The 205506-nt window shown below is 46.8% G+C and overlaps 7 protein-coding genes across 14 annotated transcripts; 4 read left to right on the top strand and 3 right to left on the bottom strand.

Annotated features, from left to right (window-relative positions):
• The first annotated feature begins 858 nt into the window (after window positions 1-858).
• Window positions 859-4119, top strand: LOC120902185 (transmembrane 9 superfamily member 4). Its single transcript, XM_040310732.1, has 8 exons — window positions 859-1014; window positions 1151-1557; window positions 1627-1782; window positions 1847-2124; window positions 2200-2409; window positions 2478-3079; window positions 3152-3290; window positions 3380-4119. The coding sequence occupies exons 1-8, from the start codon at window positions 991-993 to the stop codon at window positions 3478-3480; spliced, it is 1917 nt and encodes a 638-aa protein (XP_040166666.1). The 5' UTR covers window positions 859-990; the 3' UTR covers window positions 3481-4119.
• Window positions 4120-4309: 190 nt separating this feature from the next.
• Window positions 4310-7868, top strand: LOC120902184 (DNA topoisomerase 3-alpha). The gene is made up of 4 exons (XM_040310731.1): window positions 4310-4782; window positions 4851-5484; window positions 5548-5805; window positions 5868-7868. The coding sequence occupies exons 1-4, from the start codon at window positions 4618-4620 to the stop codon at window positions 7835-7837; spliced, it is 3027 nt and encodes a 1008-aa protein (XP_040166665.1). The 5' UTR covers window positions 4310-4617; the 3' UTR covers window positions 7838-7868.
• A 3193-nt stretch (window positions 7869-11061) lies between these two features.
• LOC120900830 (phospholipid-transporting ATPase VD) lies at window positions 11062-46658 on the bottom strand. 8 transcript variants are annotated; one of them, XR_005739244.1, is made up of 13 exons: window positions 46465-46658; window positions 33578-35016; window positions 18114-18294; window positions 17839-18018; window positions 17626-17750; window positions 15318-17532; window positions 15075-15245; window positions 14799-14984; window positions 14510-14710; window positions 14237-14424; window positions 14075-14160; window positions 12800-12939; window positions 11062-12594 (listed from the first exon to the last, which is right to left on the bottom strand). XR_005739244.1 is itself a non-coding variant. In XM_040308323.1 (12 exons), the coding sequence occupies exons 2-12, from the start codon at window positions 34669-34671 to the stop codon at window positions 12549-12551; spliced, it is 4728 nt and encodes a 1575-aa protein (XP_040164257.1). In that variant the 5' UTR covers window positions 34672-35016; window positions 46465-46658; the 3' UTR covers window positions 11062-12548. The 8 variants fall into 8 exon arrangements, 2 of the variants coding, with proteins under 2 accessions (XP_040164257.1, XP_040164258.1); XM_040308323.1 differs by lacking the exon at window positions 12800-12939 and having other exon boundaries at window positions 14020-14160; XM_040308324.1 differs by lacking the exon at window positions 12800-12939.
• LOC120900832 lies at window positions 25282-27162 on the bottom strand. Its single transcript, XM_040308327.1, has 3 exons — window positions 26980-27162; window positions 25631-26905; window positions 25282-25538 (listed from the first exon to the last, which is right to left on the bottom strand). Exons 1-3 carry the CDS (start codon window positions 27019-27021, stop codon window positions 25353-25355), a joined length of 1503 nt encoding a protein of 500 aa, XP_040164261.1. The 5' UTR covers window positions 27022-27162; the 3' UTR covers window positions 25282-25352.
• Window positions 27166-29366, top strand: LOC120900831. Its single transcript, XM_040308325.1, has 3 exons — window positions 27166-27558; window positions 27685-28974; window positions 29062-29366. The coding sequence occupies exons 1-3, from the start codon at window positions 27496-27498 to the stop codon at window positions 29251-29253; spliced, it is 1545 nt and encodes a 514-aa protein (XP_040164259.1). The 5' UTR covers window positions 27166-27495; the 3' UTR covers window positions 29254-29366.
• Window positions 46659-49486: 2828 nt separating the features above from the next.
• LOC120901526 (rab GDP dissociation inhibitor alpha) lies at window positions 49487-54208 on the top strand. The gene is made up of 3 exons (XM_040309546.1): window positions 49487-50238; window positions 51572-52047; window positions 52140-54208. Exons 1-3 carry the CDS (start codon window positions 49845-49847, stop codon window positions 52599-52601), a joined length of 1332 nt encoding a protein of 443 aa, XP_040165480.1. The 5' UTR covers window positions 49487-49844; the 3' UTR covers window positions 52602-54208.
• An 8183-nt stretch (window positions 54209-62391) lies between these two features.
• LOC120904491 lies at window positions 62392-199223 on the bottom strand. The gene is given in 89 exon segments (XM_040314501.1): window positions 62392-62682; window positions 62765-63247; window positions 63350-63862; window positions 63961-64398; window positions 64476-66743; window positions 66849-67817; window positions 67910-68305; window positions 68594-68806; window positions 68902-70044; window positions 70137-70469; window positions 70709-71032; window positions 71104-71715; window positions 71782-72114; window positions 72199-72510; window positions 72757-72808; window positions 72810-73408; window positions 73497-74108; window positions 74175-74507; window positions 74592-74903; window positions 75150-75204; window positions 75206-75801; window positions 75890-76501; window positions 76568-76900; window positions 76985-77296; window positions 77543-78193; window positions 78282-78893; window positions 78960-79292; window positions 79377-79688; window positions 79935-79986; window positions 79988-80586; window positions 80675-81286; window positions 81353-81685; window positions 81770-82081; window positions 82328-82379; window positions 82381-82979; window positions 83068-83679; window positions 83746-84078; window positions 84163-84474; window positions 84721-84772; window positions 84774-85372; window positions 85461-86072; window positions 86138-86470; window positions 86555-86866; window positions 87113-87164; window positions 87166-87764; window positions 87853-88464; window positions 88531-88863; window positions 88948-89259; window positions 89506-89557; window positions 89559-90157; window positions 90246-90857; window positions 90923-91255; window positions 91340-91651; window positions 91898-92218; window positions 93005-93970; window positions 94071-95027; window positions 95199-95522; window positions 95746-96057; window positions 96167-96496; window positions 96950-97270; window positions 97377-97691; window positions 97780-98103; window positions 98213-98536; window positions 98630-98944; window positions 99062-99382; window positions 100014-100337; window positions 100517-100834; window positions 101004-101330; window positions 101521-104853; window positions 104942-105433; window positions 105520-105702; window positions 117800-117949; window positions 118029-118172; window positions 125945-126037; window positions 126113-127927; window positions 127998-128129; window positions 128210-128392; window positions 129034-133656; window positions 133761-134054; window positions 134126-136510; window positions 137170-137412; window positions 137831-138202; window positions 138276-138407; window positions 138475-138591; window positions 138668-138769; window positions 138846-139059; window positions 151312-151367; window positions 172617-172650; window positions 198437-199223. Coding segments are annotated over 89 exon segments (45042 nt in total). The 5' UTR covers window positions 198440-199223; the 3' UTR covers window positions 62392-62440.
• Between the last annotated feature and the right edge of the window lie 6283 nt (window positions 199224-205506).

Below are 205506 nucleotides of genomic sequence, written 5' to 3'. Positions count from 1 at the left end.
GAGCGATGTGATTTAACAGGGTTTGAGGTTGATTGATGAGCTAGTCTCGTGGTACAATCGTCAACTCGTACGACTTAACAACATGCCCGTCATATGTTCAAGCCCCGGAGTCAGTCCCGTGTGCCTCCATAAGTAGGGGACTGACTATCCTGCTATGGGTAAAATCAATACGTCACTGAATGCCAAACCTACTAATGGTACAGGTAGAGGCAGGCCTTGACCGACAACGGTTGCTGTGATAAGACGAAGAAGAGGATGATTGAGTACTCAGTGGGAAAGGAATTCTCTCTTTCAGTAGGACCCCGAGATCCAGAATACCAGCGATCTCCTCCTACCTCCCCTTTGCATCCATCGTTACCTAGCCACCCCAAATGGTCAAAAATTCGACTTGATCGAAGCACGTGTGCCTTTCATCAGTTGGCCTAGGCTTTTAGTTTAATCTGAACTAATGTATAATTGCATGTTCAACTAATTCGTATAGATTTGATCGTTATTGTTGTGATTTTCTTTGTTTAATTAATAAGCTTGATCAAGTTGAGTTGAAACAACTATTCACAGACCACAAAACCACAAAAATCACTATAAGCTTCAAATAGAATACCCCCTAACACACATTTTTACTGCTCACAAGATGACAATGTGTACACCCGAGGTCATTTTTATTTCACCAATATTAAAATGTGCCCCCTAGTGATGATGATAAAACTCAACCAGCTCATATATCTTGATGTTTGTGATCAACATCCTTCATAAAATTAAGAAATTAAAAAAAAATTAAATTATTAAAAGACAAATTCCCACAACAAAAGTCAGATATTCCTACTGTCATTCTTTATGACAAAAGTAATGACCACAGGGCGCGAACGTAGTGCTGCGTACGTAAATTGTTTTTCTTTTCACACATCGAAAAAGGACCGTGCAGTGGTGGAAATCCTTGTTTTCGGTCGTTGGATTCGGTTTTCCGATGTATTTCTTGATTTTTCTGGCTAGATGAAGCTAACTATGGAAAACCAGGTACGTATTACAGTGTGACCAAGCGCACTTGGCGCCTTTCGGTACGAAACGGCACGTGCGATTTTTGGCGACAGAAAGTAAACATTTGCAGGCAGTGAAATAGAATAATGTTCTCGTTTTGCTCCCGTGCCTACAGAATCGACGATGGACCGTGCAATGGTTGCTGGGGTTAGTGACCCTCATGCTGGTGGTTGGGCACTGTTCGGCGTTCTACGTTCCCGGCGTAGCCCCGGTAGAGTTTAAAAAGGGGCAAAAAATTGATGTGAAAGCCGTCAAAATGACCAGCACCCACACGCAGCTGCCGTACGAGTATTACTCATTGCAGCTATGCTTGCCAAAGAACGGCACGTTTGTGTACAAGAGTGAAAATCTCGGCGAAGTGCTTCGCGGTGATCGGATCGTCAACACACCGTACGAAGTGCGGATGGCGGAAAACGTCCAATGCAAGCTGCTATGCAATGCCAAGGATCGGCCTATGAACTGGGACCACGAGCAATCGGCCAAGGTGGCTGAACGCATTCGCCATGAATACTTTGTCCATTTGTATGTATCGAATTGCATTTAGCCGTGCTGCAAGTCTGTGTTTAAATTAATATACTTTTTTTCTCCTAGGATCATTGATAATCTTCCAGTGGCCACAAAGTTTGTGAATCCAGATACGATGGAACTACAGTTCGATCATGGATACCGTCTAGGGCAAACCAATGGGCCAAACGTGTTTATCAACAATCATTTAAGATTCCGATTGTTTTACCATCTTCACAGCGAGTAAGTTGAAACATCCAATTTAAGAATCAATCGTGCCTAAAAAACTCAGCTGTCTTTTCTACAGAAATCAATATCGCGTGGTAGGCTTCGAGGTGGAAACGCTTTCGATCAGTAAAAATTCGCTCTCTTTCGATGGTGATACTTGCATTTTCCCGGACAATCCCAAACCACAAGCGGTAACACCGAACGGTAGGACGGAGCTATACTTCACCTACTCAGTAGTTTGGCAAGAATCTTCCGTAAAGTGGGCCTCCCGGTGGGATATATATCTTGGCATGAACGACGTGCAAATTCACTGGTTCAGCATCATCAACTCGCTCGTTGTGGTCTTTTTCCTGTCAGGTAATTAACATTGATTGCTTTGATCGATTAGTTTTGTGGTGGACTAAACTGTTACTGTTTTTGTTGCGGTTTCAGGAATACTCACGATGATTATGGTACGTACACTGCGCAGAGATATTGCCAAATACAACACCGATGATAGCATTAGCATCGAGGATACATTAGAAGAAACCGGATGGAAGCTGGTCCATGGAGACGTGTTCCGCCCGCCCCGATATCCAAGGCTTTTTGCGGCTGTTATTGGCAGCGGAATACAGATATTTTTCATGGCACTCATCACCATCTGTAAGTAACATGGTCGCTCATATGAGGTGGAACTTCTTATACTACTGCTAACCTTTCCTTATTGCCAGTTATTGCAATGCTTGGAATGCTGTCACCCTCTTCCCGGGGAGCGCTAATGACGGCTGGCATCATGCTGTACGTGTTTATGGGTCTAATTGCTGGCTACTTTTCGGCTCGGCTGTACAAAACGATGAAAGGACGCAACTGGGAACGAGCGGCCTTCCTCACGGCCACCTTTTACCCGGGATTGGTCTTTGGTACCTGTTTCTTTTTGAACTTTTTCATCTGGGATAAAGACTCGAGCGGTGCCGTTCCGTTCGGTACGATGGTTGCGCTGTTGCTGCTGTGGTTCGGCATATCGTTACCGTTGGTGTATTTGGGCTACTATTTCGGCTACCGCAAACAAGCCTATCAGCACCCGGTGCGTACGAACATGATTCCTCGTCAGATACCCCATCAGCATTGGTACATGAACGTCGGTTTGTGTATTTTGATGGCCGGCATACTACCGTTCGGAGCCGTGTTTATCGAGCTGTTCTTCATATTCTCGGCAATCTGGCAGAATCAGTTCTACTATCTGTTCGGGTTCTTGTTTCTGGTGTTTTGCATACTGGTCGTGAGTTGTTCACAAATATCAATAGTAATGACGTACTTCCAGTTATGTGCCGAGGTAAGTGTAATACACACATGAACGCAGCGTGTAGTTTATTGATTTTTTGATCGCATTTACCATCTCACACAGGATTACCGATGGTGGTGGAGAAGTTTTATCGTTTCCGGAGGATCTGCCGTGTACATACTGTTCTATAGTATATTTTATTTCTTCACAAAACTCGAAATAACGGAATTCATACCAACGCTACTATATTTGGGATACACAGGTAAGTAGAGCTATCAAAGTGTATTGATCCATTCATTCTTAAGTGCATAAGAGCGCAACCGTTAACTATTTTTAATCCTTGTTCATCAGGTCTCATGGTTGTAACGTTTTACATCCTCACTGGTACGATAGGATTTTTCGCTGCGTACAGCTTTATCAGAAAAATATATGGAGCTGTAAAAATTGATTAAACAAACATTAAGGGCACAGTTTTCGTTTCAACAATTTTTAATTTAAATCAGTTGCTACTCATAACTTTCACTTTTAACGTAATGAAATTCAGAAAATGCGATGCCACTACTAACTTTTTAGCCCTCAACGCCGGAAATCTTTTTTGTGATAGTACATCGAACATACCGGATGCAGTTCAATTTTTAGCGCGTAAGATCAACTCGAACGAAGAAGCACTTAACGCATTGGAAACGAATGGATTAAACGACAAGACTCTTCTCGAGTAAAGGATAAACGTTTCATGTACGTTGAGTAGGTGCAGCTGTCATAGACCAAAATCCAAACGAAATGAATGGTGAGTGTCGTGTTTCGATACAAGTAATGTTATACATATTTGCTATGCGTCATCCATGTACGGCCATTGTTGCTGGACAAACTTAGTTCAGTTGACAAACGCTCTGGGCAGACAGACAGACAGACAGACAGACAGATACGCCCAGACAATCGGTTATCAGTTTGCTGAAATAATGATAAACTATCATTTACATCTACATGAAATTACGTCAAGACTCTGCAATTTTAGTTAGTTGTATGATATGCTAAGACTAAATGTAACTAAACGATGAAATAGATAAATAAATCACAGTCTTGAATGAGTAGTACGAGCTTTTACACATCTTAAGCAAAGTAGCAAAAAGCAAAAAAGAAGCATCGAAAAATAAGCAACATGATCACTTCAACTAGTTTTTCTCAGTTTGAAGAATTGTTGATAACGATGCATTCCGATCCTCTTGGAGCTATTGATTCTTGCAACGATTTCTCTACTTCATCCTCATATTTCAACGCATGGCTTTTCGGCTACGATATGTCCCCAAAATAACATCATCTTTCATGTCTTCCACTAACCGATTATCCTGAATGCTTGCCTATACATTGCATCTCCAATGTACTTTCAACGGCCACGAGCTGCACCGATTCAAATGTTTTCCATTTTTGACGTTTGAACTGTCAACGTCGGTGTCTCGAAAGGCGCACATGGTGAAAAAGCGGCAACGTCGGTGCTGTCCTGAATATTTGTGTTATGCTGTGTGTACAAACAAGAAAGACTTCCCCGCCGATAGTGCCCGTGAATATATCGATGGTCAACTGGAAGTTGAATGTTGCGTCTCGCAAAAGCCTCGATTACCTTCATCCGACGCTGCCCACAAACACGTGTTTTAGCCAGTGCATGTAGTGCCAATATGAAATACTTGAACGTAGCAGAGAAAAATGATGCAGCGAAAACGATTGCCGGTTTGTTGTCGCGAGGATCGTCTCAAAGGGTGAGTTGTCGCATAGTTGACCTTGTGCTGTGAGCATGTTAATGTGTGGATTTTATTCATTTCCCCAGAGAGAAGGATACTCGCCGTACAACAAAATATACGAATTCAGCTACAATCTGCACGGTCAAAGCATCCAAATGATAATGACATCCGTATCGGGCCATCTGTTGACACACGAGTTTTTACCCAGCTTCCGCGGCTGGCACAGCTGCAGCCCGGAGGATCTGTTCGACGCACCGGTACGAAAAAATTGCCCGGAACAGTATGAAAAAATCAAGAAAACCCTCGAACGAGAGGTACGCGGTTGCTCAGCCCTCATCATCTGGACCGATTGCGATCGAGAGGGTGAAAACATTGGCTACGAAATCATTGAGGTGTGTCGTGCGGTGAAACCACAGCTGCGAGTTTTTCGGGCAAAATTTTCCGAAATCACTGCACCATCGATAAAGCGCGCGATTGAAAACCTGGTCCAGCCGGATGCTCGACAAAATGATGCAGTTAATGTGCGCAGTGAGCTTGATCTGCGCATTGGGGCCGCATTTACCCGGTTTCAAACGTTGCGGTTGCAGAAATCATTCCCCCAAGACATATCGAATAATCTGGTCTCTTATGGGAGCTGCCAGATACCGACGCTTGGCTTTGTAGCCCAACGGTACAAGGAAATTGAAAATTTTATACCCCAGACGTTTTGGAAAATCAAGCGTAAGTAATGATTCATACAACGGCAAGTGTCCATAATATTAATTCAAAATCCACTCATTTCAGTCACACACACGATCGATGAATTAACGGTTGAATTTCATTGGTCGCGAAATCGGCTCTTCGACAAGCAGTGCTGTGAAGCATATCTGATGCTTTGCCAAACCAATCCGACCGCGAAAGTGGTGAACGTTACGCAGAAGCCGAAAAACAAATGGCGCCCCACGCCGATGGATACGGTAGAGTTGGAGAAATTGGGCTCCAGGAAACTAAAAATGAATGCCAAGCAAGTGATGACTATTGCGGAAAAACTGTACACCCAAGGTGAGTGGTTGCGATAATCAGTAACGAACTCAATTTTCAAACGAAATGGTCCATTTTTTCAGGTATCATCAGCTATCCGCGCACTGAAACCAACATGTTTACTGGCGATATGAAGCTAGCGCCACTAGTGCAAGCTCAAGTTGCCAGTGATCAGTGGGGCTCGTTTGCGGAAAAGGTGCTCCAGTGGGGTGTCAATCCGAGGAACGGGAAAAAGTCCGATCAAGCCCATCCTCCCATACATCCCACCAAACTACCGACCAATCTCTCCGGCGATGAATGGCGCGTGTACGAGCTAATAGCGCGACACTTCCTTGCTTGCGTCAGCCGCGATGCAACCGGTTCCGAGACGATCGTAAACGTAGTCGTTGCCGAGGAGGAAGAATTTACCGCTTCAGGGCTTTGCATTCACGAGCGAAATTATCTCGAGGTTTACCCGTACGATCGGTGGAATGCGAAGGAAATACACTCCTACCAGGTCGGACATACGTTCGAGCCGACCGAGTTGGGATTGCACGAAGGCTCGACGACGGCACCGAACATGCTGACCGAGGCGGATCTGATTGCGCTGATGGAGAAGCACGGCATCGGTACAGACGCAACGCACGCTGAGCACATCAACACGATCAAGGAGCGTGGCTACATCGGTGAACGGGATCGTGGATTTCTGGTGCCCGGTACGCTTGGCATGGGGTTGGTAGAAGGGTACGAAATGATGGAACTACGCTTGGCCCATCCCGAGCTCCGAGCGGGTCTCGAAGCCGACCTAAAGCTGGTATGCGAAGGCCGTAAAAATCCCAACGACGTGCTAGCGGAGCAAATTGCCAAGTACAAGGAAGTGTACCGAATCATGTCCCAGAAGGCAAGAGCGCTCGATAGAGCGATGGGACAGCGGTTGAACCAAACGCCGCAAGAACCACCGCCAGATTCGGGTGCATCGGCTGCAACCGCCACCGGCTCCGCACTAATGCGAGAGGTCTGCAAATGTCCAAAATGTGGCCACAAGATGTGCCTTCGAACGAAGCGCGATTCCTCCGGGTACTATCTCGGTTGTGTCGCCTTTCCTGAGTGCAGGAACAACATCTGGTTCGACGATTCGATGCGTGAAATCAACGTGCTCGACGACACTTGTGCCCGATGTGGCAGCAAAAAGATGACGGTCAAGTTTCGCAGTGTACGCTTTTATGCCCTGCTTCAAAGCACGGACATGGACGAGTATCAGTTTTGTATCGTGTGCGATGACAAGTTTCGAAACTTATTTAACATTAACGAGTCCAGCGTTCGCGTCGCGGCCGGTGCACGCTCATCATCGAATACGACTGCTGTACCTGTGGCCCAACCTGCTCGTAGCTCGACCAGTACCTGGGGTACCGGGAATCAAAGCGAACGACGTCCAGCTAACACTGCACACAACACAACCAGCAGTGGAATTGGACGGTCGAACAGCTCGGCAGGCTCATCATCGTCTTGGGGAACGGGACAATCCACGAGCAACAATTGGGGCGGAAGTCAATCGTCTAACCGTGGCGGTGGATCATCCACCACTACCTGGGGAAAACCAGCGAACAATCGAGCGGATGGTCCAGCTAAAAAGGGTGGTGGATTTGGCGATGCGGGAGGCGCGAAGCAAAATTCCTGGCACAATCCTTCAAATAGCTCACGCGTTGGCATAGGCGATGAGGACGGAGAAGTTATGTGCCGTTGTGGTACGCCGGCATCACGTTTCACGGTGAAGAAGGACGGACCGAACAAGGGAAGGCCTTTCTTTAGCTGTCCCAATCAGGCAAGCTCCTGTGGGTTCTTCAAATGGGGCGATGAAAACATGCCTCCAGCTTCGTCGAATAATGGCGGGACGGGCGGAGGATCGGTCAGTTGGGGCTCTGGTGGCGTCAGTAACAGTGGATCGAGCTGGGGACGCAGCAGCAATGACACTACCAGTAAAACATCCAGAACGACTCGAAAGTGTGGCCTTTGTCGGCAGGAAGGACACACGAAAAACAAGTGTCCACAGCGTGGGGAATCAACAGATTTTTGAGCCAATAAAGCAGAAATGTGTATCATTTTAATCAGCGTTTTCTCAACAGATCTCCTAGTTGCATGGCTGCGATCATACCTACTGGGCCGTACTTATTCCGTTAGGGTGGGGCCCTATCTCTCTAGATCCCTTCGTGCCTCAACCGGTGTCCATCAAGGCAGCAATCTGGGACTCTTACTATTTGTCCTTTACATAAATTATGTTCCCACGATCCTTCCTGGGGATAATAATCTGCTCTACGCGGACGACACCAAAATCTTTCGGCAAATCCAGGAACCAGACGAACATCGGATACTCCAGGCTTCACTGGAAGACTTCGATAACTGGTGCACGCGAAACTCCTTAACCATTTGTGTTGATAAGAGTGTTACCAGCACCTTCAGCCGATCGCGCTCTCCAGTGCATTTCGACTACGCGCTAAATGGGCAAACTTTGCAGAGAGCCGATTGTGTCAAGGACTTGGGTGTTTTCGTAAACGCAAAACTTTGAGCAACACCTTGATCACGTTGTGACAAGATGCAGTCAATTGCTAGGTTTAGTCGTTAACATGACTCGCGAGCTCTCTGACCTAATCTGCACCAAAACTCTTTATTGTGCTCTTATTCGGTCAGTGCTGGAGTATGGCAGCGTTGTGTGGTGGCCCTCCTCTGCTTGGGGGGTTCCGCGTTTGGAGTCCATCCAGCGTAGGGCTAACCGTTTCGCGCTCCTTTCGTGGGGGAGCAACAATGACTACACGACAAGGTGTTTTTTGCCCGACTTACCCCAACTCGACGGCCGGATACGAAATGCTAGGCTGGCTTTCATCGTTGGGCTTCTCAACGATAGCATCGATTGTCCGGCTGCAAGAACCCTCCGCCCTCGGGCGATGCTGGCCATCCCGGAGACAAGGACCGCCTTCGCCTCCCGAGACCCGTTCTTGCGCATATGTCTTGCTCTGATTGCGGCATCTGTTGCGTATGAGCCCGGCATGACGATAGCAAATGTGTTGAGTCGCATTAATTTTCTTCGCGCATCTCATCTGAGTCTTTAGCGTCCTTGTTATTATTGTGTAAAAGCGTGTGACTATGTAAAAAATATATGTTATATTCGTATTGTACTCCTACATATATCGAGTAGGCTTATGAGGTCCGTCGATCATTTAAAAAATATACAAAAAACAGAGTCTCAGACTTTCAATCCTTTTTTTATGGGTATACTAACCGTCTTACTACCAGAAGCTTTGCTGGGCAAGGATTAAACCCCTACGCGAAGCAAGCCCCTGCGTAGGGCTGACTGTGGTGTGCTTTCTAGAGCACAGCCATGATTCCGATCCGACTATTGTTGGTCAGGCTTCGAACCATTTGTTCCGCCGGAATCAGGCAGAATCGGAGTCACTGATTCCGTCACACTTGCTCGACACAGGCTCGAAAAAGGCGCGCTTAATCCGATTCCGACTCATCCCGGATCGATCCGCCTCAGAAAAAAGGTACCTATCACTACTCCGGATGACTCCGACTCCGCATGACTCCGGACGACTATGGATAATGCTGTTCGGATCTGTGGAGGACGCAGTCGGATCGGAGTCGACTCTGGATTTAATAATATCCGGATATAACACTAATAACCAAGCCCATTAGTAGTTAAAACAGGCCTTAGGCCACTTATGGTTGTTGCAACAAATGGGCTGCTAAGATTAAATAATCAGTCAAAGCCCACCGACAGTTTAGGTAGGATTCGCTATTTTGCGTCAAATAAGAAGAAAAAGAAGAATATCCATGATCATTTGCGGTGATTTCTCTTTTGATATTTTCCCAAACTGCAAATATTTCAGCACAAACCGCGGTGGTGGAAGTTTGAACTACATAGTACATACATGAAAGACGTATCATACTTAAATCTTAATGAAACTCTTTTTGCTGAGTGTGAGAGGAAGAACAATGTAAAGGAGCTGAACGAGCTGAACGAAGATCTCATTATCGTAGCATATTCCTTCAGCTTCGGAGAGCTGGCCATGTTGTACGGTAATGGACGAACCAGTAAGTGAATTCTTGTTCAAGCCATGGAGGTAGGCTCAAGCGGAGGTGATTAAATGACGCGGTTGCCCAACGATCAGAATAACGGACTAACATATTTTTGGAAAAAACCCTGAGTCGTCTCCAGGCACTCCTATACTTTAGGTCGTAGTGGAGAAGCTGTAATTCCTTTATTTTAAATTTTGGGTCGAGACAGTATTCAGAATGAGGCTCAGAATTAGATCCCGATAACAGCTCAGGAACTTCAGTACTGGTGTGAATAGATGATCAGTTAAAAAATGAGTTAAGAATTAGTTTCAAAAGTTTGGTAGAATCGATGTTAGTACCAAGACCGTTATAGATTACGAATTTTAGGACCAATAGAGGTTTTGCAACCGTCCTAAGAACGATACAGTTGCATGATCATTTCGAGTTGTTAAGCTCATTTTGCTATAATGACGAGCTATACGAGATGTACGGCAACCTCACTGTTGTGCAGCGTATCAAGCTCGCCAGGCTCCGGTGGGCTGGCCATGTTGTACACATGGAAGCGGACGAGAAACGGAAGTATTTTTAGGCCTGAGGTGGCAAGATGGCGTGGAGGCGTCCACCATTAAGGCCGGGATAACGGACTGGCAGACGAAGGCGCAAGACCGTAAGTGGTTTCGGACACTCCTAAGGCAGGCCAAGACCGCAAAGCGGTTGTAACGCCTGATAAGTAAGTAAGTAAGTAAGTAAGTAATTAAGCTCATTTGACTTTGAGCATTTGTTCACCCAAAAATCCATTCGCAGGTCGAAATATCTACGTCGAATATCGAAACCAAAGGTGTTCAAATATGCAATGGACCACGGTCACATGCCGCCCGTGGGCCGCTAGTTTGACATACCTGATTTCCAGGACCGATGAAGGTCCAAAATCGATATTGGTCCACGAATAGTTCGAAAACTGTATCACTTCCTGTACGGTTACGGTACTGGGATGAGTTTAAGTTTAGTTTCAAGGTCAGTTCATTGTTCATTGTCACACTCCGTTATGTTCAGGATTAGTTTAAATCCCGGTATGGGTTACGTTCCAAAACCGGAACAGGTACAGAATTAGCTCCAATATGGGTTCTAGATCCGAAGAGGATATATGTTTTGGGATCGATTCAAGGACCGGCATGAGTTCGAAATTAGTTCATGAACTGAAATAAGATAAGATCGGGATTAATTCGAAAAAGAAAAATGGTTTTCTAGTATTTTTTTCTGTTGGTTTTATTTTTGTCACTGTGTATAAAAAATATTTCATCTTTTAACGGTGCAATAATTCCCAGTTAGCCAGCGAACACACATGTTGCAATGCTGCTGGTCGTCTCATCGTACAATCTATCCATTTACAGATATAAATATACATATAATGAAGGGTTTTCATTTTACTTTTCTTTTCCCATTCCTACGGGTGAGGATAATTATTGCTATTCCTTACTATCTGTTCATACAGAAATAGAGCTATCCAGGTGTGTGCCCGTGTGCGCACCAAAATATTTCGAACAACCGCTCAACCGTCCTGCATGAACACAACAATCTGAGCTCTGTACGAACAAAAAGCTCAAGAAGCGAGAAATTCGCGCAAAGTATTAACATTTCTACAATTTAATTAGCTGTATCGATTTGCATATCCTTGCGATCGATGATATCAATCGCTGTTCCTACCTATAACTCGTTAAGCTTACATTTGTTTATTTGTTTCCTAGTATCTTCTTTCCAGCATAGACAGTAAGCCACAGTTAAATTATAGATGTATGTGTAGCAATTATGCACATTATTCAATATAAAGCGCGTCCTCGTGAACAGCAAGAGGCACTTGGTCGTCTTTTCATTTTCCTTTCAGCTATACTAATTCTGTGTTATTGGTCTACATTAAATGCATACTTCATTCTATACAAAGGGGTTTTCCAGGATGATACGACCGCTATTTTACTTTTATTGTCATCTAAGATAGATTTAAATTATTGTATCTTTCTCCCTTCCTACAAACTCCAATAAACAATCGTGCTCGTGTGTCGCAAAATCGCAGTTCTTTTCGGGAGCGCTCCAGTTAAGCATTCACATTCACAGCCGTGGTCGCAGCATTTACTTTTACCTATCCGCGCTTGCGTGAGCTCTTTACCCCTCGCAAACAACGAAACATCAAAAATCTTATTGAAGCATTTGCTCTCCTACCTTTTTGCTCACATGTAAAACCAGAATTTGTTAATAAATTACACTTTTGCTCTCACGCAATGCTTCATTTCAATGATCGTATCCCTATAAAGTGTCTCACTTACAAGTGTGCGAGCTTGTCCATTGTTATGATACATAAAGGGTGTTAGGATATGGACGATTAGTTCACTTTGCTGTATGCTCTTCTTCTTTGAGAAAGAAATTCAGTACATGTAGCATATATTACGTGATAAGGCCGCTAGAACAATGTTCCTTTAAAGTTACTTTTTGTTTGATTGATTGTTTTTTTTTTCTTGGGTATCACTGGAAAGTAGCATCGTTTGTTTCTATGCGTAATTTGACGTTCTATCAGCGTAGAGTTTGTGTTATCTATGTTTATCCCTTTTAAAAAGCCATTGGACTGCAAAGCCGCCCGAATTGGAAAAAAGCTTTTCATACCAATGCAAAGAATGACAACGGGACGGGGCGATTGGCAAACATTTTGTATCTGTATACTTAATTTTGCTGCAAGCGCCATGTTATCTGCCGTCTACAGCCTTATGCGAAGTCCTGTAATGGGAGGTTCTGCAACGAAAATACGTTTTGCAATAAATACAAGAACATACATTATTATGATTGCCATTGAAGTGTGTAGTTCATCTTGTGAGATTGTAAAGCATTGAAAAATTGAAAAGCGGAAAACACATCATTCGAACATTTGCAAAAGAACAAGCCAAAAACGGCACTGACAGCAACACATAAATTAAAAAAAAAAATCATTCTAACACACCCCAAGTGTCCCGTGTTTGCATCTAATCTATTCCACTTGTTTCTGTACAATCCGTGTTGTGGTTCTTTGCTCTCCGAGGGTAACACACACGAGAATTTATAGAATGTGATAAGTGATCCTAATTATACAGTGATTCTAATCTAAAAGAAAGAAGTCACAATATGAACGAAAAAAAACACACTCAAAATATAGTGGAAAAGGAAAACAGTGTAGGTGTAATAGTGTATATGGTGTAGTCGACTGTTGAAAGACTTACCTCAGCCATATTTAGGGTAACAAAACATCACACACACACACACAACTTCAACAAAACTCATATGCTACAGGTGCGTTTGATGAAAATATAAACAAATGCAAATCATATGGTAAGTGGTTAATTTTAGCAAGAATTTACATTATCTAAATGACCATGCAAAGGGAAGTTTAGTATAGTTAGGTGTCTCGTATACCTACCGTGTATAATTGAAGATGAAGGATTTTGTATTAAAAATACAATGTTAGTGTGGAATGTTTGAAATATGTTTAAATAGAAATATGTCCATTGACTTAATAAGCAATAAATTAATGGAAGAAAATGAGTTGAAATAGTACATAAAAAAACTGTAACAGTATGCAGACATTTTGTTGAGTATGAATGAATCGAAATTGTCACTTTTGCAAAAAGTAAAAAAAAAGAATAATTTTGATAAGTTCCCTGTTTTTTTGTAATGCCGCTACCAACTAAAAAATAACATACACCAAACACTACCCGCACAGTCCACCACCAGAGAGATACACACACACATAATACACACACCGAATAAGAAACCAACCGTGGAAGCAGAACATTTAAAACATTTGTGAAAAGCAGTACAAAAGCATCAAAAATTATTTACCCCCAGGCCTGTTAACAAATCGCTTTCTACTGCAGACTGCTTGTAGTGATCGAAAATAGACACAGAGATTGAGGATTGAGGACAAATGTGCACATGCTGATATGCGCGCGTTTCCAATTCATTCCCAACATTCCATTGACATTTCATTGGGATCTGTTGCTGGGTTCACGCTGGGTAGAAGCTATGGCGAGACCGACGACATCGACATTCGCCTAATAGCCAAATCGCTGCCGTGGAGCGTTGCGCTCGAGTATTCCACCGACGGCAGTGGTCGTAGCGGAACGCTTTCTCGTGATCAGCGTACTGGATTTCGAGTGATTGCTTGAGGTTGTGTGTGTTAAGTACCTGAATATGGATGAGGCAGACGTCGAACGAGACCAGGTTACCAGCAGATTCTCACCTCTTCGTTTTTCTTCTTTGTACTGCAGTGTCACCCGTACACCTTCGCAGGGCCAAATGGTATTTTTGATGACACGATACGTGAATCTGAGGGAATGAAAGGCATCGTATCAATTACATTATTCAAACGCATTTGAGCACGCATCGGTAATTATACACGTACCGTGGCAGCAGGGCAAGTACGGAAGTAAGCAGCGTAATCAGATAATACTGTATTGTACTCATGCTCATATGAATAACCCAATAATTGGACGGCAACCCGAAGCAGTTGACACAAACCGAATTGTACGCAAATGCAAACGCATAGAACGAGACCAAACTAATCACTATCGATAAGACATGCAAGATTGTCTGTTTGGAGTAGATATATTTAAAAAAACAAGAAAAAGATTAATTGTATAAAGTTAATGAACATAGATCCAATGCGCCTACATACCCATGATTTAATTTCTATGGCACAGTGTAGCAGCATCGTAAACAAGCAGGAGGACGTAATCGTTGTGCCAAATACCCATAAATCCACGTCCGATCCCCAGTACGCTGCCTTTGCTACGAAAAATATCACCAAACTCTGGTACACTGCATCGAGCATCACAATCCAAAAGGTAGACCACTTGTAGCCTTTCCCCCGACGTCCCTGTGACACGGAATCAATGAATGGCGGTAAGAAAAGGATCGTGAATAATTTGTCAGTCCACCACGCGGCAGCACAGCGGTACACTTACATGCTGATACAACTGTGGATACGCCAGAAGAAGGTCGTCAATAATCTTCTTATCGTACACCCCAATTGCCAGCGGGGGAAGGGCCGTAAACAGCAAATTATAGATCATTAAGTACACTTGATCAATCATGACAGCACCGGAAAATCCACAGTAAAATTGGTACCAGAACAAAAGAAACACGAATGCCTGGCGAGTGGAATGGAGGGAAGGGCATTAAAATTATTCAACAATCAGTTCCAGCGCTCACGGCAAATTGCACGTACAGTCTATACGTACCGCATTTTTATAGAAAAAGTAGATGATCATGCGCGCCAATCGATCGTAATTCCAGTGTCCATGTACAAGCAACAACTTTTCCAGCATTTTGAACTTGGCGATTGAAAAATCGGATGCCATAACTGCTTGCATGCCTTCCTGTCCGCAGATACCCACGCCAACGTCGGCCATCTTTGGTTGAAGAGAAAATAAATGCATGTCTTTGAGATCTAATAGCAGCAGAAATGTACAATAGGCACCAACCTGAATCATAGAGACATCGTTTGCACCGTCACCGATGGCAAGCGTGCTGATACGAAGCTCCTCTTTCACCACCTTCACGAGGAACGCCTTCTGCAGTGGTGTCGCCCGACAGCACAGCACAGACGAACAGTAACGGGTCAGTCTTAGGAATGGCTTGGTGAGGTTGGATCGCAAATCCAGTATAAAGGTGAGCGTTTTTCCATCCACGACTAGTGCGCGTGCTTTATCCAGCTGATCAAACGCATCGTCTGCATCGCTGGAGCCACCGTTGGAGTTGAGCTGCTTTTCTATTTCGTTGAGGTAAAAGTTTATACTCGCTTCCGCCGAATCTCGCGATCGGGCAGTCAGTTTAAGAATGTCCATCTGCGAGTTGAACAGCTTCGCCGAGTAGGCAATGTTGATGGCCGTTTCGGCTTTATCGCCCGTCAGCACCCAAATCACGATACCGGCTTGTAGCAGCGAGGTGATTGTCTCGGGAACGCCCTCCTGCAAACGATCCTCAATGCCGGTGGTCCCCACGAGCGTCAGGCCTCTTTCGAGCAATCCGAACGATTCTCGAATCTTGCGCTCCCGATTCTCCATGCTTAGTTCGCATTCCTCGTGCTTGCTGTACCATTCGCTAAAATCGGTCGCATCCAGCTTGCGCTTGGCCATGACTAGCACACGCAGCCCTTGCCGTGCGTACACATTCAACTGATGCTGCGTCTGCTCGCGCAAACGATACTCTTCCGAGCCCGGCGTGCAAGGTACCAGATTCGGGATGATGCTACTGTCCGCACCCTTCGTGTACAGTACCACATCCTGCGTCCCCGTTCGCCGTACAACCACGGACATGCATTTGCGGGCAGAATCGAAGGGAAGCACTTTCAGCACCTCGTACTCTATGACGCCTTCACCGGGTACACTGACGAGGACGTGGTTTGGGCTTCGGTTCACCAAACAGCAGTCGTAGCTAAATGCGGCATTGACTAGCGCCAGCTCATCGGGGCTTTCTGCTTCGTAAATTGGTCGACTGGAGGCAGGCGATGAGGAGCCCTGTGAAAAGGACTTGTGGAATTTCGATGCGCCACTGCTGCTGTTGTTCGAGGCGAATCGATTCTTACTGCTACTGGTGCTGCCCGTACTGCTCCTGTCGGCGCTCTTAAAAACGCCACCGCCCTTTGCGCTGCTCGCCACGTTGCCTAGCTTTGCTACGAGCGATTTCACCTTCGCCGTAGGCGTAGTTAGCGATTTTATCCGCATCGGCGGACTCTCGGACATGGGCGACGTTTCGGCCGAACTGCTGATCGGCGACAGGGATGGCACATGGGCCGCCTTCAGAGGCAACGACGACGGTGCGTTCGGTGGCGGAGAAGGTGTTATGGACCGAGACTCCGTCAATCGGGCATACCGATCACCGATCGTTGGGTCGCATGCCGTCAGCGGGAGACTGCCACCGTCCGTGTCCACCAAAGCAGGCCGCACAAGCGTAACGCTCGTATCGCTATCGTTCATTTCGATCACGCCGCTCGCATTCATGTTATCTCGGTGCGGAGTCGCACTAACCACTACTGTATTGCATATAGCCAGCACCAGAAAGAATTCCTGTATTTGATTGGTGACGGTTTCGCTTCCACCATCGCCGGTATTCCGACCACCCACCGCTTGGTTTGCTGCCGTTTCTAGCGAAGACTGGGAATTGCCGCGAAAATTCTCCAGCAAGTTCAGATTGGGCTGAAGAATCGGTACCGGTGCACCGATTTTGTTCAGCTCCTTCTCTTCCTCCGTTTCCGGATGGTTGTAGTCCACGCCGACGATCGTGCACCGTCGGAATATCATGCGATTTTCCGTCAACGTGCCCGTTTTGTCCGAGAAGACGTACTGTATCTGACCAAGCTCCTCCGTGATGTTCATTGCACGGCATTCGGTTCGCTTGTTCGAATCCGGATCGTACAGCTCAATGTTGTTATGTATGTGGTATACCTGCATCAGTTTGCACAGCTCGATTGTAACGTACAGGGAGAGCGGTATCATAATTTGCAGAATAATGACGAACGTCCAGAACGCTAGCAAACCCTCGTAGTCGGGATTGATCTCGAACGGTAGGAAAGGTATGCGGAATGTATCGTTGTTCGTACCACTGGACGTACCGTCGGAATCGGTTGCATAGAAGGAAAGCCACAGCTTGCATCCCACCGCACCGACGATGCACAGCACAATCAGTATGATAACGCACCTATGGAATTAGTGCCGCAGTGACATTAGTAGTGTAAAACGTGCTTACGTTAGGAGTTTCTTGTGTTGAAAAAAGACTTCGGGGCAAACCTACCATATCACATCGATGTTCATCTGCTGCTCGATACGGGATCGTTTATATCGGGGGCCACTGTTGTTGAGCATTGCCTTCGTTTCGTGTCCAGCGTACACAACGATTCCTTCTGCGTAATCCGTGTTCTAGAGGTGAAAGAAAAAACAATTCAATGATACTAATTTCTATGTAAACTACCAGCAGTCACATCATCGTTTGTCAGCATCTCCGTACCTTTAGGCGACTTTCTCTAAGCAGCAAACTCTCCGTCGAAACCGGTACTCGCTCCCCGGAAGGATGTATCACAGCACCGTGGAAGCGGTAGATTTTCGTTGACGGTGCATCGACTTCGATTCGGCTGGTGAACTTGTTCGGTGCGAAGCTGTGCTGCTTCTCGACGAAGCCTCGTACCACCTTCGAGAGTGAATTCAAAGCAATTGTTCCAGATCGGTTAGAATCAGCAAATGGAGCGATAGAGAATGACATAGAAAGAAGATTCTAAAACTTACCTGGCGTCTTTTCAGATTGGTTTCTCCGTCCAGATCGCACGTATCGATGTAGCACACACCATGCGGATCGCTCGACTTGAGCAGGAGTATGTCAGCCGGTACACATTCGTTGTTGGACAAATGTACGAGATCGCCCACACGAACATCCTGCCAAAGAACTTTCTTGTATCGTTCTGATTCACTGCAAAAATAGAAAGGAAAAAAACAGTTATCAGATGATTAAAAACTATTATATCATTGATTAATTGATAAAACTATTTCCGCGTATGGGAACTATGTCAAAGTCATTTGACCAAATGGATCAAAATGATACATAAAATTTTATCGCGAGTTGCACACTGATTTTTTGTCGGATTAAAACATAGTGATTCATTTCATACTGGAATTACAGATTCATAACTACAATAAACATTTTTTATACAAACACAAGCTTTTCAATTTGCCATAGTCCTCTGATTTCTTCAAAATTTCGATAGTATTATGCCAATTAATAATACAGTGGAACGCCGTGTATCCGGGATCACCAGGCATACGGACTTGACCTTGCCCGGATAATACGGATATTAGACTTAATTGTGTTATTTTACACGCGACTTCGTATAGTTTTGTACAAATTGGGCAAGCTTTTATGAATATCATGTTTGTTTAGGCAACATCAAAAATTATAATTTTTATTGAATTTTATAATTTTTCGTGGTGATGGTATGTTATAATAACTTTTTTTCAAACCTTCGAATTGACACACCATGTCACTTTTGTATTTGTATAAATACTTTGTATTCAGCGGTCATTTCTGGATGGCACGGATATTTGGACAACCGGATAAACACTCGACTGTACATCGAGAACGCATCATTAACGGTTTATTCTTCTGTTCCTTAGTTGGCACCACTGATATATAGGCTATGGTCCCTATAAATAGTTACTGAATACGCTGATCTTCTGACCCACTGACTCAAAAGCTTAGGACAAATGATTCCACCATAGATGTTTTAGCTTTTATATATTTCAGCGTCCCAGAAAGCTTGAATGCGCAAGATTGACATTTCTGGATTTGCTAAAGCATTTGCTGCCTTTTGTTCCTTTTTCTGAACGCAAACAACATCATTTTACTTGTACGAGGGGCGTGACAGTTATAGCTGACTGGAATTTTCAATGTATATGCTAATGGGTTAATTCAATCTGGTCAAAAGTTCAATTCAATATTTTTCCTCAACTCGACGCGAGAGGCGCGCGCGCGCGCGCCACTTAACAGTCACTGTAAACGTGGTTACTTCCAACTACAGTTAGAACTGTTTACAGTATCGTCTCCTATCCGATAATCATAATTCAAGAGTTGACGATTGAAGAGGCGTTTGAACAAAAAAACAAAAACAAAAAACCGTTCAGTTGTCACGCTCGTTGCAGGTCAGTGGCCAGTGGTGAAGGAACGGTAATAACAATTTCAAGCACGTACCACTTGTTATTCAACTTTAAGTGTCAAATGGATCAAACGTAGCGTTTCTTTCTATTGCAATGAATCAATGCATGATGGAGAGCAAAAGAGGCGATTGTCCTACTAATACAATATGATACATTTTACTCAGCTCAGCGTTTGCCACATTAATTTAATCCTTTGTTTTATTTACAATTTTGTAGCAATTCAAATGTACAATTCAAAAAAATACATAAAAATGTAATAAGTTCTATGACGGACAAATGAGCGCGTGTTACGGCCTTCGCATTGCACAATTATCGCATTCATAACCCTAATGCCCAACTATTTACTTCCAGATGATTAGAGAAACATCAACGGTTGAATGATACATGTCAACCTTTAATTATTCTGTTTGTTGAATTATGCTTCTGATAACGGCGCGTGTGTGTACGGCAACATTACCGTAAAACGCATGACGAGGTATAAAAGTTATATATTATTCATGTCTCCATTGCTTAGAACCCAGTCACTAGTCATGGTCACCTATTTACCCAACACGACCAAATACTTAAAGCTTGATCGTTTAATGGCACAACGTTCCAGTAACCGTTCGGCAGTATTCACGTGTGCATGTGTATTTGAACTTCTGGACAATGAGTCCTTGTTCGGTTGTAACGCACCACCAATATAATACCCCCTCCCTCACCTTTGCTATTCTGAGACACGCTAGATGTTTTCCTTTGATTACTTATTCAATCATTTACCGAACGTTCTACCTCCCTCCCTCCCTCCCACCCGGGTGTGTATCGTTATCAATAATTCATTCAACCTCGATGGCGCGGATTTATTTGCTAGAGCGGAACTTGCCGAGACATTTTACCAGTCACATCTTTCCCGACTTTCTGCGTTGAATGCTTTCCAGGCGTGTGTGTTTCCCCAACCCCCTAAGGTACAGGGCGGAAAGCACATGTGGCCAAATGAAAATTCCATTACATATGGTATATGTGGTACGGTGCACGGGGTCTTATTAGCGCGAGAATCCAACGTTCACGTTCACGTTGATCGATATCGATAAAAGATGTATGTAGCTTATGATGGAGTAACACCACAAAAAAACATCATGAAATGAACTAAACTTCTCGCACTACAAATGCCATTTCTTTCCAGTGCTACATGGCAAACATGAAATGAAGCAATAATGTACCAGAATTATTAATAACACACTGCGGGGATGCAACAAACACCAAAAGGTCTGTGAAATCTGGATCATTCTAGAGACTGCAGGAAATCAAACCACTACTCCAATCAAACTACTCTTCCCATAGGAAGGTTCGTTAGCAGAAGCCTCAATCAAAGCCACAAAGGCCGTGATACATTGGCACGGTTCCATCTGGGACGGAATAAGATATTGTGAACATCGTAAAAAAAAAACATTGTAAACTTTCCTGCAAAAAAAAACGAAGAAGGCAACTGACATAAAACCGAAGTAGCATCATTACCTCGCATGCATCAGCTTTTTGTTTTGTTGGCAATATGGACCCAACACATATCGGCTGCATGGCATCATGTGGCTTTGGTGGAGGGCCATTCTGACGCCATGTCCACGCTGCGGTTGCCATTGATTGATATTTACTGGCGACATCGTGTGTGTGTAAGCTTTCATTTGGCTTAACTTTCCCTTTCCTGTGTTCCTCGCATTGCTTGGGTTGCTTTCCATGTGCTGGGGATTTTTTTACAAGTCTTTATTTTACTGTGTGGGCTCTGACCCTCTCGCACCTCGTAGGAATGTCATATACAGGAGGCGTGAAAATGTGTACTTCAACGCGTACGATAGCCTTAGTACCGCGGCAAGGTTTCGTCGTGCATACATAGCCCTTCAAGGACAATTTACGGTTGACACACGCTTAGACCCCCCGTCCTTGCAATCATTCGCACATGATACGCGTTATGGAACTGGCTCTATGCCATCGGGTTTTTTGTGTGTATGTGTGTAAAGTTGTAGTCTATTGAATATAGAAAACAAAAACCGATTCCAACATTGATTGTGCACATTGAGGGTCATGCGGGTCAACGTGGAGTGGGTCTACGAGAAGGTCGTGATTGATCATTCCTTTCAAGTTAATTGACGGCAATTGAATATAAACTATGTTGTTACATTAATGTCACTTAAAACCAGTATTCAGAACAGAATTAAAATAGTTGGTTAAGAATAAGTCACTACTAATATGTAACCTACTAAAAAGTAGAAAAGACGTTGGTAATACGTTCATTGTAAACATCTCTATAAAGAAGTGAATTATTTTTTAGTTCAAACAAAATAGTTTATGAAATCTAGGACCACTTTTAATTACTAGGCAGTAATTTTAAACTTAAAATTAAATAAATTCTAGAATTGCCTTTGTTCCAAATAAAACGACCTACTTAAGGTCATCTTCATAGCATAGCGAAGAACATTGTTTTACCAAGTGTAAGCCTAAATTCGTTTCCCCCCCACGTTTGTGTTCCAAGTATTCAATATTAGATGGCCCCTTCCTTGCGCCTTTAATAAATATTTATGTGTCAATAAAGCAGGCACGGGGGCACGTACATATGCACGAAACCTACGATGTATCTGATGATAGGTGGACCACCACACTTTACTTTCACTCACTCACCATTGACCGATTGACTGACTGTAGAAGGATGGGAGGCAAGTTGGCCCTCTTTCCTATGTTGATTTCTTGCGGTCGGTGCCGGAAGCACGATACTCGCGTGATCGCCCGTGAACATAGACAATTATGTGCAGGAATTGGTGTCCAAGGAAAGCAAAGAAGACAGCAACAAAAAACGACACCAACGACGCCCTTCCAATGTCTGTCCTGTCCAGTGTTGAAAACTCCGCGTCCGGTCATGGTCAAATCGCCGCGTGTATTTTGCAGCACGGTGTTGAATGTGGTAGTGCCCCGCATGGGGCTGTTGTGGTGGTGGTGGTTATGGGGCCTACATGAAGGTAAATTACTTTACACTTGCGTTGCCACCGTTCGTCGGGCCGCAACCATCAGCTGGATGGTTCGTGTGTATGCGTCGTCGTATGCCCATTTAAGCGCAACCGCAGCCAACGATGACAATCGGTGATATATCTCTAAGGGTTTGAGGAGCAACACTCCATTTCCTGCACACAGTGAGCACAGTGTGAAGGTGCACGTTTATTCGGTACTGGGCTCACGTTCACTTCCGCGAGCGGGGCAGAGCAAAGGATAGCTGCGACCTTGAACCTTACCCAGGTTGCCAGTTACTAGCCGCGAAGGCACCTCTAGACAGCCGTTCGCTATATCATTGGGGCCCTGGGGAACTGGAAACTGGTTTGTGGTACAGTTTCGAGGTTCAATTCGGGGAACGACCATGTGAATATGAGCTGTGCTTTTTGTCGCCATATGACCGAGCAGGACGGCGAGTGAAGGACATGCCAGAGTGGAGGGCCACTCCACTAATTACGGGCAAACACACTAAAGCGATTGTACTCGTCACGTGCATGCTCAGTACACCGTAATCCTTTCGTCAGCACGATGCACGTTCGCACATACATGTGACAACAATGCGAGTGCAGTGCACACACGCAACAATCTGATCCGCCATCTGGTCAATATGCGCATACCTGCCGCTGAATCAAAAGCAACTGCACGAACTGCATGCACAGTCACTAACTAACCGTCGCGATAGAAAAAGCAATCAAAAATCACAGCTTTAGTAGATGCTAGGATGATGCCACTTGACAAGGCATTATTGCAAAAAATTAAACGATGCAAAACATTTACACAAAATAGTACTTTAAATACCTCGTCATGGGTACACTGTTACTCAGGGAGCAACAGTTCATTAGAAGCGGCAACTTCATTGTAAATACACGCTCTGTTCATGACTTATTGATGGCCGGTCAGTAAGCCACACTAATTGACGGCACAGCGTGGGAGGTGTAGCAGCCGAAACAAATGCGTCATCTTTGTCAGATCGTCGCTCCAAGTTCATGGAAATTCCCGCTACTGCTGCTACTGCTTTTGCTAGTACTAAGCGCTCTTTTATAATTCTAAGAAAACTGTAACTAAATTTACAAAACATTATTCGTTTTAGTAAAGTATTTTGTAAATGTAGTAAAAGCTTCCTCAAATGATGGACGCACACTATGGCATCACGAGACATCGTTATGGGGATCAGCAGCTCAAAGAGCTATGAATACATTATGCTGCTCCTCGTTTTGCGAATGAAACATAATACGATTTGTCTAAAAGCATCGCAGCAACACAATATCGACCATAACGAAGAGGGGTGGCCATCGAAGAAGCAGGAAAAGACAATGTTTTTCCTCCCCCAGAAGCATCGATGCGCAAACCGCTTTTTCGCCAACAAACGGAACTGAGAGAGAGACGATGGTTATGACGATTATACTGATGATGATGAAGCGTACTAACTATTCACAAACACAACACTTTGTTGTTATGGTTATTACTCTTCACCACACCTTTCCGTGGTGGTGGTGGTGGTGGTACCACGTTAGCGCACAACACGGAACCCGGACAGCATCGGCAAACAGGCAGGCACACCACAAATGACTTATTTTGTAATTTACCATACGGTAAACAAATGATCTCTAGCTGTCCAGGGACGATCCATGCCTAGTTTCAACACCAAACACAAACCGTATGTACAGCACACAAATACTGAAAATGGTGTTTGGAGTGCAGTTGGTGAGACCTTTTCCCAAACGTTCGTGTGTTTTTCTTTCTTTTAAACTCCAAAGATATTACGAAATTTTTGACACACCATCCTAATTGTAAGGAATGTTTGTAAATAAATCGATCTTGTTGCATCAGTTGTTGTCTATTGAAAGTTGAAACGAAATCGGGCCATTTTTCTTTTCCAACCTCATAGTCGTATTTATTAGGCCTAACCAAACGCACCAACCCGAATTTAGCGGTTGGCCACAAACGAGACAAACGCACACCATACCAGTATAAGGAATTGCTCTTGCGTCAAACAGGTGTGGCCAGCAGTTTGTCTCGTGAAGATTTTTCTTGTATGTGGCTGTACATTCCTATGCTATATGACCTTGTTGCATCAATCATACTGACCTAAGATTTGATATATTAGAGCTGAGTTCATATTTTCCATACTTTGCCATATTTTACATTCAGCCAATTTTGAGTTTGATGAAAAAAACAAAACGAAAAATAAAATCTTCCATCGAACAATTGGGGGTTCTCCTTTATATTACCTCCATTTAACTCTCTTCTTAAGGCGGGGTTCCATGTTATTGCTGTGACGTATGACATTCAAATCGTAATCGCTACGTTACGTCCTGCGGTTGTTGAGTCGAATCAAAACAACCAATTACCTTTCTGGCCACTTTAAATGATTACTGCGATCCACGATTACCGGATCGCAATGCCCTGGCCGAGGTCAAGGTTCGGGGGGGAATGATTGCAGGAGTTAACAACAATACACGACGAGGGTTACCCCGATGCGTCATTGATAATGGTGGCATTTACGGCATTTATTATTCATTGAGGCGGACCACCGTTCTTTAACGTCTTGAAAGCATCTTTCTTCGCTGGAAAATTGTAAATTATCTACCCCACCCACCACACACACACACCGTACTCCGTGACTCCGTATAACAACCCAATGCTCTGCTTGGGTAGAAAATTGATACTGCCATATCAAGATACTACACCATATCCGAAGAAAACATTTTTTTATTCTCTAAAGAAGGCCACATATTTTTACTTTAAAAAACCGGATAAATTTAACAAAATAAAATCCATTATTGTTTATACACTTGCATTTTACTACGATACACAGGCAAATGTTGCCTGAGGAAAGTTAGTTGCGAACCGGACTGCTACAGCCTTGTTCATCGCCAAACAGTAGCGAGATCGACCGATCAAAAGAGCGTAATTGGCCCCGAGATCTGTCGCCATGTTGACCAGCTGCTGCAAGATGGTGGGTGTGATGGTCTTGCTTTCACTAAAAAACTGCAACAACAAAAAGATTTAACAATTAACGGGCAAGTCGGCAAAAGGAGACGCCTGTTCTCCTCAAACTGTTTTTGGAACTCTTATCCTACCGCAGTGAGAAACATGTCCAGCTGCATCCGCGCATTCAAGGGGCTCGAGTTGGCGAGTCCTCCAACAGCACTGACCAGCTGGTTGAAGTACTGGGCAACGTCTTTCTGGATGTCCTTTACCGCAGTAATCTCACCGCTGACGGGTGCCGATACATCGTAATCGCTGCCGGAAAAGCAGTCGCTTAACTTCCGCGCAGCGCTACTGAAATCGCTGATGAATTTGTGCAAAACCTGATCGGTGCAGGCCACTTTGTTTGTGGTGGTGGCCTGGCTTAGGATGGTTAAGATTGACTGCGTCATGGCCTTAAAGCCCGACGCAAGTGTGTCTCCGAAGCTTTCCAGTGCATTATCACTAAAATTGTTCCGTACCGTTTCTAGACTATTTGATATCACCTTCGTCTGCTGTACGATCGTACTGAGGTAAGAGTTGTACATGTCGTTCGCTGTCAATGCATAGTCCGCGGACGATCCTCCCACGTACAGATCATTGAATTCCTCCATTCGCTTGGCGAACTGTGCCACACTGGACTGAATCGAAGGCTGCATGTCATTTGCTTCCGAACGGAACGTCCTGTTCAGCTCGTTGAAGCGTTCGTACGTGGAGCACAATGTTCCGTCGATGCTTTGGAACGCACTGTCCATGTTGCTGAGAAATTGAGCCATCTTATCAGAGGCCCAACGCATGGTACTACCAAACCTGTTGAAATATGGCAGCACCACCGACTCATGGTACACGACCATATCGGTAAGCTTTTGCGCGACATTGGCGACTGTCTGCTTTGGGATGGTGCCGTAAAACGTGGCTTGCGTAATTCGGTTGGACGAGAAGCGGAGCATACCCGGTTGCGCCGTGTTTTCGAAAAAGCTAGTCACATCGTTCAGCGTTTGAATGATGGTTGAGAAATCGGGCGTGAAAGCAGAATTCTGCAGTATCAACCATTTGGCAAAACGTTCATCGATCGTGACTGCGGTAAAGGATTTCAGATTGGTAAGCACAACGGAGAAAATGGTGTTTAGATTGCCTGTGTTCGCATTCGTCACCGTGTTTACTTCTCGTGCGATGGCAGAGAGCGCTGTGTAGGCCTGTGGTACCGAGGTGACGAACGATGTAGCCCCACTTTGCAGCAGGAATGTGCCGAACGACAGTTCTCCGACACTGTTGACTGAGTTGACGATCTGCTGCGATACGATCATAAGCCTTAGGCAGGCATTCGTTATGGTTGCAGCTTCCGGAATGTTGGGTGAAACATCGATACCGAACAGCGCCTCGCATCCCTTGAACAAAACACATATGCGCAGTATGAGCAGTTACTAAACCAGCTATGCACATTTACGATCACTCTACTTACAGCTAGTGCATAGAGCAGCAGAGCAATTTTTATCAACTTCATTTTCGTCCCTCAACTGTTAACTAAAAACGCGTGCGATACCGCAACGCAATCTAACCTGCGGATGTACACGCTCTCACACGCTGCTGAAATGCGGCCCATCTTACAACAACAGAGGCAGCAGCAGCAGCAACAGCAGCGAAACCAGCTGACAAAATAAAGCATTCAAATACATGATTGATATTGACGCAACACCACTACGAAATTTGGTCGAACCAGACTCTGATTCAGAGAAGCAAACACAGAACTAAGAACACGATTTTCTTCAAGCAGACAGTGGCCAGGCACCGCCCGTAGAGGTATAGTTCTGATTTTTTTAGGTCTCCCAAACAGTACAAACACTCCAAGCCACAGAGGTACCGAACGACCGCGACCAGTGCTACCCTGCCGCCTAGCCTTGGAAGCCGCGTGTGTGATTTACTTTCTGACAAATTTTGGTGCATTGAAATAATCCTTCTAATACGACGGTGCAAAACGATGGGTCTTCGATGGGGGACGCTTCGTTTGGCAGCCCTGTGGGCGTTGTTTGTGTGCTTGCAGGTAAGCTACGTGTACCGAACCCTTTCCCGAAAAAAAACCCGCAAATTGTCCCACCGATTGACATTTAAATTGGACATGCAACGTTTTCTGCTTTCCTTTACATCTTCCGCTCCCGCTCCCGTCAAGCTTGCGGGTGGTTCTCCCTTCTTCGGTGTGTCAGTTCAGGGAGGCTTCCAAGCAGAAGCTGACATAGCAGTGACAGCACGAGCTATTCGGTTGGTGGCCGAGTCGTCCCAGCAATCGATGGTAACCTTTTCGGCGAAGCTACCGTTAAATACCGCAGTCCACAGCGTTACCGCCGGCGCCGTACTGCAGCTCAACACTATTGCTCTTACCAACGTCGCCAACCTTACCGATCGCATAAGCTGGGCAGCGATCAACAAAACCAACCCACCGGCCGAAGTGTTCTCAACGTTGAAAACTGTTTACACTGATGTTGTAACCAGCATGCAACAAGCAGCACCCGCCGCCATCGAATTGATTACCGCCTATTCCGCTGCCAATGGTGCCGCGATTGCGAGATCCAGCAACAACGTTTTGCTTATCTTGGCCGACATTTCCAAAAGCCTATCGCTGTTCAGCAGCACCATCGACACGTTTCCCACCCCAATAACAGCGAAGGAAGTGTTTGAGAAGCTAACCAAATCTCAAATTGCCAACATTGTCGGGGCACTGGATGCACTTAGGGCCGAGCTAACGGTGCTGGCCGGTAAGCTGAAGGATACGGCAATGACGCTGACCGACTCGGACGCGCTCATCTCGAACTACATCAGCATGCTGTCTCAAGCATTTGGTAATATTGACTTTAGCCTGTCGAACGTGTTCAACAGGTTGAGTGGGCTGTCGGCAGATTTCGAGAGGCAACTGCGAGCCTCAGAATCTACCATTATGAATGATGTGCAGTCATTCAACGCGAAGATCACCGTTTTCAAGGACAACATTATTGCCCCAGCGGCTAGTCAGATCCTGTCGATCACGAGAATTTTCAGCGAGAAGTACAGCGAATCCTACACGATTATAAAGCCGAACGTCGAGGATCGGCTACAGCTGGTGGAAGATACCGCCACCGATACGGTGCTGAATGCGGTGCAGAATCTGCTCTTTACCACCTATCGCATGCTGGACAGTGCAATGCGCCGCATACCGAATGCGCCCGCGCTGGGGAAATCTTGTGCCAGCGAGTTTATCAACCCTTACGTGCAGAATTTGTCCTCCAACATGGCTTCATCGCTTACCGGTTGCATCTCTTCCACGGCCGCCCAGGTGGAAGCGGTGCTTCGGGCGCAACTTCAAGCAATCGGTGCGCTGGTAAAGGACCGACAGGCATACTTCAAGATGTGGAACGACGGCATTAACGGAGTCAGCACTACCTCCGACGTTACTACAAGAACTGTCGCCTCTATAAAGCTGACTGCGGTTAGTATTGAAAAATTGTTTACTGACGAGAGTAGCATTGTTATCAGTCATTTATTTTACTCTGTTCTGCTTAACATTCAATTTCAGCGCACGGCTAATCTACAGCTCGATACTCAGGGGCCAATGTTGGCGACCCTGTTTTCAATCTACGCACAGTTGGTGTCCAATCTGGATGCTATACTTAACCGCAACAAACTGTGTATTACACTCAAAAGTGCAGAACTGTCTGCCCAGCTGGTTATGGCCTCGACAAGCTTCAACACTTGTATAGATAGTTAGAATATCTTGTAAGTTGGAGAGATATCTCAACTTAGATTGTTGCAAACTATGCAATCATATTACGAACTACATGGCGCTATGCACGAGCGCTATACCGTTACTTATTTTAATCATGAGTAAATTTAAAGTAAACTCATCACAAAATTAACACTTAAGAAATTTGATATGAATTTTTCACATCATGAGAAAACTTTTTTTTGGCAAATTATAGGTAATTTTCGTATAATTTTGATTGATGCGGTAGGTTTTAGCCATTAATTGATTATTTAATCTGATTTCATTAAATATTTCATTTTTGCATCTTTTGAAATGGTTTTTAAAATTCGACCAAGGAAATTAATGTTGCATTTGACATTTGATGTGTCAAATGAGTACAATTTGTTCGAAGAACTGTCAAATTTAGAAGTATGGTATGGCGAGTATCAGGGAATGCCTGTACTTTCATAATAACTTTTCGTAAAATAAATTTGCAAAATAATCTAACAAATCGCAAACAATCGAATAGAATGTGTAAATTTCAAAACTTAAAAAATACAATCACATATTCGCGAGTAATTAATATTATTAAATTAAATAAATAGCTTGATTTGCTCAATAACATGGAACAATAATATGAAACAATCATGTTTAAGCAACAAACTATCAATTTTGCCTCATCTAAATATTTACAAACATTAGTCAAAGCTAAAATAAGCAGACAAAACAAATAACATTTTTGTTTAGAGATTAGGTTCCAATATGTTTCTCTGAATTTGCTACGCCCGACAGGAATCAGGTCCAACAGAATTTATAACAAGATTGCCCATCGGTACTAATTTCGTCTAATCGCCCGATAAGCCAGCCAATAAACTGTGCCAGATAGCATTGGACGTGAGCAGATACGGACGTGTAATCTATGCCCCGATGGAGTTTGTTTGGACGTTGTTTGGATATTTCCTTCTGCATCATTGCAGCCCTTTCCTCCTACAACGCTTATCCGTCTTATCGGTTAAACCATTGCCATCGTGACAATTCAAATTTAATGATAACAACCACAACCCAAATGCGCAATAGAACGCTTTCCATTGATCAAAAGCGTATTTTTACATTGGGTCACGGAAACAGTTTTTGCTATGGAACGGCGATTTGCAATGGTCCGCCGTCGTGTGCATATCGAAAAGCCGGCAACTTCTTCTACCGACACACAAATGACTATCAGATTCTGCCCCATCCGGTGTGCTATCAGCTACCATCAACTGATTGTTTGGTCCTGTAATGTTGTTATTCGTTCTCGATCGATAACACCAGATTGTGATGGACATGCATGGTGTGTTTAAAATTGGTCCACGTTTCAACTGCTTGCTGGTAAGTCGGTTAGGTGGTAAGGTAGGTTGAACAATGAAAACTTTTTATAAAAGTGTGAGAATTGTGCTATTGAAAAATAACTTGTAATCTACTTATTTTAAACAACCGACACAAAGTAAGCATTTCTCGTTCGGTGCTCTTCAATTCTTGCACGGTCAAAGCAAAGCACACGCTAAAGTCGTCCTGTAAAAGCCGCAACACACGGGACACTAGCGCACACCAGTTTTGCACCAGGTTGTTACGAGAAGAAGTATAAATAATAGTAAGGCACGCTCGTAACGCCGGAGACGCCACAACTGTGCGACAATGTCACGAAGTGGCAAAAATTTGGTTACGCAATTCCCGCGCTTAGCCTCACTTGCAGAGATTCACAGTTTTCTAGAACTAGAAACCGCGAACGGGCGACGAGCGAAGACGTCAACCAGACGGCGACGAAAATGAATGTGCTCGTCCATCTGTGACCGTATAAGAACAATTTGTGGCAGAAAAAAAGGCCAACGCTAATTATTGTGTTTCCGTTGCTTTCTGTTGTTTTTCATGCTTCTTTCTGGCGGCGTCCGAAAGGTGCACCCCGGTAGGTGCCATATGATGATTTATACGGCTTTGTATCTATTTATGAAACGTTCACTTTCGTCACTGCGGTTCGGTCTCTAAGTATTTTCAACTGCTTCAAGCGGACAATCCCAGTCTGCTGATTGCTGGTGTTACAAACTGTACAAATTAGTGAACGTTGGTATAATCCATTACTGTTGATTTAATTTACATCGTTTTTAACAACATTTTCTTCCATCATTTCCAATTCTTCGGGTTTTTTTTTCAAATAAAAACCAAATCCCGGATGTTGTTTTTGGGCCACCAGCAACAGCAAATGAACATTATTCTGATTCGATCGATCATCGTAGGTGCTGTTTATCTTAGAACGTTCGATAGCTCACACACACACACACATACACGGGAACATTGCGTCTCCATCACGTCAAAATCTAAACCCATTGAAGCGACTAATAAGGAAAATAAACCAAGTACACCCTGAAAAAACATTGAAAATAGTGTTGGTGGCAAAACCAACACCCCACATGCCTCACGGACAGTGAGCAAACGTAAATATAAAACAGTCTATAATTATGTCGTGAAGCGTACACTTAGTTACCACACAACACCACACCATCATCATTAGACTTATTGTAGCGTGCGAAGGGTGGAATGTGACCAAACTGCAATAGCGTGGTGCTTCCTTCTTCCCAGCAAGGTACACACTAATGTGACATATTCATTGCCTGTGGTCGCGTCCACGAGCCAAATGCCACCCTAACTCGCACTCGATGTGCTATATCAATGTGCGGCAGAAGGAACGATCGTCTGTAGCCGCCCATCTCTGTACCACATTCAACCACTCGCTCATCCATTGAACGGTGGACACGTGGAGCAAGCAAGTAATATGGTTCGAGATTATCCTGCCCATATTTGCACGTACCGATCATGGTGGGGCCAAAAGAAAGAAACACCGGCGAGAGCTTTGTATCCTGCAAGGCCCCATTGTCTAGGCGCTGAGGCAATAGAAAGAAGAAGAGAAAAAAAAAACACAGCCAAGAAGAAGCATATTTCAACACACACAGAAACGGATGTTCGAAACCGTACCGTTGCAAGATAGCGAAAACAAGGCATGATTTGTGTATATATGACAGAACAGAGCAGAAATGGTGGAACCGATAAGTGAAAACACGTTGCCCTGTCGCGTCTGTTGGCTCGTGTTGCTAGTTTTTTAGTTTGACATTGAACCACCGTCGTTCACTGTCGTCCCCCCCACCAGTAAATGACGCGAGCAATGGGGCAACGTGTGCTCTCTTGCAATGTGGCATTTGAACAGCTGTTTGCTTGAACTACCCTTGGCAATTGGATTGGCTGGTCTCGTCTGGGGGTGGTGTAAAGCTTCTGTGTCTAATTTCAATGAATTTGAGCGTTTTGGTTCAATGAAGACAGAGCAAAAACGATATATTTACGTTAACCGTGACTTTTCCTTGCTTTACATACAGCATACTCCATCTTGCAACTAGCGGAAACCGGACGATTAAAAGAGCAAAATGATTCACTTCATGCGATCAGCAATCATAATTGCTATTTGTAGTCTACGGAAGCGGAGTTCTAACGTCAAACTCTATAATTCAGATCAAATTGAAATAATCTACCCTAATTTGGTGGATAGACGTGTTTTGGTAGAACAACCAATGCGACAAACCACCGTGTCGCAATCATATATCAAATATTGAATAGAAATTTACCACAGCTGTGTGATTGCTTCCTGTTACGATGGGTTGTGCTGACCTTCTAAGCAGAGAACAAATGGAACAGAGCAGCACGGCTCGTTGCATGACAAAACGAACCCATTTCCACACCAAACCGCCAGAGTTGGGCCCGTTTTTACGTAAACCGGATCCATCAAATCCGAGACAGCGGACACAACGTGCCCAACGATACAACATTGATAACGGGAAGGGTTAAAATGGTCACCACATTTCGCTAAACATAAGTGAGGCGTGATTTCTTGTGCAAACTTTATCACGAACGCATTTGCGTTTGTATTCGTATGACGTGGGTTTTCCCATACCAAAACCATTGCATTCCGCCAGCTCATTCCTCCGGCATTCGAAGCAATTGTATAGTCCGGGTAGTGACGTTGCACTGCGATAATAGAGCACAATTTATAAGCTTTCTTAAAGCTCGCTTTAATCGTGCAATCGAACGACATGAAATGAAGGGAGGCACACCAAATAGCCTACCGTTTATCAAACCATGCTTTAAAACCTTATTACAAGGGTTGAAGCTACCAGCGCAATCTAATCGCCAAAAAGCGCAAAACAGCGAAAAGTAAGTCCAAATCCTCCGTCCTCCCCACCGGAAATGATTATGGTTGTGGGTTTCCCAACAAACAAACGAACTAAAATAAAATCCCCAAAATAAAAACATTCAATCTTACACTTACCCATTGTACACGCGGCAGGTCGAGTTGTTGATGCGCTTATCGGACGCTTTCCGCCGGCGATCCTCAAACAGATCCTTTATCGCGGTCACGCCGAGCACAAACAGTACCGGGATCATGGCAATCTCCTTGCCAAACGCATTGATCTGCGGGAACCAGTTCAGCAGCACGATGAAGATGAAGTACAGATTCGCGATACGGTGGAACTGTTCGAGCAGGTTTTTCGGCACGAACGAGAGCAGCGTGTACTTGGTGGTGCGAATCTTGTTACCACACAGGCGCCCATTCGGATGGTCCCGTTTGGGCGTCTTGGGCGGCACCGTATGGTTCGGGACCACAATCCGGTAGCCTCGATCCTCCAGCTTGCTGCTGGCGGTGCGACAGAACATCAGACGCTTCCACCAGGGCGGCTTGTCCGCCCGGCGCAAGGTGTAGATCGACTCCGATCGTGACGCTTGCCGCGAGTGGCCCTTGATGGAGGTGGCAGAGTGGGGAGCGGCAGTATCGCGCTGCTCCGATTGGTCCTTGTGCCCGGGCGGTAAAATAAAATCCGTTTTCGACCCAACCCGGCTGTGGCCCCGTGTGGCAATCATTGGGGCATCCATGATTTGACCCTGCGAGAGAGCCCGCTGGTGACCGCCCTTGACCGCCGACTTCAGGGCTGAAGGTCGGCCGGCCGCGCCACCGCTTCCCACCAACGATCCGCCGAACGAACCTTCGCCATGACTGACCGAGCGCGAGTGGCCACCGCCGGTGGGTCGTTGGTATTCTAGCATTATTCTGCCGGCCAGCGGATTCGCACCGATACCCACTCCGCCAGAGCTGACGCCGCCACCGATCAGCTGGGCGGCCTGCGCCGCCTGAGATCCGGCGGTTTGGGGCGCATTTCCCGAAAAGACGTACTTCATGTGATCGTCCACCAGCTCGAGCGGATGCTCCTTATGCGGGGGAAGTGATTGTGGTGGCTGCTGGTGGTGATGATGCTGCGGCTGCGTCGGGTGATTAAGGAACCCGGTTGCGGCACCGACACCGGTACCGCCGCCTCCGTCGCCCGCCGGCGTAACATCCTTGGACAGCTCCTCCTTTACATGCGTCATTGCTGCTGCTGCTGCTGCTGTTGGCGACGAAATGCACCATTTAGATGAGCCCTATGAGCGAGAACACTTTCACTTTTTGCCCGCACGCATGCACGCACGCGCTAATCATATGCACATGGGGATGCTTCACCGACTTTAAAAGCGCCGCTGGTACACATCGACTATTATTTTTTAACCACTAACTAAGCACATTTCGTAATCGCATTCGGAATCGAAACGACGCCGGTTTTTTTCGAACACTACCTCTGTGTATTGGAGCACACTATTTTTTTACGGTGTCACCACACTTTCAGGAAATTTGCTCATAGCACTGCACTTATTAGCAAATAAAAACCGCACACAATTCTGCAGAACAAAAAGAAAGAAAGAACGACATTAATGTAAGGTTTATCTTCTTCTTTGGCACACCAAGCGCTGATGGGATGGGCCATCCTGCACCAATAATGGGTTTTGACTATCAGTGACTTATTGATTATTCAGAGCAGGATAGTCAGTTTTACATATGGCGGGCACAGTTCATTCTGGTCTTGAACTAACAATGAGCTTGTTGACTATAGTATACTGTACGACGTAGTGATGGGTAAAGTTGGCAAAAATCAGGAGTCAACTCCGATCCAACTCCGATAACTTTGGAGCCGACTCTGGAAGATAGGTCCGCCCAGCATTATCTGCAGTCGTTCAGAATCGTCCGAAATCAGACCGAACGACTCCGAACGACTCAGGCCAAATGCGGACGACTTCGAACGACTCCGGATGACTCTGTATGATTTCGGACGACTCCGAACGACTCCGGGTTACTCTGGACAACTCCGACGGACTCCGACTCCTGGCGGAACTAGTGGTTCGGATTTTGCCGGAGTCAGAACCGGACTAACAATAGCCGAGCCGGAAGAGTCGGAGAAGTCGGAGAAGAGTGCAACAGTGTACACTAGAGGACTACTGAAAAAACATTTTAAGTAATATTCTTTCAGACACGCCGTTGGTCTATTGTGTTAGATAATGTGACAAAATATTTAACTCAAACATTACATAATTGTAATGCTTGACAATAACAATATAGTTTAGTAATTGAGCAATTTTTTCCTAACAATAACATTGAGATCCAAACAAATGAAGACACATTTAAATTTTGTTTTAAAATCAAAAACCTTTTTCCATGTAAGTATGGTCGACCTTCGAAATACGTTAATAATCAAGAGCAACAACAACACAAATAGTGCCAATTTTCACTTCAGCCGTGAGGTAAAACACATCATCATTGCTTCAATCTCTCTTTCACGCTCTTTCACCTTACTGCACCACCAGCTTAACTCATTCACTCACACGCTCTTTAAACAGTGATTTGTACTATATTTTTGCTGTATCTTTCTTCCGGCCACCTCAACCACACCGGATTAAGGTTGTCGTCGTTCCAGGGTTTCTGTTTTCACTAAAGTTAAGAAAAGTGGAACACGACGAACGCTGTGTGCGCTGCTGCCGCCAATACAGCTGGCTGCTACTGCTGTTTCTGCTGGGTTGGTCCACTTGGGGGGGTAGGAAGTGAATGTTACAGTAAAGTAACAGCAAAAAAAACAGTGTTCAAACATCGTCGTCGTGTTGGCCGAAAATGCGATGGATTTAGTACAGTCAATCTCATCGCGACACGGTTTACCCCCAACCGACACACACACACACACACCCCCGTGGGAGGTTGAACGTTCAACCCAGACCCGAAAAAAATGGGATTGTCACGGTTTGCTTTAAATCGCAACCGTACCCACAAGACCCCCATCTTTAATGAAACCCCAAATGAAGAAGGGAAAACTTTCTTGAACGCCCCTCTATCTCTCTTTCTCTCTTTCTCTCATTCTCTAACAGATCCGTAAAAGTTAGTAAAAGCTTTTTGTAGAACGTGAAACCGATTCATTCCGACGATTGAATATTACTCATTCGTCAAATAAAATGGCAAGAGAAACACTTCTTTTCTCCCATCCGGCTGCACTGATCCAACTCCAAACCCCAAGGCCACTAACCCGCCGTTGGGCCCGCTTCTTTCTTGAACGCCCCTCTATCTCTCTTTCTCTCTTTCTCTCATTCTCTAACAGATCCGTAAAAGTTAGTAAAAGCTTTTTGTAGAACGTGAAACCGATTCATTCCGACGATTGAATATTACTCATTCGTCAAATAAAATGGCAAGAGAAACACTTCTTTTCTCCCATCCGGCTGCACTGATCCAACTCCAAACCCCAAGGCCACTAACCCGCCGTTGGGCCCGCGCGGTCAAACATTGCTTGGGGGAATATCCGCGCGACATAGAAACCGGTTCCACCTGGCAAATGACAACTTCACGATTGTCTTCTTAATGTTTGCTCAGCAGATATACAACACTCTGCATTGACACACTCACAGCCGCGCAGGACCATGGCTGAAAGACAGAGAGAGATCACCGAAAAGCGTCGATGGAGAAATAAATATCAAACACTTAGCAATAGGACCAATGTAATAGTGTTTCAAGACACAAAATTGCAAATTAAAAAAAAAACTAAAATGTATGTTTTCGAATATCTTATTACTTATTACTTATTACTGCCTTATTAAGTGATACTCCAAACGCAGAAAAGTCCTTTTCTTTCGATGTAGAAGTCTTTAAAAAAACGACATAATCGTTAAGTATTTTTGTTTTACCGTGCAGCCTGAAGTGGTCCAAACGGAACACCGTGGCCTGCCAATACCAACACCAACACAGTAGTGGTACTCGGGCAGTGAGCGGCACAAAGCATCGGGGGACTATTTTACACCACCGCTCGACAGAAATCAAGCAGCGGTCCATGCAAATTGCCCGCTCACCGTGTTTGCTGCGGTTGTTGCGGTGGCGTTTTATTGTTTGGCCAACCCGCACTTTTGGGGCTGGGAAAGCGATGACGTTTTCCTTTACACCACCGTCACCGGCGTGTGTGCGCGTGTGTGTGTGGTTCCGCTCTAACAAATGGCCCACACCCTTGCCGAGGACGGTATGGGTCGCCGCTTCTTCCTATTTGTCCGGTGTTGCGAAGCGCTTCTTGGTGTTTCGGCTTTTCATCCAGCCAGCCAGCCAGCCAGGGTCACTGTACAGCACGCGGCAAGCGTTTGTGTGCGACACCGTAAATATGTGTTTGCGTCATTTTAAATGCGAATTTAGCGAAATCCGCTTTAGCCGACTAATGGGAATGGGGGAAAAGTTGTGCACTAAAGCAAACCACAACACCGCAACTAATTTGTGCCTGTTTCCTATGATTGTTTTGTACTGTACTGAAGATGGAGAGGAAGAATGGTTGTGCAAAACAGAAAATAAACAATTCAATTTCAATAGCAATATTTTCCTATTTATTTCTACATTACTATCAATCGGATATCTGAGCGTGTGTAACGTCATTCATGTTCTATTCATTTATAATTCTATTAGATTTATAATAAGAATAATTTTAGATATCACAGAATAACGATATCATTATTGTAAACGCTTATTTCACAAACATTCACAATTAAATGAACCAATCCTCCTTTTTATTCTTGCAGGAAAGTTGCAGACGCTAACTATATGGGACAACGCGACTTGAACACACACACTTACAGATACATAAACACAATAACATCATTTGCCAATGGTGTGCTGCTACTAGACATCCCCTAGCCCTTGCTTCCAGTCAGCCGTCTTGAGCGAACACACAAATCTTCATTGGCCAGATCTTTGGAACTTCCTACTCCCCCTACCCGATGACTCTGACGAGGGCAGCACCTCTTGAAAGACGGTTTGTTGTATGCTTCCCATCCTCTCGCAATGACTTCTACTACTACTTCTACCATCATCATCATCATCATCATCATCATCATCATCATCATCATCATCATCATCATCATCATCATCATCATCACCACCACCACTACTACTACTGCTACTTCTTTGGTGGTTTCCACTAACCCAAGCTCGTTCCTTCTCGTTCCTTCTCGGCCACGTAAGCGTTCCGCATGCTACTGCCACCGCTCGTCGGTGATATTTTTGCTCGGCCAACATAACTCTACCGCGGTGAGCGCGGTGAGTGACCTAGTTTCTAACGGGCCGATGAAGTCAGCCGCCACCTTGTGAGCCAAACACACCACCCCGCATATGCTGACCACGAATTGGGGCGACCCTTTTTCTTTTCTTTTAACCTTTTTTTCTTTCATTGCTTTGCATTTACAGAACCGACCTCGGTACCGACAACTACCATTACATTAAAAGCATTATGCAGGTATGTTTCGTTCTGGAGGCATTTGAGGCCGGAAAACGTTCATATAACATTCCATAGATTTTAAATTGCCTTCAATAAAATTGCAAACCCTCTTATTCTAGTCTATATTATTGCAAAGCTGCCAAACATTACACTTGCGTTAACAAAATATAGACAAAATTAGATGTTTATTTTTGTTTGCAAAAAAAGGGAAACGCACGAGTAACGGAAGGAAGCAGTTGCGCTATTACGGAAGTTGTAGAAAACTTGCCTAATGAGATGTACACTCCTCGCCAGTAGGTCTCGGTCTTCTGGTCAATATACTGAAGCTTCATTGCTTTTCCTATCCCTTATGTTACTACTGCCACTTCCACAATATCCCGCACCATCCTCATCAGCTGTCTCTGGCAGCGGCGGATCTAACGGTAGGCGGACTAGGCGGTCGCCTGGGGCCCCTCCGATTTAGGGGCCCCCGATCCCCCGTAGATCGCCATTCTATAGTATGCCGTATGGACAGAGTACTAGCGACAAGGACCCCCGGAAGGATGGCCGATGGGGCCCCGAGGTTGGCGAGACATTTGCACCCCCCCCCCCCCTCCCGTCAGCAAAAATTGGCCCCGAAAGCAACAGCGACGCTACCCACTACAAATGTGATATTATAATTCGTAGTTGTAGTAGTAAGAGGAGTAGTGGTATGGACAAAAACCTTACAATAGTTGTACACTTCTCACTTGAGCTGACTCAGCCCGCTTAAGGAAAAAGCGCTAACATCATCCTCACAATGCGCAGATTCTATGCGTCGTGCAGAGTGTGTGTCACACACGATCGCTGTCGAAGTGTGCGTTCGTTTGTGACTGGCAGCACTGTGGAGTGTGAGAAAACATATGATTTCACCCAATCGCACGTCGGTTTTGGGGATGACAGGCATGGTGGGCATTGTTGGAAGCGTACAAGACGCTACAGGGAAGCAAGCAGGAGAAGGTGATCCACCGTTGTGGCAACTTACTTTTGCCGAATAAATGTCATGCTGCGCTTTACGATGGTTGGCCTTTGGATGAGATATAAATATATGAGCATCTTTCTCTCTCTCTCTGTTTTCGCATTTTGCCTAGACGCCAGCGAAACGCTGGGGTAAAGCAAATGAACAAATTACTGATGGATGACGCTGTTCCCACCAAGATGGCGCGTACCTTCACCTTTCACGAATTCTGTACATCACGTCCACCGACACGATCAGACAAAAGGCAAGAAAACTATCACAATAATCTGCTAATCGTGAGTGGGATTCATTCATTCCACTTGAAAGTACATTAAGCATACTCTTCAATGGACGAAGAAATCTGTTAAAAATACAATAATACAATTAGTAGAAAAGGAATACACACACAGGCGAAATCCTTAATAATATAGAATAACTTATATCAGAGATTTTACAACAACCATCTTTCAACATTACACTTCTACCTGGCACAGAAATACCATGTTTAAACAAACGAAATCGTGCATAAGCCGGCAAAAACTGTTAGCCATGCAGATTTCAGAAGTAACGACCTTTCCTTGACTGGCCAGTTTGCAAGAGAAGCACAATCGAGGAGGGGAGGAAGAAACACCAACGTTGGACACAGAAGTCAACAAGCAACAAAAACATGCAGCCGACTTAATTAAATCCCCCAAAATGGCCATGCAGTGGAACCGTCCAAGGGGCGGAGGGGGGGGGCTCGACAGCGCATTCGTTTCACTTGAATTGGAACAGCGCTCAATGTCGTCCGCGCGCATCAGCGTCGCAAGAGGCAAGGGGCAATCCGGAAAGAAAACACAACACAATTTATCTAAATTTAATCGAATGTGGTGCGTATTTCGGCCTGGTAGTAGCGATTGACTAAGGAGAATCCACCCAGTCTCGCTTTCTATTTTTGATTGATCCTATGGTGCGACTGTACCGAGACGACGACTATTCACGCACTCGCTTCCAATCTTAGTTTGTCGTGGAATGTTATCGTTTGTCTTTTGTTGTCTTGAGAAATTCTTCAGACATCAGTACCGTTTCTCATAAAATATGTGAAAAGAGATCATTCTTCTCGGCTTGAGATTAAGTCTCATTTTAATTTACAAATCAAAGAACTACACCAAGAATTATAAATTTAACAAAAACAAAAAATATATTTATCATGCTACACACCGAATAAAAAAGAACCACAAAGGAATAGAAAATTAAAAGAAAAAAAAATAATAATTTGTTTTCCTGTTTGGCGGATAACAAGATCTTTATTGAGTAGATCACGTAGGACGCCTCTTTACGGACATTATAAGTGGATCACATACACATTTGAGAGCAACAACGAAATATTTTTGTTTACCAAATCTCCCCACTGGGAAATGCGTAAGCTGGTAATGTGTGCACAATAATTTCCACTTAAATCATGCAACCCATCATCCTCCATTAGCCTTTGTGTTGTAAAGAAAGCTGCGTTCTTTTCTATACCCCCGCGATCCCACCGTTGTTCTAGTCGACCCCGCTTCCCGCACCGATCTAATTTCTAACGATTCAATGCTCCGGCCTGATCATCCTCCTTCAGTAGTAAACGGCGGGCTTACATACACACACATACACACCCAACAATAACAAGTGCACACGCGTTCATTCTAGCCGCCAACCACATGCCACAGCTATCAGATTATTGTCCGATATGGTTACGGACCGAAACTCATCAGTCAAATCTACGTACCGGAACCTCAGAATAACGGAAGTCCGTTCCTTTCCGCCGATGTGCTGGCCTCCTTCTCCTCCTTCTCCTCCTTCTCCTCCATAACCTCCCCATAAAAGTGCGCTTTATTCGTGCCACAAAGCTTCACAGCAAAATCGATACACACTGTTCAAATTCATATGGGGTTTCCCACTTGCTGGGGCTAGGGTAGTGTGCTGCTAATGGTGCGGGCGTGATTAGTTTACGGCTTTTGGCCAAGTGTGGAAAATCTTTCCTGATTTCATGCGTAGCAAAAAGGAGAGCGCACAAGAGAGGCAAACCATATTGGAATTTATTTCTGATTAGTAATACACCTGAACGCAAAGCAACAGCAACAAAAAAAAACGCACACCTGGAACTAACGTGTTAGTAAATAAGATGGCAAAAATCTCATCACAAACATATGTTGAGCGAAAATGTTTTTCCACTTAATTTTTGCTGTTTTGGAAATGCCGACCAGCACCGACGTGATTTGTTTTGTTCAAGGTGGGTTTAAGAAGCCGACAGGACATGACGTCGTTTGACATGAGCAGCATCACTCTACTCGTTACCATGTTTATCTATTATGATTATGTTGGTTAACTACAACCACTACGGAGAAGAATTTAAAACATACAAGAATGACTTTCGATTGTTCGCGTAACTTAGTTTCTCATTGCGCCAAATGTATCTACGTGCAGTTGCAATGAGGGAACCAAGCGTTCGCTCTTTAATTTGGTTCGTACCTTATGGCTGAAGTGTTGCAACATAAGTTGGAAGATAAGCCATACACCTAAAACAATCAATCACATGATACTCTACCTTGTGAGTATTTTGTGCGAGTAGTATTTGTGCTATTTGTGCGCGTTGGTGTGCGTGCTTTAAGCAACATTAAAAGGCAAACATTGTGTTTGACGAAACACGCACCCCCATACAAAGAGCAAAAGAACACACCACAAGAGCCAGCTATAATGTGCATTCGCGTGAGATTCAATTGTTGTACAAAAAATCAAAACAAATTCACACACAGCGAGCAGACAAACGGCCCAAGAAACTCGCTCGCAGACAACCGATGGCAAGGAGGAACAATGGTCCAATAGAGAGGCATAGGAATCGAAAAGGCAACCGTTATGGAAAAAGAACACAAACTCACACATACATATATACTGCATGAATGGGTTTTTTTTTGCCTGAGAAGGAAAAATGAATTAATTTTCCTTTCACACTCGCAAGTCTGCCGGCGGGGGCTAAGACTAACGCTATGTAAAATAGATTAGCAAAGAAAAAGAGAAAAAGATAGCCAATCAAACATTAGACGGAGGCGCTTTCTTACGCACAGGCATCGGATGTTATAACAAATACCCCTTTCTATTCGTCCCGGGCACGGAGGGTTGGTAGGTGTGTTGAAAGATGATCATCGGTAGCAAACAAGAAATGCTACCACCCAGCGAACCACCATCCTCCTGTAGTGGCTGTGAAACCGAAAACATGCATCTGAACTTTCAATGGAAATTGGCTTCCTTCAGCGGAAAACCCCTCGTCGTCATATCCGACACATACACCACACATCTACACAACACCTATGCTTCCCATCATGAGCAGCATCTTGCAAGAGGCAAAGAAAATCGCACATACACATGCACAAAGACCACACACACACACACACGCACACACAAGCTCATTCGACTGGTCGGAAACAAACAGCGATAACGACACCGCCAAGAAGGTGCGGAGGGGAGTGGTGTAAAATCAATCAAAAGAGTTGCAATCACTGGTATCGAATTGCAATCTCTTCATGAGGCGTGTGTATACTGCTCTTCCGCTTCCTTTTGTACACAGCAGACCGAGGGTAGAGGGTAACAGGCGATAACGTACTAATTGAAAATCAAGCGTTTTCAAAGTGCATCCAATTGATTTGCCTTGAATCAACCATTCGTGCCAGAGTGTACATGTGCGCGCCCCGGACGATTCCGCTGATTTGTTGAAGCGCATTCCAGGCCGAATGGCAAATCACAGCACGGTTGCTTTAAACCATATGCAGGCAGATGTGCCATACCAATTCTGTACCAGATGAGGATGATTGCGATCAAAAGGCGACCACTTGGAGTCGCGGCAGCCAAGTCAAGGAGTTGTTCTATTACATTAATGGATCGCATTGATAAATCAGTTCCACGAGTATGCTGCTATCAATGATCACATGTAGCAGTGCATTTGCACAAACACGGAGCAAAAGGGTATAGCAAAAAAACGGACACTACACATGGACAGCGAGAAGTGGCTGTGTCCAAATCCTGCTGGTCAAGCCTTGAAAAGGTCCGGTTCGCGTTTTTGTCGGAACTTGCCACCCCTAGGCACAAGGGGTTCAAAAGTTGCCCAGTTTTGCACGGAATATTATTCACAGCACACAGAAAGTTGTCCACCTTGGGTCCTCGGGTGAGGCAAAAATGGCACACCACACCGCGAATGCTTGCTTAGTGTTTCCGAGCCTGCCTGATACGACGTTGCTGGCTCAAGTACGTGGGTAGAAAAAAATAAATTAATGCTCGGTTCTTTATAGTTTCCTGCTAGTAGAACTGGTAAGTTCTACTGAGATACGATCTTAAGCACGATCTACATTTACATACTGGGAGTTTTAGTGATAGATTAGAAAAATAAATAAGTTTGCCTACAAGCTGGAAACAGTATTGGAACTCAGAAGCATGCAGAATTGTTTGCCTTGGCTAGACTGGCCGCTTGACGGGGCGCCAAAGTTCATACTGAAACCGGAATAGCCTTTCTTGACTAATGCCGGGAGCGAGAATGATAACTGCAAATAAACATTAAATGAGAACAGCTGTCGCGTCTTGGGCGGTGCACACAAGAATGTTCAAAGATAGCCCACACACACACACACAGACTTGCCCTCTGGCCACCCCCTTTGGAAACGCATTCGCTCGCGTTGCTAAGGCCATGCTGGTAGCACACAACCAAAGAGAAACGAAACACGATATCGTGAAACAGACTCCGCAAAAACCCGTACAGTTGTTCTTGCCATTTAACACAACCGTTTTACAAAGCAGGCGGGAGTGAAACAATCGGCATCCAAGCAACGACACACGGCAGCGCGATCATAGTAGCATGATCATAGTAGCATGATCGTTGTAGCATGCACGTTAACCGAAAGGTCAGGAAACTTGGGCCCCGTTCATAACTGCCAATGTAGGCGATAAATGTGCGCCGCAAGGGGGTTTAGGCTGCCGAGGACAGTCAAGGGGAAATTATTTACAGTTTGTATGTACCCAAAATTAAGCGCCCAATCCGAGAAGTATTCTATGAGCTGATCTTGAAGGGCACTTGTAGTAGAGACATATTAGCACATGGAACAATACTTCATAAAGCAAGTGACAAGCGTTCAATAGCATTTGTCGTGTCAGATAGGAAAAGAATAAGAGCTTTGCTCCATTTTTATGTGGATAAAATGTGATTTGTCCCGTTAAAGATTGCTTCTTATCGGAACATAATTGTAGCAAAAATGGAATTATTCGCTTCTGGTGCTGCAATAAAGAAGAGCAAATTCCTTATTACACGTACGTGTTACACGTAGAAGCAATTGAAGCTCACAAACTGCGAGCTATATGGCACCTTAGCTTGGCCGGACAGAACAAACCTACTTGCAGACACTTGCAAGAGCGGCAATCCGTATGATGCTCTCTGTTTGGGAAGCAATCTCGAGTGTATTGCTGGGTAAGATAACGGTTATCTGATAAAAACCAGCTCACCTCAATAGTCGAAGCCAGACCTACATAATAATGCAATCGCAGCTCCGGCAAGGAAAAAAGGGATTTTTGGGTTGAGTTACATGACGTTTGGAATGTAATACGATACCCTCCGACAATCTCATCAATATATTTAGAAAAGTTATAAGCGATATACGAAGGCAACTTGAGCTTACTGGACATAGTAAGGAAAGTATTGCAGTAGTGCTTGGACGGAAAAATCCAGCAACAAGTTTACAAACCACAGAGTAATAACACTGCCGTTCCGTGATGTGGTCTCGCTTCTAGCTGAATAGTTGCGGTCGTGGCGATCTGTTATTGTTCTATACCGTTTCACAATCTCCAGCCAACTCCGCTCCAACGCTTAGATGCTTGAATGTAGCAGTGTTTGGTATGTGTGTTGGCTGCCTTTATTCTCCCCGTACGGTTTCGGAGCATCGGAGGAAGCATCCAATACCATCACATCGCGCCGAAGAGATGAACAGCCGGAGAAATCGTGGATAACCAAAAGGAAGAAAACGACAGAGACGCCCGCAGCAACGTGGACGGCTGATGGAGCGAGCTAGAGACCATCGAACCGTTCAGCATCCAGCCCATGTGCGTGAATCACACGGCATACGTAGGAAAGCCAAAGGCCGCACACACACATACACGAACACAGACACACACACACTTACAGCGACTCACACAAACACGTACAAAGAAACACACGGATTTTTTTCTCTTATGCTTCTAGCGATTTTTTTTTTTTGCACTGAAGTGGGTGAACGATTCCACGACTGCTTTGCCTTTCGTTTGCCACCTTTACCTCAGCGTAAAACCACAAGGACTTTTGCCATATGCAAGAAGCCACTTTTCGCCATGATCACCGAACTAAATTTGCACTTTTACACACCGATCGTAGTAAACAAAGCACCTGTTCTGGGGCTGGGACGAGTAATTAAAATAGCCGTGAGAGCTGATCCACAGAATGGCTTACTTTCTTCGTCACTACGCTTTGCTGGGCTAGCATTGGCCCGCAGACATAACGGTTAAAACGGTCACTGCACCCGTGAACGACGGCAGCGAAGGCATTTGCGTTTAGCTTACTTTTCGTTTCCGGAACTTAAACTGTAACTCGAGCACGAGCAACGTAAGATGGGTAAAACAACTACGACAACAGACACGGTAACACAGCAGGAAGTATGGAAAACTTGAAAACTAACACAGTCCCTCAGCGCACGACAAACTTAAACTTCCACCATCCGATGAATTCCAGCGACATCGTCAAATGCACACACTCAATATAGGCCAGCAAGGTGCTGCCATTGCGGTCGATTTGACAGTCGATGACCACGAACCGGGCGATTTTGACAGATTGAATTGTCGATTCAGCACTTTGCTTTATGGGCCCAAAGGTGACTTCAATATTCACATTGACTTTGGATCATTAGATTGAAACAATTATTTTTTCTTAATGTTGACCTTAAAGTCTCTTATAAACACTCTGAAACTCGCAAACATATAATTTTATTTAATCTTACAGATTTATTTGCTATCCCAAGTGCCACAAATTCACTAAACGATCACTAAATGGGTTCTAAACGACTCAAGCTCTCTACCCAAACCCCAAATGGGGATACACATCCGATCCACTGGCCTCTTTTTTGCTTCACTGGCCCAAATAGCCAAAATTAAGCAGCCAATTTTAGCATGCTAAAGATCGCTGCTTGAATTCGCCTTTTGCAGTAAATAAACAGCATCAAAGTACCGACGATCAAAGCACCGTCCCAAATAGCCATATTTGCTTAAGCAGCCAATTTTGGCAAGATAAAAAAAAGGCGGCTTGAATTCGCCTTTTGCAGTAGATAAACAGCATCAAAGTTCCAGCACCGACAAACCGACGTGAAACTGGCGTTACAAAAGTGTCCCACACGAAAGTACTGTCATTTACCAGTGAGGCGATCACTTCTGTCAAAGTAAGCTCTGTTCACTGCTGCTTCGATGTAAACAACTTTTCTAAATACAAATTGCGAAGGAAGTGTGAGGCAAGATTTTGTGAGAATTTTTGGACAAAACACCCAGGAAAATCATTTTATAAGTTTCCAAATCAATGCAAAAGATGTGAGAAGTACATAAAACAATACACATTGGAATTTGCGAAGAAAAACAAAAAGGGGATTTAGCAGTTTCTTCTCTGTGTCAGTGTAGTAAGCGAATCATTATAGAGATGGCGCTAGTGTTTAACGTATTTTCATTTGAAATCAGGAGACAACTTTTGAAGCTCATTTTGTTCGAAGTGTCACGTCGGTTTGTCGGTGGTTCCAGGTGGTCCTTCTAAATAGCGCCTAAGCAGCTTCCTTATGCCACGGTGCCGGGGATTATTTTTCTTTGCGTTTTATTTTCAGAGCAAGCATCATTGATGAAATAAACAACAGGATTTGTTTTGTTTGTGTACATGTGTTTATTTTTAAATCCTTAATATTTATAAATTACAGGAAACGTATCACAATTTACTGTACAATCACAATTACTTCCCTCAAAATCCCTTCTTCAAAGAACTAATCTAACTTGTGCAGCAGCAATGAGATGATTGAAGGCGTCAATTTGACGCGAGCCACCCCAAATAGCCAGCTCGTACTTTGTAGCTGATTTAGGGCTGTTTAACGAAAAATCGTTCCGATGTCGTACTTTGTGGCTGATTAAGAGATAGACGGTACTTTGCGGAACTATGGAGCTTTTTAACAGGCACATGGTACTTTTTGAAACTTTGCGGCTGATTAGCATTATGTGTAGGGTTCATGATGGAACTTGAAGGCTTGTTAAGAAAGGGTATTGAACTTGGTGAAGCTTTATAGCTTTTTAATGCATGTCATCGGTTCAAGGTGGCTCTTGTCAAAGTGTCAAAGACGGACGCCGGCAATAATCTCATTGCTGCTGCACAAGTTAGATTCGTTAATTGAAGAATGAATATTGAGTGAAGTGATTGTGAATTATCAGTAAATTGTGTAAAATTTTGTGTAATTTATCAATACAAAAGATTTAAAAACATACATATGTGTTTAAACGAAACAAATCTTGTTGTTTATTTCATCGATGACGCTTGCTTGAAAATAAAACACAAAGAAAAATAATCCCTGGCATCGTGGCATAAGGAAGCTGCTTAGGCGCTGTTTGAAAGACCCACATAGAACTTTGATGCTGTTTATTTAGAGCAGCGATCTTTAGCGTGCCAAAATGAGCTGCTTAAGCAATTCTGGCTATTTGGGACCTTGTACCGTTGTCATGCATTAAAAAGCAATAAAATTCCACCAAGCTCCGTACGCTTTCTTAACAAGCCTTCAAGTTCCATCATGAACCATACACATCAGGCTAACCAGCCGTCAGGTTCCAAAGAATTCCGAATGCTTGTTAAAAAGCGCCATAGTTCCGTAAAATACCTCTTATCTCTTTATCAGGCACAAAGTACGATATAGGAACGATTTTTCGTTAAACAGCCTCAAATCAGCCAAAAAGTTTACGCTTGATTTGTATGGTAGAGCGTAAACTTCCTGTCAAAAGATTACAGTTTCTGTCAAAAGTTTCTACATACACCGAGAAAGCAGCTTAGAAAATAACTGACAGCATGCTTTGACAGCGACTGACAGCTTTTTCGGCGAGAGAATTCTCCTCGGCATGCAAAGAACGATGGAGCTGAGAAAAAATTGAATTGGCAGTTTGTGGTGAACGATCAATTATAGTTTACATTTTTGCCGTCTAATACAGTCATTATCCGATATACGCTATCGTACAGGACCGAGCGCAATAGCGTACCTCGAGATTTCGCGTATAGCGGATTTGTATGGAAAAATAGTTTACACTACCAGTTCGAGGGTTGAAAAATATCGCCACAGAGTTTTGCATTAAAGTTTTTTGTTGTAAAACAGGTATCTTATGCACAAGTTTAATGCAAAATGCAAAAATAACATTAAGGAAATTCAAAAAGAGCATAAAATATTTCAAAATATTAAAATATAAACGATTGATTCAATTAAAAATACATGTCCAGATGGGCGCACACAGTGCAATGTCAAAGCAAGAAACTGGATAATCCGTGCCGGCTCGTTTGTTCGTGACTTCATCATCATCATTTTTTCATCTCATGTTTTTTCTACAGTAGCGTAGTGGTCGATTTTTGCAGCCTCTATTTTCCTGTGCGGTGGACAGCCGAGTTTCTCACCGAATTGGGCAGTGTGCATTGTAGGAAATATTGTGCGGTTTGGTGCAGGTTCAAGTCGGCAGGCTTACACGTGCAGTGGTGTGGTTAGCAGCGTGCAATTGTAGCGAAAACCGATCGGTGGTTGAGAAATTTCCAGCAACTCTCGAAAACTCATCGACACCTCCCCGTCATTGCGTCGATATCGTGTGCGCGCTGTGCAGTAGACTCCCTTCCCGTGCGAGCAGTTAAATTACTAGTCCAGCAAAAGGCCATCGTGTAACGCACCGTCATCATGGATGAGGAATACGACGCGATCGTGCTTGGAACCGGCCTGAAGGAGTGCATCCTCAGCGGAATGCTGTCGGTTTCGGGCAAGAAAGTGTTGCACATCGACCGCAATAAGTATTACGGTGGCGAATCGGCCTCGATTACGCCCCTCGAGGATCTGTTCTCGCGGTTCGCCGTGGATCTGCCGGAAGGAAAGTATGGCCGCGGTCGGGACTGGAACGTCGACCTGATTCCGAAATTCCTGATGGCCAACGGGCTGCTGGTGAAGCTCCTGATACACACGGGTGTGACCCGTTACTTGGAGTTCAAGTCGGTGGAGGGAAGCTACGTCTACAAAGGTGGCAAAATCTCCAAAGTTCCGGTCGACCAAAAGGAGGCGCTGGCATCCGATCTGATGGGTACGTAATATTTTGAGATGCGTTGCGAAAAGTTCGAGAAGCTGAGCCCCCTTTGTTCGTCCAAATACGGGGGCTCCAGCAAAAATTTCGGCACTTTCCAACCGTTGGTTCTTTTTCTTTTTCCTGCATCCAAAATCTCTCTTCGCTCGGTTCATTTGTCCGTTCGTGGCTGCGGCGTACTCCCATACACGCACGCACTCGCTCATGTTGATTGCACGTAGTCTTCCGTCCCATTCCGTCGTGTAGGGGTGGTCTTATCTCGCTTTCGCGTTGTCTCTCTCTTTCTTTCTTTCTTTCTCTCGCTCCATCGCTATCTCTTTATGTAAAGCTCTCTCTAGCCTGCTTGGTTAGCTCTTTCTGAATTATATTGTCCATTTTCCAATTGCACAGTAATGGGGCGCACCAGTCGCAACACTCCACCAGCCAGTCGGCGAAGGAAAGAAGAGCAATGCGCGAAAGAAAACACATGAAAACACGTAATGTGTTGTTGGGCCAGGGGTTGCGGAAACGTAGGTCGAAGAGTACGAAAAGCGAACCAAAACGAATTGACGGAAAATGACACGTTGCTAGATGGGCTCGAATTTTTCCTGCTAGAACCCACCCGGGAAGCATATTTGCGCTCTCGTTCACACATACACGCTCTATCTCTTTCTTTCTTTCTTTCTTTATCGATATGATTATATGTGTGTATTTATGTGGTGGCGATGATGATGATGATGTTGAGGGCATAGGGCATATCTTGCTTAGGCGAAATATGCATGTATTGCCATCGTTTTGTAGATATGGAGAAAACATATCTTCTCGCGTATTGACCACGACGAATCAAAATCATTGCATAAAATAGTTTTAAAAAAAATCTACCGAAGCTTGAAATGAAGCCTTGCTTGCGAAAACGTGCAGTATAAATTACTCATTTGAACGTCCACACGCGGATGAAGTGTGTTATGACTCGTCAGCGTTTTCAATCGTACGATACTTATCTTTCGATATTGAACATGAGACACATGAATCATAGATGACATTCGTCATTATTAAACGGTAAATTTTTAGTAAATTATCACTACTGCTGGCGGCTTCTTATCCATGACTTTGCTGCATTCGCTCCTACGTGAAGGAGCTGCAATCAATGCATGATTTGATTGAACACTGTTTCAACCTATGTTTTTGTCATCTTTTGTAAGATTAACTACATGTGGGCCTGGAGGTCTAACAGTAATACACAAACTGGGTCGTAAGGCGAAAAAGATGTTCCTTTTGCTATTAACGATACCTAGTTTTCATTAAATGTTATGGAAAACCGACTTAACAGTAATTTGCAATTGACTCTTTACAGGGCTGTTTGAAAAACGCCGCTTCCGCAACTTCCTGATCTACGTGCAGGACTTTGTCGCTGACGATCCGAAAACGTGGAAGGACTTCGATCCATCCACCAAGGACATGCAAGCCTTGTACGAAAAGTTCGGACTGGAGAAGAGCACCCAAGATTTCACCGGTCACGCCCTGGCCCTGTATCGCGACGATTCGTATCTGACCGAGCCGGCTATCAAAACGATCAATCGCATCAAGCTGTATTCGGACTCGCTGGCTCGTTACGGCAAGTCGCCGTATCTGTATCCGATGTACGGTTTGGGTGAGCTGCCCCAGGGCTTTGCCCGGCTGTCGGCCATATACGGCGGTACGTACATGCTGGACAAGCCGATCGACGAGATCGTGTACGACGCTAGCGGCAAGGTGGTCGGCGTACGTTCTGGTGAAGAGGTGGCCAAATGCAAACAGGTCTACTGTGATCCCACCTATGTACCGAACAAGGTAAGAAAGTTTGGCCGAACGATGGTGGTGGTGTTGCTGGGGGTTTAATTTCACACTCACACATTTCCTTCCGCTTGCCATCCCAACAACAGGTACGCATCACGGGAAAGGTTATTCGCTGCATTTGTTTGCTGGATCACCCGATCCCGAACACGAAGGATGCCCTTTCGACTCAGATCATCATTCCACAGATGCAGGTCGACCGCAAATCGGATATTTACGTATCACTCATCAGCTCGACACATCAGGTTTCGGCCAAGGGTTGGTTCATTGCCATGGTGTCCACCACGGTGGAAACCGGCAATCCCGAGGCGGAGATTAAGCCCGGTCTCGATCTGCTCGGCCCGATCGCACAAAAGTTCTTGTCCATCACGGACTACTACGAACCGACCGATGACGGTCTGCAGTCACAGGTGTTCATCTCGCAGTCGTACGATGCAACTACGCACTTCGAGACGACCTGTCTGGACGTGCTGGACATTTTCAAGCGCGGCACCGGGGAGGACTTTGACTTTTCCAAAATCAAGCAGGAACTTGGTGACGAGGAGCAGTAAACAGGTTGCAGCCAGGTCAGGAAGGAGGAGGAAGCATGGTCAGAAAGCATACAACCATAGTCTGAGCGGAAAGAAAAGCGCTTCGGTTGCGTTCTGAAGTGAAAATGGATGATGCGGGCGGAAGGCCAATAGATATCATCATCTACCCTATCATTTATCAATCATTATTCCAAGTAGGGCTTTTTGTAATCTTTATTTGTTAAATTGTGCTTCGAACCATCATCAGTAAAACGCCGAACGTACAGCGGCCGGAAAGTGAGCAACAGCTTCCGTGCTGAGTGTAAAGCAGATGCGTGATGTGAAATCTACAATAACTTTAATTCGTTTGCGCTCCTCAAACGATTCTAAATGTGTTTCACCTTCCTTCATCCAACTTCCCGACAGTTGAAAAACAAAAGATCTATATGCGCATTTGGGATATCAAAGGAATCGCAATGAAACAGAGTCGGTATCATCTTCTTGCGAAGGACTAGCGCAGAAGACGTGAATGGGCACATCGACATCGTGGATAAATGCGTTCGATCGTAGTTGTTCGGAGGCGTAAGCATTACTCTATTATACATTATCTCTTATTGTGAATGATGAATAATCAATAACAAAAACCAGCCAAAAAATACTAAGAAAACTAAAACGTGCGAAATGTTCCAATCCCGATTCTAAATCTGCTCCGCCATCGTCTGCTTCTCTGGCCTGAGGGGAAGCGTTAAGCAAGAATGAAAGAAATGTTCACATCGAATTGGTACGGCTCTGCTAACGCGCCAGAGATTATTTTCCTGTGAGAAGAAACCTTTAATTCCTTTAGTTCATCTATCTGCTACTTTGCTAAGCAAGGGTGGACCTGTCTCGGTTTGCCCAAGATCGAGTCGCTGATGTACGTACGTTTCGGTATGCATGAATGCTGTAAGCAGTCAGTCGTCCCTTTAACCAACGAGATGGCTAATGCAAATAAATTGTCAATACTTTTGTACAACGCCTGTCCCTGGACAACACGGTTCAACCAGGCCTTTCTGGTGATAACCTTGAATCGGTCAAAGTCAAACGGTATAGTTGCTTAAGAGTCAATGAACAAAAACAAAAGAGAGAAAGAGAAACAAAAAAAGGCGATGCATGCAGTTTTGCGAAACTGAAAGCGTTTTTTATTATGTTGATGATCGATTTGAGAAGAATGGAAATACTAACTGTTGCTAAAGCTAATTACGATGAAAATGTATGTAACAACGAGTAGTGAACCGTATGTGTTATTAGAAATCAACATGTGAACGTCAACATCATCAAAAGAGTTAAACTACCAATTCAATATCTGCGCGTGCTGTGCCCTACTGTCAGAAAAACGGGAAGGCTTAACAAAATGGCATTAGAAAGCGTTTCACGAGCATTCCTCCACCACGCCATTTAAACTGCAAATTCACAAACATAAAAAAGAAAACAAAAAATTAAAAGAACTGCGTAGCACGCACGCATCATGAGTGTATCTGCAATAATTCCGAGAGCTAAACATGTAACATCACTCTGCAATAGTGAAAGGATGCTGAACCCTAGTGTCCGCTTGTAACTTGCATGGCGTGGCATAAATGGCGATATCGAAATAAACGATGTACCACAGATTATATGAAATTTCTTTCGCTTTGGTAAAGTCCAGGTTGTTGATGCGAGGAAAAGATGTTCGCATTGGTTGTTTCACTCCGTTAAGCCTTCCGAAGATTTTTGCTTTCAAAACGAAGTTTTGTTCTTTGGTCCGAATTGCCTGTCGCATCAAGCTGAATAGATTTTTTTTAACAAGGGTAATGAAACATTCCTTTGAAGCTTATACTTTACACTACATCTCTTCCTACGATAGAAACTAAGAATGTGAAAATTGTCAAATTATTATTTTTTCATATTTTCAGGTGCCGGCGTGTTGTGCTATCAGTAATTATAATTACAAATTATGGTTTTGCAAACGTGAGAATAGAATATCGATTAATAAAAGGTACAATATCTACTTACTTTGGGTGTTTCTTTGATTTCCTACCAATCCCTTTGCATAATGTGGAATACATGCACGATAAATTCAGAGGCGAACGAACTCCGTTGGAGCCAAAGCCTCTCTAAACTATTCCAACAACAACAACATGATACATTTGTTGAATATGTTAAACGAATATTGGTCCCATCCGGAACTCGAGGATGGAGAATTCGGGAATCATCTTCTATAAGTCATACCTATTTCCACAGGGTTACTTCGTTTACATACGCCATTTAGGCCGGGATAACGGATTGGCAGACGAAGGAACGAGACCGTGAACGGTTTTGGATACTCCTGAGGAAGACCGTTGAAACGCGTTGAAAATAGTCTCTATACATATTTTTTTAATAGACATATACTCATTTGTCATTCATATACGAAGTATAACATTATTTCCTTGCATATTTTTCAAAATATCAAACAAAATGTGCAGAGTTCAACATGTTTCGGCAGATTTGCTGTCAGCCAATAGTTCGACAGGTTTCATTATTAAGAGAGCCAGAGCACTAAAACAATGAAAGTGTGTTTTTTCTGAAAGATTCTATGGTTGCAGAATTCATTCTAGCCCGCTAGGAATTTTAAAATCACGAAAACCTAGTAATAATTCACTTTAAATACTGCCGAAAATAGGTACACGGTGAATGTTGATTTTTGACAGATCAATGCTGTGGGCTCCTGCCGAAACGTGGAACAATAACACACTTTTGATTTTGCTGAATAATCATTTAAAACCTGATCAAAACACTACAAAGCGTATGTCGACACATAAAAAAGACATTTCTTGTATCAAATATCACTACTTTTACTGTAAATAATCAAATAACTTGAGAGAAAAATAATAATTTGACCCAGTCGGAGCCGTACCCTATAGCCGTCAGGCAGTCTAATTTCTCCAGTGCCTACTTTGTTTGTAACTCACATCAAAATGACTGTAAAATTTGCCAACAAAATGCCCAAAATGGGCAACATAAAATTAATAATTTAAGTACTTTTCAACAAAAATCCTAGGAAAGTGAGAGTGTAAAACTGTTTCAAACATTTTTGTCTACCTATTGGCACTAATTAAAACATTTTCTGACCCGTATTTGCGTTGCCGAAAATAGGAGCACAGCCTGCCGAAAATAGGACCAAACTGCCGAAAATGGGAACAAAAACAGTGTTTGCATTTTCACGAATTTCTCTAAAAAACACATTTAAATCGGCAAATAAAAAATAGCACAGCATAATACGATAGTTTATCGTTCAAAATAATGTCACTTTCATGAAAAATAATAAAAATTGTAAGTGTACCAGCAGTTTTAGTGAAACTGCTGCACTAACCTGCCCAATACTGGTACATTTACCCTAGCATGCTTTTTAGTTGAACGCTCGGTAGTTGGTTGACATTTCAATTCAAAAGCTTGAAAAACCCGTTTTTTGAACAATTCACAAAAATCTCATGGCTTGCCGAGATAAATTATAGAATTTTTTATATGCAAAAACGTGCCAACTAAAAAGCACGTATTCAATAGTTGGCAGGGAATCGAATATCAACCAATGAGTTCGGACTGTACTAATGGATTAGCTGTGCATGATTCCAATATTGAAATGAAAAATAGCAATATGTAGATCATACCATCATATCAAAGCAATCCTTCCAGGCATAATGAATTTCTGTTGTTTCAATTGCACTTCAATTGCGGTCAGAGAGGCACTAAAGGCGGGGGAGTTAAATGATTGGAGCATGATGGCGAAAATCGTATCTTTAACTAATGCATAACCTATCCTACCGATTTTTGAAGGTTGCAAAATGTGTGGTAGGCCTCGTTCCTTCATTTGATCAAAGTTTGGCCATTTTTCTGACACTAATTGTGTGCCAAACTGCCATGTAAGCAGCCATATTTGACGGTTAATCTAACGAAAGAAGCGGTTTAATGTCCAAAAAATCAAATTTTACTATGGAATCAGTGCATTTTGTGATGGCCAATAAGAAAAAGAAAAGATATGGGTCACATTTGGTTGATGGGTCATGCTGCATTTCATCGTAGTTGGTCATGTAATAGCTTGAATGAGTGAGTTGTTACAAACATGTTTTGTTTGAATAATACCATACACAGAAAGTGGCCAAATTTGTTAAGGTGCATCAAATAATTCAGGAATTTATTTCAAATTAGGCTCTACTAACATATTAAAACAAGTTTAAATCACCAAGGTTATACGGGCGACTTCTACCCTAGCGAAAACAGTCTACTAAGATGCAACATCAAAATCTCGTGTAACGGTAGCATCATGGAGTCATGATACCAGGGCTCTGTGAGTTACAGTGAGCTAGAAAAATGATTCAAAATGATAGGAGACGGGATGGGGAAACATATTAATGCAGTTTTTAAGTGCTTTGAGTCCCAGTTCTGAGAAATTTTACTTAAAATCTATCACATGTTTCAAGAACAGTCGAACTGGAGAACATACAGGGCATTGTCATTTGCCCGAAACGCCAAACCAGCTGAAACCAAACTGATGTAAATGATTTAATGGACTCTCAATATGATATCAATTGCCATTTTTCAATGGAACTTGGCCACGTAGTCCGGAAATGCAATATTTCTACCAGAGAATAATTGGAACGAGTCTTGTAGGATGAGTGGATCAAAAATATGCCTTTTTAAAGGTTCAAATGAGTTCTTGCGTTGTGCAACTAGTCACCAATAGTCATAAAAACAATAAAAAACAAGTCCAGGACATTTTTGGATTCCATAACCTTTGTTTTCATACGCATATTATGCCAAAAGTCTAATGGACGAATACTTTTTGCTCGTCCATAAAACGACTTTTTTTAGTTTTTTATGTATTTTGGTTAATATTGCACTATTTAAATGCTTATTTTTTAGCAAAACGTGTGTATTAATGGTCCCTTTATCAAACCCCATGATTACTTTAACCTCTCCATGCCTATTGCGGCCAAAATTCGCCTTTTTCTGCAAAATATTCAGCTAGACGAATACTTTTTGGACTGACTGTATTTATCACGTGCTGGGACGTGTGGTCTTGGCCTACTGCGAGAGCGACTGGATCTTGCAACTCATTATCCCTGTCTTACGTGGGGTTTCAGGGGGTTTCATAATTTTGGGACTCATTCTTAAGTGAAGTAAATGTTATGTGATGGGAATTGGACTGTACGGCTCCTTTTTCCGGATACGGAACAGTAAAATCGTGAAATTCGCTTGAAATACCTGCCGTTTTATGCATAGAACTTCATATTTTATTCGCCATATGAGGACTTCATATTCGACGATCCATATGAGGGTTGAACCCATGACGGGCATAGTATGATGTGGTACGAGTTGACGACTGAACCACGGGACCGATGCTCTCGGGCCATATTTTTCCTTTCACTCTTGTTTTCCATATACAGTGGCGGCTAACCTAAAGCCCGCGTTAGAGCTTCAGTAATATTGAACGTGAAATTTTGGGGTTTGCTATATTTAAATAAATTAGTATTCGAATTTGATTTACCGTACACCAAAAGAAAGGATAATAAACTCCCCAACTATCTAGAGTATAAAAAATATTTTATCAATAAATTAAATACGTTTTCTTGTGATTCTCCGCTTTGTTCACGGTAAAAAAATAATGGTCAGCGCAGAATCACAAGAAATTGAATTTAATTATTAATTCAATATTTTTTTGTAAAATTAGATAGTTGGGTGTTGCCGACCCCTAGACTTGCCGTGGCAGTTGCGCTGCCACCGGTCAACGTCCAGGAGGACGACAGTGTACACGCACACTGTCGCACACACTAAGCAGCGCAAGGCTTAGTGTGTGCCGAGCGCCATACAGGCAGAGTGTGTTTGCGAGCCGATCGAGCAGGAGCTCTCGGCAGGGGCGCTTGGTGCGGCTGGTGCGCGGCCACCGCACTTGTTATTTTAAAGTGTATTGTGTATTGTGTATCTTATGTATTTTGTATGTTGTATGAGTGTAATAAAATATTTAAGTACAAAAGTTCAAAACACAAAATTGGGGAATTGAATATCCTTTCTTTTGGTGTACGATAAGCCATATTCTGGTAAATATTTAATGAACTCGGAATACTCGGCTTTGAGGACACCCTTCAGCTATGCTCAGACAAAAAAATCAGGCCAATATCTTAAAAACGTAAGAAAGGTATGAAAGTCATGCGGTTCACCGAAAGTCGGATAGTCTCGATTTCTTAGTAACATTACCACGTAGCTTGCCAACTGCCCCGTGCCGTAACTGATTTGACAAATCCATTTTGAAATACAATATAATTTCCGTATTGATCGAATGTAAAATACGATTTCAAAAGGTTTAAAACTGTTCAATTCAGTAGAAACATATCAAATAATTGATTTGGTGGCTAAAACCATCTCCTACTTGCAAAATTGCACGAAAATTAGTGATATTTTGGCTGGAAATCACGAGATTCGACTTAGCGGAATTTGGGGCAAGTGTGCCATACGGGGCAAGAGTGCCACCAAGCATTTTTCCTTAAAAACTTTAGTTTAATGATCAATTGTGTATACAGTTGGTTCCTTTCCAATGACTAGGTATACTGAGCCGAATTTCATATAGACCAATCGATATTCCCCATTGTTTTGAACTGATTTATATTGAGTTTCAAAATTGAGCAGAATATTATAATTTTTTAATCCAACCAAATAAGCTCTCAAAAATCATGCGAACAATCAACCGAGAAAATATTTACACCACCGTACAGCTGAGAAAACGTGAAATTTTTTGTGGGGTTAGTTGAAAAAAACTTTCTTTTTGTCACTGAAAAAATCTATTTCAAAAAAGTTACAACTTTTGGGGCAAGTGTGCCATCTCTGTTTGGGGCAAGTGTGCCACCATCTTTCATAGGCGCGAGTTGTCAAAAATGTAAACATTGTTGTAGCGTGCTGCGGAATGGTGCGCTATTGTGAGCGGATTCCACGCCAGAAAAACAGAACAGTAACAAACCATATTGTGGTACAGTTGGTGGTCAAAAAGGGTTCATTGGTGACTAAATACATGTAGGAATACATACACTAGTGGTACAAACGTAATAATTTCCAATTATCTAAGAAATACGCTTATTTTAACCAGGTGGCCGTCTTGCCCCATACGAGTGGCACTCTTGCCCCATAGCCCAAAAAACAACGTCTTTTTGGACCCTTTTTAAAACGCTTCAAAAACTGTTTTATTTGCACTTTTTTCAAGCGAAACTCATTTATAAGTGAGGAAATAGATGTAAAATGGTTATGAGATTTAAATCGGCTTTTGAAAAACACGTTTTAGTGAGTTATAACTTGAAATGCTTAAGGTGGCACACTTGCCCCAAGTTCCGCTACGCGAAAATTCAAGATACGCGGTATTTTACGGCCGTTTTTGGTCCCCATTAACCGTGTATCTCGCGGACCGCCTGTACATTTCACCTCGTTGCGGATACGCGGTAAGGTGAATATTCTCTGAGCTGCATATGCGATTTAGCAGCCTAAATTATAAAAAAATTAACGACATTCCACAAAAATATTGGTGAAAGCATGCTAGGTTTTCCCCGTAGTTTCTTGAATACTTCATAACTCTTCCGACATCAATCGACTTTTCATTTGAAGAGTTTAGTTACGTCCCCCTACTTCAAAATTCCAATGTTTCAAGTAAAGGAATCCCCTTCAGAGTTTTATGAACGGCTGGACGACTGATTGTCAAATGATCCGCCTGGAAACAGTATCTACCTCAGTTCTGTCTATTTCGACAAAACGATGACCTTCTTTAACAATGTTTGAAGACCACCCTGGCCAGTGCGAGTTCAAAGTTAGTACGGTTATTAGCCGGTTTCTAAGCCGATTTAGGTGTAATAGGGGATCAAAACCCTACCATTACTCTGAAATCCTAGATTCGCCCGTAACGAAATAGGCAAGCATTATTATTGAACAAGGAACACACCAAATTAAGCACTACAGGTATTTGATTAGTATTATTGTTTATTGTCACGTTTTTTTTCTTTTTCCTATTAGTGTAGATTCGTTTCGTGTTTTTTTACTATTCATATTCGTAAGAAAATTCATATTCATTTCAGAATGTTTTCAGTACGGCTGCATCGAAAGAAAACGAACAACTAAATAACTAAATGGAAACGTAAAGTACGCCGTGCGAGTGTCGATCCTGCTGTACAAAACAAGGAGCGTACTTGTACGGTTAGTGCTGTGATCAGTTTTGGTGGCAGTCTTCTAAGAGAACCTGAATACATTTATACATTAGCTACTTTAGGCTGAAAGTTACTGTAAAGCATAGGGCAAACAAAGCTTTGCTAGTGAACGTCTGCTCCGAAAATGTGATTGCTGTACGTTTATTTGTTCCTATCAAATTTGAACACTGGTTTTGGTCGTTTTACCGAGCCTTCCGGAGCAGCCAGTGGTTAGCAAGCAACAGAAATTTCGATACAAATGAACTTGGCAGTAAATTTTGTAGTTGGTGAAAGGAAGTATACTTCATACTTTTTGCCGTATCCGGTGGCCTTGCTACACATATTCCGGAAAATATGCAACCAGTTTGGTCGCTGCTCCTCACATGGTGATGCACATTGACCGGTAGCGTATAGTAGACGGACGGAGCGGTACGGCAGAAGTAAACCTTTTCGCAGCAACGGTCAAAACCGTCCATGGCAGTAAAGGGTAGTGAGTGTCGTTATAGCTTCAAAAAGGTTTCAAAAAGAGTTGGCATCACTTTTCGCAGCAGTACATTGCATTTTGTTCCAAGACGCTCTAACGCTCGTTTCTTTTTGTATTACGCCCGCAGGCCAACAAACTACTATACAACACCAAGTAAGTGTTTCAGATGAACAAAACACTGGAACAAAAAGGAAAACAAGTTATTATTACATATGTCACTAACATTCCGTCGTCAAATCCTCCGCCGATCGTCGTTCATTCGTTCAGTATATATGAAAAGCATACTTTAAAATATCAATAAATTACAGTTAAAACGGAACCATTGCTGCCAATACGACACGACACTCGTACGCGGGCACACTTGCCAAACACACACGTGGCGGTGCTGATGGCGTGACCCTGGTGGACAGCCCATCTGCGGAGTGCACAGGATAAGCACTTCCCAAAACGTATCTGGCAGATTATTTCGGGGAAAAGCACGCTCACCCATTGATATTTTAACCATCATATCAACATTAATAAATAAAGGACTAGGAACGATCGACGGAGGAGATGGTATGGATGCGCTGGAATGCGATCGACCATAGCTGCAAGCGTTCGTTTGTGGTGATTTGGCTGTTGAAAACATACCGTAATGCTCTCATACGCGGGACTGCTGCTAACTCTGATCTTGCGCATTCCATACTTTACAGTACGCTAGTAAGAATTTGCAACTATGCTAACTAAATGTATCTACGAAGGACACTGGTTTCGAGTTTCTACTACATTCGCAAAGATGCTTTCCGATAATTGTGTTGGGGTTCGTGTTTTCCCCTTTCTTCAAGAGAGCATCCTCGGCGCTCTTTGAGCAATTACCCTTTCTTTTGCGCTCCCCTTTGGGTTTTAATTTAATACTATTTACATATTCCTTCCTAACTTGTATCTACCCTTAGCTGGTGTGCGAGGAGCCACGAATTTCTTCCACGCTCTTCGTCAGCTATCGAATCGTTTAATTTGAGTTACTACAACTACATCTAATCTCAGATTAGTGGTCGATGTGTGCAGCACTAGTATTTTTGTCTTTAAATTAATTCTTTACATTTTGTTTCGTTTTGTTTGTCGTTTCGGTTAGTCGATTTTCGATTTGTTTGTTTATGAGTTTGTGTGTTTTGTTTCGTGATAGTTTTTTTTTGCGCGATTTGCTAGATCTATCCCATGAAATCATGATGCGACGGTTCCGACGGCTCATGGTGCGCAAAGAGTGGATTGGGGAATTCGGGCGGGTGGGGCAGCGGTCCAGTGATTGTTGGTCGTCGTCGATACGCCATCAGCCAGCAGGACACGGCCACTGCAACGGCCACCAAGGCCAACAGTGCAGTAATCACCAGCGCCAATATCAACCCAATCATCGATACACAAATGTCCTCCACACGCTGTGCCGCTGGTGTGACTGTTAAGATAAGAAAAGAGGAGAAAAACAAGAGAAATTTAGCGACATTCGAAAAGCCATCATGTATATGTTCACTACTTACTGTTGTTCGAGTCGTACGATCGTTCTTCGCGCTTCTCTAGCGTAAGAATCGCGTTGGACTGGATCGTAATTTCCTCCCGCAGGGTGCCTTCCATGCCGAGCGAGTCGTCCGTGGCAAGTGCCGTATCGTCAGCGGCCCGCTTGGTACGGTTGTACACCACCTCGATCGTACTCATCATATCGATGCCAAGCGCTTCACGGCGTCGACGGCGCTTACCGTACGCATTCGCGCCATGGCAGTTGACCGGTTGGCACTTGCCGAAGCAGACCCGAATGTTACACTGGAAGCGGATGTTATCGCTCGAAGGGAACTTAAACGCGTTGAAGCTCGCCAGCAGGCTGTTCGTTTCCGCGTTGTACTCCCAATCGCCAAAGATCGAGGGGTCTGTCGCACAGCCGTCCTCGTCCGTGACGATGTATTCGTTTTCGACACTTTCCTCCATCGTCTTGGCTACGCAACTGCGTGCAAATCCACCGTAGATAGCTATGAAAAAACAGGTCGATTAGTTAGTGGTCACGCCGACAACAACAGGGACGACCCATTGTAATTTGCAAAAGCATGATAGGAAAATAGCATGACACTTACTTGCTGGCTGTACCTCCACCTGCAGTCGCAAGTTGTCACCGATTTCAGCCGAATTGATTTCCTCGCCATTGAACGCGACTATGCGCATGGCACAGGTAGGCGGCGGCCCGGTGTTTGCGATCGTTCCGGCCGTCGTCAGCATCTGCACGTTGAAGCCTAGCGTAACGTTCTGTTCGCCCGTTTGATAGACACACTTGATGTGGTACGCCTGTGCCTTGTACGTCACCAGCTTCGGGTGCTTCTGGATGACCAAGACAAAGCTCGCGATGCCATTGACATGTATCAGCCCACAGCTGCCGAAGTGTACCTTGAATATCTGTGTGCGCGCCGAAGAGGTGTCGCCGGCCAAGTTCACGACCCGCCGACACTCCTCGTCCTTGCTGTGGCCCTTCACGTACAGCACACCGTTGAAGTTCGATTCGGCCAGATCGATGACGACTTGCACACCGTCAGCTTGGCAGGTCACTACCATCTCGGGCTGCGGGAAGTCTGTGCGGAAGTTGGTTGTTTGATCTGTAACAGTATTCACATCGGGGATTAGGATCTAGATTCTACAGCATATCGGAGCAAAGGCGCATGTAAAGTCTGCCACTAGGCAACGGAATACTTACTGCAATGTTCCTCTGGATTGCCAGTGTATCCCGTAATGCACTGACACACTGCTTGATGGTTCGTGGCATTGCACAGCGCATTGGTACCGCAGATCTTCCGCTGGCAAGGATCATCGCACGTCTTGGACTCAAGATTACAGTACCGCCAATCGGCGCAGTGTTCGTCCCGTTCACATTCGGGCTTCTCACTGCGTACGCATTCGCCCCGGCTGGTCAACCGGTAGCCGTACTCGATTGGACAGATACAGCGACCACGCTCGTCGATGATGAGCCCTCGCTCCAGCGCACAAACGCACCGGCCCGTCTCGTCCACCTTGAGTCCATCCTCTTCGCGACACGGCTGACAGTCGTCGTACAGCGAGAGTCCGTACCCTGGCGGGCAAACACATTCCCCGTTCGAGTTACGCACGAACCCACGGTCTGTAGGACATAGCGCCACTGTATGGATGGTAAGAGAAACACCAATCATATTAATGCCTGGCCAAAGGCACTGCAAAACGCTTGAGATTACTTACTCTTGTCGCACTGTATCGCCGCATTGCCCTGGTATCCTGGCAGACATTCGCATATCATCGTGCGCACCGGCAGCGTGTCCAGCACCTTGCAGTTCGAGTTCACGCCGCACGGTTCCGTCACGTTGCACGGGTTAACGCATTCGCCCTGTATGCACGCCGTCTGCGATGGACACTCACCGTCCGTCATGCAGCGATCGTCGCGCAGCACGCAACCCTGCAACGGGTCGTTTTCGAACGGTGGCGGGCAAGCACACTCCGGCCGATGCTGGTACACCTGGCACTGCTCGTTCTGGGCGCACACTGCCTGCAGCTCGCACGGATTACCGCACTGGCCGTTGATGCACGCCTTGTCCAGCGGGCAGTCCGAATCCCGGCGGCAGCCGATCAGTTTGCATGCCACCTTCGGATTGCCCTCGTAGCCCGGCACACACTCACACACGGCACGATGGTTCACGCCGATACACTCCGCCTGCGTGCCGCAGCTTTCCATCGAGCAGGCCGGTACGCACTGTCGGTTGTAGCACGTGTGCTGCCCCGAGCAGTCGCTATCGGATCGGCACTCGATCTTGATGCACTGCGTCTCCGGATCACCATCGTAGCCCTGGGCGCACGAGCAGACCGGTTTGTGGTCTTTCACGCGACACTCCGCGTTCGGGCCACAGTTGCACGGGTCGCGGCAGATGCTGTTGATGCAGGCCGTGTCGCTCGAGCAGTCCGAGTCGGAGATGCAGCCCGCCTTCACAACCGGCTTGCAAGTACCGCTACCGCTGCTTACGTAGCCGTCCGGACAGGTGCACAGCATTGTGCGCACCGGTGAAGATGGTACCACCTCGCAGCGGGCCGGCTGATTGCAGGGCGTTAGCGCACTGCACGGTTCCATGCATTTGTTGTCGATGCAGGCCAGATGGCCCGGGCAGTCGGTGTCATACTGGCACTCTGGCACCACTTCCGGCCGGCAGTCGACGTACGGATTGCCTACCAGCCCAACCGGACAGCGGCAGACGACCAGATGGTTCTGTGCGCGGCATTCGGCCCGCGGCGAGCACGAGTTCTCGTAGATGCACGGATTGACGCACTGCGCGTTGCGGCACTGCTTGTCGTCCGGGCAGTCGTTGTTGCTGCGGCACTCGACCACATTGCACTGCACCAGTGGGTTGCCCCGGTAGCCGCTCAAACAGCGACATTCGGCCCGATTCGCCCGCCCGAAGCATTCCGCCCCGATACCGCACGGGTTGTGGTCGAGACACGGGTTGACGCAGTTGCCGTTCACGCACGCCTTGCTGGTTTCGCACTCCGAATCAACGCGGCATCCAATCGCACGGCAGGCCACGTTGGGATTGCCCTCGTAGCCGTCCTCGCACGAGCACACCGCCCGATGGTTCTTAATCGTGCAGATCGCATTCGATCCGCAGCTGCACGGATCGCGACACTGTCGGTTGATGCAAGCCTCCTGCTCGGAGCACTCCGAATCCGTCGTACACACACCTACCGGTGTCTGCAGTACAATGCGCCTACATTCTCCAGCACTGTCTGGCACGTGCAGTGGTGGACATTCGCACACCATCGTGCGCACTGGCACCGAGTCCTGCACCGTACATAGCGCGGACGCGGCACATGGGCGCAGCTCGTTGCACGGGTTGAGGCAACGGTTTCCGATGCACGCCATGCGGCTCGGACAGTCGCCATCCACACGGCACTCCTCGCGTTCCACGGCACGTGGTCTGCAGAACGAGTACGGATTGCCCTCCGGCATCTGCTCAGGGCACTTGCACTGCGCCTGGTGGTTGCTCACGAAGCATTGCGCATTCTGGGCGCACGGTGAATTGGCACACGGATCCACGCACTGCTCCTGCTGGCAGGCGAGCGTTTTCGCGCACTCACCATCGTAGTGACATTCCACTCGGCGACACCGCTCGAAGGGATTACCCTCCAGTCCAGGCAGGCAGCGGCAGGCCGCTCGATGACGATCGCCGTAGCATTCCGCGTTCAGTGCGCAAGGATTCTGATACAGGCAGGGATCGACGCACGCACCGTTCGTGCACTGCTTGTCGTTGGTGCAATCGCTGTTCGCCTGGCACTCCAGCTTAAAGCAACCGGTTTGCGCGTTGCCCGAATATCCCGGACGGCAGCTGCACACCGGGTAGTGGTCCTTCACGAAGCAGTCCGCATTCTGGCCGCAGTTGCACGGATTGGCGCATATCTCGTTAACGCACGTTTCGCTTCGCGTACAGTCCGAGTTCGAACGACAGCGTGGTAGATCGCCGGCCGCTACATTAACATGGGGAGGGAGCAAACAAGGAAAGGAAACGGTTTTCGTTATTAAACAATTTCGCAAACAAAAATCCCCCATCGGAACAACCGGATGATACTTACGTGGTATACAGTTACCATTGCCGTCCATCGTATATCCACTTGGACAGTTGCACACCGCCTTGTGGTTGCTGGTGCGGCACAGCGCGCCCCGTCCGCAAGCATCACTTACGCACGGGTTCACGCAGCGATCGTTGAAACACGCCCGATCGTCCGAACAATCGTCATCCGCGGCACACTCTTTCGGCGATGTAACGCGCGGTTCCGGCAGACACTCGATGTGCGCATTTCCTACATAACCCGGCGAACAGGTACACTGCGCCCGATGGTTCGCGGAAGCACACTGCGCATTGATGCCGCACGGATCGGCCTTGCACGCCTCGACGCACTGTCCGCGCAGGCAGCGGTCCGTATCGGCACAATCGCTATCCAAGCGACACTCCTCAATGACGATCGGCTTGCAGCTTCCGGACCGATCCATCAGCATGTCCGTCTGACAGGCGCAGATGATGGTGCGCAGCGGCAGCGTGTCTATTACGCTGCACTTCTGCTGGCTCGCGCACGGCGTTAGCTCCGTGCAGGGGTTTACGCATCTGTTGCGTATGCAGGCCTGCTGCGAACCGCACTCACTGTCCATGCGGCACTCCGGCTCCGGCACATCGCGCATGCACTCGACGTACGGATTGCCCCGCATTCCCGGGGCACACTCGCAGCTCGCTTGATGATTCCTGGCCACACAAGTGGCGGTACGAGCGCACGTTTCGTCGTCGCACACCGGGCGGCAGACGCGGTTCAAACGGTCGCACGCCTCGTGCTCGGCACAATCCTCGTTGTACTGACACATTCCCGTGACGCACGATACGAACGGATTGCCCTGCGTGCCCGGCGGACAAATGCACACTGCCCGGTGGCTTTGGGCCACACAGTCAGCCCCACGGCCGCACTGAGTAGCACCGTACGTGCACGGACTGATGCACTTCTCGTTGAAACATGCCTTATCGAACGGACACTCCGCGTCGATCTTACATTCCGCTGCAAATGCAAATGTCAAAGTTTTGCGAATGAGAAAGTTGTCCCTTTCATACACCTCTTTTGGCGAGAGGTTGCGCACGCTCGATACTTACGCTTGTAACATTGCGTCTTTGGATCTCCACCCCATCCGATGGGACAGGTGCAGTGCGGTCGGTGATAGACGGCACGACACTCTGCGTTGCCTCCGCACGGATTGCTGCCGGCGCACGGATCCTGGCACCGTTCGTTGACGCATGCCATGCTCGATGAGCAATCGGCATCGACGACACATTCGGGCGACACAACCGGCGGCTTGTAGCAGTTCTGGAACGGATCTCCCACCGTACCGACAGGGCAGGAGCAGATGGCCTTATGGCTTTGCGCCAAGCATTCCGCGCTCGATGCGCAAGGATTGTAGTCGCTGCATACGTCCACACAAACTCGTGCTCTGCAAGATTCGGTCGGCGCACACTCGACGTCACTGTAGCATCCCGGCTCATCTTTCGATACTAAAATATGAGACGAAAATCCATTAGTAAAGGCACCACAAGGGTTTCCGGGTTTGAAGCACACTACGAAGCGTAAAAGTAGGAAGAGAGGAATTGAAGGGGGAACTGAACAGGCTGTCCAAATGAAAAAAGAATCTATTACAGCTATAAATAAGAAAAGGGATTAAAAATCGTTTGCAAGCTGAAAAGAAGGGTTAAAGTTTGGGAAATGGCTACGTTTCTACAGGATCAGCTACGATGAAGCAGGGAAGCCGGTATAAGGGCAACTCTCTAGAGTGCTGAAATTACCTGGCAAGCACTGTCTTTCCGCATCGCCCGCGTAACCTTCCTCGCAGACGCAGTACATGGTTCGGAGCGGCAGCGTGTCCTGCACCGTGCAAACCGCATGCTCTGCGCACGGTTTCGTTTCCGTGCACGGGTTCTTGCACACGCCTTCGAAGCATGCCAGTTTACTCGGACAGTCTGCGTCCATCGTACATTGGGCAGGGTCACGAACCGGAACTGTTACAATGAAAGACGTATAATTAACATTTGCTACTTTACAACCACTGTACCAACACAGCTAGACAGTTGTGGTAATGCAAAGAGATACATACTCTTTTCACACGAAAACAGCGGATCGCCCGTGTATCCTGGTGGGCAGCGGCAGTTGGCCTGATGGTTGTCCACCCTGCACTGTGCGTTCGGGGCACAGTTGCACGGGTCACGGCACTGCTCATTCTGGCATGACTGGTGGTACGGGCACTCGTCGTTGCTGGTGCACTCTGGCCTGGTGCAACCGACCAAAGGATTGCCCCGATATCCATCCATGCAGTGGCAGCGGGCATTGTGATTGTAGTCCGACTTGCAGTACGCATTGCGGCCGCACTGTGTGTGACGGCACGGATCGATACAGTTCTTGTTCACGCACGCCTCCGTTGCTGGACAGTCGCTATCGCTGCGGCATCCGATCTCGTAGCAGGCTAGCTGCGCATTGCCCGTGTACCCTTCGCGGCAAGCGCAAATCGCACGATGGAACTGCACGCGACACTCGGCGTTCTGGGTGCAAAGTCCTGTGCTGACCGTGCAAGGATTCTGGCACTGTCCACCGATGCACGCTTTGTCATTGGTACACTGGCCGTCGCTAGTGCATTCCGGCTGTGGCTGCTGCGGCTCGTCGCGTTGCGGTACGCACTGCACGAACGGCGAACCAGCATGGCGAGCCGGACACGAACATACCGGCGAGTGATTGATTACACTACACAGCGCATTGATACCACATGCACCGACGCAAGGATCCTGGCACCGTTGATTGTAGCATGCTCGATTGGTGGAACAGTCGGAGTTGATGATACATTCCGGATACTGGCATTCTGCACGATCAGCAACCACGCGGCAAATACCGTTGGTACGGCAGGGCGACGGGTTACACGGATCCTTTGGCGGTGCAACCTTGCACTCGACGAACGGATCACCGATCATGTCCCTTGGGCACGAGCAGACCGGACTGTTGTTGATCGCGTGGCATTCGGCTCGGTAACCACACACGCCTGGACAGGGATCGACGCATTTTTTGTTGACGCACGTTCTGTCCCTCGGACAGTCGCTGTTAATCACGCACTCGGGGTAACAGCCCCGGCCGAACGGACTTCCCTTGAACTCGGGCAAGCATTCGCAAACAGCATTACCGTTGAATACACGGCACACCGTGTTCTGGCCACAGGGCGATGGATAGCATGGGTCTGATGGCGGTGGAGTGACTGTGTGAGTGGTAAATGGGAAATGATTTTACCATATTAGAAACTGTTATCTCTAACCTGATTGTGAAATCCTCGATATTCTTTCCCCTTACCTTCCTCGCGCAAACATTGCTCAAACGCGTTGCCCTTCATTCCATCGGGACACGAGCAGACGGGAGTGTGGTTAACTACGGCACATTCTGCATTCTTGCCACATACGCCAGGGCATGGATCCTTGCAGCGATTGTTAATGCAAGCCAAGGACTTTTGACAGTCTCCATTGGCAACGCACTCCGGTCGACAAGATTCGTACGGGTTTCCGAAGTAGTTTTCAATGCATTCACAAATCGCTGTTTCGCCATTTGCCGGTCGGCAACGTGCATTAACACCGCACGGAGATGGATAGCATGGATCTCTCGGTTCAGCCTGTGGCGGCGGCGTGGTAACTGTGAAACATTAAAGGAATTATGAAGATATATTACTTTTGTTTTTGTTTTTTGTTTTATTCAGAAGGAACGGCTTCGGCCGTATTGCTTAATGTAAGATAAATAATTGTGTAATGTATGCATATATTAGATTGTTTTTTCTTGTACATCTGTGAATTTAGTATAATTAAAACTTATAATATAATAATTATAATAAACTTGGAAACACACACACGCTACGGCAAAGGTTTATCACTCACTTTTTAATGTACATGCGCGGAACGGGTCCCCTTCGTATCCGTCCGGACAGAAACAGTTTGCTACATGCAATGAAACGTGGCATCTGGCATCGGAACCACACGCGTTCAGACACGGATCAACACATTTTTGTTTGGAACATGCCTGGACACGTGAACAGTCCGAGTGGCTAGTGCACTCTGGGCGACAATTTGGCGGAGAGCCAACCATTTCTGGCTGGCAGCTACACGATGGTACACCGTTGTTATTCGCACAAAGAGCATTGGGACCGCAGGGAGACGGTTGGCATGGATCGGCGGGTATGTTCAGAGGCGGAGATTTTTCAGCTATAAAGTGGAATCATTCGTTTTCATAAGTAAACGGGAGTGAGGCTATTTGAGAAAAAACTGTATATTACCGATTTCATAACATCTTGTGAACGGATCGCCGGTCATTTTTGGAGGACAAGTACATATGGGGTTGTGGTTGACCGTTGTACAGCGCGCAGCAAATCCACAGCTACCAGGACATGGATCCGCACACTTGAAATTGATACACGCAAGCGAAAGCAAACATTCGGAGTTACCAGTGCATTCCGGACGGCACATGGGTGGGCTTCCGAAATAGCCGGATAAACAAGAGCAGACGGCTTGTCCATTGATTTCGCGACACTGGCTATTAGGACCGCAAGGCGATGGACTGCATGGGTTCGTCACAACCGGTGCTTGCTGCGGTCGACACTGCACGAATGCATTTCCGGCCATTCCATCCGGACAACGGCACATCGGAATGTGATTGATCACCTCGCACAGTGCATCTTGACCGCACGTGCCCGGACAAGGATCTACACATTTGCTACGAATACAGGCCCTATCCCGAGCGCAGTCCGAGTTCAAGACGCACTCTGGCCTGCAGCCTCGGTACGGATCGCCCTGGTACTCTGGCAAACATGTGCAAATACCGTTCTGGCATTGCGCATTAGCCCCGCAGGGCGAAGGATTGCACGGATCATCATTGACGGGCTCAGGCGCTGTTGAATGAAGGGGATTCGTTATGAAGAGATCTGGAAGCCAAAGATTGGGGGAGAGTTTCTTACGTGGTGGTGGCATGGGTCGACAGCTTGTGAAAGGATCTCCAGTGTATCCCTCCTCGCATGTACAAATGGGAGTATGGTTGATCACATTGCATCTTGCATTGATGCCACACGATCCCGGACAAGGGTCCCGACACTTCTCGTTCATGCACGCCTGATTGCTTGGACATTCCGCGTTAATTGTACACTCTGGGCGACAATTAGGCGGAGATCCAATGTAGTTGATCAGACATGAACACGAAGGAGAGCCGTTTACATCACGGCACTGTGAGTTTGGACCGCACGGAGAAGGAACGCACGGGTTCCTTACAACGATCGGAGTATCTTGTACCGGAGCTGTTGTAGAAAAGAACAACGATACCATAGGGTTGGAGATGGCAAGGAATACGTCGTGGGTGTAACGAAAGGAGAGGATCTTACGTGGTATGGGGTAGCATCTCGTGAACGGATCACCAGTGAATCCTGATTGACATGAGCAAATGGGGCTGTGGTTATTGACGTTGCACCTAGCATTGGTTCCGCACGTTCCAGGGCACGGATCAACGCACTTCTGGTTGACACAAGCCTTATCCAGGGCGCATTCCGAGCTCACCACACACTCTGGGCGACATCCCGGAGGAGAACCAACATAAGTGGGCAGACACGAGCAAACGGCCTGTCCGTTAACCTCTCGGCATTGACTGTTGGGACCACAGGGACTCGGTTGGCAAGGATTGACATACTCTTGTACCGCTGCAGTGAGGGAGGGAAGACACAATGTATGATTGAACAAAGCTTCGCAAACAACAGATACAGCGAAAAGCAATGCATGGGGAAAGGGAGCGGCAAGGTCGATCGTTCGTATTTCGTGTGTTTTGTCGAGGTTGTCCAAGAACAGGGCGGGTCAGCGGAGATCTATGATTGTCGAACTAAGCTTGGTCGAGTGAAGCAAGGTCATAAGCACGCAACAGGCGAAGAAGTGGGCAAAGGGTTCCTTACGTTCTCTTTGTTGAATGTTACAATATCGGAACGGATCTCCTTCGTATCCGGGGGAAACAGGTACAAGAGGGCAGGTGATTGACGACCTGGCAGTCAGCATTCTGACCACAGGTTCCTGGGCAAGGGTCTTGACATTTGTTCCTAACGCAAGCCCTGTTCGACGGGCAGTCCGAATTGAGCACACACTCTGGACGGCATCCTTCGTAAGGGTTTCCAAAATGATCCTCAATACATGTGCATGCTCCAGCACCGTTTTGTTCCCTACATTGAGCGTTGGCTCCGCATGGGTTGGGGAGGCAAGGCGTCGTCTGGTCCTTGGGCGTATCTTGTTGGAAAGGTACGCACTGAGTGAAAGGATCGCCAGTATATCCAACGGCACAAATGCACATCGGAGTATGGCTGACAACCCTACATTCCGCGTTGGCTCCACACGCGCCAGGACAAGGATCTTGACACTTTTGTCGTATGCATGCTAAATTGTTTGAGCAATCGGAGTTGCTGATGCATTCCGGGCGGCAATTGGGTGGTGCGCCTATCATACCCTCTATGCAAGTGCAAGATGGCGAATCACCCACTGCGCGGCACTGTGCATTTGGTCCGCAAGGAGACGGTTGGCAAGGGTTGCTGGGGGTCATTTGTACTGGAGGCTCGACTGAAAGGGATCAAAGATGACAAGAGATGGTGATCGTAAGCGATCTGGATTCTAAACGACTGAGGAACTAAATGGGAATGAAACATACTCATGGGCTGACAGCGTACGAACGGATCGCCTGTGTATCTTTCTGGACAGCTGCAAATTGGATTGTGATTCACAACCGAGCACCTGGCCCCTACTCCACATGTTCCAGGGCATGGATCCCTACATTTCTGGTTGGTACACGCTTGATTCTGAGGACATTCAGCGCTCACAACACACTCCGGACGACACGTCGGAGGGCTTCCAATGTATCCCGGAACACAAGAGCAGACGGCTTGTCCATTGATTTCGCGACACTGGCTATTAGGACCGCAAGGCGATGGACTGCATGGGTTCGTCACAATCGGTGCTTGCTGCGGTCGACACTGCACGAATGCATTTCCGGCCATTCCATCCGGACAACGGCACATCGGAATGTGATTGATCACCTCGCACAGTGCATCTTGACCGCACGTGCCCGGACAAGGATCTACACATTTGCTACGAATACAGGCCCTATCCCGAGCGCAGTCCGAGTTCAAGACGCACTCTGGCCTGCAGCCTCGGTACGGATCGCCCTGGTACTCTGGCAAACATGTGCAAATACCGTTCTGGCATTGCGCATTAGCCCCGCAGGGCGAAGGATTGCACGGATCATCATTGACGGGCTCAGGCGCTGTTGAATGAAGGGGATTCGTTATGAAGAGATCTGGAAGCCAAAGATTGGGGGAGAGTTTCTTACGTGGTGGTGGCATGGGTCGACAGCTTGTGAAAGGATCTCCAGTGTATCCCTCCTCGCATGTACAAATGGGAGTATGGTTGATCACATTGCATCTTGCATTGATGCCACACGATCCCGGACAAGGGTCCCGACACTTCTCGTTCATGCACGCCTGATTGCTTGGACATTCCGCGTTAATTGTACACTCTGGGCGACAATTAGGCGGAGATCCAATGTAGTTGATCAGACATGAACACGAAGGAGAGCCGTTTACATCACGGCACTGTGAGTTTGGACCGCACGGAGAAGGAACGCACGGGTTCCTTACAACGATCGGAGTATCTTGTACCGGAGCTGTTGTAGAAAAGAACAACGATACCATAGGGTTGGAGATGGCAAGGAATACGTCGTGGGTGTAACGAAAGGAGAGGATCTTACGTGGTATGGGGTAGCATCTCGTGAACGGATCACCAGTGAATCCTGATTGACATGAGCAAATGGGGCTGTGGTTATTGACGTTGCACCTAGCATTGGTTCCGCACGTTCCAGGGCACGGATCAACGCACTTCTGGTTGACACAAGCCTTATCCAGGGCGCATTCCGAGCTCACCACACACTCTGGGCGACATCCCGGAGGAGAACCAACATAAGTGGGCAGACACGAGCAAACGGCCTGTCCGTTAACCTCTCGGCATTGACTGTTGGGACCACAGGGACTCGGTTGGCAAGGATTGACATACTCTTGTACCGCTGTAGTGAGGGAGGGAAGACACAATGTATGATTGAACAAAGCTTCGCAAACAACAGATACAGCGAAAAGCAATGCATGGGGAAAGGGAGCGGCAAGGTCGATCGTTCGTATTTCGTGTGTTTTGTCGAGGTTGTCCAAGAACAGGGCGGGTCAGCGGAGATCTATGATTGTCGAACTAAGCTTGGTCGAGTGAAGCAAGGTCATAAGCACGCAACAGGCGAAGAAGTGGGCAAAGGGTTCCTTACGTTCTCTTTGTTGAATGTTACAATATCGGAACGGATCTCCTTCGTATCCGGGGGAAACAGGTACAAGAGGGCAGGTGATTGACGACCTGGCAGTCAGCATTCTGACCACAGGTTCCTGGGCAAGGGTCTTGACATTTGTTCCTAACGCAAGCCCTGTTCGACGGGCAGTCCGAATTGAGCACACACTCTGGACGGCATCCTTCGTAAGGGTTTCCAAAATGATCCTCAATACATGTGCATGCTCCAGCACCGTTTTGTTCCCTACATTGAGCGTTGGCTCCGCATGGGTTGGGGAGGCAAGGCGTCGTCTGGTCCTTGGGCGTATCTTGTTGGAAAGGTACGCACTGAGTGAAAGGATCGCCAATATATCCAACGGCACAAATGCACATCGGAGTATGGCTGACAACCCTACATTCCGCGTTGGCTCCACACGCGCCAGGACAAGGATCTTGACACTTTTGTCGTATGCATGCTAAATTGTTTGAGCAATCGGAGTTGCTGATGCATTCCGGGCGGCAATTGGGTGGTGCGCCTATCATACCCTCTATGCAAGTGCAAGATGGCGAATCACCCACTGCGCGGCACTGTGCATTTGGTCCGCAAGGAGACGGTTGGCAAGGGTTGCTGGGGGTCATTTGTACTGGAGGCTCGACTGAAAGGGATCAAAGATGACAAGAGATGGTGATCGTAAGCGATCTGGATTCTAAACGACTGAGGAACTAAATGGGAATGAAACATACTCATGGGCTGACAGCGTACGAACGGATCGCCTGTGTATCTTTCTGGACAGCTGCAAATTGGATTGTGATTCACAACCGAGCACCTGGCCCCTACTCCACATGTTCCAGGGCATGGATCCCTACATTTCTGGTTGGTACACGCTTGATTCTGAGGACATTCAGCGCTCACAACACACTCCGGACGACACGTCGGAGGGCTTCCAATGTATCCCGGAACACAAGAGCAGACGGCTTGTCCATTGATTTCGCGACACTGGCTATTAGGACCGCAAGGCGATGGACTGCATGGGTTCGTCACAACCGGTGCTTGCTGCGGTCGACACTGCACGAATGCATTTCCGGCCATTCCATCCGGACAACGGCACATCGGAATGTGATTGATCACCTCGCACAGTGCATCTTGACCGCACGTGCCCGGACAAGGATCTACACATTTGCTACGAATACAGGCCCTATCCCGAGCGCAGTCCGAGTTCAAGACGCACTCTGGCCTGCAGCCTCGGTACGGATCGCCCTGGTACTCTGGCAAACATGTGCAAATACCGTTCTGGCATTGCGCATTAGCCCCGCAGGGCGAAGGATTGCACGGATCATCATTGACGGGCTCAGGCGCTGTTGAATGAAGGGGATTCGTTATGAAGAGATCTGGAAGCCAAAGATTGGGGGAGAGTTTCTTACGTGGTGGTGGCATGGGTCGACAGCTTGTGAAAGGATCTCCAGTGTATCCCTCCTCGCATGTACAAATGGGAGTATGGTTGATCACATTGCATCTTGCATTGATGCCACACGATCCCGGACAAGGGTCCCGACACTTCTCGTTCATGCACGCCTGATTGCTTGGACATTCCGCGTTAATTGTACACTCTGGGCGACAATTAGGCGGAGATCCAATGTAGTTGATCAGACATGAACACGAAGGAGAGCCGTTTACATCACGGCACTGTGAGTTTGGACCGCACGGAGAAGGAACGCACGGGTTCCTTAAAACGATCGGAGTATCTTGTACCGGAGCTGTTGTAGAAAAGAACAACGATACCATAGGGTTGGAGATGGCAAGGAATACGTCGTGGGTGTAACGAAAGGAGAGGATCTTACGTGGTATGGGGTAGCATCTCGTGAACGGGTCACCAGTGAATCCTGATTGACATGAGCAAATGGGGCTGTGGTTATTGACGTTGCACCTAGCATTGGTTCCGCACGTTCCAGGGCACGGATCAACGCACTTCTGGTTGACACAAGCCTTATCCAGGGCGCATTCCGAGCTCACCACACACTCTGGGCGACATCCCGGAGGAGAACCAACATAAGTGGGCAGACACGAGCAAACGGCCTGTCCGTTAACCTCTCGGCATTGACTGTTGGGACCACAGGGACTCGGTTGGCAAGGATTGACATACTCTTGTACCGCTGCAGTGAGGGAGGGAAGACACAATTTATGATTGAACAAAGCTTCGCAAACAACAGATACAGCGAAAAGCAATGCATGGGGAAAGGGAGCGGCAAGGTCGATCGTTCGTATTTCGTGTGTTTTGTCGAGGTTGTCCAAGAACAGGGCGGGTCAGCGGAGATCTATGATTGTCGAACTAAGCTTGGTCGAGTGAAGCAAGGTCATAAGCACGCAACAGGCGAAGAAGTGGGCAAAGGGTTCCTTACGTTCTCTTTGTTGAATGTTACAATATCGGAACGGATCTCCTTCGTATCCGGGGAAACAGGTACAAGAGGGCAGGTGATTGACGACCTGGCAGTCAGCATTCTGACCACAGGTTCCTGGGCAAGGGTCTTGACATTTGTTCCTAACGCAAGCCCTGTTCGACGGGCAGTCCGAATTGAGCACACACTCTGGACGGCATCCTTCGTAAGGGTTTCCAAAATGATCCTCAATACATGTGCATGCTCCAGCACCGTTTTGTTCCCTACATTGAGCGTTGGCTCCGCATGGGTTGGGGAGGCAAGGCGTCGTCTGGTCCTTGGGCGTATCTTGTTGGAAAGGTACGCACTGAGTGAAAGGATCGCCAGTATATCCAACGGCACAAATGCACATCGGAGTATGGCTGACAACCCTACATTCCGCGTTGGCTCCACACGCGCCAGGACAAGGATCTTGACACTTTTGTCGTATGCATGCTAAATTGTTTGAGCAATCGGAGTTGCTGATGCATTCCGGGCGGCAATTGGGTGATGCGCCTATCATACCCTCTATGCAAGTGCAAGATGGCGAATCACCCACTGCGCGGCACTGTGCATTTGGTCCGCAAGGAGACGGTTGGCAAGGGTTGCTGGGGGTCATTTGTACTGGAGGCTCGACTGAAAGGGATCAAAGATGACAAGAGATGGTGATCGTAAGCGATCTGGATTCTAAACGACTGAGGAACTAAATGGGAATGAAACATACTCATGGGCTGACAGCGTACGAACGGATCGCCTGTGTATCTTTCTGGACAGCTGCAAATTGGATTGTGATTCACAACCGAGCACCTGGCCCCTACTCCACATGTTCCAGGGCATGGATCCCTACATTTCTGGTTGGTACACGCTTGATTCTGAGGACATTCAGCGCTCACAACACACTCCGGACGACACGTCGGAGGGCTTCCAATGTATCCCGGAACACAAGAGCAGACGGCTTGTCCATTGATTTCGCGACACTGGCTATTAGGACCGCAAGGCGATGGACTGCATGGGTTCGTCACAACCGGTGCTTGCTGCGGTCGACACTGCACGAATGCATTTCCGGCCATTCCATCCGGACAACGGCACATCGGAATGTGATTGATAACCTCGCACAGTGCATCTTGACCGCACGTGCCCGGACAAGGATCTACACATTTGCTACGAATACAGGCCCTATCCCGAGCGCAGTCCGAGTTCAAGACGCACTCTGGCCTGCAGCCTCGGTACGGATCGCCCTGGTACTCTGGCAAACATGTGCAAATACCGTTCTGGCATTGCGCATTAGCCCCGCAGGGCGAAGGATTGCACGGATCATCATTGACGGGCTCAGGCGCTGTTGAATGAAGGGGATTCGTTATGAAGAGATCTGGAAGCCAAAGATTGGGGGAGAGTTTCTTACGTGGTGGTGGCATGGGTCGACAGCTTGTGAAAGGATCTCCAGTGTATCCCTCCTCGCATGTACAAATGGGAGTATGGTTGATCACATTGCATCTTGCATTGATGCCACACGATCCCGGACAAGGGTCCCGACACTTCTCGTTCATGCACGCCTGATTGCTTGGACATTCCGCGTTAATTGTACACTCTGGGCGACAATTAGGCGGAGATCCAATGTAGTTGATCAGACATGAACACGAAGGAGAGCCGTTTACATCACGGCACTGTGAGTTTGGACCGCACGGAGAAGGAACGCACGGGTTCCTTACAACGATCGGAGTATCTTGTACCGGAGCTGTTGTAGAAAAGAACAACGATACCATAGGGTTGGAGATGGCAAGGAATACGTCGTGGGTGTAACGAAAGGAGAGGATCTTACGTGGTATGGGGTAGCATCTCGTGAACGGGTCACCAGTGAATCCTGATTGACATGAGCAAATGGGGCTGTGGTTATTGACGTTGCACCTAGCATTGGTTCCGCACGTTCCAGGGCACGGATCAACGCACTTCTGGTTGACACAAGCCTTATCCAGGGCGCATTCCGAGCTCACCACACACTCTGGGCGACATCCCGGAGGAGAACCAACATAAGTGGGCAGACACGAGCAAACGGCCTGTCCGTTAACCTCTCGGCATTGACTGTTGGGACCACAGGGACTCGGTTGGCAAGGATTGACATACTCTTGTACCGCTGCAGTGAGGGAGGGAAGACACAATGTATGATTGAACAAAGCTTCGCAAACAACAGATACAGCGAAAAGCAATGCATGGGGAAAGGGAGCGGCAAGGTCGATCGTTCGTATTTCGTGTGTTTTGTCGAGGTTGTCCAAGAACAGGGCGGGTCAGCGCAGATCTATGATTGTCGAACTAAGCTTGGTCGAGTGAAGCAAGGTCATAAGCACGCAACAGGCGAAGAAGTGGGCAAAGGGTTCCTTACGTTCTCTTTGTTGAATGTTACAATATCGGAACGGATCTCCTTCGTATCCGGGGGAAACAGGTACAAGAGGGCAGGTGATTGACGACCTGGCAGTCAGCATTCTGACCACAGGTTCCTGGGCAAGGGTCTTGACATTTGTTCCTAACGCAAGCCCTGTTCGACGGGCAGTCCGAATTGAGCACACACTCTGGACGGCATCCTTCGTAAGGGTTTCCAAAATGATCCTCAATACATGTGCATGCTCCAGCACCGTTTTGTTCCCTACATTGAGCGTTGGCTCCGCATGGGTTGGGGAGGCAAGGCGTCGTCTGGTCCTTGGGCGTATCTTGTTGGAAAGGTACGCACTGAGTGAAAGGATCGCCAGTATATCCAACGGCACAAATGCACATCGGAGTATGGCTGACAACCCTACATTCCGCGTTGGCTCCACACGCGCCAGGACAAGGATCTTGACACTTTTGTCGTATGCATGCTAAATTGTTTGAGCAATCGGAGTTGCTGATGCATTCCGGGCGGCAATTGGGTGGTGCGCCTATCATACCCTCTATGCAAGTGCAAGATGGCGAATCACCCACTGCGCGGCACTGTGCATTTGGTCCGCAAGGAGACGGTTGGCAAGGGTTGCTGGGGGTCATTTGTACTGGAGGCTCGACTGAAAGGGATCAAAGATGACAAGAGATGGTGATCGTAAGCGATCTGGATTCTAAACGACTGAGGAACTAAATGGGAATGAAACATACTCATGGGCTGACAGCGTACGAACGGATCGCCTGTGTATCTTTCTGGACAGCTGCAAATTGGATTGTGATTCACAACCGAGCACCTGGCCCCTACTCCACATGTTCCAGGGCATGGATCCCTACATTTCTGGTTGGTACACGCTTGATTCTGAGGACATTCAGCGCTCACAACACACTCCGGACGACACGTCGGAGGGCTTCCAATGTATCCCGGAACACAAGAGCAGACGGCTTGTCCATTGATTTCGCGACACTGGCTATTAGGACCGCAAGGCGATGGACTGCATGGGTTCGTCACAACCGGTGCTTGCTGCGGTCGACACTGCACGAATGCATTTCCGGCCATTCCATCCGGACAACGGCACATCGGAATGTGATTGATCACCTCGCACAGTGCATCTTGACCGCACGTGCCCGGACAAGGATCTACACATTTGCTACGAATACAGGCCCTATCCCGAGCGCAGTCCGAGTTCAAGACGCACTCTGGCCTGCAGCCTCGGTACGGATCGCCCTGGTACTCTGGCAAACATGTGCAAATACCGTTCTGGCATTGCGCATTAGCCCCGCAGGGCGAAGGATTGCACGGATCATCATTGACGGGCTCAGGCGCTGTTGAATGAAGGGGATTCGTTATGAAGAGATCTGGAAGCCAAAGATTGGGGGAGAGTTTCTTACGTGGTGGTGGCATGGGTCGACAGCTTGTGAAAGGATCTCCAGTGTATCCCTCCTCGCATGTACAAATGGGAGTATGGTTGATCACATTGCATCTTGCATTGATGCCACACGATCCCGGACAAGGGTCCCGACACTTCTCGTTCATGCACGCCTGATTGCTTGGACATTCCGCGTTAATTGTACACTCTGGGCGACAATTAGGCGGAGATCCAATGTAGTTGATCAGACATGAACACGAAGGAGAGCCGTTTACATCACGGCACTGTGAGTTTGGACCGCACGGAGAAGGAACGCACGGGTTCCTTACAACGATCGGAGTATCTTGTACCGGAGCTGTTGTAGAAAAGAACAACGATACCATAGGGTTGGAGATGGCAAGGAATACGTCGTGGGTGTAACGAAAGGAGAGGATCTTACGTGGTATGGGGTAGCATCTCGTGAACGGGTCACCAGTGAATCCTGATTGACATGAGCAAATGGGGCTGTGGTTATTGACGTTGCACCTAGCATTGGTTCCGCACGTTCCAGGGCACGGATCAACGCACTTCTGGTTGACACAAGCCTTATCCAGGGCGCATTCCGAGCTCACCACACACTCTGGGCGACATCCCGGAGGAGAACCAACATAAGTGGGCAGACACGAGCAAACGGCCTGTCCGTTAACCTCTCGGCATTGACTGTTGGGACCACAGGGACTCGGTTGGCAAGGATTGACATACTCTTGTACCGCTGTAGTGAGGGAGGGAAGACACAATGTATGATTGAACAAAGCTTCGCAAACAACAGATACAGCGAAAAGCAATGCATGGGGAAAGGGAGCGGCAAGGTCGATCGTTCGTATTTCGTGTGTTTTGTCGAGGTTGTCCAAGAACAGGGCGGGTCAGCGGAGATCTATGATTGTCGAACTAAGCTTGGTCGAGTGAAGCAAGGTCATAAGCACGCAACAGGCGAAGAAGTGGGCAAAGGGTTCCTTACGTTCTCTTTGTTGAATGTTACAATATCGGAACGGATCTCCTTCGTATCCGGGGGAAACAGGTACAAGAGGGCAGGTGATTGACGACCTGGCAGTCAGCATTCTGACCACAGGTTCCTGGGCAAGGGTCTTGACATTTGTTCCTAACGCAAGCCCTGTTCGACGGGCAGTCCGAATTGAGCACACACTCTGGACGGCATCCTTCGTAAGGGTTTCCAAAATGATCCTCAATACATGTGCATGCTCCAGCACCGTTTTGTTCCCTACATTGAGCGTTGGCTCCGCATGGGTTGGGGAGGCAAGGCGTCGTCTGGTCCTTGGGCGTATCTTGTTGGAAAGGTACGCACTGAGTGAAAGGATCGCCAGTATATCCAACGGCACAAATGCACATCGGAGTATGGCTGACAACCCTACATTCCGCGTTGGCTCCACACGCGCCAGGACAAGGATCTTGACACTTTTGTCGTATGCATGCTAAATTGTTTGAGCAATCGGAGTTGCTGATGCATTCCGGGCGGCAATTGGGTGGTGCGCCTATCATACCCTCTATGCAAGTGCAAGATGGCGAATCACCCACTGCGCGGCACTGTGCATTTGGTCCGCAAGGAGACGGTTGGCAAGGGTTGCTGGGGGTCATTTGTACTGGAGGCTCGACTGAAAGGGATCAAAGATGACAAGAGATGGTGATCGTAAGCGATCTGGATTCTAAACGACTGAGGAACTAAATGGGAATGAAACATACTCATGGGCTGACAGCGTACGAACGGATCGCCTGTGTATCTTTCTGGACAGCTGCAAATTGGATTGTGATTCACAACCGAGCACCTGGCCCCTACTCCACATGTTCCAGGGCATGGATCCCTACATTTCTGGTTGGTACACGCTTGATTCTGAGGACATTCAGCGCTCACAACACACTCCGGACGACACGTCGGAGGGCTTCCAATGTATCCCGGAACACAAGAGCAGACGGCTTGTCCATTGATTTCGCGACACTGGCTATTAGGACCGCAAGGCGATGGACTGCATGGGTTCGTCACAACCGGTGCTTGCTGCGGTCGACACTGCACGAATGCATTTCCGGCCATTCCATCCGGACAACGGCACATCGGAATGTGATTGATCACCTCGCACAGTGCATCTTGACCGCACGTGCCCGGACAAGGATCTACACATTTGCTACGAATACAGGCCCTATCCCGAGCGCAGTCCGAGTTCAAGACGCACTCTGGCCTGCAGCCTCGGTACGGATCGCCCTGGTACTCTGGAAAACATGTGCAAATACCGTTCTGGCATTGCGCATTAGCCCCGCAGGGCGAAGGACTGCACGGATCATCATTGACGGGCTCAGGCGCTGTTGAATGAAGGGGATTCGTTATGAAGAGATCTGGAAGCCAAAGATTGGGGGAGAGTTTCTTACGTGGTGGTGGCATGGGTCGACAGCTTGTGAAAGGATCTCCAGTGTATCCCTCCTCGCATGTACAAATGGGAGTATGGTTGATCACATTGCATCTTGCATTGATGCCACACGATCCCGGACAAGGGTCCCGACACTTCTCGTTCATGCACGCCTGATTGCTTGGACATTCCGCGTTAATTGTACACTCTGGGCGACAATTAGGCGGAGATCCAATGTAGTTGATCAGACATGAACACGAAGGAGAGCCGTTTACATCACGGCACTGTGAGTTTGGACCGCACGGAGAAGGAACGCACGGGTTCCTTACAACGATCGGAGTATCTTGTACCGGAGCTGTTGTAGAAAAGAACAACGATACCATAGGGTTGGAGATGGCAAGGAATACGTCGTGGGTGTAACGAAAGGAGAGGATCTTACGTGGTATGGGGTAGCATCTCGTGAACGGGTCACCAGTGAATCCTGATTGACATGAGCAAATGGGGCTGTGGTTATTGACGTTGCACCTAGCATTGGTTCCGCACGTTCCAGGGCACGGATCAACGCACTTCTGGTTGACACAAGCCTTATCCAGGGCGCATTCCGAGCTCACCACACACTCTGGGCGACATCCCGGAGGAGAACCAACATAAGTGGGCAGACACGAGCAAACGGCCTGTCCGTTAACCTCTCGGCATTGACTGTTGGGACCACAGGGACTCGGTTGGCAAGGATTGACATACTCTTGTACCGCTGTAGTGAGGGAGGGAAGACACAATGTATGATTGAACAAAGCTTCGCAAACAACAGATACAGCGAAAAGCAATGCATGGGGAAAGGGAGCGGCAAGGTCGATCGTTCGTATTTCGTGTGTTTTGTCGAGGTTGTCCAAGAACAGGGCGGGTCAGCGGAGATCTATGATTGTCGAACTAAGCTTGGTCGAGTGAAGCAAGGTCATAAGCACGCAACAGGCGAAGAAGTGGGCAAAGGGTTCCTTACGTTCTCTTTGTTGAATGTTACAATATCGGAACGGATCTCCTTCGTATCCGGGGGAAACAGGTACAAGAGGGCAGGTGATTGACGACCTGGCAGTCAGCATTCTGACCACAGGTTCCTGGGCAAGGGTCTTGACATTTGTTCCTAACGCAAGCCCTGTTCGACGGGCAGTCCGAATTGAGCACACACTCTGGACGGCATCCTTCGTAAGGGTTTCCAAAATGATCCTCAATACATGTGCATGCTCCAGCACCGTTTTGTTCCCTACATTGAGCGTTGGCTCCGCATGGGTTGGGGAGGCAAGGCGTCGTCTGGTCCTTGGGCGTATCTTGTTGGAAAGGTACGCACTGAGTGAAAGGATCGCCAGTATATCCAACGGCACAAATGCACATCGGAGTATGGCTGACAACCCTACATTCCGCGTTGGCTCCACACGCGCCAGGACAAGGATCTTGACACTTTTGTCGTATGCATGCTAAATTGTTTGAGCAATCGGAGTTGCTGATGCATTCCGGGCGGCAATTGGGTGGTGCGCCTATCATACCCTCTATGCAAGTGCAAGATGGCGAATCACCCACTGCGCGGCACTGTGCATTTGGTCCGCAAGGAGACGGTTGGCAAGGGTTGCTGGGGGTCATTTGTACTGGAGGCTCGACTGAAAGGGATCAAAGATGACAAGAGATGGTGATCGTAAGCGATCTGGATTCTAAACGACTGAGGAACTAAATGGGAATGAAACATACTCATGGGCTGACAGCGTACGAACGGATCGCCTGTGTATCTTTCTGGACAGCTGCAAATTGGATTGTGATTCACAACCGAGCACCTGGCCCCTACTCCACATGTTCCAGGGCATGGATCCCTACATTTCTGGTTGGTACACGCTTGATTCTGAGGACATTCAGCGCTCACAACACACTCCGGACGACACGTCGGAGGGCTTCCAATGTATCCCGGAACACAAGAGCAGACGGCTTGTCCATTGATTTCGCGACACTGGCTATTAGGACCGCAAGGCGATGGACTGCATGGGTTCGTCACAACCGGTGCTTGCTGCGGTCGACACTGCACGAATGCATTTCCGGCCATTCCATCCGGACAACGGCACATCGGAATGTGATTGATCACCTCGCACAGTGCATCTTGACCGCACGTGCCCGGACAAGGATCTACACATTTGCTACGAATACAGGCCCTATCCCGAGCGCAGTCCGAGTTCAAGACGCACTCTGGCCTGCAGCCTCGGTACGGATCGCCCTGGTACTCTGGCAAACATGTGCAAATACCGTTCTGGCATTGCGCATTAGCCCCGCAGGGCGAAGGATTGCACGGATCATCATTGACGGGCTCAGGCGCTGTTGAATGAAGGGGATTCGCTATGTAGAGATCTGGAAGCCAAAGATTGGGGAGAGTTTCTTACGTGGTGGTGGCATGGGTCGACAGCTTGTGAAAGGATCTCCAGTGTATCCCTCCTCGCATGTACAAATGGGAGTATGGTTGATCACATTGCATCTTGCATTGATGCCACACGATCCCGGACAAGGGTCCCGACACTTCTCGTTCATGCACGCCTGATTGCTTGGACATTCCGCGTTAATTGTACACTCTGGGCGACAATTAGGCGGAGATCCAATGTAGTTGATCAGACATGAACACGAAGGAGAGCCGTTTACATCACGGCACTGTGAGTTTGGACCGCACGGAGAAGGAACGCACGGGTTCCTTACAACGATCGGAGTATCTTGTACCGGAGCTGTTGTAGAAAAGAACAACGATACCATAGGGTTGGAGATGGCAAGGAATACGTCGTGGGTGTAACGAAAGGAGAGGATCTTACGTGGTATGGGGTAGCATCTCGTGAACGGGTCACCAGTGAATCCTGATTGACATGAGCAAATGGGGCTGTGGTTATTGACGTTGCACCTAGCATTGGTTCCGCACGTTCCAGGGCACGGATCAACGCACTTCTGGTTGACACAAGCCTTATCCAGGGCGCATTCCGAGCTCACCACACACTCTGGGCGACATCCCGGAGGAGAACCAACATAAGTGGGCAGACACGAGCAAACGGCCTGTCCGTTAACCTCTCGGCATTGACTGTTGGGACCACAGGGACTCGGTTGGCAAGGATTGACATACTCTTGTACCGCTGCAGTGAGGGAGGGAAGACACAATGTATGATTGAACAAAGCTTCGCAAACAACAGATACAGCGAAAAGCAATGCATGGGGAAAGGGAGCGGCAAGGTCGATCGTTCGTATTTCGTGTGTTTTGTCGAGGTTGTCCAAGAACAGGGCGGGTCAGCGCAGATCTATGATTGTCGAACTAAGCTTGGTCGAGTGAAGCAAGGTCATAAGCACGCAACAGGCGAAGAAGTGGGCAAAGGGTTCCTTACGTTCTCTTTGTTGAATGTTACAATATCGGAACGGATCTCCTTCGTATCCGGGGGAAACAGGTACAAGAGGGCAGGTGATTGACGACCTGGCAGTCAGCATTCTGACCACAGGTTCCTGGGCAAGGGTCTTGACATTTGTTCCTAACGCAAGCCCTGTTCGACGGGCAGTCCGAATTGAGCACACACTCTGGACGGCATCCTTCGTAAGGGTTTCCAAAATGATCCTCAATACATGTGCATGCTCCAGCACCGTTTTGTTCCCTACATTGAGCGTTGGCTCCGCATGGGTTGGGGAGGCAAGGCGTCGTCTGGTCCTTGGGCGTATCTTGTTGGAAAGGTACGCACTGAGTGAAAGGATCGCCAGTATATCCAACGGCACAAATGCACATCGGAGTATGGCTGACAACCCTACATTCCGCGTTGGCTCCACACGCGCCAGGACAAGGATCTTGACACTTTTGTCGTATGCATGCTAAATTGTTTGAGCAATCGGAGTTGCTGATGCATTCCGGGCGGCAATTGGGTGGTGCGCCTATCATACCCTCTATGCAAGTGCAAGATGGCGAATCACCCACTGCGCGGCACTGTGCATTTGGTCCGCAAGGAGACGGTTGGCAAGGGTTGCTGGGGGTCATTTGTACTGGAGGCTCGACTGAAAGGGATCAAAGATGACAAGAGATGGTGATCGTAAGCGATCTGGATTCTAAACGACTGAGGAACTAAATGGGAATGAAACATACTCATGGGCTGACAGCGTACGAACGGATCGCCTGTGTATCTTTCTGGACAGCTGCAAATTGGATTGTGATTCACAACCGAGCACCTGGCCCCTACTCCACATGTTCCAGGGCATGGATCCCTACATTTCTGGTTGGTACACGCTTGATTCTGAGGACATTCAGCGCTCACAACACACTCCGGACGACACGTCGGAGGGCTTCCAATGTATCCCGGAACACAAGAGCAGACGGCTTGTCCATTGATTTCGCGACACTGGCTATTAGGACCGCAAGGCGATGGACTGCATGGGTTCGTCACAATCGGTGCTTGCTGCGGTCGACACTGCACGAATGCATTTCCGGCCATTCCATCCGGACAACGGCACATCGGAATGTGATTGATAACCTCGCACAGTGCATCTTGACCGCACGTGCCCGGACAAGGATCTACACATTTGCTACGAATACAGGCCCTATCCCGAGCGCAGTCCGAGTTCAAGACGCACTCTGGCCTGCAGCCTCGGTACGGATCGCCCTGGTACTCTGGCAAACATGTACAAATACCGTTCTGGCATTGCGCATTAGCCCCGCAGGGCGAAGGATTGCACGGATCATCATTGACGGGCTCAGGCGCTGTTGAATGAAGGGGATTCGTTATGAAGAGATCTGGAAGCCAAAGATTGGGGGAGAGTTTCTTACGTGGTGGTGGCATGGGTCGACAGCTTGTGAAAGGATCTCCAGTGTATCCCTCCTCGCATGTACAAATGGGAGTATGGTTGATCACATTGCATCTTGCATTGATGCCACACGATCCCGGACAAGGGTCCCGACACTTCTCGTTCATGCACGCCTGATTGCTTGGACATTCCGCGTTAATTGTACACTCTGGGCGACAATTAGGCGGAGATCCAATGTAGTTGATCAGACATGAACACGAAGGAGAGCCGTTTACATCACGGCACTGTGAGTTTGGACCGCACGGAGAAGGAACGCACGGGTTCCTTACAACGATCGGAGTATCTTGTACCGGAGCTGTTGTAGAAAAGAACAACGATACCATAGGGTTGGAGATGGCAAGGAATACGTCGTGGGTGTAACGAAAGGAGAGGATCTTACGTGGTATGGGGTAGCATCTCGTGAACGGGTCACCAGTGAATCCTGATTGACATGAGCAAATGGGGCTGTGGTTATTGACGTTGCACCTAGCATTGGTTCCGCACGTTCCAGGGCACGGATCAACGCACTTCTGGTTGACACAAGCCTTATTTAAGGCGCATTCCGTGCTCACTACACACTCTGGGCGACATCCCGGAGGAGAACCAACATAAGTGGGCAGACACGAGCAAACGGCCTGTCCGTTAACCTCTCGGCATTGACTGTTGGGACCACAGGGACTCGGTTGGCAAGGATTGACATACTCTTGTACCGCTGCAGTGAGGGAGGGAAGACACAATGTATGATTGAACAAAGCTTCGCAAACAACAGATACAGCGAAAAGCAATGCATGGGGAAAGGGAGCGGCAAGGTCGATCGTTCGTATTTCGTGTGTTTTGTCGAGGTTGTCCAAGAACAGGGCGGGTCAGCGGAGATCTATGATTGTCGAACTAAGCTTGGTCGAGTGAAGCAAGGTCATAAGCACGCAACAGGCGAAGAAGTGGGCAAAGGGTTCCTTACGTTCTCTTTGTTGAATGTTACAATATCGGAACGGATCTCCTTCGTATCCGGGGGAAACAGGTACAAGAGGGCAGGTGACTGACGACCTGGCAGTCAGCATTCTGACCACAGGTTCCTGGGCAAGGGTCTTGACATTTGTTCCTAACGCAAGCCCTGTTCGACGGGCAGTCCGAATTGAGCACACACTCTGGACGGCATCCTTCGTAAGGGTTTCCAAAATGATCCTCAATACATGTGCATGCTCCAGCACCGTTTTGTTCCCTACATTGAGCGTTGGCTCCGCATGGGTTGGGGAGGCAAGGCGTCGTCTGGTCCTTGGGCGTATCTTGTTGGAAAGGTACGCACTGAGTGAAAGGATCGCCAGTATATCCAACGGCACAAATGCACATCGGAGTATGGCTGACAACCCTACATTCCGCGTTAGCTCCACATGCGCCAGGACAAGGATCTTGGCACTTTTGTCGTATGCATGCTAAATTGTTTGAGCAATCGGAGTTGCTGATGCATTCCGGGCGGCAATTGGGTGGTGCACCTATCATACCCTCTATGCAAGTGCAAGATGGCGAATCACCCACTGCACGGCACTGTGCATTTGGTCCGCAAGGAGACGGTTGGCAAGGGTTGCTGGGGGTCATTTGTACTGGAGGCTCGACTGAAAGGGATCAAAGATGACAAGAGATGGTGATCGTAAGCGATCTGGATTCTAAACGACTGAGGAACTAAATGGGAATGAAACATACTCATGGGCTGACAGCGTACGAACGGATCGCCTGTGTATCTTTCTGGACAGCTGCAAATTGGATTGTGATTCACAACCGAGCACCTGGCCCCTACTCCACATGTTCCAGGGCATGGATCCCTACATTTCTGGTTGGTACACGCTTGATTCTGAGGACATTCAGCGCTCACAACACACTCCGGACGACACGTCGGAGGGCTTCCAATGTATCCCGGAACACAAGAGCAGACGGCTTGTCCATTGATTTCGCGACACTGGCTATTAGGACCGCAAGGCGATGGACTGCATGGGTTCGTCACAACCGGTGCTTGCTGCGGTCGACACTGCACGAATGCATTTCCGGCCTTTCCATCCGGACAACGGCACATCGGAATGTGATTGATCACCTCGCACAGTGCATCTTGACCGCACGTGCCCGGACAAGGATCTACACATTTGCTACGAATACAGGCCCTATCCCGAGCGCAGTCCGAGTTCAAGACGCACTCTGGCCTGCAGCCTCGGTACGGATCGCCCTGGTACTCTGGCAAACATGTGCAAATACCGTTCTGGCATTGCGCATTAGCCCCGCAGGGCGAAGGATTGCACGGATCATCATTGACGGGCTCAGGCGCTGTTGAATGAAGGGGATTCGTTATGAAGAGATCTGGAAGCCAAAGATTGGGGAGAGTTTCTTACGTGGTGGTGGCATGGGTCGACAGCTTGTGAAAGGATCTCCAGTGTATCCCTCCTCGCATGTACAAATGGGAGTATGGTTGATCACATTGCATCTTGCATTGATGCCACACGATCCCGGACAAGGGTCCCGACACTTCTCGTTCATGCACGCCTGATTGCTTGGACATTCCGCGTTAATTGTACACTCTGGGCGACAATTAGGCGGAGATCCAATGTAGTTGATCAGACATGAACACGAAGGAGAGCCGTTTACATCACGGCACTGTGAGTTTGGACCGCACGGAGAAGGAACGCACGGGTTCCTTACAACGATCGGAGTATCTTGTACCGGAGCTGTTGTAGAAAAGAACAACGATACCATAGGGTTGGAGATGGCAAGGAATACGTCGTGGGTGTAACGAAAGGAGCGGATCTTACGTGGTATGGGGTAGCATCTCGTGAACGGGTCACCAGTGAATCCTGATTGACATGAGCAAATGGGGCTGTGGTTATTGACGTTGCACCTAGCATTGGTTCCGCACGTTCCAGGGCACGGATCAACGCACTTCTGGTTGACACAAGCCTTATTTAAGGCGCATTCCGTGCTCACTACACACTCTGGGCGACATCCCGGAGGAGAACCAACATAAGTGGGCAGACACGAGCAAACGGCCTGTCCGTTAACCTCTCGGCATTGACTGTTGGGACCACAGGGACTCGGTTGGCAAGGATTGACATACTCTTGTACCGCTGTAGTGAGGGAGGGAAGACACAATGTATGATTGAACAAAGCTTCGCAAACAACAGATACAGCGAAAAGCAATGCATGGGGAAAGGGAGCGGCAAGGTCGATCGTTCGTATTTCGTGTGTTTTGTCGAGGTTGTCCAAGAACAGGGCGGGTCAGCGGAGATCTATGATTGTCGAACTAAGCTTGGTCGAGTGAAGCAAGGTCATAAGCACGCAACAGGCGAAGAAGTGGGCTAAGGGTTCCTTACGTTCTCTTTGTTGAATGTTACAATATCGGAACGGATCTCCTTCGTATCCGGGGAAACAGGTACAAGAGGGCAGGTGATTGACGACCTGGCAGTCAGCATTCTGACCACAGGTTCCTGGACAAGGGTCTTGACATTTGTTCCTAACGCAAGCCCTGTTCGACGGGCAGTCCGAATTGAGCACACACTCTGGACGGCATCCTTCGTAAGGGTTTCCAAAATGATCCTCAATACATGTGCATGCTCCAGCACCGTTTTGTTCCCTACATTGAGCGTTGGCTCCGCATGGGCTAGGATTACAAGGGTTCAATACTGGGACATCCTCTGTAAGTTTGGAAACCATACATTTCGTTGTAGTTTTGTGACCTTTCCCTTATTTTATAAGTTCATGTGAAGATTTTTTCTACATCCCGGAAAGCTCCAAGCAGCTTTGCACTTTTTTGTGATTTGAAAGCAAGTGTATACCTTAGCGTAGCGTGTGTTTTATTTTGCATATTTTTGTGGTAAATTTAGTTTTTGGGGTGCTGCATGCGTGGGTATAGTTGGAGAATTCAATAACTTACCTTTGTGAATTCTCTTTAAAAAAGCGGAAGCTTGAAGCTTTTCCTCAAACCATTGTCCCAAGCTTTATCATATTCATTCCTCAAAATCTCTTATTTATGTGCTTAACTTTGCTTGCATTTATGTGCTTAACTTATAGGTTTTTTTCTGCTTTCTTCACACAGTTCCATTACAGTACAGTAAGACAAAAATGTTGACATCAGTTTTTTTACATAGATTTTATAGATATTCAAATTTCAGATATTTTAAATCTCGAGATGTGAAAATAGTTGATGACTGCCTATTAGTAACTATATGTCAAGATTTGCAAAATTTAATGTCAGATTTATGCAAAATTTAGATTCTATATTTACCAACGAGCGATACATTGTTTGATCTTAACACAGTCAACCGTGATCAATATATCAGAGAATGTTATGCAACTGTGTTCAGAGACAGAAACGATGCCTGAACATTTATAAATATATCAATACTATAAATACAAGCTATATGTGATAATATGCATAACAGAGTGTGAAAGCAGTATATTAAAAATGTTTAAGTACTCACCAATTATCGCTTGACAGCCTGTAAATGGATCTCCAGTAAATCCAGCATCACAACTGCAGCTTGGCGTATGTCGCGATACAGAACATTTTGCATTCAGACCACAAGATCCCGGACAAGGATCCTCACACTTTTGCCTGATGCATGCTTGGTTATCAGCACATTCCGTGCTTAAAATACACTCTGGCCTACAGCTTGGCGGTGCTCCTATATAACCTGGTAAACAGGAACACGCCTCTCGGTCGCCGATAACTTTACATTCAGCATTCGGTCCACATGGCGATGGTGTGCACAATGCTCTTGGAGCCTCTGTTGTTGAGGTAGTTACAATTTCTTTGTAACATCGAGTGAATGGATCACCGGTGAATCCAGGAGCACAGCTACATATTGGATTATGGTTGATGATGTTACAGTTGGCATTTTGTCCGCACGAACCGGGGCATGGATCTATGCACTTCAAATTAACGCAAGCCCGGTTGGCCTCACAGTCACTATTTTGCTGGCATTCTGGTCGACAGTTTGGTGGGCTACCAACCATATCTGGCTGACATTTACAAACAGCAACACCATTTTGTATACGGCAAATGCTATTTGGACCGCATGTATACTTGTCACACACAGGTGCTGCAGGTGTAACCGGATCTGCCATCCGTAGGTTGCACTGTACGAAAGGATCTCCGACTGTACCTTCGGGACAAATGCATGTTGGTACATGATTTTGAATTTCACACAATGCTTGAGCACCACAAACACCTGGACATGGATCGACACATTTATACTGTACGCATGCTAGTTTGTCTGGACAATCAGCATTCACGTCACATTCACGACGACAACCCGAAAAGACATCATACGGATTGCCTTCATAGCCTGTTAAACAATAACATGCTCCAGCATTGTTCCGTTCGCGGCATTCAGCGTTAGGTCCACATGGTGAAGGAGTACAAGGTGTTAGCCTCTCTGTTGTAGCTGTATTGGAAAATATATTCAATAGATAATAAATAATTCATTAGTATTAGTAACGTTCATTAATTATTTGATTGTGTATGTAATACTTTGGAATACTTACGCGGCAGAATGCGACTACATTGTTCTAGCGGATTTCCTTCGAAACCTTCGTCACATGTACAAACTGGCTTATGGTTGATGACTCGGCAAACTGCATTCAATCCACAACCAGCCGCGCAAGGATCCACGCATTTTTCGTTCTGACATGCCAAATTACTTGGACATTCGGCGTCCCTGGTGCACTCCGGTCGACAGTTCGGCGGTCGTCCAATATAGTTGGCGGCGCATGAACAGGCAGGCTGACTGCCAACAGTTCGACAGTTTGAATTAGGCCCGCATGGCGAAGGCACACAAGGATTTACAGGTGTAATGTCCTTCTGTTCTTCTTTCTTTGCGCACTGCACGAAAGGATCTCCAGTAAACCCGGGAGGGCAGCTACATATTGGATTGTGATTAACAACTTGACACCGTGCCTCGGCACCACACGTTCCTGGACATGGATCTACACATTTCTTGTTTACGCAGGCGCGATCCTGACTACACTCCGAACTGACGACGCATTCCGGACGACACATCGGTGGCGTTCCAATGTAACCCGCCAAGCAGGAGCACACTGGATGTCCATTGATTTCTCGACATTGACTGTTCGGTCCGCACGGTGATGGTTGGCATCCAGGAGTCTTGGGTCGCTCGGTTACAATCTCAGCCAAAGTACAGGTACTGGCCGGATCACCTGTGTATCCTTCTAAGCAGAAGCACACGGGACTGTGGTTTTGAACGACACATTCAGCATTCAATCCGCAAACACCTGGACACGGATCGCGGCATTTGTTGTTCATGCATGCCTTCGACTTTTCGCAGTCTGTGTTCTGTACACATTCCGGACGGCATCCTGTGTATGGGTCACCGAAATATTCTGGCATACAAGTACACGATCCGGCTCCATTTCTTTCTTTACATACTGCATTGGCACCGCATGGCGATGGATTGCATGGATTGACCGGTTCCACGTCACGTACTGGTGAGGTAAAATTAACAAAGAGAAAAATTATTATTTAATTCCTTGATGTTTTGCGAAAATCATAGTTGGTGGACGATCAAACGTGCATCCAACGAGTAAGTTTTTCGATGAATGTATTATTTGAGAAAAAAAACATCTGCAAATGTTTTACAAGTGAATAATGCTTACTGGGAATAATTTCTGTACAGACAGAGAACGGATCTCCGGTAAATCCAGCCTCACACTCGCAGATCGGATTGTGTTTCACTACTGTACACCGTGCGTTAATACCACAAGATCCTACACAAGGGTTAGTACATCGTTCGTTTACACATGCCAACGTGGCTGGACATTCGGCATTGAGCATGCACTCTGGACGGCAGTTTGGCGCTCGGCCGATGTAGTTTGGCAAACAAGAACATGCAGGTGTCGACCCAATAGCTCGGCAGACGGAGTTTGGCCCACAAGGTGATGGAACGCATGGATCTACGGGATCTTGTACGACCGGATCTTCTACAGCGCGGCCATTGGTTGAAGAGTAAGGCGATAAGAGTAGAGAGCAAGAAAGCGACAAAGCAAGATAAACAGATGAAAAGAGCGAAGAGCAAAAAAGCATTGGGAAAAGAAAGTTTGTACAGGAAAGAAAAGAACAGTTGTGCATGAAGTTGATTGGTACAATCACATCTATATCGTTCCAGAATGCTAGCATTCTGTCGATATGGTTCAGGATGCTTACTTTCAACTGGTACGCATCGAACAAACGGATCTCCGGTGAAGCCAAGTGAACAGCTACAGATTGGGTTATGATTAACCACTTGGCAACGTGCATTCTGGCCGCAAGTACCAGGACATGGATCGTTACACTTTTGGCCAATGCAAGCTTTATCAAGAGCGCACTCCGAGCTGACGATACATTCCGGTCGGCAGTTTGGTGGCGTTCCGATAAAACTGGCCTGGCACGTGCAAACGGCATGCCCATTCGATTCGCGGCAGATACTATTAGGACCACATGGAGACGGAGTGCATGGATTGATCGGTTCATTTTGTTCTAAAATAATGGCAAAATGGACAAAACATATGGATTTCAGTGGTAAGAAACTCTGCAAGGAAATAAAAGCAACACCCTAACGAGTGAAAAGCTCAACGAATGGTCTTACTAGGTTGCTCTGGTGGACGACATTGCGTGAACGGATCACCGGTATAGCCTGGTCGGCAAGCACAACTTGGCGAGTGATTGACTACATAACATTCTGCGTCAATACCGCAAACACCCGGGCAAGGGTCAGCGCACTTATTATTCACGCAAGCCCTCACACGTGGGCAGTCGCTGTTGGTAACACACTCCGGCCGACAGCCACTGTACGGATCGCCAAAGTAATCCGGCAGACATGTACATGATCCTGCACCGTTCCGTTCCTTGCATACCGCGTTCGATCCACAGGGCGAAGGGTTGCATGGGTTTCTAGATTCTTCGCGAACAGGTGTTACTACAAGAAGAAAGGTATATACATAGAAGATTGTTCCACACCATAAAAATAGATTGTACATATTATAATACACATAAATACCATACACACACACACACACACTCACACACACATAAATTCACTCACACAAATTAAAACTATTCTAAGCAACTAATGTTTACAATACATACATTTATGTACAGGCTCATAAGTATGTGATTTTTGCGATGGCTGATTCTGCTTGATATGTCTTGTGTATCTGGTACAGCTTCGCAAAAACCGCGAGCCATTTTTTTTTGTTACATATACTCATGCAAACAATTTGTACATAGATATAGGGAGGGCATGAGAATCGTGAAAGTATAATTCAGTGTCCTGTCATATGAAGGTTTGTATTATGCTTTCACAATACTTCACACACAGTGCATGGAAAGAAGCAGTAGAAGATAGTAGGAAAGTGAAAAGAAATCTTACAAGGAATGACTGTACAGCCGGAGAAAGGATCTCCCGTATATCCGGTTTGGCAGGAGCAGGAAGGCGAATGTTCAATCACGCGACAAACAGCATTAGGGCCGCACGATCCCGGGCATGGGTCGGCGCACTTTTCATTGACGCAGGCAAGATTACCAGAGCATTCCGCATTGATCGTACATTCGGGCCGGCAGTTCGGAGCTCGACCAACATAGTTGGGCAAGCACGAGCAAGCCGGCACGTTTCCGACAGCTCGGCACTGTGAATTTGGTCCGCACGGCGATGGAAGGCAGGGGTTCGTAGGTTCAGCTTGAACCACTTGTTCTAGAAACGGAGCAGCGGATGGACGAAAGGACGAGCGAAAATTATTGACCGTGGCAAAATTTGCGCATTTCGATGCGGTGTATAGCAAAACAGGGGGAAAGCTTACTTTCTTCTGGCACACATCGTTCGAATGGATCGCCGGTAAAGCCGGAGGGACAGCTACAGATCGGATTGTGATTGATCACCGTACAACGAGCGTTAAAACCGCACGTACCAGGACACGGATCCAAGCACGACTGCTTGATACAAGCCTTATCCATTGCACATTCAGAGCTAACAGTACATTCTGGACGGCAAGCCGGTGGCGAACCAATGTAATTGGCCTGACACGAACAGACGGCATGTTCGTTCACATTGCGGCACTGGCTGTACGGGCCACAGGGCGATGGACGACATGGATCGATAGGAGTGTGTTCGATTTCTATAGTGCCGAAGAGGAGGGAGGAACAAATGATAGTGAACATTAAAGACCTTGGCTCTCTAGCAGCAAGTATAAAAAAAACACCTACGTTTCGGTATCTCGCGACATGCTTGTGATGGGTTTCCAGTGTAGCCCGGCAGGCAAGAGCAAGAAGGCGAATGGTTCATGACGAAGCATTCCGCGTTCAGACCACACATGCCCGGGCACGGATCGACGCATTTGTTGTTCAAACATGCCCGAGTATTCGGACAGTCCGAGCTGAGCATACACTCAGGACGGCACTCGTGATACGGATCACCGTAGTAATCCTTCACACAAGTGCAGGAACCTGCGTTGTTGCGTACATTACATTCCGCGTTTATGCCACACGGGGATGGATTGCAGGGATCTACTATTTCTGGTTCACGGTGTACTAGAGTTGCGTTAACGTTAGAATTCATCCCAAAAAGGAGAGAGAAAAAAATACAGTCAGAATGGTGGCCCTCACTCTAAGGTACGGGTTTTGCAAAGGTAATTCTTACTTATTACAGGGTTACACGAGGTATATGGATCGCCTTCGTATCCTTCAATGCAACGACAGTTGGGCTGATGGTTTTGGACTGAGCAGAGCGCATTCGAGCCACAAGATCCAGGACAAGGGTCACCACAGCGTTCATTGATGCACGCCTTCATCGGCGTACACTGAGAGTTGGAAGTACACTCGGGGCGACAGTTCGGTGCGCGTCCGATATAATTTGGCAGACAAGAACAGGCCGCCGTATGACCAACGGCCTTGCATTGAGAATTTGGTCCACAGGGAGACGGAATGCAAGGATCGGTAGGGGTTTCCTGTACGATAGGACGACCTACGCGTTGAAAAAAAGCGTTCGATGAGAGAAAGGGAGTATTGTATTGATTCTGTGAAATACACGTAGCAACACGAGGTAAACAATTCTTACGTTCTTCCGGTATACACCGTACGAATGGATCTCCTGTAAAGCCAGCCTTGCAGCTGCAGATAGGATTGTGGTTCACTACTTGGCATCGTGCATTGAAACCGCATGTGCCTGGACAAGGATCCACACACTTGGTCTTAACGCATGATTTGTCTAGCGGACACTCCGAGCTGACCACACACTCTGGACGACAGTTGGGTGGTGAACCAATATAATTCTGCTTGCATGTGCATACGGCATGATTGTTCAGCACGCGACACACGCTGTTCGGGCCGCATGGTGACGGTTGACATGGTTGAACTACAGGCTCATCTCGAACTGCGCGAAGCATTCGAATAATGGTTTAAATGAGGGAAAAAATTACCAAAAAGGTTAAAACGTGTTCCAAACACGGTTGTTTATGAAACAATTTCATGGTTGCGAACGATATCTTACTTTCCGGCTGAGGTCTACACTCCGTGAACGGGTTCCCTATAAATCCTGTCAAGCAAACGCAACTTGGAGCGTGATTCACAACATGACACTCGGCATTTACTCCGCACGTTCCTGGGCACGGATCTTGACATTTGTTATTTATACATGCTCGTGTTCTAGGACAGTCGCTGTTCATTACACACTCGGGGCGACACCCAACGTATGGATCGCCGAAATATTCCGGCGCACAAGTGCATGATCCCGCACCATTTCGCTCCTTGCAGATAGCATTTGCTCCGCATGGGCTCGGATTACATGGCATAGGAGTTTCTTGTTGTACGACTGTAAATCGAATGAAATAGGTGAGAGAGAATTTGTTAAAGTTAATGTTACAAAACCATTAAAAACTTGAAGCACAAGTTCTGTAATGGGCTTCATTTATCAAAGCTGCAAATGCATAATTGTTTTATTTGTTCTAATCTAATCGTTTGCCGTTTTGAGCAGTTGTTTTGCAATACTGCTAATACAGTGTGTTGTTATTTGTTACTTATTGTTGCTGTGTAGGGACCGTATTGTTTTGTTCAAACTTCCCTCGAATTAATTTGGAACAATATATTAGCTTGTGTTATATTTGCGAAAAAGATAATCCTCCAATAAAGCTGCCAGTAGTGTGTAGTGATTGAACTTCTGTTAAAAGCCTCTGAATGAAGTTTCATCAAACGATAGTGTATACCAGTGTGCGCGTTTGAGTGTAGTGCAATTGAAGTGAAATTGTGTTGGGTTTTATCCGTATTGCCAATAAAAAAGTTAAATGTTAACTCCATAAGTAAGGAGCTTAAGCATATTCAATTTGTATGCATATTACATCAACTTTGATTAGCTTATTAAGCCTTTAAAGCAGTTGTTATTTTCATTTCGATTGAGCGCTGTTTGTGTCAAGCAAATTTGTATACTGCAGCTGTAGATGGCTTACTCGGAATAATGCTGCATCCAGCAAAAGGATCTCCACTGTAGCCTGCTGTGCAACTGCACAAAGGTTTGTGAGCTACTACAGCGCATTCGGTATTAACTCCACACGATCCAAGACAAGGATTGCGGCACTTTTCATTAATGCAAGCCAAATTCATTGGACATTCCGAGTCTACCGCACATTCGGGTCTACAGCTTGGCGGACGACCCACGTAGTTGGGCAGACACGAGCACACAGCTCGATTGTTGTGTACTTTGCACACGGAGTTCACTCCACACGGTGAGGGTTGACACGGATTCCTGTACTCTTCCTCCAATATCGGTTGTGCTGTATCGACCATAAGCACAGTGATGAGGAGTTGGAGTTGAAGAAAACGGGAAAACAATGTTGAACAATCAGAAAATCACATTCCACGAGGGAAGAAAGCAGCAATTGCACTAAGCGAAAAGCAACAGGGTTTAATGCTAGGCAAGTAGCTTGCGTGGTGGTCATTGGCAATATCTTACTTGGCTCCGGTGAGCACTGCACAAATGGATCACCGATAAATCCAGCGTTACAGCTGCAAATTGGATTGTGATTTACCACGCGGCATCGCGCGTTCATTCCGCACGTACCCGGGCACGGATCGATGCATCGTTGATTGATACAAGTTCTGTCGCGAGGGCACTCTGCGTTTATGAGACATTCTGGACGACAATTGGGTGGAACGCCTGAACAACTGATTTGGCATGAGCAAACCGGATGACCGTCCAGCACCCTACATATGCTGTACGGACCACATGGAGATGGTGAACAGGGGTCTATCGGATGACGGGCAGGGAGATCTAATATTACAGATGAAAGAAGGTGCGAAACCATACCGGTTCGTGCAAAAGATGGAAGAGAAGAATACGAGACAGGAGGTGTGTATAATACACGTTAGTACAAATGGTTCCATTTACCGAGAGAGAAAGAGAGAGAGTGATAGGACAGGTTCTACAGAACGTATCTTACTTTCTACCACGATAGGACGGCAAGCCTGTGATGGATTGCCCGTATAATCAGGACTACAGCTACAGTACGGCGAATGGTTATGTACACGACATTCACTGTTAAGCCCGCACGTGCCAAGGCATGGGTCAATGCAGCGCATGTTGACGCATGCCTTGGTAGACGGACATTCCGAACTTTGAACACATTCCGGTCGGCAGTTGACGTATGGATCACCGAAATAATTGGGCATGCATTTACAAGAACCAGCACCGTTTCGATCCTTGCAGATCGCGTTCGAACCGCAAGGGGACGGATTGCATGGGTCAATTATTTCGTCCCGTTTAATAGCTACGAAAAATGTATAACATTAGGTCATCGTTTAGGAACAGTAACATTGAATTATTCGTTTGGTTTGTTAATGGACAGTAACCGATCAATCGATCAGTCCTGGCGTGGATATTCGCATTAGATTGTGATTTTTTGACGAATGTCTGGTATAAAAGCCTGATATAAGGGAGATAAGGGAATAACGACTTACCGACTGGATTGCAACCACTGTACGGATCCCCTTCGAACCCATCAACACAATAACACTCGGGTCGATGGTTACGGGTGCTGCACTGCGCATTGTATCCACAGGAGCCCACACAGGGATCGCGGCACTTCTGATTGAAGCACGCTCGATTCGACGGACAGTCTTGATCTGTTTCGCACTCCGGTCTGCAGTTCGGCGGTGTTCCGAGCATACCAGCAGCACACGTACACACTGCACGATTGTCAATCTCACGGCATTCCGAGTACGCGCCACACGGGCTTGGCTGACATGGATGCACTGGTTCCGCCGGTTTCGGATAACACTGCTCGAACGGATTACCAATCATGTCACGCTGACAACTGCAAAACGGTTTGTGATTGATCACTTGGCATTGCGCGTTTATACCGCACAGCCCAGGGCACGGATCGGCACACTTCAGGTTAATACAGCTGCGGTCGTGCAGACATTCCTCACTGCTTGAGCATTCCGGCCTGCAAGCTGGCGGTGTTCCGCGGTATCCCTCCGGACAGGAACATGTTGGTCGGCCTCCTACTACTCGACATACGCTGTTCGATGGACAGGACGCACAAGGATCTTTCGGTGCCACTAGTGGTGGTACTTCTCGACGACAGCCACGGAACGGATCACCCACGTATCCCCGACTGCATTCGCACACCGGTATGTGATTGGCCACGGTACAGTCCGCATTCGTACCGCACACGCCCGGGCACGGATCGCGGCAGTGTTGATTGACGCACGCCGTGTGGCTGGGACAGTCCGAGTTCAGTACGCACTCCGGTCGACATCCCGTATTGTACGGATCTCCCAGGTACGGCGTGATGCAGGTACACTTGGCGGCGCCATTGTGCTCACTACATACCGCATTTTCTGCACACGGGTTCGGATAGCACACATCCTTTGGTGTGTCCTTCGGCACTGCGGAACATCCAATGAAAGCATCTCCTTCAAATCCAGCACGGCAGCTACAGAACGCAGAATGTGCCACGATGTGACAGTCAGCATTAGCGCCACACGCGTTAGCGCACGGATTTTGACACTTCTCGTTAATGCAAGCTTTGTCCTGGGGACATTCGGAGCTTAGTACACACTCCGGGCGGCAGGCCGGCGGAGAACCGATAAAGTTCGGCTGACACGAACACACCGGCCTTCGGCCGCGTACCTGACAAATTGAGTTCGGTCCGCAGGGCGATGGATCGCAGGGATTCTTCTGCTCCACTGGTGGTTCGTTTTGTCGTGCCTCGCAGATCACAAACGGATCTCCCTGCTGGTTGGCTCCACAGCTGCAGATCGGATTGTGATTCAGAACTTCGCAGCGTGCACCGACGCCGCACGTACCCGGACATGGGTCGGCACACTTTAGATTGATGCACGCCTTGTTCTGCGGACACTCTGCATTGATCATACATTCGGCCTGGCAGGCGGGCGGCACTCCACGATACCCCGGTAAGCACGAGCAAATGGCGTACCCATCAGGTGTAGTACGGCATTTACTGTTCGGTCCGCAGGGGTTCGGGTCGCACGGTGTATTGTCCGGAGGAAGGTACGTTCGTTCCGTGCATGCAACCAGCGCATCACCGGTGTGGGTGGGCGGACAGAAGCAAATCGGTAAATGATTAACCACTTTGCACTGCGCGCTCACACCGCACGCATCTACGCACGGATCGACGCAGCGTGAATTTACGCACGCCTTACTGATCGGACAATCCGTGTTAACCACGCATTCTGGTCGGCAGCCTATCAAAGGATCTCCGTAGTAGTTCTTTTTACATACGCAAGCCAAGACGCCATTCTGCTGTTTGCATTGCGTGTTTGCTCCACAACGGATACTAGCGCACGTTTCCCGTGGACTCTCCTGTGGCTTACACTGTTCGTAAGGGTTTCCATACATCTCCGGCGGACAGTAGCATACTGGTCGGTGACGCTCGACGGTGCACAGTGCGTTGTATCCACACGATCCCGGGCAGGGATCTCGACATTCCGACTGCAGGCATGCCATATTGAACGGACAATCCGTGTTCAGCACACACTGAGGTCGGCATCTGGGATTATGTATTGCATCCGGAGCTACGCACGGATCGCACAGAGCGACATCGTTACCATATATTGAACAAACCTCTCCCGGACCGCACGGATCCGACGAGCACGGTTGTCTGGTCATGTTGCGATCCTCCGGTATCGGCACGCACTGCACGAACGCATCGCCCGTATATCCCGAAGGACACTTACACATCGGTGTGTGATAATTAACACTACATTCCGCGTTCACGCCGCACACCGTACCCAATGCACACGGCGATACACACTTATGGTTGACGCAAGACTTGTCCGGTGTGCAGTCAGAATTGATGTCACACTCAGGCTTGCAACCTTTACGCGGATCTCCGTGGTAGTTCGTTAGGCACTTGCACACTGGCCGTTTGTTCCTCACGCTACAACGAGCATTGGCACCGCACGGGCTGGGGTTGCAAGCATCGCGAGGCCGTTCATCTAGGCTGTAGCACTGTACGGCAGGATTGCCTGTTAAACCAGCGTCACAGAAGCACACTGGATGGTGTTTCTCGACACGACAATGCGCTCCCGCGCCACACGATCCCGGACACGGATCAGCACATCGCAGTCCGATGCAAGCCTTGTCCGCAGCACACTGATCATCGCTCAAGCATTCAAACGCATGGCATCCCGTTGTCGTCGGATCGCCGCTCAGCCCTGGTGGGCATCGGCATCCCGGTGCCCCATCTACCAGCAGCACACACTCGGCTCCCGGACCGCAGGGATTCGGTTCGCATACAGACCGTGGCTGCTCAACGCATCCTCCATACGGATCACCGATAAAGTTTGGCTTGCAGTAACACTGCTCCCTGCCTTCTGCCACATAGCAATCCGCATTCGCACCGCATGGTCCCGGTTGACACAGCTCCGGTGTCATAACTGGCTCGAGGCAGCTACGGTAGGGATTGCCTATCATCGAATCTGGACAGTAGCATACGGGATTGCGCGTTGCGTCGCAGATCGCTCCAAAGCCGCAGGGATTCGGATCGCACGGGCTTGACGGTTCCACACAGCCACGGATCGTGTTGGGACTTTCAATGTACCCTGGCACACATGTGCATTTTGCATACCCATTGCTCAGTATTGTGCACTGAGTGTTGGGCCCGCACGGTGACGGGACACACGGGTTTTGTGGCAGCGTACATGGCGTCTGGGGTGGATTTCCTTCAAACTCGGGCAGGCAGAAGCATGTCGGTTTACCGTTGATTTTGCGACATCCCGAGTTGGGTCCGCATGGATTTGGTGTGCACTCATTTCCTTCAGGAACTGGTAAAAAAGAATTGATTTCATTTGGTAAGTTAATGCCAACGCAAGAGTGTGTTCAATGGCGAACAATTTGCCTAAATATACTTACTGCAATTCTTGAATGGATTTCCAGTTAATCCGCGCGGACAGAAACACACCGGGCTGCCATTGTCGATTTCACACATTGCATTGATTCCGCATGGGTTTGGTTCACACGGATTGCTTGGCGGATTGCATCCAGTGCGCGCATTACCACCGTATCCCGGTGGGCAACGGCACACGGCTTTATGCCGTTTCACATCGCACATAGCATTCGGTCCACACTGGCAAGGTGATGAGCAGCGGCCTTGGATACAAGCTTCATTGTCGTTGCACTGCCGATCCGAGAGACACCCTTGGTGCTGTGTACACTCAATGTAAGCATTACCAACGTACCCTGCCCGACAGCGGCAATCAATTCCATGATTCACTGCAAAACACTCTGCATTGTCGCCGCAAGAGTCGGCTTGGCAAGGATTGATGCAGATGCGATTCAACCGATCGCAAAGCTTATCGGGCGGACAATCTTCGTTGTACTGGCACACTGAACCTACAGTCGTTACTGAAAAGTTAACTTATGCTAATAAGTATCGGTTGTCCAATGCAGCAAAACATAACCGTTTGACTGTGAGCTGTAATATATCCTACCTGGTACGCATTGTACAAAACCGTTTCCATGATATCCGTCGATGCAACTGCAATCAGTACCGTGATTGGTATTGATGCAAACTGCATTCGCCGTGCAAGTGTTCTTTACATCGCACGGTCTTTGACACATGTTTCCAACACAGGCTTCCGTAAGTGAACATTCATCGTTTGTGGTGCATTGTACTGAATGGTGCAAAATATGTAAAGAAAGTGTTTTGAAATTTGTGAGAAATGTGCAAATATATACATAACATACATGAACGATAATTTCCATGCTCGCGATAGAAATAATCGGAGAAATTGAAAGTGCAAATTAATGATACAAATGCGTTTTATGTTTTGGCATGATATCAGAAGAAAATGGATGGCTTGTTTAGTTTGCACAACTGTCGTTATAAACAAAATAATTGGCAAAGAAGCAAAAATTAGTTTGTATTCCTTACTTGACTCCAGCACGGTGCACTTGATAGTCGGGTTACCCTCGTGTCCAGGTGGACATGTGCAAATGGGACGATGCATTTTAGCCTGGCACGTAGCGGTTTCTGCACAAACGCCGTCAAATAAGCAAGGGTTTTCGCACAAGCCCATGTAGCACGCTTCGTTATTCAGACAGTCGTTATCAGATTGGCAAGGCTCTGGTGTTTTTGGAGATCCTGGGGGTTCTAGATTAGTTAGCAATAATAAAAGCAAATATTAATAAATTAAGTGCATTTGTTAGGTATAAAAAAGGCAAACAATTTTAGAAGAAGAACTCCAAAACGGGTAAAGAAATGTTCAAAACAGGGAATTGAAAGATTATAGAACATAACAGAGGTTACAGAACGAAAAGTTGTAAGGAATATAGAAACTGAGTTTCAGTTAAGTAGAAAGAGCAAGGATTAGAGAATAATATTTACAGAGATATATACAGGAAATATTTAGGAGATTTGAAGGCAGCTGATAATACCTCTTGCGCAGGGAGTGTTAGGGGGGAGATTGGTTGAGTTACAAAGTAAGAAACATTGTGATTTAACACAAATTTCATTCTCTGTGCACTCATTGGTGGATTGACAGGCTTTGGTGGCTGGTGGCATATTTGAGTTATTTTGCATTTCACTTGGATAAGTAGCGGTGGTTATAGATCCTTCGTTCGCACCGATATTTTCATCCCTTGGGTAAACGATTGTTGAGCCCACGAAATTATCCACAAACGTTGAAAGAGTAGTCAATGAGTCAGGTGAGGTCATCATGTTATGTGCTTTCATAGTAAAACTATTTGTCATTAAGTCATTATATGTCGGTGTTCTGGAGGATTCTTGATCAATCAATGTCTGGAAAACAGTTGAGGGGTACGATCGTGTGGTTTCTGTATCGTGTTGAGTTGTTCGCTCGTCAGGATAAGACGTGGTTGTATCGAAGTCAGCTACTCGAGTTGTTTGATCATCACGAATTGCGGGCCGAACTGTAGTATCGGTTGTGGTATACAATCGTGTGGTTTCTGTATCATGTTGAGTTGTTTGCTCGTCAGGATAAGACGTGGTTGTATCGGAGTCAGTTGCTCGAGTTGTTTGATCATCCCGAATAGTGGGCGGACCTGTAGTATCGATTGTGGTGTACGATCGTGTAGTTTCTGTATCGTGTTGAGTAGTTCGCTCGTCAGGATAAGACGTGGTTGTATCGAAGTCAGCTACTCGAGTTGTTTGATCATCACGAATAGTGGGCCGACCTGTAGTATCGGTTGTGGTGTACGATCGTGTGGTTTCTGTATCGTGTTGAGTTGTTTGCTCGTCAGGATAAGACGTGGTTGTATCGGAGTCAGCTACTCGAGTTGTTTGATCATCACGAATAGTGGGCCGACCTGTAGTATCGGTTGTGGTGTACGATCGTGTGGTTTCTGTATCGTGTTGAGTTGTTTGCTCGTCAGGATAAGACGTGGTTGTATCGGAGTCAGCTACTCGAGTTGTTTGATCATCACGAATAATGGGCCGAACTTTACTATTGGTTGTGGTGTACGATCGTGTGGTTTCTGTATCGTGTTGAGTTGTTTGCTCGTCAGGATAAGACGTGGTTGTATCGGAGTCAGCTACTCGAGTTGTTTGATCATCACGAATAGTGGGCCGACCTGTAGTATCGGTTGTGGTGTACGATCGTGTGGTTTCTGTATCGTGTTGAGTTGTTTGCTCGTCAGGATAAGACGTGGTTGTTTCGGAGTCAGCTACTCGAGTTGTTTGATCATCACGAATTGCGGACCGAACTGTAGTATCGGTTGTGGTATACAATCGTGTGGTTTCTGTATCGTGTTGAGTTGTTTTCTCGTCAGGATAAGACGTGGTTGTATAGGAGTCAGCTGCTCGAGTTGTTTGATCATCACGAATAGTGGGCCGACCTGTAGTATCGGTTGTGGTGTACGATCGTGTGGTTTCTGTATCGTGTTGAGTTGTTCGCTCGTCAGGATAAGACGTGGTTGTATCGAAGTCAGCTACTCGAGTTGTTTGATCATCACGAATTGCGGGCCGAACTGTAGTATCGGTTGTGGTATACAATCGTGTGGTTTCTGTATCATGTTGAGTTGTTTGCTCGTCAGGATAAGACGTGGTTGTATCGGAGTCAACTACTCGAGTTGTTTGATCATCCCGAATAGTGGGCGGACCTGTAGTATCGATTGTGGTGTACGATCGTGTAGTTTCTGTATCGTGTTGAGTTGTTTGCTCGTCAGGATAAGACGTGGTTGTATCGAAGTCAGCTACTCGAGTTGTTTGATCATCACGAATTGCGGGCCGACCTGTAGTATCGGTTGTGATGTACGATCGTGTGGTTTTTGTATCGTGTTGAGTTGTTCGCTCGTCAGGATAAGACGTGGTTGTATCGGAGTCAGCTACTCGAGTTGTTTGATCATCACGAATAGTGGGCCGACCTGTAGTATCGGTTGTGGTGTACGATCGTGTGGTTTCTGTATCGTGTTGAGTTGTTTGCTCGTCAGGATAAGACGTGGTTGTATCGGAGTCAGTTGCTCGAGTTGTTTGATCATCCCGAATAGTGGGCGGACCTGTAGTATCGGTTGTGGTGTACGATCGTGTGGTTTCTGTATCGTGCTGAGTTGTTTGCTCGTCAGGATAAGACGTGGTTGTATCGAAGTCAACTACTCGAGTTGTTTTATCATCCCGAATAGTGGGCCGACCTGTAGTATCGGTTGTGGTGTACGATCGTGTGGTTTCTGTATCGTGTTGAGTTGTTCGCTCGTCAGGATAAGACGTGGTTGTATCGGAGTCAGCTACTCGAGTTGTTTGATCATCACGAATAATGGGCCGAACTTTACTATTGGTTGTGGTGTACGATCGTGTGGTTTCTGTATCGTGTTGAGTTGTTTGCTCGTCAGGATAAGACGTGGTTGTATCGGAGTCAGCTACTCGAGTTGTTTGATCATCACGAATAGTGGGCCGACCTGTAGTATCGGTTGTGGTGTACGATCGTGTGGTTTCTGTATCGTGTTGAGTTGTTTGCTCGTCAGGATAAGAAGTAGTTGTATCGTAGTCAGCTACTCGAGTTGTTTGATCATCACGAATTGCGGGCCGACCTGTAGTATCGGTGGTGGTGTACGATCGTGTGGTTTCTGTATCGTGTTGAGTTGTTTGCTCGTCAGGATAAGACGTGGTTGTATCGAAGTCAACTACTCGAGTTGTTTGAACATCACGAATAGTGGGCCGACCTGTAGTATCGGTTGTGGTGTACGATCGTGTGGTTTCTGTATCGTGTTGAGTTGTTCGCTCGTCAGGATTAGACATGGTTGTATCGGAGTCAGCTACTCGAGTTGTTTGATCAGGTGTACGATCGTGTGGTTTCTGTATCGTGTTGAGTTGTTTGCTCGTCAGGATAAGACGTGGTTGTATCGAAGTCAGCTACTCGAGTTGTTTGATCATCACGAATAGTGGGCCGACCTGTAGTATCGGTTGTGGTGTACGATCGTGTAGTTTCTGTATCGTGTTGAGTTGTTTGCTCGTCAGGATAAGACGTGGTTGTATCGGAGTCAGCTGCTCGAGTTGTTTGATCATCACGAATTGCGGGTCGACCTGTAGTATCGGTGGTGGTGTACGATCGTGTGGTTTCTGTATCGTGTTGAGTTGTTTGCTCGTCAGGATAAGACGTGGTTGTATCAGAGTCAACTACTCGAGTTGTTTGATCATCACGAATAGTGGGCCGACCTGTAGTATCGGTTGTGGTGTACGATCGTGTGGTTTCTGTATCGTGTTGAGTTGTTCGCTCGTCAGGATTAGACATGGTTGTATCGGAGTCAGCTACTCGAGTTGTTTGATCATCACGAATAGTGGGCCGACCTGTAGTATCGGTTGTGGTGTACGATCGTGTGGTTTCTGTATCGTGTTGAGTTGTTTGCTCGTCAGGATAAGACGTGGTTGTATCGAAGTCAGCTACTCGAGTTGTTTGATCATCACGAATAGTGGGCCGACCTGTAGTATCGGTTGTGGTGTACGATCGTGTGGTTTCTGTATCGTGTTGAGTTGTTTGCTCGTCAGGATAAGACGTGGTTGTATCGAAGTCAGCTACTCGAGTTGTTTGATCATCACGAATTGCGGGCCGAACTGTAGTATCGGTGGTGGTGTACGATTGTGTGGTTTCTGTATCGTGTTGAGTTGTTTGCTCGTCAGGATAAGACATGGTTGTATCGGAGTCAACTACTCGAGTTGTTTGATCATCACGAAATGCGGGCCGACCTGTAGTATCGGTTGTGGTATACAATCGTGTGGTTTCTGTATCGTGTTGAGTTGTTTGCTCGTCAGGATAAGACGTGGTTGTATCGAAGTCAGCTACTCGAGTTGTTTGATCATCACGAACAGTGGACCGACCTGTAGTATCGGTTGTGGTGTACGATCGTGTGGTTTCTGTATCGTGTTGAGTTGTTTGCTCGTCAGGATAAGACGTGGTTGTATCGGAGTCAGCTACTCGAGTTGTTTGATCATCACGAATAGTGGGCCGACCTGTAGTATCGGTTGTGGTGTACGATCGTGTGGTTTCTGTATCGTGCTGAGTTGTTTGCTCGTCAGGATAAGACGTGGTTGTATCGGAGTCAGCTACTCGAGTTGTTTGATCATCACGAATAGTGGGCCGACCTGTAGTATTGGTTGTGGTGTACGATCGTGTGGTTTCTGTATCGTGCTGAGTTTTTTGCTCGTCAGGATAAGACGTTGTTGTATCGGAGTCAGCTACTCGAGTTGTTTGATCATCACGAATAGTGGGCCGACCTGTAGTATCGGTTGTGGTGTACGATCGTGTGGTTTCTGTATCGTGTTGAGTTGTTTGCTCGTCAGGATAAGACGTGGTTGTATCGGAGTCAGCTGCTCGAGTTGTTTGATCATCACGAATAGTGGGCCGACCTGTAGTATCGGTTGTGGTGTACGATCGTGTGGTTTCTGTATCGTGTTGAGTAGTTCGCTCGTCAGGATAAGACGTGGTTGTATCAGAGTCAACTACTCGAGTTGTTTGATCATCACGAATAGTGGGCCGACCTGTAGTATCGGTGGTGGTGTACGATCGTGTGGTTTCTGTATCGTGTTGAGTTGTTTGCTCGTCAGGATAAGACGTTGTTGTATCGGAGTCAGCTGCTCGAGTTGTTTGATCATCACGAATAGTGGGCCGACCTGTAGTATCGGTTGTGGTGTACGATCGTGTGGTTTCTGTATCGTGTTGAGTTGTTTGCTCGTCAGGATAAGACGTGGTTGTATCGGAGTCAGCTGCTCGAGTTGTTTGATCATCACTAATTGCGGGCCGACCTGTAGTATCGGTGGTGAAGTACGATCGTGTGGTTTCTGTATCGTGGTGGGTTGTTTGCTCGTCAGGATAAGACGTTGTTGTATCGGAGTCAGCTGCTCGAGTTGTTTGATCATCACGAATAGTGGGCCGACCTGTAGTATCGGTTGTGGTGTACGATCGTGTGGTTTCTGTATCGTGGTGAGTTGTTCGCTCGTCAGGATAAGACGTGGTTGTATCGGAGTCAACTACTCGAGTTGTTTGATCATCACGAATAGTGGGCCGAACTGTAGTATCGGTGGTGAAGTACGATCGTGTGGTTTCTGTATCGTGGTGAGTTGTTTGCTCGTCAGGATAAGACGTGGTTGTATCGGAGTCAGCTGCTCGAGTTGTTTGATCATCACGAATTGCGGGCCGACCTGTAGTATCGGTTGTGGTGTACGATCGTGTGGTTTCTGTATCGTGGTGAGTTGTTCGCTCGTCAGGATAAGACGTTGTTGTATCGGAGTCAGCTACTCGAGTTGTTTGATCATCACGAATAGTGGGCCGACCTGTAGTATCGGTTGTGGTGTACGATCGTGTGGTTTCTGTATCGTGTTGAGTTGTTTGCTCGTCAGGATAAGACGTGGTTGTATCGGAGTCAGCTGCTCGAGTTGTTTGATCATCACTAATTGCGGGCCGACCTGTAGTATCAGTTGCGGTGTACGATCGTGTGGTTTCTGTATCGTGTTGAGTTGTTCGCTCGTCAGGATAAGACGTTGTTGTATCGGAGTCAGCTACTCGAGTTGTTTGATCATCAAGAATAGTGGGCCGACCTGTAGTATCGGTTGTGGTGTACGATCGTGTGGTTTCTGTATCGTGTTGAGTTGTTCGCTCGTCAAGATAAGACGTGGTTGTATCGGAGTCAGCTGCTCGAGTTGTTTGATCATCACGAACAGTGGGCCGAACTGTAGTATCGATTGTGGTGTACGATCGTGTGGTTTCTGTATCGTGTTGAGTTGTTCGCTCGTCAGCATAAGATGTGGTTATATCGGAGTCAGCTACTCGAGTTGTTTGATCATCACGAATAGTGAGCCGAACTGTAGTATCGGTGGTGGTGTACGATCGTGTGGTTTTTGTATCGTGTTGAGTTGTTCGCTCGTCAGGATAAGACGTGGTTGTATCGAAGTCAGCTACTCGAGTTGTTTGATCATCACGAATAGTGGGCCGAACTGTAGTATCGGTTGTGGTGTACGATCGTGTGGTTTCTGTATCGTGTTGAGTTGTTTGCTCGTCAGGATAAGACGTGGTTGTATCGGAGCCAGCTACTCGAGTTGTTTGATCATCACGAATAGTGGGCCGAACTGTAGTGTCGGTTGTGGTGTACGATCGTGTGGTTTCTGTATCGTGTTGAGTTGTTTGCTCGTCAGGATAAGACGTGGTTGTATCGAAGTCAACTACTCGAGTTGTTTGATCATCCCGAATAGTGGGCCGACCTGTAGTATCGGTTGTGGTGTACGATCGTGTGGTTTCTGTATCGTGGTGAGTTGTTCGCTCGTCAGGATAAGACGTGGTTGTATCGGAGTCAGCTACTCGAGTTGTTTGATCATCACGAATAGTGGGCCGACCTGTAGTATCGGTTGTGGTGTACGATCGTGTGGTTTCTGTATCGTGTTGAGTTGTTTGCTCGTCAGGATAAGACGTGGTTGTATCGGAGTCAGTTGCTCGAGTTGTTTGATCATCACGAATTGCGGGCCAACCTGTAGTGTCGGTTGTGGTGTACGATCGTGTGGTTTCTGTATCGTGGTGAGCTGTTTGCTCGTCAGGATAAGACGTGGTTGTATCGGAGTCAGCTGCTCGAGTTGTTTGATCATCACGAATTGCGGGCCGACCTGTAGTATCGGTTGTGGTGTACGGTCGTGTGGTTTCTGTATCGTGTTGAGTTGTTTTCTCGTCAGGATAAGACGTGGTTGTATCGGAGTCAGCTACTCGAGTTGTTTGATCATCACGAATAGTGGGCCGACCTGTAGTATCGGTTGTGGTGTACGATCGTGTGGTTTCTGTATCGTGGTGAGTTGTTCGCTCGTCAAGATAAGACGTGGTTGTATCGGAGTCAGCTGCTCGAGTTGTTTGATCATCACGAACAGTGGACCGACCTGTAGTATCGGTTGTGGTGTACGATCGTGTGGTTGCTGTATCGTGTTGAGTTGTTTGCTCGTCAGGATAAGACGTTGTTGTATCGGAGTCAGCTGCTCGAGTTGTTTGATCATCACGAATTGCGGGCCGATCTGTAGTATCGGTTGTGGTGTACGATCGTGTGGTTTCTGTATCGTGTTGAGTTGTTTGCTCGTCAGGATAAGACGTGGTTGTATCGGAGTCAGCTAATCGAGTTGTTTGATCATCACGAATAGTGGGCCGAACTGTAATGTCGGTTGTGGTGTACGATCGTGTGGTTTCTGTATCGTGTTGAGTTGTTTGCTCGTCAGGATAAGACGTGGTTGTATCGAAGTCAGCTACTCGAGTTGTTTGATCATCACGAATTGCGGGCCAACCTGTAGTGTCGGTTGTGGTGTACGATCGTGTGGTTTCTGTATCGTGGTGAGCTGTTTGCTCGTCAGGATAAGACGTTGTTGTATCGGAGTCAGCTGCTCGAGTTGTTTGATCATCACGAATTGCGGGCCGACCTGTAGTATCGGTTGTGGTGTACGATCGTGTGGTTTCTGTATCGTGGTGAGTTGTTCGCTCGTCAGGATAAGACGTGGTTGTATCGGAGTCAGCTACTCGAGTTGTTTGATCATCACGAATAGTGGGCCGACCTGTAGTATCGGTTGTGGTGTACGATCGTGTGGTTTCTGTATCGTGGTGAGTTGTTCGCTCGTCAAGATAAGACGTGGTTGTATCGGAGTCAGCTGCTCGAGTTGTTTGATCATCACGAACAGTGGGCCGAACTGTAGTATCGATTGTGGTGTACGATCGTGTGGTTTCTGTATCGTGTTGAGTTGTTTGCTCGTCAGGATAAGACGTGGTTGTATCGGAGTCAGCTGCTCGAGTTGTTTGATCATCACGAACAGTGGGCCGAACTGTAGTATCGATTGTGGTGTACGATCGTGTGGTTTCTGTATCGTGTTGAGTTGTTCGCTCGTCAGCATAAGATGTGGTTATATCGGAGTCAGCTACTCGAGTTGTTTGATCATCACGAATAGTGGGCCGACCTGTAGTATCGGTTGTGGTGTACGATCGTGTGGTTTTTGTATTGTGTTGAGTTGTTCGCTCGTCAGGATAAGACGTGGTTGTATCGAAGTCAGCTACTCGAGTTGTTTGATCATCACGAATAGTGGGCCGAACTGTAGTATCGGTTGTGATGTACGATCGTGTGGTTTCTGTATCGTGTTGAGTTGTTCGCTCGTCAGGATAAGACGTGGTTGTATCGGACTCAGCTACTCGAGTTGTTTGATCATCACGAATAGTGGGCCGAACTGTAGTATCGGTTGTGATGTACGATCGTGTGGTTTTTGTATCGTGTTGAGTTGTTCGCTCGTCAGGATAAGACGTGGTTGTATCGGAGTCAGCTACTCGAGTTGTTTGATCATCACGAATAGTGGGCCGACCTGTAGTATCGGTTGTGGTATACAATCGTGTGGTTTCTGTATCGTGTTGAGTTGTTTGCTCGTCAGGATAAGACGTGGTTGTATCGGAGTCAGCTACTCGAGTTGTTTGATCATCACGAATAGTGGGCCGAACTGTAGTGTCGGTTGTGGTGTACGATCGTGTGGTTTTTGTATCATGTTGAGTTGTTTGCTCGTCAGGATAAGACGTGGTTGTATCGAAGTCAACTACTCGAGTTGTTTGATCATCCCGAATAGTGGGCCGACCTGTAGTATCGGTTGTGGTGTACGATCGTGTGGTTTCTGTATCGTGGTGAGTTGTTCGCTCGTCTGGATAAGTCGTGGTTGTATCGGAGTCAGCTACTCGAGTTGTTTGATCATCACGAATAGTGGGCCGACTTGTAGTATCGGTTGTGGTGTACGATCGTGTGGTTTCTGTATCGTGTTGAGTTGTTTGCTCGTCAGGATAAGACGTTGTTGTATCGGAGTCAGCTGCTCGAGTTGTTTGATCATCACGAATAGTGGGCCGAACTGTAGTATCGGTTGTGGTGTACGATCGTGTGGTTTCTGTATCGTGGTGAGCTGTTTGCTCGTCAGGATAAGACGTGGTTGTATCGGAGTCAGCTGCTCGAGTTGTTTGATCATCACGAATTGCGGGCCGACCTGTAGTATCTTTTGTGGTGTACGATCGTGTGGTTTCTGTATCGTGGTGAGTTGTTCGCTCGTCAAGATAAGACGTGGTTGTATCGGAGTCAGCTGCTCGAGTTGTTTGATCATCACGAACAGTGGACCGACCTGTAGTATCGGTTGTGGTGTACGATCGTGTGGTTTCTGTATCGTGTTGAGTTGTTTGCTCGTCAGGATAAGACGTGGTTGTATCGGAGTCAGCTACTCGAGTTGTTTGATCATCACGAATAGTGGGCCGACCTGTAGTATCGGTGGTGAAGTACGATCGTGTGGTTTCTGTATCGTGTTGAGTTGTTTGCTCGTCAGGATAAGACGTTGTTGTATCGGAGTCAGCTACTCGAGTTGTTTGATCATCACGAATAGTGAGCCGAACTGTAGTATCGGTTGTGGTGTACGATCGTGTGGTTTTTGTATTGTGTTGAGTTGTTTGCTCGTCAGGATAAGACGTGGTTGTATCGGAGTCAGCTACTCGAGTTGTTTGATCATCACGAATAGTGGGCCGAACTGTAGTGTCGGTTGTGGTGTACGATCGTGTGGTTGCTGTATCGTGTTGAGTTGTTTGCTCGTCAGGATAAGACGTGGTTGTATCGGAGTCAGCTACTCGAGTTGTTTGATCATCACGAATAGTGGGCCGACCTGTAGTATCGGTTGTGGTGTACGATCGTGTGGTTTCTGTATCGTGTTGAGTTGTTTGCTCGTCAGGATAAGACGTGGTTGTATCGGAGTCAGCTGCTCGAGTTGTTTGATCATCACGAATTGCGGGCCGACCTGTAGTATCGGTTGTGGTGTACGATCGTGTGGTTTCTGTATCGTGTTGAGTTGTTTGCTCGTCAGGATAAGACGTGGTTGTATCGGAGTCAGGTACTCGAGTTGTTTGATCATCACGAATAGTGGGCCGACCTGTAGTATTGGTTGTGGTGTACGATCGTGTGGTTTCTGTATCGTGTTGAGTTGTTCGCTCGTCAGGATAAGACGTTGTTGTATCGGAGTCAGCTGCTCGAGTTGTTTGATCATCACGAATAGTGGGCCGACCTGTAGTATCGGTTGTGGTGTACGATCGTGTGGTTTCTGTATCGTGTTGAGTTGTTCGCTCGTCAGCATAAGATGTGGTTATATCGGAGTCAGCTACTCGAGTTGTTTGATCATCACGAATAGTGGGCCGACCTGTAGTATCGGTTGTGGTGTACGATCGTGTGGTTTCTGTATCGTGTTGAGTTGATGATTGTCTAGTTGTTGGTGTTGTTTGTTGCTGATTGATCCATTGTTGTATTGTAATGGGAATAGTTATCGTGAAATCTTTTACAATTGGAGACGTAGTGGAGTTAGAAAATGTGTCCATATTGGTCGTGTTTTTTTCGTTTGTGAGGTCGTAGGTTATTTGTGGATAATTTGTTAGGGCAATCGTTTCCTGGGTGCTTGTTTCGATATCGCTCAGAGACTCATTTTCAGTTGCTTTTTCTGTGATATTAATTGTTGCTGTTTCTTTCGGGGCAGTGGTAAGTTTGCTTGTGTCAGGTGTTAAATTTTCCATATCACTCTCAGGCATAGGCGTTGTTGTTATTGCTGTGTTTGTTACGTTGTTAACTGTTTGCTTATGCCCTCCTTCGACAAATATGTTTGTATTTGTGCTATTTACATCAGGATAAGTGTCGGTGGTTGTGTGTGGTTCTGTGTTATTAATTTTTTAGATATAAAACAAAACAAAATCATCGTTTAATTGGATGTAAATATTTACATTTTCAAATTGAAATACTTTTTGATGTGTGATGTCTTATGATATGTGTTACGGTTTATTTTAATGTGTGCTTTCAAGCATTTATGATAAATATTTGTTGGTGGCGTGAAGTGTATGATAGAAGTATTTTTTTTTTCATAGATTTTTTTCGTGAAAATACAATGCTCAATAGTGAATAGAGTTAGAAGGTTTAGTTATGAAGAAGCAAATTATAGTCAGTCAATAAATGTTAATGTAGCGAAAACTTACGATCACGACGTATTTTTCTCGAAGCAATTCCATTTATAAGCATAGCGACAGAGTTTAAGCAAGCCAGGAGAAAAGGGAGATTCGAACTAGCTAACTATGAAAGGGACTAGAAATGAGTCTAAACTATTGATAAATATATATCGACGAATCGTATGAAAAGAACCGTCCTTTGTAAGGGGAGGAGGTGTGTGAATTTACGCTTCGTAGTGTGGAATGAGGAAATGTCTTTTGAAGAATATTTATGCGCGAAGATGTAGATGTGGATGCAAACAATAAAAATACTTACCCTTGACGCAACCGCCAGTGATTGGATCACAAGGAATGCCCGGTGGGCAATGCTCACAACCAGTTGTTCTATCGGTATCTTTTTGAACACAGTTACAGCCATCACATATCAATCCTCCTGCACAGTCTGATGCTTTTTCACATTGGCATACTAGAGAAAAAAAAGAAAGGATAATATTGCAATATGGTACTCATAGCCATTAGTAAAACGAATTAAACTGTATACGTACGTTTCACACAAACTGTTTCGTGATTTTGAACTTCGCATTCTTCGCCAATATCGCAAGGATTGCCCGATCGACATGGATCAACACAAATTCCGTTGATGCATGATCTTTCCAAAGGACACTCGTTGCTATGCCTACATCCCAGTTCTGGAAGTCGTAAAAATATTGTGTTAGTGAAAATATTAAAACATGTGTACATATCCGATATCGTAGCAAATTGTTGAAACTCAAGTAATTGAGTTTGCACAACAAATGTGGTTGGAAATTTAAAAATTCACTGGATTGAAACACATTGAAGCAAATCAATAGCTAAGCTAAGCCCCATTCCTTGTCATTGAATGATACATGTAAGTAATTAAGCAAAGCCTACAGGTAATGATTAGATTCAAGATTTTATGATATCCACCACCAATAATAACAAACAATATGCAATACCAGAATACATGAAACCAGAATCAAAAATACACGTAATATATGTGCTACATAGATGGTTGAACACAACAGTTAATTTGTATACTGATAAAAAATACACTCATTAGCATAGTTTTCCCATACATCCCACTAATTACACTACGCACTACGTTGATTCCAAATCGGTTCCGATGAAGAAGGATAATTTATGGAACTCTGATCTCAGCAGAGCTTATCATGCGGCTGCAGTAGTCCGTTTTGCAGTAAGGTGAAGTCTTTGTGTGGGAGCCACTGGATGATACAAACTCCATACGCAATACTCAAGGGTCATGACGGTAAAGAAAGATGAATCAAAATACGGTAATGAGAGCATTTTCAATGTCATTCCAGATTGATTGTATGGTTTCTTCAACTCTAACCAGACAAACACCCGTTTTATCGGCACGTGGATCAGCAGTGCAGCACCAGCAAAGCTCATACGCTCGCAGTAATTCTTCGAATGACAGAGTGTACAGAAATAGTGTAGCACTGTTGCACCTCAGCATTGGTCAAAGATGCAATCAGTGCCAAAAGACATAGAAGAAAAATAGTCAGGTAGGTATCTAAATGTGTTGACTACTACAAAACAGAGCTGCTGTAAAGTGAAGTCTCCGTTTTGATGATTCTAGGTAACAATACGACGATAGTGATGAGCATGTGAAAGAGCATAAATCGCATCACGTATATGTATTTTGACCAATTATAGCTTTGGTGATGGTTTTGGCAAAGCTGTGGTCAACTACATTCCTGTGGCATGCAAGTGATTGCGATTGCTAAATGCGAAAACCCCATCTAACGTACAGATCATGCAGAGGTACAAAGATACGGAGGTAAAATCCAGTACGGAAGTGGAAATGATGAAAGGATTGAAATGTTCGTAAGATTACTGCTCGCAATCCACGCACCGAATCAAACCGGCTGTCTACTAAACGGGATAGATAGTTGGTTGCGTTGGATGATTTTTTTGTGTATATATTACCTGATTTTTTCATACAATCAACGCTGTACCCGGTATTGGTATCGCTATTGCACAAGCACATTGGGACATGATTCAAGGTTTGACAAGGAACATCCTGAGGGCAGGGATTAAATTGAGCACATGGATCGATGCAGATGTTACCAGCACAGGTTTCGTTTGCATTGCAATCGTTTTCGGCACGGCACTGAATGATTTCAATGATCGGTTCCGCCGTTGTTCCCGTAGGATAGGACTCGTAGGTCGTTTTCGCTGCTAAAGTCGTTTCTATCGTCGATGCTGTTGACGTGCTCTCTTCATCTATGTAATCGTCTCCGTCATATTCGGATGTTGAAAGCGGTATGCTGCGATCGTCCAATAAATACTGTTCAGTGGTGGTATTAATATCCGTTGCAGATGCAGCAGTGCTAGTAGTAGTCATGCTTGTAGTGCTGGTTTTCTTTCCCAATGGCGTAACGGTAGCCTCACTGTTTTGCATGAATTCGTAATGCTTAGAGGTAGAGGATAACTCTACAAAATAATCATCAATTGGTGTGGTTACAGTTGGCAGTTGATCAGTCTCTTCCAAATCAGTGGATTTGCGATCTTGTTTTGTGAGTGTATCTGAGTGACTATTTGGCTTTACCGTTGCATTGGTCGTTTTCATCGGAACATTAGTCGTGGATATAATCTCTTCAATTGTTGTCTCTGATATGAAATCACCAGCTTCTGTTGTGCCAATAGAAGTAAATGGTTCCAATGTGGTTCGAGTATCATCAGTTTCAGTATTTGGAATAACGGTTGAAATGAAATCGAGTACAGTTGTGCTCGCATCGCTTATGCTTTCATCTCTTGCAGTTGACGTGCTAATGTTATTTACATCCATGGTTTGATTCATAGAAATCAAATCTTCTTCGTGTGCTGTAGTGCTTAGTGTAATTGGTCCATCCATGAAGGTGGTAGTTGTATCCACTATGGTTTCAGCTGTGGTAAACTCATCTGATCGATCAATTTTGTGTCCATCATAGTACTCCTCAGGATATTCAGTCATACCTTCAGGCATCAGCGTGACAGAAGTGTTACTCTTAATGCCGTCCAATGGTAAACACCGTTCGGATGGGTTGCCGGTGTAACCGAAAGGACAGGAACAAATGGGAAGATGTGCTTTCACTGTGCAAAGCGCCCGTTCACCACAACCAGACCTACAAGGATCAACGCAAAGGCCGACTAAACAGTGTAATTTATCGCCGCAGTCGGAGTGCACCGAACAGTTGATACCCTGCTTTTCATGAGTTTTTTCTCCTTCATTTTTATCTTTTTCAATCGCTGTGAAAGTAAGGTTTAAGTAGTTGGTGTGAGGTTACAATAAAGTACACATAATAATGTTCAATTAATATATATGTAAATAATGTACATGTAATTTACATTTTAACACAAATGGATAGAACAGATTGAGAGAGTGAGAGGGGGCGATAAACATAGAGACAGAGGTAGTGGATGTATTGTGTTGAGGATGGAGGAGAAGACAATCTCAGATCAAGTAAAGAGAAGGCAGAACGCAAAAAATAATATAATACTTCAGCCATTATCAATAAACATAGCACGACAAATATGGCCACAAATGTTGAAGAAATGGCATTGATAGATAATACGCGCATGTCAATTATAGAGATTATATACAAATACAGGCACCGTTGGTATAAAGTTGTAATTGGTGCTAGTAGCATTAGAGAACATTGAAATAACACATACTGCACTATATAAGAATGAATAGATACAAATTGTTGACAGCTAACCAACACAGAGTGATATAAATAGACAGATAGACAGACCGACAGACAGACAGACAGACAGACAGACAGACATACGGACAGACCGTGATAGACGATAGTGCGATACTGGATCTACAATGCTGAAGTATGGCATATAGTAGAGTAAAGGTGAAATGTAGCGCTTTCAATGCTATCAGCGTTTTCGATAGTTTTGATTGGTTTTCCTTTGGAAATTTTGTTTGCTTTACCGTTTTAACAGCTTGCTAACTGATTTACACTGATCATGTGTACGATGCAATCGACGTGAAACTTTTCTTTTATATTAAAGATACAATTTTAAGATCGGGATAAGGAGAGTATAAGGAACAAAGGATATTCTGAAATCGAAGTAAGGCATAAGCATGTGTGAATGTTTGTGATTCACTATCACGAGTGATCTATGTACAGTAACTTGGATGTTCGTACTGCAACTCAACGTTCCATCAATATGGCAAAAGTGAACCAATGTTTGCCTCAGATACTGCAGTTCGATCGTACTTTAGAACATATCTGATTAGAAGAAGGCTGATAGCATCAGATAGTATAGACAGAAGAAAGGATGAAAGGGAAAAAACACAGCGATATTGTGAAAGAATTCTAACGTACTTGGCAAGGAAAGGAAACCATGTGTAATGACGGTAGTAGTATTGAAATATAATATAGTACACCTTCAATTGGGCAAAATTCATCTAATGAGATATTGTTGTTGAGATGATTTAGCTCTATTTGAGCTTAGTAAATGTTGAAAGGAATCAAAGAGACGGCAATGATAAAAACAGAAAAGAAACAAAATGTTTACAATAGAACATGGACAATGAATGGAAAAGTTGATAAAATGTGTGAATGAGTTGAATAGAGCAAAAGAAGAAAGAAAGTCGATAGTGTTGTGAGTATGGTCGTGTACTATTCCATTCTTTGGTGGATTGTAATCGCAAGAAAAGGGATAAAGACAAAGAAACAGGAAACGCAAGTAGCGGAAATGAATCGGAAAAGAAAAAGTCGACTATGGATCAATGCGCTAATCGCCACTAAACGAACAGAAACAGAGGACAGAGTGGTTTTGGGGGTGTTGTGTTTATGTTACCTTTCAAACATCCATGTCGTACATCTTTAACGAAGCCGGGCGGGCAGAATTTACAGATTGGTTTGTGATCTTCGACATAGCATGGTGTGTCTTCGGCACAAGTGGTCGTCTCGCACGGATTGACGCACTGATAATTTCGGCAGGCCAACTCGTCCGGACAACCGCTGTCGCGCAAGCAAATCGACAGTGATGGACTGCAGTCCTTCATGCATACGCATGTCGGCCTGTGGTCCACCACCACGCAAGCCTTGTCGTCCGGGCAGGGCGCACTGCGCCTACCGTTGGCAAAGCACGGATTTACGCAACGGCCATCGAGGCAGGCCATGTTCGAGGCGCAACCATCGTCGCCGAAGCATTCGCGCTTTTCCGGAGCGCACACCAGCTCGCCACTGTCATTAACGATGAAACCGTGCGCACAGACGCAACTGGGCCGATGACGGCGCGAGACACATTTCTTGTTGGAGTCGCATACGAACGGTGCCGGTACCGTGCACGGATCGCTGCACTGCCCGCTGGCGTCGCAGCGCAGGCTTTCATGACAGTCGCCGTTTGTCTCGCATGCCACCGAAACAATCTTCGGGTCATTCGGTCTTGGGGTGGTCACTTCTTCGCATTTGGGATCCGGTTTGCATTCGACGTTCGGTCGTCCGATGTAGCAGTTCGGGCATGAGCATCTTGGTCTGTGCAGCACCGTCTGACAGAGTGCATTGTCACCGCATGCGCCTCGCAGCGAGCACGGATCGGAACATTTGCCTCCTATGCAAGCCTTATCATTGGCGCATTGTAAATCGTTCGCACAGGATTCGTCTAGAGGTGTTGTTATATGATGATAAGTGGATTGTTGATGATAAATAGTGTGCTCTTGGCAGATATATGCTGTACGAATACATGAAGTCTTGTGTCGATTGTTGTTGTTGGGATCGTCGCAGTCCAGGTCGTAAAAGTCGTACTGAAGTTTTGCTGCATGTATTTTGTATTGTTTTTTCCGGTTTACAACCGAGTAGTTTGGCCAAAACGATGTAATTACATATCCTACCCTCCTAGCAGATAGTCAGTGTGTCTTTCGCTTGCAAACTGGTGCATTGGCCAATCCGTTGATGCAATCCTGTTACATAGCCTCACAACAAAACAAAACAAAACGAAAGGAAACTATTCCCTCTCACACTTGCCATCGTCGTGCGAGAATGGAATTTGTAGAGAAATTATTTCAAACTCAAACTACAGGGCGAGTATGTTGCTGTTGCAGCCTTCGACGAACCAGATAGACGCATTTTTTTTGCGTGAGGAACTGTGGTATCGAGGTTTCGAAACCGATAGACTAAGCGGATAATTCTATCGATCACTGTTTTAGTTCTCACAATAGATATACATCCAACACATGCGTTCTGCCCGGGGAATTTATTTGGGTGTAAGGAAATAGAAAAGAAGTGGGATCGAAAGTTGGATGAGGTGGGGAAAACAGGCTACAGTTATCAGAGAGTTGGAAACAAACATCTACCTCTGACACTAAGAGAGCTTAACGGGAGGAAATAAATAAGACGGCTTTTGTTTTATCGGCACTGTCCTAGCAGTCGATCAAAATGGTAGAACGAATCGTAAGGGGATGTATAAAACAGGACATATTCGTATGTACAGGTGAAGTACAACTTCATTTCTATGCAGATTAAGTACACAAGCTATAGTTAAAGCAGGAGTAAAACACACGAGCAAACAAAAGAAACAAACGCGATAGAGACATTTCATCAATCACAATTCCAAAGGTGTAGAATAGCGAAATGCATTATAAGGGAAATGAAAAAAAAAAAACAAAACGAAACAAAACAAAAAAGAATAATAGAGGAAACAGGGAAATAGGAGAGGGAAGAATAAAGTCTGAAAATAAATTTGAATACTAGGAAACGAGTGCGAAATAAACCAATATTTGGTGTGTGTGTTTTGATATCAAAAGTAAACAGTAGTAAAACGAAAAGTATGAAAAACAAAACGTGAAACCCCCGTATTAAACCTTATCTTGTTTACACATACAAAACCCGAGGCCTAACACGTGCAAGTAGTGAACTATTTGTGAGAAGTGTCCCGTCCACAGTTCCCAATCTGGCGAGAAGCAATCCGATACACAAAACAATACAAAACAACGAAAATGAAAGGGGAAAATCCATTGAGTAAGTAAGTAAGTAAGAAGTGACAGAAAGAGCTAAAACAACTACGACATCTGTTTTAAAATTTGAAATAATTTCTTCTCCATTCGCTAGACGGGGAGTGTGTTACACTACGTACAATTTTACTCGGTAACAGGTACAACAATATTCGGAAGAAGGACAATGCACATGATGCTGCATGACACATGTTTACATTTATGATTCTAGCTCGGTACGCTAACGAGACACAACGAGAGCAAACAACGTAGAAAGAGACGAACAAAACGAGAAATTTTGTAAGCAATATTAAAAAAAAAACAACTCAAACTAAAACTTGCTTGCACACGTTGGTGATGCGGAAGGAAATCGGTGCAGCATTCCCAGACAACAGAGATTGATGGAAACAAATGTAAACTGTGAATGTAGCGCAGATTGGGTAACCGCGATTCTGACAGCGACAATTCTGAACAATAGATCGATTGGTTTTTATTTTATTTTACCAGTTATCGTGAGTTTGTTTAATATAACGAAAACAACAACAATCCCGTAAACGGAAACATTTGGTTTAAATTTGTATATATAAGGATCAGACAGGGTGTGACTTTGCATGTAAAAAGAGTTTGGAAGATTAAAACGTGCGAAAATTGCGGTATTTTACACAGGAAAACAAAAAAAAACAACAAAATTTCAAATAACTAACCTAAGTAAAGTGAGAGGCAAAGTACGGTTTGGTAAAGTGTACGGTGGAGGGTGTATGTTCAGATTCAGTGTTTATAGTTTGTAAGGTACCATTTGCAAATTGTCAAACTTCGCTTTCCGCGTGGCCTGTGGCAGCCAACACTATTCAAACAAAATAGCATTTGCTGTCGTTAAATGGGCAGGCTTAGGAGCGGAATGGTTCAACAGCATTATGAGCTTCAAACATTGAAATATTGCAATTAAATGCGGTATATATAATCGGAAAAAATCCCACTAGTGATGTGTTCTTTGGTATTACTTTAAACCATATATAATATGTTCTTTAAATTTGAAGTGCCCGATTTAAACAAAAAGGTGTATAAAACAAAACATACATAAGCGCGAGAGTAAAATCATTTAAATTATTCAAACCAATTAGATTGTGAATATTCAAACATCTTCTTTTAGTTTGTTTTAATTGGTAATAATTGTTATGCTTAAACAAAATGGTGGGTATTTGAGTTTATGAATGGTATTGTTATGAAAAAACACGCTATTTGAACGAACTTATCAATGATTGAAACGTTAAATGATAAAGTGATAAATCACGTGATTGTTTCGTTATCGTCGCTTCGAGATGTTGAACGGTTCTATTAGCGATGGTTGTTGGATTTAAAACGGTGAACCAGTTCTGACGGTGTCCACCCGCTTCGCATTCGCACACACTGTGGAAGTAGCACCATGCGGTAGGACGCCGCCAAGAACAGGTAGTACAAAGTGAGACACAAAGCAAACCGACTTACCTTTGCGGCAGATGAACTTGGCACCGTCACGAACACACTCTCCTTCCGCACAGCCAGTCGTTCGACAGTCGGTCGCGGTATCATCTTGAGTGCCTATCGTAGAAAATGAAGGACAACAACTCGTTATTTTCCCCTCTTCGAGTGCAATTGGGCTGTCCCAGTACTTACACGACATGTACGGGTCACCGTGCGGATGCGTTGGCAAACAGACGCACGACGGTGCGCCCCATTCGGTCATGCGGCAGACCGCATTCGTACCACAGGCGTACTGCTCGCAATCGTCCTTCTTGAGCTTTTCCTCGCACAGACAGCCCTGTCGCGGATCACCCACGCAACCCGGCTGACAGGAGCACTCGTAGCCATTCTCATCCTCCCGGCAAACGGTATTCTCGCCGCAGGGATTCTGAGCACAGCCGTTCTTCTGCACCGGCTGGCACTCGTGGCGCGCATTGCCGAAGAAGCCGGGAGTGCAGCTGCACTGCGCCTGCCGGTTCACAACGCGACACTGCGCGTTCAGACCGCACGCACCCGGGCTCAGGCACGGATTGATGCACTTTCCGCTCGCGCACTTCTTGTCCAGCTCGCAGTCGTCGTTAGTTTGGCATTCGTACTGCACACAGCCTACCGACGGATCACCCTGGAAACCGTCGGGGCACAGGCAAAGCGAACGATGGTCCGACACCTGGCAGAGCGCATTCTTGCCGCACGCTCTACCACCGGCACACGGATCCACACACTTGCCGTTGGTGCAGGACCGCTCGCTGGGGCAGTCGGCGTTCGTTCGACAGCCCGCCACACAGGCCCCATTCTGACAGAGTAGTCCCGCCGGGCAGTTGCCCGGGTTGCATTTGCTGCGGCACTTGCCCCGGTGGCAGGTTTGTCCACATCCGCAGTCCTTCTGCTGGCGGCAGGCCTTCACGCAGTACATACCGTCCTCGTCACAGGTACATTGCGCGTTGCACTTTTCTGCCGGCGGACTGCACGACAGCAGCGGATTGCCCAGGTATCCCTGCGGGCAGCTACACTGCACACCGTGATCGATTACCTTGCACTCCGAGCACGAGCCACACTGGCCAAGCGTTGCGCACGGATCCGTACACTTCTTGTTGATGCAGGCCTGCGTGTTGCTGCACTGGTTGTCCGATCGACACCCTGCCTGACAGATGCGTCCCTCGCAGATCAATCCATTGCCACAGGCCGCATCGCTGTTGCACACCGTTCGGCACGTTCCCCGAACGCACCGCTCGTCGGCCAAACAGTTCTGATCGTTGCGGCACGTCTGCATGCAGGTACCGCCGTAGCATGCCTGCCCCTTCGGACAGTCGGTGCGCGCCTGACAGAGGCGCGTCTCCTGCCGGCAGCCCAAGCTGAACGGATCGCCCACCAAACCGGCCGGGCAGCTGCACTGCTTCCTGTGTCCCACGACCACACACTCGGCGTTCGTGCCACAGGCCGTCGGTTCCTGACACGGATCAACGCACTGCTGCCCGCTGCACGTCAAATGGTCCGCACATCCGCCGTCCGATCGGCAACCGATCATACACGTTTGACCTTGGCAGATCTCCCCCGTACGGCAATCGTCATCCTTGCGGCAGATCGGCTTGCACGAACCGCCATCGCAGCGTTCGTTGTTCAGGCAGCTTTGATCGTTCGCACACACTGGCCGGCAAAGCCGGTCGATGCAGGACGTACCGTCGGCACAGTCACGATTCTCCGTACACTGTAGGGCCGGAGCTCGCACGCAGCCTACCTTTGCGGTCGGGCTGGGCACCATGCCACTGAAGCAGGAGCAGCTGGCCCGATGGTTCACCACGGTGCACGCGGCATTCGGTCCGCAAGGATTTTCCTGGCACGGGTTGACGCATCGGTTGTCGCGGCAGGTTTCGCTAGCACTGCAGTCACTGTCGGCGTGACAGCCGTAAACGCATCGCCCCGCCAGACATATGTGTCCCAGGAAGCAATCGTTATCCAAACGACACGTCACTGTAAAGTAAAGGTGTGTTCGATTAACACTAGATCATCATAGAAGCGACGTTTAGCGTGCAATACTTACGCATACAGCTACCCTGCAGACATTTCTCGTTCAGTGCACACTCCTGATCGTTTTTGCATCGTGGCAAACACATCGACTCCTTGCAGATGCTGCCATCCGTACAGTCCGTATTGGACGCGCACGATATCGGAACTGATGAAAACGAAAAGCCAATCAATCAATGAACCATAGACACAGACACAACCGACCATAGATCGATCAGTCACACCTACCTCGCACACACTCGACGGCTGCGTCGCCGGTGAAGCCTGCCGGACACGAGCACTGCTTTGCATGCGCTCCCATCAAACATTCGGCATTCATACCGCAGGCGTTCAACTCGTGGCACGGGTTAACGCACTGCCCGTTCGAGCAAACCTCGTCCTGGTTACATTCGTCCGTTTCAGAGCAGGCCGCTACAAGATGGACGATAAGAGTTTGTTTAAATGGCTTTGCTTTGCACACTGCGTTTAGGGGGCAATTTGTACTCTACAACTCTACTCTAACCCGAGAGAGAGAAAGATGGTATTCCCCGAGAGGAGTGAAAAACTGATGGGGTTTATTAATGCTACGAATTCATGAAAATTAAGAATTATGTCCTGACGAGTTCTAGTCAGTATCGGTTGAATGAACATTACTAAATGATTACGAGTTTACTGCTAGTAGAAGTAGTAGGTGCAAAGATTGCATTATTAAATGAAATGAATTTTGTGTTGTCACGAGAATCAGTGATTTGCAAATGATTGAGTTTGTTGAAATTTTGTGCTAGTGTAATGGGGTTGTTTGTTGGTATTGGTATTACTTTTAGTTATCAGTGAGTGAACTAGAAAAGGGTAAATAAATAGTAAAGTTTGTTTTTTGCACTTGAACGACATCTGGGAAACAAAAAGTTTAGTTTAAAAAATCGTTTTCATTTTTTGACTCGACGAAACTCGAACTCGAACTTCGAAACCATTGATTTCTGTCTTTTCTTGGCCGTGCCATGCAGGATTGCCGCCTATTTCACACCTGGAACTCCCATCCCACCTGTCTCCCCCTTCCCCTTTTGCTGACTTACGTTTGCAGATCTGCCCGTGACAGTACGAGTTCTCCGGACAGTCATTATTGCGCTTGCAAGACATCGGTTTCGGCTTGCAGCCATTGGTCAGATCCTTCGGATCGCCCTCGAACCGCGACCGGCACTTGCACTCCGCATTATGCTTCCGGGCGGCACACTCCGCGTTCGGGCCACACTGAACACCGGCACAAACATCGCGACACTTCGATTCACCGTTCTCCTGCACACATTCGGCCACCTCCGGGCAGTCACTGTTCCGCTCGCATTCGGCCGCACGCTTGCAGCCGCCCTGATACGGATCCCCCACCAGCCCGGCCGGGCACGAGCACCGGTACGAGCCTCGGCTGTTGCGACACTTGGCGTTCGGTGCGCACGGTCGCTCCTTGCAGAAGTCGATCAGCGAGCAGCCGCGCTTCGGGTCGCCGGTGAAGCCCGGCTGACAGTAGCACACCTGGCGGTGGTTTTCGGCCGAACAGAGCGCATTGGCGCCGCAGGGGGCCTCGCCCGTCAGGCAGGCGATCTTGCACGCGTGGTTCTCGCACACCTTGTCCGAGGAGCAGTCGTCATCGCGCTCGCACTCCACTTTGCGGCAGATGCCGCCCGCATCCCGGTAGAAGCCCTGCTTGCACTCGCATTCCGCCACATGGTTGCGTGCGCTGCAGTCGGCATTGCGGCCGCACAGGACGCGCCCACTGTTGCACGCATTGCGACACTCCGACCTTCCATTCGCGTCCGTGATGCACATCTCGTCCGCGCCGCAATCGTCGTCCGCCCGGCATTTGAACTCCTTCGTGCAGATGCCGTTGTGGCAGTACTGGAAGTCAGGACAGGTGGTGTTGGAGCGACAGGTCGGCTGGCACACGCCCTGTATGCACAGCTGATCGTCCAGACAGTCACGGTTGGTGCCGCACAGCGAGCAGCACACCCCAGCGCTACACTTCGTGCCGGTCGGGCACTGCGGGTCGTCGTTGCAGTACTGCAGCGGCACACATCCCAGCAGCGGATTGCCAGTCGTGCCCGGCTGACAGGAGCACACGGCCAGATGGTTTTTCGACACGCAGTTCGCACTGCTGCCGCACGCACTCTTGAGCGAGCACGGATCGATGCAGCGATTGCCAATGCACGTTCGATCCGCCGTACACTCGTCCGCCGTGGTACACTCGAGCCGCTTGCAGGCAACCTTGGGATTGCCCCGGGTCGCTGGGGGACACTCACACTGGGGCCGCTCGCCGACCACCGTGCACAGTGCGTTCTCGCCGCACACATTCGCCTCGGCACACGGGTTTTGGCAATGGGCGTCCACACACACTGCACCGCTCGGGCAGTCTTCGCTCGACAGACATTCATCGGCCCGCTTGCAGCCGGCAGTTACCGGGTCGCCCACCAGCCCGGCCGGACAGGAGCACAGATAATTGCCCGGCAAATTCTCGCACAGTGCCGTTTCGTGGCATGGGCCAGGGGATTCGCGCGCGCACTCGTCGATGTCTTCACACTTGCCGTTGGCGAACGTGTAGCCCTGGTAGCAAACGCACACCGCCTCATGGTTCTGGATCTGGCACGTTCCCCGGCCACAGTTGAGCTGCTCGCAGGGGTTGACGCAGCGGTTCGACTCCTCGCTGCAGGCCCGCTCCACTCCGCAGTCCTCGTTGTGCACGCACTCCACCTTGAAGCAGCCGATGCCGCCGATCTCCCCGTCCGTCGCATCGCCAAGGTATCCCGCCGGACAGAAGCATTCCGCCCGGTGGCCCACCACCTGGCACTCCGCATTCCGGCTGCACTGCTTCGTGCTGCACGGGCTGCGGCATTTGCCTCCGATGCAGGCCAGCTCGTCCGCACAGTCGACATCCCGGCGACACTGGCTCGGCTTGCGGCAGCCCGGACTGGCGTAAGCGTCCCCAACCGCTCCCTCGGGACACTGGCAGCGATAGGAGCCGGGAATGTTCTCGCAGACCGCACTCGCATGGCACGGCCGCTCGGAACACTCATCAATATCGGTGCATCCGAACGGCGTCCCGATGAAGCCCTTCATGCACTTGCACTTGCCCGCCTGGCAAACGCGCTGCGATGGGCAGTCGGCGTCGGTTCCGCATCCTGGCACGCACACACCCGCCTCGCTGCATACCTCGCCGGGCAGACAGTTGTTGTTGGTGTAGCAAACCTTCGCACAAACGCTGTTAGCGCACCGCTCTCCAATCGCACAGGATGGCGACGTCTCGGAGCAGGGCAAACTGCACAGATTGCCGATGCACATGTGGCCCGCGGCACACTGTGCCGATGTTTCGCAGCTCGTCGGCATCCGCACGCAGCCCTGGTCGGGCGATGGATTGCCCTCGAACCCGGCCGGACAGGTGCACTGGGGCACGTGATCTACCGCCGAGCAGAGCGCGTTCGGTCCGCACGCATTCCTGTCCGCCGTGCACGGGTCGGTACACTTGAAGTCAATGCAGGCCGTCGTTCCGCTGCAGTCGCGGCTGCTGCGGCACCCGATCGTACAGATGCCACCGGCGCACGCTTGCCCCTGGCCGCACTGGCTGTGATCGGAACAGGGCACGGCGCAAACGTTGCTAAGACAGCGCTCGCCCGGCGAGCAGTCGTTGGTGTTGCGGCACGCAACCGCACACTGGCCACCGTGACACACGTCTCCGTTGCAGTCGAGATCGCTCATACAGCCACTGCTTGATCGGACACAACCGTCTCGTGCCGATCCCGTCGCGCCGGGGACGTACTTCGCCTTGCAGCTACACACCGGCTCCCGATTGACGACCGTGCACTGCGAGTTGATGCCGCACGCACCCAGACACGGATCGGTACACTTCCCGTTCACGCAGGCCGCACCGTCCGGACAGTCGCGATCTCCCCCGGGACAGGCCCCTTCCTGTCGGCATCCCGTCAAAGGGTTTCCGATCTGTCCTACCGGACACTTGCACACGTACCCATCCGGGCCCGGCTCGCAGGAAGCGGTCGGATGGCACGGGTTCGGATCGCACGATCGCACCTGCGCACATTCGACCTCGGCAATCGGGTTCGCCCGATAGCCCGGCGGACACTGGCACACGGAGCGGTGGTTTTCCGCGATGCACACCGCATTCTCGCCGCACGTATCCTCCTGACACACGTCCACGCAGCTGTGCGTCATGCGATTGCACAGCTGGTTCGAGGGGCAGTCCCGGTTGTAGACGCACGGCACCGACTGGCATCCCTTCGCCAGGTCGTACGGATCGCCAGCGTACGAGCCCGGCGGACACTGGCACTGCGCGGCATGATTGTTGGTGACGCACAGTGCGTACGGGCCACACTGCACACTCTCACAGGCCGGTCGGCAGAACAGGGCCGCACCGTCGTGCGCAACGCACGCGTCCGACTCTGCGCACTCCGCACTGGTGAGGCAGGTATTCTGCTGCTCGGGACGGCAGCCATTGCGGTCGTTCGGGTTGCCCGTGTAGCCTGGCAGACACTGGCAGCTGCCGCGATGATTGGACGACACGCACACCGAGTTCGGCGGGCAGGTGAACTCCGTACACACGGCAATGCACTTCAGCACGCCCACGGCATCCGGCCGGCAGGCTGCAACCTGATGGCAGTCCGCGTCCGCCGTACAGTCCGGGATCGAGGGCTTCACACACCCCGAGGTAACGGGATTCCAGCGGTACCCGCTCTGACAGTGGCAGACCGGTTGATTGACCTCATTGACCGTGCACACCTCGTGCACGCCACACTCTACCGCACTGCACGGATTGACGCACGCCTGGTGTCCGGTCTCCGTCACAGCCGTGCACACGTGGCCCGGCTTGCAGTCGCCGTCGGTTTTACACTCCGCCACCAGCTTCGCCTCCTGCTGGCAGCCCACCGTCAGGTCGCCCGGATTGCCCACATAGCTCGGTGCGCAGATGCACGTGCTGCGATGATCGTTCGACACGCAGAGCGCGTTCGGGCCGCACTGCACCTTGCTGCACGCATCCACACACCGTCGCACGCCTTTGCTCGTTTGGAAGCAAATCTTGGACGCTTCGCAGTCCGCATCACTGTCGCACTGGCCGTCCGGCACGCAGCCGGTCTTGCGGTCGGCCGCATTGCCCGTGTACCCGGGCGGACAGACGCATCGTCCCGCGTCGCAGGCCGCCCGTGGACCGCAGGTCGTGTTGGCGCACAGATTGTTGCACACGCCACGCACGCAACCGTACCCGGGCGGACACTGCATGTTCGCGCCGCACTGACACTGGCGTGGATTGGTGCAAACCGTTTTCTCGATCGCGGAACACATCACGAACGGATTGCCGCCGTACCCGGGCCGGCAACGGCAGTCAAAGCTGCCCTCCGAGTTTATGCAAATCGCGCCCTCGCCGCACACACCGACCGCCGAACATTCGTCCACGTCGCGGCACGCCACGTACGGGTTGCCGCTGAACCCGCCAGGACAAACGCACTCCACCGAAGCGAGTGACTCGCGGCACTCGGCGTTCGTTCCGCACCGCATCCGGCTGCACATGTTGCGCTGCTGCGGCTCGCACAGCCCGTACGGATTGCCGGTCGTGCCGGGGTTGCACACACACACGTTCTGCACGACGCCATACTCGCAGTGTGCGTTCTGGCCGCACGAAGGTTCACAGGCAGGCGATGAGACAGCTAGAGAGAGAGAGAGAGAGAGACAGGGACAAAACAAGCGTTCAATTAATATCGATCGACAGGGGGAAGACTTTGACGTGCGTTTGCAGCAGGGAGACACTTACGTGGCATGCAAATCAGCTCCGGATTGCCGACGAAGTACGGCTCGCATATGCATTTCCCGCTGGCAGCGTCGCAGGTGGCTCCGATGCCACAGATCACCCCGTCGCACTTGTGCTTGCAGCGTCCGTTAATGCAAACCTGCGGATCTGCACACGGTCTGCTGGTGGAGCATTGGTCCGTGGTGCAGGCACCGCCCGGGAACGGGTTTCCCATCTCTCCCGGCGGACATTTGCAGGTCGGTCCGGTGTTGGAAACAATGCACATCGCTCCCTGGCCACACATGTACCCTTCGCATTCTGTGGAACAAAAGATAAGGGTTGTTAGAGCTGACGGTGCTCGTGATGCTGCGATGTTGCGTCCGACTTACGTGATACACAGTCTCCACCCGGGCCCTCGACGAAACCGGCCCGACACCGGCACCAGGCCGCATGCTTCTCCGGTTCGCAGAACGCGTTCGGTCCGCACAGCAGGCTCGCGCACGGACTCACGCAAGTGCCCCGCTCGCAGGCCAGCGTATCCGCGCAGTCCTCGTTCCGCCGGCACTGGCTCTTGACCGCGCCCTGCTCCAGTATGCAGCCGCCCTTGTACGCGTCACCCACCATCCCGGCCGGGCAGACGCACTTGTAGCCGCCACGCTGGTTCACGCACTGCGCACCGTACGCGCACGGACTGTTGGCACACTCGTCCTCGTCGATACAGCCGGTCAGCGGGTCGCCCTTGAACCCGACCTCGCACATGCACTGGGGCGGATCGGACGGCGTGCAGCGCGCATTCATGCCGCACGGGAACCGCTCGCACGGGCTCTTGCACCGGTTGCCATCGTACGCGTCCATATAGTACGGCGGCGGGCAGACACACTCGCCCGGCTGGACGCACCGCTCGTTCGCACCGCACTCCCGGTCCGAGGCGCACCGCTTTTGCGCCAGCGTGCACAGCCCATGGTACGGATCGCCCGAGTAGCCGAGCGGGCACTTGCACTCGAAGCCACCGATCGTGTTCAGACAGATCGCGTCGTACCCGCACACCTGCTGCCCCTCGCCACACTCGTCAATGTCCTCGCAGTGGCCGTTCGCTAGCGTGCGGAACCCTTTCGGGCAGGCGCAGTAGCTAACGCCGCCCGTAATCGTGATGCATTCCGCGCCGCCCGGACACTTGCCGTCCGGCGAGCAGCTGTCCAGCACGCAGTTGCCCTCCATCAGCTTGTACGGCGCTGCACAGCGACACTCCGCACTGTGGCACTCGTCGCACGACTGGTACGGATTGCCATTGAACCCGGCCGGACACCGGCACTCGTAGCTGCCGGGCAGGTTTTTGCAGAACGCGTTCACACCGCACGCCGTCTTGCCGCTGTCGTCCGCACACTCGTCCACATCGCGACAGCGCCCCTTCGAGTCGCGCTTGTAGCCCTGCCCGCAGATGCACACACTATTGCCGCTGTACGCGTCCTGCACACACTTCTCCCCCGCCGGGCAGGGGTTGCTCTCGCCACACGCGTTCAGGGCGGACTTGGAGCAGCCGCCCGAGTACGGATCGCCCGAGCTTCCGCCCGGACACTGACAGGTGTAACCGCCGGGGAGATTCGTACACACCGCTCCACTCGGACACGGGTTGGCTCCACACTCGTTGATGTCCACGCACTGACCCGGTTGGCCGGTGAAACCCTCACTGCACAGACATTGGGCGCCTCCGCCCGGCACCAGCATACAGTGCGCGTTCGGCCCACAGGTCACCTTCTCGCACGGATGGCGACAGTCATTGCCAACGTTCGGCTCCGGACACAGACAGCGCTTCTGCCGATCGCACACCGCATTGCCCGGACAGTCCGCGTCCTTCGCACAGGCAACCACACTGATACACCGCACACTCGGATCCGGATCGGCAATCGAGCCCGCCGGACAGCTGCACTGATGCGATCCGTCGAGGTTCTTGCAGAGCGCGTTCGTGCCGCACGCACCGGGGCGGGCACACTCGTCCACATCCTGGCACTGGCGTGTCGCATCGCCCGTATACCCGGGCGGGCAGGTACAGCTGTAGCTGCCCGGGTGGTTCGTGCAGACTGCGTTCAAGCCGCACCGCCCGTTCGGACCCTGGGCCGGATCACACTCGTCAATGTCGACGCAGCCGGCCCCAATGTCGGCCGGGTTGAACGTCCACCCCTCCTCGCAGATGCAGAACGCTTCCTGGCCCTCCGCCTTGCAGTACGCGTTCTTACCACACTTCACGTCCGCACAGGGCGGTTTGCACGGCACTCGGGGCGGCGTTCCGATGAAGCCCGCCTCACACTCGCACCGGTACGAGCCGGGCGTGTTCACGCACACCGCCGACGGTCCGCAGGCGGGCTCCTTGCGCAAGCCCCCCGCGCCACTTCGACACTCATCCACGTCGACACACACCGAGCCCTGCGGCTCGAACCCGTCCTGACAGAAGCACTGACCCTCGATGCACTCCGCATTGTTGGTGCAGTCGAAGGCGGTCGTGCACAGCACGTTCACGTCCGCCTGTTCGCAGGCCACTTTCGCGTTCGGCCGACCCACGTACCCTTGCGGGCAGAGACAGTTGTACCCGGGCGACGCGTTCTCGCAGATCGCGTGCTCGCCGCACGGCTTCTCGTACGCGCTGCACTCGTCTATATCGACGCAGCCCCGGAACGGGTCGCCGGTGTATTCTGGTTTGCATGAGCAGATAAAGCTTCCCACCGTGTCCGTGCATAGCGCATTTTCCCCGCATGGATTATCAAGGCATTCGTTTACATCTAGAGAAGGTGAAAACAGAATCATGTGTGTGGGTGTGGGTGTGAGTGTGCGTGTGTGTTCATGTGTGCGTGGGGTTTGTGTTATGAGATGTGCGCAAGACATTAGTAGATGGAAGCTAAAGCGTACTCAGAACCAATCCCGGGAGATCGACTGCCGAAGTGTGACAGGCCCAATGCTGACGAGTAGTGATGGGAAACATCCGGAAAACTCCTTATCGAAAAGGAATGAATAATGATCGAATTATGGGCTCAAAGTTTTGCATAAATACATGCTTACAAATTTTTAGGTAAATTACTAACGACTTTCCTTGAAAATAAGTACAGTTTCCGTTGAAACGTATTGGTAAATTTCCGACAGCTGAACGAGATCTAAATTTCTTGCCATTATATCACTATCATGAATTCCAGTCTCCAAAAAGTTGTAACAAAACTACAGAAAAATTGAATCTACTAAAGAACTCGTTTTAACCTTAAAAAAATATGTTGTAATATGATTGTAACCTAAGCTTTGAACGTTCCATGGACGGAACGAACCTCGTAGGTCCATTTGATTTTCTCATCACTAATAGCGATCATCTTCCGGCAGTCGATCATCGAGGATGACTCGAGGAAGCCATTGAGGTAAGGGTATGGGGGGTATGGGGGCGAACAAAACTAACTTTTGCAGAACAATTCACCGCGTCCCTCGTATCCCTGCGGACACAAGCATTTGTAGGATCCGGGAAAGTTGATGCACTTGGCATTTTCACCGCAAGCATGCGCCTTCGCACATTCGTTGACGTCCGTGCACTGACCGTCGTCCGAGGCCACCAATCCGGGCGGACATTTGCACCGGTAGCCGCCGGGCGTGTTAATGCAAATCGCACCCTCCGCGCACGGATTACCGGAACACTCGTCCACGTCTGCCGGCCGAGTTTGTCGATGGTTCGTGGTTGTGGTGATGTATGGTGGTGGTGTGTGATGTTTGTGATGTTGCAGCGGAACATGAGCATGATGTTTTGCCCGTGGCCGCGTGTGCGATTGTTAGTAGCCGGCAGTTTGGCGCACCATTGCCCGATTTGCCCGCACGTGTGATGTAGGTGTCGGCAAAGAGATCGGTCGGTCCCATGGCGATGAGTGGTGGTGATGAGAGTGTGTCATGTGTGGTCCCCAGCAGGCGAATATGATTTATGGCAAAATGCAAATTGAGAGTTAGAATACCGAATGCGTTAGCCGGTGAAGCATGGTGATTGGTAGGCGTTTGGCCTGTTTGGCGAAAAGCGATGGTCGGTGGACCATAACAGTTCGACCCGGACTCCCTACACACCCCCGGCCACTTACCTTGACAGTCCGTCATCGGATCGCCTGAAAAGCCCTGTTGACATTCGCACCGGAAGCTGCCCACCTCATTGCGGCAAAGCGCATTCCGGCCGCACGGTGAACGTGCGCACTCATCGTAATCCAAACATCCCTGAGCCGAGCGTGCATCTCCATCGAATCCTTGCGGGCAGTCGCAGCGATAACCACCCTCAAGGTTCGTACATATGGCACCTGGTCCGCAAACGCCGGGCTGAACGCACTCATCCACATCGACGCACCCGTTGTACGGATCGCCGTAGTAGCCCTCCCTGCACTGGCAGGTGTAGTTGCCGGGCAGGTTGACGCATTCCGCGTTCAGGCCACACGCTTGCGGATCCAAGCATTCATTGATATCTGTGCAAGAAACGAGCAGTAGGGTTTGTTGAGATCGTTGCTGTTAAGAGATAGTTCCACCCATTACTCTTACCTGCACATCGCTCTTCACCGTCGCCTTCGAAGCCGGGTTTGCATTTGCACACAAAGTGAGCTGGTAGGTTGCAACATTCGGCATTCTCAACACACCGCTGTGCGATGTTTGGATCCTGACACTCGTCGATATCTGCAGAGCAGCAAACCCGATTAGCCACCACCGTCGAGGGCGTGTTCATGTTTCGCTGTTCACTTACCTTCACAATGAAGACCGTCGCCTTGATAGCCAGGAAAGCACGTACAGGTGAAGCTGCCGAGGGTGTTTGTACAATGGGCGAAAACGTCACAGGGTCGATATTTACATTCGTTTTCATCTGACAAAGAGAAAGATTTATAAGTGTTTTTTGTACCTTTTCATGAAACAATTGAACAAAAAAGAAGTAAACTTACCCGGAACTTGGCAGTTACAACCACCAAAACCATCATTGCAGTGGCATTGGCCGTCTAAGCACACTCCATTCGAGCAAGCGGTGCCATCTTTATCACAATCATCTGAAAGGAATGAATTGAATGACAGGAGTTTAATAACAATACTGCTGATTGCCAAAATCGCGATAGGAATACTTACTTGTACACTTTAACTTATTTCTAAGTTCATCGGAGCCCATGTAGCAATCCGATGTACCATCACAAAGTTTGGACAGCTCGTACAGCTGCAGATAGTCTGTCGATTCGTTGACCTGGCAACCGAAGTAGCCATCTTCAAGGTTGAGAAAAAACACTTCGTGTTTCAGACCAAAGATTCCCACGTGCTTACGCGACGCTGAGAGTTGTGCGTTTGTCTGCAAAGAGAGAGAGGAAGAACATTATTCATTAGGATTTAGATAATTAAATTAAACTTAAAATAAATCAATTATAATAACAACAATCGTCAAATTATCGAAGTATACTTCAATTGATTTTTTTTGTCTGTAATGTAAATTCCTGTTTAAGATCCTCCCCACTGATTGTCGGAGGTATACATAAATTTCGTCAATCCTAACACCACAAGTTCAAGTCTACCGGGCATGATTGTGTCGTTTTCAATGAAATAGTGTAATTCAGCTGCTGGGAATTGAGATGCGCTTCGGACAAATTTTCAATTTACGCTCCCGGTTTCCATTAAGAAACGAACACCCGTTGTACCACAAATTATAATCCAACTCCATCCAGGAACAAGCACACAGAGGGCACATTACAAAAAAAAGTCAGCTGAATTGTCTGGGTGATCAAATAGTGCTGGTCCGACTGAGTTACGATGCGTTTCACTGTCACGCGTTGGGTGGCTCGGATATACTGGCTGCGACTGGAGAACGAAGATCGCTTAAAGAACATTCCAACAATTACCCAGCCCAATGCCGAAACCATTGAAACAGGACTGACAACGATGACGCGTAAAAAATCGGGCCCCTCACCGTAAGGGAAGATCGCGCCCGTTCATCAAGACAGAGGCGAATGACTACACAATCCCACCGGGCAGTTGGAGGTTGGAGGCAGCAATCTCTCTTCAAGGTGGTACGGTCTCGTCGCCACGGGGTATTGATTGTAATTTTGGTTTACTGCCAAAATAGGAAAACTCGGCTGCTCGCCACTGAGCTGCGGGAGCTTCTGCTGGGAGTATATCAAATGATGCTTTCTCTAGTTGACATCTAAATAGGCCTATCATTGGAAGCTTCTCTTGGCATGCTACTGTTCCTGGACTTGATGTGATCCTCATTCGTGGACGCGCGATCCGGTTCTTCTCGAGTGTAGAATTTAACGAAATGGACCCAATTGTTTAGTGTAACCTTTCATGTCAAGGTGCATTGATCTGTACGTCATTCCATCAACGGCGTGGTGTAGATTGGCCGTGAAGCAGGAAGCAATCAGGAGAGAACATTAGGTATAAGGTACCGAGCAAACCGAACACACGAGTAAGGTGCACATTAAGTTACGTCTCTAGGTGGTACAATAAGTGGATCTGACCATTGAACTGGAACGATCCAACAAGCGATCGATCGATAATTGTGTTTGAAGAGTCATAAAATTCATAATCGATTCAACGCAAAAACAGCAATACGCCAGGTCTAGAAAAAGCTGTGCTTAAAAGCTGATCGCAGCCATTCGCCGATGCTCTAGGCTAACGTTTCTGGGTAAACTTGTTAGCAAAATAAATACCTATACACACATACGTGCACATTCGTTGTTACCGGTTTCTGTATGTTTTCCCGGTGCCTTCGAACAAGCTGCTTGATTATGGCCAGCATTGAAGCGACGAAAGACTTGACGGTAGAAGGATAATAATTGGAATTCGATGTTGGTGATGATAGGGTACTATTTTCTTAAATGCGAAGTTTAACACTCGCCCGACACCATCGCTGGACGGCAACTATCAGCACCAAGAGGCGTTAATATTGGCAGCCTATGATTATTCCAGATATTGCTAAAAATGATGCAGCAAGTATTGTGGAGCAGGGGAGTATGTTTTAGGATTAAACGAGAAGCCTGGTACAAATAAAAATAAGACATGAAGGGACCAAACAGTTTTTAAAAATTCATTGATCGTGCCTCCAATCAAAATCAAATGCCTGATTTTTTTCATTCTTTTTAAAAAAGAATGTATTTATTTACCAACCAGCGTTAAAATTATCTCCACGATTGCGAAATAGTAATGGAAGAACATGGTAATGCTCTGGTCGTTTGATTGTTCCTACGCTTCTATTTATTGGAGGAATTTTTATGGCAAGAGCTTCAATCGTTATAAGACACTTGTTGATTCGACCAGAATGGATAGATAGAATCCACTTAGCAAATTGAAAACGTGTGTATCCGTGTTAGAATGAGCTTTAAAGATTAAAGGATCATACACATTGCAACTATGATCGTCCCAACAAACATGATGTTTAGTGCTGTAGATATCAGTATATCACCCCGGCTGGTAATGCAGATACATCACCCGAGCAAATGCTCTTGCACTTTACACTTTTATGACCTTCTGAGAGAGGTAGTTTTCAACTTAGCCGGAGGCTAAGCATCGAGATATAACACGATATGAGATGAACTGTAACATTAACAATCCAGGTACAAACAAGTTTAAAGCTATTCCTGGCTATAAATTTGCATGGACAACCTGCTGACATGATCATGATCTTTTTCTTAAACGAAAATATTACAATTTGTTCTAAACACTTGCCAGTAAAAGTTTGCATATAAGTTAATTGTTTTAAATATAATGGTTGTAAAAGGTTTTCCACATGAGCTGAGCGATTTTCATTACTTGTTTATATAATGGACAATATTAATTAAGCTTTACAAAAACAAATCCTTGTATTCTGTAGGTTCATTGGTAAGTAATTAATTTCATTTCACGAGCCCGCAAGTCACCGTCTCTGATGTTAGTATTGATCGAATGGTGTGTCGAAGCATGATACGGAGAAATGAGATAAAGGAAACCGCCTTATGTAGAATGAGATTCAAACGTTTCAAATTTCTAATTGATTGCTTGTTTTGATGTTTGCTTACGTTTGCTTTCACTGCATCTTCATATTACTAAAGAAATGAATCATTGATTTCGAGAGAAATAATCAATTCAATGTTCATCAGGCAGAATTCCACCCAGCCAGCAAGACACAAGCGATACTGTCGAACGAGGAATGCACGGTTTTAAGTTCATCAACACGTATTTAAGCTGTTTACGAATACTCGAATGATGATTGTTAATTAATAATATTTAATGTTCGCAGTACACAATTACGACGATCAGTAAGCAAACAGCAGGTTTAACTAACGGTGCAAGGCAGCTCACATACCTCCCATAATGTTTTGGTTCTGTTCAGATTATGGCACAGGTAATGGGACGCAAAGAATACGTTATAACGGGTTCTAACACGCTCCTGGAGATGCTTTCTGCCGTCAAACGATGTTTTAATTTGCGCTACAGAAGTGTAGGAGCATTTCAAACAAACAACTTCACTAGTGTCAAAGGCGGGGTTCTCTACCCGCCTCAACCATAACGATCATTCATAGGGTTTGGCATTAAGTGAGTCGTTTCTTCAAAAGGTAGCGACACTTGTTGAAGCATTAACCAAACAACAGTTAAACACTGTCAAGACGGTCTATTGTTTGGATAGAATGTTTCTGGAAGAAAAATGGCAAACAAACATGCGTAAAAGTAACCAATTATCCACAAGCTCTGTACGCAACTAAGCATCAGTACATTCTTCACATTATTAAAACGCAAATCTTTTGCACAAATCTTATGCCTCAAGAAATAAGATTATCATTATGTTCGAGTTGTGCTTCCGATTTCTTGGTCCGTTCACTGTAAAGATCAAGCAGAAAAATTGAAAGTGTTGCTGCAAACTTGTATCATAATCTTGAAAAATGATAATCCATCGCGAACAGTGCAACATTGCAGTAGAACTATTATTGCTGTTTATAGTTCCCTCTGCAATGGCCATTCGAGTGACAAATGACATCTCGAGTAATGCATACGATATGAACGCAATTTATTGCTTCATTACGTCGCATAAAATACTGGTGTAGGTACAAAGCATAAAAAGCGGTAGAAAATCATTCATCGATCGATTTGGCGCCACAGTCGATCCTTCATTGTGAATAAATAATAGGTCTGTTTCGTTGGAGAAAATTAATCCGAGAACTTTTCCTCCCAAAGGTTGAGAGGCGTCAGACCAGCTTCGGGTGATGGTGGTGGTGGTGATGATGATGATGGTGATGATGATGATGAGAATGTGGTAGATAATAGTCATAATGGTAGCGTTGTCGCTTCGGCAACTTTGTTGTTTTATCGGGCGTGTTTCGTTCTGGTTGTGGATGCTTCCGTTTTCAACGACGGCGCGACGGTGGGCATCACTGGTTGCGAATCGTGGACATATATTAATCGATAAATTACACGCAGAGTCAATTCGCATTGCTCACCGCTGGCATGCTACGCCTGGACAAAGATGTATCGGTGGCGGCAAATTGGATTACGATGTTCCCGTTGTACGCCTACGTTTGCAAAGGCCCGCGGCTCGTTCTGGTCATTTTTCCGGCCAGAACATGTTTTAATCCTTGTCGGAATGTGCACGTTGAAACGAAGTATCTATCGGCAACCGTGAGCAGCTGGGGCTCGGAATATAACTCTTATATTTGAAACAGTTTCGATCACACAAGGACATTGTGGCAGCATAGCAAGAACAGCGATCAGAAGCATTCTTAGACCAAAAAAGTGGGGAGTTTTGCTGAAGTGCTGCGTTCTTATGACGGTAGAAGGCAATGCTATCGCCCTATCGGTCTCTGATCGGTTCGCCTCAATCTTTCCCGCGGTGTAAAACTGATTGTCACGCGACTTGATTGATTTTGGTCCGCACATCCACGATGAGCTCAGCTCGGAATGGTGTTGCCATTGATTGCATTTAATTACGATTCGCTTTCGACATGGTAATTAGCCAGTTTCTATTGCCATCGTTCCACCGGGTCATTGAAGTTGAAGTGATACTGTAAATAATGGAACGCTCCCCAAAGTACATGCGTCCCAGAACCGTTACTCGAACGAGAGGTATTTGATAGAAAGGCATTCCGATTCTACAGCATTATGCTGGCAGAGCACTAAATCAAGCCGGGTGGTAATAAAATGATCATACGGTACCATTAGGACCCAGAATAGTTGGTAAAGAGGAAAGCAAGCTTATTAGTTTGAAGTAACGTTCGGTTCTTTTATGGCGCTACAAACATTTATTGCACTTCAATTGGAATTTATTAGATGGAAAGAATAATAAGAACAAAAACATTTCGAACTTTGGTAAAGGTAGCTCAATGATTTATCTTGTTAATGTCAATTTTAAGAATTTCTGCAGACCCTATTCTTTGGTCAATTTTCTCCCATCTGTAGGGTTTCTTTCCGATTGACATTCTGTTGCCTGGTAGCTGTTTTCACGCTGTTCTTCCTCGAAATGTGACTTCAATCGAGTTCTTTTCATAACGCAAAAATGTGAAATCCTGCCAGTGAGCCATTTCTCATCGTCTTAAGTCTCACACAGGCAGGCGAACGAAAAAAAAGAACTAAGATGATAAACGAGCAGCCCAAACACGATGCCTCAGAGTAAGCCATTTATTCTCCGTTTTTAGTGCAAAATTCATACGAATTGTTTGTGGAATCGTTACACGGGGAACAGGTTTTGAAGTGGCAACAATTTTCTCTCCGGCGAATGTGTGTGCACATGTCCGCAAGCATGGTCGATCTTTACGACCAATCTGACCCGAGACCCCTTTTTAGCGGCAGACGAACGCTGAGCGCTGGCGAACTTCATCCAGCCGCAACGACGTACACACAGAAACACACAAAAAACGAAAGCGAACGAAAGAACGAAAATATTTTGTCGGTTTAACATGGAGCGAACGACAAGCGTCAAACAAGTCGCACGTAACGTGAGCTGATCTGGTCATGAACCCCGGGTAAATGTTTGGACGAGTTCAAAGACATCCGCCCAATAGGACGGTTATCAAATGTTCCTGCAATTACATTGTGGTGTGAACACCTTACTTTGGTACATTAACATCAAATGACTACTATTATGGCGCCCTAGACCTCTCTGGACCAGAAGACCCCGTGTACAAGGGTTCGGCCAGCAACTCATAGTAGCAGACACGGTGCGCAGGGATAAACGCATCATCGGCGGGCAGTGGACCCCAGGAAAACAATGTCCATTGAGCGGGCCCCATTAATTTAATTAGGTTTTAAATGGTCGCCTAGCTAGTGCGACTAGTGTATCACGTACGAAGAAGCACATCCACGAAGAAGCACAGGGACGAAGAAAATTGAGCATAAAAGCAACTTTAGTGCAAATTAAAGTCTGATTGCGTCTAGAAGGTGACCTGTTTTGGTGGGTTTCAACGTTATGAAGTTATGAACTTGGCCATAAGAAGAAAAAAAAAGGATGATCATTCTTTTAATGTAGTTCATTTATCACATAGCTCGTGGCGGCTCGCGTGTATCGGCTTAGAACAGCATTAGAGTCAAATTGAAGAAGAATGTTCCAATGAAGCAAACGCAGACGCAGACGACGGGAGGCAAGTCTCATCATTAAATCGGCCAATTTAAAGGAATTCAGCGCCCTCCTCAGGTAGCTGCTGGGTTACTACATTACCTTAATTTAAGTTTGCGCACACTGTGCAGCTCTGATAAAGAAGGGGCGGCCAGAGACGAGAAGCACAAACGAGGAGAAGAGTGCAATAATCTTCGAGAAACCAACAGGCGAAATAGTGGCTGCAAGAAAAAAATCAGCCTGCGTATTAAGGCTCTGGGAGGGGGTGAGATAAATTCAAGGTTAGGATGCTGGATGTGCATCATTACGTGCAAATATTTGCGTAAGCTATGGCGGCAGGCAAATAAAGGAATTCTTCCATTATCCGCAGACGCTGTTGTGGCTAAAACCATCCGCAATCAGGGAGCGCTAACTGCTGCTTCATTGAGCCGGAATCCTCGGTCGGAGAATTGTGTGTTGCATACTGCACAACGACGTGTGTAATCAGCATCCTGGAAAGGGAAATGATAGCAGCCAAGGCTTGTCGTTGTATTGTGCTGCTGCCAATTATTCAATTAAATCACTTAGCCATTGGACAGTTTGGTTAATTATTCTTAACTGCTCCAACGTGTTGTGATTGTTGCATGAGGATCATCGAGCGCAGCTCAAGTTCCATTTAGACGAATTCCATTGGCCCCAGTGCTGGAAACCGGTTAAAAACCAATTGATATAAAACAAGGTTTTACTCGATCGTGGCAAACGTGTGTGTATGTGATGCTGTAGGGTCGCTTTTGCATGTTACGAACGACTCCACCCTTGCGATCGTCGTGAAGTGAAAGTGAATCATAACTATGCAAAAAGGAAAGTGAAGCCATTGCAATGCTGTAACTTGTGAGTCGTGTGTGTGTTTCAGAGGGCTGGAAGCTTTACACACTGGAAGGTTAACTGGAACGGAAAGGTATAAAAAAGTTTTCGATGCTGTAGGATACACTCCTCCCTTTGGTGTGATGATGAAGAACACTGGAAAATAACAACTGCTTTTAATACATGTTTACACCTCCCCGATTCAGCAAGCGAACCACAACAGCGACATCATTTCGTTCGTTCGTCTACACGCGCCATATTGTTATCACAGATGCTTAATTACACACCTTGTCTGGCGGTGCAACGGTACTTCAATCATTAGATGTGTGCGTGAGCATGAATCGGTGAAAAATCAAACATAAATATCACTTAAAAGCGTTTTGTAGCACCGATATCATCGATAGAATGTGGGTTTTTGAGGCTGCTGAAGCAGCGCTAAGGCTGAGGGAGACAGCGAGAGAAAAAAAAGACTTCACACCTACCATCCCTTCCCCCGCTCCTGTCCCACTCAACCCAACCCAACTTTTTGATCCCATCCGATTGATTGCGGGCAACTGCGGGCAACCAAATGCGAATGCGAAGCATCGAAAATCCTGCACCAAATCCACCAACTCCACCTCTAACAAATATCAATTAACACTTGAAATTATTCAATTTTCCATTTGGCATTTGCTCGATAGCATGTGCGCACGTTAGGTGGGTGCGGTGTGTGTAGGAAGCAAAAAAAAAAAGGTTTCGGCCGCTGTGATCTGGCCAACCACGTTTGATGAAGCGCGCCCAAACTGTCCGGGAGAAAAAGGCGGTGGTGGTGCTGGTGGTGGTGATGCTCGTAGGAAATTGAAAATTACTACAACAACAAAAAAATGTTGATCATGCGGGAAAAGGGATCGAAAACGAAGTAGGCAGACGGTCAGATGCGGTCAATATTCTCTCCATACAGGCTCCATAGGTTCAACGCCCCCCGAGAGACTGCGCCATCTTGGTAGCGTTAGTCTTGATTTCTTGCCGTTTAATTTCTGCTTTGTTGGCAGAACATTTTTCGGAGGGATGGCGCACGGACCAACGTGCGATCCTTTTTCACATTTTTGTTTATTCTAGTAGCGGACATTAACCGAAAGAAATAGTTATTAGCTAATGATTCGAAGCATGGCTGGTGAGGTGTAACCGATTGGATTGGAGGCAGAAAGCAGATTAACAATAACAGCAGCAACAGCAGCATCTCCGTAGAATGCAGAAAGAAACTACGAGAACAAAAATACGGGAGGAGACCAGTGCCGCCTGAGCCATGGGTCTTCCAAAAACCGGTGGTGGCACTGCTGTCAGAGGCGTACTCCGGGCTCCATTACGCGCTAAATTGGCACCCAGAATTTCCTCAGTGAGCTCAGCAAGAACAGTCAACAGCCGCTGGCCCGCGGCTAACTTGTAACCGTTCCTAAGCAGATCCTAGACGATCGCTCGCCGCACTCTCATCGTCCAAATTTAATGAGTTTCACTGAGGTGTCGTTGCCGGTGTTATCTGCTATATTACAACATTAAGCCACAAACAGTGCCGCCCTTGGGCGAGTCACTGTTTTAAATTGACGATGATAATGTTCTGATTATAGCATTAAGCTTTGCAAGCGATTGCAACCACCCATTGGCCGTGGCAAGGATTCAATTTAATCAGCGCCTTAGGGCTGGCAGGGAAATAGATATTACAAATAATGTGTGCGTGTGTGTGTTGTGCTCATTAGAAAAGCTACCAAGTAAATTGATTTCGCTGGGCTTCTACGAATATCCAATTCTACCAATGCTTCAATCTTGTCTAAAGTAACTTAAGCTGTACGATCTTCCAGAAACGTTCACTACAAAACCTACCTTCCGATCAGTTAACCGTCATCAACCGGGTCATTGATGACAGTTTAAGATCGCGCACATCCGTCCCAGTCATTAATTACGTCTATCTGCAGCAGCCATTGTTTCGCGCTTGCTTGTGTGGCGTTACCTTTTAGGGCTCAGTTTGAATAGCCGCTCTTTCACTCATTTTCCAATAGTTTTCTGACCCAGTTCGCTCGCCTTGGAAAAGCCGAAGCATTTCCAGATGGCGTGTTTGTCTGTCTGTGTGTGTGAGAGAGAGAGAGAGCACTTGCGTGGAAAAGATAGATAGGACCAGAAGCTAGGCGTACCGATTTGCCATACCACAGTGCCTTACGGGAGTGTTTTGGATTTGCGGTGGAGTGAACCGGTTTATCTGCTTTCTTCGAAAAGTGTGTTTGCTGACCGGTTTTCGCCAGCGTAATGCGAGATACAAACTTCCACCAGCTCTGTACGTTGCAGTCGGCCACTTCCGAAACGGAAAACCCTAACAAAAGCCGACCCGCGATGCACCATTCGCAGGCTCCGTGGGTTTAACGATGTACGGCGAGATTGTTTGTGTAAATAGGCTTTGGCGTCGGGTGTGACTGGCAGTGGTGGCAGCAGCACTATGACATTTGGCTTTTGCTACCCATGCCACCCGTCCCAAAGCCGTCCCCGTCGAGAACGTGCAACGGCCTACATAATTTCACCGCGCTGGGAATTCCGCACCACAAACCAGTGGGACGTGGCCCGTGCATCTTCGAGAATTAAGGGCAACAACACACGGGGATGGGGTTTTTACCGACGTTAGATAAAACACATTGCTGTGGCTCTGCTCCGGGGCCCGGGTAAACCAGGTAGCACAGCGTAACACTCTTACGTAGCTGCAGCAGCAGCAGCAGCAGCAGCAAAGCGGTGACGGTCGAATTCGACGACGTCGGGAGAAAAGAACAGTTATTCTTTCTCCCGTCACTTGTCTCGGATGGCGAGCAGTGTGCCCGCACCGCCATACTGGTTCTATACCGTCCGTATGCTGCAAACACGGACCCCACTTACAACCACGGCAGAAGATCGAGCAATTGGATTGTGTATGAGCGTCGTTTGATCAATCAAACGAATCGACCGGTTCTCCCACGGTAGCACGAGGAGTCGAAATTGTAGTAGTAGAGGCAGTAGTAATAGTAGTAGTAATGGTCATAGAAATGCTGGCTGACTTTGGTGTCGTTTAGAGCTGTTTGGTTCGAGCTGCAAAGCGGAACGAATCGGCTAATGGTATGACGTTGTTTGCAAAAGCAGAGGAGTCAGATCTTCCTTAGAGGAACGAACGATCGTTAAGCTAATGGCACAGTTTCTGGACGATGAACATATGCAACATGTGGCTGGACCGTTTTAGCCCTTCGAAAGATATTTTGCTTGATTAACATTCTTTTTACCAAAACGAAGTCTGGACGATTTGTATAAGAATGATTGAAAATAACTTTACTCTCGACCTAGCTAGGTTGGAAGTAAATGTAGAAACCATCGCAATTAAAGTGTGTTAAGCTACTCAAAACAGCACGTTATTTCAATATAAAAGCTTGAAATATCGCTCTCAATAAATTGGAAAGGCGGTACACATTGCGATAAGATTCAAATTAAATGTTCTGCAGGCATGAGCAATTCCATCATCGTTATTAATGCACTTCCAATTATAAAAAAATGGCAATAAAGTTCCATTATCATAACGTTCGGAGAGCTCCAGAGTGCCGAAGTCATTTTAACAATAACTCTCAATTGTGTTAAATCACATATCTACTGCAAAGTTATGTGAAGGAAAAACGAAAACGATTTTTTAGTCTTAACCCATCTACTGGTACGGGTGCGTAGTGTAGCGTCTTACACAGCTCATCATCCGTAACGACCGGCCTTGAATTGATCTTTTCCTACGGTTCGAATGCTCAATGCTCAGTGAATTCCTTCGCGCGCTCGTGTTCATTGAATATATATTTGCCACAATATTGGTGCAACACGACACTGTTTGGCCACAAGGGATTGAAAAAAGGTAAACTGTAGCCGATGCTGAGTTAAAACCGAGTCGTTCAACTCTGAGGTGCGAAGAGGCGATAGTAATCGTTTACTAGCCGTGTTACACTGCGTATGAAAAATGTAACCCTTAGCCGGAGTTTTGCTGCGGTTGTGTGCTTGATTACTGCTGCAACCGTGATCAACACTGCAACCGGAGCCGAGAAACAAGTACTAAGTAAAGGTAAGGGATTTTCTTGTTTACAATCTTTGATTTAAGATCACGCACTGTGCTGCAATTCTAGACGCACATGTATGAATATGCTTCGTCGTGAGTGTAGGTATATTATTGCCTGTTAAAAGGTACATTTTTGAAAGAATATAATCTGTTCTGTACTAAAACTGTACAAAACTATAATGTAAATAAACAACAAATTCGACAGTTGAAGAGCGATTAGAGTGAAGCAAAGAACAAATGTTCATTTAAAAAGGACGAGCTTCACTTGAGTTTCGTTCTTTTATTTAAAAAATGTAGTATCGATTTTGATTCGCATCTGGTCACAAGGGATCGGTTTCCGTCCACGCTTTATCCGCATACCATACGCAACGATCGAAGAGGAAACAAAAGAGAGATTTTCGCGTTTTCAATACAACTCTTTTCTTCACGCACGCGTCGTCCAATAAAATTCCAATTTAGCATACATACACACATGCACACATGCACCACATTTCAGAAGTCCACTGGCTGCATCTTGTTAATTCCGTGGCCAGGGTATCTCGATACAGTCGCACGGTGAACAGGGCGCTAATTACGAAAACGTGTGGCCCGCTCTATTCGTTTACTCACGCAAACCGAAAGCAGCAAACAAGACAGAAATATAGCTATAAAAAAACAACAACGCACTACAAGGAACTTAACTCAAAAGATGCTACATGCACGTTTGGTAAGCGATACGCACGGTGACGATGGTCGCATGCGCGATATAAGTGTGTGCAAGGGTTTTGAAGAGGAGCTTTGTTGGGTATGCGACGGTCTGCGTTCGTGGGTCGGTGGGTTTTCATTTTCAAGTGCAAGGTTGTACTCTCCTGTCTTCTTTCTGCTGACCGGAAACGCATCGGTAATTGCAATTGCAGCCGCAGTCAAGCAATTACTATTGAGAATGCATAAAACGCCGTAAGGAATGTCGTCAATGAATTGGCGAGGGTTCACTTTCGTTTTGACATGAAAAATGGTCGTTATCAGTTTATTAATATAGGCGATTTACGTTTGAGCCTATGGTACTTTTGTATTCTAGCAATGCACACACAACATCATGCTTATACTAATTCCATTTAGCTCATTGTACTTACCGTTCGAAACAGAAGAATTATCCACACCACTAGTGGCAAAAATATTTTCATTTTTGCTGCAAAGAAAAAGAGATAAGAAAACCAAATTAATATTGCGTGGAAAGTAATGAATGATGTGCTGTATTATTTCAATATTAACACAAAGTCACGATCAAACAGTGAATAGTTAGTGCGCTTGTCGTATGCCTTGTATTTGCTTGATGATTTGAGCTGCATGTTTACAGTTATTCCCGTACGCCCGCCGTCATTGCGAAAAGGTAAATGTTTAGCCTGTAAAGATGAGAGCGTACTACACCAAAACTAGCACTTGGGACGTTGGGTAGGGTTCACCGGCTATTTCTCTCTTCCGGGCTGCGAGACGCTTAGGTGTAAAGTGGCATGCGTGACTAACCCATTACTGGGAGCGTTCCAGACTGCAGCGAAAGACAGCACGAGCACGAGGCCACCGTTGTCGCGCCACTGCCTATTTCCTTCCCAGCTTCCAGACGCCCCACTCCCCTTCTGGAGGACACAGTCTTTTGTGCGGTGGTTTCTTTGCGCCTGCTCGAAGAGGTCACAAAGCGGTTGATGATAGTTTGTGACGATCGTGTTTCCCGTTTGAGCTGCTACCCTACAGCACAAATGGGCTCCCCAGGAGCAAGAACTTTGTGGTGTAAACTATTCCCCATGAATCTCCGGCAACGGCTGCAGCGTTGCAATATCTCTTTTCCTTGCCAGCATTGCCCTTTGCACACCGTTACTCATTCACTTCGCTGAGCCGTCCGGTCGCATGCGAGATGCGTCGACGGTGCTATCTTACGCTAGAAATCGGTTCAATTTTGCATAATAATAGCTTCGCTGGGTGCCAAAACACCGGCACAAGTGAGGTTGTTACGCAATGGCCAGCCATTGCTTGACAGATCCGTGCCACAGGCCATGGCCATGAGATGCGCCGGTTTGATGCATTGTCCGGTGTTCAGTGAAACCGTTAAGGTGTGTCGCAAGCAACGGCTGGTGCTGCTGCTGTGGCTGTTGCGGCTGCTGCTACTGCTCCTGATATGGCACCTTGCCCACAGGCAAACAGTTTCCAAATGTTTGACCACACACGCGGACATCTTTCGCAACGGATAATTGCAAAACAATCAACGTGAGTGAAGGCGCACATTGGCCCAGTGTGTTATTGTTGTACGAACATCACTACGAATGCACTGTTTTGTATCAGGATGTAGGTGATGAATCGGTCGTTGGTGAAAAGGCAAACACAAAACTCGGCTTGACAAACACTGATTTACCTTATCTCGATGGCCGCCTCTAATGGCGATGGTACCAATCCAAACGGATACTGTCTCAATAACGGAGTGTCGAGCATCGGGCAGTGTTATAAAAGTGTATCTACTTTACATATTTACTGTTTTCTAACGTATTGCTCTCGATCAAGGCGTACTGCACACAATTTCACGTGCGAGAATGTACCGCGCATTTAGGAAAAAATGCAGTTTACACACGTTCGTTCACCTTATCGCATCTTCGGAGGATGTCTGTCGACGGTGTAACAGTGTGCACTAAACAAAAAAAGCACACACACTCACACGGACGACGAGATTGTAATAGTACGATCGTAATGATGTATGTAAAATACAAATTTGCCTCACATGGAGTCGCTGGAGAGCTGACCCGTACCTAAGAAATCGAGCAAGCCTGCAAAGCGAACGTGCGGCTGAACCAATAACCGGCCAACCATTCTCCAATGGGGCTCGAGCGGGCCGGTCTCGGCCCATCCGGCGTGTTTATCTTTTTACAACTTCTTGAGCGTTCCAAAGAGGACCATCCAGAACGAACCGGCCATCGTACGCGGGATGAGAGAGTGGACTATCAATATTTATGATTGCAGAAACAATGAATTCCCTCCGCTTGTTAGCACAGAAATCGATCACTGATTTATGACTGTGACTGGCGTGGTCCCGTGGCGGTAAGCATATAATCTGTGTGGAATCTGATGCGATCCCTCTTCTGCGATCGATGTGGAATCGTTCGGAACATCTTAACGCCATACAAACGATGGTCTTGGGGCATTGGTGCGCCTCAAACTATTATCAAAAGCTTAGCCGCCCGTGCGTATCCGTACGATCGCAGAAGACACGCGGGATCAAATCCGCAAGCAAGCACACGATAACTATTCGATAAGATAAAGAGTGCAAGGTACAGGATAATAATCATATTAGCATACAATCTAAGCAGCCCGCACGCACGCTTTCTAGGCGATCGTTACAGATCGGCGTCCGACCGGCCAAAGGTATGGTGTGAATAAACATAGAAAGGACAAGGCATGATTTATGAGTGCTTTCCTTAATTACACTCGTCTAGGAATCGATGCCGAGAAGCTGACCGTGCATAGCAACAAGAGAGTGCATTGCCAATAATCAGAGTGTTGCATTCCATTTGCGACGCAAAGGCTGTAGGTGCACATCAATTGCTTGGACAACGCATCATCTATAACAGAACAGCGGTAAACATTTGGTGGAAGATTTATTGAAGTGCAAGCACCCCGCCGTGGAACGGTATGGGAAAATGAGCTGGGCGGGTGGAACAATGTGAACCTAGAAAAAGCCACCCCGGAGACCACGAGCAGCATAAAAGGAAAAGGGTTTTGCCGTCAGTTGAAGGGCAAGTACAATGGCCCATGTATGGAATTGCTCCCGATGGCTAAGGTCGATCGGACACCGGGGGACCGACCCGGACAGTGTTCGCGCACAGCTCATCTCACCGGTCCGGTGGTCCGGTGATGGAATTAAACTAAGCGTGTAAAATTCATTCCCAACCAAAACCGATCGCATCGTGTAAATTTCCACCACAATTTATTACGCGAAGTACCAAAGTCAACCGGACGGAGCGTAACAGAGATGAAGGGTTAAATTCAATTCCAGATCGAAACGGATTAATCGCGGTTAACGGAGATCGGGAGTGAGTGCAAGGGAGTGGACGAAGCTAGAAGTCTAAAATACACACACACACACACACACACACACACACAGCACAGCATCCATGTACCAATTAGTATTTGTGTAGGATTTGGCTACCACTCAAGAAGGCAGTTCATTAAAAGGGTAGTGTAATTTTTGCCGTACGAAGCGTTCTCCATAAATTTCGCTACCCAGCCAAGAAGCACACGGCGTCGCATATGTTGTTGAGAAAATGAACGAAAATCCCAGCGCTTGAGCTGAAGCCGAACAGAATCGAGCAATAACACACGGGCACACAATTAACGTGCTCTCCATTTCACCACGCGCTGTTTAAGCTTGCGTCGCCCCTCGTAGGCGTTGATAAAAAGGACCATAATTCATTAAATGTGATTTTGCGTTTTTGTTGCTCTTTTGCTCCCTAGCTTGCACTAGCCAAGGCAGGAACGGATTTTACTTGGCGTGAGAAATGGTACAGCAACGTGGCAAGACGTAACGTTTCTTTTATTACGCGAGATTGAGAATGTTTTTCTGATAGCACAAGTTACTGTAGCCCCAAGAGGTGCAGCCTCGTTTAGATGCTTTTAGCAGACGTTGCTTGAGCAATTTTCCTTGTGGTGGTGTCTGGTCTATTAAAGCGGGCAAGCGATTCAGAGAATAGAAGCTAGACGGAGCAAAGTGCCAAGGAGAACACTCTATATGTCGGGTGGAGAAGCGATGCAGAGACGACAGAAAACTAGAATTTTCAATAAGCGAAGCATGACCGTTCATTAAGCCAGCGTAAAAGAAATTTAATTTATTGGTTGACAATGAACAAGTGGACAAATTACAAATAAGACTCGTTTAATCACTTAACCACAAACTATGCAAAAGCAGCATAAACACCGATCGATCGTTTCAATTGTAATAGCAAAACATTCTTAACTTAGCGGTAAATAAACATATATTTTCTTACTAAAACACCTCAAACGAACGATATCCTTCGACGAGTTTTCAACAACGACAATCGGAATGTCTATAATCGGGAGCAAACAGAAGAAGCATCTTCTCGAAGCACCGGTCCATTAATCCATAATGGAAGAATGTTAATTGCCCAAGAATGCGATGCAACGTGGTGTGTTGAATGATTGAATTATTTCGATACATTTGATACACATAAATAACGCCTCCATCAGCCACCTTCCTTCATGCATCATTCGACGGTGGGCACACGCTTGGTCGGTTGTTTCCTGTTTGTCACTGCATAAAAATACCACCAGCAGCAGCATGTGGAAACATTTTCCGATGCAAGCATGCTTACAATTTTATGCCATGTTAATCACACACGCCAACAAGAACTCGACGAACAACCATACCGGGGCGACCTGCAGTCCTTGTGGATGCGGGATTGCTTTCATAAATAAGCTTTTATTGTTTTTTGTTATTTCATTTGTATATTATTATTCAGCGAGAGATGCGCTGCTGTGCCAGCCAGTACCGTCATCGGTAACATCAGCAATGGCATTATTCTACGGCGTTTCCGAATGGAATGCGGTGCCGTTCCTTTTGAAAGGGTAGCGCATAAGATCGATGTTGAAACGCGTGGACCAGTGTTTGAATGTATGCTTCGTTATGAGCGCTGGAACGTGTTTCGCCTTTTGTGGCAGTGGGTACAACATTGGCGATGGATGTGTTTTTCACTCATCCGACGATGGAATCGTGTCCACGTTATGTATGGACATGTACGTGATTGAACTTTCAGTGCCGTGCCCGCGTGCTCGCTATCAATTAGCGATAAGCATTATTTTTTGCTTTTGATTTTGACAGCCCTTTTGTGCCATTTGTTTAACTGCGATAACAACGGCTTCGTTTTATTTCCATTAGCATTTGCAAACATGATGAGATACTAAATTATGACGCCAAATTAGTAATCCGCACACCGAAGACGATACATGGCAGGCAGATTAAAGATCACTAACCCCGCGCTCACAGAGGCGAGTGAACTTGAAGAAGCCACCAACCATGTCGCTAAGCCCATCTACATGATCAAGAATTCTAATGAAATCTCTTAACAAACGAAAGCTCTCCTCTCTCCGCTTATTTTATGGAAATCTGCTTGACAAACATCCTCCCCCTCCCGGTCTAGAAAACGAACAAGAATAGAGAAACGACCATACATAGGAGAGGGGAAAAACTGTAAAGAAACCAACATATCGAAGGCTGTTTCCTCCAGCTTCAGGTGTTTCAATGCCGGGGAGGTCCGGATCGCTGACGACGGCTGACGATGGCCAATGTTCGCTGTCTTACATACTCGTGACAGAAATAAAATTGCAATAAAAAGTTGAACTTTTTTCCGTACCCCCCTTCCCTTTGCTGCACAGCTGTTTCGTTCCCTTGTGTTTGCGAGGTGCAAAGAAAGAGAGAGAGAGAGATCTTCCGAGATCCCTGATTTTGCTAGTGTTCTGTGTCGAGTTTATCGTATTTATTCTTCATCAGCAGTAGGCGCAGCAGTCATTGTGCCGAGGACGAACAAATCGTACGCCTGTAGTTTCGTTGCCAATAGGGCAAATGAAGGCATGCCGAACCAACGAATCGAACCGACGATCTACATACACACACATAAGGTGAAAAATCGTGCGATATCTCTACTGTGTCGGTGCCAATTAACAACCAATTCACTTGATTTGTTAATAAAAAAGAAATAATCATTCTTTTGCGAGTTCGTGAACTCGCGTTTTGAGTTGGCGTTCTTTTGTCTCGATGGAGCTGCTATTTACGTTGGATTAATTTGAGTAAATCTGTCCCATTGAATTGTAAATGCCTTCGGCATAATTTATTACGATTGAGTAAGGAAGCTTATGTCTCCTGTTTTTCGTTCCTCATTTTTATTACTTGTGCGAGTTCAAGATGATGAGGTGTTCGCGATCGATAAAAGATCGTTTCACAAAGAGCTCTTACTAAAATGTGTATTAACAAACATGGGAGACTTCATGAGTCTTCTCTCCATTTTGCATAGAATGATTTATGCTACCCCGACCAATAAACGATCAAGATAAGCGATACACCTGGCAGTCGTAAAACCGGGAATGGCTCTGTTATGCGTATGTTTTGTACGGGAAATCGTCGTCACTGATCGTAAAACTACCTAACACAACATGATTGCCTTTCGAATTCTGGTAGCGTCTCGGGAATGATTCGTTACAAAATCTTTAGGTCAATCCACAAATCATTAAATAAACTGCTGTTTTCAGAAAGGAATGTCGCATTAATCATGTATAAATCACTCTCGCAGGGTTGAATTGCAATTCACCTCGCAGCCCAAAGCCAAAACCGGTTGGTGATAAATAACTGATCGTTTGACACCCTCACCTTTGTTGCGAGCAAAGCCAGCGGGGAAAGACCATCATCCAAGGGCAAAGAAAAGGCGTTATGTACATTCTTTCGTCCTCTGTTTGCTTATCCTTTTTCGAAGCTGAACGTTACGGTCGACGTCGCCAGTTCTATGTTTTCTAGGCGGCAAAGGCCCAAACCGAACACCATTTAACGAACCGTCCTGTGGCGAGGATCACATTTCTGATCGCACGGACGGGTGTAACTCGGACTGGTACGTGGTGGTTCTGGTGGTGGTGCTAAAGTACCTGTTGTGAGCTGTTGGTGCTACTGTGACCGTGGGTGTTTGCACCGTAGGATGGTAGCCGAAGGAAATGAGTAAAATAAATCACATCCCATTTCACGGGTCCTAAAATTGGATCATATTTCATCAGTCACCCTTGGTGAGACTCTCTACCAACCCTTGCAACGGCGCGTATGATATGAGGAAGTGTGGCAGCACTGAATGAGGTGTGAAAAGATGTCCACCTTTCTGTCCTGTGCGCCAGGGAACGTCCAAGGAGCGTGTTTGTTTGCTGGATCCGGATCAGGAACGGAAAAGTGTATAGAGCAAGGCACAGGTAAGCTCTAAGGCGTGCGCTAATGATCCACTGGTTGAGTGGGTGATAAGTGCAGCAATGATTCACGGTCAATTGACTTCGAATGTATAGTGATGGTGACCTTCACAACACAAGAGTGGGAGTTCTGAACGATGGAGTTGCGGGAGGCTATGCACCACCATTACTGTGCGAACAGCCTTCCAAGTTGTTTGATCAGGAAGTCAAAGACCAGACTGATCTGTTGACTGTCTAGCGAAGACTTGTCGGCTTTGCTGCGAAATACTACAGGAAAAGATTTTCATAACCGACCGGACAGAAATAAAGCACAACAAACAAGGAAGATTCATGATGGTAGATTCAACAAAATCCTCGGTACCGACGTATCGGCAAACAACTTTTCGCAACCGAGCTGATTATTGACTGTTGTGAGCAGAGCGGTGCTATCGACACAGACCCACACACACAGGCGACATTCAAACAGATGTACTCGTGCGCGCAGAACCGAGCAGCTTACGTTCCAGATAATTGATAGCCAAGGACGCGCGATGAAGCTGCCATACGGACGGCGTGTCACGTTGTCTGGAGGGAGTTTTGTCTTTACCTCTTCATTAATTCTACTCTCGTCGGATTTCGCGGACAAGCACGGTTTTGTCTCCCCTAAGCCATTATCATTAGCCGCGCGCGTGTACACAGCTCTATCAATGGTACGCACAGTGTCCACCGTTCCACGTGATTCCGTGTGAGGATTCCGATCACCATCCGCTCCTGCAGGTCCAGTCGCCGGAATCGATGGAATGTTGCACCATTGTGCTTGTGTGTATGTGAGTCGAAACGACTGTCTAGCTACGTTAATCGGGATCGATGTCATGTTTCTGGTAGAACCGAGCGCCTTATAGAGTTATACGCTATCCATTTGACGGCACACCGGGGAGACGTCATAAAAATTCTACGCTCTCCCGCTGTCCATTGGGATAGAGTGTGTAGAAAAGATCCATCGATCGCCCGTGGTTATATGAAGAGATTCCTGTTCTGACTACTTTGCTCAAAGCATTAGTGTCCCCTACGAGGTAGCAATCTAACAGTAGTCCAAACTAGTGCGGGACAAAAAGATGACAGATTAATTTACCGTCCAGGGCGTCGGATTTTACCTCAATGGCGTTAGCCGCTTCAATCGCAACCATCGATTCGGTCGGCTGCGAAGGGATCAATCTTGCTTATAAAGAACTGTTTGCTTGCACTCAACTAGCGTTTCTGATCGCTCTTACACAGCTTTGATGCTTTCGATGTTGGGTTTCGCCATAACAACGCAGACAGCAGTCCACTACTAAAAGGCCTCCGAACAGCCTTGATGCTTATCAATCTTCTACCCGACAATTCCTTGTATTTTGTCCATGGAAAACCTGAATACGAATGTTATAGAGCTGTGCCGAGCTGTCAAACATATACGCCAGCCTTCAAGTAGTATATTTCATCCCTTCGCCGACCACGACCGCTCCTTCCCTTCCTCACAGCCCAAATGGTGGCCGATCTACAGACGACAAAGTTCATGATTTCTGTGAAACGGGAGTTTTGAGGTCGAAGAATGAAAAGTCAACCATTTTTTTAACACGATCCCGTTACAGATTGTTCGGTGTATTCTTTTCACCTCTTTTCTTCTGCCTCTGGAGCTATTGTTTCGTTATTTATTGCCATTGCTGTCTGGGTTAGTGACTCTAATATGTTTTTTTGTTAGTAATTTGGTCTGCTCTCTTCAGCTCTCGGTCCGACGGTCAGGTTTTTGGATATCTGATTTTGAAGATTTGTAACTGCTCGCATGATTTCATGTACAAATCACGGTTGAGCTTTTTAAAAAACACAGTTACATTACACCTTCTTTATCTTGCAGACGATCTTGCTTTACAAACTTATCATTATCATTAATTTAATTAATTAATAATAATATTTATCTTATCATTAATTTAAACAAGATTACATTGTCTTATATTATTCAATTTCATTAAATTACATTACATTACATTTATCATTTATTTCTTATTGAACAAAGCTTTAGTTCCATTTCCAAGAGAAATTTCTCAAACATAAGTATCAAATGCATAAAACAGGTGGAACAAAATCACACCAGTTCGATGAACTTTAGAGCGAGAATGAGATTTTCATGGATTCTGCCGTTGGAAACTGATGCATGGAGACAAGAAAAGAAGAAGCGTTTGATACGCTTCATAATGAACGTCTTAATCCAAGAGTCTCTACATCAAACGTGTCAAGAGAAGGTGCTCGTCAGTTTGAGACATTGTTTTTTGGGCGCAATGACAAAATTTGTTCATGTACTGGAGTGTATGTGGTTCCCGCTTTGCTGCTAGACAAGAAGTACTGTTAAGGTAGCAACGCACTAGGCACCAGGCAAGTTCAGTGTCCCTTCTGGCGGGTAATTTTCCGCCTCTCGATTCTCGTTGCGATCGATAAAAAAGTTTATCTCTTTTTTTCGCTCTCCCTCCCTTTCATTCCGTGTTTGTATCTTTGTGTAGCGATTCTACCGTTCTTGTTCTTACATCGAGCTACGCCTAGGGTAAGCACACGCTGCCAGGGGAAGTAAGCCGGTCGAGAGTGAGTGAGTAGTTATGATTACACTTATTGCATCATATCTTCCGTTGCCATTCACCCTATCGCTGGCATGATCGCTCGTTCCACGGCAGCCCGTAATTCCAGTGCTGGCTGGGCTGCGTTGGACGGTTACACAACAACAATGCCGTTTCGTTTCGGTTCGCGCTGTATGCTACAAGATGCACCCGACTGATTCTAACACAACGTTCTTGCAGCCTTCCATTAGCGGGGTCCCCACACGGTCCTGCCGGAACCTTCATCATATCATCAGAAGGTAATCGATGCAACCCGATGAAGGAAGCCTCCCGGACACCCGATCGTCTCGCAGCTCCATCCCGCTCCCAACCGCTCAGGTAAGAGGTCACTGTCCCGTGGGCACTTTGTCGTTAGTTCGTTATTTTTGTTTTCGTTCACTCCGCGCAATTGGCTCAGAGTGTCCCGCACTCGGTGTCGTGATGCAACGGTCCCGCAACTACATCATTCTTGAGAGTAAAATGGGCAAAACCAGTGCGCCCCCAAGGTTCTAGCGCTCAGCCCCAGGGCTCCCTTTTCCTTATCCCAAGATGTTCGTAAAGATGCTCCGAACCCGTTAATCCAACGGGGCACTGCGGCTGCATGATGTATGGGAATCTCGGTGCCTCCCGCCGGTCAATTGAACAACAGGCCAACCAGTGAGTGCACAATCCTGCTCGTGAACCTCATCATTCGCAGATTAGATCGGATGGCGAATGGCGTAGAGGAAAAAAAAGGAGCTCAAAGAAATCCTAGAGCGAACGTCAAGGCGTTTGGATGAAGCCTAAACGTTACATTTCCGTGTGCTCGGGCGCACGTAGTTCCTGCGGGAGTGGCGGGAACAGTTGTAATTTTCGTTTATCAAACGAACGAACTTGAGCTACATCCTACGGGACAACGAGGAACCGGAAAAAGGGGTGCACGATGCGCGTTGGCTCGCTCAGTTCACGATTGTTGCGCGTTTTCATACGCCTCTCCAGCGATGATTGTCATTGGCAAGGATGAGTTGGAAGAAAGCGCCTTTTAGACACGTATTCTTCCAAGCGTCATGATCTTTCGCAAGCACGATGGAATCAATTTGTTACGAAATAGGTATACGAGGGAGGGTCATTGGAGTGACTCCAATTTGGAGTCAGCAGAAGCAGCAGCAGGAAAGGACGCTGCCATGTAACGGTTCACCGGTGCGATGCCTCCCATCGGAAACAAGATCGTGAAACTGGACCATACTGGGTTGAGACTTGGGAAGATGTTACAGATACTGGGCGGTACGGATTGGTGTGAAGCGTAGTCGGCCGTGCAGCCTGAACCGACGGGCGTATGAGCATAAGACAATCCAAGAAGAGCATGGACACGATCGAAAGAAAACAACGCAGGAGCGAGGGCAATGAAAAGGAAATGACTAGTCACATTCTAGGCATTCGACATTGGCAGAGGCATTCGGGGTTTCCTCGAGAAGACAAACATGCTAAAGACCCTCGCGTGGACGGTTTGTTGGTGTGTATGCTTGTGTGTGTGTGTAACACGGGGCTCTTTTCTTGAGAACCAGGAAGCATACGATCGAGCCGAGTGTGGAAGAAAAATGGATCCATCTTCACATAATGTTCCACTGGGGTGTTGTGCAGCACGGCACAACCTCACATGAAAGCTTGTGGTATAACGTAACCCTAGCTTGTAGAATTAGTCAACGATGATGATTCTTTTTGGCTGAGGCAGTCACCAGTAGCTAGTCCGTTTGTCATTCACGAATGTCGAGTGTGCCTCTATCTTGATGATACCCTTCCGAGAGCATGGCTTTTAACCCGTGTGCCACAATGTACATCCTTGTGGAGGGTAGGGATATTAGCTATTAAAATCCAAATAAATAAGAAACCTCACTATAGAAGATACACTGTTTGTATTAACAGCAACCTACGGAGCATCCTATGTAACCCATTTTTTCAAATGTTTCAATCCTTGCTACAGCGTAACAAAAAACGATGCGCTCTAGCATGGAGCAATGAGGAAGCGGCACCTCAGCGAATCCCCATGATGACCCGCGAGCAACATAATGATTACAATAAAACAACCATGACAAGATCGCTGCCACGGTGCCACCGCTTGGATTTGCTGAGATCGTGATTACAGACCCTGCTCGTCCCCGGTTCGGTCGACGAAGGACGAAACGGTTCCTTTTAGATGCCGCTGCCCACCTAGAATCGAGTGAACTAATTTATATAATTTTGCTTCGATTTGTCGGACGGTGTTTAATGCCCTCGATGCTCCCTTTTTTTTGTTCTGTTTTGTTTTCGTGGTCGCAGTGTTGTCGGCGAGAATGATTTTATTTCAATTTGTGTGCCTTCGCTGCATCCACCAGCAGACCAGCCGCCTTGGTTCCTGCTACTCCGGTGTACTCTCCCTATAGGGCGGCTTTGCGCGATCGCTACCCCCCGATAGCGCAGGAAACCGTCCGAAGGCGCTGGCTTTGCATCAACACGCTTGCGCTTGATTGTACGGTGAAAAACGAGTTCCGCGGAATGCGTAGCGGAGCAACGCTCGACGACGGTTTTGTGGCGGCGGCAGTGCGAGGATGGCAGCGGATTTGTGTGCTAGATTTGTTCGGTTCGGTTTGTTCCCCTTCGTTCGTGCTATAGTTTAGCCGTACCATTTTCTAACGGGATCCGGAATGGGTTAGCATCGTCGGGTGTACATTGCTGAGCTGTGCTGCACCCGACGTCTTTCCCTGTCCCATTGTTTTGAAGCCACCCTTGGCACCCTTGATGCTCCAAATGCACTCTTTACATGCCGAAAGCCATTCGCCATGCGTCTAGATTATGGAGCAGACCTTGTTTTCACAATTAGCTTAAGATGAGGAGACAATCCGGTTCATTATGAAACACATCACTCCCGACCGTGCGGCAGTGACTGTTATGTTGAATGACTTAACTAGAATGCGATGATTTCGTAAGACATTTAGTGTAGGCTTGATTGGGATGTAGGTCTGCACTTGAGCAGGTTTTAGACATTTGACGGCTTTAACTTGAGCGTGTAGTTTAAACTGCCATTTAAGATGCTACAAATCACTGAAATGGGCTAGAATCGTACAAAATCGTCCTTCTTCTCTACTGAACACTGTGAACGTTAAAGAATAAACAAAACATGTACAAGCCTATTTCCGATTTACGCTTGTGCTGGGTTTGCTATACACATTTATGTTTCGATGTTGCGACCTGTGCGATGTTAAATGATTGAACGATTCCACTCTGAACGAACGAGCGCGCCCCTCGCATGCGCCCTAATAACATGCATACAATTTATGTATCGATTATTTGCACTGTCATGATAGCATGTACCAAACGTGAGGTCTTCCGTACCATCGCACCCGACCGCACCGATCGGGGTGGGTACAGCGGCATAACATTGGATCCCTTTTACGCGACAAGCATGTTACACACGGCAAGTCAACATATTAACAAGAAATGCGACAATGAAAGGTTAATGCAAATTTATTAAAACCACTACATGGCCCCAGCAAGCAGAACGGAAGAAAAGGAACAACTGGAACAGACAGTGGCAGTTGGGGCAGCACGCGCCCAACGCCCCTGGTGCTCGCATTGATATGACCATTTTTGTTCACAAGTTGTTTTTTTTGCATCTTAGCTGCATACCCACTGCACTGTACGCTTCAAACAAACAAAAACATACAGCTACACTTGAAAGAAAACGGTCTGAAAATGAAGAAAAATGAAACACAAAATCAACACTAATTGTCTCGGCTACATCGGCAGCAGGTGAAACAGGATCAGGTCGTACAAAAACTAAAAAAAGGAAAGAAAATCTCGACACCAGAATGCGCTTCGCACGGAAACACTTGACTGACTGCACGGGGCACCCGGGCACTGGGTGCTGAAAACCCACCAGGAGGGTGCGCATTTCCGTTGCGGAGCGACTACAGCACCGAGCACGGCTCGGAACCATGCAATAATACGCTGACACTGTTCTTGTCATTTGATGCTGTCCCACACGCTTACACATCTCTCGATGCCGTACAGCATGTGCGCATCGCAACGGGTACAAGAAATTGGCTTGTTTTAAAATCGTTTTAATTACGCCCGTAAATCAGTAACAGGGGCAGTAATTATTCCCGACCCACCGCGCGATGTTTGGAAGACATTTTAGCATCGCTAAGTGCAAAACGGACCCCGGGTAAACCGGCGTGCTACGTTGCAAAAACAATAATAACTTACATGAAGGATGAAACGTGCGCGCGCCTAACGAACATCAAGCTAAAATCATCAACCACCAAATGCCATTCAATCAGAGTGTTGTTGCACCATTGGCTGCAGCATCAAGCCAAGCCAACTTTCACATTCCACATGCACTGCATCCCGGCCCGAGGATACACCAAATCCGACCCCATTACGGGCGCAGAACGGGTTTGTGCGGGCCGGGTAAGAATATGAAAAGTAACTGCAGTTGTTGCGGGATCCACCGTCCGTGATGGAATCTAACATGGCAAAACTAGATTCCTTACAGTATCGAGAACATCTCCTTCCAACAACGTCGATCGTCACCCCAGGGAACGTGCAGAGGAAGCGACATGGGTGGAATGAAGGAGAGAGAGCCGTACCATTAGAGAGTGTCCTGCAGGACTGGTCCGAAGAACAGTTAGATGGCGCGTAGAAAATATGAATGCTAATTTTCCTACAACCACTCCCCCCTCCTCCTGCAGCAATCGGCTTATACCAGCAGCTTGCGGGAAAATTTCCCTCTGATTACTCCACCCGACGCAGCGTAGCGACGCAGGGTAAACGGCACGACCCGGCTGTGGCTGTGATAATGGCTTAAGGATACGGGAAGGTCGTTCATTTACCTTCCGCAGCCCGCACAGACGTGCCCGCCATCAGCCGCTCGATCATCGGTGGAGATTCATTTTTCCGCTAAAACCCGTTGGACGTGACGTGTTGTTCGAGCGCGATCGCGATCGCCTCGTCAGTCGCCCCGGTCTGCGTAAGAATGTGCGATAAGAGCGAACGCATTGTAGGATTGTGTGGCAAAACGAAGAGAAAGAGTTGTACAGCAGCAGCAGCAGCAGTAACCTCAGAGCATCGCTCATCCATCTCGTATCATCAGGCTCATGTTTAATGTATAGCCAAACATATGTTTATTCATATTGGATCAGAACAATCTCTATCGGGCGCTGGGGTTTGATCCACACACACACATTGGATGTACCGTCGAAGATCTAGGATCGCATCCCGTCTGGCAGTGCAGCAGTCTATTAAAATTATATGTGTTTATAAATATTTGCTTCCCCCTTTCCAGATGCTCACCGTTGTGCTCTTCTACCGCTGCGCCACTCCTCACCGTAAAAAAAACAGCGGCCAGTCGATGTAGAGGGTGCAGCAGAAACGGAGCTCGCCAGCATCAGCTACGAGATCTGCACGAGGTACAAGGTTGCGTAGCGAATGCCAAGCGCACGATGAGTATGTTGTTGTCTGCTTTGGTACTTTTATTTCGACCGACTGGTCCGTGATTGTTTTTCGCTCGCCAGCGTAAAGGTGCAGCCGGTGTTCATTTAGTTTGAGCTGCAGCTTCAAATTCTTGCACCACCGTGCCACCGTCCCAACATTCAGTGGTCCATTTGGGGTTGCCAAAGGAAACATAGACGCCGAGGAAAACCGCCAAGCGCGCGCGCGCTCTTGCGCGTTTGCACCACTCCGTTCCGGGGCTTATCTCGCCGATGGATCTCTTATAAATAAATGATTTAAACGAAGCGAGAATTTCATTTTCCTTATCACTTAACAGAATCTCGTAAACTGTACGAACCGAAGGCACCGGAATCACAATTACGCCACGCCGGGAATGAGGCTGTATCCTAGCAGAAGCAAACACCGCGCTCTACCAACCATCGGTCTCCCGAAAAACAAAAACGAACTACTCAAAGGAGCCATTTCGCGGTGGTGGACTTGCAGGGAAGAGGTAAAAGTGCAGCAACTACCGCTTTAAATACACTGCACGGGATGATTTAGTGTGACGTGAAGGGAATGTTGGTCGTGCGGCATGTTATGAGGTTGTTTGCATAGAACGTTTAAGTGGATGCAATCGTGTGCAGCCATTAATTAAAGCAATTTAGCACCTTCCTACCGTGGCAGGGCGTGCGTGGCCCATCGTTGTTGCTGTAGCCACTTAACGCTCCCAAACGCACACGGGATCCTACACAGAACGCGCATTCCTCCGGGCACGATGTTGGCGAAGGGTCAGTACACTTTTTGGAAGAAACTAACTCCCTCTAAGAAGCTTTCTCTCTTATTAGCTCGTTAGCTTGGAAGCCTTATTGCAAGCACCATTATTATCGATTAGGCCTGTTCACATGCCAGACAAAATGATGTCCATGGCAATCTGGCACATCACAAACGATTATGTCCCGTAGGATGTGGGGAACTATATAAAAAGCCACTCGTTTTTTTTCCATTCACACCTCTCTTTGCAATGGCTTCGAAGACACGCAAGTCATGTTCGTGCGTTTTCTGCATTTGAAGAACGTTTGATCAGCCAAACTAACAGTTCAAACGGACCAAAAGTAAACAGACGGACTGGGCAGGGTACAGCACGAGCAAGCAAACGGGGGAGAGTATGGCAATGCTGGAGAAAGAACCTGGTACACCCGCTTCGGGATTTTCTTGAAACAGGAAATTATCGATCTCGATGGCACTTAGCTCTTCATTGTCGAACGTAGGAGATGAATCAGTTTGGAAGGGGCAAGGTTGGCAAGTTGTGACGCTATCCAAATGCCTACGGCGTGGAAGAGAGGCCGCAAAACCGCACGGGTGTGCCCGGATGCTCGTCGTAACACAATCGCGTACGTCGTCGCACCGAACGGTTGAAAAGCGGGGAAACAAAATAATCATGACAATTGTTTGTAATTTCTGTCCCTGCTGACGATAAAAGGCAAAGACGATGAGGATGACGATGATGATGACATGCCGTGGACAGTTCCGAGAAGAGTGGTACGGCATAATTATCATGTTTCATGCCCGTAAGGTGTTGGAAGTGTGTTGTATGTCTTTTTAAAAGCATTGACGATTTGCTATCCACTGCTAAGCAGTTCCTTTGACTTTTCTGTGACTTTCTGTCCTATAATGCATTCAAATAAATCTCAGCTACTTTGCATTGGTAAAAACACACTGAAACCCTCTTCCTTCTATGTTTTTAAAAGCACCCGCCCGAATGAAGGGATGCCATAAATGGCTGCCGATTTAATGTACCTTTTCCCGCGGGGTCCAATGTTACCCAGTGATTAAAAACAGGAAATTACTCTATAGCGATTTCCGATTTGATGTACCACACGGCGTTTGCTTGATTGAGCTTACAGCGATTGTTTTTTTCCTCTTTCGTTCGTAGCTTTACGATAACTGCGTGGAGGAAACAGGAAACACCTTCGCCCCATCGTACGCTTTTGTCTTTCTCTCATCTACATATCATGTGCCTGCGGGCGACGGCTTTGAAGAAGACTCAAATTTCCGCAGCAATACACGCAGTCACTCGAGCGATCGGGCGATGGTTGACAACCGTCAAAACAGTCTCAGTGGAATAATTTGAGGTTGAATTCTATCGCTTGCCATGCGGTTGAGTTATTCAGCTGTATGTCGATGATCCGGGTGCGAATGCAAAAATGGGGACAAAAGTCGATAAACTCCATCCATCCATTCCGGGTGTCACCGAATTGTTCCTCCACCCGATTCCTGTAGGAATGAGGGCTTTGGCGGGATATCATGTATTCGATACTGGTACCAGACGATCATTTCACCACAGGCTTATCGATTGGATTACGAAACCCATTCCGAATTCCCGTATTATCCCGTTATTTTGCTATATTTTCCACCATATGCTGCAGTGTGTCGATGTGTTGCCCTTGTCCGAAAACATAAAAAACAACAACAACAAGACGACGAATACGGCGCAAGACGTGACGCCAGTCAACGGGTGTATGCGTTCGTCACCACTTTGCGGACGTAGATTACGTAAACAGTGTGCGAGAGAGCGAGCGAACGTGCGGCCAAGTGAAGCGGCCAAGCAGCTTCTACACCACCCGGGACACTGTGTTAGTGTGCTGCCGTGTGCGGTTTGTCTTTTGGGCACACGGAACACTTAGTTCGCTTCTTGGGCGAACTCACAGGCACGGGCACGGCACAAACGGCCGCAGTTTGGCGGATGCGTCTATTTGAATGTTTAATTAAAGTTGCGAACGAATGCGCCACCACGCAGTGGGTGCGACGCAAAGACCTCAATGCCGCGGATGCAAGAAACCCGACGCAGATTTGCCAGTGGGTGTTGTTCAAAGTCACACATTGTTTGGTTAAAAGCCCAAAATCGGTGAAGTTTTGTTGCTTGTTTCATACGCGGTGAGAAAGACGATCCCAGTACCGTGTAATTTATGCGATATGGTAATGCTGAAGATTGCTTTTCGAGTCTACAAACTGACGAAAAGGCGCACGAAGCAAAGATGTGGCACGATTCTGCGGAAGATACCGAAAAAACAAAACGCTCTAAGTGATGCAACTGATGCTTAGCGAGAGCGAAACGGGTTGAAGCAACGAGTTTGGACCGGACCGGTAGTCAGTATGGCTGACCACATCAGCTCATCAACTGCTTCAAACAGTCAATCGAGCAACGCAACCGCTCGTTTCGGGAGAGTTGAAGAATGTTTGTAACTCAGCACGCAGCGCAGGCTCGTGGCGAGTTTGAGCTTTTGCTCTGAAACAAGAAAGCACCGTTTGACGGTATTTTTTTGTTTTCTGGTGCTGTTTCTCGAGAAGATTATCTTTCCAGGGTGAAAAAAAACCTCCATGTGTTCAGTCAGAGTCGTTTCTGGGTTTACGATTCGTTTCGTTGGGTTTGTCCGGTGAGATCATTTGTATGGCGCTGCGATAATCACGGTCGCAGTTGTTTTTTCAAAGTGTGTTTCATTAGTTTTTACTGTTTTCTATTTATTTTCTAACAGCATGCAGTACACAAACCCGTCTGGCATGAACAACACATTCAAATCATGTCTCTGGCCAATCGGTTGTTCTAAATACGTGATCGCTATTAACTGTTCTTCTCGATTAGAGAACGGAATCAAAGCTCTAAACACTGGCGAACTGCGTGACAGCAAAATCATGTTAAACAATTGGTTTATCTTTGTAACACATCTTACATATTGAGTTCCAGATGTGGTCTGAAACATTTAACTGCATTGGATTTGAAAACACCTTTTCTACAAATACTGTACTGCCGAACGTCTCATAGCTTTTCTCTGCTACGTGTATAGCAATTGAGCTCAAGGTAGAGATGTTCATGCAATTAGGTAATATGCAAACTCACCATCACCAACGGCCGAGTCACCGTCACATGACTATAACAGTACATGTGCGCAAACAGAGTGCAACCGCTCAACAGTAACAGTGGGTGAGAGGTTTTATTGGTTGATAAAATACTCGTAGGTGTTGGCAGCGTCTGATGCGTACTCCATGAGAAATTAGTCGCGGCGCATGATGCACGTACACTCTCATGCGATCGTTTATGACTGTGTGTGTGTGCACACACGGGCACAGTGTCAAGAAAACGGGTCAAGCTCCAACTAGCTAGCTAGCTAGCTCACTCGCGTCGTATTAGGCATTTGACAGCGGGACCCGATTGGAAAGCTTAACCAATGAAACACTACGGTCGCCTTCCTTACTGTACACAGAAACGTTTCGTTTAAATATCAAACATTTTCTAGTGTAAAGCACCGTTTGCCTTTCAAGCCAAGAGTACCCCGAATCGATCTACCGAGAGCGAGCTAGCAAAACAAGCGCATTCGCTAGCAACAACCTTGGGCTACACCTACTTCGTGTACGGTTGGAATTATGGTGAACTCATGTCTGTACTGCTTAAGATCCGATTTACAACCGGTTTATGGTGAGTGGAGGAGTGTTTTCAATTCATCAAATACTAACAATATGTGAAGAAAACTAATTCATTACAATGGGAAATTTATGAATGCAGAGAACATGTTTAAAGTTCATATAGAAACAAACGATTTGTATTGTGAGAGATCCTAATTTCTTGTGTCCAAATAACAGCGTTCCATTTTTCTCGTGAAAGATCATGCTTTGGCAAAAATCGTGGATTCCTTTTAGTTACTTGCGCAAACCACTAATCACGCCCTCGCTTAGTTTCAAATGTATTATGTAAATAAGCTTTGACCAGCAATCCAAACAAAACGAGCAAAGCGACGCTTGACAATATGAAGGACTTCAACGCCCGTACGCCGCTTGCAAAAACTCCCAAAATTCAAGCGACGAACCTGAAAACCCCGCCAGCACACTGCTTGCTGCTGTCTTTGCAACAATTTGTTTCTGCAATTTCGTTTCATTTCTTCGTTTCTTTAGTTTACTCCCCGCACAATAAATGCACTATGAGTATGTTTTCGTTTGTTGGTTCCGCTGATGTTAAATCTCACGAGTAGGCATGCAGCACGATCACACCCCACAGGATCTCGGGTGTGGGCTTAGGCAAAGAAATTCAACACGCCGTCACGATTTTTCCTTGCTCAAAGCAGGTCAGCGCACGAAGGACTGCTGTGAGGCGGGAAGGGCCAATGGCAGCGCCAGAAAAAAAGTACCTACAAAACATGACCGGCCCGTCACCAGGGTCGAGGAATTAATCAGGTTTCTTTTTTATTTTGCTTATTATTATTTGCCTCATTTTGCTCACCCAAAAACACTTTCAGCCCCGGTTGCACGGCAAAGAGTGGAGTTGGTTGTGTGCTCCAGGAAAAAAAAGTCGAGACACTGCATTCGAGACTACTATTACTCAATACATCGCTGGAGCGAGCGAGATTGTGTGAGACTTTTTAACCCCGTGCAATGATACTTTTACTTTACGGTTGAGTTTCGGTTCACCACGAAGTGCACCTTAAAAAAACCGGTGTAATGTCCGAACCACACCCTGGCCTGGTAAAAGTTTCACTTTTATACTGCGCTCAGCACTGCCGACCGCTTCCTGCTGCTGGTTGTATTTAAATCTGTTCTCGGGATCTTGGTAAAGCCACACATGCATAATGCCATTTTCAACGTCTCGCCTGCATCGTTACGATCGCGTGGCTTTTGCGCTGGCACAAGCGCAGTTCCTTGCGTTGAAAATGCAAAAATGAGATGGAGTGAACGTGGCTGAAATGTGGCTTAGCCGTGCTGGAATCGGCGCAGTCCGGAACGGTACGCTTACTTGATTATAAGTTTAATTTTGCCATACGTTAACAAGTTCATTTAGTGATACGCATAAGTAGCTCTGGGCGTCTACCAGATAGAATTGAACGCTAGGGCTCGTGCAGAGAATGATGATCACGTTGATGCTGCACCACCCATGTGACGAATGAGGGAAATTTATCACTGCCACTAGAGATCGTGCCGTCTTATGGATCGCGTGCAATAACCAGTCTCGTTGCTACCTACATACCAACTGTCATATTGGCCAGAGAATCTGTGTAATACAGTAGCTTTTTATTGTGGCTTTAAACATAGTTTTATGCGATAAAAACACCAATCTCAATTCGCAGTTTTGTAGCCTCAAATCTCACGTACAAATTTGAATTCTTCTTCTTAGTCAGCTTAAAGTCACTTCCACCGAGGCCGAAGTCGTTCCTTATTGCTTTGCATATAGGCTTTGTTTTGTCTTCTCAAACAGCAAACAATGGTTTAAGATGTTGGGAAGATTAATTTTGCTTTCATGTTGAGATTTTTCTTTCGCCTGTTTGCAACCAAAAAAACGGAACCTTCCACCCTTTGGCATACAAGTTACTGTGTTGCAAGCAAATGTTGAACCTACTGAAATAAAACTGAAAACTTACCCAATATTGATGAATGTTTCCTAAGCGTTTGCATCTGAAATGAAAATAAAAACGAGAAAAACGATTGAGAGGTGATGGCAAAATGGTAAAACTATCATCGTTGCATCTATTGCATAATGTGAAATGAGAAAGATAGTCTAGATGACATCACATCCGATACTGGCAACGGCTAGCAATGGAGAGTGTTAGGAAAACGAGCCTCGAGCAAGGCGAGTGTGTTGCAGAGGAAATCGACACTAATATGGTAATGAACTATGCACGATGCCCGGGCGGCACTGGTAACGAGAGTCGGAAGGCAGTAGCAGCAGCATCAAGCAGATAGAACTCGGTAACCCCCAGCTACCTGATAATTAATATGCACTTATTGTCATTGGCTTCACCCAGCACTCGCGGGCACGTACAGTCAACGAGGGAGTGTAGGTTTATGTGTGTGTGTTTGTGTAAGTGTGTTCCCCAGAAGCGCATCCGGTGAGGTGCAGTGTACAGCTAGAAACTCTGAAAGAGGCCAAACGCGTCGTTTCGATCCTGTCGATCGTTTGTTGACAATCGCCACCCTTTGCTAGCCGGTAGCGACCCGTCCACATACGTGACGTGTCATCATCACACGAGCAGCATGCAGCGTAAATCTTTTTCTCGACTTTGAACGTGTCATCAGCAACCAGCCACGGTCAAAGCCATTGTATTTATATTCAGGCTTTTTTGTGTTAGCACTGAGGCAAAGGTTCGGTGTAGGTCTTGCTATTGAGACCTAACGAAATTTATTCATATCGCAGCATTGGTCGCCGATAGAATACAAATGTACGCACACATACATTAAACACTAGAATGCTAAAGCGTTGCTAGTTTGCTTCCCGCCGTCTAAGTGGCAAACACTTTTACGTTGGTTATTTTTAGAGCTCTCCAGAAGGCCGATGGTAAAGTAATTCGGCACTTCGGCTGAATCATACGCGCCAAGTGATGCGCTCCGGCCAGTACTCGACCTGCACTTAACATTAGCATCAAAGGCACAGCAGAAGTTCGTTGTTCTCTCTAATTTGGTCTACACATTACCGATACCAGCCCAAACATGCCGGTTTGAAATATTCATTCAAGCTTATTCTTTTATTCCACTTTAAAGCATCCAATCGTCAAACGGGTCTCTCTGAGCGCGCGCGCGCGCCCGCTCGCGCATTGTATAAAGGGCGCGAATAATTATTACCAGCGTTTCGTGATGTCTTAACATAACGGCATAACGGCACAACCTCACCAGCCGAGTCGTGAATGCTGCTCGTGAAGGTGCTTGAACACGGTACAACCCCGAACCCGGGCGCGCTGGTGGTATTTGTGCATGGCTCGCTCCGTCATTAAGCTGATAGTAAGAGGCAGTGCGCGCCCGGCAGAGCGACGAGAGAAAGATCAAGCAAAAAAAAAATAGGCAAACCTACACGGCAAACCGACGGATGTAGTGGGAAAATATGAGATGCGTCTTCATTTTTCTGCGTTGTACTTGGAAAACAATGGAACATAATTTTGCATACTTAAATACCATCACCATTACACGCACACACATACACACACACTCACTACTATTTGCTTCGGATTGCTGGGCAAAAAAGCTCCCTCGGTTGGTTCGTTTCGTACAAGCCCGGGAAATCATCAAAAGCGTCAAAGAGCGCTGCATACAGCAGCTTGCCTACAAGATCTCGTACCTACCGACAACCGATCCACTCCTAACTCCCACCCCGCTTTTCCTCAGTGACTAACAATAGCTTCTCCGGGAGAGATGAAATAACAAACCAAAAACAAAAAATAACTTAAACATCCGCGATGAATTTGCGCAGTGGGAGAGAACATGCCGGCAGAACTTGGTTTGCTGCTTGCTCCGGCGGATTGTGGTTCCGATTTTCGCCATGTTCTGTATCCGCTCCGCCCGTTTGACCTCGCTCTCCCACCGCTTTTGTTTATCACTCCCTCCTGCTTTTCACCAGTTTTTGCTACGCCACGCTTGATATATCGGTGATTTTTCACAATACAAAAATGCATGAGAATTCTCAGCCACTCTTGAGCGCCCCGGACCCGGAGGTCACTTTTATGATCAACTATATATGTGAGCAATCTTCTCCACCTTTTTCCTTTAACATTTTGCTTCTCGACAATCAAGCATCTGCACCTTTGAAGAATGGTGGGTGAGTGGGATGTGTTTTTTCTACAATTTAACTTAACCCTCTATGCCCCATGCGAAAGTCTTCTGCTGAGGAGAATATCACTGCGCCGGTTACGATCGGTTGAATTTGTTTGGTTGTAGTAGAAGTAGTAGTAGTTGGTGTTGTGATGTAGCTAAAAGAATTTCAACAAGATGCATTCAAAGGTCTTTCGTGTGTAAGTGTAAGACGCATTCATACAGCCAAAGTCATTGGTAGCACGTATAATCAAGCAACAGGGAAGCAGTCACGGCTTCAACAGCTCCATTTATTTGCTGATATTGTGACCACAACAACACCGTTCTACCAGACGTCCCACCATTGCGGATGATGCGGAGGAAAGGCCTGTCTGCGGGTAATGAACCAGCGTACTAGTGGAGAAAGTTGATCGCTGTTGCAGAAGACTTCTGTCATCATTATCCTCGGTTACGTACCTCTTGAACCTTCTTGACGGTATCCCCGGCGCACACACACACACAAGGCCCGCCATATCGAGTGTCGGACATTACGTAAGCACATTATTTAGCCATTTTCCGCTCAATATCCATCCCGGGCGAATGACCAGATGGGCAGGGATCAGCGCGCAAAACTGCACCCCAGCTTCACATTGGCATGCCGCAGTGGCCGCAAGAGTTTTTCAAGTTCATCGAAACCGAGAAATGATCCAACGCCTATGCCGATACCCGAGTGGCTGGAGACATCGCGGGGAGGAAGCGTGCACGGGAACAAATGGAAGTGCGTTTGCTGAAGTGAGAAGCAATTTAAATTCTGCTTTCAGCTTCGATTCTTCCGAGAACCCCATTACACCCCATTGCCATTGAGCGGCCGGTGGAAAAACACTTCTGCCCGTGGGTTGCCCGGTCACAGCTGGAAGAGCGCACCCGGGTCGCAGTGGTAGGAGGGAAAGGGACGCAAACACATGGGAACGGGGTTTGATAGTTTCCTATTACGAGACCGGCCCAGGTGAAAAGAAAAACCGCTCAAGTAGCACACCGCGCGGATGCGCTACTAGACAGACCGCTTCATTCTCGAGTGCAAAGAATTGAAACGGGTGAAACCGTCGTCACCACCGCTGGTGATGAGAGGTTGACCATTTGTTGAGCAGGGGTGGCATTTCAACAGCCAAAGGAAAGACTTGCAGCCCTTTGAAAGGGTTCGTCGCCTTTGCGCCCGTTCAGCACTTACGAGAAGATACCGCCGTTTCGTTCTCCATTGCGCCCATGTAGCTTGAACGAGATTAATCAGTTCTGCGGTAACGTACGGTACGATGCCACATCCTCTCTACCATTACTCTTGCCACACAATTTTCAGCGTGAGTTAAAGTGAAAACTTCATACATGTTGTAGAAAATGAAAGCAATAGGGTCTAGAAGCGACACATTGTTTGTTCAGCCATTACAGTTTCGTTAAGTAACTTTTAAAACAACGTACGTAAAACAAATACTATTTTCACAACAGTAGAAATAATAGGCAACAAATTATTGCACTTCATTGGGTACAATTCGAACAGACATTCACCGGATGGTAAATGGTAATAAATTCCATTTTATAACTTCATCTCCTGAATCAGTACGAACACCGAGCTCTTCTGACTTTCATAAATGGAAGGCTGAGAACGGCTAGCATTTGTTTCAGGCATTCGAATCTAATCAACCTGTCAAGCAAAAAGATGGTTCACGCAGCTGTGGTAGCGCAATAACTCAGCACTTCAATATCACCGCGAAAAATTTCCTCTCAGAGCAAAGCAGTGGTAATTGGCACGATAAATACTTTTCACAAGTTCTGTAAATATTTTTATTAAATAATTATTTTTTTGTTAATGTTACCATGTTTTGTTAGCAATTCAAGACCCTTTGTATGGTATTGTGAAGCACTAACATTTAGCAATAAAATGTGATCTATGTAACACATGGAAGTATTTATCCTTGGATAACAATACACAGTTCCACTTCATTGCAATTTATTTCAAGGCACAGCCATCAATTCATTACATACCGATCGGTGAAATCTTGCAAAAATACCGCCAAACATACAATCGAACCGGATTCCAGCTGCGACACCAAAGAAGGACTTATTTATTACCGACCTCAATCATAACATGTTCCTCTCCTGGCCCAAGGAGATACAATAAACGATCGACCATCTGCCGTAAGTAACAGTAGTCCAACCATTAAGGTGAAAGTTGACATTTGTGACGTAAACCTTTGACCAGTTGATCATTCACAAACATGGCAAAAAAATGGCACCAGCTACGAAACTGGTGTGCGTTCCACAAAGAGAAATTTTTCCTCCAGAAAAGCATCCTATTGTAGTGTGCATGAGCGTGTGTGTGCTTGTGGTTAACTTGAGTTGTTGTTGTTTTTAAGCTTATAACGGTGAAGAACTCGTCGTAGTAGGCGTTTTATATTGAATTTCTGTCATAGTCGCCAAGGGCAACGCGGTATGACTTCATCCCATAGCGATTCGAGCTGTAGCGAGCGAAGGTTACAGCTCGACTTGAAGCACAGCGCCTGCGACTGATGGTTTGTGACATTTGGAGAAAAAAAAAACCCTCCACTTCCCAGACACGCATTCGTGCATACATAAACCCTAGTACACCCTTGGTAGAGCTTCAAGGTCGGGTCGGAAATGGAAGTTACCGGTGGGTTGCCTATTGGATCCAGCGGCGATCTGTGTGATGCGGAGAGGAATCTGTCTATAGTGCACCGAGCAAACTTGACTGGTAAGCGCCACCACCCAATAGAAATGGGTGTAGCTTGAGCCACAGTGTTCCGGTACTCGCAACGACATGGCGAACTAAGGGAAATCACACTTGAAACAATGGCCTATAAGACGCTGGCAGTGTCTCGAACTCAAGTGGACACATCAGGTTACGATACCATTGTTGGAGGTTACGGACGGCCTGCGAGGTCCACGGAAGACCCGGTTAGCAATCATCAATTTTAATGAGCTGAACAATTGGTTCAATGCTTTTGTCCTAACTATCCTGACCTTGCTTTGGTTCATCGCTTCCAGAAGAATAGCGATGTCCATGAAGGTAAGTTATTATATTATGCAAAACAGTTGTGACCGCTCATGGCTACCGTACTGAGGAAGGAGAAAATTAATAAAAATTATCTCATATGTTATTGCTTAAAAAAGTTCACCGTCACGTTTATCAAAAACCCTCTGGATTGTCTAAAGAGAACGGATATGCTTTACTACACCATGGTGGAACCATTTCCTCAATCCACACGTAAATACTACAAGGTTGGCTGTGATTAACAAGCAAAAAAGTGTACAGCCTAATGCCCTAAACACAATGTTTTGTGATGGGTCATAGTGCTTGAACCTGACGGCACGACAAAATTTGTTTCGACCATTAAAAGATGCCGCACTTCCCCTCCATTAATGATTTGCGAAGGCACTTTGAATCGTTTCCTTTACGCTGTGAATAAAACGCTTGCGTGATGACCACCACAGAAATTACATCTTGCGTCTTCTGGAATATATTGGAAGTACATTAAACCCATTCGCAAAGTATGCCCCGTTGTCGCTTCCTTTCGGTACCAGCAAGCGAAACCAAGCCAACTAGTTCCTGGAACACAGTGAGGTCAGTATTCCATGAAATGCTCACTGCAAAAAAAGAAGAAATATCCCCACCCCATAGTACGCACTAAAACTGTGTGTCTGCAAGTTGTTCGAATTTCCTCTATAATTAAGGTCAATCAAGCAAAACAGAATACACAAATTACATAAAATCTAGTGCAGAATACCAAACCGAATGCTGAGTGAGAAACGATTGCCAAGGTTCGTTGCAGCATGCGCTCAACCACGCCTCTCGAACTCGTTCAAATCGGTCACTTTCAATTTGTTCTCGATCTTCGTCCTTTATTTAGCGGCTTAAAGCCGGCAGCCGACAGCTAACGATATTCGTAATTAACGTACTCTCTTATTGCTGCCACGGGCTCAACTGTGCTCTTCCCGCTGCTGGGCCAATGTGCATTTGTCCTCCGTGAAAATGGAAACAATAAATCTCCATAAGAGCTTAAGATTAGAGCGAGTGACGTAGTGTTAGTGTAACATTTTGAAATAAATTTGTCCCGTCTGAAACATGTACAATGCGTGGTGAGATTTACTTCCCCAGTACGAGTCGTTTCCCAAAGGATCGACTTAAGCTCATCCCCCTCTTGCGGCTGGCCGTGCGTTTGGATTCCATTACACATACCACTTTCTCCCGAGATTGTGTGATGATTTCGCTTCGTTTCTATTTGAACTCTCACTTTTACGAATGGGCAGATATTCCAGCCCACGTTTGTCTTTCACATGACTGCTTGTTTGGATCATCTTGCAGAAAGCAAGGGCGAAAATCAACAATCACGCAAACAAGCAAGGCCGACTCGGTGGTGACTGCTACCATCGCCACTACCTTCGCTCCCTCTACCCACACTCCCACAGGGCCCGGTTTTGCATGAGATCCAACCAATCATTTCTTCCACCCCAATAGACATCGCTTGTCAGATGGGCTGACGTTTGATTCGAACCCTCATAGAAGTTTCAAGGCAAAAGGCAAGGAAGCAAAACACAAAGCCAACAGAAGAGATGAACGTATTTTTCTCATTCGTTTGAAACCGTCTCATTGTTTTGCTTCACGCCTTGCGGACGTGTCTGCCGAAGCTGTTGATCGCTGTCGATCATCCCGACCGATCGTCCAACAAAATCATTCGAGCAATGTTAAGCCGGTGCAAAGCAATGGTTGAGAAAATATTTCAGAATCTTGGTTTTGTCAGCTTCCTTCTTCGCGGTCTACATTGAGCGGGGCAGTTTATTGGATACTGAAGATACAAAAAGGGCGGTAGTAGTGGTAATTTGTAACTTCCCAAGATCGATAATTAGTACCTTGAATGCTAGAGCAAGCCGGGCAAGCTAAGTCAGCGAACGCGAGTGCAATTAGTCCGTTGCGTAGAGCTGTAGAGCTGTCAAACCTAGCGCAACAGGAACGGGCAATGCATGTACGAGTCAAACTCATACGCTCTCATCGCACTCGTACTCGGATGCATTCCACAGCTTCAGCTGTCGATCTCTCCGCGCTGGCGTTGCTTACGATTCCTCCCTTAGACAACTATTAAGCTCGATCAAACAAAAACTTCAACCACCAAACAGATGTTCGACAACACCTTCCTCGCTCTCTGGTACCCTCTGCACTTGCCCCTCTGCTGCAGGCTAATCAGTGTAGAAAAACATACTTTTCCGCTAAATCCGAGTGCATTCGAGAAATGCTCCATCGCTAGCTCTCTACGCACCGATGCTTCCGACGTCTCGGTTATGCTGCAATTCTTCCTCTTCGCGAGATGCACAACCGCGTGTATGTCTTCTCACCTGCAACCTTGATCTCGATTACATGCTCGCGAGCACTGTGGCCTGTGCCAAGTGGCTGAAGAATCTTCATGCAATCATGTGCACCACCTTGCACGGCTCCGGTACGGCCGCCCTTGCTCTGCCACTGCCTAGGATGATCTATTTTTAATGAACTAAAGCACTCTGCTAGGAGTTTATCGGCTGAGACATTTCCAGTGCTGCCATTCTATTGGCCACGCGGTCGGGTTTTTTTTTGTGCAGTATTAATTTTCTTCATTTAGCTACCTTTTTCTTACCAGCGGCTCGGCTGCTTGGAACGTGGTTGACGTGAAGCGCAAAATGTTTATGCAATCGTTTGCACAACTTCGCTAGAGAACGTTGTGTTCTTCGCTCTTTTTTCTTTCTTTTTTCTACTCTAGCTTGCTGTGTGTGGAGAGTAAATAAGCGGTTTGGCCACAGTGGTATGATCCGAAGAGCGGACGTGGCGATCACAACACGAAAAGATCATTGATCTATTTCTTCGATTGCTCCATAATCCTAGTAGATGATGGCACTTTGGCTAGGATCGAATGGCGATTAACAAGAATGCACCGGGGATGGAACCGAATGGTGCTCATTAGGCCGAGATTATTGCCAGTTGAAACTAGAAACCACATCCTTCGGGAAACCACAACTGATGATCGTAAGCAGCGCAGGGAAGCTATGATGATTTATGACTCTTGCTAGCGCCTATGTTTTCAAAACATGTAGTGGCCTTCTTTCTGTCATCTTCAAACTAATGGCTAGTAAGAACAGTAACCATTACGAAGCGTCAGAGCAATTACTTACACTACGCCTCCAACTCCAACGTATTTCTAACACAGCTGTACCGTGATAAGTGATGCTTAGGAGCGAAGGCTATTTCACAGCTAATTGGGCTTTTAACATGAACTCGTTTGCACAATCCTATTTTCGAAGAAGTTTTAGCTCGTTATCAGCTTACCGATGGTATGGGAGATAGCTCATGCGCTATTATTTTTCGTGAAGCTCCCATCAAACGTGTTTACTGTCTGTTGCTATCATCGCCCGACCAAGACGGCAACCAAATTCAGCATACTGGGGTAGCGTGATGAACATGAACATCTTTTTTTTGTTCTTTCCCATCAAGAGTCTTCTTTCAAGGACCTGCCCAGAATAGAACAGCACTTGCAAGTCACATACCTTCTATTCAGTTCAAAACACCATACCAGCGCACAACCCTCAGAAGTTGCGTAATCAAGAGAAATTTCACAACATTGAAAAAGAGTTCTGTTTCGTTGAGCTTTTTTATCGCTCTCCTTTCTTGTACGTTTCTTTTACACAGCACAGCACGGCGGATTGCTACGCGGCTGTAAATATTATTGCTCGCTGGTGGCGGTACCCACCGCTACCCATCGATTTCGAACGGTTTCCGTTTGAAAACGTCAAGGTTTGGATACATAATTCTTCCATATTGGGCAGTGTGCTCGCGGATCACATATGGAGAATGGCAGCACAGCACAGCATTCGAGCGTCCGCGCATTGCAAACAGCGCTTAAAGAGATAGAGAGCGAAAGACAGAGAGTGAGAGACAGAGTTGTAGGGATGGAGAGAAGGGGTATGGCCGTAGCATGAAACCGATCGTCCAGGCACATAGTGCACAGTAGTAGAAAGGAATGGAAATGACTTGTATGTGTTTGTGTTTGGGAACAGGCACGGGGCAAAAAAAAGGAGGCCGCCAAGAAATTGAGGTAAAACCGTGGTTCAACAACGGCCAAAGAAACGTTCGTTATTCAACACACCTCTTGGGGTTGTCCAATTTCCACCTCTCCTCAGTACCATAATTGTATGGGTGAACTATGGCTATGAGATGCTGTTGCCAACGAAGAAGCCGAAAGGTGTATGACGCCAGTCGAACTGGTACCAACTCATACAGTCCGTGCCCATCCGTAAGACGGCCGCCGCTCGTTAGATCCCAGATTGTCAAAATATCCACCCGGATCGATGGCGATAGTGGATAGATTGGACTGGAAGAAAACAAACGCACTGAAGAAATGAAACACTATCGCTATGGGTGTGATCGTGGTCTGATCGAAATTCAGGGCACAATTCGATCGTAATCCATCGCTCAATCATGCGTTCGTCAAAGGCCTCAATAGTGCAGCTAATTCAAACCAGCAATAAAGAAAGGGAGTACATTCCTGCGTTTCATTTTTCCTCTCTTTTCGCTAGTGTGTGTAGTGAATTCATAGGCTAGTGATTGATCACGAATCACTATGTGCGATGGTGTCGATCAGCGTTTTAATTGAATTCATTGTGCGAGATCATCTTGCGTGATCTTGCTCATTTCACCGCATCTGTTCAACGAATGGTATCTTCCTTTTGCCCCGTACTCCGCGGTGGAATTTCCTTCCATTCTTTCGACCGCTTCTTTCTCGATTCTCGATCGGATAGTTATCGCACATGAACTTCTCACTTTCTGATCGATCAGTCCGGGGTGAATGGCTGCCGATGAATGTGCCGTCATCTCTCACTCAAGCCGCACCATCCCAACCCCGCCCGAGCATTGTCTTACCACCCAGCTTGATGTTTGCAGAATCGTCAGAATCAAGATTTGTTCACTTCGATATTACTACACCCGGTCTTACCTGTGAAAGAAAAAGAGACACAGAGAGAAGAGAGATGAGAATAAATATAGCAAATCAACGTTAAAAAGTGATACTATTGGCTGTGTTAACCGAGACGACAGATGACGGTATGACAATGGCTCGAAAAGGCGCGATTTAACCTCGTTCGTCTGTTATGAATTGCTCGCAAGCCTCACCAACCTTTTTGTGTGGCGTAGGTGTTGGGTTGGGGGCCTCGGGCACGATCCGGCGACAGTAACTACCACATCAACCCTTGGGGCGCTCCAACACACGCAATCGAAAAATAAAGAAATCACGCCTTTCCAAAACCGAACAGGTCGAGACATCTAGGGAAACTTGCTCCGTACGTCGGCGGATCCAGTCTCACTCATAACACTCGCTCTGATCGACCTTCCTTTCCCGCCTACCTCGAGTCTTGCGGCTCCATTATACATTACGCTAGTCACATTTGGTACGGGCTTGAATCAGCGCCGTAACGGACCCCGGACGCGCACAGATGGTGGATGGAATCCAGTTTCCCACTAAGGCGCATGGGTGTGCGTTAGTTGCCAGCATCGAGGCGTTACTCTCATTTGCATTTAATAATCTGCACCAACGCTGAGCGCGATTGGGCCGCTTTCTCGATCAGCGGAGCTTGATCAGGCCAGGGTGGTTTGATTTGTAGCGAATTTTGTGCTGGCTTTTTTTTTCGTTTCTCCGATACTTTCTCGCGGTAAAGAAATGCTGATAATTCAGCCGGCAAAAAATGCCGCCGTGAGTAGTACGATATCGAAATGGAAGAACTTCGGTTTAGATTGGTCGCTTCAAAAGTTTGTTCATTCACAGTGTTATTGCAACATAAAATAGTGTTTTGAGCAACGATTGGTAAAGATTTGTATCATTAGCACAGTTTTTACCACAACCAATAACTAAATTGACGACAACGGGGGCTTTTGAAGCTGTTCCAAAAACCAAATCATTTGCTACGGTTGTAGTCATTAGAAAATAGCACAATGATGTATTGTATGCTTATAAGAGATTCCCAGCGATCTCGTCACAGCATCTCGGTTTTCGGAACAGCATGACCTCGCTGCTGCTGGTTCGTCACGTCATTTGCGCAGCCGTCAGAGCCGTGGCGGACCGTTGTCGGACAGGAAAGCTTCCACGTCCATGCTGAAGAGTTCATGGTACGTTCAAAGTTCTTGGATAAATACCATCCACGTTATCTAATTAATGCTGACCATTCCCTCAGCAGGAATGCACGTCCAGCTGCCACACACACTTGGGCAGCATACTGACGGGGGAATATTTTCGTCCAAATACTCAAACAATCGCTATTTCTACAAAGATGCGATCTACTGCTCAACATGCCTAGGAAGTTCGGAAAGGAGAAGCTAATCATTTAAATCGTTACGAGCTAGGTTTATGGGGCTCCCGGGAGCACCGTAGGGATTTGAGAATTTTCTTCACCGCTTCGCTCTGCGGAAATCTACAAGACCGAGCATTTCGTGCACGCGCGCTCCATGGGGTGATGTTATAAAATTCAAATTTTACGACTCAGCTTCTTGTCGAGAATAAGCTATTCAGGCTCGCGGTCGTTCGGCGTGCAGTATCGCAGCTCAACAGTATGGTGGAAAGAATAATGTGGCCATTTTTTTCTAATTTGTTGCGCTACAGATAGCAGTGGTGCTTATGTTTGAACACTGTTCTAGCTCGAATTAATTTATATTAACGTTTTTTATCGCTCTTTTCTTTACACACACCAGTAGAGTTAATCGGTCGATATATTGTTTCCCTTTCCTCGTTTGCTCGCGATAATTGGGTTGCCCTTTTTCTAATCAACAGATTGATGTTTCCAATCCAATCGGGGCTTGCTTTAGTGTGAATGCTACCGCTACCGAACCCATCCCATCACAAAAGGGCACAAAGGTCATGAATGGCGAGCCAGCAAACCCATCCCCTCCTTGGCTCTCGTAGTCGAACGAACGGTAAAAATCTGTCCGCTATTATGTTGGCTGCCCGTGACCAAAACCCTTCTCAGCCGAGGCCTGACCGATGCCGGTCTTGCGATCGACGCTCACGAAGTGTTGCTGTTCACTTGACTGCACGTACGGCACATGGTTAGGTAGAGAAGCGAAGCAAGAAAAAAACAACAACAACAACATTTTGATCATGTACTTAGGCTTTTCTAAAAATGTTCCGCACACCGGCGCTGTGTGATCAATTCCATCGAGGCTCTATAAAAAAATACACACGATGGAATGTACTGAGGAGCCCGAAGGGAACTAGAGCCTCACGATGAAGTTAAGCCACAACAGCAAGCCACAGCAACAAAAACTAAAACTTGTTCTTTAGCTTCGAACGAGCTCAAGTATCTTTGCACGACTATTAACATAACTGTTTTTAAGCAGCGTCAGACGAAAAGACTAAGTAGGAACGGTTACAAAAAAAAAAAAACAAATGGAAAGGGAAGCAAAAACCTTCCCCAGCGGTTGAAAGGTGTGCGATGCACATGGGTAGGAAGAAAGCTCGTAATGCGTCCTAATCTCTGTTTGAGACTGTGCTGCGAAGCTGCGGTAATCGAACACATTAAATTCCTCGAATGATTCAGGTGGCGTACGGTCGGGAGCAAAAAACAAAAAAAAAATGGGAAGAAATAGTTTAGTGTAACGATATCAATGTTTGGGGCAAAAGGAATTAAAATTGAAAAGAAAACCTCCAACATACTTTCATTGTGGCAACAAACCAACAGCGCGAACAGCCTACAAAATTGCGTTTCTTCCGTTTTTCTCTGTTGCTCTTGCACAGTTCACCTGATGCTTGCTTTGGTCAGTTATGTAGTCAGTAGAAAAGGCGCAGCGCAGCATCACACAAACTTTTCCTAGACGATTCGAACTATGTGAAACCTGAGCCGTGGTGGCATGTACAGCGCTGCTCAACTGCTTCAAGCGTTCGGTCTTACTTTGGTAGTTAATTGGTCGTGAAAATGTTATCACGTGAATATCCAGTCTTTGCAGTGAACGTTTTGTTAGGACACGCGCACACACAAACACATGTTGGAAGTGCCTGCGTTGTTCTGTTGTGCAAGGGCAGCCATTTATCGAATGCAATCGACCATTCAAGGGTGCAGGCAGTGACTGTGAAACAACACTTCTGAACGCACCGTCAAAGTGGCTCTGAGCAATCGATATCAATTCATCGATATCATCAGAATCGAATGGACTGAATGAAGGAACCAAGAAGATACACAGTTGTTCCGTTTTCATTTCTCGAAAGCTGTTTAATAGTATTATACTTATTTATCGTACTAATAGTTTCTCACTTAATGAAAACACATGCTTCATCTCCAAGCATGTGGTAAAGATCAGTCACGTTACCAGCACACCTTCGGTTCCGATGCAAATCCTGGCATCATGGGTTAATCGCATAACACTTTCGAAGAAACATGCACAGCACCAAGGTAGCTTACCACATCGCCGGTACTGAAGCAGTGTGCCCTTAGCGCCCATCGAAGTGATTTATGTTACCTTATCATGTCCTTTATGCGGCGTCACGCACACCTCCATGTGAAGGGCGTGTGCAAACGCATTTTCGCTGTTGTGACAATCTTAAACAAACACCACACAGCACACAGCAAGCAGTCACGCTGTCCTGCCCGATGCACGCCACCAAGACCACCTTCATCGACACCAAAACTCTGCCCCGTAACGATGCAACCAGGCTCGCAAATAACAGTTTGCGTTGATTATGTCCTACAAATAACTGTTAATACAGGCCAGCGCCATCGCCTAAAAATGCGCACGCCATGCGCAGCGAAACTAGCTCCACGGGCTGCATTCGCGGTCTAGGATTGGTATTCGTTCTGCACGAGAGTAGCACACTCTCGGTATTTCCCCTTCCCCTCCTGGCCGTAGCCGTAGCCCTGGGTGCCGCAGGTGGTGAATACCGTTAGATGCGTTTAAGTCATCCACCCATCCGGCCTGTCATCCGGAGCTCTGCTACGGCGAAGGAAGTTGGCTCGCGTTATCGGCCATCTTGTGGCTGGTAGGCGCTGCTACTCATGCATGCACGCACCCGGCGATAAACCTGTTGCATAATGAATTTAATTGATTCGAAGCGGTGCGTACCTAAGTCGATTAAGTTTACTGAAAAAGGAGACGCTTACGCCTCAGGTACTTACAGTGCGTATGTGTTGGTGTGTGCTGATGCTAGTGTTTACCTTTACCCAAGTAGTAAGTGTAACTATGGCAGTGCAGAGTGAGAGCGGCTCGTGTGCTGAAGTAGGTCGTAACCTTTTTTTATTCACTGATCTGCTCACACACTTGAGATGTTCGGATTTTTTTTAATTTTTTCACGTTCGACAAACAACACCGCGCGAGAAATGTTGCAGAGAGAAGGCGCCATTTTACTTCATCCGCGGTGGCAGCGATGGACCGTGAGATAGGGTAAGATTGACTCAGGAAGTATGGGAATGACGGACCTCCTTAGTATCAAGGGAAGCATATTTTTATTTTGCCGATGGGTAAACAATAAACCTTCCGGACCATTTTGACTTCCTTTCAATGGGTTCAATGCTGCCGTTGTGTTTACATTCGAATGGAAAATACCGTTGCAGTGCTTGAGAGCCATGTAATGATGGCGTGTCGTTATTTTTGCAGCATCTCCTTAGTTGGTTGGATCCATGTGTTTTGAAAACAGCCCGTGAGAATTTCTTCAAATACATGAGTAGTGGTATTATTCCACTTGATCAAGCACTGCTAAAGGAGCTTCTTGCTCTCAACCACATACCGATGGCCTGCAAACTAGCCATCAGTCATCATAAAGCTGTCGAGCAAGAGTAAAAGCAAATTCTTGTTCTAAGCACGTTGGTAATCCTCTTCTGAATCTTCGCTTTGGTTGTTGAACACTCATCTAACGACTACGATAACCATGTCTGGGAACGAGTAGCAGCTAGAACCAGCTGATGATACAATGTATCGGAAAGAAAAGCACATTTCTCAGCTTCTTAAAATATACCAACCAACAGTGAGGCGCTGGTACGACCATAAATAAGCAACCGAACCGCTGCGTAATGGTGCTTCCAAAAACGAGAGCATCAATCAATGCCCGATGGTTTCCCGCGCGTCCCCTTTTCGAGTTCGGACACACACACACACACACACACACACACACACACACACACACACACACACACACACACACACACACACACACACACACACACACACACACACACACACACACACACACACACACACACACACACACACACACACACACACACACACACACACACACACACACACACACACACACACACACACACACACTCGAAACGGCTCCGAACGACTGTGAGTGTGACAGGGCACGGAAATCCGTGTCCGGTTGCATGCATACAGAAGCTACCAGCTCTGACAACCAATTAGCCAGCTGAGCTGATGATGATTATGGACGCTCCAGAACGCGAGTGGACTCGTATAATACAATCACAATGAAGCCCTATCACTCAACGTTTTATCCCTCCGCCGGTGCTATTGCATGTGTTACGCGGCGGAGACAAGAGTCGATCGTGAAGTGCGTGATCGGGGTCGTCCCGAAGTCCGAAGACGTTTGAGTTTGGCTCTCGGATTGAGGTGGCCCCAACAGTGCGTCGCTGTTGAAGGCGCTGCAGTCGACAGCGATGACGATGATGACAGCTATAATGAACATAACGATCACACTGGACACTACAACATCTTCGCCAGTAAGGCCGGTTGCCGGTTCGTGGCTCAAGAGCTGCGGTCTAGCCCGAACCGACCGAAGCAGCTTGCTTGCGAGAGTGAATGTGAAGTAACGGCCGCATAAGTGGAAGTCACGTTCAGAACGTTCTGAATGATTTCTCCCTCGTTTTGAACGCCAGTTCCTCGACCTCCGATCGCTTTCGGATGTGCGTGGATGAGCGAGGGTGCGTGGATACAGGTGGATAAGGACGACCGAGAACGATAGTTATAATTTCATCATGACCCTAATAGGAGGAAGATTGCGCGTCTATCATCCAGCGCTGCCAGCACAGGCGGGTGAGTCGATAATGGACATGGGGATGTCTTAAAGTTGTCTTTACTGTCAACCAATCACTAAAACAATTCGTAATTACTCCGATTGTTGGTTTGATGTATGCTGCCGTTGCCCGTTGGAACAGACTTTTTCAATTCTTCTTTTTAAAGAATCATCTCTCCAACGAGCGGCTAACGTAGAGACAGTGCTAAACTGGGCAACGGCGGTCGACCTGCTGCTTCCAGCAAATGTACTTGTCATCGCTGTCAAACGGGAAACGACTTGGACGAATTGAATTGCCATCTTCAAGATAGTTGATAGAAGAGTGCGGTGAGTTTCGCTCATTAGTGAAACCAAACTAACCTCCAGCAGTCACCATTCGGACGTTGTCGCCTCTTTAATAATTTTGTTGACGATTTTCTCTCCTGCCAATCGGCATTGTTTTATGCCTGTACTACAAAATGCGATGCTACGAGCCATCGTGTATTCCACTCTTGCGATTCCACCGACCACCTTTTCTGTATTGTTGTGCCGAAATCTCTTCTGTTCGAAATCGTCTACACGTCGATCGTCGACAATTAATTTGGAAAGGGTACAGACGTCACAATCCATCATTCGACAACAACGTAACACTTGCGCCCGGTGTGCCTTAACACACACACACTCACAGATACAGTACATTAAATTGAAACCACCGTTTTTCTCCGTTTCGAGTGAGCTGGAACAGCTCAAAATGGACTCGATAAGCTTTCCGCATACATGCTGCCCCGTCCAGAACAGTGCTTCCTACGCTCTCCCGGCTGCTTAATAAGATCATCGATCATGGCGATTAACGATCGTTAGCGGGCGTTTAGCTGGCGTCATTAGAGTAACGGCAGCCGATAGAGCCGTGTGTGCCGTTCTAGCCTAGCTAACTGGTTCGGCTTCAATAATGAATCGATCGGTGACGTTGATCGAGAAGCTGGGGCTCGTTGTGGGCGCAATGCAATCGGAACAGGAATGCCAAAGTCGCACAAACATATCAAATGACAATTTCATTAAAGACGTCCATCAACTGAACGACCTTCAGCGATAGGATTGTTGTCGGTCTGAAAAGAGCACCGCGCGGTGTGTCGGCCATGTCAGCCGCCGGCCAATGAAGCTTGGGGAACCAACAATAAACGAAGAGAACTTTCGTCACACACATACATACATACATACATACATACACACACAAATACATGTACCTCAAAAATGGACTCAAATGTTGGGCCGGTGTGAAAGGAGGTTAGGAAGGGCTCTAAAGTTAATTAGAGGAAAGACTAAAGGGAGAAACCCACTCTGTTGTACAGCCAACCAACATCCGCATCCAATTCCAAGATTCCAAGGGAAATCTCTTTTTTTCATGTGCAGGGGAGTTGAAACCCTTGCGGCAAAATTCGTGTACACGATGAAGTTTCGGTAGGTGAGTTAAAAATCCACTGTTCGTTATGCTATGCATTCGACGAACTTGTGTACCGTGTAATGCAAGCATGTAATTAACCAAACGTACCAAACGTTCGTTCTGCACGGTATAAAAGGAAGCGAGTGGAGAAAAAGCTCCCAAAAAAAGTATATTGCATTGGCGTTTCGGTGTGGCGTTTGTTAAAAGCGGAGGGAGAACTTTAAAACGCATTAAGACGCATTGTGCTTGATGATGCACACTGGTCGTTGACTTGGCTTTTTCTTGATATGGATGTTTGCGTCGGATTTCGGGCGATTGCGGTTTGCGTGTGCATGATGTATCGGTGTTGTGTGTGCCATGTTTTTCAGGAACGTCTACATTACCCCAAAAGCGGCGGGTTGCATCAATCATGTGATGGTTTTCATCGCACAACAAAATGAGAAATCATGCACCGCTTGGCCCGCTGGTATGTGTGTCATTTTGCGGCTCCGGTTGGTAATTTTATTAACCGCTTTTCAATCATCCAGCCAACCGAGCACGACTGCCAAGCAGCAGAAATGATACCACTCCCGTGAACCGTCCCAAAGGATGGATCCATAATTCATCAATATTCTAAGTAAAATAAATGGAAACCTGCTTCTGGCTGCCTGCCGGTGGTATGCGATGCTATCGGGTATGGATCGCGCTCGTATGATCTTTGCCTTATTCTCACTGCCATCTCGTGTGTCGGCTCAACTGATCGGTTCTTGCCTGGTAGGGAATATAATCCAGCGTTTAAGTGGCACAAGCGCGGATCTTCTGGACACGGGATCGAGCCATGGCAGCGTGCGTGTGCGCTGTGGTAAAGTGCAAATGAACGCCCATTTACCGACAAATGTGCAGCGATTATGAGTTATAAGCTGTGGATTCGCGCCATTTACATCGCAAGCCCGTACCGCACATCTTCCCATCGCAGCGCTCGAGAAGCGCACGAATATGTATGTATGTCCGGGTGTGTGTGTCTGTGTGTGTCTGCCCATGCCTGAAGAAGGCGCCTTGCGGTTGCCATTTGACGGATCGGTAAATAATAGCTCGAAAGCAAAATTGATGCTCCGTGCCCTGGCACATTGTAGGATGTACTACAGCCTCAACGACCACGTACTGATGGAAGCAGGACGCAGATGAATCAACTGTTTGCCTTGCACACATTTGCCTATGTCGTTTGGTTGGTGGCTCGAGTAAAATGATGTAAAGTGCATCTTAGGGGCGCCTGCCGGCAAACGCTTCGTCATAGTCTAGCCACCACCATCTAGCCGCCGGTCCGGTTGACCGTATCGGTAAGTATCACTTATTCATTGCCCATTTGCGCTGCCGCCGCGCTGCAAGTGCAAATCACATTCAATTGAAGCTAAACCACAGCTTTTTTTAACGCACACTGGTAGGATTTGCCTTCAAATGTCGTATCGTTCATCAAGCAGCGCTACCTGTACTGGGAGGGGTAATTGCGATCATATAAAATAGATCATACCTGCGCCGGTTTAGATGTGTTGAAACCATTCCATTGCCAGGGTTTTAGCTTGCCGAGAACAATTATAAGCTTATGGAATATACATCCCCATTGTATTACTTTTAACATTTGGCCTAAGCACACAAACACGAACTACATTAAACGAATTATTCAACCAAGGATATACGACAGAATGATAAATCCTACCGCTCACGGACGTGGTCAGTCCCTCGCCAGCAACAGTAATCGCGTTGACTTTCGAAACCAAAAAGCAGAAAAGAACATAGGCCATTTTTAAGCCGCTAGTGAAGGGGACAGTTAAGATTGCCTTGAATAAAATCGACCGGATTCGAGCGCACCTAAACGATCGTACCACCCGGGGTACGTGGCATCGGAAACCGTCCGACACCTTGAAGATCGATTGCACCGCATAAACCGGGAACGACCACTTTTACTCTCGCAACTGCTGCAGCTAATCAAACACTGCCACGACCAACCTAAAACAAACGCTAAACCGCAAACGCACCGAGCAGAGACTGATGCATAACTGACATTGATGGGCGAATGCAGCAGCAGCAGCAAAGCGCATTGCGTCGGGTGTCGAGGGCGTGGGTGGCTGTGGTACGGCACATATTTGCACTCCAAACTCCAATGCCGCACCACACCGTGCACCGGCACAGCTCGACACTCACAGAAGCGCGAGTGCGATCGACAAGCTGCACGGGGATGACCTCATTCTGCGTAATAGGCCTACTATGTTCACTGTGCTGCACTCGCACGCATGCATCTCTCTCGCGGATGGATTGGGATGGTTGCGCAAAACGCTCCACCGGAGGCTTCTCTAACCACCACTCGTGGTAATGAAAATCTAAGTCAATGCTAATGAAAACCGGCCAACCCACGACCCACAACAGACAGCTGCTTCTGCCCACACGGTACTCAACGTAGTCAAAATCATTCACAAACTGCATGCCAATCGCTCGCACGTTCTTGGATGCGCACAGCTTGCGTTTCAATGGTAAGAAAGTTTTGCATTTTTCTTCAGCGTGTCGTCGCACTGCGTTCAATGTGCTTTGGATAAAGGATTTGACCTCTTGCGGTGATCAAACAAGTTTACAGGCGGGCATACAGTCCCGGGTTTGTAGTTTGCATGGTGTTTCTGTGTGTGTGTGTGTGTGTGTGTGTGTGTGTGTGTGTGTGTGTGTGTGTGTGTGTGTGTGTGTGTGTGTGTGTGTGTGTGTGTGTGTGTGTGTGTGTGTGTGTGTGTGTGTGTGTGTGTGTGTGTGTGTGTGTGTGTGTGTGTGTGTGTGTGTGTGTGTGTGTGTGTGTGTGTGTGTGTGTGTGTGATCCCAGCGAACAAGATATCATGGCCAAGGCGCCGGGCATGTTTTTTCGCCCCGAAGGCATCAAAAGTTGTATTGAATTGACGATAATGACGATGCCCCTCTCTTGCATCGATCGTTCGATCGATTGGATGGAGTCGATTATCGAGCGAGAACATGAAACAGCCACTCGGTGAAGGACTAAGGGACTGCGCGAAGGGAACGGAAGCGGGCCGGGGGTAAACGCAATTGCGATCAGAACCATTTACATACGCCCAGAAGGGGGCTCACCCATTCACCGTTCCCTGTAAAAGGCGAAAACGGACGAACCCGTATTGAAGGTGACTGTTCAGCATCTGCATCTTTAAATCGGCAATAAATTAGTCTAGGCTCGGTGATTATCACTCTAGCGTGTAGCGCCTGTTTTCATGTGCGTTTTTTTTTTGTGTGGTTTCATAGCACTGCGCAATGAAAAAACAACTTACACCAACGCTCAATGAAAAAAGGAAGATATCGAATGCAACCGCTAAACCACACATGCGTGGTGGTTGCATTCTGGCGGCTCGCCATGCATACTCCGCGGCCCTGGTGTGTGGCCATGCGGCCTGTTATCATTCTGTCTGCCCCGCAGCGAATGCATCTATCGCTGCGCCCTGCAACTTAAGCACCTCCTGCTGGTTTTTGTTTGCGACCTGCACCGCCCAACAAAACAGCCGCTGGCTGCCCGTATCGGTAGGCAGCGTGAGTTTTACACGGCTGGATGAAAATGCGGAGGTTCGTCACCTGGGCGGCATTCAAATCCGATGACATCTTTTGTGTTGACCGGGGTGCTAACCGCCGTAATGAAGAAGCCCCGCTACTCAGGATGTCAACCGGTTTTTCGGAATGATTCTGTTGAACCCGCTGCAACTCGCTGAGAGTTCGTTTGGGATCGCGTTCGCTAAACGTTCGCTAAACAGCCACGTCGGTCGATCCCGGCTGAATCGATCGGTGCGGTGATGTCACCAGGGTATGATAATCTGGTTTCTGCTCACGTTGTTCTTCACTTTTCTGCCTGTTTCGTGGTGGGTTTCTTCTTCTCAGATTTCCAATTCAGCTTCCTCCTGGGTCAGCGGCCCGTGTTCAGGCGTAATTTTGCTGAACGGCAAAAGACAATTAGCGTTGAAGCTTCCGGAGGAAACCCGCCATCGCTGTAGCCCACTGTCATGGCGCTGAAGGCCGAACCGTGTACAAATATGACGGTATCTTAGTGCCACCTACTCAAGCACGCACACAACCCAGCGGCATGTTCAAGTGCTGTGTGGTTTGGTGTTGACTTGCCACGTCATAAGCCTTTGGTGAGTGTGATCCACCGTTGGACCGTACGAAACCGCCCAAATCGGGCAAACTGGTAGCGTGCGGTAAGGTTTGCAACAAACAACACCAAAGTACCCCGCACACAATCCAAGGCCGTTCGGTTTACCGTGCGCGATCGATCGACTTTTTGCAGCCCCACGCGCTGCGCACCTTTTTACCGAACGGCTTCGTACGCCCGTAACGCCTACCTCAGTGACATTTAAAGCGAGCGGCTGCCGTAAGCCGTCTGCGACATTTTGGACTAAATCCGTTTGGACACTGTTTTGTGCGCTGCTACTTTGCGCTTCCAGCACGCTCCGGTTGGCTGACTTTCGAAGGTGACGTTCTGCTTGTTTTGTTTTCGTGAATGCACTTTGAAGACATTTATATGTATCCATTTTTTGCCTGCCTAAAATTTTCTTCCGACCCTCAAGTGGCTAGAGAAGTGGTTGACTTTTGCAAAACGCCAAATTCCACCTCATACTGCGACCGTGGGTTTGCGCAGCGAACGGAGGAAGAACAGTCGAATGCGCCAACCAAACAACAAACCACCAAACCACTGGCGTACCAGCGCAAAAGCACAAACTTCTCCAAAAAGGAGACCCGTTTCACAAATGTTGCTTCTGACATTTCCAGCTGCGCTGCGATGTTTTGGGGCAATTTTCGAAACGCGTCTCGACCAAATTCGCAACCGGTTTTGGGGTCGCTTAATTTCGAAAAGCCAGACAACAGGATGCTGGAAAGGGAAATGCGTTGTGCGCTCTCTATCTCCTTCGGTTATTTCTTTCATTCCGCGGTTAAACAAAATCAATTATGGCCTTGGTTAAATTTAGCCCCGTCCGACGAAAGTTATGGGCAAACCTGTACGCTAAATCATATTTTGACTTGGTTCGTTTTATTCACGCTGAGTCTAGATGAAGACATTCTTTGCGAGTTCTATTGGTGTGCCCCTGAAACTTGTTGCTTTTAGTTGCTCTTTGTTCATTCAAAATTTAAATTTCATTGGATCATAACTTAAAAAAATTAAACCATTTCCAAAAAGCTCAGAACTGATTTAGTTGCCTGAGAAAAACGCTTCTACATGCAGGTGGAATGTTAATGACCTCCCAGTTTCCGTCCCCATCTCATCGGCATCCTATCTCGCAGGGCAAACAATTAATAGAAAGAAGACAAAAAGGCACTACTCGATAATTGTAGATAATTGACGCTACCAGGTGTGTGTGTGTTCCTCGCCTGTTCCATTGCCAGCCACGGTGTGTCATTACTGCAACACTGCACGACAAATCTTCTGCAGCTTAAGTTACTGCACCCCCCCACACACGAGCACAGCTAGGCTGTTCTAGCGCAAAGCGCGGTTGAAATTTAACACCGACCACCAAAGGCAGCGCGCCACCAGGTCGTTGGCAGCAGTTGAAACGTTGATAGTTTAATTAGCGAATAACGAATTAGCCAAACCGTGGCGCACTACACGGTAGGAAGCTGCTGCTGCTTTTTATTCTTCATTTATTTGTATTCCATCCACAGACACAGACTGTTGCCGTTGCTCCGAAAGCTTCCGAGTGCACTTAAGAACTAATTGCGATACGATTACAATTAACTTCGTACCTAGTACTACCTCGGTGCCGTCTGGGGATCTCATTTGAAAAGCGAAAACGTCCTCCCAGTTCGTCACCCGATTGCTAAGGTGATAATTTGTATCAAGGAATGCAAAGGGACTTTGTTGCGCGTTGCGAAGGGGCCCTTTGTTCCTTAAAGGCAAAGAGGGGTTATTAAATCGAGACCGCCAACATGCAGCCGGCAGTTGGTTGATATCTTGATTTTACTACATCTTTCTCGCTATTTATACATCATTGAAGCGCAAAAGCTTGTCATAATTATTGCGGCTATTGGCAACACATTGTCCCCATGGCTGGGATGAGATGTGGTCGATTTAAAAATGTACCTTCCCAAGCGGCGTAACTTCCTTCTTGGCAGGATAAGAACAGTTTGCGTTGATGGGGATGGAAACAATATGTTCACAACGCCCTTATAATTGTTCATGTACTGCTGGTACGCTGTTGTGCTTAGTCTGTGCTATCGGTCTGACCCTGAGGCCAGACATTACAACAATGTTTCCAATTTGCTAGAACTGTGCACTACGCCGACAACACCATGCTACACAAAAAGAAGTGCTGAAGATGTTTGCCGCACGTTCCATGACGAGGAGCAAAAATTGCTCAGCCACTGCTACACTTTGCCCGGCTTGCAGTCCTGCAGCAGCGTCCCGCACCCAGCCGTACGAGCATCGAACGAGTGGCAAAAGGCACACAGAACATGCAGAGACAACCGGGACTGCCCCTTTTAACACCGATATGTCTCGGGCTTGGAAATGGCGATGCTGCTGCACACACTCGGAGGCTCCGGATGCCCATGATGGTGCTGCTGCCCGCTGGAATGCGCGAAATGGCACGGATCAGACACAACCGGTCACGTCAGTACACCACTGATAGCTGTCCATCTGTCCATTCGTCAGCCGTCTATAGTCACCGCCCGTAGGCTCGCTCGGCCGAGGGTAAGCTACCGATGTGTATTGACAACTGTCGTTCACTACATTTGCCACCATCGCATGGCAAGGCGAAGGGTCGGCCGTCTGGAGCAGAACCCTTTCGGAAAGCTCAGTGTGCATTTTTTTTCTAGACTTTTTGTTCCCTCCGTTCTGCACGCTGACTGGATGTAGCAAGGGACACTCTGAGGGTCCGCAAGAATTAATAGATGTCGATTATGTTGCACCGGCCAGTGGTGGGCCGCATTGAATCGAAGCAGAAGATCAAATTAAGATAGTGAGCCAGGTGAGCGTTACTGTATCGATATTCGTCGAACGAGGCACCTAGATTTGTGCGAGCGCATCACCGACTCTCGCAAGTGTTTCACATTGCACTTGGACGGTACCACCTGACACGAGAAGCATCAATCTGGTGGTCACTTTGTTTCTGCTGCGAGTTGTGCATACCGCCAGACACCACAGCTCGTCTAAGCGTCGAAACCACTCGAATGTAACGGAGAAAGTATACAACTCCTCCCGTAAAGTCTGTTGCCGTTTGCTCGCAGACTGTTTGCCAGGTTTGTTGGCGATGAGTGAGAGTTGGAATTTATATTTTCGTGATCGTCTTTTTTTTCGCTTGCCACCGCTGCTGCCTTACTTTTTTGTTCCTCTCTGTCTCTGTCGAACAGAAGCCCATCTTCACCGTCGACGCTATGTAGGTTAGCGTTTGAGCGTAATTTTCGGAATTACACGCCACTACACGGATGATGATGCGGATGGTTTCTTATGCTTTCTAATGCTGAATATTAATGCACTACCGATGGCCACCGATGGCTTTGTTCGGGCGCCTTTGGCACACTGAACGAGTGGAACAATTGCATAGTAATGCAGTGCAATAATTTGATACACTACGAAATTCGTAACAGCACGAGTTTGGAGGGAAATGATGGATTTAAAGCATCATTGCTGTTTGTTTTAACAAGCTACGGAGCAAGCGATCCCCGTCGAGGGATGAAAAATTAGAGCAAGTGTTACTAGGTCTTGTAATATTCATATTCGATGTCAAACAACATAATTGTTTTACAATTTACATCTATTTTTGCAAGAACTTCTAAAACCATGAACTAAAATCTCTTTATCGTTGAATAAAAATAAACAGTATTTTTTTACCAAAAACTTGTGTAATTTGCAAACATAAATTTTACATTTCTGCATAGTTTTGGATATTCGCTTTGGACATGCATATTTATCATGTTTTCCTACTTTTCCTAATGTAACGATTCACATTTTTCGCCTTGCTTTGCTTGTACCTTTCGCAAATCACATTAAAAACTGATTAACACTGTTGGACAATTCTTCGCCTTCAAAAGAAAAAGATTGTTCATCATAATTTTGCAGCCATTTTTAACAACTGCTACGCAAAAAGATACTGCAGATGAGCAGAACACAGATTGAGCCACCATTTTTTTGTGTGTTTGCTTTGTGCTCCGCTTTTTGCCGTTTTTGATACGATTGTTTGTCTGACAGAGAAACTCCTCTCGCGATCTTGCGATTACTTACCATTTTTCACCATGGCTGCTTGTTGCCGTCAACGAAGGCAACCGGAAAGGAGAAGATTCGGTTTGATTCGTTGCTCCTCTGGTCACGAAACGATTTACTGCGGTTGCTCAACAGTCAGCAGCGATATTGTATCCACAGTAAAACGGCACAGTATCCGCAAAAGCAATCCGATCGCGATCGACAGCGATATGTTCCAACTTTCCAATACGGCACCGCAGCGCTTTCGAGCTGTTTTAACCCAAGCGCTAACGCTTTACTATCAACCTGCGTTACAACGCTGTATCGCGCGCACCACTTTGACACTAAGCTTCACTTGCTGTTTTATTCAGAATCGTGCACCTTTGCTGCACTGGATTGTAACGAGCACAGACAAAAATCTTTTCCTTTCGCTTTATCCAACACCGCAACACGGTGAAGAAAATACACTGTTTTGTAAGATTCTAAGAAATCTCGCACCAATTTTATTTTCACCGCGAATAGGCTTTCAAAAAATCACGCTTATTACACTTTCAACACGATTCACAGCTTGATCATATACTTTCGTACAGCATCAAATCCCGCGCACACCTTTGCACTTTGTGTCGGTTTGCTTACAGCCAAATGTTGCTCACTGTTTTCCACACCCTGTCCAAGGGAGCTTCCAACTCTAGCCAACTAGGTGCTCTTGCTCTGCCCAAGGCTCTGCAGCGCTTTGCTTTTTTTCTTCCTTTTTTTTACTTTACGGCCACTCCACTACAAACTAGAGGGAAACACTTCCAGTTCACTCCAAGTCTCAAGCAAGACTGATCTCGTGGTTTTCTCGTGCTCGGCCACTTCGCTACCGATGCGTGGCGTCGATCAAGAGAGTGCGCCCGAAAAGGTCGTCGACGAACCGGTGATGTGGGAGTTTGTTCGCGTGCTGTAAGCTTAAAGGAAGCTTAGCAACGGGAGAGTTGGTTGCTTGCGTTAGTTGCGTGTCTTGGATATATATCGCAAGAAAGAGAGTGGGAAATTGAGAGCAGGAGAGTAAAGTCGATGTTTCGTCGATCGATCGGTGTGAGACACGTCCCACAGCTTGACCGTGAATATGTGTGGCACTGGTGTAACTCATGCTCTTTGTAGGTGAAGACGTTCATGCAAGATTTTCCCGCCCTGAAGATTGAGGAGCTTGCGAGAGGCTTGATTCAAAAGAGAGAGAGAGAGAGAGAGAGAGAGAGAAGAGAACTAACAACATCAACTGTTGCTGGACAATACTCGCGATCGTTCAAATTCCAAGTGGGAGTTGCAAACGGTTTAGCAGCGCATAGTTGTGGGTCGATCTTAAGGTCAATCATCTTTCATTTGCTACTTTTTTGAATGTTGCTCTTTACTGGAGGCTGTGCGTAATTTCATACGTTGTGAAATTGCCTTTATGAAATGCAATAATGCTTAGAGCTTTAAAGTTATAATTTAACAACTCTAGGGTATTGATTTATGTTAAAATTAAACAAAAAAGATACTTTTATGAAAAATGCACTCTGATTATTCTTTTTTGTTATAAATCGTAAACTGAACTGTGCAGAATATTTAAACCAACGTTTGAAGAATTTTGCAATTTTCATTTCGTGTTTCTTGTTACCCATCGATACAGTATGCTCCAGATCAGTTCAACCGATGACATCATTTTAGTAGGTGCATATACAAGACGCTAGTTTCCCCCCGAAGTTTGAATTTCACCAAGACTTGTGCTCTCACAACCAACGCAAATCAGCAAGAGGTTCATTCGTGCTGCAAGAGAGTGAGTGACGTCCGCAGTCGGTTCATGCGACTTTCTCTCTTTACCCGGCAAACTACGTGGTTGATCGTTGAAGCAAATCATCGCAACGAACGTTCCATGGAAACGCGCAACCGGTGTGTGCCGCGTTGAATGAAGCGCTAAAGGAAAGACATCAACGCTACATAACGCGAGAAACCTGACGTGCGGCTCGATACACCGGAAAGGGTCAATTGCATTATTTGTCAGCAGTGCAAGCCGACAAGCATTAGGGTCTGGGGATTGACCGGAAAAGAATTGGGATTTAACGCACCTTTCTTCGACTGCCGCCGCTGCCTCACAGTACCTAAAGGGTGTGAAGCCGGACCAGCTCTACCTGCGATGGTACGAAACGCATCACAAGAAAAAGGGCAACACAAAGTGAACCTGCGAACCTGCGGCATAGCACAGGTCTCGATCGAACACGCAATCGATGCGATCATATCTCCCAACCACGAACGAACCGAAACGAAACGCACACAACAAAGGCGTCGTTTGGTGCAATGTTTGTTTGTTGGCAAACATTGGTCCGCATTTTGAGGAAAACTACAACAGTATCCTCGATGCTTGTCGAGGCTCTTTCAAGAATTGCTGGTTTTGTCGATGCTCTTGGGAAGATTGCCGGTTTCGGAGGTCTGATAATGGCTTCTCAAAACTTCCCTTCAGGTTTCGTTGTCGTTTCCTTTGTCTTGCTCGTTCGTGCCGTGCACCATCCTACGTCTGTGAAATTTTGATCGTTCGCATAGTAATATTATGCTTAAGGCTGTTCTTCTTCTAAAGCCTCAAATTTAAGGTTCATAAATACACACAGCAACAGCCAAAACCATCCTTGACATTGGCACGATGTGCGGTGCATAAAGACAGACACCCGGCAGACGGCGTTAAAGTCGGAATGAAGACAACCACAGGAAATGGACGATTCAGCGGCACAGAGCATGCCCCGCATTTTCCCGCATTATGGGGCCGCTTGTTGCAACATTTGAGCAGTTTCGTGACTTCCTCCTGCGCTACATTGTGCATGCGAATGCAATCAACGAACAATTCAATGTCTGGGGCTGCCTACGATAGCGATCGAACACTTTTGCTTTTTTGCACCTTTTTTTAGCGTCCTTTCCTTTGCGAATCTGTATTCTTATCAACGCGCACCGGTGCATCGGTCTTGGTGGGGTGTTTCAAGCAGATTGTTCATTCTTTTCTTTTCTATAGAACATCGTTTTTGTTTTGTTTTAATTCTTCCTTCTTATCTTGCTGATACATTCCACTTGGTAGTGTGCATCATTATTATGATCGCTATTATGTTGTTGAGCTCAAGAAACTCTAGCAATCAACGAAGTCTTGATACAGATGCCATGTATTTCAATCGTCTGATCTGGTATGGCAGTATGGCAAACACTTTGAAAAATGTGAACTTCCAATGGCCGATGTAGGAGTACGACAGAGCAATACAAATGTCCAGCATCGTACTGCACTTAGAAGCTTAAGGGTAGATGGTATTTATTACTTGTGAATCGTAAATCATTTTTATTTGTTGAATGAGCGAAACCAATTGAATTGATTCAATGTGAAATTGAATGTTGGCTATTTAAACATTAGGATTGCGGTTTGTTGGGGGTATTTGAACAGATCTGTTAAAAAATGTTTTAAACTGGAAATAGATATCATCTTAATAAAAGCGCTAACAAAAATTAATTTAAACTATTTTAAAATTAAACTAACATTGTGGCCCTTTCCATTTTAAGTTCGTAGGCTGAAATTTCAGCCTGTGAGCTGTTTGCATTGTGTAGCAGTTTTCGAGCAGCTATCTAAGTGGGTACAATATACAGGTGCGCTTATCCCTAGGTACATGTATTTAGAAGACTGATTTTTATCGCTTCTGTTTTTGAACGAAGATTTTAAGTTTTGTGTATTCGTCAAGTTACCAAAAATCCTGAGCTAAAGATAACACCCGTGTTGTCAAATAGTGACATTCAAATTTGGTTATAAAAACACGCTGATACCACCTGGACTACATACGCTTTGATTCTAGATTCTACTACCTGATTTCTTTAATGCACCTTGTGATGAAAACACCACCTTGTTTTGCCATTTTTGAGCAGGTAATCGAATCTAATTCTAGCTAGCTTTGAGGCAATAATCAAACTCCATTTAAAAAGCTGACTATAATCGTGTAGGGTGCCATTGTTTGTAACGTAAGATAGTCGAACAATTTATTTTCAAAATTTTAATGCATTAAACTTTCAAAAATGTTCGGTAACCATATTTATTTGCAGTATATCTGGGGGCGCTTGTTGGATTCAACGTAAGGCGTTAGTTAAAATAAATTTTGTTAAACATACAAATCAGTTTTTAATACCTTTACATAAATGGTGAACCACAAATCTTCATCGCGCAACATATCCAAAATAATGAACTAAATCACACCACAAATATGTTGCATGTGTCTTTAAAATAAAACTACTTAGAAAAGGAAATAATGCCCATCCCTTTTTCGTCTATTCCACCCGGCAATGAAGTATACTCAACCCTTCCTTTTTCTTTCCTTCATTTCTTCCCGTTCAATAGTAAAGTCAACCTACTTCTGCGTTTAATGCAGATCAGCAGAGCTTGCTACAAATTCCTGCGACACACTAAACTCAATGCTCCGGGGAAAAAATATCCCATTACTAAACAATGACACACCGTCGCCTCAATTCGGTTAACCGCGACTATATATTACAGTAAGATTATAAAGCAATATAAAACGAATCGCAACAAAAAAAAGAAATGAGGCGTCACGGCACCGGAGCAATTTTACGGTGAATTACATGTCCACCGATTTCGCGTCCAATTCCGGACGTGTGCGCGCGGGTCGCCAGGTAAGCATCGCGTCTAAAAACTGGTACCAATCGATGATGTGCCTGAGACTGCAGAACCACCGCCCCCGGAGCTCCGTTTCCGATACACAGAAGATACACTCGCACCTGAACGTTGCGATATAGGGGGTTTAGCTTTGGCCACCACAAGGGTGGCTAACGAAAGTCACACGAACTAATGGCGTCGTAGGGTTATTTTACTAGGCGCGCGGCCATTCCTGGCGTGTCTTGCATTATCAACATTTGATGCGATTAATTGCTGATTATTGGCAATCACGATGAGCTACGAAACTTCACCCGTTCTACGTACATTCCGTGACGCATTTCTAACATGCCGTAAGCTTCCCGGTCGTTTGCAGCGCTGTACCACAAGACGGGAAAACGCGTACGAGCAGTACTCGGCAACTATTTTATTTTTATTAGAGCTTCGGGCGATCAGCCAACGTTCGTCTGCTTCGGAAGGAACGTCGCCCGTGGCCCGTGGCCGGTTGTGTGAAATTCTTGCCTCTGAAGGTTCTCAAGGTCAACCATTAGATATGGCCAGTAAGCATCAGCGGGCTGCTGCAGCGGTATTTAAGGCTGACCCGTTTCAGCAATCAAGTGTGTTCTGTTCTCGAACTCTTTACATCGGTGGTGGTGCGCCAAGCCAGTGAATTATTGCTACCTTCCGATCGCTTGCAGCCATCGGCGAAGATCGAGCACGGCGTGAGAAGAAATTTCCTCCTGCTGTCTCTTCTTCCTCTCCGTAGTTCGTGTATTAGAGGAAAGGAAAGCTCAATCAGATTGCACATCTTGATGGTGTGCAACTCATTGGGATATTTTTGTTGATAACAAAATTTCCCGCCATCATGCTGAGCTAACAGACTTTAACGCTTAACGGCTAATTGACACCGTTTGTGCGATGGTGAGTCGGTGTGATAATCATTAATCCTCGAACGAACCAAACGGAGCTTCTAAGCTTCTTTGCAAAAAAAAACGCAACACGAAACATATGCCTGGAAAACGCACAAACTAACTGTAGTTCCAGTGCTCATTTGCGTTCTTCCGCGAATGAGCGCATCGGAGGTGCAATTCTTGGTGGGCATCATTTTGCGGTGAATACTTTTTGCGGCAGATTTGCCGTACAAAACCTGTACTTCTCGATCACTTCGGGCTGGTCATCGAGCTGCATCGATCGGCGTTTCGATGAGGGACGGATGAGTCCAGTGCTAAATTTATCCTAAAACAGCTCATCAACGGCTCGACCACGGCCACGAGAGGGAACGAGAATTAGCACGGACTCGATGAAACTTTGCTCATTACCCCTGGCAAGCGTTAGGTCAAGCTTGGTGGTTGCGTCGGGACTCGACGGCATCATCAGGATGAGATCATATCCCGCCCGGCATCGTTGGTTAATGTTTACGATGTGTGCTAGTGATGAGCCGATCATATCGTCACAGCATGATGCGAAAGAGGGGGTATCGGGAATTTGTTTTTTGTTTGCATTTCAAGCGGAAGATGCGGCCACTTGACGCTTCGATAGCGATCTGGCGCTGTCAGCATGTCAGCGAATTCCTTCCACAGCTTTACTGGTACGCGTGAGCCTGTGCATGATGCGGATTTCACGAAAATATTCAACTATTCTAGGAACGAGTGCCCTTCGAATACTGCAGATTTGTGTGGAAAAACGTAAAACGCCGATCATACATCATTGAAACGGTGCTGACACATGCATCGGCTAATAAAGCTCTACGTTGATGAAAATAATGATTAATGATCAAGGTACACTGATTGGTCCGCACTACAACCGAGTTAATAACCCAACCAACGGTCACGATAATGCTCGTGAAGTCATATTGATTCAATCCCTTACGTACGAAAACTAACATAACATGTTTCCCTCGCTATTGGAAGTAAATAAGATTAACTAGTATTTATGAGGTTTTTAATTATAAGGGTCTTTTGGGCTTTTTCCAACAAATTTAAATTTAAAATAATAAAATATTACCTATTATATTACCTAATATATTAATAAAATGTTTTGATATCTTGGATCAAAATCACACAAAAATGGATGATGCTCTTAAGCTTAGCTGACAACAGCCAAACAATCAATCAATTCCAGCTAACTAAATTCGTGCTCGTTGGGTCAAGTACGATCAAGTTCACAGTTCATGAACAAAATTAATGAAAAACCTTAAGCTATGCAAACGCATGCAATATCCAGGAAGTGCATCCGAACGATCGCCAAATATTGCAATAAAAATGTAACATTTGGTTGCTCTTATCAATGGAGAATCAAATTTTGCAAGATTCTTAAAAAAGAGAGTTTGAAATTGTGTCATTCGAACAAAATTTTGAAAGTTTGAGAAATTTTAATTGTTTTTTATTCACCATACAACGACATAAAAATGCTGCTGGTAATCGAAACGAACTTTAATAAATCAAGATGGAATTATGATGGGATT

Source organism: Anopheles arabiensis, chromosome 3 (assembly GCF_016920715.1).
Source record: "Anopheles arabiensis isolate DONGOLA chromosome 3, AaraD3, whole genome shotgun sequence".
NCBI lineage: Eukaryota > Metazoa > Arthropoda > Insecta > Diptera > Culicidae > Anopheles > Anopheles arabiensis.
The sequence above is the reverse complement of the archived record's forward strand: the minus strand, read 5'-3'. Positions and strand labels throughout refer to the sequence as shown.

What these genes read in the sequence shown, in the direction of transcription:
- LOC120902185 (XM_040310732.1), top strand. Translation starts at nt 991, where the DNA reads ATGAAGCTAACTATGGAAAACCAG. An exon ending in AGCTAACTATGGAAAACCAG is followed by an intron (nt 1,015 to 1,150) that starts GTACGTATTACA and finishes CCGTGCCTACAG; the next exon opens with AATCGACGATGGACCGTGCA. An exon ending in CATGAATACTTTGTCCATTT is followed by an intron (nt 1,558 to 1,626) that starts GTATGTATCGAA and finishes TTTTTCTCCTAG; the next exon opens with GATCATTGATAATCTTCCAG.
- LOC120902184 (XM_040310731.1), top strand. Translation starts at nt 4,618, where the DNA reads ATGTTGCGTCTCGCAAAAGCCTCGATTACCTTCATCCGACGCTGCCCA. An exon ending in CGCGAGGATCGTCTCAAAGG is followed by an intron (nt 4,783 to 4,850) that starts GTGAGTTGTCGC and finishes TCATTTCCCCAG; the next exon opens with AGAGAAGGATACTCGCCGTA. An exon ending in GGAAAAACTGTACACCCAAG is followed by an intron (nt 5,806 to 5,867) that starts GTGAGTGGTTGC and finishes CCATTTTTTCAG; the next exon opens with GTATCATCAGCTATCCGCGC.
- LOC120900832 (XM_040308327.1), bottom strand. Translation starts at nt 27,021, where the DNA reads ATGAAGTTGATAAAAATTGCTCTGCTGCTCTATGCACTAGCT. An exon ending in TGCTGCTCTATGCACTAGCT is followed by an intron (nt 26,906 to 26,979) that starts GTAAGTAGAGTG and finishes GTTTTGTTCAAG; the next exon opens with GGATGCGAGGCGCTGTTCGG. An exon ending in TGGACATGTTTCTCACTGCG is followed by an intron (nt 25,539 to 25,630) that starts GTAGGATAAGAG and finishes TTGTTGTTGCAG; the next exon opens with TTTTTTAGTGAAAGCAAGAC.
- LOC120900831 (XM_040308325.1), top strand. Translation starts at nt 27,496, where the DNA reads ATGGGTCTTCGATGGGGGACGCTTCGTTTGGCAGCCCTGTGGGCGTTG. An exon ending in CGTTGTTTGTGTGCTTGCAG is followed by an intron (nt 27,559 to 27,684) that starts GTAAGCTACGTG and finishes GCTCCCGTCAAG; the next exon opens with CTTGCGGGTGGTTCTCCCTT. An exon ending in CCTCTATAAAGCTGACTGCG is followed by an intron (nt 28,975 to 29,061) that starts GTTAGTATTGAA and finishes ATTCAATTTCAG; the next exon opens with CGCACGGCTAATCTACAGCT.
- LOC120900830 (XM_040308323.1), bottom strand. Translation starts at nt 34,671, where the DNA reads ATGACGCATGTAAAGGAGGAGCTGTCCAAGGATGTTACGCCGGCGGGC. An exon ending in CCAATCTGAAAAGACGCCAG is followed by an intron (nt 18,019 to 18,113) that starts GTAAGTTTTAGA and finishes TCACTCTCGAAG; the next exon opens with GTGGTACGAGGCTTCGTCGA. An exon ending in ATCCACAGTTGTATCAGCAT is followed by an intron (nt 14,711 to 14,798) that starts GTAAGTGTACCG and finishes TCCGTGTCACAG; the next exon opens with GGACGTCGGGGGAAAGGCTA.
- LOC120901526 (XM_040309546.1), top strand. Translation starts at nt 49,845, where the DNA reads ATGGATGAGGAATACGACGCGATCGTGCTTGGAACCGGCCTGAAGGAG. An exon ending in GCTGGCATCCGATCTGATGG is followed by an intron (nt 50,239 to 51,571) that starts GTACGTAATATT and finishes GACTCTTTACAG; the next exon opens with GGCTGTTTGAAAAACGCCGC. An exon ending in CCACCTATGTACCGAACAAG is followed by an intron (nt 52,048 to 52,139) that starts GTAAGAAAGTTT and finishes TCCCAACAACAG; the next exon opens with GTACGCATCACGGGAAAGGT.